The sequence below is a fragment of the Ornithodoros turicata genome, chromosome 10 (genome assembly GCF_037126465.1).
Source record: "Ornithodoros turicata isolate Travis chromosome 10, ASM3712646v1, whole genome shotgun sequence".
Taxonomy (NCBI): domain Eukaryota; kingdom Metazoa; phylum Arthropoda; class Arachnida; order Ixodida; family Argasidae; genus Ornithodoros; species Ornithodoros turicata.
In genome coordinates this window covers 20,529,836-20,815,366 of record NC_088210.1, presented here as the reverse complement: position 1 = coordinate 20,815,366, position 285,531 = coordinate 20,529,836, and the positions used below count along the sequence as shown (strand labels likewise).

Below are 285,531 nucleotides of genomic sequence, written 5' to 3'. Positions count from 1 at the left end.
TGCGGTGCTCACATACACTCTTAAAAATGAACTTCACCGCATAGCACGCTCCTGGCCAACCATAATCTCGAATGATATCGTTATCTGCCCTGATTTGTTGAAAAAGGGAGGCGTACGCCTTTTTGTGACACTTATGCTGTTCATAATTAGGAGCGTGCTCATAGCCAATAAAAACAAGCGTAGGGCGGAGCTCAAACGTGTCCTTCATAGCATGAACATGACTAGGTAAAATTTGGCGCTTGCTCATCTGTTCTCGCAAGGAAACTCTACATCAGCCCCCTGACATTGCTTTTTTCTCTTTTTTTCGCAGCACATTCAAAACAACAAAATGACAGCTGCCACTCGTTTGGAATGGATACGGCTGAATTCCGCGTGCGAGGCCGTGAGATGGTCGACTACATAGCGGACTACTTGGAAAATATTTCCCAGAGGCGCGTCACCCCCAAGTGCGAACCAGGGTACCTCAAAGACCTTCTTCCTGACAGGGCTCCAGACATGCCCGAGGACTGGAATACCATTATGAACGACTTCGAGAGCTACATCATGCCCGGGGTAAGGATCCAAGTGCTGTATAAAATGCTGTGTATACGTCGTGTATACAGTATTTACGCTCACATTTACTTTGCTTTTTTACTGAATATTTCTTTATGTGTGTGTGTGTGATCACTTCCAAGTGTCTATGTTACAGTGTGCTGGTGCTAAGTGTGCTGTATTTTGCGTTGAAAAGTCTAGGAAAGAGAGGGGATGGGGACACATGCGCCGTTCTGGAACTCTTTCTCGTGACGCTTTTCACGAGCTCACACTTTCTAAATATGTACTCTACATTAAAAGCAACCTTCAAAATCCCTGGCGCTTTCAAATGTGCCTCTTCAAACGCCACGTAAACTACGCTTCTGTACTTCTGCTTCTGTACCGCTTCTGTACTTTAGTCAACGTAAACGACACTTTCTCCCCTATGTACTTTAAGGTACACTGTGCTCTTTAGGCTGTAACGCACATAATATCTATGAATGAGACTCCTATACCATTGTCCGACGGCAAACTTAAGACCGTTAGCGGAACGGCCGTTACTTCACCTGTAGCCCAACCATCATTTCGAATGATCATCGTTCTCTGCCCTGATTTGTTGAAAACAGGAGGCGTACGCCTTTTCTGTGGCAACTATGAACTCCGTAATCGTGTCAAAAAAAGGTGTACGCCTCCAATTTTCAACAAATCAGGGTAGAGAACGATATCATTCGAAATGATTGGACTACAGGTGAAGTAACGGCCGTTCCGGAAACGGCCTTAGGTTTGGCGTCTGACTAGAGTATTAAACCCTATAGGGAAACTGCTGAATCTGTGCGAGTTCTTCATTCGCATTTTCCTGTACCTCGCGCATTGTTATAAGCCCAGCCTAAATCAAGTACTGGCTGCCTGCTCTGTCCACTACTCCCACACAGGCTTCACCATGTCGTCCTCCTTCTCTTTTTTGTTGCTTTCTGTTTTCAGCCTTTCAATTACTACACTCTAAAAACAGAACTTCACCGCATAGCACGCTGTGCGCAAACCATTGCCACGAATGATATGGTTATCGCTTCTGATTCGAAGAGAGAAAGGGCGTAAGCATTATATTGTCAGTTGTCATATATCCGAGTGGATATAAAAAGGCGTACGGACCCCTCACTGCTAATCAGAGGCGATAACTCTATCATTTGTGATAATGGTTTACGCACGGCCTGCTGTACAGTGAAGTTCTGTTCTGAGAGTGTGTTCCGTAGCAGACGACAGGCCGATGGTGGCGTCTGCTATATGCGCGGTACGCCGCTCACGGTGTACCGGCACCGTGTCGAATGTTCAACACGAGACACGGCGGAATTGCCGCCCCGTGGACAGTTTCTTTTGTGTTTTTGCTTTTTCTTCGACTAGAATATTCCGTGGCGATGGCGCTCTTGTGAATACACGGTATGTTACTTCTCCGCGCTATATGCAGGTTACGCAGTGGCAGCATCCCCGATTCCACGCCTACTTCCCTGCTGGAAACTCTTATCCCTCAATACTAGCAGACATGCTTTCCGATGCCATTGGCTGCGTCGGCTTCTCCTGGGTAAGCCCCCCACCCATTGAAACCGTCCACGATACAAGGCCGAAATGCGTGCAAGAAATTTAACGTCTTCATCTGTCTCTTAGGCTGCAAGTCCAGTCTGCACTGAACTCGAAATAATCATGTTGGACTGGCTAGGTAAATAGTCTGGCTCCCTCGCTGACGTTATTACACATACGCTGCTTCTCTTGGAATATAGGGAAGATGGTGGGGCTACCGGACCAGTTCCTCTGTCACTCGGAAGACAGCAAGGGAGGAGGTGTGATTCAGGTCCGGCGTGCATTCATCCGTCATTGAAAACAGAAACGCCACAATGTGTTCTTTTACTTTCCAGACGTCTGCCAGCGAATGTGTACTGGTGTCCCTGCTAGCTGCCCGCTACTCAGCAGTGGAAATGCTTAAGAAGCAACAGCCCTTCGTTGACGAAGGGGTCCTGCTTTCGAAGCTAATGGCATATTGCTCTAAAGAGGTCAGTCGGGGGGCTACCTGCTGGTTTTCTTTGGAGCGTAACATGTATACTGTTCGTGTTACAAAACATTCTTCTCTGCACCTCAATAGGCCCATTCTTGCGTGGAAAAAGCTGCGATGATCGGATTCGTTAAACTACGAAGCTTAGACACGGATGACTGCTTTAGGTTGAGGGGATCAGTTCTTGCAAGGGCCATAGAAGAAGATCGAGCAGCCGGTTTCATTCCATTCTTCGTAGGTTCATGCTTGCTTCTCAACATTTACCGTCAAGCCCGTTTATAACGATCCTTAGTGCAATGGTAGTCTTGAACCCCATTTGTCAACTACGTACCAACAACAATAAGAGCATAGCACAGCTCTCGTCTTTGTAGACGTTCTTTTCTCCCTTTTTTTCTTCTACTAGATCTGGAGTAGCTTGTCCCGTGAGCGGGCCCACATCTCCATATTTTTTCTCCTACCACCATCATCATCCGATGTTTGTATTAAAAATGCACAAAAATTCATGCAAGTGAAACTTGTTGCCCTAGAGCTTGCCACAACACGGACGGGTCTTGGCGGAAGCGTTTGTCCGGTTATAGCGATCGTGATTTTGCTAGTGGCACAGGACCTATAGTGCACAGAACGGAAGTGCAATTACGTTTGTTCTGGTTGTTGTGGAACTGAATGCATGTGAACACACAACAGGGGACGTGCGTGTGATTCGCCAAGAGTCAAATATATATTGTATTATGTTTTCTCCCGGTATCTCAAGACCATGGAAACGCGCATGAAGTCACGACAGGGCTAAAAGCGAGGAAATATAGTACACAAGCGCTCCGTATTATTCATCCTTCAACCGATTTACGATTCACACCACTCTCGTATGCGACCGTTACAGCAAATTTTCAAAATTCCGTTCGACATCGTTATAAACGGGCTCGACTCGTTATAATGGACGCAGAAACAACTCTACAACACAACCTACGGACACATTACTTTATTTTGGGCATTTATCAAAATACGCACCTTTCTTCCACTCAGGTAAGCGCCACATTAGGTACGACATCTTGTTGTTCCTTTGACGCCCTCCACGAGATCGGACCACTGTGCCAGAAAGAGAACCTATGGCTGCACGTGGACGCAGCTTATGCTGGCAATGCGTTCATCTGCCCAGAGTTCAAGCACCTCCTCAAGGGCATCGAGGTATTACAAGGCTGTCCATTACCCTTCGCACACACTACACACATTAATTATTATGTTCCTAGCACGCAATGTCATTCAATTTCAACCCGAACAAATGGATGCTAGTCAACTTCGATTGCTCTCTCATGTGGTGAGTCTTAAACCATAATTACATTAACAATAACCAAGCCTTATTCAGGTCTTTCCAAACAGGGTTAAGGATCGGTTTCGACTGACAAAAGCGCTGGTGGTTGACCCTCTTTATTTGCAGCACAGCTATTCCGGTAAGTTCCTTCCTGCGCAACACGGGAATGCATTACTAATCACAACCTTACAATATGCTTTTGTTCTAGACAAGGCCATTGATTACAGGGTAAGCTTACCTCCGGATAATATTGATGTTTTACGAGGGTAATAGATTAAATGTTAATGGTCTGTCTAGTGGTTACAGTACATTCGTTGTTGAAATATATGGGCTTAGAAAAACAATTTCACTTCTTTATTGATGCCGGAGTATCGATGCCCAATGCTAAAATCTATTGCGAGACAATCCTTGTCAGTTTGTTTCAGGTTGACGTTATATTTCTATAGCAACGAAACTGCGATAGAAACGACGTTCTGTGAGTTGGATAAAATATCTTCCTCGTCGTTTTAATAGTTCGAGTTTGAGTTTGATTATAGAAGTTTTAATAGTGTAATAGTTTGAAAGGAGAGACGGTTTTAAGAGTTCGTTTACAGCTGAGATAATCGTTATATGAGGTTTGCCGCACCAAAATTTGCTATAGAAATAAACAAGGCAATAAATAAACGTGTTCGCTATTGTGGCACGTTAAAGGGAAACTAAAATCCAAAGCAATTTTCCTCGCTGAATGAAATTAAGATGCCGCGTTACCTTGACACCAACATAAAAGAAACGGGACCAATCCGTTGTGTCGTTCGCGGCCTCCCGTTAGTTTATCCTCAAACCATTTGTCCAACGCGGGAGATCGTTTGAGGATACCAATGGGGGGCCGCTCCGCATTGTCGTCCTTCTTGCGAAGGAGAGGGAGAGGGAAAGCAGAAATTGCGTTTTTTTTCTTCTATGGATCGTAAATCACGAACGACGAAACGCATAGATCCTGTTCCTTTTGTGTTTGTGTCACGGTAACGACATCTTTTCGTTCCGCGAGGAGAAATTTTTTCTTTATTGTGCCCTTTTAAGCGAACCCTACTGACCGTGCATTCACACGAGCGACATTCTCAAGAATATTCCAGCGTAAGATGCGTAAAACGTCATAGCTTTTTCCTGTCACGTAAGCGCGAGTGCTAAAAGTCATGTGTTTTCGGGCTCTTCTAAACATGGGGCATATGCTGCGACGCAGCCACAAAATATTCCACAGCAAATGACAGAGTCAATGGCGTCGTCTGCTATGTGCGCAGTACTTCGGTACTGGTATTCCTGCGCCGTGCGAATGCTCAGGATAAGACAACGGGGAACTTTCGCCATGTTAGCAGTTTTCTGCTTTTTCTTCCTCGAGAATATTCCGCCGGGATGTCGCTTGTGTGAATACGTGGTATGTGTCACCTTGCACGCAGACGACGACTTCTCTGATTCCCTGATTGCGTGCAATTTTCCGCAGCACTGGGGCATCCCTCTGAGCAGACGTTTCCGATCCCTGAAGCTGTGGTTTGTTGTTCGTCGCTACGGAATCAACGGGCTGCAGAGGTACATTCGTGAGGTGCGTATTTCTTTTCTAATACCTCTGTCGCACAAGCAGCATTTAATAATCATTGAAATCAATGACCATTGAAGCAGAGCCGTTTATACGGAGAGTTTGGCCATGCTTTGATCTTTTCCCGCAGTGACGTCAGACCCGTCATCGCTCTGCTCATTTGATCGTAATCAAAGGCGAGCTGCGGCCGCACGGGGAGATTTCATTGCCTTACCTCAGCTCCAAAATGGCGGAATGCAGCATTGGCGTCTACTTTTCAATTCCGGGGGGACAAGTGGGAAATTTGCGCCCCCTCCCGTATTCTTGCTTCCCGAAAGGTGCCTCTTTTTGCTCCCCTTTAGGCGGGCGCAGTAGGGGCAGTTGCCCCCCTGCTTCCTGTAGACGCCGACCCTTGCGGAGTGAAAGGCACGAGGATATTTCAAGGCGATCGTTGCACTCTAAAATGGCGGCACTAACCTTGGTGACGTCCATCGTGTGACGTCAAATGACGCTCTCTAAAACAGGCTCCTCCCAATGGCCAAACTCTCCCAATAAACGGCCCTACATTGAACCAGAGCCGTTTATCGGAGAGTTTGGCCATGCTTTGATCTTTTGCCGCCGTGACGTCAGACCTGTCATCGCTCCGCCCACTTGAACGGAACGAAAGGCGAGCCGCGGCGGCGCCAGGAGATTTCAAGGCCGTACCTCCGCTCCCAAAATGGCGGCACTAACTTCGGTGCCGCCCATCGTGTGACGTCAAATGACGCTCTCTAAAACAGGCTTCTCACAATGGCCAAACTCTCCCAATAAACGGCCCTACATTGAACCAGAGCCGTTTATCGGAGAGTTTGGCCATGCTTTGATCTTTTGCCGCCGTGACGTCAGACCTGTCATCGCTCCGCCCACTTGAACGGAACGAAAGGCGAGCCGCGGCGGCGCCAGGAGATTTCAAGGCCGTACCTCCGCTCCCAAAATGGCGGCACTAACTTCGGTGCCGCCCATCGTGTGACGTCAAATGACGCTCTCTAAAACAGGCTTCTCACAATACCCAAACTCTCCCAACAAACGGCTCTGCATTGAACTCGCGCGTATAGGGCCACCAAGCGAGTGGCGTGTCATCTTCTCAAACAGCATTGGATTCGACGCTCTCTGTCAAGTTCATGTTGACACATTATACGCTTGATGGCGCCACCCTCATGTTCAATGGCCGTTGGTTTCAATGATCATTGAACGGTGCCCGTGACGTGTGACTGGGCCGTGTGATAAGCCGTATATTAATCACTGGCGCTCGTTTTTACTGCAGCACGTGCGATTAGCTAAGAAGTTCGAAACCTTAGTAAGAAGCGATCCTCGATTCGAAGTGGTCAATCAGGTTATATTAGGACTCGTCTGCTTTCGTCTCAAGGCAAGTGGCACCTTTCACAGTCCGAGTGTATACTTCTAAAAAAAAAAAGCCACTTTCACTTTTAGGGATCGGATCCTTTGAACCAGAAGCTGCTCTCCAGCATCAACGCGTCGGGAAAGTTGCACATGGTTCCGGCCTGTCTCGATGATCGTTACGTGGTTCGTTTCTGCGTCTGTGCCCAGAACGCCACTGAAGATGACATCACGCACGCGTGGGACGTCATTACGCAATACACTACGGAACTCTTACAAGTGGTTGACCTCGAACAGGAAAAAGAAGAGAGAGTAAGCATCCTCTCTGGAAATATTCCCTTCCATTACTGGTTACTAAATATGACTACCGGAATGGTACATGTGGGACATACCCCATCCGTGGAGAGAATTGCAAAAAGTGCGCTTTCTCGCCAACCAACAAAAAAAGCCCGCGTCAGTCGACGTAACGCACACAGGCACGGAGCGTGACGCACCAGCGCCATCTAGATACAGAAAGTCTGCTTAATACCTCCTCTCACTCCTTCGCGGCCGCCGAAGCACCGTTGTGATTGGCGTCACGTCGCTCTCGAGCGACGTGACGAGAGTGATCAGGCTTTGCTTCTAGGCGGTGTTGGGTGTACTATGAGGAAAAGGTGCAACCAAAGACAGACGTGGTGTTGGGTGTGTGTGGCACCAACGTCGACTGGCTACTGCCACATTTTATTTTATTAATGCGTTAGCATTATAGTCCTCGCTACGCAAGAATCGCGGCGTGGTCTGTCTGCAGCCGCGGCGCGCATGCGTGGTGAGTGGGGAGGGAAGGATGGCGCGTGGAGAGTGCGACGCGGCCACGGCGCCGGCGCGTCGCACTCGTCAGTGCTGCTGTGGTGGTCGAGAGGTTGGGACGTGCCTGCGTGGGCGCGCCATGGGTTATGAGTGCTGTGCGAAGGAGCAGCGGCGAAAGAAGGCTGAGGTTGGGAGACGGCGCCGCCAAGCTAAGTAATCCCGAAAGGCACGTTTGACTGTGAATGCTGTCTTCCGTTAGCGTTGTGTAGGGTCGTGTGAAGGCTTGTGTAGCGTTTTTCTTTTTCGCATAAAATGCAATAGTATCCAAAACTTACTTTTGGATGGAAGATGTTGCAATGTCTTGGGGGTTGCTGGAAAAGTCCCTGCGAGAATTTGACTTTCCCACGTTCAGGTGGTGGTGGTGGTGCTTCTGAAAGTGCTCGCCGTTGTGGGCCTCACAGAGGTGGGCAACGTCACGACCAACGCTCTGGGGGAATATGCGTCCTGGGCCGACTTCTAAGGGAACTGTGTCGACATATGTCTGAGAGCGTCTAAAGGAAACCCTAGACAGCACAGCCGGCACCGGGATTCGAACCCGGATACCTCCCAGTCTCGACGTGACATGGCCAGCTTCAACTTGTCCCCGGCCTTTGTCGTCCACCAATGATCTCGCATGCTGGGAACTTTGAAGTTGGCATGAAAACGTTTCTTCGACTTTTACAGAACAAAGAAAACGCCGAAGAATCCGTGGACGAAGTGTTCCTGCTTGACCGGAAGCAGCATAGCCTGCGCTACAAGAGAAGCTTCTTCGTACGCATGGTTTCCGACCCGAAGCTTTACAACCCCAAGATCGTCAGGGCTCTGTCCGGAAGTACCAGCAGCGACCCACAGCACAGACACACCAGCGAGTCGGACAGCACTCCTGCTGAAGTTGGCACGCCATTGTGAGCTGTTGTCTCCTGCCCAATTCACCTTCCCTTCCCATAGGTGTTCCATGGATACACGATGACCCAAAATAAATCGGTGACACTTCAGTGTGGCAACTGCTGCAATGTTGTCTGTAATGCGTCAGAATAGAACTCTTCGAATGAGGTTGATTTACAACACTTTTTTTTTAGCGTTTCCAACGGGTTTATGCCGCCGCTAAGCCTCGTGCATGTTCGAGTTTGTGTAGTTTTGTAGCAATTATGTGTTGGCAATGTATAGGAAAGATGAGTATCTAAATTTTTCTTGATTGCAACAAATCTCGAAGCTGAAAAATCTTAGACGTGATTTTTGAGCACTTCATACATCGACGTCTGCCGTATATTTGCCAGAGCTGTTTTTTACAGAGCGAAAGTAATATGGTGCATGGGGAATGTGTTATCTCCAACGTAGAATTGCGTTAAATTAACGCACAATTCATACGTGAAGGACACGAAAGCAGCACGACTTCACCACATATGTATACCTGCCCATCTGCACCGCTCCGGTTTGTTGCCAAAACGACATCCGGTTTCGCAGCAAATACGCCCTGCGCGAACCACTATGCCGATTGATACAGTTATCGTTCCTGATTTGAAGAGAGAGAGGGCCGTATATGCCTTTTTATGTATCATATACCAAATTGACACAAAAAGGCGCACGCCCCACACTCTCTTCCGAATCAGAAGCGATAGCCCTATCATCCGGGGCAGCGGTTGTTGCAGAGCGTGCTATGCGGTGAAGTTCTGTTTTTAGAGTGTACTGCACAGAATTATACTGTCATCCCTCCTGATTTGTGGAAAGCGCGGGGCGTGCGCCTTTTTGGGACAATTAACATAACCACATAAGTGTCACAAAAAGGCGTACTCCTCCCGTTTTTAACCGATCATGGGGACAGAATAATGTCGTTTGGGATGGTGGTTGGCTAAGAGCGTGCTGTGCGGTGAAACTCTGATTTAAGAGCTCAAACCGACGCCCCTTAACCATTGCCACGAATGATAGGGTTATCGCTTCTGATTCGAAGAACGAGGGAGGCGTACGCCTTCTCGTAGCAATTTGGATGTACGATAATTGCTACAAAAAGGCGCACGCCCCTCTCTTTCTTCAAATCAGAAACGAACCCTATCATTCGTGGCAATGGTTGGCGCACAGTGTGCTATGCCGTGAAGTTCTGTTCTGAGAGTGTATACTTAGGCTTAGCTCCAACGAAAGAAACTGCAAGCACAATACTGAAATGTGCCAACAGGGTGAACGTTTCCAAACCTATACCACTACACCTAGAACCATATATATACCCCCAAGCATCACAGATGTCACTATACCGCCCAGCTCGGCTGTAGATATACCCCGCCCGCATTGAACTGTGTCCTCAAGCCAGAAACCCCAAAGACACCCGCCATCATCACGTTCACCCTGTTGGTATACATTTCAGTGTTGCGCTTGCAGTTTCTTTCACGCCATCATCATGCGCGAGCCTTGCCGAACAAGAAAATGCTGCACTCAAATCCATCCAGAAGCGCAAATATACCCCCTGCGATGACGGAGACGAACGCAGTACTTGTAAGAATGGTGCCCAGGGGCGTTCGACAACCTCCTCGGCGGTGGACGCTTTTCGGGCCTCCTCTACCATGTCCTCTACGTCATGCCAAGATAACCACAGTGAACGCAGAGAAGGCGATGACAAGGCAGGGGCAGATCCAGACTCTCACATGGCGTCTTTTTTTTTTTTTTTTTTTTTGTCGAAGCATCCTTCCTGGATCCGCCACTGTGACAAGGTAAGAGTATACGACCGAACAGGCCAAGATGCCTCCATCAAGGTGTCTAGACGGGGTAGTTCGTTCGTGTGCAGCACAGCAGTGCAGCACAGAAGTTAGCCGCGCCAAAGAACATAAGGACGGACAGGGCAGACGAAAGGAAGCTGCTGTCTTTCCTGTTTGTCCTTGTGTTGTTCGCCGGATAACTTCTGTGAAGGCCAAGATGCCGATCATGGTGATGAAGCAATATCGGCGGCAGCTGAACGGAGATGGTGCCGTTGAGCCTTGAGGGTATTGTTTGTAGCACGTCATACGCGTATCATCCAGTGTGCCAGTACCATTCCGTCGATGGTGCTGATGTCTTCCTCGAAGACAGAAGATATCCAGTTGGACCCTGTCTAATACACCATAACGTTCATTAGTAAAAGCGGAGTGAAGAAGCACGCCCGCATTGTGCTGATCGAGATTGGCATCCCCAACGTGAGCTTCGGTAGGTGTCGTTCCATGGTTCGAATACCGTTAATTCGTACGCCACGAGTATGTAGTTTTTGGAGCCGCACGCGATGTTCAGTTCGCTAAGTTCAGGGTCGCGGGTTCGATCCCGCCCGAGGACGGTAACAATGTTTGATCATCATCATCGGCAGCAGTTAGGGAAGAGCCGACAAAGGCAAAAAAGGATGAGAAGAGATAAAACGAACGTTATCAGAAATGAAGCCCTTGAACTTAACGAGCCTCATTTGAGAGATGCCAAGTTTTTCCCTGCACCTCCTCTCCTCAAATAGCTTTACAACAGCAAAATACCGTCAAAAAGTTGACGTCACCTCCAGGGTTACCAGACAGTAAAAGCTGCACGTAGCCAATTTCTTAGCTAACGTAGCGAAAAAGTGGCCAACTTTTCACGACGTTTTCCTTTAGGAACACATGAGGATTGGTAAGCGAGCTGGAGATCTGTCGGTGAAGGCAACATTCCCTTGAGTTTGAGATAGTTAGAGCACAACGAAGGGACAAGACGACACGAGACTTATATGAGACTTTTTAGACTCCTGTTTTGCTTTGTCATTTTATTGTATTTCTAGCTGTAACTGCTTGCATTTAGTTTTTCAGCTTGCCTTGGTTAGTTTGACTGACCAACTGTCTGAAGTGTTTCCGAGTACTGCTCAATGATCAGTTCCTAGCACTGATCAAGTCCCATGGCAGGAAATGCGTGCTATACCGATCGTGTCACGATGGTCTCAATGCCGAATAATTCGTAAACAGGTGGCGCTATGGAAAAGTTATCGGTTTAGTGAGCATCCCCTGAGACCTGGGGCGGATCTAAGCCGGGAGGTGTGTGTGTGGGGGGGGGGGGGATCAATATGACCTAACTCCCTCCTCAATTTTTGTCTTCACATAGTGTTCATGCTGGCCAAGGCTGGATCCCCCCTCCCCACTCCCTCTCTCAGAAAAATCACGGATCCGCCCCTGCCTAAGACATTGGCAAAGAACAGAGCAGTAAGGTGCTTCTTTGCTCACAAGCTTTCGGTTTACTAAACTTGGCCGGCAAGCGGCCGACATTCGTAATATGAATAATGGGAACGAAATCTCCAACCAAGGTTCCGGAATGGTATATCCGACACACTTGTGTCGGAGATTTTCACATTCGTAATATCCCATTTGTAAAATTTATTTATATGTCGATTTTTTCTATCGGTCTGGCATCACTGGTGAAAACATCAACCACGTGAGAAGCTGCGCACGCGCACTTCCTCCCATGGTATTAAATGGTGTCGTAAGTTCCGCGGTTCTGCTGGGTGATAGATTTTTCACGTTTTTGCTTCACCAAGACTGCATTGTTTCATCATGTAATTATATGTACCTTTTCTCACACTGGTAAGATGTCTTTCTTCCTACGGAGTTGGATTTGAGAGACACCACAAACTTCGGCGAAGAACGTCCGCTTCTGTTTTGCCGCGGTCAGCTTAGGAGATTCCACTGAAGTTACGAACAGCTCTGCACAAACGCTTGACATTTTGGAAGCTTTTGTTCTATACATCAGGAATTAGCGTTTACGGTAACACTTCATTGGTTTTCGTTTAACCGAATTTGTTCGTGTGGGATGATGGTTAAAATTTAATGGAATTGTGCTTAAAATTAGTTTTCTTTTTTTAAGCCTAATTACGCCGAGTGAAGGTTAAAAGGAGTGTGTGCATTCATTATTTGATTGTCCAGTGTGTTCTGTCGCTTGCATGGCATTCCTCGCATAATGAATGGTGGTTCGGTCTGCCTCGTAAGTCAAGTCATCAAGCATGTGCACCGTGTGGAATTTTCCTTCGCAGTACAAATGAAGCACGCATATGGGACGGGGAGTAAAACGGAGATTGATGCAGTTCTCGAATATCCTTTCCATAACCCAGACCATTTAAATTAGTCCATTTCAATCGCAGTTTTATTGTGCGTTTTCTAACACGTCATGCAGTAGCGTCGAATGCAGGACACCGTCGTTGTGTAATCATTGTTCTTCACACACGAGGAGATAGCAGCGAGGCAAATAAAAATATCTGCGTGGTGCCGATGAAGAGATCAGATATCCTGGACGTTAAATCTAATGCACCCTGTGTAAACCAGAGGGATGCCATTAGGAAATAAGTAACTGTCAGATGTCCATGTGCAGGCAGACTTGTCTAATCCTTGCAGAAGTACAGTTGCGAGGGAGCAACGTGACATATTACTTCACATTACATTAGTAGCACACAGCAGTACATCTGACTGTCACACATTTCAACAAATGGTCACTAGCAATATACAACTGTGGCGGTGACGGTTTAAGTTACGATACCTTCAGAGCATGCACAAAATCGCCCACAGTATCAGCACTAGCAATATGTACCAGCATATGGTTCCACTCAATGACGCCTTGTGGGAAGAAACTAAATTTGAAGCAATTGTTGTGCGGTGAAAACTGTCGGAATTGGTAATTCCGCTCTTCCCTGGCTGGTTAAAGGAACGACGTGGTCTGTCCACAGTTTACCCAGTTTCTATGGGTTTTGCTTGCTTTGGGAAGAAAACACTTACACTGGGTAACACGTCGTCTGTAGTGAATGATGTGAGAGATTTGTTTGGAATGAAGAATTTCAGGCCACTATGCAGTGTTGGAAAATATCCGCTCGAGGACTGAATTCATACTTTTTGTACTGTTTGCAGCTTGGAAAACACATCCAGAAAACGGAGTACACACAGTACAGTGCGGCAGTGAGGGCCATGGGGACATCAAGGGTCGGCAGCGACCCTCCTGCCTCCAGCCTCTCGCTGGATGCAGTCCCTATTGATGCGAACATTATCCATGTTCAGTCAATCCAGCAACAGCCCATGGTTGCCCTCTCCGAGCTGCAGGACACTGAACACCTCAAGGCGATGGGACTTGGAGACACGCTCATTATTTTAGGAGATACCACGGTAGGAAAATTACTCTTTGAGCAATAAGGTTGTGTTTAACCCATTTAGTGCAGCATTAGTTTAGTGCAAATACAACCTGAAAATAACGTAAACAATGGGAATTAGCCGAGGCAGGCTACAACAATGAACAAACACGAACATGTAAGCCTCCGCTACATAATAAGCTCTATCGCTGCACCACGACAGCAGGACTTTATCCTGAGTTAGAGTGCCTCAAGTACAAGGGTGACAGACAACCAACCACTCTATTCCCATTCTCTCGTACATCTCTCTTTCTCACTTACCATAATTTAACGCGTATTAGCCGTGGCTTATGTGCGATTTTCTTTCTCCCTGGCGCTCGGTGGCTTATCCACCGGTGTGGCTTATCTGATGACTATTTTTCCCTGGTACTTTCCCCATGTGCTGGTTTTAACGAAAGGTCTGACAGTCTCTGGAACAGCACCGCTCTGCCAATGCACGAACAATGACGGGCGCATCCACATTTGAGTAGACTGACCCTCCTGGTGCCTTCCCCCAAGCAGACGTAACGAAACTGGTGACAGTGATTCATGTCTTCTGGGAGGCCACTGACCCGTCAATCCATGAAAACCACACAACAAGGGCACAATCCGATCTTGGTAGAACACTAGAACTGATTTCCTTTGTTGCACACTCTGACGACCCAGGAGTATGGACCACAGCGGTTTATGGCCTTCCCTATGGTCCCCTTTGTCACACAGATTAGTCGCGGCTTATCTGCCCGAAAATGTTCAAAATGTTCCTAAAAACGGTGCCCGCGACTGATCTGCCGTACGGCTTATACGCATGAAGTTATGGTACTTATTCAGTCCGAGGCAGGGCGACAACTTGGGAATACAGTATTGTTATTGTACTTGTGTGAGTACAGTGTGAATTAGCCAAGGTGGGCTACATTCAAGGACAAACACAAACACGTAGGCCTCCAACGCCCAAGAATCAGTTAAATCAAGCAACTAGGGGGAGTCAGGATTCGAACCAGGGCCTTCGCAGGAGGAGAGTCCTGCTGTCGTGGTGTAGCGGTAGCATACCGGACCGGAAATCAGAAGGCTCAGGTTCGGTTCCTGGTGTCAGCACCATTTTTTTCCTGAGTTGTTTGATTTAACCTGGAAATGATAAATCCTTAGGGCCCCCCGCCATCTATGCGCAGAGTGGAGAACACGTCTTAGAAGCTGAGCTAACACTTTACATTTCTAACCATTTGACTGCGGATGAGCACAGCTCGTCCGTGGCATGTAGTGGGTTAATGACATTCACTAAAGCAGTAAACCTCTCTAGTTGGTGAATATTCATAAAGACTTGAAGGTGCAAATAGAACAAAAGCTCATAAATGGAGACACAAACATTCAACACTTAGGGCCTTGTGTTTCGGGGTAAAACCAATTTTTATCCCCGATTTGCATCATCGTCACTGAGGGTAAAATCTGAGAACTCTGAAAAAATTTACTTTGCATAGCGCCAGTTCGGCCACCAATACGGCTACTGGGGATGCACTAAGCACTGCACGTTCAGCACAGCCGTTTCGCATCTCGTGTTCATCTAAAATGCTAGGAGCGCTCGCCCTTTATTTTCCACCAGATATCACCTGATTTTAACCTCCTTTTTACGGCTCCTGATATAGAATCTTATTTCTATACTACAGCTTTCAAAAAACATAATACACAAAGGCAATCCCCTAATTGTAGTGGGCAGGACAGATACATCAGCCACGCTTAAATTCAGCTTTCCACTAGGGAATGCACTTTCCATTGGCAGGTCCTGATATTTTTTTTTTTTAGTGGAGAGTTGGGGGAGGGGGGGGGGGGGGGGGGGACAGTCCTTTTCTGTTGACAGAGGTGCACGTTTCCTAAGGTCTGGTCAGGGCACGTTCCGTGGAAAATAGGTCTGAGGAAGAAGCTGTCATTCTTGCACAAGAGCACACATTATTTGTTACAGAATATATGACACAGCCAAAAATTAAAAATTAATGGAGGGTGCCTTTAGAGTGCCATTATGAATACTAATAAAAAGATTACATATATTTCATTTTGTATCATGAATCAGTCTCACTCAGTACAAAAAATACTAAATGCCTTCAATGAATATTATACGCTGCCACGAATCTCTGCAAGAACCTGCGAAGCTTAATAGTTTTGGAAACTCTTAGGTGACATCACCGGGAGCTCTGGCGTTTGTCTTCTAGCAACAGTTCGTGTCTCCACTCCCCACCTCACATTGGAAGAGTATTGGAAGAGCTGTGGTGGGGAGACAGATATCGACCTTAGAAAAGCAGTGCTGCCAAACGCATTGGTAGATTGAGCACCTTGTAACGTCTTAGTTCTTAGAACTGGAAATTAATTTTATGATATTTCTGCGTCATTTAGGCGAACAATATTTTTAGAAGAATACAGCTCGAGACACGTGGCCCTGCGGTTACATAAATTCTGTAGGGTAACGAAGATGCGAGATTGACTTGTTCTTTAAAACTGACCAACCACTGCCTGCACAGGCTGCAACCCAGCAGTGTATGCCCGGTGACACTGCCAACCTAGTCCTGTGCCTGCCCGAAGACACTGTAGCCTTGGAGGTGACCTCCGCAGATGCATGCGCTGCCTCTGGGCCTTGGGTTCAAGCCTGGGTCCAAGAACCTGCCATGGAAGCCTACACGCTATCCACGCTCGAAAAGCCCCCTACAGAAGGTGAAATGGCAATCTCTACCGCAGGAGAGATGCTGCTCGTGGTGGACCCGACGGAGGACAGTGTGGGATTGGCGGCGAAGAGCTGGTTCAACGACTCAGTGATTGCGACGCAAGCTTTGCTCAACTTAGAGGCACACAAATAGGGACTGTGGAAACTGATGTTGCATGCACCAGCGAGTAATGTTATCCTGTGTGCTCTAGTTTAGTTACACACGTTCCTTTCTCCTTTTTTTTTCTTTTTTCTTTTTTCTTTCTTTCTCTTTCTCCTGAGCTCATGATAGACACAGATGTGAGATTTAAGTTGGTTAGAAGAAACTTGTGATGGGGGCATAGTTCATTTTTGTGGACTCAAGCTAACTTTTTCTTTTTGAGGAAAATGAAAGGGGAAGCTGATCGTTTGCTTTTGTTGCTTTCCTACGAGTGTGTCGTAGTGTCACGGAGAGGCTGTGAAGTTTAGGGGCACATGGTCACCGTGGCGCGCACTTGCAATGAAATTTGTAGAAAGCTGTGTAAACGTGTCTCACCTTGACGGCACCTCGTCGCTCACAACTATGTCTGCTTGATTGTATCGGTGTATAGTTGCGGGATGTACGCCCTCGGCCGTAGGATGAATTGGTGCTTGTTTTGCGACGTTTTTGACGATCAGTTTCTGCTGGGCGATCGTGCGAGCCGTTAAATCGAACCTTTCTACGTATGATTTTTAGGGTTGCCAAACTCGGGATGTCGTCGTGAGTTTGATAGCGTTAACATTTGTGTGTGTATAGTAGAGTACTACTTTATTTACTTCTGTTGTCGTGAAAGACGTTTTTCGTACTTGGGGCATGCTCAGCTGTGCCAATGATTAGTCGAACCTGCGTGCATAGCAGAGAAAGGGGATGAACTACGGTGTAAAGACACTGATCAGTTTTGCGTATATCCGAGTACGTATACTAGTTCGGCATCGTCGGCATGTTCTCCAGGTGATGAGAGGGCCTTCATTGAATAGATATATGCAATTACTGCTGGCGGAGAGAACTTGAGCTGGAAACAGTCACACTTTTGGGCAAGAGCGACCATCTTGGTATGATTCAGAATAGGAATACTTCGATGTTGTGTTTTTGAGAGAGTATATTGGAGAGTCAGAGATACAAAAGCAGGTTTTGTTTCTTTCGTGACTGCTCAGTGTAAATAAGAGCAAGATGTAGTCAGGGACACCTGTACATATGTATTTTTTCTCAGAATAAAATGTTTGCTTGCAGTCGGTTCATGTGGCATGCATTCGCCGTAGGCCAAATGAGAACAACGTGAAAGGAAATGGTCGTGAAGCAGTGTTTATAGACAGAATTGCACCTGACAGTTTTAATGAACCTCTAGTGCACATCGTGTCTTCCAACATACAGCGTAGCTTCCAACGAATGCTGCTAGCGATGTTTGTTCCTGTTCATACGAGGACGTGGTCGCCATGGCCTTCCGAAGCGGAGCCGGTGGGCAGTGGAATCAGTGAGCAATTGCCCATCATGAGCCTGCCTAAAGGGGTGCCAAAAAGACACAGTTCGCGTAGCAAGAATGAAGGAGGAGGCCACAAATTTCCCACTTGCTCCCCCGAAGGCAAAAAGTAGACGCCGGCTCTGCATGATGGCAATGAGCGAGTAGCCGCTGCAGGGTGTGTTTTACCAGGGTCGGCATTCGGGGAAACCCGATGCTCCCTCTGGTGCAGTCAGGGGCGGACCTAGACCATCAGATTTTTTTTCTTTTTTTTGGGGGGGGGGGGGGATGGGGGTTTCTTTGTCGTAGAGGGGGAAGGGGAGAGGGAAACCGAATGTTCGACCTCAAGATTTTTTTTAGGGGCGATACATGCACGTACATCTTGCTTCCCTTTCATTCATTGTTTTGTGCAATGGGTAATTGTCATTTTTTTTTGCCGTGTTGCTCGTTTGTCTCGTTCGCAAGAACTGCCCTCCTCAAGAATCTATGCATCAACAACACGATGTACTGTGTGCGATTGTAAATGGCGTTCTGTTTATATACGTCATGTATGGCATGCCAGACGCTGTTTTCATTCTGTGCTGTGCATTGATTTGATTCTATTATGTATATATGTTCACCAAAAACTAACATAATGTAACCCTAATTACCACACTAACGCGTTCCGCGTTTTCAGCACTCGCCGAAAGATATCTGAATATTTAGATAGCCGAATATTTTCTTGGAAATTCGGCGCATTCCGAAAAACTCCGAATTACACTGTTGTGTATGTAGGAAAGGGGTTGCCTCAGGACAGAAGCCGCCGATATTTCGAACAGAGACTGTTCTTCTTCTGGGCACTGTCCTCATCATTGGCATGGTATTTAAAGGGTTAGGTGTGACGTGTTTAAAGGTTCATGCGAATTGTGGGTCAACAGCCCGGAGGGAAGAAAGGGTCCGTACGGGCTGCTTTGTTAGAGTGTGGAGGGGATTATGTGAACGTACGTACACATAATCTAATAATAAAGAACAGTCTCTGTTCGAAATATCGGCGGCTTCTGTCCTGAGGCAACTCCTTTCCTACATCTCTACCGGTTCGCTGGATTTCTACCCATCTACTGTTGTGTATGGTGCTACGTGCCGAAAATGTCGTCTGGGGCATGACATGGGGCCGACAACGGCGGACTCTTTCATTAGCCACCACCACCCAGTTCCGCTTCATCTCAGCGCCAACATTTGAAACTGTTGCTGTTGCTCCACTGCGTTTCACGATCCTGGTCCTCGGAACTTGTCCTTCAGTGCCATGCTCCTCCTCAAGGTTCCTAGAAGGGTGTTTCCGTTGAAGATGAAGGCAGATGTATTCTTTTTTTATTGTTAGTGTTTCTTTTTTCTTTTTTTCACATTTTTCTATCTCTTATACTTTTTCGCGTTTCTTCAGATGGCAGCGCACGTAGTACTGACGTCCCTGTGGTAAACCTCGGAAATAAATTGTTTTTTAAACAAGTATGTTATGTTGGGCGGGACTTGCGGATCCTGCACAGCCTGGACAGTCTGGACCACTACCGCCCGCTAGCTTTTGTGTCGCCGATGCGTTTAGCTGTCTGCTTTTCAGTCGTAAAGGGTTAAAAAATCGGAAGAAGGTTGTCCCGGTTTAACAGAAGATAATGTTGCGTCTGCTTCCTACACTAATGCTACGCTACACACGGACCAGATTGCGTCACGCCAGGAGATCAGGCAGGGCCTCAAGTGTCTCGCTGCACCGCTCACGACTGCTTTATCAGGGCGTTTTTGTCCGTGCAGTGAAAATGGTGTTCATACTGGCTCCTGACACATTGCGTGATGAAGAGAAGCATACCGAGTGAGTAAAGAAAGAGCTGATCAAGGTAGAGGTGACTAAGAAAAAAGAAAGAACGTAGGCCTGCGATGAAGTCGGGCACAGCATTGCAAAGCGAGCCAACGGTGGTGCGCTTGGCGCCACGAACCAGCCAGTCAAGCATAGCGCTTCGTAACCTATAGATAACGCCCAGCACGAGGCTTAGATCCCAGTATTTGACATGTTCATCACTCTGTCGGCGCTGAATTATTTGTCAAGCCTTTCAAGGTAAGTCACTCATATGTGTGGCCTGAGGGCTGTATATTTAGACAGTTCTTTGGAATTAAGGACGCACGTGAACGGCATCAAGCACGCCCACGCACGGCAGTGCTGTTCCAGCATGTTCCTGGTCCGCGGAGGAAAACAAGTTCCTGATAGGATTGTATAACTTTTGAAGTTATGATCTAATGTGCTTATCGGGGACGTGGCTGTGGGATGGTATATGTGTTCGGAAATGTTCTTCTTTTCTTTTTTTTTCGTCTTTATTCGACGTTTCGGTGGGGTCTGTGATTATGGCAGACGCTGCTGTAGAAACCATGTGGACACCTAGACGCGGTTACATGCACCTAAAAAAATAAAAGGTTGGGTTTAACTGAATTGAGTAAGAATGTTGCAGCGACCCGTGGGCGGCGAAGATCAGGACAGGACACCATCTCCTCTACGCTGTTCTACCAGCCGATTCGGGACAAAACTTGCTTGTCACATATTTTACATCAACTCCTCAATAACTGTCTTCAAAATCCCTTCTATCCCGGTTGCACACCCCTTTGTGACTTCTCTGATGCTGGCGTGGCCGTAAAACCGAAACCGGATCTGAACATACCGTTCCTTATTTGTTTTAAAAGTATAACGGTATACAATATCATGATAATAATAATTCGGGGCTTTACGTCGCGAGTCAACTGTGATCATGAGCAAGATGAAATTTGAGACGTGGCATCTGAAAGTAGCTTACAGGCCTATACAACACTATAATCCGAAAAGCGTTTCCCGAACTCAAGTTCCCGCGAATCTATTTTCCGAGGCAGTTGTGGCGAAAAATGCGCAAATATTTTTCTACGCAAAAAGAAAAAGACAGAAGAAGCCCATAACAACTGATTTCTACAGTATTCACTGGCTTGTTTAGCTTGAGGTGTGAATCAATAAATCAATCATATCTTGCTGGCTGGTAGAATCCACTGTCCTGCCGTGAAGAAAAAAAGAAGCCAACAAGATTAAATTAGAATTAGAGAAGAAACATATGGAAATGGTGGCTCCAGAAACTGACTTTTACAGTATTCATCAATTTGTTTAGCTTATTGATGTGTGAATCAATCAACCAATCATATCTTGCTGGCCTGGTAGAACGCACTGTCCTGCTGTGACACGTTCGCAGAAGTACAGTAACAGAAGACCGGGTGTGATGGCCGTCACCTCCGCGGTGACATGCAAAAGGTAAGACGCGTCTTCTACCGGCGTTTGTTATCAAAAAGGGAAGACAGGAAGCACTATCAGATATGAGGCTGCATGGACTGGATTGCGTGTGAACACAGCCAACGGGTCATTAGACGAAACCATTGTTTTTCCTATCCTTGGTCTCGTGCTTGACTCAGATAAGACAGCGATAGCTTTTCCTGGTACTGCATACCTTAACGTAGTAAGTGGCTTCTTCTAACACTGGTTTGCGACTTATTTGATGAAGCGCAACGTGCTTTTGAAAGTGTGGAAGGCGTTTATTTACTTCGACGTGTCTCCCCAACGCGCAACGGCATGTAACAGGGATCCCCTTACGATGCACTGACATGAGTACAGGCTACTGTTGATGTATGTACAGGCACCGTCCTCAGAGTGTTTGCCTTCCCTGCACGGGGAGCAGTTTTAAGCAACTACCTCGTGTAAGAACACGGTTGTGAATAGTACGCTGGATATACGATACCGTGCAACCAGTACATGGCATGTATATTGTAATGTATGTGATGTCTGTACGTAATACGCGCAGTGTGTTATGTATGCTCTCTGGGTTGTCGTACGAATGTAATCGTCGCCTACTGTTGGCTGTGCCGCACATTCGTAACCATGGTCCATATTTCATTTTGCAATGCGCTATAGGATCAGGGACATTTGATCGAACACAGTTTCATCGAAAAATTGACTTTTCATCGAAAGCCGTTCAATCGAATGGTTTCTTATCTCAGATGTAGTTCCGTAGCCGGACTATTTTTTTTTAACGAAAGAAAATAAATACAAAAACGAAGTACTTCTACCTACAACGATACAAAAATCGAAGAGAATTCAACAAGAATGAACGTCCAATGTAGTGTGACACACATAAAAACACAACTGGACAGTTTCTTCAAGACTACCAGCCGTGTTTACAGAAAAGGCAACCACACTTCAGTCTGACGGTCACAAGGACCGAGCAGGAGGGGAAGGGGTTCGAGCCCCCAGGGTCTAGGAGAAGCCTAACCAGACTTAACATCCTTGGGGCAATCTAGACTAGCTCCCTAACCCGATCTAATATCCAACGCTAAAGTTCGCTTTTCACAAGATGGTGGCCTCCGCACCTGTTAGGATTGCCATTGTCGTCTATCTGCTGTTGCACAAGTGGTTCATGTGGTGTAAGACACACGTATATAAACAATGTTCTAGACCACGCAATTTTGTAAGTGTTATATTTTTCGATTCGGTATGCAATATTTAGTTGTTCAAACTTTTGATAATGCATAAAACCCAGTGGTCCGGGTACAGACATGCACCCCCTGTTGCATCAGGTGCATTCAATACATTACACATGACTCAAGTTACCTGATGAGTTACCTTTAACCAAAACCATACATCAGATTAAATATATGTATATATATATAAGAAAAGTATGAAGCTGGTTATTTGGTGATTAGTGCTATTACCTACCCTCATGCACGAGGAACAAGATACTCCAAAAGATACAAGATATTTCGAGCATCTGGTGATCACGTCTTTGCTGAGATTATGGCTACTAATCCAATAATTTTCGATATTTCACATCTTGAAGATGCCAAGGGGTACCTCTTGCTTTTTTTCTCAAGTTACTGTCAAAAGATAAATGTGCTCCTATTGAGCTCAATTCAAACACACACACTCTCTCTACATAATCCTCTTTGATCTGCAGTGGGAAAGGGACAAGTAGAAGAACTTTCCAAATGTGGCCTCTGAAGGTGCCAAGGAGTTTGTCTTGCTTTTTCTTCATTTGCTGCCAACAGGTAAAAGTGCCCCTATTGAGCTCAATTCGAGTACACATACTCTCTACATGATCCTCTTCAATCTGTAGGGTCAAGGGACAAGTAGAACTTTCCAAATGTGGCCTCTGAAGATGCCAAGGAGTTTGTTTTGCTCTGTTTTCTCCAGTTGCTGCCAAAAGGTAATGTTGCTCTTATTGAGCTCAATTCGAGTACACATACTTTCGAAAGTATCCTTTTTAACCTGCAGGGGGAAAGGGACAAGTAGAACTTTCCAAACGTGGCCTCTGAAGATGCCAAGTACTGCTTTTTTCTCCATGTACTGCCAAAAGGTAAAAGTGTTCCTAGTGAGCTCCATTCAAGCACACACAAACTCTACATGATCCTCTTTCATCTGCAGGAGTAAAGGGACAAGTAGAACTTTCCAAACGTTGCCTCTGTAGATGCCAAGTATTGCTTTTTTCTCCAGGTACTGCCAAAAGGTAAAAGTGCTCCTAGTGAGCTCCATTCGAGCACACACAATCTCTACATGATCCTCTTTCATCTGCAGGGGTAAAGGGACAAGTAGAACCTTCCAAACGTTGCCTCTGTAGATGCCAAGTATTGCTTTTTTCTCCAGGTACTGCCAAAAGGTAAAAGTGTTCCTAGTGAGCTCCATTCAAGCACACACAATCTCTACATGATCCTCTTTCATTTGCAGGAGTAAAGGGACAAGTAGATCTTTCCAAACGTTGCCTCTGTAGATGCCAAGTATTGCTTTTTTCTCCAGGTACTGCCAAAAGGTAAAAGTGTTCCTAGTGAGCTCCATTCAAGCACACACAATCTCTACATGATCCTCTTTCATCTGCAGGAGTAAAGGGACAAGTAGAACTTTCCAAACGTTGCCTCTGTAGATTCCAAGTATTGCTTTTTTCTCCAGGTACTGCCAAAAGGTAAAAGTGCTCCTAGTGAGCTCCATTCGAGCACACACAATCTCTACATGATCCTCTTTCATCTGCAGGGGTAAAGGGACAAGTAGAACTTTCCAAACGTTGCCTCTGTAGATGCCAAGTATTGCTTTTTTCTCCAGGTACTGCCAAAAGGTAAAAGTGTTCCTAGTGAGCTCCATTCAAGCACACACAATCTCTACATGATCCTCTTTCATCTGCAGGAGTAAAGGGACAAGTAGAACTTTCCAAACGTGGCCTCTGAAGATGCCAAGTATTGCTTTTTTCTCCAGGTACTGCCAAAAGCTAAAAGTGTTCCTAGTGAGCTCCATTCAAGCACACACAATCTCTACATGATCCTCTTTCATCTGCAGGAGTAAAGGGACAAGTAGAACTTTCCAAACGTTGCCTCTGTAGATGCCAAGTATTGCTTTTTTCTCCAGGTACTGCCAAAAGGTAAAAGTGTTCCTAGTGAGCTCCATTCGAGCACACACAATCTCTACATGATCCTCTTTCATCTGCAGGAGTAAAGGGACAAGTAGAACTTTCCAAACGTTGCCTCTGTAGATGCCAAGTATTGCTTTTTCTCCAGGTACTGCCAAAAGGTAAAAGTGCTCCTAGTGAGCTCCATTCGAGCACGCACAATCTCTACATGATCCTCTTTCATCTGCAGGGGTAAAGGGACAAGTAGAACTTTCCAAACGTTGCCTCTGTAGATGCCAAGTATTGCTTTTTTCTCCAGGTACTGCCAAAAGGTAAAAGTGTTCCTAGTGAGCTCCATTCAAGCACACACAATCTCTACGTGATCCTCTTTCATCTGCAGGAGTAAAGGGACAAGTAGAACTTTCCAAACGTTGCCTCTGTAGATGCCAAGTATTGCTTTTTTCTCCAGGTACTGCCAAAAGGTAAAAGTGTTCCTAGTGAGCTCCATTCAAGCACACACAATCTCTACATGATCCTCTTTCATCTGCAGGAGTAAAGGGACAAGTAGAACTTTCCAAACGTGGCCTCTGAAGATGCCAAGTATTGCTTTTTTCTCCAGGTACTGCCAAAAGGTAAAAGTGCTCCTAGTGAGCTCCATTCAAGCACACACAACCTCTACATGATCCTCTTTCATCTGCAGGAGTAAAGGGACAAGTAGAACTTTCCAAACGTTGCCTCTGTAGATGCCAAGTATTGCTTTTTTCTCCGGGTACTGCCAAAAGGTAAAAGTGCTCCTAGTGAGCTCCATTCAAGCACACACACTCTCTACATGATCCTCTTTGATCTGCAGGGGTAAAGGGACAAGTAGAACTTTCCAAACGTGGCCTCTGAAGATGCCAAGTATTGCGTTTTTCTCCAGGTACTGCCAAAAGGTAAAAGTGTTCCTAGTGAGCTCCATTCAAGCACACACAATCTCTACATGATCCTCTTTCATCTGCAGGAGTAAAGGGACAAGTAGAACTTTCCAAACGTTGCCTCTGTAGATGCCAAGTATTGCTTTTTTCTCCAGGTACTGCCAAAAGGTAAAAGTGCTCCTAGTGAGCTCCATTCAAGCACACACAATCTCTACGTGATCCTCTTTCATCTGCAGGAGTAAAGGGACAAGTAGAACTTTCCAAACGTTGCCTCTGTAGATGCCAAGTATTGCTTTTTTCTCCAGGTACTGCCAAAAGGTAAAAGTGTTCCTAGTGAGCTCCATTCAAGCACACACAATCTCTACATGATCCTCTTTCATCTGCAGGAGTAAAGGGACAAGTAGAACTTTCCAAACGTGGCCTCTGAAGATGCCAAGTATTGCTTTTTTCTCCAGGTACTGCCAAAAGCTAAAAGTGTTCCTAGTGAGCTCCATTCAAGCACGCACAATCTCTACATGATCCTCTTTCATCTGCAGGAGTAAAGGGACAAGTAGAACTTTCCAAACGTTGCCTCTGTAGATGCCAAGTATTGCTTTCTTCTCCAGGTACTGCCAAAAGGTAAAAGTGCTCCTAGTGAGCTCCATTCGAGCACACACAATCTCTACATGATCCTCTTTCATCTGTAGGGGTAAAGGGACAAGTAGAACTTTCCAAACGTGGCCTCTGAAGATGCCAAGTATTGCTTTTTTCTCCAGGTACTGCCAAAACGTAAAAGTGCTCCTAGTGAGCTCCATTCAAGCACACACAATCTCTACATGATCCTCTTTCATCTGCAGGAGTAAAGGGACAAGTAGAACTTTCCAAACGTTGCCTCTGTAGATGCCAAGTATTGCTTTTTTCTCCAGGTACTGCCAAAAGGTAAAAGTGCTCCTAGTGAGCTCCATTCAAGCACACACACTCTCCACATGATCCTCTTTGATCTGCAGGGGTAAAGGGACAAGTAGAACTTTCCAAACGTGGCCTCTGAAGATGCCAAGTATTGCTTTTTTCTCCAGGTACTGCCAAACGGTAAAAGTGCTCCTAGTGAGCTCCATTCAAGCACACACACTCTCTACATGATCCTCTTTGATCTGCCGGGGTAAAGGGACAAGTAGAACTTTCCAAACGTGGCCTCTGAAGATGCCAAGTATTGCTTTTTTCTCCAGGTACTGCCAAAAGGTAAAAGTGCTCCTAGTGAGCTCCATTCAAGCACACACACTCTCTACATGATCCTCTTTGATCTGCAGGGGTAAAGGGACAAGTAGAACTTTCCAAACGTGGCCTCTGAAGATGCCAAGTATTGCTTTTTTCTCCAGGTACTGCCAAAAGGTAAAAGTGCTCCTAGTGAGCTCCATTCAAGCACACACACTCTCTACATGATCCTCTTTGATCTGCAGGGGTAAAGGGACAAGTAGAACTTTCCAAACGTTGCCTCTGTAGATGCCAAGTATTGCTTTTTTCTCCAGGTACTGCCCAAAGGTAAAAGTGCTCCTAGTGAGCTCCATTCAAGCACACACAGTCTCTACATGATCCTCTTTCATCTGCAGGGGTAAAGGGACAAGTAGAACTTTCCAAACGTTGCCTCTGTAGATGCCAAGTATTGCTTTTTTCTCCAGGTACTGCCAAAAGGTAAAAGTGCTCCTAGTGAGCTCCATTCAAGCACACACACTCTCTACATGATCCTCTTTGATCTGCAGGGGTAAAGGGACAAGTAGAAGAACTTCCCAAACGTGGTCTCTGAAGATGCCAAGTAGTGCTTTTTTCTCCAGGTACTGCCAAAAGGTAAAAGTGCTCCTAGTGAGCTCCATTCAAGCACACACACACTCTACATGATCCTCTTTGATCTGCAGGGGTAAAGGGACAAGTAGAAGGACTTCCCAAACGTGCTCTCTGAAGATGCCAAGGATTTTGCCTTGCTCTGTTTTCTCCAGTTGCCGCCAAAAGGTAAAAGTGCTCCTACTGAGCTCAATTCAAGCACGCATACTTTCCAAATTATCTTTTTTATTCTGTAGAGTAAAAGGGACGAGTATGAGAACTTTCCAAATGTGGCCTCTGAAGATGTCAATGGGTCTTGCTTTTTTCTCGAGTTACTGCCAAACGATCAAAGGGCTCCAGAAAGTGCTCTTCTTGTAACCGACTAAATATCTTCCGCCTTTTCCATGAGTTGAGATTCCCTTTTCCTCCAGCTTCCGATAAAGTTTGAATTCTGGCACATTTGAGCAGTTTCATTTTTTGGTAAAAATGGCAAAGAACGTAGGCCGTACCTCTTCGTATTTTTCATTCTTTTTTTAGCGTCAAAATTCGAATGTCTTTTGCCGTGTAGCAGTGGGAAGGCGAGGACGCCTTGCACCACATTTTCGCTCAAAAATCGAAAGGGTGAATCTGTTATATGGTCTATGCTGTGAGCAAAGTGAAAAGTGCAGTGATCTGGATCAAATATGATTCGCGGATGTTCTCATGATGATGATTTTTATTTGCTTTTTATTTTTATTTGCCAGGTAGATCTGGGAAGACGGGAGCACCTGCCACTTTCGGACTTGGAAAATGGCAAGAGGATTCTCTCATTTCATCATTTCCACTTAGTGAGGAAGTGCTTCTTATAGATACCTTGCTCAAATGCTCAATTATTTATTGGTGTTCTAATGATGATATTATTTAGAAGGTTCAAATAAGGAAACATGTCGAAAAACACAATCATTAAAATAAAGTTGTCGCTATTGTTCACTAAAGGCGTAAGTCTTGTATTTGCTCCCGTTTTCAGAGGGGGAGAGAAAAAAATAAGTGCTCATTACTAGTTGAAATTATGCGAAGTGATTGTGTTGTGAACCTGGAGCAAAAGTATTGAATTTCGTCCTGAGAGACACAACTTGTTCGGTTTTATTTTCCCTGGAAAAATAAAAATGTTTTTACTAGCTCACACCATGCGCAAATATTCTCTAGGTGATGTTGATTATTTTGCAGGTGGGCCTGTGCAGACTGCGCTCATGCCGAATTTTGCCCTGAAAGAATGCCAGAGCTTCTTCGTTTTCGCAAAAAAAAATCACAATAACAATGAGCTCAGTTGAAGCACAAATATTGTCCAGAAGATCGAATTCATTTTACGAGGAGTTAGGTCCTCATGGCATACCGATCGCCAGCTGATTATTTCTTGGTGATTATGTCTCTGATGATGATGCTTGATTCCTTTCAAGTGCCTACTGAACCTTTAATAAAATATTTTTGCAAATTTGTGTCTTTATGTAGTATTGTGGGCTACCTACAACACGGCGTCCTCAAGGTATGTACGGATCTCCCGCAAAAGTAGTTTACCGCACTTCACAGTTTCAGAAGTAAATAAAACGCCAATTAGTAAGCTACATTTTTGTTAAATAGCCGAACGGAAATTTCGGCTCAATGGAACTGCCGCGAAACCAAGGCGGAATTCAAAATTCGCGGGCAAAAAATGGACTCTTCCGAGAGGGAGGTAAAGGACCTCCCTCCGGGCGAGTTCATTAATGGACTCTTCCAAAATAGGGGGGTAAAGGCCCTCCCTCCGGACGAGTTCATTAATGGACTCTTCCGGGGGTGTCCTTTACCTCCCCGGACGAGTCCACTCCAACTCGGTCACCTTGATTGACCTTGAAAGACCTCTACTTGACCTCTATTCGACCTCTAAAACGACCTTTTCAAACATTGAAAAATGGCAAAAAATTTTGAAAACTGAAAAACCTCGATTGACCTTGTTTGACCTTGATTGACCTTGTTTGACCCTGAATGACCTTGTTTGACCTCTAACGTGGCCTTGAATTAGTTCCGGACGTCTCCGCTAGGGGGCTACCACCATTTTGCGAAATTTTTCTTGCTTTTCAGAAAATGGTCACTTTTTTTACAACATTGATGGACTGCGCCGGGTGGGGTGGGGGAAGGGTTCTTTGCCTCCAACGAGGAAGAGTCCATCTTTAGCTCGCTAGTTTGGCTCTAGTCCTCCAGGGTCGTCTACCCCGCGTTCCTGTCACTAAATTGAGACCTGCTTATCATCGAAACTAGCTCGAAGGTTAAAACAAAATGAAGATAAAATAACGGACTACCTTACATACCTTGCGGGCCTTGTCTTCTACGGCTCATTGCTCGTGGTACCAAATATAGAGTGCTATTTGAACGAAGACAATCACAAGAGCTTGCTCGGTTTTTATTCAACTCTTGGAAAGACACATGATAAGCATATCCCTCGTCGGGGAGAACGAAGACGACGTCCCGTCAGCAGTCGCCGTTGCTGGCGGCCAAACGTTCCACAAAGCGTCCTAATTTGTGATCAATATCTGCTACAAAGTAGTCATTATCTAATAGCAAACATGTGGACATGATTTCAGCTGGTTATGTGCGCTTTTATTCCTTGGCTAAAAGTGGAGAAAATGGGAAGGCAATTTCACCGGCCAAACTTCGAAGGTTCTTCCACCTGTCCCTTTCCACCTGCAAATTAAAGAGAGGATCATTTATAGAGTTGGTGTGCTTAATTTGAGGTCAACACGAGCACTTTTATTTTTGGCAGAAAATTGAGAAAAACGTGGGTCTCTTGGCATTTTCCATGGCCAATATATGAAGGTTCTTTAAATATCCATGTCTTTGCTAATTTAACGAAAAAACAAAGTGCTCAAAATTGTGTTATGTACCTATGACAACCTCATAGATACTCGAGAAGATCTGCTTATTTATTAGCGCAAAATTAGGAGGTACGCTTTAATTCTAGCGCATAACATGTGCAGAAACAAATACATATTTGACAAATTTTGACCCTAAAAACCACAGGAGGCTAGCCTGAGCTCTTGTGCCATTTTTAGCGAAAAAATAAAAGTGCTCAAATCGTGCTAGAATGTAGCACAGTGCAAGCTGCTCTTTAATCGTGGCTCAAGACTTAATCAGAAAAAAATATATTCAAATTTTGACCAAAGGAGCTTACACGACGAAGAGAACGTATGCACACTTTCAGCTTTCCTCACCGAATGGAGAACACATGAGAGTCCTCTTGTCCTTTTTCAAGCCAAAATGTTTAAGAATGCCCTTGTCTCTCCAGTTCCACCTACAAAATAATAATAATAATCATCAAGAGGATGTCTGCGAATTATTTGAGTTAATTATAAGCACTTTCAGCTTTCCTCACTGAATGGAAAACACATGAGTCCTCTTGTCCTTTTTCAAGCCAAAATGTTTAAGAATGCCCTTGTCTCTCCAGTTCCACCTACAAAATAATAATAATAATAATCAAGAGGATGTCTGCGAATTATTTGAGTTAATTATAAGCACTTTCAGCTTTCCTCACCGAATGGAAAACACATGAGTCCTCTTGTCCTTTTTCAAGCCAAAATGTTTAAGAATGCCCCTGTCTCTCCAGTTCCACCTACAAAATAATAATAATAATCATCAAGAGGATGTCTGCGAATTATTTGAGTTAATTATAAGCACTTTCAGCTTTCCTCACCGAATGGAAAACACATGAGAGTCCTCTTGTCCTTTTTCAAGCAAAATTGTTTAAGAATGCCCTTGTCTCTCCAGTTCCACCTACAAAATAATAATAATAATAATCAAGAGGATGTCTGCGAATTATTTGAGTTAATTATAAGCACTTTCAGCTTTCCTCACCGAATGGAGAACACATGAGAGTCCTCTTGTCCTTTTTCAAGCCAAAATGTTTAAGAATGCCCTTGTCTCTCCAGTTCCACCTACAAAATAATAATAATAATCATCAAGAGGATGTCTGCGAATTATTTGAGTTAATTATAAGCACTTTCAGCTTTCCTCACTGAATGGAAAACACATGAGTCCTCTTGTCCTTTTTCAAGCCAAAATGTTTAAGAATGCCCTTGTCTCTCCAGTTCCACCTACAAAATAATAATAATAATAATCAAGAGGATGTCTGCGAATTATTTGAGTTAATTATAAGCACTTTCAGCTTTCCTCACCGAATGGAAAACACATGAGTCCTCTTGTCCTTTTTCAAGCCAAAATGTTTAAGAATGCCCCTGTCTCTCCAGTTCCACCTACAAAATAATAATAATAATCATCAAGAGGATGTCTGCGAATTATTTGAGTTAATTATAAGCACTTTCAGCTTTCCTCACCGAATGGAAAACACATGAGAGTCCTCTTGTCCTTTTTCAAGCAAAATTGTTTAAGAATGCCCTTGTCTCTCCAGTTCCACCTACAAAATAATAATAATAATCATCAAGAGGATGTCTGCGAATTATTTGAGTTAATTATAAGCACTTTCAGCTTTCCTCACCGAATGGAAAACACATGAGAGTCCTCTTGTCCTTTTTCAAGCCAAAATGTTTAAGAATGCCCTTGTCTCTCCAGTTCCACCTACAAAATAATAATAATAATAATCAAGAGGATGTCTGCGAATTATTTGAGTTAATTATAAGCACTTTCAGCTTTCCTCACCGAATGGAAAACACATGAGAGTCCTCTTGTCCTTTTTCAAGCAAAATTGTTTAAGAATGCCCTTGTCTCTCCAGTTCCACCTACAAAATAATAATAATAATCATCAAGAGGATGTCTGCGAATTATTTGAGTTAATTATAAGCACTTTCAGCTTTCCTCACCGAATGGAAAACACATGAGAGTCCTCTTGTCCTTTTTCAAGCCAAAATGTTTAAGAATGCCCTTGTCTCTCCAGTTCCACCTACAAAATAATAATAATAATCATCAAGAGGATGTCTGCGAATTATTTGAGCTAGGTATAAGCACTTTCAGCTTTCCTCACCGAATGCAAAACACATGAGAGTCCTCTTGTCCTTTTTCAAGCCAAAATATTTAAGAATGCCCAGGCTACGAAAAAAATATGCTCAAAAGACTTTTATCTGCAGGGAACTTTAGCGACCTACCGCAAGTTATTTTATCAAATTTTATTGTCAATAAATTTAATTTCGTGGGAGCTCGAAACACAAAGCGCATGACTTACCCCACACTACTAAAAAAATATACTCCTACCACAAAGGATAATAAATGAAAGAGAAAAAAGATGCGGAAACCGGCGTTACCAGACGCGGAAATTTTCGGCGGCATTCACCTCCCTGTCAAGAAGCCAGGCCAAGGGCGGCGCGGAGGATATCAACCTGCCCACTTCAGACTCCTTTGCAACATTTTTCAACATTCAACAACATTCATTCCTTTGAACGCCACAGTCATATGAAGGTCCAGTGAAGTTGACAATAAACACATGCCATCGGAGGACGTAGTGCAAAGATGATGCTTTTCGCATCCAACCTCATGAACAGCTGGACAACTATATGCCGTTCTATTCTTTCTGCAGCACTTGATTTTAGCCCTCGAGAATTTACAGTGTTCACCGACTCAAAACCTGCGCTGCAAGCTATTGAGAACACAAGCATACGAGGCACGTCCGTGGCTGCTGCAGGAGTCAATGTCAAGCCAAAATATCAAAATGTCAATGAGAACTGACTTTTCATTCGATAACAGAACGCTCTTGGGCGCTGTGACAGGTCCTGCGTATTTATTTTATTTTTCGAAAGTTAATCTTTAGAGCCGGGTTAAAAAAGGATCCGTTAGAGGCAAAGTTGCAATCAACGGGTTTCTTGTTGTATCACCAGCTATAGAACTTTCTCATTGACATTTTGGTCCTAGTCCTTAATTAGAAACCGGACTACACAACAATAGTTTAAGTATCCTCACACCACTGGGAACACTATGTAGAGTCTTTTTGCTGTGCCATTTTTTTTTACGATTTTCGCTCATTTTTCGTGAAACAGCAGTCTCTATCGACAGCAAAAGACTCCTTATCCTTTTATCCCCCCGCCCCCAGGAGCTTGTGAACTCTTTGCTGTGCCTAAGCAATTACTTTAAGCCACTAGTTAAGCGATACAAGGAGTGCAATATACCAAGACAGTAAAGAAATTTCTCGATATTTAATTCGCAACAATTGAAAACATCATACATAAAACCTTGAGCTTGAAAACAAGGACAATACGACGGCTTTGATGATGCATCTTCACCAGCTACATGCCATCCTTTCAAGAATGAACAGGACAACTGGATTCAATGGTTCCTGCGTCCTCACCCAAGGGACCGCCGCCTGCAGATAGAAGCAAATTAGCAAATATCGTTACAAAACACAATATACTTCACAATGTGGTGAGTCATTGCAGGAGGTTCTTGCAGCCACTTGGGTGAAGGCTGGTACAGCAGAAGGTCTCGAAGGCGACGGTGGGGGTGGCATTCAAAATTTACCTGCCTCAACCAGTAAGCTAGTGCATGTTTGCGCACCGGGGACCCATGAAACAGCAAAGGCGAAACAAAGGAAGCAAGCATTTATTGCAATAATGAAATACAATTGCACACTGTAACCAAAGGACAAAGGAAGACAGACAACGGGGGTGGTCGCAGTATCACGGCCTCGACGGTAAACTAAGTGAATGTTTGCGTCAAGGGGACGGCGAGAAAAATGACATACAAGGAAGCAGCATATATACTTTATTTTCAAAAGTATATCAGTCACAGCAAGATAAAAACGAAGAAAACGGGGAAACGCCACAACGGATTACATGCCTAACGCCGCGGCCGTAAGCTAACCCTAACTCCGATGGAATTGGAATCGAAGGTGGATACGGAAGTTCTTTCCTACCTTTGCCGTAACACCCATTTGGCTTACGAACTGAAATGCGGAGTTCCTCTTCAGTTGACGAAAAATAAAACATTCCGTTCGTCAAAGCGCAACGGTGTCCATAACTGCACGAGCCGTTGGTCTGTGACGAACGAAATGCGGGCTCAGTTAAGCCTAACTAAAGCTGCTCGAGGATCAAAGGCGCGTAGCTCCTCTTGAAGCTTGCCATCTTCATCTGTCTAGCTTAGCTACAGCGAAGCAACTTTTGCATTTACATTGACGTTTCGCTGACATTCCCTTAACTGAGCCCCGTTGTTGCAGAGCCGAATGGGACAGCCCAGACGGTCACTGCTAAGGAAAACCATACGCTCACCATTCGAAGGCTTCGTTTACCAAGTCGTGAATGTTGAGGAACAAAAATCCGCCTTGTCGTCACTGCTGAACACATATCTTCAATGTGGCCTAAAAGAAATGGTAAAAGACGTACGGTGAGGGTAGAAAAAGGAGATAATACCCGGGTAAGGGCCACACAAGGTGCTTATACTCACCACTCGTTTCGAACTACGGAAGCTGCACACAGCGTCGCACAACCAAGAACAACTGTTGGCTTCGGGACCATGCGTGTTGCTTTTAAAGAAATGGTGGCGCTAGGTATGCACTCTGGAAAAATACTCTTGATCTTTGATATTTTAATCAGAAAGAGGGAAAAAAAATGCGAGAACAGTTTTGTGGCATATGCCTTTATCGCAGCGATAGTTTATCGCCCATTTATCAAATCAACATGAAAAACTGCGTTACTGGTACGATCTCCAGATATCGAGGAATGATACTAGAGCAAAAAGTATGCGAGGAGGAGTGGCCGAGAAAGGGAAATACATGGGACGTCTTCGAACGTTGCCAGTGGAGCAAGGTGATTTGCGACTGAAACTATGCCGGTAAAAGTGGTTAATTTTGCTCTCTTATAACAATTCGCGACTTCCGATGGAGGAATATCTCGCGGGACCTCATTTTCGCGGCACTTGTTGTTCGCTGCCGGTGCACACACGGAACTCGCTTCCGAAATATCGAACTTCTCAATCAGGAGAACGTCATCTGAGATTTCTCAATGGCGCCCTCGGTAGTGATTCCCGAGCATGCGCTACAGTCTTCAACTCTAGTCGTGCGTAAAGCACTTCCAAAGATACTGAGGACGCCAATGAGGAATTTCCCCGTCGTTCGTGCAAGAAAGCACTGACCTTCGCCGTAATAGAATATATGATGAACTCCACACCTGGCGACTGGTTCATGTAGCCCTATACGCTGAACACCGTCGAGGAAGTATTGAACGTGGGCGAATGGGTGTCCGGTGCTCCGATGTCCAGTACTCAAAGGAACATGAAAAGGTTCGAGAACAAATATGTCGGGAAAACTAGAAATTAGGATAACAAGCCCTGAAACACACATTCGCAAAAAAAAGAAAAGAAAAAAAACCGCGAGTGTAGCGCGTAATCCTGGAACGCAAGAGAGCTTTCAATCTCGCGGGTCAGACAACCTGCTATTTTCTTTCTTTTTGCAGCGCCGCCCTTCCCGCGTCTCGACTTGTTGCTCTCGCTAGCTGATGATTCTCGGTGGCCAATGAAAAACGCTGTGCCACATGACGTCACGAGACGAGAGGAGCCGCTGGGCGAGGTCGTCGCCGCCCTCTTGCAAAGCAATCTTCTCAGTAAACTTGCACTTCCCAAATGAAATATTTTACGTCAAGTTTTACGAAGGCACTATTCGCATATGACGCCGCAAAAAAATACATGTTCCAGGTACCTTCGACGCTCCTTTAAAAATGTTCCCACGCGTGTAAAAAAAAAAGAAAAGAAAAAGAAAAAAAAACATTGCGTACGTTGAGACGCTTCGAGTCCGTGAGTCTGATTTGTTAAAAATTCGAACTTCTATTATTTTTCTTTTTTTTTGTGCAAATTATTGCGTGTGTGTGTGTGTGTGCGTGTGTCATGGGTATACCATATACCATGCATATACGAGTCAAGGGCCAACAGTATTTATAGATAAATAAAAAATATACCGATAACTCCAAAGGGTCATGCTGAAGGCTGATAGGTGGTGAACTCGAATTCTTCCACTGGCTGCTGTTTTCATCACAGCTGCTGTGCTGCCTCACGTTTTCCGGCAGACTTTCCAGACGGACGTCGGCACAGTTCCCTCTGAAGTCAGCCCAGGACGCACGCCTCTGTCTTTCACTCTTTCCAACTGTCCTCTCCCGCCACTCACAGCCGCAGTTGCTGCGCTCGTGACAACAACAATGAACAAAAAAGCCGTCGACTGCTTCTTGCCATCGCTAGAGGAAAACTTTTGGCGAAATTCTTTTTGAAATAAGGGTTTTTTACCATCACGCGGTGGCGGCACGTGACAGTGCCATGTGACAGGTCATGGCCATAGTGCTACCGACAAAACTACACGCGGTGTTTCGCTCCATGGAGCTACCGCTTAGAAAAACACTTTCGGAACTTAAGTTTCGAAAGAAAAAGGTACATATATACAGGGTGGTCCACCAACAACGATAAAAATTCATAGTAAATCACGTAGGTAACGGAGAGACATGCGGTCCCCATGGGGACCTGTCTCTCCTGTTTCATCAGGAGAGACAGGGCACTCTCTGCCTTGTGTCTCTCTGTCTGGTGTTGTGCTGCTTGGGTACACATTCCGCGTGTACGCCCACAATATTTTTCAACACAACAGAACCACACAGAAAGACCGTCCAAAGCCGACAGCTGACCGCATATAGGATAGGCAGATCATAACAAGTTTATTCTGGTGATGATATTGGCTGTCGCATAGTTGTGTCAACAACACCTCTGCATTTTCTTTTTCTTTCTTTTTTTTTTAGTACCAGCTCTTGTGTTACAGTGGCTACATACGATGCTGGGCATTCCACGACGAGACTGCGAAGTGACCCGGGCGCCGGCTGTGCTGTCTGCGTGTTTTCCCTGAGTTTTCCTCAGACGCTTTGAGGCAAATGTCGGCACAGTTCCCTGTGAAGTCGGCCCAGGACGCACGACCTCCCCCTTGCGATAGTCGTGATGTTGTCCGCCTGACCGACTAGGGCAACCAGTTCCATCACTACCTCCTGTATTTTCGCACACAGAACAAAGTTCTTGCAGAGGCAGAATCCTCGAGAATTTACATTTCTGTACGAGATCCCTGGGCGATCCGTCCGGACTAGGAAGCACCTCGCTGAAATGCGGGTCGTTCAACAGAGGCAGGTTGCACCTCTCATCCACGGGAGGGTGATCGCGATCTAGGAAGAACTGTCCTTACGAACAAAGTCCCCGTAGTCGTCAAGAATGAAGGTAAACTTTTTCAGAGTAGGACAAGAAGTAAACGCAGCGAAAAGGACACAAGGGACCTTGCGCTCTCAAAAGTGCAGCAAAACGCTTAGCTACGCACTGCACTCTGGAGTTGAGTAAATACATAGCTGAGAAAGTTTGAAGAAGTAGGTGGAAATCGGTACACAGCAGTCATGCATACCGCGTGGGCGTAAACATGGCGGCTTTGCGGCATTCGCTTCTACAAACCCTGGTGGAAATGGTCTGCAATCCCAAGTGGTTCATGAAACCTTTTCCGCTTTGAACCACTTATACGTACAAAGTAGATCAAAGTGGTTTCAAGTGGAAAAGGTTTCATAAACCACTTGGGATTGCAGACCTTTTCCGCCTGGGAAGGGTGACTCCACCCATCTGACGTCATTTGTTTGTAAACAGGGAGAGGTCTCGCTGCTGGAATTCTTTCTGGACACTATAGTATACAGGCGTCAACACTGTCAAACGTTGAGACTTGCGAACAGACCTGGCGCGAGCACCTCCGTGCAACCCTGGAAACGACGACGACACGACTGGGCCCTTACATGGCGTCAACCAGAAAATCCCAGCTCTGGGACCGTTCATTTTCAGCGCTCAGGGGTCCCATTCCGAGGAAACGAGCTGTATCCGTACTCTGTAGTATCGAGGAAGGAGTGTCGGTAGGGAGCGACGCTTTGCACTTCTGGTAGTTCCTTGCCGCGGGTTTGCATTATTGGTTTGTGTGGAGTCACTGCCACGGGGGTGACGTCACGAGAGCCACGGTAATAGACTGTTGGGTTTGGAGATAGTGACTTATCTCGCGGCCGGTCCAGCCACTTATCGTCCGTTGATATCGTACACGTGTAGTAGTAGGGGGCGCTGAAGACTGTCATCGATACCCTTAAAAAGGCGGGCGTGTTTGTATTGTGGCACTTCCCGGGGGATCCTCGAGCTGATCACGGATCGTTGGCATCGCAGGGTATGCAAGTATGGTAATAAATTGTTGTTTCTCTGCTATTTGAATGTTTATTTTGTACTACCTCCGGCGAGGCGAACGGATGCGGAAGGCCCCGGGAGTGGGAGCCCTGTGCCCAGTTGGGCAGGGGCGGTAGTTTTCTCACAATGGCGCCCAACGTGGGGCCCGAGTCCGTTCGGTGGAGGGTTCATGTATATTATGTGCCACGTATGTTGGCGGTTTGGGCCGGTAAGGTGTTTTCGGCGTTGCTAATTGTTTTGTTTGTTCTTCGTGACCAGCTCCTCGCTCCCGGTCAGTTGTAGGCTGCAACGTGGCTGCGACTCTGGAGCAAGACTGAGGCACTCAGTTCCCCGGCCCTGCTCTAGGAGGACGCCTGACTTGGGCGCAGTAGTACCCGCAGGGCTCGCGCGGCAGTCAGACGTATCGATGGCGTCTCATCCACGATTCCGCACAGGTTAGCGTCCGCAGTGCACGCGCTACCGCTACCTGACTCCGCGTCAGCTGCGCTGGCGGCACGCACGGAGAGGCCGTTCGCGGGCATCGGCTGCAGCCGAGATACACGTCATTCCATGACTCCCAGCACGGTTCATGAACGAATTTCTTCTGCCGGATTACGAACGCAGTTTCCGAAAGGAGCTGCATAAGCGTACTCAGCTTTGCGACGAGAGCCATGTAGAATTCGTTCGGGCTTCACTTCGGCCGTTCAGTAGGGTTGTTTCCTCTACGACTGAAGCGCGGAAGGTCGCATCGGCTATCCGTCACTGCCACTCACGCGTTCGCCCAATTTTCGAGCCCGTCACTTCACCAGGCGGGAAGGATGGCGTAGGAGGTTCGTGCTATACAAGGCGACCTCTTAGCTGAACTCGAATACCATCTCCGCCTACGCCGGACCAGGCGTTAGAACCGCGTTGCACGTATTCGACGGGGATTAATTTCGGTTGAGCGCCGACATGCAGACGGACTCGCGACCGATACAGTGCTGCCTACAGTATGCGACCTTACAGGCAGTGTAGGTGGCCGCCGAAACGTCGGTCACTAGGACCTAGTGCTCTTGACTCGTCCTGGCATCCAGTTCGCTGTCATTCACACGACCGCGACCTCATAGTGATTAGAGGGTCCAACAACGCCTCTTCGCCAGGTGATTCCTTCTGGTCACTTTCCTGTATTACCTTTCCTTTATTTTAGTCGACCTAGCAAACTCGGAATCCAGCAAGTGCTCACCGCAGGAGGCCCCTACCTTCACCGCGCCAGGACAAAGGCCGCCCGGGCTTCGAGGGTTCGAGATGCCGATGTGGTAGCAGCCCTTGCGGTCATCCAAAGACACAGGAAATGTTACGGGACATCGAGCAGCAACCTGCAGAGCCGCCAAGAGGAAATGACGTCGTAATCGACATCCTCGACGACGACTAGATGGACGACGTTCTCTGAAAATATGAACTGAATTGGTGTGTGTGATCGCGCCCTGGGACCTCTTTTGTTTTTCAGTGCCGTGACGGCACGTCGAGTTTTTTGGTCGGGGGAGTGTTGGGTTTGCAGATAGTGCCTATCTCGCGGCCGGTGCAGCCGCTTATCGTCTGTTGATATCGTACACGTGTAGTAGTAGTAGTATGGGGCGCTCAAGACTGTCATTGATACCCTTGAAAAGACGGGCGTGTTTGTATTGTGGCACTTCCCGGGGGATCCTCGAGCTGATCACGGATCGTTGGCATCGCAGGGTATGCAAGTATGGTAATAAATTGTTGTTCCTCTGCTATTTGAATGGTTATTTCGTACTACCTCCGGCGAACGGATGCGGAAGGCCCTGGCAGTGGGAGCCCAGTTGGGCAGGGCCGGTAGTTTTCCCACAAGACCTATCCCTGTTTACAAACAGATGACATCAGATGGTACAACAGCTCCCACAAGAAAGCCACGTTGAGATGTGGGTTCTCATATCAGATTTATTTACATTATTATATTTATAAGATCCTCAGGAGCTTGAAGGGCGCGAGTTTCTCTCGGAGTGCACATGGGGTCTCTATGCAAAGCAAAACGCGAAAGTCCTAATAACAAACCACGTTCCGCACAGGATTACGACATTGACTTTCAGACGGTGCAACTCTTGGAAGGAAGCTTTCCTTTCTTTCTGCGGTGGACTGAGAAGGCGAATGAAGACACGAAAACGCCGAAAAACGTGACCTCATGTACCACTGATACAAAGAAGCCCCCCCCCCCCCCGCGTGGCCTTTGTGAAGGAATATGGCTTTGTGAAACGGCAGTGTTCTCCGTCGGCGCTGTTTCGGTTTCACTATGTCTATCAACGTCATGATTACGTCACGGTGATGTTGCGCTTTTCGCTTGCACCTCCTGCACCAGATCTGAACTGGGTTATTTGCGTGCTACACTTTCCCGTTGAAAAGAAAGACATTACCAATAAAGTTCCTTTCAGCTGGAAAGTGCAGCTCCCGAAAACCCGTCTTGCGTGGAGTCCAGTGCAAGTGAAAAGAATGCGCTTCAATGGTAACCATAGTAGAGGTCGTTCAACTTCTTCCTCTCAAAAGATGACCGTGAGCTTAGCAAGATCGTCTCTCTGCTGCTGCAGAAGTGCTTATGGTGTTATTCAGGTGCATATAAAAAGGTTCAAGACCACACAATTTCATAATTCTTATAGGCCTCGATTCGTACACTTCCACGCATTATTTCACTTTTAAACACGCTCACTAATTTCTAAAAGCAAAAAGTCAGTCTACGGAACTACACGCACAGCAAATATAACCAACTATACAAATATACAACATCAGACACATCAATTTCTATATTTCTATGGAACACGGATTAGAAACGTAGAAGCATATCCCATACAGAACACGCATCTAGCAACCTTGCGTGGGTACCTTCGCGCATGCGCACTAGCCACGAGTAGAACGGTACAAATGAACGCGACGAACGACGCGTGAGGAACGGCGGCTTTTTCTTCTGCAGTTTAGCTGCCCTAGTAAAATTACGATGAAATTATCTTTGTGTTATAGTTGAGATTCACAGTAAGGACATATGTTAACAGAGATTGGAGCGACGTTTCGCCGTCTGTTCTCGGGATCCCACGGTGATGCAGTGTCCGACCGTCGGAGGAAACGTAAGAGGAATCAAGATGAATTTGAAGGGGATGATCCCACAGCTTCCCGACGCAAGCAGGCTCGATACGACTTCCAAACCGACCATCGGGACTACGCCCCAGGATGGATTCGATGGGCGGTGCGAAAACCTTTGAGGAATTACTTCGTTAACAGCGTTATTCGTTGCTTCTGGCCCTCCCAGGCCCCTGTCATTCCGTCTGAGCCACGCTTACCAGAATTTAGTTCCAACCGAAACGTGTTTACCGTCAACATGCCTAAGAAAACAAACACGCGACTAGCACTGTCATCGGCCGAATTGGCGCGGCCGTCTCTGAAGTGTGACTACGAAATACAAAATTCTGATGCTACAGGATCGGCTGTTTGGGTAAAACCGGCTGACACTACCAAGCAAGCTCGTCGGCGACCAGCAGTGAACTCACGGCCCCCTGAGCACAAGCAGCTTCTTACACCGTACAGGTGCATCAACTTGAAAGAAAAGGAAGAATTTAGGCTTCTGCTGCAGCATTTCAACGTGTCACAAAGATTCGGGAGGCCCAAGAGGAAACCAGTGCTTAAAGATGCTTCCACTATGGCAACCGAAGCCTTGCTTCCATCAGCCGCTTGTTCCAGCTTGCAACAGTCCAGTGCATTGGTCCCAGCTGAAGTGAAGCCGAAGAAGTTGCACCACAACACTATTAACCTTTGTGACCTCGACGGGCAGACAGAGGAAGAGAAAAAGGAAGAAAGCACACAGTGGGTCCCAGTTGTACCAAAGACAACCTTCAGTAAGACTCCAACAAGCCCGTACTTCTCTCCACGATGGGTGGAAGATTTCAAGGAGCACTTAACATTCTTAGAAGAGGACAAGCTCGCCCAAATTAAAAAACAAGAGCAAGTGTGCCAGAAACTGAGGGCCCAGAGTGAAAAAGAACGTCAAGTGGAAGACGACTTTGTTCCTTGTGTACTTCTAGAGGATGTTCCCGCGGAAGAAGCTTTGCCCGAGCTCACCTCGGAGATGGAAGCGGTGATCGACAATGCGCTCTCTCCAACCCCTCCAGACGAAGTGTTAGCCAGCGGATTTCGCTTGACCGTCACTCGCCGCGACATGGAAACCCTCGCGGGGCTCAATTGGCTGAACGACGAGGTCATCAACTTCTACATGAACCTCCTCGTCGAGCGAGGCCGCACAGATAACTTTCCCAGCGTATACGCCTTCAATACGTTCTTCTATCCCAAGCTCGTAGCTGGTGGACATGTTGCGCTGAAACGGTGGACGAGGAAAGTCGACCTTTTCTCACACGACCTCGTTTTGGTTCCTGTACACCTGGGAGCGCATTGGTGCCTGGCGGTCATTGACTTCCGCAGCAAGACGATCCAGTATTACGATTCTATGGGAGGATCCAACCCGGAATGCCTGGAGGCTCTGCGTGACTACTTGAAGGACGAAAGTCTGGACAAGCGTCAGGAGAAGCTGGACATGAGTGAATGGACACTGGAAACTGTTAAGGGGGTGCCGCAGCAGATGAACGGGAGTGACTGCGGGATGTTTGCGCTTAAATATGCGGAATACATTACTCGCGATGCGAAGATCACTTTCAGTCAGATGAACATGCCTTATTTCCGCAGGCGAATGGTCTACGAAATTTTGACGAAGAGACTTCTCTGACCCGTTACTGTATTTTGTCAATCCATTATACATTTGTTTGTCTCTGAGCACAGTGCATGTATTTTCTGTTGGGGCTCGCTGTTGCTTCCTCATTGGTCGGAGCTGCACCACACTACCGAATATTTCAAGTGACGGGACGTCATGGCACGGCTGAAGCACTCGATATTTTTGTAACCGTTTGCATTATTATTTTGCACTCACATTAAATGTTGGTAATCGATAGCAAATGTGCTGCTGTTGCCTCCTTTGGTAAGGAACGTTTGGGGGTAAGAGCAAGAGCAGCAATATTTTTTTAAATGTGTGTCCCTACCTCCAGCCTTCGTTTGAGGAACGTGGTAAGCAGAAGGGATATTGATCTCAACGTAGCAGCTCCGCAGTTTCCCTCTCTCCCTTTTTGCCTGTGCTGCACCTTCGTGGGCCCTCCCAAATATGGGGACAAGATTTGCACAAGCTTTTACCTCTCCCAGTGCGCAGTAACAAACTGATAGCATACTGGACAAAGAGCAGGTTGTCTTGTCGTGTATGTTTGTGAAATTTGTCCTTGTTCTGAGCTCCTCGAAGTCAAGGCGATGCCAGAGTTGTTGCAAGTTATACATGTATTGTATTTTCGGGTGGTTGTCACAGCTGTCTGGCATGCTCCTCTGTGCGACCAGCTCTGGACATTAACTCTTAATTATTAGTAACTGGACATTAATTTTCTCAAACAGTGGCTCTGCAGCCAGAAACAAGGTCCTGTTTTATGACAGTCTACTTCTGATAAAGAAAAAAATTACCTTTGAGCTGCTGCAGAATGGTATCTCTTCATTTAACATGCTGCAGGCATGCAAGGTCAATAATTAAGAGGAAATTTTCAGGGCTAATGTATGTGTCTGCTATGCACTCTTGGTGACAAGGGTGTTTCAGAGGGAAATGCTCAAATTTGCCAGTGCTGTTCTTTCTCCGCAAACAGTCTATCGGTAGAGCAAGGACCCATGGGTTCGTTTCACAATGATATATAGGACTTCCTACACCCAAAGGTACAAAATTTCGTTTACAAAAACTTCCCTCAGATGAAAATTTCTTGATAATTCCCATTTTTCCAAGTTTTTCTAGATACCCCGACATTAAACCCATGCCGGCACGAGAACAATTCACGGAAGGAAGTTACTGGAAACGTTAGCCAGCTGTAGGACTTGAACCTACATCTTCTGGCTAACCTTTCCAGTGACTTCCTTCTTTCTTCCTTCATTGTCCTTAGGCACTTGAGGCTTTGTGTGTTTGTCCTTTCTTCTGTGTTCCAGCCTCAGAACATCAATTTCCATCGTGTTGCCACAAGGTCTGCTTTTCTGCACCTTTGTTATGTGTTATGTAGTACGTAGCACAGTGCCTATTCTACGGGGAACTTCACAGTTAAAACGATGTGGGACAACCATCTGGTGTTTATTGCAATCCAAGTAATTGGTTGGTACAGAATTGTCAAAGAGGATGTTCCTGCACAAGGCTACAATTTGCATTATATTATGTATATTTATACATAGATATCACGGAATACACATCGGGCAGGACACACGCTCTGCTGTGCATTCCCGGTGCCTTTTAGGTCCTCGTTGATGACACGTTTTTTTGCAATTGTAAAAACATAAGCTATAAAGTCGAACATATACACAAACGTATTTCACATGGAATGTATCACTCACTCATATCCTTGCACAGTGTGCAAAATTACTAGGCTTCACGTTATGTAGCGGTGGGCAGTTTTGCGCCCAGCAATGTTCCTACTGGCCTGATGCTCCTTTTTGTCGAAACAACTGCATCGCACGCTTAGAACCAGCAAAAGCATAACAGTGCCGATAGCCGACGGCAGAAGAAATGCGGTGAAATGGGAATGATCGTGAGAAGAAAGGAAGTGAACTATAACGGTGCATAACGTACCACTGTATTTCCTCGTGGTGTCACCGTCCGTACATTTCAATTTTTGGCCTTCGTCCAAATTCCTCGAGGAAACGACGACCTTCGGAAAATCGAGGTACGGCATTTGTGAGTAGCAAATGATGCGATATCTTCTCAGTTATTTAACGCTGTTTTTGTTTTTTTTTACCTGTTGCCCGCACATCATTTTTTTGTGGGATCGTAAGAGAGCTGTGTCGTAAGTACAAAGACCGTAGTGGCATCCCCACGCTCCGAACATGATCTAATTACGCCTTGCTCTACTCGAAACCCCCCCTCCCCCCTTGCCGTGTCCTCTCTTCACATACACGCACGCACACAATAGCTGTGAAACAAAAGGAAAGACACCTCTATCTGCCACCACCAAGGACCAGGCAGACGAAAAGGATACGGAATAACAAAAATGGAGCATCAGACATACACACACCAAACAGCTAAGGGCTGCTATAACGTTTTTTTTTTTTCTTCCATAGACTGTGGAAAAACATTACATGTACATCCCACTGAGGACACCTGGATATGTGTTCCCACTTGAAATTGATGCCTTTGCACACAGGCTTCCTGATCATCGAGACCCCCTTACTCAAAGGCATCCGCTGAGGGAATTCATGCCAAAACGCTAGCAGACGACACCCTTCCAGCGACAAGACCATGCTTTGCGTCCTCACGAGGCTGACAGCAGGCATGAAGTGTCCTCAAGCGGTGAGACAACCACGTTTTGAAGTGTCCTCATTTCCGTGAACATTTAGAAGAAGCGTTTCGAGTCATGAGTCTGATGAAGTTGTCGAACTGAACTCCGTTCCCCCCCCTCCCCAGTGAACACTTGAAAGCATTACGAGACAAAAATGACTACTCTATGGCACAATCCCTAAAGAGGGAGGAGGTTGCCAGCAACGGAAACAAACACTTATAACAAACGTGTGGGCAACCGTACAAATGCCTCCAGTCACTAAGGTGAACACATTTTTCGTACAAATGTAGGTAGTAGAGTGCAAAGCAAACTAGGGTGTCAGCGGTGTTGATATTCACAGTGCACTTTCAGGAAGCTCTATTCCTGAGAATAACGTGTGGCCCAATCATTTCAACTGCTCGCAGAAGACGACTGCTGCACGTGTGGCATGTATAGTCTTATGTAACACTCGTTTCTACTGATGTGACGACAGCGAAGCACGTGCTAATGCGAGCACGTGTGTTCTTTTTTTTTTATGTAAAATGTAACTAGGTAAATGATGCACAGCTTATCATGGCATGTACCTTGGATGATTCAAAGGTAGAGAATATAGCAGAAAAAAAGAAAGGAAAACACGAACAGAATTATATATGGGAGCAGGTATAGACAGCATCGATAAGTGCTTCTATATGCATAATGTCAAAGTATTGTTTGCCATATGTAAATTTAAAAAGTGTAATAAAATGCAGTAGCTTGTTCACAGAGTAAACCTCTGAAAGTCCACTATTAAGACAAGGAAAAAAGAAATGACTAAGTAGTGCATGACTGTTTTTTTTTTCTTCTTCTTCTTTTGTCCTGTTTCTAGGCAGAGAAATAGAAACTTAAAAGTACAAAAAACTTTTAAAGTACAAGAAAAAAACAAAATTGTGAGTTGCTTCTCGAACGAAGCGCAGAATAGCCTGTCCACATAGAGACTTGTGTTTTAGGGGGGGAAAAAACGCCATTAGTCCGCTCGTCACCTTTACATGACATGAAAACAAATGGTCACGGTAAAAAAATAAAAACAAATACGGGCACTGGGGAACACTGCACAGCATGTTCTGCTGCTCAGGATCTCCTGTACATCTGAAATGGAAGAAGTTCGTTTTTTTCCCCCCACCCGATATAACCCGATTTTATCCCATTTTACAGCTCCTGAAATAACCACCCGACTTTTACCCTCCCCCCAACACACACACACAAAAAATGAAAAAAATTGAAAAAATCATGAAACTCGAAAACACAAGAGTCTATGCCCACAGAAGAGTCGTAGGCTCAAACGAAATGCATCTTTGCAGAGGCAAAGAAAATCACCATTAAAAACAAGTGTATATATATATATATATATATATATAGTATACTGGCAAAATTGCAGAAATAGCTCCCTAATTTTTTTTTTTGCCACGGGGGACACGGGGGATGTGATGCACAAAAGCCTCATCAGTGAATGGACTACATATCCTGTGTACACACACACGAACCCTATAAAGGCAAGGTAGGAATAACAATAGGAAACCTGGGTGAAGGTGTGGTGAAGGCTATACAGAAGCAAACTTCTATGCCTGACACCATAAGGGCACGGGAAGGTAATCTTATGAGAGCTCTTTTGGGGAAGGCTTAGGCACGAAAGGGATCAAATAATTGTTTCAGGGTGTCGTATAGAGATTTCCCTTTCCCCTTCAAGGAGTTTCTCGGGGTACGTCAGCTGCCTAGCATTCCCGGCCACGTCCGGGGCTGGAACGTAAGCGAAGGGAGAAGAAAAGAAAAACGATTTTCAAGAGGGGTGTCTAACGAATACGGACTGGAGGCAGTGCAGCTAATGGGAGTCCAGAAAGACGTCTCACGTGTTCACTCAGCTGCCAAGTGTACTCCCCGAACCCCAACTGCCGGTCGAAAGTCCAATTCAGTTTAAGCCACTGGATCAAAGACTATAGTGCCCCGTGCCAGAAGTTCCTCAATACAGAAAGAATAGTATCGGAGGCTCCAACATCACTCGTCGAGCCAAAAACAGTGCCGGGATATAAAGAACTTTCAACAAGGAAATCTGAACGTAGCCTGAAAACAAGAAAAAAATGCTACAACGTATCGAGATGAACGAAATCACTGGGGACTCTCCAAACGGACAACAGTGGTAACAGGGGGGAACTGAAATGGAATAAAGGGGGGGGGGGGTTTAAGTGCCTTCTACTAGTTAGAAGTTGAGTGTGGAATCGTCCCACTCGAGATCTCCCTTAGTCTTGGCCTTGTCGGGAGCCGCTTCTTCCTCCTCGCTTTCGTCGTGATAGCTGCTCCCGTCATCAGAGCTGTCACTATCTTCCTCGTCCGCAGGGGCGGTGTTGGCGCTGCGTCGTGCAGCACTCGTGGAGGTCGTCCGACGACCTTCTTGTTCCTCCGCTATTTGCTGCGGAAAATACAAGAGCGAGCAGCCAGAAAACTGGTTATTTTATTCCGCTGCATATAGAGCCCCGTGTTTTCAGTTTGAACCGTTTGAACAGTTTGGCAAAAACTCGTTTTTACTCCCTAGTTACTCCTCACTTAGGGTAAAACCCGAAAAACCAGATTTTTGCCCCCTTTCATTTAAAAAAAAAAAACATCAAACCTGAAAACACAAGGGTCTATTAATGGGTCTAATAAGGGACTACAGTGAACCCCCGTTATTATGACCATGGCCGTTCCCAAAAATTTTGGTCATAATGCGGAATTGTCATATTAACGGGGGGGATTTGCAGAGGTTTCACTGCATTGTTCCCCCGGAGTATGGTCATAAAGCGTGCATGTCAAATTATCGGGGGTCATATTAACGAGGGTTTACTGTAATAATATATGCATAATAAATGACCCTGCATTCTGTGTAGAACCTTACTGCTCTACACCAAACACTTTGAGTTGACAAGACACTACATACATAATTAGAGGTGTGCGAATACTGAAATTTCGGATATGAATCGAATATCATGTCATAGGATAAAGGCTTCTGAGAGTAACAATTAAGCCCAAAAAACAAGCATATTCACAGTTGTCTTCTGCTGATCCTTAGAAAAATGCCCCAAGTGCTAATAAGGAATATCTATTAATGTATTGGCTTACACAGTGTATATGTGCATGTACAGTAAAATTATTTTTGCAATCAAAAACAATGTGCTGTTCTCATGAGGAAAGCTGAAAACTGTAAAGCCATAATTACGTATTCACTGTAAAAAAACCGTAAACTGTACTGTACTGTAAACTGTAAAAACCGTATTCACTGTACTGTAGGCCTCACACGAATGTTCAGAGTTCGTTGGCAATCCACTAAAGCCACAACTGTGCTGACGATGCTTGAAGAGTACCGCAGTTTCGCGTTTGGCTGGGGCGGACTTTAAAATGGCGGCTGCCCCCAGCTGTGTCCTAGTTTCAGTTTCAGTTACCGAACGTGTAGCGGCGCATTTGCAGATTCGCGTACCTCGGAAGCTCCGCATGTCGCTTTGCAGCTGTTCTTTTTCTTGTTCGTCGCTGTTACTGCAACGTACAAATTCCAGCGCGCAGCCTGCAACAGCTTTGTAATAAGCTGCTAGATATTCGACAAAAATCGAATATTCGAACTTTTATGAATATTCGAAAAGTTCGAATATCAAATTTTTGAATAGGAATCGAATATCGCAAATATTCGATTCATATTCAAAATTTGAAATATTCGCACACCTCTATAACATAATGAAAAAGGACACTAGGGGAAGGGACACTAAGAAAAGAAAAAAAAAGGACACTGACAGGACACTATGCTGCCACGGTAAATGACGAGGACCGATTACTCACATCCATGGGATTTACAGTGATGGTGAGGGAAGAGTCATCCCAGGCCATCTCCTGGTCGTCCTCCCGCGAATCAGTTGCCACTCGATGGTGGCGCTGCGTGTGGTGATGTGCTGCTCGGATACGGATCACTCCGAGTACAATCATGAACACCAGGAAGCCAACGCAAACCACAATTATGATGGTCACAGCATGGCCTGCGCAAAAGGAAGGAAAGGCAATTTAAATAATAAGCTCGAATGTGTGCTTGCTGAGACCATTCTTCACGTACAATAGCCGAGTGATTTTCCAGACACCGATTATTCCGACTCGTTCGATACTTCGTACTCCCACGAGGAACGGTGACCTTCGCCATAGGATTAATACATTTTGCGACTGTTTTTCCGGACAGGTCAAAGTTCGAAGGCTCGATTTTCTGGACCAAAACGCTTGTGGAGAAGCACTAACACCACTATTTTGGGCGCTACAGTAGCAATTTCGAAACCGACATTTTGGATTGTGCACTTGGATTGGATTGGTAATTGGAATCCTATAGGCAAGATTTGTCCAAAACTTCCGAACTGTACCTCTAGGTGACGCCACGGCGGCAGCACAGATTTCAGCGCGTTGGCACTTTTGGGAGTCGGGACGCTCTCCCGAGATTCTGTTGGTGCACGTTGTCGCTGTTAGTCAGCTTTCTACGCTATAAGCACGTCTGTTCGGTAAACCTCTGCTCAGGAAAGTGAGCTGCACACTGCAGACAATCGCCCTGACCGTCCGCAACTGCACGCAACCGTCGACTGCAGGCATGGTGAACGTGTTGTCGCTATTGTCAAATATGTGAGACGAACTTATGACGCTTGCACGAATGCAAGCGGATATCACGACACGCAGGCGCGGGATGTGGCAGGGCAAAATTATATACTTCTTTGGTGCAGCCTCGGTGAAATCGGAGCGTCGGACCGAACCGGGAACTGAAACCGAAACCCGGAATTAACCGTTATTTTTAGCTGGAACTGAACCGTAATTCCCAGCGCCATCTTGGAGCTGAACCGGAACCGAACCGATCTAAAAACTTTGTTTACTGGTTCGGTTCGGTTTGGTGTGTGGTGGTGGTGGGGGATTCGTTCGGTCTGCCTGCCTAGATAGGCGGCACGTTGCTCGGTGAAGGAATGAAAGGGGGTCCTACCGGTCGAAAAACAGAAATAAATGCACAAAAAACGTAACTAAGAGATCTTGTATCATTTTTAGTGGCTACCTATAATTTTGTAACATATTAGAACCCGGAACTGGTTCCGAACCGGTTTACAGCCTCGGAACTGGAAAATCTAACCGATATATGTGAACTCCGGAGCTGAACCGGAGCTGACCTTTCATGGCTGAACCCGAACCCGAAACAAACCGAAAAACGTCTCGGTTCGACGCTCCGGGTGAAATAGTGTCGAATTTAGTGACTGTCGGGTTTCTCGGACTTGCTGTACTGTCCGGACTTTCTTTCTGGTCACTGCCAAGTCTGGAAAATCGGTTGGCTACTGTAGCCGGTGTAGTAACAGCACGTAGTGAGTGGGTACTTACTCGCCGAAGTCTTGGCCAGGGCTTCCGAAGCACTGCCATCGAGTAATCCAACATCAACATACTTTCCGGCGCGCACTTTCGCTTCCTTAACGTCGACACTATGTGCAGCAACCTGCACGTGGGCCTGAGCAACAGTTCTGTGTGCCGACACAGCTGCTGCGGTGGTAGTCTTTTCACCAGAAACGGGTGTTGAGGACGACGCTTCATGATGACCAGCCTCCGCTCTTGGGTGGATCACGGTCAACTGAAGTACAGATACGTGCGCTGATTAAACGTATGAATGCACCAGAAAATATCAATGTCATATTCAGGAATGTAACCGATGATGAACATAGATGCATGTTGAGCACAACTAGAGGCCTCCGAACATCAAAATTCTCGAGAGATTCTGGAGTTTGAGCAAAAAAAGTCAGTTTATGGTCAACACGGAGTTTGAGCATTTAAAGGGGCACTAAAAAGCAAAAACGACTTGCTCTCAAATGAAAGTCCATGTTTCAATTGGTGCAATTCAAACAAAATTAGCTCACACAATGCTACCGTTTCGAACAAAAACGCAATGAAAACAGAGCTGTTTTTGGCGGCAATGAATGGGATCCCTAGGAGGCAAAGATTGGTGGCATCCAATGAGACAGAAGGAGAAGCGTCCTTAGTGCCCCTTTAATAAACGTAAATGATATCCACGAAAAATATACTGTTCTACAGGACACCTATCCTAGATCTGGGGGAGAAAATTTTCTAAAAAAAACGAGTACTTCTGAAGGTGTTCAACACAGTTTCTCCAGAAAGCTTAGTGATTTGCAACATCAGCCAATTATAAAAAGATGATGCTGAAGATGAAGCACATGTGAAGGAACCCTCCGGTAAGCAAAATTAATGAGGACGCACGCGGTTTCGATTTAGTCTCTGCCGCAGGACCGAATGTAAGCGCTAGTAGATTATTTTCAGCTCTGAGATGTTTTGATGCTTGCCCGTAAATAAATATTTTGAAATGGATGGGACTCTCATATTTCCAGCATCGCATGGCCGCAAACATGTGGCAAAGGTCTGGTGAGCAATGACGCAGGTAAACTTCCGGAACTCAAGCTTGCAATTTACTAGCAGTATTAAGTAGCACTACTTAATTATAGTATTTGCAGAGGTCCAAGCAATTCTGAGAACAAGTTCTGTAACATAATATACACTTGCCTACATCCAACGAGAATTGCTCAACGGGAACATATTCTTTTTTAGCAGAAGTTCACTAACAGAAGTTCACTAACCGTTTGACAGAAGTTCGTTTAACAGAAGTTCACTAACCGTTTGAATGTACTCATTGCTCACGAACCGTCCGTTCAGCTCGGAGCAAACCAACTTGAATGCCCGGTTCAAGTAGTATGCGGGTTTCTTGTTGAAGTAGAGTATCTGCCGCAGTACGCTCTCATAATGCCTCGCACGGTCGGAGCCGTAGATGACCAGGCCGTCCCGCCCTTCACGATGGTGCAAGCCGAGATGAGCCATCAGGTACGATGGGAGCTGGAACCTCTCGTGATCTGGGTTTAGCGGCGGGTAGACCTGCACACTGCAAGAGTCCAACTTCGGCTCGCGTGTCTGCACGGGAGTAACGTGATTCGTCTCTTCGCTGTCGTCATCGTCTTCGCTACTTTCTTCTTCCTGTGGACAGGAGAAGTACATGGATTACAAAATGCCGGACACAGAAGAGTCTCTCTGGGTGTTTCGCATACAGGGGTTGCATTCATGCCTCTATATATAGCGTGAATCCTTTCTTGTATACTGTATCTACACACATATAATTTGCGCACTTTTTCGCCCCAAAAAGTAGGAAAAGTCGGGGGTGCGCAAATGGCGTGGGAACATTTGTACCAATATTCAAACGATGCAAAATTAAAAAATTTTTAGTATGCCACATCATATAGGCTCGCGGTAGAGTAAGACGTACGTAAGGAGTACGTAAGACGTACCCAACTACCGCACAACCGGCAATGGTCGGGAGGCAAAATGCCGGGGCCTCTACCACTCATCCTATTGGCGAAATATGGTAAGACACGGCGAAGCTGCTGGAAGACGCCGCTAGTCACACTGACAACCAAAAGCACGCTATGTCTGGCAACTTTGTAATGTACTGTACAGTGAACCCTCGTTATTATGACCATGGTCGTTCCCGAAAATTTTTGTCATAATGCGGAATTGTCATATTAACGGGGGAGATTTGCAGAGGTTCCACAGCATTGTCCCCGAAGAGTATGGTCATAAAGCGCGTATGTCAGATTATCGGGGGTCATATTAACGAGGGTTAACTGTAAGTTCATAGCGTGTATGTCCAGAGTATCTTTCCGCTTCCTTTTGTAGTTCGAGCGACAGTATATTCCCTCACGTCAGTGGACAATCATCCGAACGTGGGTGCAAATCAAACAAAAGCACCACAATGACTTCAGTAGCACCAACGGCATTGCGAAAACCAATCGCTGCGGTCACCGAGACGCGCCGGCCAGATATCCGCACATGAAAATGCAGGTGCGCAAATTATGCGATGGCGCAAAATATGCGATCAAATACGGTAACTTGTGACACATTATAGTTACTGAAGTTACCTTTCGATTTAAAGTACTCTTGCAAGAAACTTACCCACGAAGAAGATGATGGTGATTGTGGTCGGCCAACGGTGATAGAGACAGAGGCAAAGAGTTCAATACCCTGTTTGAAAGGCTCATACTCCCTGGCCAAATTAGGTGTTCCATTGATGCTTATGCTTGGCTGTTCTGCTGGAAGAACCACCACCCAAGATTCTTCAGCAGGAACCTTCTGCGACTGACCGTTGGTACACCTGCATATGAGCATCAGTAAATCATTGGCGCGGTAGTTCCAAAAAAAACTTCACATGTCTTTATGATGTTGTTTCCTGTGAGGGACACGTAGTGTTGCACCCTGTGACATGTTTAGAAGCGCTTAGGGCTTAAGTGGCCTGCATTCAGTGCCAAAACGAGCGTATATGTCGGAGATTGAGACATGACGCATGAGCACACAACAAACTCTAGTACCCTGAAGTAAAAAGAAAGTTTATCGCTTTTGCTAACTTCCGTACGTGGAGAATTTTAAGAGCCGAGAAAGTCTACAACTGTGGCTGTGCATGTCAACACTGAGAACTTTCCTAGATCCCGTATTTCACAGCATGTGCAATAATTAAAGGGGTGCTAACAATGTCGTCAGGCACATCACACCAAGTGTGTCCACTGCACTGGCACAATTCTTGATCTCTTCCTGTTGCTTCAGCGATCTTCTAACATTTGCTTCCGACATTAAGACTGCCTAGCTGTCGCTAAATTGTTGCCGCATTCAGTGGCAAAAGCGATAACTTCGCATTCAAATGCATAATAATACTAAATCATTAAAGGGGCACTAAAGTGCAAAAATTTCTTGCGGAATGAAAGGTGCCGGCACTCTGACACAAACACAAAAGGAACGGTATTCCTCAGCTGCGTCACTCCTGATTTATGAGCGAAAGAAAAGCACAATTTAGGCTTTCCTTCTCTTCCTCAAGAAGGCAAACAATAGGGAGTGGGCTCCCATTGGTCTCATCAAACAATTTGTCCAATCAATGCTGGAGATTGTCCGTGTTTTCCCGAATCTAAGACTACCTTTTCTTTACCAAAATCGGGGGTCGTCTTAGATTCGAATGCCTGTGCTGCAACGAGGTCAGGGGAGGGGGCGACTGGGTCGGGCTAATAGTGTGATGCGACCAATGTGTGTTGTGAATGTCAGCGCAGGAAAAAAAAAGAAAGAAAAAAATACCCGACAAAAAGGGAGCAATGCAGATACGGCAGTATGTGCATACTGGATGGCGATCATTCACTGTCATTATTCTTATTATAGTTTTTATTATTATTATAGTTTTATTAGCTTGTCCATAAGCAGCGCAATGGCCGCCATGTCATGCCATCGTCATGTGTCGTACACTACTCTGCTGCGTTTGAATGCGAAGTTATCGCTCTTGCCACTGAACGCGGCAACAATTTAGCGACAGCAAGGCAGTCTCAAGTGTCGGAAGCAAATGTTAGAAGATCGCTGAAGCAACAGGGACAGATCAAGAATTGTGCCAGTGCAGTGGACACACTTGGTGTGATGTGCCCGACGACACTGTCGTGCAAGCTTTTAAAAAGTGTGGTTTGTCTAGCGCTTTGAACGGAACGGAAGGCGATGAGCTGTAGACAGATAGCGAGAAAGAAAACAGCGACGAATAAATGGTATCACACATTGTTTGTTGTTATGCTTAGAGACTGAAGTTTTTGGGAAATATTTTTTTCTAAATTCGGGAGGTAAAAATTGGATAATAAACATGAGCTCTAAATTCATTCAATTCGGGTGGAAAAACTTCCAGTATGCTAAATTCCTGGAGAAATCGGGGTCAGTTACTCAAACTAACTGTACTGGTTTGCTACAAATGGTGATGTAACTGCATTTGCTTCCAAACAAGTTAGTGTGCATTCTTGCAGATGTCTCAGTGAGGGCAATTTACCGGGTAAAAATCGGGTTTCACCCTAAAGAGGCGACCTTCAATTTGGGGTGCAAATTCGGGGAAGAATCGGGTTAAACCCTGAAACTTCAGACTCTAGTTATACTGCCTCCATCCCTCCCTGTGTTTATTTTTTCCAAATTCACGTACCCTGAACTCGGGGGGTCGTCTTGAATCTGAGAAAATATGGTCAACTTACTCAATGGTTGTCGTGATACGGATAGTCCTCCTCCCTGGTGTAGGAAAGTCGCGTGCATTCACGTAGGAAACTCTCGACACCATATCTTCGAGGGTGTCTTGGTCACGTGCGTTCAGTGTGACCTCATTCTTTTCAGAGTTGGTTACTACTTCCTGCAATTAATATTTAACAAAATGATGATATAGTACCATAAAAAATGCATCCACAGAATAATGAAAACCAGCGCCGTACCGTTCCAGCTGCTTGCGAATCCGCAGAAGGTCCCTCGAGCCACTCCTTACAACGGTGCAAGCACGCCAGAACGTCTGGTGACTCCGTACGTCCGCGAAGCACAGAGAGGCCTGCCAGGTAACCGTGGAAGTGGAATGCCATGCGGTTCTCCTTGCCCTGCCAACACGCTCCCACTACGAGCGTGGTGTTTACTCCCTTGGTCCGGTGCAAGGGCCAGTCGTCGACAACTTCTGGGTTGTTGGCGGATGTACGGAAGGGCTGACCGTCCACAAACAGGGATGCCTAAACATACGTATCAGAGTTAATGGCATAGCAAATGATGCTTTTGTTTTCATGACTTGCAGGGCCTTGCACCGTATTTTCACCTCAAGGGGGGGGGTGAGTAAGGTGGAACTGAGTAGACTGAATTCCGTAGGGGCGGTGGGACACCCGTATCTGCCGGTCTTTGGCCGTTTTTGTCATCTTTGGCCTATTCTGGAGGTATTTCGGCCTGTTTGGCACGTATTTTGTGGGGGTGTTGCGAGATTTGTGCATTCGGAACGATATTGAAATGACGCAAAATTCAAAAATTTTAGTATGCCGGTCATATAGGCTCCCCGGTATAGAGCCGATATTGACGTTATCACTACATCGCGGAAGTGCGAAAGAAGCACTAACCTACCCTGCAACCGGCGATGGTCGGGAGGCAAAATGCTGGGCCACTACCACTCACCCTACCGGTGAAATGCGCACTGACAACCGCAAGCACGCTATGTTCGCCAACTTTGTCATGTTGTGTGCAAGTTCATAGTGTGTCTGTCCAGCATTTCTTTCCGCGTTTGTTTGGTAGTTCGAGTGACAGTATCGTCGGGTAAAAATTGGGTTTCACCCTAAAGAGGCAATCTTCAATTCGGGGTGCAAATTTGGGGAAGAATCGGGTTAAACCCTAAAACTTCAGGCTCTAGTGATAAGCAAAAAAAAAAAATCGCTGCGGTTGCTGAAACGGATATCCGGGCGCAATTCTTTATTTTCTTGGCATATTTTGTGACAAACTAGGGGTGCGCAAATTATGTAATGGCGCAAAATATGCGAGTAAACATGGTACTTGATTTTATCTCAACATTATCACCTTCTCAACATTATCACCTTGTCTCTGTACTTACTTGCAGCTGGGAATAAAACTTACCTCAGGAAAATTGACAGAAACTGCATAATGATGCCAGCGGTCATCACACACTTCAGGTGACTTCCAGCGCCATTCAGCTGGCGTGAATTTGTTTGGCTGTTCTTGGCTCGGCTCCCTTCGCAGCAGCAAGATGAGCCGGCAGTGACGTACAAACAGGGACAGATGGTGGCGGCTCATGCCTGAAAAATTGCAATGAACATTTTAGCTAGTACAGAAATACCCAGTTGCACACCCCAAAGCAGCACTTCTCAGCCAGTGCCCTGTGGAGCTCGTCGTCCTGGTTCCGTAAACCTGATGGTGTCAAGAATGTGCACCAGATTTCTACACGACTACAAGATGCTGCTGAGCGCAAGACGACCTCCAAGAACAGAGAATCAAAATCTGCGCACCAGTATTCGCTAACAAAGGCAGTTCGATCAGCGGCCATATTGTCACTGTCAGAAATGCAACAAACAGTACTGTTGTGTCCTGGTCCAAATATAGTCATATGGCACGTACGTTGTTCCCAGTTCCATCCGTCACTTTGATATGCGAATCTGCGATTCCGCAAAATTTTGCAGAATTGGCTGTGTCTCATAGAATCTGCCGTTTCCCTCACAATTGTGTGCACTTCACGGAACACTCGATATATTACAGAATTATGCGAGGGTTTCAATCGATCTGCAACATTTCCGCGGGTTAAACCCGATCAGTTGCAAAGGCGATGCCCGATGAGAATGATACTGCTGGCGCGACGAAAGAAAATTTGATGTCAGGAACACCCAGGGAGAAATTGCCGGGGTTGAGTCTAATTTTCTCTGCGCACTGAAAAGCTACGAAAGGCTGGAAAAGCATGCGGGACAAGTCAGTGAGCGAACTTGGGAGCGAGCAGCACTGTTCTTCTTCTTCTCTTTTTTGCTTGTTCTCTCTACTCGTGGAATCTCGCGGACTTGTAAATCCCACTTCGCGGAAAAGAACATTTTTTACCAAGGTAGCCATGCGGGGTAGTTGGTACATATCCATTCGTGATAAACTTCAGCAATTGGACGAGGACACAGGAGAGAGAGGCACAAACTCAGGCAGATTTTTTACAGTTTACGGTTAAGATTTTTTTACGGCAGGTAGCTAGGGACTTTAGACATGCCTAATTTTTATAAAGCATGCACTATGCATTCTGCAATTGCCCTCCACCCGTCCCAAGGTCTTAGAGGCGACGAAAAAACACGGATCGCACTCACGGTGGTCATCGGAGCTACAGAGGACGTGTTCCTTCATGTGGGTGGCATTCTGACCGGTCGGGGCCTTGTGCCGCATCCAGAAGGCCAGCGTGAAGGAGTCCGTCAAATTGTGGCTCACTGTCGACTCCGGGATTACGACGGCGTTGGTCGCGCCGTCAAATTCGTACACCTGCACAATGTAAGGCACAGTCTGGCGTCTCACGGGACAGAACGGGACATTGCAAAGAGCAGCGGTCATTTAGCGGAGATCCTGTGCCGCAATTCCTGCCTACCTGGTCACTTTCACGACCTTCGTCCGTATGCAATCCTTGAGTCCACTCTGCACCGACGCCTGGGCTTGGAAGAAGGTCTACACTATCTGAGCTTGCCCCTACACCACGAGAGGAAGAAAGAAAGAAAAAAAACATGTTCACTAAAGGACCAAAGCGCGCCCCTTCACACGCATGTATATGTGAAATGATGGTTCGAAACTGCAAGTAACATGTCTGAAGCTCCTACATTTATATACCCCAGTAAATCGTAAATTCGTTGGAAGCAAATGTTAAAATATGTGGTGGCTTGAGAGACATTGGCTATCATGCAGGATAATGATTAGATTCCGAAGTTTTCGGAAAATGTATTTTTCTAAATTCGGCGGGTAAACATTGGGTAAATAAACGTCTGCTCTAAATTCATGCAAATTCGAGTGGAAAAACTTCCAGTATGCTAGATTCGGTTGGAGAAATCAGGCTCAGTTACTCAAACTAACAGTACTGGTTTGGTACAAACAGTGATGTAACTGCATTTTCTGCCAGACAAGTTAGTGTGCATTCCTACAGACGTCTCAGTGAGCGCAATTTGACGGGTAAAGATCGGGTTTCACCCTAAAGAGGTAACCTTCAATTCGGGGTGCAAATTCAGGGAAGAATTGGGTTAAACCCTAAAACTTCAGAGTGTAATAATGATGCAATAGCAATAGCCTCACATTCATCAAGCAAATCTCTGGCCAAAACAAGACCCCCCTGAACTGAGTGTGTGTTAAATGCACAGGCGATGTGTAAAGTGGATTACCTAAATAATGTATTAATGAGGTAAAAGTGGTTTGATGCTGCGAAATAAATTGTGAGGAATTGCAGCATTGCTAACAGCTTGCTACCAAAGAACTTGGGCTAACATTTCTTTAAAATTTTCAAGTCTTCCTAGTCTTCATGCCAAATAATAAGTGAAGCACATTTTCCTAGAATTGCACACATGCAAGCAGCATAGGGAAGCCTAATTACTTACCGCAGATTTTCCTTTGGGAGTCAACTGAGTATGTGTCACGATCACATCCCTTTCCAACATGGCCTGCAGCCAAAGTGAGACGGGCTGTTAGTCGATCGGGATCACAGGTACCACTGCATAACTCCAACTGCGCTTCTGGAAACAAGGCCCTTTTTTGGGAGCCAGGGTTGTATTCCACCCGTTCCTCGATCCCTGCAATTAAAGCGAGTAGATGAAACGCGGACTTCAGACGCATTTCAGAAACGTATTGAAGATTGCGAATCCAATTCACTCTACTGTTCGTCAACCACTTGTCAAATGCACACTTAGGGCACTTAAACCGCTAAAAGGGAGGCAGAAAATATGCAGGCATGCTATTCTGGCCGGATTATGCATATTTTGTATAGGCATAGTTTTAGAATGCAGAAAAGTTTGAATAACTCCCATAAGATTAAGCATCTATTTGGTTTTGAGTTTGGTAGTAAAATAGCTGCACTTCCGATACTTCGGGAAGAGAGTAGCAGTTAAAACAAGCCTCACACACTGAGGTTATTTTAGTTTTCACAAATGCTCACAGTAATAATTGGACAAAAGACCTCACCTTTCCAGCCAACATGACAGATGCGGTTAACTTTGACTGTAATGGTCACAGGATGCGACTGCTTCATGCTGCAGTCAAAGGCTACCACACGGAAGATATGGTTGCTGCTCGATTCCCAGCTGAGGGTCTCCGTTGTGTGGATTGTACCTGCATCAAATTTCAATGTGAGGCATTCCATTGCACGACAGCACCTCTTTGCTGATTTAATACAATAAATTTCTGCTCTGCAATTTTTTTAAAAAAAGAATCAGGCACGCACGGGAAATAGTACCAATAACCTACCTTCAGAGTCAATGGAGAAGGGAACGTGTGGGTCCAAGATGTCGTACTTGCAGATCTCACTGTTCTTTGGTGTGCAGTCTGCATCATGGGCGTGGACTTGAAGCACATGCTTCCCTGGGAGCTCCCCTTCGTTTACAGAGCCCTGATAAGACTCCTCGGCGAATTGGGGTGCAAATTCGTTCACATCTTCGACTGTCAGGTGCACTGTCACACTGAAAAATATTGCGAGAGAAGTCAACAAAGGCGCTCAAGGCGTTACTGCAGAGTTTAATTTCTTGTACACGTGGTAATGAGCATGAGGCCTATGTATGGCAGGTCCCAGCTTCCTCTAACCTTTTGCTGCATATACAACAGTTAGAATAAAGCACTATATAAGAACCACAAATTCTCCTTGCAGTACATCAATGTCATCACTGCACCTGTAATGTCCGGAAAAATGAGGTGATGTGCCACTGATGCAAACGGCTTTAAATGTGTGCACAATGTCAACTTCCAAAACAACCATAAACAGCAACAAATACTCCCGGAGTGCTCTATGGTCAATCTTCAGAATAAGTCATGCACCTTGGCCCCTAGCTTATGGACATAGTTTATGAACAAGCTAATAAAGCTATATAAACTATATATACAGGGTGGTCCGTCAACCATTGGCAGAAAAAAATCCCTTGACTGCATGTCTCTTCGGGGCCTATGTTTTTTACTATGAATTTCTATCATGGTTGGTGGACCACCCTGTAGAGCTGAGGCTTCCTTTATTATGGAGTTCGTACTGGCTCAGATTTTGTCAGCGCGTAAATAAACACTCCAATTACCACATGTAATGAATGTCCGTTATAACACTGTTGCTCTTATGTTGACACAATATGCCGGGTTTCTTTGTATCTCTCGTTTGTGTTTTGTAAATTCGTATTGACTGACTGCGCTTGCACAATCTAAGTGCAGTTGCAACTGTGGTGGTCAAACAAAGTGATGATGATGTCGCCCCAGTAAACAATATACGTCGTGGAGACGTCTCTGCCACATCTTATTGTGGAGATTTTGACGTCCAATGGACTTCTGTACAGGGCCCGTTGACGTCTTTTGTACGTTGAGGGGACTATGCTTTCAGTAGCCTTTGTACATCCAACATACGTCCTAGCAATGTCACTTCCCAGTCATCTGGATATTAATGGGCTGTGTACATTTCAATGCATCTCTTCGCATTTGCGATTGCGAATCAAAATAACGCACGTCTGTAGGCCCGTCATTCGATACAAAATAATATACGGTACTTACTATGTATGTCACTGTATGTGATAAAACAAGTTTCATTTTTATCAATCACACCACATATGGCAAATTACTACTCTACAATTATCTGAGCTGCTTCAATGGAACAGAGAGCAGATCCGTAACCTACTTTTCAGAGACAAGTCCGTTGCAGCCAACGGCAGCAATGTCAAACTTGTAATTTCGGTGCTTCTCACAGTTGAGGTCCTTTTTGGCATAGAGCTCTGCCTCGCCCGCTGCTTCATCTGTAACACGCACTTCAAACGGCGCCTCCCCGTGCTTCTTGTGCGTAATCAGGAAACGACACACCTTGGCTGCGAGGGTGTAACAGACAGACAACAATAAGATGTGAAACAGAGTGCCTATCAAGCCTTCAACGGGACAGCGTCCTTTACAAAACTTACCGTCAACGACGCGGATACGAGGCATAATTTCCACGTGGCGGCTGTTCTCCTTGACGAGCGCATGGTAGCCAACGTCGGTGTTAACGTCTTCTAACCGGGGTGCTGCACAGAGACCAAAGGAAACAATTATTGACACTGGAAACACATATTGCCACACGCTACATAAAATACATGATTCTGACTATGTAATTATTGCCCTGGACACAGTTGTTGGACAAGGAACTGACATTCAGCATTGCTCGAAACCTTGCTTCATTCACCAAGCAGTACATCCGGAGTCATCATACACAATATTTTGGTGCCGAATTTACGTCATACTGATTGTTTATGCGGCTGATGCTCAAGAAATTTGTGTATGGTCAAATTAACTTAACCAGCGCAGCCAATGAAGATTTACTTATTAATCTAATGGCATGATTTATTTAAAAAATCACATCTAATAAATTTATTCTATCTAGAGCTTTATTTCCTAATAAATCATGTTAGTCAAATTAAAATGAAATTACTTAAGTTTCTAATTAGGCTAACTGAACAAAAATTGAATTTATTTATGTATTTATTACATTGAATTAAAATTCGCCAAAGTGAATTCTATGCCTAAAACATCGAGGACCTCTTCAAACGAGAGAGGTCAGCTAGCTGTCTGCGGAGCTGCCCAGTCTCCCCCTCTCCCCTTCATTTATTACCCTCTCCCCTGCACTGAGACAAACAGTCGTAGCATATCGTACGCCATAGTATTTAAATAAAATAAAATAATATCTGCGTGTCCTGCTTGGCGAGGTGCAGACCCTTGAACACACGTACGCATTCAAACTCTGACGTCGGAGGAGCTACGGCCCTTCCCATTGGCACTCGTAAGCACGTGACCACTCTCGCGCTGCGCTGCCTCGGTGGCTGAGAAACGCCTGCAGTTTCGGTACTCGCGGTGTACTTTTCTGCGCGTCCTTTACCACCTTTTGCAGTACAACTTTGAATGCAGGTTCACATCGATACAATGTGATTCGCCTTTCACATTTATGTGATATACATCCGGGCGAGGTGTTGCCTTCGAGACAGCAGAGCTGTTATCCGCAAACTGCAAACCCTTAGGGAGCTGTGATTCACTTCTACATGTCACTGTATCGTGTCAATATTTGGACAATAGAGATCCCCGTGTTATGTAAACATTGCAGCGACTGAAGCGTCACAGTTGCGAACGCCGGACACTCTCGGAACTGTATTCGCGCGTTCGGCCACATATGCCCATCACGTGTATAACCTGTGTTGCCCACCAATGGGCGGGACCCATTGTAGGTCACGTGACAATGACTTAAATCTCGGGGAGCCCCATTTATTGCCAGTCTGTCAGTGAGAATAGCAAAAACAAACCACAGTATTGTGCATTTTCTATTGCGGCAGAAAGCTCCTATTGATAGATAGGTTATGGGTTCGAATCCCGAGAGAAACTATATGTCAAACTATACGCTCAATTATCAAGAATTATTATAATTTCATAATTCATTTAAGCGTGATGCTTCTATAAGCACAAGCGCAGACTGGCGAACTTGTGCGTGTTACCGGACGGAAATTACGGTATACATGTGACGCATCCCCCCCCCCCTTTCATATATGGTTGGGTCTTGAACGTCCTCAAATGCTTGTCGTTTGCTGTCTGGCGTGGCAGAGTAGCGATCAATAGAGAAGCCGCGTCAGCGGAAACGATCTACAAAACGCGCGGCGGGAATTTCACGTGACAGCTATAAACGCAACTGTCATTACTGTGCCTCCACGCTATACGGTCGATGCTATCAGCACCGCTGGATTTACTCCCCTGCATCTCCGCATAGTGATGAGCAGGTCCTTCCTTTTCGCTGCGATAAGCGTGGCGGCCAGCTTATTACACAAACGCGATGTATCTCTCGCAGGCTCGGCTGCAGTTAACCCGATGACAGGTAAATTATGGTAAACAATGCGAAGTGAGAGATCGATTGAGTAATCGACCTGCTCCTGGGGGGGAAGGCACCGAACGAGAAAGCGAAAACTCAAACTCTCTCGACAGAAGAAGAGGGGACTGTAAACCAGAAATGAATGCTGGAGAACTGATAACGTCGGTCGCGGAGAGGTTATACACTGTGGGAACCTGCTGTAATGATCTTGGGTCTTCCTGAACCACGCTTGTTAGGGGGGTCATAAAGAACGGCGGCATTCTTGGAATGACACCTGAATTCTGGAAGTCGGCTTCACCTTACGCCTGCGAACGTTAGGTGAAGCTCGCTTTACGACACTCGGGATAAAGCTCATGACGTTTTTCGCGTCATCCGTTGGAGTATTCTAGATAGTGCCGTTCCGTGTGAACACATGGTCAGACGCGCATTCAAAGACAGAGAGTCCGAGAAGACGTTCATCTTAAAATGTAACAGTTCGAAAAGCACGCTATTGGAGAAATGCTTACGAAACGAAAAGAAAGCCATCGCAGTTGACATAAGATGCTTCCAACAACACGTAGAACCAATGGAACTTAGAATACAGAGGGTCTCCCTAATACCCCCTCTCCCTCCTTCGCACGCAGACAGTGCCTCTTCAAGTTACGTTTCCACTTTCGCAGCGCAAAGACTTCTGGAGTGGAAGAAACTGACTATCTGTTACTGCAGCATGCAGCAGCGTAATACAGTCCGCAGTAAAGGAGATCCCATGTGAGGGCGAACCCTTTGTGAAGCCGCTAATTAAACATGAGGCAGCGTGTGTATCATTGGCGCGTGGAAACAGCACAGCCGTCGTCTCCCCGATCAATAGCCACTTTATTTGGTCCTTCTCTCATAGAAGCCGGTCGGATAAACATGTCGACAAAGGAGATTTTCGACGGGCAAATATCCTCTGGACTTAGCAGTCAGCCGCTCGCATCTGGGAGTCATCTGGGGCGCTTGGACATCTTATTCGGATATCGCGCAAATGATAGCTAATTCAGGTGAGCTTAATCGAGCGCTACAGCCTCACACCAAATTAACCCGCGAGCAGGCGGGTTATCCAGAATCGCAAGTATGCGGGACATTATTACAGTTGTGTTGTAACAGATTTACATACCATTGCCGAACATATGTTTAAAGATCCGGTCACAAAGGTCCCCCTGTAGGGGATTACTTCCCATTATCCCATTACTAAATCGAAAATTGGACGTGGCCAGTAATTCCGACACAATCGCATCACGATGATTACCGGATAAAATGGTAGGTAATAATGCAGTAACTGCATAGTGTGAGTCTTGCCCAGTTATCTCTACAACCTTCCCTTCTTTTTTTTTTTTTTTCATTGCATTAAACATACCCCCCCCCCCCCCCCCCCCCCCCCCCAATTTATCCATACGATCGCGCTTTAGAAGAAAGTGACAACGGCCCTCGAATGTTCGGGATTCCTTTTTACGACATTCTCTCATGTTACACACATAGCAGACGACACCGTCTGCCCTGTCGCCTGCTATGTGCGTAGTACGCCACTCTGTCGTCTGCTACGGAATGCCTTGTTGCTGAGCGGCTGAGCCGCAGGATATTCTCCGTGGCTAGAAGAGCACGAAAAGACGTTGACGTTGAGGGCGTTGTGAGGGCTTGCGCTCACGTGACAGCAAAAAGCTATGACGTTTTGTGCATCTTCTGCTGGAATGTTCTGGGAAATGTTGCGCGTGTGAATACATGGCAAAAACTGCATTTTCATATTACCAGTTACCGGTTACTCGTGCACGAAGAAAATGACTCGTGGAAAATAAAAAGCGACATCAAAAAGTGTCTCCAGACTGACACACGAAAGCTCCTGAACAAATTACGACGAATTATTTGCAACCCCTCGGAGGCGAAGTGCTTACAACTGCGTTCGCTCACGTCACAAAGTCAAGCACAAAACAGCATCACGCATATCGGGCGTCTTCCGCTGACTCGTCACATACGTATATCCAGTCTGTGACAAATGCACGAGAGCCGTCCAAACGACTACCTGTGACATTCCGCACTCAGTCCCCAGAGGAAGAGGAACAACCAAGGAGCTTCCCAAATCCCAGAATCTTCTAAAGCTCCAAAGATTTTAAAATAACGACAACAACGACAAAGAAAAGGAAAACACACACATACATACACACACACAAAAAAATAAAACTATATACATTTTATATTGCTCGCCAGTGAGGACTGGTCTCATGTGTCTCAGTTCAGGATCCTACCGGACGTGTCATCACAATATCCGTGCCTAACGCTGTATTTCCAAAAATCTAACCGAATCCAATCAGGCGTCTGGCAACATATGCTCCCCGAAGGTCGATTCCAGTCTCCTCACTGCTCCTCACCACCTCCGCTCGCAGTCTTCCAGTCTGTGACGGGCGGCAGAGATGCGCGCGCTGTTGCTAGGAGAAAGACGCCAGAGTTCCGGATGACGTCACTTGTTCTTGGAGAATCCGAAATTATGCAGTTTCTTGGATTTTTCCAAAAAGTCGTGGTAGGCTCGAATTGTCCACTGATGACATTGGTATTTTGCGTACCGAATCTCCGAGCGAGGTTGACTTAGGGACGACTGAACCCTCTTTCTCCAATGTTAATACTGTTACTGGAATTCACCCTACGTCATTAACTAACGTTACTCAAAAATAATTGACGGCTAACTGAAAGTTTGCGGGACGCTTGATCGTGGATTAAAGTTAATGGGCGTCAGGGAAACTGGGCCTTGGAATACGAAATAAAATCTCTCTCTCTTTTATTTTATTTTTTTTTAGTTCGTAGCGGCACTTGAAACTCTATGGCAGTACTAACTGACAAGGCTCCCCCCTAAGGCGAAAATCTCCCTGAACAAAATCGCTCCTGGGAGTACCTCTTTCTTCCATTTTTTTCTACCGACATATTCTTTCCTTCCAATCTGTTCGCCGAGGCACGTCCACCACCTGTGCCCTCTTCCTGCAGCAGCCACCTGGGATCATAGAAATGCCATGAATATTCAAGCAGCGCCTCTTCTACGCGTTTTCTCCCCAATGGCGTCCAAGGCACACATGGCCGTCACACAGGCCCGAGGACAGGTCGTACACTCGCAGTACGACGGGAACGTTTTTCTATTTTCTGTCTTTTTTCGAAAACACTTTCGAAATAGCTGTGTCGCATAACGGCGTTCTATTTCCTTACCTTTTTCTTTAACGGACAGCTAGTAAAGCATCATAGCTAAGGTATATCAGCAGAAGATGATTTAAATTTAGAAAAGAAAAAAAAAAAAAACACTGTAAACGTGCTAACCACGTGTTACTTCAGGTTACTACTGAACCGAGGCAGGGAAATGTACCGAAAGTGCGAGTGCACAAAGGTGGAGAGGTAGATCAGTAACTTTTTACTTTCCATCGTGTTCCCCAGATGTCGCTTGCTCGTCTGTCTGTCTGTCTGTCTGTGAGAGAGAAGACAGTTTGTTGAATGACAGGTCGTCGGTAAGACGTGCCAGTGTAGTGCAGGATGGCTGTATACAGTGTAATGGTAATGGCCAGTGCCACTTTCGATACACTGTGCTGCTTGCGAGACGATGTAAAACAGTTATTAACGCGCGTTTCACGACTGAACCTGCACAATACCACATCCTCGCGGCCAGGTCTCGACTGGAACATGTCAGACACTCTTCTTTCCGGAATCGGCTTAGTGTAACCCCTGAGACAGTGAAAGAAGCAAATGGGACTGACAGCGAACAGGGTGCCACAGACAGCGGTAACGAACCGCTCAGGGCTAATCGGAAAGAAACCCTTTCCGAAAGTTCCTTTCAACCGTGAAATCTTGAAAAATCACCAAAATACAACGGCAATGAAAGGAAGCAGCAATAGAAGACCAGTTTTCGTACGAAGTTCCAAAGGCAGCGATGACGTCACAGAGCAGGTGGCGCCGTGATCGAAGTGCGGTCGATAAACGGAGCTATTACCGCAGCTCCCCGACCAGGTATAGAGGGAAATGCTTCTATTTATTTCGTTTCTTTTCTCTATCTCTGGCTCCAGGTAGGCCACTGCGCTCTTTCCTCCACGTCCCCGATGACTTTTTCTTCACGAGGGAAGTCCCCCCTCCCCCGACTTTCTTATGTTGCCACGGTAACTGGGAATCCCCATCTTGCGTGATCCGGTCCAATAACTTGCCTCGGGTGCGTCTTGTGGCCCCCTTCGCTTTCGTGAGTTCACCGTTGCGCACGGCCCCAGTGCTGCTCAGCCCCTCAGTGACCCCACCTTGCCGCTTCTCGAGACCGTCGGGGTATTAGTTGAGAGAAAAGCGCACTTGACGACGTGCCCCACAAATCGTCCTCGATGAGTCCCGTGGGTGTGGCCCCTGACGGGAAAATCAAATATCCACCCCCTTTGATATGGCGCTGGAAAGCGGGACACCAACGAACGAAGATCACAGATCATCACCGTTCTCGAAGTCTTTCGTTGTTCGAGTAACCGTACATATACATCCCCACGGAATATTCTAGCGGAAGAAAAGATAGAGAGGGGGAGAAAAAACGTTCACAGCGTAGTTATGTTGAGCGTTCGCACGATGCCGGAATATCGAGTGTGGCACACTGCGAACTTAGCAGACGACACCGTCTCGTCTGCCTCTTTTCCTGTCGTCTGCTACGGGATACCTTGTGACCGCGCTGCAGGATATTCTACACGGTTAGCAGTGCACGAAAAGACGATGAAAGATGAAAGTCACTGAAAAGGTTCACGTTGAGCGCTCGCGCTTACGTGGCAGCATGAAGCTATGACGTTTTTCGCGTCATCCGCTGTCTACCCAATGCTACCCCCCCTCCCCCCTCTTGGGGGCTGGAGTATTCTGGGGAGTACCGCCCGTGTGAGTACACGGCACGAGCCATGAACGCGTTCGTGCACGGGGTTGAGATCGACCTATGTCGTCGTCTGTATCGCCACGAAAACGAAACGATAAAGGAAGCTATCAGATAAAAAATCCGCAAACTGGTGTCAGTCACCTCAAACGGATATGACCATCAACTTATACTTTCGGAAACGCTATTGTGAACACCCTTCTAATCTACTGGAACGCTATTTCGCCCAGTCGGTGACATCGGCGTTTTTAAAGCATCGACATTTTATCGACATATCGATAAAGAATCGTTACTTTTCACCGATGTATATCGACATTCCGTGTATCTATTGGGCATTTTTGTAATTGTCACTGTTTCAAATGTCGATAGTACTGATATTGGAAGTTCCAATATTTTTGCACCTCTAAGCTCATCCCAAAATTTTGTGAAAAATAAATAAATAAAAATAAATGGTGGTGACGAAAGGCTGTTTTACTGACCAACTTCAGGATCGAGGATGCTATACAGTAGGGCCATTTTGTACAATGCAGCGAGAGAAATGCATACGGCGTCTCGAACACATATGTGTGCTGCGCTGGTACCTGAACCTGTGTACATGGCAGCGCAAACCGTGATTGATGAGACGCGGGAAGGCAAACCATGAGTGTACAGAGAACGTGGGGGAAAAGAGCGATGAAAATGTATGGTTATGGCAGCAATATCTCGACTGTGGCTGTGTGCCCCGCCAGTCGATATGTGAACGCCATTGGATGAGGCGGTTGGTGTCACCGTTTCCCCATATCTCTCGCATTTCCCGTGGTGGGAGGAGGTATTTAATGACACTGGGGGCAACACACACAAAAAAGAGACACCCTCTGTTTGGGAATCGTAGGCGCTATCTTATGATCTCAGTATGCCACTGCGCTGCGGAGGCCGCTATATAGGGCTGTTGCAGTGAAGTTTGCACAGCGCCATTTCGTGCCCAAACGGCCGCGGATCACAACAGTAAGGAGCTCCATCAGCGGGTTTTGCATGGCGTGTCAAACGGTATGGTGCCAAGGAAGCTACAAAACCTGTAGGAAATCAACAGGAAAAACGGTGCTTCTTGAAAAGCGCGAACTACTCGAAACCGTGTACTTGAAAGTGCCGCGTCGTCTGCTAAACTGGGGAGTGTTGCATGATTTGGGGCGCTGATGTTGCTGCTCACTCGCGCCACCTGGCCCAGAGCAACAGGCCCATATCCCCTATGATATGCAACACGTGATGCAACTTCGATAAGAGCCAATCTTCAGTCAGGAAAATAAGGGCTAAGTTCCGAAACGAAGTAAGATTTTTTTTTTTTTTTTTGTTAGCGTATCACAACGCCGGAGTGTCCCAAAGAGGTCTATGCCTATGTGCACCCGAAACTGCCGCGCGAAAAGTAAGGTTTGTGGGAAAATGAATGGGGAAGGGGGGAAGTCGAGCGCGCGCAGTAGTCTTTATTTCGATTCAGCGAATACGACATATAGTCGTGTTCAACCTGAGAAGGAAAAGAAATGTAGTCCGTCAGCTCTCAAAATATTACTGCGCCGCAGATAGGATGGCTGGGCAAAATGACGTCACTCTCCCTCCTCCGCCAGACAATGCAATCCATCACACTCACTATGATTCCGTACTGGTTGTTAAAACTGGCCGCACGACACTACGCGAGCCCTCCCCCGTGGCGGCGCTGCACTATCTCTCCTGGCGCGCTATTTTGTCTCATTATCTCCAACGGCGTATGTATAGATGACGGACTAGATTTCTTTTCCTTCTAAAGTTCAAACGTACGCGTTTGGCCGTCATGGTGGTGGTCACGTTTTCGGCACAGCTGCCGAGATTATCTAGCATTTGCTCGAAAACGAAGCCTTGAATGGTGTTTTGAAATCTGGTCGCGTCCGTACCCTTCTTTTATCCCGAATACACTTCGTCGTTTTCGTTCTCACAACTTCGTTTATGTAAGCTATGGTTGTCGCACTGAAAAATAGCGCAGTTTATCATCTTTCAATGCCGATAGCAGGAAAAGTGACCACCAGTGGGAGGAGCTTACGAGCATGCCACGTCACTGCCACGTCACAATGTGACGTAGGTGAAAACTCCCTATAGTTCGTTTTGGAAGTCAGCTCTCCAAATGGCTACGGCCGTTGAAAACACGATCCCGATTGGCCGACTCTTAGTTGTTACGTCACGTCGACGAGTAAGCAGGCGCTCTGTATTTATGTGGTGTTGGCTCAACCCGCGGCATGAGAAAAGATCCGCCGCATATTCTGATAGAAAACGATCGCTGGCGGCTGCCAATGAAAAGAACCCTGGACAGAATCGATAGAAGACATTTTCATGTCGTGAAAGTGTCGGAGAATTGACCTGCTCTCTCCATCGACAGACTGCTCTGTTCATTTACGTCTTCTTAAATCCATATACTGCAGGAGTCACCGTTTTAACACCTTATTACACCCACGTGTTTTCACGTAATCCTTCTCGAGTAGCTCGTCTCCACCTGTTTTTCTCTGCTATTACCATCGTCATCAGGGGCATACGAGAGCTTCACATTCCGTTCAAGCCTGCACACGCGAAAGGCTCGACACGAGCCAGACGACACGAGCCACCAGACCAGACCAGAGCGAGAGACACCGACCAGAGCGACACGAGCCAGGCTCACGCGAATACGTGCGAAATCCTTCGCAATAAGGGCCTATATACGCTGAGCAATATACGGCTCACGTACAATGCGAGCCACTCTGAAGAATTGAGTTTCCTGCCGACACTCAAGGCTTCGAGAAAGAATCTGTTGCCGCAGTGCACACGGTATACATAAGAGCTCTCGGTGCGCGGTCCGGGAAATACCGAGGTATAAATCTACCTTTCGCAGGATATGTATGACTGGAAACAGCTGGGACGCACCAAGCCGTTATTGCGTATACGCCAGTCGGTATACCGTTGGGAAGGACGCTGCGTGAATGATGCGCAGCTTGGAGCCTCATTTATATGCACGTCACAAAGTGGAAGCCAGCGCGTGCGGGAAAACGCTGCTCATTTCCTTAAGGTGGAACAAACGGAGGTCAAGAGGGCCTTGTCGCATTAACTGGGAGAAATGACTTACTTACTTACACCTCGCGGGCAGTCTGCTGCTCGTAATTATTATTATTATTTTATTATTATTTTCCTGTTAGCGCCGCGAAGCAACTGTGGCTACGAGCGGCGTACAGACGTGGACAGATGGAGAGAGGACAGCAGGAAGGGGTGGGGGGACATGGGGTTAGTATGCGTCCTGGGCAGACTTCAAGGGGAGCTGTGCAGACATTCGTCTGGAAAGTCTTCGGAAAAGCCAGGGAAAACCTCAGACAGCACATCCGGTGACAGGATTCAAACCCGTGTCACCTCCCAGTCTCGGCGTGGAAAGCAAACCATCCTTGCTCGTTATTGAGGTGTGTTGCTTCCAGTGAAAAAGTGCTCCCGTTCAGAATTTAATCAACAGTCGGATACGTACATCAAAGTACATCCGGCTCCAAAGTGTTCCTACGTGGGGCTATATACTGTATTATTTAAGAAACATCCGCGTTCTAAAACCTTACTCGATACAAATGATTGCAAGATGGTTGGAAGTCTGACGTCTGGACCTCCGTACTCTCTCGATCTCTCTCTTACTGCTCAGAGCAGTTCTGAAGATAACTTCTTTTTTTGCACTTTCATATCCAGAAGAACTACAGGCGTGCTATTGATCATCAGCTTCTTCCACGCGGACAGCATTTTTGACCCCCCCCTTTTTTTTTACTTCCCTTCCAAATAATAGGCGCCAAATCGCCTACAGCTTCGATGGGTTTCTGAAAAGATAAAGGCGACTACCTGTACAACAACGGGATAGGGGAAGTTTAACGTTGCCGTACCAGAAATCGGTGTGAGCGTCACACCAATTGAAGATTTTGCAGACAAGTCAGTAAAAATACAAAAAAATCAGAAATTATTTTAATTAATTAACAGTTTTAACACGAAAGTGACATGGAAGGGAGCAAAAAGCCACCGATAATGACACAGTGATAGTTTCTTTTTCGTATAGGTTGAAGTACGCTTTATACTACGCGTATATTATTTATATATATACGCTTGATTTTAATCTAATTTTAAGCAAGTCTGACGAAAAACGAAAGCACCGCTGATCTCTTAACATTACGAACGGTGTGTAGCCCTGCTATGCATGACAATATGCGGTAACATCCGTAATTAGGAGTAAATTTACACATAAGGTGAGTCAATCTATATATTGTTACTTTCGAAGTTGCAGGACTTCACCGGCAGCGCATGTAAATAGCAAACAGAGTACAGGAGCTAGCTTTTTTTTTACAATTATTTTTCTTCATTAACATTTTCTTTTTTACGAGACAACTCAGTGAGACAGCACGCAGCTGCTCAAAAAAGAAAAAAAAAATGTTCTAGTTCGAGGGCACGAAGGACAATTCGTGTTTTTTTCAAGACGAGGCGCCAAAAAAAGACAGGCATCTAAAAGAGCGGCGCTTGATGGCTCTGGCCAGCGAACGCCACACAAAGAAGCCATTGCGTTTAATCACAGCCGACGCATCTACAGTCCAGAGCGTGCCTTTTCTTACCACAGAGAGCAATTAGACCTTGAACCAGATTTGACGCAGTGCTGCACAGTGCACACGTACTTACAACATTTCAGATCCCCGCGGGGGGAAAAGGATGTGTTGTACAGCTTTTCTTTCGAGTCTTGCAAATGTCACGTGATTGCGGTTCCTTCGATTCGTCCAGTTTGCCATCTCTGCGAAAAAACGTAATCCTTCCGACACCGTATTTGACATCTTAGCTCTCTTTGCAGGAACCGTTGGATAAAGGGGGAAAATATTTATCGCTGGTTTCTGCTGTAATACCAACATTTCGGGCAGCTGCTCGTTAGAACGTGAGTCAAAGTTGAGAATCGGATCCTGCTCCGGATTTTCTTCTTGTGCTACTCGTCTGCTAGTGTCGTCTGCTAGCGTCATCTGCTAGCAGTATCGCTCTGGGCGTCCTCCTTCGCGTTTTATAAGAAATCTTCCATCGTTTCTTCCAGCGTCGTTTGGATACTCCTTGTATTTCTTCCGCGATATCTTCTGGGCGCACGCTTTCCTCCCGCGCCGACATCTCGTCGCTCGATGCGGACACTCGGACAGTTCGTTTATAAATCCCTGCAAAAAAGGGAAGAAAGAAAGAACAAAGGAAAAAAATGCGGCTTCGTCTCTTTCGTCGATATGTTCTGTCGACTCCCACATCTCTCTTTGTACTATACACTGCAGGCTAATTAACCAAACTAAACGAAACAAAACTCCGTCTTCGCGAGAGAGGTACTATCTACAGCAAAGCAAAAACACAAAAGCAACAAAAGAAAAAGCTTCCCCAAATTCACAACAATGCGCCTTATCACCCTGGCGGAGCTTTCCCAATTCGCATTACAAGCGACGTCAAAACAGTCCAACTTTTAATCCCCCAAATCAATGCACCCGGAGCGCTATTTTCATATCGCAACCGAATGCCTTCGACCCGGGCTCCGCAAATATGTGTGCTCATACGTAAGCGCAGCGCTGGCAGGTTTAAAAGCGGCCAAGCGTTACGGCAAAAATGCTGGCGCCGTACGAAAGGCAATCCACATCACTAAACCCCCGGCGAGGTACCCCGGATTTTTCCCGTGCTCTTCTGGGCTCGCCGCGAAGCGACGTCGCCCATTCAGCAATTGAACTGAGAAGTATGACGGACAAACGCAGAAAAAAAAAAGAACTTAATCCAAGCGCAAGAACGCTGAACCGCCCCCGGAAAATCTCACTGAAAACCATGAAAGTAGGCTTCGATCTTCCGCTGCACAGCGGGAGCAAAAAGGAGGCCTGGGATTGGTCCGATGGAGACCTATAAACCGCGTTGATGTCAGTCCTTTACTGCTCTCCTGTTGTGTACAGTGAATAGCTTGGCCTTCCTTAGTGTTTTTTTCACGGCAGAGGCCTTTACGCTGGTCACGTGAAAGGTTTCCTTCCGTTCGCGTCGCTATAGCGACTGGATTTCGCTGACTTGTACCACGCAAGTGCACTCTAAGGGGGGACAAAAGAGTAAACTGTGGAGTAGTCACAGCTTTTAGTCCCCCGACCCCTGAAATTTGCTCCCTCGCTTTGCAAATGGTCATCTGAATGCAACACTCTGCGTAAACAAATTGCCCTGCGGTAATTTGGTGAAACAACGCGATGAAGCAATTTTCTGTCTTGAGAGTAAGAAACAGTGGCGGGCTTCTGGTCCCACGCATGTCATAAGAAGAACAGTCTCTAACCCCCAAATCACAATGCTCAGACGTACACGTGGATATTTACCAAGCCCTCGCACTTCGATTCATAGTTTTTTCATCTCTCTCTTTCTAATTCGATATATACGTATAATTCGATATATAATTCTCTTTGTGCTGCCGCACTGGACGTTGCACTGTAAATCTACGCCAATTACCTAACCTTACCTTACGTTGCACAGTGTAGGATTTATGAAAAAAAAATGCAAACGTGCTAACAAATACTGCGAGCGGTATCTCTCTTTTCCGGTTCTTCTTTGGCCGAAAGGTTGGAGAACAACCTACAGAAGTGGCCTCCAGTGTATTGCTACAGTAGTATTGCCGACTGCTCCATAGACGAAACCGTACTGGGCGAACGCAAGGTCCTGGTCGCACACGTCACAGCAAACGTCAACGCACACGTGACCTTAAAGATGGCCGCGCCCGTGATCGGAGGCAAATTCGTTCGCAAACAAAGCGTTTTCAGTTTGTGTGCCCCGTTTTGGACGTCTTTCGACCCCGGTAAATATTTTTATCCGATAATATTGCACTAAACGCGTAGTTTTGCACATGAAGCCTCGTATACTGTTGACCACTTCCAAAGATGCGATGACGACCCGGCATTATGACACACTGAGCCGACGCGATCTACTTAAAACTAACGAGAAATGGGCTACCGTGTCGCGGAAGAAGCACCGTACGGTTTACGCTGGAAAATTTACGTTCATCTATTGGCTTTATGCCGACGGGAATATCTTCGCAAGTGCTAGAACGAGTGGGTTCGAATCCTACCACCGGCTGTGCTGTCTAAGGTTTTCCCTGGGTTTCCGAAGACTTTCCAGAAGAATGTCGGCACAGTTCCCCCTGAAGTCGGCCCGGGACGGATACCTAAGGCTTACACTCTTAAAAATGAACTTCACCGCATAGAACACTCCTTGCCAGCCATCATCTCGAATGATATCGTTATCTGCCCTGATTTGTTGAAAACGGGAGGCGTACGCCTCTGTGACAATTATGAACAGCATAAGTGTCACAGAAAGGCGTACGCCTCCCGTTTTCAACAAATCAGGGCAGATAACGATATCATTCGAGATGATGGTTGGCTAGGAGCGTGCTATGCGGTGAAGTTCATTTTTAAGAGTGTACCTACACTGTTAAAACAGAACTTCACCACATAGCACGCTCCTAGCCAAGCATCATTCCGAATAATATCATTCTGTGTCCTGATTTGTTCAAAACAGGGGGGAGGCGCCTATCTGGGACAAGATAATGTGTCCCAGATAGGCGCCTCCTCCCATTTTCAACAAATCAATACACAGAACGATATCATTCGGAATGATGCTTGGCTAGGAGCGTGCTATGTGGTGAAGTTCTGTTTTAACAGTGTAGGAATAGGGCCCGGACGCCTTCCTGTCCCCCACTCCTTCCTGCTGCCCATCTCTCCACCTGTCCACATCTGTACGCCATCATAGCCACAGTTGCTTCGCGGCGCTAACACGAAAAAAAAAAAGCTAGAACGACAAGTCACGTGACCTAAAAATGGCGCTTCCTATGACGTGGGATTAGGGCCCGCTTGAGGGTATTTACAAAAACGGCGGGTTCCATGTCAACCCTCACTTCCCGTTCCTTTCTCTGCTTTCCCTGTACAAACATTTGCTTCCACCGCAAGCGTAGGATGTTCAGGTTTAACGAACTTATATCCTGCACGTGCAATTAAGAGGGATTGCACACCAGTGAAAGGCAAAGGATTAAACTTTTTTTCTTCTCCTCCTCTATGAGCTTCCTTTCCCTTCTTGCCTGCGGGTGCGTAATTAAATGCCATTGTGTCAAACACCGGTAAGAAAGGGGGGGGGGGCAAAAAACGGGAAAAAATCGATCGTCGTGCACCTGCCTCGAAAAGCCGGTAAAAACGCTATACACATATCCGGCGAGAAATTAACAACGTTATATAAGAGCCCGTTACTGCATGCGATGTGTAGACACAGTGAAATCAAAAATTAGCTCGTCACACTAATGGCTTTCAGCCCGACACGACACGTACATTATGACGCAAGCAACGAGAATATAGAAAACAAAACCGGGTGTACGTTTAAATAGCCTCGCTTGATATGAAGCTAATGCACAGGGCCGCATCTACCTGTGTAGCGTTCTTCGCGGAGCTGTAACGACTCCGTAAAACCTGTGGATCGTCGAGAAAAGGGACCGAGCCGTGTGTTTCTCTTGTAAGAGCAGAAACGGAATATACCGGTAGGGTTTGATTTTTTTTCTTTTCGGGTTAAATTGCTATCCTGTACTTCTTACTGCTGCACTCAAAATAATATTTACATCAGGCATGGGGACAGATCGCTATCAAGTATAGTGTACGTGACATGTGATACAACAACAACAGGTGATTAGAAATCGGGTTTAACGCGAATTGGAAGGAAACTGATTCGGGGAAAATAAGCGGGAGGAATCGGGCTCGACCTGAAAAAGTGAGACGTATATGTCGCTCACAACCATTCTTCGCCAAGGCATGCCTTTGAGAGCAAAACGATGATGGGGATAATGGTGATTATGGGGGGGGGGGGGGGGGGATGGTGACGGAAACACAGATACAACGAAATATATAGAGGGACTTCTCCCGTATGCAAATGCCCGATATGCGTAAATTGATTACTATTTTAAATTGAAGTGCACCGAGCAAAAAGGTGCGATGCCACGCCGACGACACTCAAATACACGAGTGTATCTGACCCCTGCAGACGGCGTGACGCTATAACCGGACTTTCTGGTCCGATTACAGCGTCACGCGAACTTTTATTTCCAAGGATAACGTCACTGTGTCGAAGTGCGACTGCGCGGAGTATAGCCACACCCGTCGTGTATCTCGACTGTATAGTTGTTTGTGGGCACCTATATAAAAATAAATATTATTATTATTATTAGTAGTAGTAGTAGTAGTAGCAGTAGTACCTCTATATAATTATGTGAGTTAAACACAGTTGGTATAGTAGAAACAAGAACTGTGCACAAGTTTTAGTGTTCCCTTTATAGAGATTCAAAAGTTCCGAAAATTTTGAAGTATACTAGACAAAAATAACAACCGGTTTGCATTTTTTATTTTCTTTTTCTTTAGATTGACAGAAAAAAAATCAATCTGCACGACTAAGATTTATTAGCGAACATTGGAGAGCAAGTCATAGCGCATATCATAAGCTATATTTCGTTTAGCACACAAATACGAAATCCAACAGACTACAGCTCAGCCATTTGCAGCTTGGCTTGGCTTGGTTAGAACTAGCAAATACACGAAGTTGATATATGGCCATTCGGTTGCACGACGAATGCCGATATTACATGATCACGATAACGATTGGTTAGTTTGTCTCGAGGAGCACCTGTTTTATTGAGATTTCGGTTTCGTATTACGCATTATACACCGCCACAACTGTATATATATTTCTTTTTGTTTCGGGACTGGAAACTTAGGACAATTTTTCAGAGAAGGAGGAGAAAAACGAAAAAATACAATTTTCCCCCAATTTTCCTTTCTTTTTTTTAGACCTCGCATCTCTACACCTATATTATTCGCTGTTTACGGTCCTCAACTCACGATTAAATTAGATTTTCCCGCTTACTCCTTCATTCTCACGTAATATATGCTAAAACCACATAATAGAAAGAGAGAGAGAGAATGAAAAACGTGTTGCTCGTCAGTTCGCCGGAACAAGTGTAGAGCGGTAGAGAAATGAGGCCACGAAACAAAACTTCGCTATACTCCGAAACCGAGGAACACGAAAAACGCACATATAGCGATAAAAAGGAGTCCCCCTGCATTATACACGTCCTCATTTCACGAAGGTCCGCGCAAACCGTTACGGCCAACGAAGACCATCAGAGACACCGACTCCGTCTGGAAGCGCTATACGCTGGACCACAGAGCACAGCGAGAGAGAAGGAGAGGGCCAGAAAATGATCTCGCAAATCGTCCACCCAGAAAAAGCTTCGGGGTAAGAAACTCTCGGCCGTGTTGCTCGCGGGATTTTCTTTCGCGCCATTTCTCGTTGCCGTTGTTGGAAGTGTTTGAGACCATTGGGGCGCTGATGACGACTGCAAGGGACTATACAATGTGCGTGGGCAAACGAGGTACGCTTCTACCCCTTTTAAAGTGCTGCCACGCAGTGTATCTCGCGTCTTCAGGACCCCAGCGAATTTACTGTTATTGCGATCCATGTGTCATGCTGTATTTTACAAAAATATTGTTTCTTTGTGTGACGCGGAAGCACACAAAGCTGTGCGCCAAACATTGCCAAGAGCGATAGCGCTATCGCTTCCGATTCAAAGAGGGAGAGAGAGAGAGAGAGAGGGGGGGGGGCGTGCGGCCTTTTTGTGTCAATTTTGATGTTGTGATAATTGCCACAAAAAGACATACGCACCCCTCTCTCTTCGAATCAGAAGTGATAACCCTATCATTCGTGGCAATGGTTGGCGCACAGCGGATATGCGGTGAAGTTCTGTTTGTAGAGTGTTTTGAGGCCGCAGAGTGCGACATCTGCCATTCGTCCGGCAACACTGCTCCTCGAAGGTCGACTTCCGTTTCCCCAACGCAACTTGCTGACAGCCTTCCAAAGAGGGGCGGTGAGCGCGTCCGTTGATAGGAGAGGGACCCCAGAGTCCCTGGTGACGTCACTTACTTTTGGCGAATCCGAAACTACACATTTAAAAATGAGTTTCACCACATAGCACGCTCCTAGCCAACCATCATCCCGAATGACAACGTTCTCGCCCCTGATTTGATGAAAACGGTATTTTGGACCATTATGCACGTGCATAATGGTACAAAACAGGCTCCGCCTACCGTTTTCATCAAATCAGGGGCGAGAACGTTGTCATTCGGGATGATGGTTGGCTAGGAGCGTGCTATCTAGCCAAAAACTCATTTTTAAGAGTGTATGAAGTTTCACGGCAATTACTAGACGAGGAAAGCGTGTTGGTATGGATATGAATTATAGATGAACGCGAACAGGAGAACAAGGACAGACAACCACACGAAGACAGCGTCTGTCTCCGTGTGGTAGTCTGTCCTTTTGCGCGTTCATCCAGATCGTAATCTTTATGGGTTCTTTCGAAAATTCGTGGAACACGTCCTATTCACTGACGGCACCGATATTTTGCGTGCTAAGTCTGCGAGCCGGGGGAGCATTCCTAATACGAAATAAAATAACTATCTATTTTCTAACCATGCAGTAGTGGCTCCTTTGTTTGTTTTTGTCTTATTTCCACTTTCATGTAGACAACGAAACGCAAAAGGGAAGAATCCTTGGCGAGGTACCTTAAAATGAAAGCCACGTAAAACGGGGAGAGAACTACATTTGTGCGCACAGCTATCCTCTCGTTAGCGCTGACTTGATGTAATTAAGGAGACGATCGAATTTGGAGTACTCCGCGGAATTTCGTAGCAGTCTAAAATAGGCCATGTATTATCTCGTTCGCTCCAGTGAAGAAGTTCTCCTTATGACTGTAATTGATTGTAACTGATTGGTTTGAATGGTTGCGAGCGACACGAAGTTCCACGTTATACGCCGAATAAATGTATGAAAGACAGCTTTTTCGTGCACGCGAACCTGCGTTTCAAATTTTACAGCAAAAAGGCGGTGACAGTGAACGCGTAGAAAATTGGCACGCTGCAATGTACCGAAACTGCGGGCGTCTGCGAAAGCGAGGCAGCTGGGAGAGGTTTTCGTGCTCATGACTATACCAATGGTCATCGTCGTAGCTTTCGCTCCTCTGATATCAGAGGCTGACGCGCACGCGCATTCGGGGCTGTATGTATCGTCAAGTAGAAGCAAGCTAGAAAAAAAATCTTCCTCAATAGTCTGTACAATGTGTGCATGCTGTGATCAACCACGGACATCAAGGTGTCGCATCCCCTTCAATTAATTTCCATCACCTATCTCATAGTATAATGAGAATATATGAGCATAAGAAGTTTCAGGCGGGGCAGAGCCTACGAAAGCAGGAGCAACTATGCACTCTAAGAAAAACAGTGAGTAATTTTACTCCGTTTGGAGACTAACTTCATTGCCACAACAAAATAGTCCCTTTCGTGAGTAAATGCACGGGGGTAAATGAATGTCACAGAGTGTGGGCTGCATTTCACGCTCTGTTCTAAGAGTCCCAGGTACATAATTCGTGCGCGTGCATTAAAATACTAACTAATTAAACCGTCAACCGTGATATATCGAGCGATATAAAATCTTTCGACATACAATGGGCACAATTTGCGAAGAAAGGAGCGCTAACTGTTTCTCACTCTGTTTGCATGTGTGGAAAATTGCTAAGTTGGCTAAGTTATACAGCCTTATGCATCACATTGACCAAAGAGCACATATTTACGTAGAGTGTTGCATTCGGAAGACCATTTGCGAAGTTCAGTGACAATTTGCAGTCTTGGGGAGTAAATGTGAGCGTCAGGGGGCTAAAATGGGGAGTAATTGCAGTCTAGGGGACTATAGAAGCTGCAATTACTCCCCATTTTACTCCTTTGTTTTTTTTTCTTAGAGTGTAGGTAGTTTCGCGTATGTATTCCTTACACGGAACCCTGGCTCGACGAAAACGTTACGATCAAAACCCGCGGCGGCTGAAGTGCGCAATGAACTTGCCTTCAAAAATCTCCCCGTTTCGACACATCCTAAAGGGGAGATTCTCTTTGTTTCGTCTGTGATGGAGCACGTCAGGGCTCTCGGGGTTGGGAAGTTTCAAAGACGCGCGCGCATATCGCAATCGGGAGGTTTCGAGAGGATCAGGATCACCGGCCTCGGGCGAGAGAAGAAATCTGCTCTTTCGAATTCATGTCGGGAAGAAGCCCGGGAGCGCTTTGGCTACAGATATCGAAGGCAACCCGAGTTCACTGAAAAGACGTCATAAAGCTGCGTCACGAAACCATGCGGTGAATTTTGCTGTCGTTCAATTCTTATTCTATACAGCTCTCATAATGGCATCGATGAACGGAAACGAACAAACATACATCAAATTCTGGCCTTCTCAGCAATTAGAATGTCAATTAATGAAAATCGATAAAGACTAATGACAGCTAGGGATTCTGAGCCAGGAATGCTACACTGCAGTACAGCAGTTGCATGCTCGGGAACTCGTTTAGAGAAATCGTGTCGCGAAGCGGGCCAAAGCGGTCTTCGTTTCTCAGAACACTTGGCAGCAAAAATGAGATCTTCGCCGGCATCGCAACAGAGACGTAACATAATTGTCTGAAACTCTGGAACACGGAATAAAATTTTCGGCGCCAGCATAACCTCATTAAAGGGGCGCTGAAGTGTAAAAAAAAATGTATCCTCGCAATGGAACACGTCGTTACGTTGACAGCAATACAAAAGGAACTTGATTTATCCGTCGCGTCGCGTTCACGATTCGATGGACACCGCAGATTACGTTTTCCCCCTCTCTTTCCTTCCCAAGTGCAATTATGGAAAGAACAAATGAAATTGCTAGTACAGTAGATGTATCGAAACTTGTGCTTAGCAGGAATATAAGAACATGTTATACCCTAAGCGAGCTATAGAGTAGCCGGCCCAATGTTGATTGATTGATTGATTATAAGGAAAAATAAAATGGAGATTTGGGCCGACATCTTTTTTTATTTTTTCATATTCTTTTTTACATCTACCAATCAAGAACATGGGCGAACTAAGGCTGCGTGAACTAACGGTAAAGAAAATGGCGCTTGCGCCTGCAAAGTATTTTGAAATGAAACTAACGTGCATAGCAAATTACTTGCAAACGCAACCAAGTTACAATCACATAATATCGAAAGCAATCCTGAAAATAACTATAATTACTGATAGCGTAATTGATCGTAGCAATTCTGATACTTAATGGGGGTAAAAAGGTGCAGAAAAAATTCACCTTATCATCTCTACGATTTCGCACAAAGGTGACATCTTGACGCATCATAAATAGAGCCTGAAGCTTTAGAGTTTAACCCGATCTCTTCCCAGAATTTGCACCCTGAATTGAAGGCTGCCTCTTTAGGGAGAAACCCAATTTTTACCTTGCAAACTACCCTCACTGAGACGTCTATATAGGAATGCACAGCAATTTGTTTGGTAGCAAATGCAGTTACATAACCGTTTGTACCAAACAAGTACAGTTAATTTGAGTAACTGAGCCCGATTTATCCCCGAGTTTAGCATACTGGAAGTTTTTCCACTCGAATTCGCATGAATTTATAGCACATGTTTATTTACCCGATTTTTACCCCCCGAATTTAGAAAAAAATATCTCCCGAAAACTTCAGGCTCGAATCATAAAGCACGAAGCTGTACGGCATGCATGCCACGCCAGGTGGTGCGACCTCTCTTTACGGGATATCTACACAATATCACAACATGGACTGAACGTTTTGTGTCCCTTCGTGGAGCGGCCTTTCATTTCTCCATGAATGCATATACGAAGGCGCCAAATATTTGTTGCACCTGAAAGCGTTTTCCACCCATGAACGTTTTCAGTGTCCGACGCGGGAAGTTATATTTGGCACATCGGATACATGTTTTTCGTCAGTTATGCAATGTTATATAAATGAAACCAAAGTATTTAAAAAAGATCAATAAAGCGAATCGCTCGCATTTGGCGGGGTCCCTCCAAGCTGCGTGGAGTGGGGTTCGTTTTCTTTTTTTTTCGAAAGAGAAGCGAGGTAGCTTTTGTGTGGCGAAGGTGGTAGGAATTTGGGGAATTCATTCTTTGTATCACCCCGTGTTCCTCGTCCCTCACTCAAATTCTCGAACGCGTTTGAAAACGCTATTGCCGAGGCGACCGACGGCTTCTTTTTCACTCTATTTCCGCCGCAGCATGAGCAACTGAAGCTGTATCGTATTCCGCTCCCGTGGTGGGTATTGCTCATATGGTAGTCTCTATGTATATACACTGGCATGCAGCGTCGAAGGAAAAAAAATCCCTCGCCTGTTTCTTTATTTATTTTTTATCTTTATAAGAGCAAAAGGGGTTGAGAGATACAGTGGCTGTGCTGCTGTTATTCGTACGAAGATGCAGTGTGCACGTTTGGATGCCTGAAACGCAAAGCCCAGAAGCCACAGTCTACAATCTCTCGTCCACGGTGCCCGCCCATTTAATCGAACGCCGTTTTATCGAACGTCATTTCATCGAACGCCGTTTCATCGACGCCTGACCATGGTTAGGACAGGAGAGCCTTTTACGTATTTCACACGTTGCCGCAAGAAAAAGAGGCGGCCACCGATTCGATGGAACGGCGTTCGATGAAACGTCCATTTTTCCATGAAACTGCGTTCGGTGAAATGTCACGGAACCTTAGTCCACATAACGCGTTCCCAACCTCCACGCTGGTTTTTGCCCGTTCCCCCTCGACTCATCCACATATTTTATTTTATTATTATTATTTTTTTTTTTTTTCAGAAACACGAGGAGGAAACACCCTTACAAACCCCGGTTTAATGCGCGTATGTTGGCATTATCCACGGCGATCCACTTTGCACTTCGTACTCTCTATACGAGAAGAAGGAGCAAGTTGGAGCAATTACAGCTTCTAGTGCTCTAGATTACAATTTACTCCCCATTTCCCCGTCATATTTACTTCCTAGCACTGTAGATAGTCCCCAAACTTCGCATAAAATTATCCGTATTTAGCCCCGAAAGGGACTAACGATCCTGGCGATGCATCTTGACTCCCAAAAGGAGTAAAATTACTCCTTCTGCCTCTTACAGTGTACAAGGACAGCAAGTCCACGAGAGCAAAGACCGACCCAGGTGTAATAACAAACAGCACGAAGTACTGAGAATACAAGTATGTAGGAAGAGTACTAGATATCTCATTGGTCCAGAGCTTCACTTCAGGAGGTCAGTTGATACGCGACAACCGAAACGTACTTTCAGCGCATTTTCTTGGACATCCGGGGATCAAGTGGTCAGCATGATGGAAGTAACAGCCTCCTTTCGATTCTTCCACAGCGTCACCGTAGATAACGTGTCTGCCGGTGATGACCACTCCAGGCAGCAACAGGCAGCTGCTAAAACCACGCCAGATGGGGTGATAAGGGATGCTATTGTCGCTTTCAGAGTATACTCTTCCGCTGGCTTATAGCGACATGTGTGGAGATATGTAATAATTTAACTGCGGATTTCCCGTACTGATTCCTCGAAATATTTCACACCTTGGACGCCCCCATACTGCTAAAAATAGAAACCGACCTCCAAAACATGCCCTGGAACACTTGAAATGCCAACCACGCCATGGCAACAAAAGCGTGTACACAATGTGAAGACTCGTTTCGTTTGTGCACCCAGACAGCTGTCGCTATTATGCAGAGTGATGTACGGGATAACCGACGGTATCATGAACGTGTCAGCGAACATAATGCGAAACGAAGTGAGATCACATTGCATCGAATTAGGGTTGCAGCCGTGCGGGGATTATGGAGCGTGTCGCAATCTACGTCTACTCGTAGGAACAATAAAAGGGTGCACCATAAACATCGCTTTCCTTCCGAATGCGCACTTTACGAGATATCCCTGCTTGTTAGCTGGTTACCTTCGCCGGTGTCGTCTAGACATGTCTGCCGGCTGTATCACCCCCTCCCCCAAACGAATTGTTCACGTGACGTCACTCACGGGGGAGCGCCACCGTCACCAGCGGGTTCACCGCCATCAAAGCACCATTATTCGTACCATATCCCTGTGGTTTTCACATTTTCAACGTTAATGTCTTCTAACCGTGTGTTCACATTGACCGACATTCCCCAGAATAGTCCAGCCGAAGATGTGCAAAACATCATAGCGTTCTTCTACACCACGTCTTTTCGTGCTCTTCCGTAGCAGAAGATATCCCGTAGCAGACGACAGGGCCGATGGTATCGTCTGCTATGCGCGCAGTACGTCACTTCCGATATTCCGGCACCGTGCGAATGCTCAACGAAGACGCGGTGAAGCTCCCGCCGCGTTATTCTTTCTTTTCGTTTGTCTAGCTTTTTTTCTTCCACTAGAATATTCCGTGGGGTGTCGTTCGTGCGACTACACGGTAAATTGCATGCCAAAGCGAACGAGAGAGAAAAAAACCTTCGCCGGACGCTCATTAAGGCGGCGGTCTCTCTTTTGCGAAGCTAGTGCCCTCTAGAGGGATGACGGGAGTGAATAAATTCCACATAGCGATACTCGCCGTCGGCAAACTACAAATCCTGAATATTGGAAAGGGTACTCGGCTCACTGGTGTCCATAGGCCTTCATTAACCACCTGCCCGGTATCGGCTACATCTTCGAGGTCGCCACGCAGATGGTGAACGACAGCTGGCCGCCAGTGGCTCCCCACCGCATACACAAACGGGCACACGGAAATAGTACGTCCGCTGCGAAGAAAGAGAGCAACCCGCGAAAGCACAGGTGATGTGCCAGTGGGTAAACCAGCTCTAGGTAAACGATGCTCTGTAAAGACGGACGCAGCGGAAGTTGAAAAAGGTTCGTCGAGTTCACGACTCGATGAAAGATGAAAGTCACTGAAAAGGTTAGCCAGCTGTAGGAGTCGAAGCCACATCTTCTGGGTTGCCGGTCCAGGGCTCTACCAATTGAGCTAAGCTAACACGCATTCTCGAGATGATCGATATGGTATAACTGTTCTGCTGATGATTCAATTAGCGTGGATGATGAAGGCTGCCCAAGGAAAACCAATACGGTTCGATTCAATAATAATAATAATAATAATAATAATAATAATAATAATAATAATAATAATAATAATAATAATAAGCGGCGATAGAATAACCCTGTTTCAATATTACATGTTCTCATGGCACCTTGAGGTTTGTGTTGTGCACGTCTGTATAAGCGTGTTCCAGCCTCGGAACAATTGCTTCCGAAAATGGTTTTAGTAATTCCGAATATCACACACAATGCAACGCCATATTAGATCCTAGATCCGTAGATCCTATAAGGAAAAAGAAACAGAGTAAATTGGAGCGTAACTCCAGCTTCTGGTCCACCACAAATGCGTTATGCAAGTATTGGTCAGCTCTCCACGCAGCTACCCACTTCCCCTCTCTCCCCTGTTGTCCGTCAAGGGACCTCCCTGTCCCAAATAAGGGGGGGGTAACACTTCAAGGTTGAGGAGCACGTGGTTTCTTCCGTGAACCCGGGTCTGTCTATGAATACTTCCCTTGTTGCTGCCTTGTGAGTGGACAGACACTTCGTCACGTAGACACTTTCTCCAAGCTTTACCCTCTCCCCTGCCCGCAGGGACAAACTGTAGTAGGTTATTACTCCCCATTTTTAGTCCCGCATCCCGAAATTTACTCCCCATTACCACAAGAAGTCCCTAAAATTCGGATAAACATCCATGCGTTTTGTTCCCAAAGGGGAATAACGGTTGTGGCAATGCGTCTAGTTCCCAAAAGGTGATGAACTGATGATGTTTTTTTTTTTTTTATGAGCAAGAACTACAATGGTCGTAGTGCGCCAAAACTGTGATAAGCGATGTAACAAACAGATAAGAATAAAATTATTTTAAAATTGCATGCAATATACAAAGTGGAACCTAAAATCTGACGATATCAAGAATTTGTTACGAGGCATCGAAGTGGCTAACGTTACTAAGAAAAAAGTTGTATATCGTTAAAAACGGACCCAAGAGGTCTAAAATTGCTCTCTTTTTTTACTTCTTCTTCTTAGTGCGTACGTATTGCTGCGGCAGCTGTGTCGCTAACTTTCGCTGTTGCGCGTCTCCGTCCCCTAGATACGGGGCCCTCCCAGTCTTACGACTTTGCTGTCACGTTTCCCGCTATGTCACACACTGTACAGTCACGGCTACATTCACTTCTAAATATAGGCGAAAAACTGTCGTTCCTGAGAGGACTCTGACGGAATGATATGCGGCAACTGCTTGCCGACGGCATTCTCGTCCGTTCTAGATGTCGTCGGTGCACAAAATGAGCCCAAACAGCTAGTTTCGAGCGTAAACGTTTGACAGCAGTGCGCATAATTACGCGGAAATGTGTTATATTTACATCACTCCAGCAGCAGATGTTCAGATCGGAGAGCGGAGGAGTAGCATAGCAACCTAAGCGAAGCCATATATCATATTTTCCCGCACTACCTTATTTATTCTCTATTGTTCAGAGCTTTCAACACACCAGACGGCATTGTAGAACCCGAAGCACCTCTATGCAGTGCTTATGAACGCTGGTATATTTCTTACCGGCTTGAATGTGGGGACACTACATAAATTATATGCTAACTTAATTCGAGCACACAGGGTAGCAAACGACATGAAGATAAAAAAAAAACATAAACAGCTCTTTCTTTCTTTCTTGACAGGGAACGAAAGGAAAAGAAAAGAAAAGCTGCAAGAACAGACAAAGAATACACGGAGAACTGTACAAAACTTGACACTAAAAAGAATATTTTTGCAATGCATCTTTATAGACCAATGATCATGGAAATTCCATAGCATGACGTCCATGGGCTTTATGCAGCAGACACGCAATAAGAACACACGATCATCAATTCCGAGTAAACTTTCTAGAAAAAAATTTCATAGGATGCCTACAGACATAGGATGCGTATTGTCACGACTGTGTCGCTACAGTCGGTCCTGCTCTACTGCCATCATCACAGTCATCGTCGGGCGCGGGCAAACGTGGCCGGCTCGTGCACGAGACCGAACAAAACCGGGCAGCACGGGAGCTGATGGTCTCTCTCTCTCTTGACTGGTCTGGTCCATCGTCATGTCTACCAGGGCTTACGACTTTCATTAAAATCCAGTTGCTGGACCTCTCTGTGTCGTCGTTTCGGGGGAAAGAATGCATCAGTATGGGCATAGACTTGTATTTGCAAGTGTCAATACATTTTTACTACGCAGTAATACTTGTTTTTTGTTTTTTTTCGTGTCAGGCTTTGTTTACGAAATGACACTAAAAGTATAGATTAAGCATTTGTGCAGACTCCTAGACACTTTGTCGTCGTCACGCTTTGCGTCAGTGCCCTTTTTTACTAAGTCAGACGCAATATTTCTCAGCCAGCTTACAGAGCTGTCTCAGCACGGCATAGCATCACTGAGTTGCACCGGCACTGCAGCAGTGTATACGACACGTAAGAAGGGGATATCTTTAGCAAGTACAGAGTACAGAGAACACGAGGAGAGATAGAATACCAGAGGTACTTTAGAGCTATAGAGTCACTATTTGCTACTGCCGTAGTCGAAAGGTCGGTATGAAACAACGTTCTTTTCGCAGACAAGTAATGTAGAACGTAGACTGTTTCTAGTAGAAGATATAGCAGACAGCGTTTCATGCATCGAAGACTGTCGCAATAAAACTAGCATAAAAACACAACTTACAACAGTAACAACACACACACAGAAAGAAAAAGAAAAGTGTGCTAGAGGGTGAAGTTAATTTGAAAAACAAAATACAGATGGCATCCCCTGCCACCATGCAAATAAGATGAGACGGACAATATGCAGAAACCGGTTTACCCAACAGGTTCAACGGGCATCTTTCTAGTTCTTTACACGGCACACGGACATGCCTCGAACTCATGAAGCGCACGATGTATACCCCTCTAACACGCAGAAAATATGCATGTCAAAGCCAGCTTGGAGATTACCTCACATGTACCCCACCCTTCGCAGCTCTATAAGGAAGGTCGTTTCTGAGTGCGACAGCGTCTGCTAAGCTGAATATGCTGCAAGTTTTTGCATTACCCTTACATATAGGTGTCAAGAAATAGACTCGTCCTTGTTACTTAACATTCCTAAAACATAAAAACGAAGAAATCGTGTATTTTCTTTTTTATCGAACTGAACCTCCTAAATCCTCGATACTATAGATTTACGACACATTCGGCATTACGCAGCCCATAGCAACACAAGCTAGCTGCACACACACACACACACTTCAATCAAAATGACTGCAGCACTACCGCAAATGTATGTAACCGAGTGCGGCATCAAAGAAAGGCTGTCTTGCGTAATATGGGCTCCGACAACAAAACATGTTTCGTGTGTCTCCCGAAAAAAAAAAAAGAAAAAAAAAGTGAAGAACAAAAAAAAAAAGTATTGAGGATCCGCATGGATGGATAGTTTCGTCATCTCCTCTGCATCTCGTTCTGGACGTGTGCCGTTATATCACAACGCGTCAGAGTAAGGTCCACACAATATTAATTGTATAAGGGAATCTGTCACCTGCAGGGGGCGTGCGGATAACGGAAGTTGCCGAGTAAAGATGGATCTTGGAAGCCACAAGGAAGATGCAAGTTGATAGCGGATGTAATTTCCTGCCAATCACGGCATCGCCGCGAAGAAAGTACAAACTTAGTACAAAAGTAACAAACTTTACTTGTGGCACTTCACAGGTCGTGTTGCAGCAGGGTGCGCGCAATGCAATCACTATTTACACGCGAGCGAGTATTATTTCGTTGCAATATAAAACGAAATGCGAATTTAATGAAATTAACGAATGACTAACTAAATAATCACTACCTATAACGAAACTAAAGATATACAACGGTATACAAGATATATAAAAAAAAAGACTACAACCCAATATACGGTATTCTTTCGAGAAATACACCCATGTTGATTATTTGACTTCGTGAAAACCATTCCAACTTGTCTGGCTTTCTTCAAAAATTCTTCTTGTTGCTCAATGTTGTATCCGTTGGATTTGGATCCGTTGGAAGTTTGGAACGGACAGCGCAGGGGCTGATCCGGAGTTTTCTGAGGGGGGAGGGGGTCAGTCTGTAGGACACCATGCCACAAAACACTGCCCAATATCAAGCGAAGCACGAGCAGCGACCACTCCCTGGCGCTGGGCCACGCCTATACAAACCACGGCGTTTCACAAGGTTTCGCGCGATGACAGTGACGTCACTTCGTCGCAATCCAGAGGAAAGAAGGTTCAGTCACATCGGCCCGGCCTATTTTGAATCCCAGGTGCAATGCCAGACTACACAGGTTGGCACCAAGACAGCCCCCGCTGATTGACATCCAACCCAGCCGATCGTGGCATCACAAAACAAGTCGTGACGGATGACGTCGGGAAACGACGTTCTGTCTGGGCGTCTGCCTCAGGAGACTGGAATACCTGTTCGACCCCATGCTGCGGCGAAGTGGCGTACCCATTTTCTCGGACTCTATGGCATCGGCCGCATGCAGGCACACGTATACGATGCCCTAATTTTGCGCGGTATAGCCTATACGCCGGCACGTCACTCAAGCTTAAATAAGTTGAAGGCCAGTTACACCACATAAGGAGAAACAAAGGGTCACCCAGCATGAAAATTCAACCTGTCTTGCAATGGCGCAACGTTGTAATGAGCAGAGAGGAGATAGGTTTTTCGGAGAAGAGTATTTCAGAATCTCTGCAACGAATCTGCGCCGTGTCACGTACGCCAGTCAATCAGGAATTTTAGTTTTCACGTACGTTCGCCTTGCGTGCGCAAGGAAACAATAGAGGGTTTTAGAGCGTCGAACGCAAAGGGATGGCGTACGTAACAGATAGCGTTGCTGGTTCTGCGCACTGCGCGATCTCTTTCTGTTATGGGCGTACGCAGAACCATCGACGCTATCCCTTGCGTACGCAAAGGAGATAGCGTACGATGTACTAAAGCTCTCTATTATTGCCTTTGCGTACGTCAGGAATAGCGCGGTGGTTCTGCAGAATAACAGTGGGTTTTAGTATAACGTACGCCGTCGCCTTTGCGTACGTAAGGGATAGCGTTGGTGGTTCCGCGCACGCGCAGAACATAAAGAGAGCTTTGCGCATTGCGCAGAACCGCCACGCTAATATAACGTATTTAGTATAACGTACGCAAAGGCGACAGCGCACGTTATACTAAAACTCACAAATGTTTTGCGCGTGCGGATAACTACCAACGCTATCCCTTACGTACTCAAAGGCGATAGCGTACGATGCCCTAGAACACACTTGGGTCTTCACTCAGTGCATGCGCTATACGCAAAGCAACTTTCGGAGCATGCTGGGTATGCACCCGCTATTATTTTGCGTACGCAAAGCGGTTGTCTTAACAGTAGTAAAAGTCCTTATTATTGCGCCCGAAATTTAGTTTTTAATGATGGCGATACCGGTAACCAGTTTGCTTCTTTAGTGATATTCGTTGTCGAAAACAGGGCAGAAGCGTTGCTTGCCACTTGAGGCATCAATGATTAAAGAATAATTCATGACGCTAACTGCATCTCCTTTAATGCGCTGGCCACGAACGACAACGGTGCTGTTTGCGTCTGTTCATATATAGGCAAGGTTTCAGCGAGTCCTTTGAGTCTGAGAGTTACTGCTTGGTCCTTGGGCGTTACCAACTGTCGTCACAGCGTTTGACCATCGAAGCTCTTGGACATTTCCATCCGGACACAGGACTGGCCTCTCGTCTTTAATGATGCGCCATCAATATCATGTTAATGCTCGTGCCATGCATTCGTGTGTACCATGCCAACTTGCACGTATCTGCTTTTGTTTTGGGTAGTACCTCGACCACTTGCTAACGTGAATGCAGAGTTTTGTGACCAAATTCGATCTCTCTGCGTAAATATCCCCTCTCCCTGATTACTAGGACTACTCAGGGCATTTGGAAAAATCAAGTGCTTTGATACGCGCTTTCCAGTGAGTACATTTACCCCATCAAAGGAAAGTCAAGAATCGTTCAATAACAATTTCTTCTATAAGTCTGGTAAACGGTAATAAAAGAATACAAGCATTTCACGGGTCAACACGTTACACAGGTAACACATGATCTGAATATTGACCAATCTAGTTATACAATCCTGATACTCTGCAAAGCACACAACTGGATCCGATTTGGCACTGCTTTTTGGAAACGTCCAGGAAACAGGTAGCACGTTCCACGAAAGCGTGTACCAAATATAAACTGGACTTCAACTTTTGAGTAGCGCCTTTCCATTGGGTTGGATGGTCAGCATGCAATCCCAGCCATTTTGGTGATAAACGTCACAACGCCATCTGCGGAGTAACATCTCAACTACTATTCTCCGCTACGCTGCTATTTGCATTGTTTTCACTGCGGGTTCGTACATTTCGCAGTGTAGCTTTGTACTACGATGCTCCATCACTTCGAATTAAATCGGAATTGAATATCCTGCAGACAGAACTACACAAGGATCCATCTCTATGAGCAGTAGCTGGAGACGTAGCGGCCCCGTTATAATTTTTGTAGGTCGCTACCCTCTGCATGTTCTTGCAAATGTAACGTTCAATCGTTATCCATTCTGATTATTATTACAGCTTTTTTCCCTCTTTCTGTTCCTCGGCGTATGCGCCTGATTCTACTAGAAGTGGCTGAGTTCGAAGAAGTGTACCTCGCGTGCTACCGTATGCAAATAGCGTACGTCTTCCCTAATGGTCACTGATTTTACGGCCTTGAGGAACGACCCCGAGCCCAGTCCTTCACTTGTTCCATATAGCGGCTCCACGGCTCCACGTGCCGCTTATCTGCTTCATACAAATATGCCATAATACGTCACGAATTGCTGTTGCTATTGGCAACCAAGTTCTAGCACCATGAGAAACCGGAAATGTATTCAGCCGTGTATAGCGCTATCCGCGACAGACGCGACCGAAACATTTACCAAGACAACGACCACATCATGGATGATGCTCTCCGTATGCTTCTGCAGTTTCGAAGAGAGAAACCAAAGATCGGAGCGGTCATTCCTAGTCCCTGCTATCCGCTGGGAATTAGGCCTAGCCGCTCCAAAACCAGCGAACGATCGCAGGCTGCGCATCCATTTTTCGACCATTCTGAAGGCAAAACGGACGTTTCCTACTGGTGTGTGCCTTTCAGAGGGTCCGTTTGTATTTCTCGACACGGGCATCGTTGTTTTACTTGTTTCTAAATAGCCCAAAAGTCGGTCAGAACATGTCTAGACAGAGGGTGTTTTCCAAATATGGAACCCCCTCTGATGCCCAACACAAGGGACGGACGCTTACCTTTCGGAGATGCTGCTACTCCAAGAGCCAGTAATACGAGCGTGGACAAGTATTTCATTGTGTCATCCAGCGCTTTAGGCTGTCCGATCACCAACGATGGCTACGAAACACCATCCACAAACAAGCAAACCGAAGAAAAAGCACGTTGACACCAACACAGCAGTGAACTTCGCCTAGCAGCGGCACCACTTTGAAAGGACAGAAAGAGAGAGAGAGAGAGAGAGAAACGGAGGGAGAGAGAAAAAACCCGGTCTGGGGAAACGACGTCACGTCACGGGTCGAATCGTCACTTCCGGCGCAACCTGAGCAGCGCCAAGTTTGAAATTGAAATTTGTGAAGATAATAGTTCTGGCTCTTTCTGTCCAATAAATTAAATTAAAGTTCAATAAAATTCTAGCTATGCTATTGGACCCCAATCGCGGTGCTTGTGTGTCGTGTTTTTAAAAAAGAAACATCGACGGGGGTTCGCAGGGTATTTTCCAGGGGAGGGCAAGGAGCTTCCATGACGGTATGTCATGACACAGTTTCCACTGGCGATATTGGAGCTGCAGGAGGACGGGGGCCAGGACCCCTCCTTTCATTTAGATAAACGCAATAGGTGAGGATTTTGAATGTCTCATTTGCTTTCTAAATGCAAAAATGGGGTGCTGCCGATATAATGTCGTTCCAGCGCGATCTCTGGCTGTTCAAAACGCATGAGCAAAATACAGAAAGGAGTCTGTCATATGTCATACTCACACAGAATTGTCTCGGTTGCAACCAGTTGCAACGAAAGACGAAAACGCTAAACTTTTATTGGGATCATGTTCTTCACCGTCAGTGTTGCCAACAACTACTACTAATCGAGAATATCTCTACAGTGGCGCCATCTATCCGTTTTGCTTATCAATGCATAACATGCCGCAATGTGAACAGAGGTTTCTTCTCGAACACCGACGAGGGACCACACATGTTAGATGCAACATACAGGGGACGTTGGATTTGTCTGCGCGGGTCAGTAGAGCTGATCTGGCGAAGCAAAAAAAAAAATAAATAAATAATCGACGAGTTTATAGTCTTCGGAATAGGTACACTGGCGCATAAAGTACAAGTCCGTAGCGCGTAAGGAGTGGAAATAATTTTTGAAAACACCCAGACTGGCAGCCCCAGAAGCTCTACTGAAAAAAATTCGACTTTGTAATCCTATGTTGAGGACCGTTGCTTACAATACTTTCTAGAAATACTTTCTCGATGGACAATATTTCTTTAGTTCATCACGCGCTTTTGTACGAAAATGTACATTATATAATAATAACATTATAACACTGTGCTGCCCAGGTGCAGTGATACCTCTTCCAAATGTTATAGATGCCACATGAGTACTAAGTTCATTGTTGGAAATTGTGGCGTGTTGTGACCCTTACCGGGAGCATTCCTGATACTGAGAAGACGCCAACAGTTCTCACTGTGCAAAGCAGTCGGTCCAGATGTGCTCTTTGCTCTGAGGAAGAAGACATATAGAAATGCTGCGTGTGTCTTGTTCTTCACACTTTTAATGATTCTCTGCACATTTTACACATTGCAATAAGTAACGTAAAAATAAATCCTCACGTTCAATCATATCCGCCCTGTGGAAACATGAAGGCGATAAGTGTATTAAATAAAGAAACGATCTAGTTACATGAATCTTTACTGAACCAGAGCAAAGGAAGACACTGTCTCACAAGTTGTCAACACCGAATATCTGGTGATATGTTGCACATAAACCACAGTTGACCCGTGTCCTCAAAATGATAACGACAAAATTATAGACACATGATCACGCTATATCAAAACAACACCGGCGCAACTGAGAAGAGATTTAAGGCAGCATTGATTCACAAATATGCATAATGTATGAAAGAACAACTCCCTAATGTTGAGCTGACCGCGCATACCTCAATATATTTAATAAAATGTACTTCTCACAGCTATAGATTAGACTGTCGCAGTATTGTGGCCCCATAAAAAACAATTTGTGCCAAAACGATTACTTACAATGCGTGTACATACGATTAAATCGTTAACGTAATTCCTATATAGGTAACACACAATTGCAACAACGTTTGAATACATGTCTATACGAGCGTCGTGACACAGGATGTCAACAATTCCGTAACATCATAACCACCAGCGTCATTTAAACTGTATACCAGTAACATCTCTCTATATACACAGAATAGATCAACAGTTATAATGTTTTCTATAAATTTGGCACGTAGATATACCGTCCTTACTTTTTCTCTCCCCTTTACACACACACGCCGACATGCTCTCGACGTGTATTCGCAGGTTTATGATTAATGATCTAGGAGCTTTGGGATTTAATATCACACGAAAGCGAGGCACGAATTCAGTAGAATCCTTACATATGTCTAAATGCACCAGTTATTCAGTTCACACAGTAAGAAAGGCGTACTAATGTACAGGGCTCGCCAAGATAAACTTTGGGGTTTGTAACGGAGATAAAAACAAATAAAAACAGTGTCGGAAAGCTAAAGTGGATGTTAGAGGACGTATTATGCACCAAAATTTTATAGCGATACTGCCACTTGGCCCGTTTCTCTGCAAATAAATCGTGGAAATAAAAAAAAAAAAAAACGTCGCTGCCTTAAAGGGGCACTAAAATGCAAGAATGACTTGCTCTGAACTGAAAGTCCGTGTTTCAATTAGTATAATGCAAGTAAAATTAGTTCACACGGCGCTACCGTTTAGAAGAAAAACGCAATGAAAAATAGAGCCGTCTTTGGCGCCAACGAATGGGATCCACAGGAGGCAAAGATTGGCGGCATCCAATAAGACAGCAGGAGAAGCGCAAGCATACCTATCGTGGCCGTGTGATTGGGAACGGGTCCGGTCATAGTGTTCCGTATATGCGCGGCCATGGTGGGCACTGCAGCATTTTTCAATGCCGATTCACTGAATTGTAGCCCACAACAGTTCTCGCGAATGTTACACTGACAACATTTATCTTCACGTCCTTCAGACAGCGACGCCAATCCGCTTCGCAAAGCGCACTATGTTTTTCACCGGGACTGCTCCATGACGTGGCACGCGCGTGCACGCGCAGCATGGACTAAAAAAAAACACCGATGCACGAGCTGGAACGACGTTCACTGCTTAGCGCCGAAGCAAGAAAGAGTCCGGTATAATTTCGATTGTAGCTCCGTAACGGAATCAAAGTCTTGAATTATGATAACAAGGTCGAAATTAACATAGCGTGTAACGTAATTTGAAGCGAACTTGCTTTTGCATTTTAGTGCCCCTTTAACATTTCCACTCGGCTATACCTGTGTTTCAGCTCCTTCCGTCAGGCGGCGACACGGTCGAACGCGGCGTTGCAGACGACATCGAAACTATATTCACACGATATACGAAGTTCAGTTCCACTTCTTCACCTCGTTTCGATATCGTCTGCAACGCCACGTTCGAACGTATAGCCATCTGACGGAAGGAGCTGAAAGACAGGTATATAGACTCTTTTTTTTTTTTTTTGTAGTTTTCACGATTTATCCACAGAGACACGGGTCAAGTGGCAGCATCGATATAAAATTTTGGTGCATAATACGTCCTCTAGCATCTAAGTTAACTTCCCGACACTGTTTTTAGTTGTTTTTTCTCCGTTACAAACCCCAAAGTTTATTTTGGCGCGAACCCTGTATTTCGCTAAGCCTTTTTTCGGGAAGCCCCTGTATTCCGCAGGTCACGCATCTACAAATCACTTTGCTTTTCCTTTCCTCAATCTTCAATTATAAATGCGCACGGAGAGCCCTACATTGATCCACATCCGTGCAGATATTATCGGAAACCTCTCCGGTAGAGTGGGCCCAATACACTTGACCCCGATACGCAGTTTAAAATGTTCATATACATCTACACTTTGAGTACGGGCAACGACCCAAGACTTGCATATGAAGTGGCTGCACGTAGACGACTGTAGCGACACAAAAGCCTACTGATATTTCCTTTTTTAAAAAAGCGGAGCATCACATAGTTGCTATCCCCCTCTAGTGTTGTAGTGATGCATATGTGAAACGTGACGACTTCACGGAAAAGACAAAAGAAAAACGGACACACAACACGAGTGACGGTTCCACAAGATCCATACGCGGCAATTCTATTCACCGTGTATTCACAGAAGCGACGTCCAACGGAATATTGTAGTGGAAGAAAAAGCTCTCGGCACGGCGCCAGGATACCGTTTTCGTACATAGCAGACGACTATCAACCCTGTCGTCTGCTACGGAATACCTTCTGCCTGAGTCGCAGGACATTCCCCATGATCAGAAAAGCACGAAGAGACATGACGTTGAGCAGAAAGTTATGACGTTTTGCGCATCTTCCGCTGGAATATTCTGGAGAATGCCGCTCCTGTGAATACAAGTCACTGTGCTCTTCTGAAACCAACATGTTACAGATTCCACCTGTGCTTGTCTAGTGCGTGCCTTTCGTACAACTCCTCCAACAGACAAAAGTCTACACCCGCATACAACCTATAAGAACGACAAGAAATGTAGTCCGTCAGCCCTAACAGAGTTACTCAGCGAACAAATTATACTGCAGCACCACTAGGTGCACTACTTGTCGCGGCGCAGAGTGATGCAGCTAGCTATTGCAGCCAGTAGGAACGACCGTAGGGCGGGACTTAGACGTGTCGTTCTTAGGTTAAGCACGACTGTAGTAGAGAGACTACGGGCTGCACAATAAACACGGAGATCACAGAAAGAGACGGGGTTAGCATAATCTGGAACTGTGGAACAAGTTACAGACGTAAACGCCACACAGTAAGAAAGACAGGCAGATCAGCAATGGCGCTTGGATAATCATAAAAATTGTAGCTGAGCAAGTGATTATGGATGTGAATGAGATGATCGTGATAATGATCGTGAGTGAGATGAACCGCGCCTGCAATGGTAATAAAATAGCGCAGTGACAGTAAAACACTTTGCTAAACATTGTAGTTTGTTGACAAGAAGTAAGGAAGATTTGATTGGCTGCAGTACGAGAGCAGGTAATCAATGATGAAATCGGATTAACGAGAAAATTATCGTAAACCTGGCTGGACCCGCCTGACTGCGAAGAAAAGGGTGGAACGGGGGTGTCGGCCAGACATTTGGGGGTGTTGACGGGTGCAAGGATTGGAGGCCCTGGATAAATCACTGACTGCAGCCAATCAAATCTCCCTTGCATCCTGGAAGCCACCTGGGGCTTTAAAAGAGCGCCCCGTTCCACCATATCACGTGTTGTGGTAGAGCGTCCCACAGAGGACGCTGCCGTACGTCGGGAGACAGAGGCTCTGTCGGGGGAGAACCGGGCTGTGATGCCCCACAGCTGTGACAGAGGGGAATGGAATATCTTTCCAGACGTGTGATAGGATGAGACTGTCCTTCTAAATTGAAGAGCGTAAATACACCTCGCCCAGCCGATTATATATATATGTGTGCTACACCATATGCCAGAAAACAACGAAACACACATGTTATTCTTTTGAGCAACATCTATCTGCGGAACACAGTATAGTAGCTAAAATTACGCTATGTACAATGCATCCATTTAGGAATGCAAAGGCCCATTGCCACATTCCATCATAATGGGCAGAAATAGCAAACGAATTCTGTATATGCTGAGGCAGTGCGAGCGATTTGCATGAAACTGGCTACCTAGAGGCGGCAATGAGCATATGCACACAATGTATGAGGAACACATACCAATTCAATTGAATGATGACTATGTTTAATTGCCTCTTCCACTATAACGTTACGTACCATTCCGTTTGTTGTCTAATACAGAAGCGTACTTTTGAAGATCATGTCGTAGAATAAAAGTTATAGGACTGAGCGTTCACATTTCCCTTGTGTAAACTGGGCTCCAGTACAAGTAACGAGAATTAGCCGAGCCGAGCTCCATCTAGGTTCCACATAAACAGAAACAACGAAATTCGAATAGTTGGGGTAAAAGTACGTGTGATGACGGCAGGACTCGAACCGAGGTCCTCGTAATTTCCGGTCATGGATGTATGATATGGAGGTAGCTACCTATGAAAGTTTACCCAGGGGACCTTTTTCACAACGCTTCTGCGCATGCTCTGTGACCCTGACGACGCCGAAGAGGGTTCCCTACATATTCAATAGATGGCGCCAATATAGCGCCGGCTGAGCTTCGGCGCGCGACGATCGTGTTTCGCTGGACAGCCGCTAGGATACGCCGCGAGTGTGAAAAAGGTCCATTACTCGATGCAGGTGGAAAATTCCTCTGTCCGCGTGGACGCTCTGCGGCTGTGCCAGCAGAAGCCTGCTGCTATACCCCACCAGATTGTTGGAGCCATGAAGCCCCACCAGATGGTTTCGCCATCTGGTGGGGCGCCTGCCAAGTGGTCGTCTGCTCTGTCAACATGGCCTCCATATGGATTGTTTTCCCATAGGGACTTGGATGTTTTTGGTTAGAACTTTGGATTGCGGTGTTGAACTGGTTTGATGTTCACCACGATGAAACGTACCAATTAGAGTTCCATGCCATGACAGGAATTTTCCACCTGTGTTGAGTAATTGGTGAGTACGGCGCGTCAGCATGGATGAACATTTATAGGTAGCTACTCTGTACATGAGGGACTATAACTCAGGGAAGAGTTAGCAGAGGAGTCAGGGGAGAGAGCTATATATATATATATATACAGGGTGTTTGCTCTAACGTGTCCAGGAATTTTATTTAAAGCGAGCGATAAAAGAGAAACGAGCGCTACTTTTCAGCTACTTGACTTAGAAACAGGTGCTACTAATAAAGCAGTACTTGTTTCTTACTCAAGTAGCAGAAAAGTACCACTTGCTTTTCTTCTATCGCTCGCTTTAAATATAATTTAAGGACACGTTAGAGCAAACACTCTGTATATATATATATATATATATATGTTTGTTTCTAAGTCAAACGTCGCCATGCCAGTACTGAACAGCTGTTTCGGCCTTCTTGGGCCTCATCAGCAGTACGCAGGCAGGCAACGTTTGAGCGGATGGCGTCAGAAGGTCACGTGGCACGTGCTGCTTCCCGTCAAGCTGTCCTAAGACACCTCTGAAACCCCATTGCAAAGCCAGTCAAGTGCATAAAGGCATGACGACGTTTGACTTACAAACATATGCTATACGTGCAGCCAAAGAGCTCCTTTATATATATATATCTATATATAAAGGTACAATCGGTGACATCCCTGACCAGGAATGAGAAGTGTCTAAGTTCAAGTCCTGACGTCGGCACACGTTAGGTCGTCCCTGAGTTCTTTGCATTTCATGAACTTTTGTGCTGAACTCGCCGGGTCGCACAGTGACTCTCTCTATTGCCAATGCAATGCATGTTCCATGAGCGTCATATTTCAGAACCATTCTGATACGGCAGCCAAAAAGCATCCTCGCAATAGTCGAAATAAGATAGATCTAGGGAAAAAAAAGATTAAAAGAAAGAAAAGTGTTCCTCGTTGATCACTCGCACGTCTTAACGCTCTAGTTTGAATAACTGGAAGTACAGTTACCGCAATCGTTAACACCCACACGGTCGTGTCCCCTGTGTCCCAAACATGTACTTAAAGCGCACGAATTTTACGTATAACACATAATTAAAACACCAGAACAACACCTAGAGACTCTCATTATTTCAACACCACAAAACGATCAACCACCAGGTGCCTGCTTTACGGAGCAGAGACTGGAAAACTGGAAGAGCTTATCTCACAACCTTCGTCAGACTACTACAGTACCTCCAGTTCTTAGTGCAGCAGCCGTCGGCCAAACGTCTACGTCGCCAGTTTCTACAGCTTGTGCTCTATACCATAGGGTGCACGAACAAGAGCTCCCCAGTATTCGCGGGCACCCTATCATGTGCTACTATAGCACCTTACAGCGTGAGCTCGATTTTCACCTCATGTAGCACCATATAGTATATATATATACTCTCGCGAGTGATCGGTAACAGCGCTATACTTCATTTACGTGAAGCGTGGTATAGATCACTTTTGCTCGTTCGAAATACGGATGGTCCACGTTCCTTAGAAACTAAACTGTAAATTTTCATTTGACTCGGGCAGCCCGGTAGTTAACGAACTACAACGAAAAGCATGTGAGCCGAGGTCATACCACGTGAATTTCATTATCTTATGGAAACTCCTCTCTGCAGTGCAAGAAAGCCAGTGCCGCGTCAATCCGCCTATCTCATCCGTTCTGCCTTCTCAGGCAGCACCTCCTAGATAGCAGTCACGCTACGTCACGCTACGTCACGCAACGTCATGCACGGAAGCCTGCGCGAGCTTTGCGAGATGCATCGAACTTTTCTCTCGTTCGCTCTTTCATTGACGTCATAGCAGCATCAACAGGTGTAAGAGCGGTCCTCACTGTGCGACGTAGTGTCGCACGCCTTCAATACTATCTAGGAGGTGTTGTCTCAGGTCGTTTGCACCCAACACGTTTTGAATTCAAAAACACACCGGTAGTTCAACTAAGGATATTGAAACAATGTGAAAATGGCACATGCCCCATATATTACAGAACGCACGCAACAAAAAAAGGCAGTGCATGTCACTTGTCCCCTCGCTTGTAGCCAACAAACTCCTACTGCTACTGTTATACGATAATATGTACACAACGGTTTCGTTTCACAGTCACGTGGTATATTGTCCTCACTGTGTGTCGCGAGCCACGATGGTTTCACACCGGAGTCACGGTGATGGTCTCGATGGCTCCGTAGGAAAACACTCGTCTGTGTTGCTGAGGAGGCTTATGAGGAGGCTGTGGAGTCGACGAGCGCGGGCTCGGTGGAGGCTTGCCAACTAAAAATACATCTTCGCGCTGAGTTGAGGTGCGAACGGTCTTCAATGACGATGACATCCCCAATGCTCGGCTGATGGATCCCTGCGAAAATGTGAAACGGCAGGCTGCGTTCAGGTTCGATGACAGGTCGTATCCTGCTGCGTGCGCTCAGGGTATACGATGTCGGATCAAGTGTGGGGACGTATATTTCTTTCCATTTTTGCTCCGTTCTGTTATATGATGCATGGATTGTTGGAAAAAGCGATACCAAGCACGCAATGCAAGCGTGCAGTTTTGCATGCAATATGTATAAGTGCATTTGGTGAGCATGGTGCGATGCTTACGAAAGGTTTTCTTTGGTCATGAGAGGGGTAGTTTTTATTAAAAGGGCACTAAAATTCCAAAATTTCTTGTCCCAGAATGAAATTTGACGTTACGTTGACAGCAATACAAAAGTAACAGGATTCGGGATTCATACACCTGGCAACTGCTGGCTAGCAGTATGTTCGCGATAAATAAGAATACCAGAGGGAAAGCGCAAATTGCGATTTCCTTCACGAACGGCGCAGCGTATATGAATCCAGTTCCTTTTGTATTGCTGTCAAAGTAATGGCACCTTACATTCCGTGTGAATATGACATAAACGAACACTCCTTGTGTCAGTCGCATGCCAGTCCTGATGTTAAGCGGGCATACTTAACACAGGGGTTGACAAGCGGATCAAGCAGCGGGCTCTGGAGTAACGTGAGTATGGTTCCAAGAAGGGAGGGAAAGAGGGAGAAAGAGCAGAGACTTCCGTTCTCCCTCGCATTTAAGCGAGAGGGAGAAAGCGCGTTTCTGGCGGAGTGACAAAAATGACCTCCAAATGTGCCGTTTTTATTCGGGGGCCGTTTTCTCGCGTTGTATTGGCTCGATCCTTTTTCAGAAAACGGCATCGGCGCAAGGAAAGAAACGGGCCAAAATTTGACCTTTCATAATCAGAAAGTCCGTTGGTAAAATAAGCAATGAGGATAACGACCCAGGAGATATGCCACTCGCACTAGAGTATATCGCCATTTATTGTAATTTAAAATAAAAACATTTCCGAATTTTATAAAATTCTGTCCATCGGCATGGCCGAGAGGGTTACGGAGTTCGCTCGTTGGTGGTAGCCAAGGTCGTGCTGAAGACTGGGAGGTGGTGGGTTCGAATCATACCACCGGTTTTCCCTGAGGTTTGTCTGAGGTTTTCCCCGGGTTTTCCAAAGACTCTCCAGACGAATGTCGGCAGCGTTCCCCCATGAAGCCGGCCCAGGACGCATACTAACCCCTTCCTGTCCCCCACTCCTTCCTGCTGTCCTCTCTCCATCTGTCCACGTCTGTACGCCGCTCACAGCCACAGTTGCTTCGCGGCGCTAACGTGGAATTTTAAAAATATCTGTGCTAAAAACGTGACAGGTAAAATACGTTTGTGCATTGGTTCGGAAATGAAATTTGGCTGTGTGCAAAAGTACCACTACGGACTAAAAAAAAATATTTTTTTCGTATTCTAAATCAGCCTCGGTTAAAACGTACTCAGCACGCAAAATATAAATGCCTTTATTGAGCATTACGCGGTTCCTCGAATTTTCGAAAAAAAAAAAGACACAAAAGTCAATAGTTTCGGATTCTCCAAGAGTAAGTGACGTCATTGAGATGTTGTCAGTGACGTCATTGTCATCTCTCTCTCTCCCTCCTAGCAACGGCGCGAGCGTTTTCGCTCTTCATTCAACGTTGGAAGTCTGCCAGAAGCTGTAACCAGGAGGAGACGGAAATCGACCTTCGGGGAGCAATGTTGCCAGACGCATAGCAGATTGTGCACATTATGACTCCATACTCCTCAAAACTAGAAATTAATTTTACGATATACTTCCGCTTCACATGGAGCGACAATATTCTGGGAGAATACAATGTGAGCCGCTTGGATTGTAATGGCATAAATTCTGTAAGACTAGTATACACAGAAGGTGAGCAGCTGCACAGTAGGAAAATCCACTTGTCTTGCTCAGGTGCAAGCGCGACGAACAAGGGTCGCGTTGTGTATTTCGACGATAACAATGTCGCTAAGGTGTTACGCTTCTCTGTCTCATTCCCCTGTTCCCCACACCCCTTCCTGCTGTCCTCTCTACATCTGTCCACATCAGTACGACGTTCATAGCCACAGTTGCTTCGCGGCGCTAACACGGAGTAAAAAAAGAATTCTGTTTCATAAAACACGCAACAATTAACAGGCTGTCAGTAATCGCAATACAAAGAACATGCAGAAGGAGGACAAAATGCAAGAGACAGTGAAAGTTAGATCGTTAAAGAGACGGTGGCATCCGTTCCAGTCGATATCGAAACTGTGGTGACATTTTATTCCTCGAGCACCACTGACCACGATATCGAAATTCCGACGCGAGATAGTGGCGTAGTTTGACTGTGGATTCGATGAAATACATGCCATAAGCAGTCGCCGGATGTTGAGAGTTTGCAGGAATTTCCTCTCTTGAAAAAACGAGATAACGTCACTCCCTAAGAACCAATGAGGGCGCGGCCTTGAGAAAAAGAATGCCGCGGCCTTGCGGGCATCTCACGGGGATATGGGGCGTCTGGACGGCGGCTTTCTCCTCGAGCGTCGCCATCTCACTCCTCCGGTTAGGGAGTGACGTCACGCCGCCGCAGCCTCTGCAGTTGCGGAAGCAGCGCTGATCTTTAAAATTGGTTTATTAATGCGTCAGCATTAGAGGCCTCGCCAGGAAAGAATCGCGGCGTGGCCTGTCTGTAGCCACGGAAGTGGGGAGAGGCGCTCATCTGGGAGAGGAGAGTAAGTTGGGGAGAGGAGGTGCGCTGCTGACAGGGAGAGTACAGGTGGAGCGCGCGCGGAAGTAGGTCACGGGGAGAGGAGGACGGCGAGGCGAGGCGCGCATGAGCGGTGAGGGAAGGAGTTGGCGCGTTGAGAGCGCCCCGCGTCGCGCCGGCAGTGCAGCTACAGTAGTGCAGCTGTGGTGGTCGACAGGTGCCGACATGTCTGCGTCGGCGCGCCATGGGTTATCTAATGTCTAAGCACTTTTCGGACGACAAAAAATAGCCAAGTCGACCGATACCGAACATAGTCGTATGGGTTTTATAGATGTGTTTCCGGATGCGACCTTCCCGTTAAAGGGGTATTAAATAAGTGACATCATTCCTGCATGCTTTTTGTAACAGATTTTCGAAATCCTCGAAGAATACCTAAACGTGCGTCCTTGAAATGTGCATTGTATCTGCCACTGATGCAATGGAACCTTGGCTACGGCTGCTGTTTGTGTGGTCAAAATAGTGCTTTACGAATGAATCAATTAAATCGATACCATTCGAATCCGAGCACAGATCAGATTCTCTAAAACTAAAATTTTCCTCCGCTTTTCTTTTTGTTTCTGTGTCATAACGATAGAAAAAATTGTGCACGACGCTCATTGGCGTTCCCAGGATTTTTTCCAAGGGGGCCAAAGCGCTTTTAGGGGGGAAGGATCCAAACCCCCACCCCAAAATAATTTTTTTTCTGGAGGTGGACATTGCGCACTGAGTGGGTGTCCAGAGGTTCTTATGATGACATCTGAGAACAACCACTACGACATATGACTAAAGAGTGCACTATTTTGACAAGCGACATTGGAGGTCCAGGGGGGCCACGGCCCCCTTGCCCCCCTCTCGGTACGCCCATGACGACACCATGTTAGACCCTAACTTTCCGACCTGTCTTTCAACTTCATTCAAGCGTAGCTGATGTAGGGACGGCACACGATACTCGCATGCAAACATGAGGTGCACGACACAAAAAGCCTTAAAAAACTAGCGAGTTAGTAAGCGCATCGTAGCGCTTAGTAAAAAGATGTGCAGCACTGTTAAAAAAGAATATGTTGCTTCAAAAGTATTTCAGGGAAACCAAGAGACAACAATCAAAAGGTTTAGTGTCTTAGAAGTTAGAAGTGTTACCATTCATTTTTAAAGGAGATGGGTTATAACGCATCCCAGGAAGAAGGGTGGCCAGCTTTAGGACAGGCTCAGCTGCAACGAGCATGTGAAAAACAACCAGTTTTTAAAAGTTTCAAACATGTCAAGGCTGCTTTCACAAAAGTCAAAAGAAGGTTCGACGACCCTGTACCCTTATCACAGGTGTGATTAGGTATAAAAATCACCGAATAAAACAACAATGAAACACTGCAACATGCGATATGGTATACAATCGTTGTCACGAATTACAAAGCCCTGAAACCCACAGATATGTAAAGATCGAACAGTGGTGTCTCTCAGCCGACAAGGTTACCTACCTGAGAGTTCTTCCACGTTGGTGACTGTATTGGGCAGCATGAATCAAAGTGTGAATCAATTCATTATTATGCTTCATCACATAATAGAAGAAAGAGGTGTACATGCCCAAAGAACGGTCGCATAACCCGCCAATCAAAGCGTTTATACCAAGGCCAATAAATGAGCTCCATTCGAGAATGTCCCCATTGAGATATACGGCGGGCAATCGACGCCATTTTGTTTCCACGCCATTTTGTTCCTGCGCCATCGTAGCGCTACCGTGCGGCGTCTGCTGCACGTAGTCCGACTGTGACGCCAAGCGTGAGCGTGTGAGCTCCGCTGCAGATGGCGCAGTGGGCAGCGTATGCGGTGTGCAAAGAGGCATCGATCGTCCTCTCGTATTTTCTTGTCGATAACTTCACTCATCTTGTGACGTAGGCGGTAAGATGCTTTACAATAGGTGCGCCTAGTAGGGAGAGAAACCAAACCGAAACGCAAGCTCCTATTGGTTTACTCGCTCTGCTTTTACTTTTTGAATTTTGGCTAAGATCAAAGTGTAGTGTAATAATTATAATTTTAAAACACGTTAAACTAGCGTAGATTTTATAGGAAACCTAAGCCTCTCGAACTACGACTTCATACTCGCCACCGTCGGTAGTGTGGCAGTATAATACAATTCAAAGCTATGCACGCCAACGTTTTTGATATCTCAATGACGCGCGGTTAAAACATTAATTAAATCACCTACAACACGTTTAGGAAGAAAGACTCAGCTTGATTGGTTCAGACTCAGCGCTCGATCAAACATCTGGAAGAGTCGATATTCCGCAATGGTTGTCATGGGTACAAGATGCTTCCAGTGGACCTCTAAATGTATACAATTGTTCTGCAATATCTCATCATGTCCTCCTTCAGAGCTTACATCCTTGTCCTGCTGCTGTTCAACCCCTATACTATTCACAGCTACAATAGAAACTTTATTTTAATGATCTTAGCTTCATGACGATAAATGCAATCCAGAATGACCGGGGCCAGTACAGAAACGAGACTCACACGTATACTAGACCTCCTCTTGTCTGACTGCCGGTCGGTTGAATGGGCACGTCCCGATCGCATAAAACTGCGTCCCAGAGATCCAGTCGCAGTTATAAGCTTTCGCTCGTTGATGCTTCCCCTTTTGTGCTGGACAACGGCTTCCGCCTCCAAAGACATCCTGCAAGGAAAAGGTCAAGCATCGTCAATGCATCTTGTTACCATCTTCGGCGTGGTCGTCTCGTCGTCGACGTCATGCATCATCTGGTGCGCGGACCGCCGGAGGGGACAGGAAGGACGGCACAAAGCGCCCTATTGCCCACTCTGTGACTGCCGCTTCAGGCACGACACCAGCCACCGACCAAGCTCGCATCATCGGTCATTACATCACCGTCCCAGGGTCGGCGTCTACTCTTCGCCTCCGTGGGGACAAGTGGAAAATTTGCGCCCCCTCCCCCTTCCGCAGTATTCTTGATTTTCTCTCTGTCTACTGTCGTCCTAAGGCGGCTTGTCTCTGCATAAGAGGTGCCTTTCTGGCGCCCCTTCATGCGGGATCTGGAGGGGCATTTGGCCCCCGCCCCCCATAGACGCCTTCACTGATTATCACTTTCTTCAGTAACGCCCTGGGTACCTTTCTTCAGTAACGCCTCACATTTGTGAAGTCATTCGGTACCTGTTCCAAAAGGAGAGTAAGATGCGGGTCCGAAACTAGTGTGCGCATCACGTGCTATCACCCTGATGTCACCTTTAACTTGATGAGCGCGTTACTTGATAGCCGCTGATGTTATCACTACCTGTTCGGAAAGAACTGGAAAGAGGGACCGATGCCAGCGCATCACGTGACGGGCGCGAGTGTGATTCTCGACATGGCGATAACAGACGACAGTGACATTTGGGCCCGGAGACGTCAGAACCGCTGGCCGCTGCTTCGCTTGTGTGACGGTGTTTTCGTGTTGTGTGACGGTGTTGACTTCGGTATGGGGTCATCTGCGTGTGTTCGAAAAGCATTCACGCCATGAATTAGGGGGATTTACCGCGCATTAATAGGAACGGTAGCGCTGTTCTGGTACGCAGATAGCTCGTGACGTCATAGAGTAGGTTTTGGAACGCGGAGAGTAGCTACTCCCTACTCTCGGGTCGACTTGAGTAATTTCTGGAATGCAGCCTCGAGTAGTATACAGCGAGGCCGAAATGGGCACGTCACGTGATACCCCCGATGTTCTCAGTACCTGTTCCGAAAGCAGAAGTGCAAAGAGGGGTCGAAGCGTGCGCATCACGTGAATCCAGCCTGATGTCACCTTAAAGAAAACAATGTTGTGACTTATGGAATGGCGTATAACGTGAAGCGTTTAATGCAGCCACCAAACATTTTGGTAAAACAGCTTGGAAGTTAGTTGAAAAGTCGTCCTGGGGTAGCCAGTCAGACTTTGTCGCGACTCACAATCCCTTTCCTTTTTCTTTATCACATGACCATCACCATATAGGATGATACACCTCTTTGCTCACTTAATTGGTGTACCGTCTTCGTTTCCCTAACAGGCACTTACTTACCTCGCTGGTTGTACGAGATTCTCTAGCTCTGTTGCCAGGTGCCGACGAATAATGCTCTTGGACACGGGGATTCCCAACGCGGCAGCCATAGTGTCTGCCGTGAATGAAGGCTCGAGCACAACCAGTGCCCCGTGGACTCCGCTCTCACGCAAGTTATCGGCATACTCCTGGGATGCAATATGATAGAGTCAGGACTCTCAATGCTACTTAGACACAGAAGGCGCACTTAAATTGCCACTGCGGACTAAATCTTGTTTCTTTAGGATACTACCCAATATCTGGACCCTTTCACTGTTTGCAAACAGACGGCGCAAACCGGAAGACTTACCGGGTACAAACCCAGTTGGCGGAGCCGTATATAGAGAGAGTTTGGCCATCTTTTGATCTTTTGCCGCTTCACGGGCGGAGCCTGTTTTGACATCAGTGTCGGTATTGCACCGCCCAAAAAGCCTGAATCCAAGCGAAATCCGGCTATCAGCCAGCAGGTAGGCGCCATCATGACGCTGTTCACCGGCTGGTCGACATGCACTTTAGTCACGCTCATTGTAATCTACAAGGGTCGCCGGTTTATCACCCACAGGCGCCTGTGAATGGGGGCTTTGTTACCAAACTGAAAAGATTCAAGGACGAATGGGTCTCGAAGGGCGTGGTACGCACGTGTCTCTCCCCTTGCATCGTGACCAACACTTTGCATCAACATGGCGTCGGCGACAGGTTGACGACTGGACAACAATCTTGGAGGAAGGAAAACTAAGGAGGGAGCACGACCGTTTCTTTCCGAATCACAAAAGTGTAGTGGAAGGGGTATACATAATATGTCACCCATCTGGCAACATTGCTCCTCCAATCAGTGGTGCATCCAGGAGGGTGAGGGTGGGGTGCGCTCCCCTCAAATCATTAGGTTAAACCACGGAGTATGAAAGACAGGAGGTGACATGGAAGCAAGCGACGGCACGGGACCAGATTTAGTAAATTTCGGAGAGGGAGAAGGGCAGTTTCTGACGCTTCGCAACAGATGGCGCAGCGCCGATGTTTCCATCGTTTTTGCGCTTTTGCATAGAGACGTACTACAAAACCGTGCACTTTTCGAGCTCTACCGCAGCTCTACCGAGCTTTTCGAGCCACCGTGCTTAACAGATAGAAATCTGGTAAGAAATGTGCACAATGATTGTATTGACAACACATATCTAGGCGTGAGCTGCATGGCACGCTTTGTTTTCCAAAGTCAACGAGAAACGAGACCTCTCTGCCGGCTCCGATGAGCTGACAACAAGGCATGGCGACGGGTGGGTATGCCTAGCAGGGAAATGGAGGGCGGAAATGGAGAACAGACGGAGCAGCCAATGACCGCCAAGCCGCAGCATCACGGGACAACAAATCCCACTGCGCCCTATAGACGGCGCGGCACTCCAGTCCTGCTCCTTAGGGTGCCTCAGGCCCCCTAGTCCTCCTGTCTCCACTTTATCTCGTCTCGGGAGAGAGTGAAGTTTCACATCCTGTCTTTCATACTCCATTGGTGAAACATGAGGTTTCCTCCTCTCCCATCCCCACCACGTACTTCGTCAAAGAAACCGCTCCCCCCCCCCCCGGTCTGGCTGGATCCGTCCCTGCCTCCAAGGCCGATTCCCGTCTGCTCCCCAAAAAACCGCTGTAGGTCTTCCAACGTGGTGTCGTGAGCGAGGAGATCGGGAAAGTGCGCGCGCTGTTGCTAGGAGACAGAGAGAGACGCCAGAGGTCTTGATGACGTCACCTACTCTTGGACAGTCCAAAACTATGAAGTTCGGCGTTTTTTTTTTTTGTTGTTGTTATTATTGGAAGCGCCTGATGTTCACTGATGGTATCTTTGTCTTGCACGCCCAATCATTGAGCGAGGTTAATTGATAACGCGCAATAAAATAGGTATTTGTTTAGTCCACAGTGGCACTTGGCTACACACTAACAGTGTGCATACCCCGAGATCGATGGAGTGTGCCCACTTGGCAAAGCGCTGATTCGTCCACACTAGTGGGTCAACATCAATGTGCTCGCAGAGAGATCGCCGTTGAGCCAGAGCCTGTCTGTCGAAACGCAGTGCCCGAAGGAGTTGAACTCCGTGCAGCAAAGACACCTGCGAACAGTTATTCAATGCAAACGTACGCATCGAGCCGAACTCCTGTACTGAAGCACGTCCAGTGGACACGCTGGAAGACACACCGTACCTGGTGTGCCCTTCGTACAACTCCTAGGTGGCGCTCCAGGTCCTTGCGAGACAGAGTGTCCAGGACACGACCGTCAACGAGCTGTGCAGCGAACTGCTCCCGGTAAATAGGCAGTCCTAGGCTGGTCAACCATTCCCCAGCAACCCATGTATGCGTTACCAGGCACATTTTTGGGTAAGGGCTGCAAGAGAGGGTGCCGTATTGATTTTATTGTTAACAATTTCTACTATATTCAGAGAAGCTACAGACATACAGGTTTATCTCCTCAAGCGGAGAATATAGTCCGCGCATCAAGAGCGGAGCATACGAGAAGATGGCGGACGTTATGGATCATCGTACAGTATGGAGCATGGAGGAAGGAAACACAAGGAGCGGCCCCTCCGACAGTTTTCCATCGGGACGAGCCTATGGCCGGCTTCGCATTGCATTCTGGGATGCTCCTGTCTACCACGTGACCACTCACGTGACCCTCCAGAAAGCACGGCGCCACCAGAGCAGACGACGCGAGCTGTAGTTGTGTCACAGTTCAGAGGGTAGTATTACGTTGAACGCGTGCTTGCACTTTATTTCTGTATGTTCGACAGTTTACTCTTCTATTAGAAGACCAGTCACAGTGTGCAGAACGCAAAAGGAGTACGCGGGACCGGAAACATCACGTGTGGCAGCGGTGACTTCCAACGTGTACGCTTCCTGATTAAATGGTAAAGAATGCCGTACTCAGAACACTATTAATCAGATTTGTACAACAACAGGGGATATGAAATGAATCTGCCGCACAGTGTCAGGTCCGAAACGAACAATTCAAGATGACTCGAACACACGCAGGCGGCTAAAACAACTGACCGCGCGTGTACTTACGAACAAAACGTGTTTCCGTGACAGAGCTGCTTCCAGTTCAACCAGAGCCGCATCAGGGACAGGAACACATTACCATACGTCGTTTCTACGATGGTGCTCGCATTTTCACAATAAATTACTTTCGAAAAGCAAAATCACACAGAGAGCAGCGCGAGAAACAAAGCCTTGCAAAACCCAAAACTTTAGAGGGGATCCCGTGGTGGACAGGACGTAATGGCGATTTTGACTCGAGCGACCGCTAGAGGGTGGCTACGCTAGTCTGAAGCGAAGAGCCGCTCCTTGTGTTTCCTTCCTCCATGGTATGGAGCATGCGGGTGCACTGAGTTGGTGACTCGGAGGCGTCATACGCCTGCCTATGCCAATCCCAGACGTCTTCAGGTTTGTGTGCGGAGTTTACCTGCAGGAGTTGACATGTCACGAAGTGTACATGTCCTCACACGTATCCCCTCGTCTTTTAAACATTTTTATCTCTCGGGCGTTGCAAAATATGTTGTATCGGAGTTAAAATCAGTGTGGCAACCCATAGAAGATCCTGAGGTGGCCGCTTGTTTCCTGTAGACTGGAAACTCAAAGGAACCTCGAGAATCTTATGCAGAGCTATGTAAACCGAATACATTACCAGACGTTCCTAAATTCTTCGTGCACAGCATCTATGGGAGTATGCAGGTGAAGCCTGCTTTACGTTTTTTTTTGTCCATGATTCTTGGGTAACGCACACTTACCAAACCGAAGGCTCTCTGTGCTCCTCAATAGCAAGGCGCAGTTTCCGCCTGTGCATAACGTTCGTGATACCGAGACCAGCTTCTAGCTCAGCATCCGACAGCTCCAACAGTATCTATAAACATTGAAAAGTGTTCAGGAGCGTATCTGGAACTAGGGCCTCGAAGTTGGGGACTGTGTGGAAGGACGCAAGGATCTTCAAACACCCCGCAAAGCAAACGAGCAAGTGTACCAGACTTGTGAAATACGTGCGAAAACAAAGTGTTCTTCGTACCTTTCCGCTTTTAATGTTCTCCATGCACATGGCCCCGTATTGTGGCATTGCGAGAACAACTTCGAGCCAGGCCAACACGGTTGGCGCCTTCCACCTTTCCATGGGGGTGCCTTGTGCTTCTTCCAGTAACCTAAGCTTGTCTGCATCCTCTGCAACGGGGCTGGCACATAAACTTCCCTGCGGCGACCACGAACACTGCTGAGCAACACCCTGCTGAGATTGGTCTTGTCCTGTACGAGAGTGAAAGGGACAAAAACGAAATTTGTTGGTACAAGCTCTGCCGTGCAGCCCCAGAGGGAAAACAAGGACGTTTCGTATATCGGAAATGTTGTCGCGTCTCTATGTGACGCAAACGCGAATACTGTTTTGGCATACATTGTTGCGAGTGCGACAATGCCTCATGAAAAACTCAGCAGAGTTGAAACTGGCATACTCTGAACTTCTTGATGACTTTTCAGAATTATACCTTCGGCGTAGTTATGCGATGTTACAGGAAATGGAGTGAAGTACAGTGAACGGGGTCCCTTAATGCGATTCTTTCCAATTTCAATCACACGAATAACCAAAGTGAATTTACATTGCCTATCTCGATCAGTAAAACCCGCGTATAACGATTGGTTCGCTTCGCCAGTAAAAGCAAACGCTATACAAAAGATATGCAACGCAGTGGAGCACCAAAGGTGCTACGCGCGCAGCAGCAAGGCTGACATCGCTGTACGACTACTGAGAATGATGGGCGCAATCGTTATGCACCTTATGGGTCCAACGTTATGGGTCCTTTTCCTCAAAAACCATGCAACTTCTGACGGCAAAAGTAAAATATATTGTTGTGCGACATAGGTATATCGTTGTAGGGGCCCGTGGACGACGACGACGACGCGCTGTCAATGTAAATGGTGCCACTGTACCAGCGCACGTTCGTTATCGTTATATTTAAAGTTCGCGCGCTCCAAAAGCCGTTTTGATAGGCCCGATCTTAAACTTGTCGTTATCCCATAACACGCGAGAGCTCGTGGCGAATAGCCAGAAAAATAGGGTTCTATAGTTTCGGGAGGGGTGCTATGGGATATTTACATGGGTGAGAAGGATTTCCCCCTCGTTTCCCTCTCCCATATACACTACCAAAAGTACAATTTCGGGGGCAGGGGGGTTTGAACCCCCTAAACCCCACTGGCTACGCCACTGATCCACGCACCCTTGAGCAAAGCCCCTAGTCGAGGAACTCCTCGCAGCCCAGCACATCGGGCTCTCCCAGACTCATCATCATCTTCGATCAGAAGTCATGCAGAGGAACGCCGTCTCCACTGCATCGTTATATGCGGGTCTTACTGTATTACTGATGAGGCCGACTATCATGTTTCTCAAGAGTTAGACGCTAACACGTAGGAGATATCAGCAAGTATTAGCGCAGTCTGAAACACGTCTCTATGGCACGGGAGTGACGATAATACAGTCTAATACCTTGCATATGCGAAAATTGTTCGTATGCATTTGGATCCAAGGACTTCCTGTGCCTGTTCCTGAGAAATACCCTGGATATGGACCCCCACGGACTCTTGCCTTCCCGCCTCTTTTTCTGTTTGGCTGGTGTTCCTCTGGAAGCAGTGGTTGTGTTTGGAGCCGTGCTGGTGTCAGAGGAGCCGCTGCTTTGGTAAATCTCTTCCGCCGACCTTGACAGGCCCGGCAATGCTGAACACTTCTTATAGTTCTGTAACGGGCTTCCGGACGCTAAAGGCAAATGATGCAGGAAATCACAATGTATTATTTTGCTAAGACATAAAGTGCGAGCGTTATGCCCACTATAAGAAGTGTTATCGGTCACTTTTGTAGTTGGCTGTATTCAAGGTGTCCCACTTGAAATACACAACGCGAGGTCAAACTGCCAGATCTGGAGGGCTTCGAGATACGCTACATTCCCTCTAAATACTCATTAGCACTTCCAACCTGTGTAATTAACGCTAAGAATAATGATAACACACTTTTGTGCGCCCTTCAAGCAGCCGTAACGGGAGCAAGTACATACCACTTTCGTCCTGTCCTGTTATCGTTTTAAAGGACTGCGAGGATGGAGTCGAGCACGGAAGTAAGAGGCAATAGAGCTGGTGTAATGGACTTGTAGGTAACAATTCCTTGAGTATGAGGGGAAGGCAACTTCCAAGACAAGTTCGAAGACGAGTTCGTGCCTTCGTGTCTCTTGTCTTCATGCCTTCTACACATAGCCAAGGAAATGGTATCTACGAATGCATTAGTCCTTTCTCGCCGTCGTGGCATGCTGCAAGCGGGACAGCTCCAAACACATTCACAGTCATCTCGTGAGTGAATTAGACTTGTGCAATGAGGGACTGTGCATCGACGGAGAGCAACACATGGTAGGGCACATGCACAATGTGAATGGAGAACTGCAGTACCAAGGCTGCGCTCCGTAAATTTGAGTACTATATAAAAACGTTAAAAGGAAAGTTCGCTCCCTTACGATGTCGAAATAAATATGCCTCTCAGGAGCATTTGACCACTAAATAGCTCTCCTGCGAGCCCTTTCGCAAAGCTATGCCCAAAGCTAATGCGTATTCTGTCGTGGAAGCCGGTACTGAACACCGCACCATCGGGTCGGAGCAAGCCGGATAATCTATTCATTAGTTCTCGTGACGTTTCCGTGACGTTTCCGTGGCGTTCTCGCCAGGATAGTTACGTATCAGCGTCCTCGCCTCCACCTCCACCTCACGTATGTATTCCCTGCAGAGGGACGCAAATGATTGCCATTTTTCACACTCGCGTCGTATCCTGGCGGCTGTCCAGCGAAACACATTCGGCGCGCGCCGAAACACAGCTGGCGCCATCTCTTGAATATGTATGGAACCCTCTCTGGCGCCGTCAGGATCACAGAGCATGCAATGCAGAGAAGCGTAGTGAAAAAGGTCCATTCTGCAGAGCGAGCGACAGAAGCCTAGCGCCAAGGCAACGCCCTCGTGTCGTCACGATGACGTCACACTGACGTCGCGCATTCGTCTCTCTGCGCGGGAATTTCAAACCGTGTGGCTTCCAGTGATACGGCTTATATCGACGTAAAAGATAAGCAGAAAGAAATGTGCAAATAATTGATGCTTGGAGAGCGAACCGTCCCTTTAAACACCATCAAGCGAGGCGCACTTACAGTGCAGTACATTGAAAAATATGGTAGGTCAGGTTAGAAACAGGCGGAGAGAGGCATCAGTGAGGCACGACGGCAGAACACAGCACAAAGGAACACAGAGGATGGGAGGGCTACCGTTGTGGCTAGGGCTAGAATCATAGTCGACCGTGATCACCGGCGCACCCGAGCCTCCAAAGTGCGGAGGGACCGGCGGTCCACAGCAGGAATCTTGGTCGGTACCATGGCCATTGTGGGCAGGACTGCGGTATCCTCCGCAGTGGTACCCCGCTGGATGGAGCCCGTTCGACCCCCTGATCATTGAGGTACGGCTCTCTACATCTGAGAGGTACCCCAACTTCTCCTGGGCCTAAACAGACGTATTGATTATGATGCTCTGACTCCTCTGCCTCTGGTGCGTACCTGCTGCAGGTGCTCTTGGAGCTGCTTGATGTGAGAATCCTTTAGCCCCAACTGCATCCGTAGCTGGACAGAACGCTCGGCTTCGTCTCTGGCGTGCTTCAGAATGTTCCACTTCTCGCGTTCGCATTCCTCCCGCTCCTTCACCAACTGAGAACATGTACACCAACATGGAACGTGATGAACATAACGGAAACTGCTGCAGCTATGGAGTATGGAGGTCTTCTCCTACCTGTTTGAAGTTATGATCACTGTCGTGCATACGCTGTTCGTAGTTTCTGATAAAGTCCCTGAGTTCTTTTTCTTTATCTTCAAGTGTACCGTAGAGTTGTTTCATTTGGTTCAGCAGGTCAAATTTTTCCGCCTTCAGTCGCTTCCGATCCTGCTTCAAGGCTGAGGACAAGAAGACAGAATAGCACTTACACATATGAAAGTTCTGTCCGTTCCTACCTTTTTTGTAAGGAACATCATTTTGAATTTAGAAAGAGAGCACAATAACTTCTCTTTTGCATACCGAACAACATGAACAACATATAAAAAAAGGAAAAACGATTGTGGCGCGATGACTTGCACTGTCGTGTAACCATTTTGGCTGGCAACTGCCCTGCAGATAACTCTACTGATATGCAGTTTGTATGACTTTGCGTGCATGCGACACAAAATGGCAGAGTCTTGTCAAGTGTGCGTTACCTGCTAGTGCTTCTTTGGCGTTGGCTAGCTCTGTTTGCACTCTTCTAGTTTCTTCCTCAGCACGTACTCCAGATTCTTGCTGAGCTTTCCTCAGCTCATCTAGCTCCTTCTGTAGATTATGATTGTGCTGAACAAGCTGCTGGTTGTCCTCTTGAAGTTGACAGAATTTATCTTGCACAGCTGCCCAAGACAGATTTTGGTCCATGTCTTGACAGTCGACGTCCTTACTCTTTTCTTCCGCCGGGGTAACACCTTTGGTCCGGTCCTCTTCACAAACCGGTGTAGCGCTTACCGTGGGATCTGTAGAAGATACACAAACAATTAGTCAAGAGAGCCGGGCTTAGGATATTCTTACACCACTTTTAGAGCGCGAGTACAATCAGTGATGCATGGTCCAGCTTAGTTGCAGTCTTCAATGCCTATACTTCAATAATGCTTCGTTGCTTCTCCACTGTACATTATGCCAGGGAAAGCACTCCTCGGTGGAGACCACCGTCACGACGAACGGACGGACGGACGGACGGATGGGCGTACACATGTAATTTCTGATTTCACTACGTGCATAACGTGCGCTCTTGTGCCCGGGTCCTCCATCCAATGACGAAGCGCCACGTGGTACGGGATGACCAATCCCTGGACCCCAAACTCAAGTTGCTCTTTTTTGCCCTTCGTTAACAGCACCGTCCATGTTCCGGCAATCTTCAAAATATTTATACCTAAAAAATGATGCCGAATTGAGCAGTAATGCTCTCTGTGTGTTATCAATAGTGGGCAAAAATATGTGGGTTATTTTTCACTTTAAAGTCCCTTTAAAACAACGTAATACTCTTAGTTTTGCGCAATAATTTCTGCAAACGCTTACGTTTTCTTATATCTGTTTTCCACCGATATTCATGGCCAGTATACCGTATAGGAGAAACACGTCAAAACTAATGCAGCGTTTACCACACCTCAGAGGTAAACACACCGCGCGTGTGGTCTTTCGAGTGTGCTCATGGTGTTGTTGACTTCGCATACTTACTGTTGCACTGAGCACATGGCTGCTCGGAAGACCTGACAGGTGACGCAGTTGGCGACCGAGGAGTCTCTTCTGAAGCGGTAGAGAAGCTCGAAGAGCTCTGAGGAGACACTACGGCAGCAGCCATGTCCGCGATTCGGCTGTTGGTGTCTTGCAGTTCAGCCCTCAATTGAGACACCTCCTGATGCGCCTGTATAGCAAGTGAGGAAAGTTAGGAACATCAGAAAGATATCCCTCAAGAGATGAGGAATCACTAAATTTGAGAGACCTCCTCATGCGCCTGTATAGCAAGTGAGGAAAGTTAGGAACATCAGAAAGATATCCATCAAGAGATGAGGAATAACTAAGTTCATAACTAAGTTAATAAATAACTTAGTTGGAAATAGTCTATTCTTATTCTCCGTGAGAAACCGATATCTGGGCCACTCTTTTTTGTGTGTCTCTGTAATGTAGGTGTCGTCTGAAGCGATATGTTCATCAAAAACTTACACAGAAAATACTCGAATGAAAAAGTGAGACTGGATTCCACTACGTATTGTAGACTATAGAAACTAGCGCCTGACGTTTACCCCCGAATTCGTGAAAAGCCATTCCAGTTCGAAACGTCAGACATAGTTACACATGTAAGATGGGCCCAATGTGACAGTGAAACTCCCCAGTCATCACCATTGAAAATAAAGTTGTTGTTGTTGTTTGACAGTGAGACATCCAGGAAACGTGGAACAAAGCGCTTTCCGAGTATTGACCTAGTACTGTCCTAGTGCAACACTAGTACTGTTTCGTAGGCCAAGTGACCGAGGTTTAGCCGACGTTTAGCAGAACTCGACGTCCTGCACGCGGAGTTATTTCAGTATATACCCCGAACCGAAAAAAAAGTACTTTCCACTGAACCGGAACTGAACCGAACCAACATCTTTTTTTTTTTTTTTTGCGTTGAACCGAACCGGAACTGAACAAAAAGAAAAAAAATAGGCGGTTACCGGTTCGCGAAACGGTTCAGACTTAATGTGCGTTGCGAGAGATCGGAGCTACGATTTACACAGCGGATTCATCCGCGTTGCCAACCAAATTCGAAACCGAAACTGAACACACACACACACACACACACAAAAAAAAAAAAACTACAACCCAAGTGTGCGAGGTATTTCCTCCTCTCAGATATTGCGTTGTTTTAGTTTTGAGGCCCGGCGGTGCTTGATTTCACCAGCTGAAGTAACAATGATCGTTCATCGGGTGCTTCACTTCACACTCCCGGAATATATGTGGTCAGAAAGGACAAGAAGCGCCATAGTCGTGTTTCATTTTTGGCAGTTGTAGTCTAGTTATAAGCTTCCTTGGACGCGATTTTTGTCGTCCAGCAACCCCGCAAGTTTTCATTTTGGGCTGTGAAAATAACGGCCAGTCCTTGAGCAGGATGGAACAGGGTGTGTACGATGAGTGAACATAGAGAGTGCAATATGCTACTGTAACGTTGTACCTGAAATCACGCAGTGTTGCTGTGAACCACTGCTGTGTCGGCAACAACAACAACAAAGGTACATTTGTGTTAATTGAGAACCGTAAGGATGTACTTTCTTTTAACCAATGGCAATCTGCTCAAAATTTCACTTTCGTGAACCGGAATCGACGTTTTGCGCTGCTGCGGAGCTGAACCCGAACCAAACCAATATGCCTGAACCCGAGCCAAAACCGAAAAAAAATAACGGTTCCGGTCCCTGGTTAGATGCACCTCTTCTTTTTCTTTCTTCCTTTTTACGGTTGTATTTCGCGCCGCCCGTCTCACGTCTAAAGCGCAGGGGAGTCGACCGGTCGCCTAGCTCCCGCTCCGCAGCAGACGATTCTCGGCAGGCAATAAAAGTACTCGGATGACCTGACGTCACAATACGCCAGAAGGAATTGGGAGAGATCGCCGCGGATGCACACACTCTTGTAAACAGATTTTCTCAGGAAACACGCGCTTTAGATATTTTGTGTGACAGCTTCCGAAGGTAGTATGTTCATAACACGGGGTTAATAAAATATAGGTTCTAAGTGCCTTCCACGTTCCGGTAAAGTGACAGGAAGAAAACTGCTCTCCGCAGCACAAAACGGGCGGTTTGACATGTTGTTTTCAGCGCTCCCTGTCGCAGGGAGTGCATGCTGCCACATACCGTATGAATTACGACCATGTAACTACGTACCTGGTGTAGGTCAGTGTCAATCCGCGAAGCAAGGGCTTTATTATCGTCCATCATATTGCGAAACTTGTTTTGAGCATCGACGAGAAGTCGGCGCATCAGCGCCATGGAGGAGTGCAGGGCCTCATGGCTGCTGCTGTTGGCCGGAGGACACCCCGAGAGGCAGCCCAGAGGACTCCGAACGCTTAGCTGCACAATCTGGTCGCTCAATGTATCCAGGGATTGGATTGCTGCAATCGAAATTACAAATTTCAATGAACAACAACAACAACAACTAAATGATGATGCCATGGGGTGTTCCTCCGCTTAGGCTGCAGAGACCCTACCATATGTGCATGTGGGTATCTGCGGGGTGTGCGAATGTAGCAGGGCAAAGGCTTAGAGTACGTCCAGTAGGTCTCTCAGTCTGTTAGAAAGGTAAGAAAATGATCGAAGAGCCCAGTGCTGGTGCGCAGGATTGCGCGAAGGTCGCAAGAACCTTGGACATATTGAACAGTCCGATGCCGATCACTTCTAGAAAATCTCAATAACGCAGCCGCTCTCTTAACAGAAGATAGTAGTGAGTTTTAGTATATCGTACGCTCTAGCCTTTGCGTACGTAAGGGATAGCGTTGGTGGTTCTGCGCACGCGCAAGACACAAGCAGAGCTTTGCGCAATCCGCAGAGCCACCACGCTATCGCAAAGGCGACAGCGTAAATTACACTAATTAGTGTAGCACAATGTACCGAAAGTCGAGTGCAATAGGGGTGGACGGTATGTGTCTTATCAATGTTCTTTAGTTTCACCAGTTCGTTCAAGGTCTTCCACCTACCCGTCCACCCCTATTGCACTCGACTTTCAGTACATTGTGCTGCTTGGGAAAACTCACCAATGTTGGGCGAAAATGAATTTGTGTGTACCGGTATGCGCTGATACGCAGCGGGCTACCGATAAACAGCCTACAACACTGTTGTACTGGCTACGCCCACAACGTATAAAAACCCCTGCAATAAAGAAACGAGGCATTCCGGGCTATCCTTCCAGGAAGCTTTGCTGCTACGCTGATAACGTGCGCGGTATACAACAACAAATACGTAATGATGATGTAGTGGGATGTTTCGCCGCTGAGGCCGCACCCTATCCCATTGCTTGAGGGGGAGAAGATGGTGAATGGTGATGAATGTATGGCGGTAACATTCATTACATGGTGTCAGAAATGGGATAGGCTTCAGCATGGATACTCCAGATACTCTCCTGCAGCGTGACGGGCTGGTGCTTTCCGTCAACGTTGCTGAGAACTGGCGGAGGTTCAAGCAAAGACTGGAGCTGTACGTGAAAGCAACCGAGACTGACAAGCACCAGGACACCGAAGCGGAAAGCTGCAATACTCCGGCACGTCGCCGAACTGGAAGCCGTCGACGTCTACTATACCTTCACGTTGTCTGACGAGGACAGAGCTAACTACGACGTCCTTGTGAAGAAACTTGGAGTCATCTTCAGGTCAAGAATGCAAGCTGGATGCAAGTACTTCTACCTAGATGTTCAGATTAAGGCACAATCGTGGAATTTTTCAACGTTAGCAAGCTCATTTATTCGAGACCAGATGGTCTACGGTGTTGTCGGCAAGAGCCTACGTGAAAGTCTACTACGTGAGCAATATTTAACGCTGGAAAGAGCAGTCCAGTTGTGTAAGGCTTCCGAGCTAACAGAACAACACAAACACGTGTGGTAATCCGACGAGAATTGTAGAGCTGAGCGCACAGAAGACTGGTCAGAAATCGGCAAGCGCAATAGGCCGAAATTTCCAGAAAAAGAACAATTTTGCAGTGTGCTGCAAGGTTAAGGTAGCATGCAGACGTATGCATGGAAAGTGCAACATGGCGAAAAATGAATTTGCCATCTTAGAAGCAAATGACAACAGTAGAGACGGCGTCCGTATCGGAAAAGATGGGAATGAAGGTCGACACAGGGTCGCGAGCTAATCTCTCGCCCTTATCGCTGTTCCATAAGATAGCCGCTCAAAGTGTTACAAAACCTGTTGCTACAGTTCTTCATAACTATAGCTGAGGCGTTATTGCACACTTAGAATGCTCACGTATGTATTGCTCACGTGTATGACAGTGGTATGATGCATCAATGAAAATATTAAAACAGCATATTTTGCTATGCTTAAAAGAGGAGAAATAGAAGCGGAATTAGCCGGTGCAAGCTTTTTCTCAAGATTAGATCCCCAATCTGGGTTTCATAAGATACCACTCGACGAAAGCACTTCTCGTATCTGTATAGGTATTGTACGCCTTTTGGACAATACCGCTACAAAGACCCCCCTTTGGTATCGTTTCAAGGTGTTTCAAAAAGCAATTATATTTTCGACTGTCTGACAGGGGTCAGTCCTGTGTGCGTCCAGGGTGTTGACAGAAGTGGAAATCAGATATACGCAAATTAAAAAAAAGAAAAACCTTCAGGAACGGTGTACGGATGTGCAAGATTTCATTGCTTTCTCTATAGACGGATATTGAAAGACTGATCATAAAGCACTGTTTGCAATCGCTAAGAAAAACATGAGTGACATGCCACCGAGGCTTCAACGTTTCTTTATCCGTTTGGTGCGATGTGATTACGGCTTTAACTATGTTCCAGGCAAGCAGTTGATGCTCCCCGATACGCCACCCAGGGTGCCACAGGCGTGGCAGTCTGCAGCAAGCAGTACCACCACCACCACCGCCACCACAGGAAGATAGAAGACGATGACGTCGAAGTTGTTCGTCGTTTCAGCGCTCGTGAGTAAGAACTCGTCGCGGAAACCGCGAATTTCGATGTTTTAACGATGAAAGCCAGATGACTGTACAGGGTGAATAAAAGCCGTACGAATCTGAGCTCTCTACCGTAAATGGTCCTATTACGAAGGTTCGGGAGTAATCATTCCAAGAGCACTTCGAAAAGAGTTGGTAACAAGACTATCACATGGCCACCTTGGAGTCAAGTGCTTAGCAAACGCCCGAACGTTAATGTTCTGGCCAGGAATGTCTGCCGAAGTGAAAAATACAAGCGAATGTGAAGTGTGCAGAAGGGTTGCTTATCGACAGCCCGGAAGAACCCCTCCGACTGCGTCCCTCCCTAAGTCAGCCGTGGTATCGTGTTGGAGTAGACCTCTGCCACCATGCTGGAAAAGAAGCTTAGTAGTGTTCGACGCGATTCCAGATTTCCAGATCATTCCAGGTTTATCAGAGCCCGGAATGGAATGGCAGAAACTGTCCTGGGAATGGAATTTAGCATTCTTTCGCAGGCGGAATGGAATTGGAATGTAATGGTCTGAGTGCCACGCGGTCAAGGGCGATGGTTTGGTTTGGTTTTAAGAAAAAATAAAATGGAGATTTTGGCTTCACTAGTGTGAGGCCCGCAACCCCACATCACGTGCACCAGTTACTTTAATGGAAAGCTCCTGTAATGATGATGCCAACGAAGAGGAGGGCGACATAACCTTGTCTTTGTGCTTTTTCCGTGGGTTATGTCAATGTCCTCTATAGCACCGCTGGGCTAGCTAGTACGGTTACCGGCCCTAATTCTTTTATTGGTGGAATTAATGGAATGGGGTTGCCAAGCCATTCCAGGAGTGGGAATTGACCATACCTTTTCATTCCGAGGAATTGAAAGGAATGGAATTATCACAAATCTTTCCTCGGAAAGGAATTGAATGGGCGATCCCATTCCGCAACCCTGGTTAGAACTATCCGGAGGTAGAACACTTGCAAGATACTATGCTATAAGTAAACTGGCGCCCACTCTTGCGAGGCATGGTATTCCAGTGGAAGTGTGCTCAGATAACGGTCCCCTATTTGCGTGCAAGGAATTCCAAGACTTCGCGAAAAAGTTTTTTTCGAAAACTACTTTCTTCCTGTTACGTCTAGCCCTTATCTTCAGAGAGCCAATGCCACCATTAGTTCCTCCTCTCATATTAGCCTCTTTGAAGTGAGGTAGGGTCCTGTGGCTACCGCGGGAAAACATCCCATATGTCGTCATCACTTTTCCATCATTTATTGTTGTCGTTGAAAAGGCTGTAGAAATAGTGAAATGTATTTTTAACATATTTTTTTTATTCCATGTTAGCGCCGCGAAGCACCCGTGGCTATGAGCGGCGTAATATGTGGACAGATGGAGAGAGGACAGCAGGAAGGAGTGTGGGACAGGGGAATGAGTATGCGTCCTGGGCAGACTCCAGGGGGGAACTGTGCCGACATTCGTCTGGAAAGTCTTCGGGGAAAACCTCGGACAGCACAGTCGGTGGTAGGATTCGAACCCACTACCTCCCAGTCTTCAGCACGACCTTGGCTACCACCGCGGGACGCCTTAACCCGCTCGGCCATGCAGCTGGTAATCATATTATGTCAATTAATTGTTTTTTTTTACTAGGACTGTTAAGTTATAGATCGGCTACCCTAAAAGATGGACGATCTCCGAGAGAGATATTGATGGGTCGTTGGATTCGCTCATGCCTATACCTGACTACAGTGGAGGTGGTCCATATGTCAAGAAGCGTCAGTAGGAGCAGAAGAGAGGTTCTCCGTCCCGCCACTTAGCCCAAGGAGACGTGGTGAGAGTTCTACGAAACCGTTCCTGGGTCCCTAAGACAGGGTTCAAAGCTGCGTAGCGCCAAGGTCATCTCCGAAGATGGTCGTGAGCTGCGCCGTAACCGTCAGCAACTCCTCAAGGCTCCGGAGGAACTCACGTTCACGATGCCAACAGCCGATAGTGAAGGCACTCGGAAGTTCTCACCACGCTACGACAGATCCCCAGCAGGACTCGAAGACAACGTGCAACCCGCGAGGCGAACAGCACCTCGGACGTTCTACTTCTCAAGCGCCACAGCTCAGAAGGTCGACAAGACTGCCACCGGATCGACTTACACACTTCCATGTGCAAACTTTTAATGTTATGAACTACGTGAAGTTGTATTATTACGAAATGTGTATATTTAGATTTAGAAAAAAAAAAAAAAACTAGGGAAGGGAGATGTATCGGTATGCACTGAATTGCAGCGGGCTACTGATAAAGAACCTATAAACAACACTGTTGTACGGGGCCACGCCCACGATGTATAAAATGCAGAGCAATAAACGCACGAGGCACTCCGGGATCCTTCCAGGCGGATATGCTACTACGCTGGTAACGTATATGGCAACAGTTATTGAAGTCTAAATGATATAAGGGTCGCAACAGATGAGAGTGGAAATTCGAGCTGGTTTCGTAAACTACCTCTGTTCTGCACCAAAAGCGCAAGCAGAACAATATACTGGTGAAATATTGGCTGGACATCGGGCCAATATTGGGTCAAGATCTGTAGCACACTGAATCCAATGCTCTAAACACAGAACTTCACCACATAGCACGGTGAAGGCTAACCATTGCACAGAACGATACTTTTATCACGCCCGATTTGTGGAAAGCGCGGGGCGTACGCCTTTTTTGGAAGTGGATATAAGTGTTCCAAAAAGGCGTACTCATCCCGTTTTTGACCAATCAGGCGGGAGACGTTCTGGAGTGGGTAGCGTGCTGGCCATGTCACGTCGAGGCTGGCAAGTACCCGGGTTCGAATCCGCTTCGAACGTGCTGCCTGGGGTTTTTCCTGGATTTTCCTCAGGCATATGTCGGCACAGTTCCCTTAGAAGTAGGCCCAGGACGCACATTCCCCCAGAGCATAAGACGGCGAGCTCCTTCATTAGCAGCACCACCGTCTGTTTTTAGAGTGTATAGGATCCCTGATCATTATATATCACCAAGAAGTCTAACCAAAGGAGACCGCGTTTGTAACTTTTTTTTTTTGCCCATTAACATAAATATCAGTTAGCAGTTCCCGTTGTTGCATACAAACTGCATGAAGCACCGCTATCACTTCACCATCTGCAGCATTCATGTTTGATAAGAGCAGTAAAATACCTCCCGCTCGGTGCGTGTACAATGGCACTTTAAACGAGGTCCCCTAATTTAATATCGCGAGGAAGTATGCGAGGAAATTCCCGAGGTCAATCGAATTAACGCCGGGAACAGCGCTACCAGACGGTCCGCCGATGAAGGGACACACATAAAAGAATGGCCGACACCATCGTAGTGGACTCTCCGCATAATCACATGTGCATACATACTACGCAGGATCAGTAATTTGTTGAGTACCCGTATTTCCGAAGTCACTGCATCCCTATAGCCGCGGCGACCCCCAATTCCAGTGGATCGCTATAGAGTGCAAGTGAAGGAAGCTACGCTAATTCTTGTCAAGTATTTTGTCTTGGTCAAGTCTTTTGTTTCTCATATTGTACGTGAGTGTTTATACGACCGTGAAAGGAACGTCATATATAGGGTAGCAGTCATTTACATAATGACTAACTTGGGTTGAAACATAAGGGGTCCTCGTATATGGAGATTCCTAGAAGGGTGCTATTGTCGTGTCCAAACTTAAGAAGGAAAAGAAATTAGTCCGTCAACATACATACGCCGTTGGAGATAAGAGGACGCAATAACGAGCCAGGAGGAATAACGCAGCGCCACCACACAGCGTAGTGTCATGTGGCCAGTCTTAACAGACAATAAGGAAGTAGAATGAGTATGATGGTTTACATTGCCTCGCGAAGGAGCGAGCGTGACCTCTCTGTGTCTAGCCATCCTATCCGCGGCGCAGTAATATTTCGAGATCTGACGGACTAGATTTCTTTTCCTTCTTAAGTTGAACAAGACTATAGTTTCAAGATGGCCCTGAGGAAGGAAATCACATGTTGGAGCAGATGACAGGCGGCTGGCCTTCCACCAGTGGTAGAGTCAGAACAGTTAACGTTCCCGAAAAAAAGCGTTCATAAATCGAGGGATTCATAAATGGAGGGTTGGAATGAGGGACGGGAAGTGTCTTGTTCCAGAGGGCATCGCTCATAAATCGCGGGAATTCGTAAACCGAGGGTTCATAAATCGTGGGTATTTGTGGAGACTGCCGTTTCTGTAACCATTGCTGGCAGTATTCGCTATCACTCATATTCTGGGCGAACCAGCACGAACATATTTTCTTCGCAGATACGTTTTTGTTTCCTTTGAGAAGTCGCCTTTTCGAACAGCGACCAAGATTTGCGCGGGCTCGTCATCCAAATTTCGATGTTTGAAACAAAAAGAATCGTACAGCGAAAACGTAGGAAAGAAAACACTTAGGAAGCTGCCCTCCACTATCTTCGCGCAAAATAAAATAATTCTGAACCGGCAAGAGCATATGCCTCTGTGCTGTTTTATAAAAGGACAAAGCGTGTATTGCGAGGCAATAGTCTACAAAGAATAAATTCCCTGTCAACATCCTGGCAGAAGCCTAAAAACGGGAGGATGTGAGGGTGGGTCACAGCACAAAAGGCCCCGGAGGGAAGCTTCATTTCGAGCAGAGACGGCTGCGGAAAACGGGACGCCTGTCTGGAAGGAGATCATCATTAGAGGTCCACGTCGATGGCACGGGACGGGCTTTTCTCACACTCGTCACCCTTTCCCTCTAACATTGTATAAATAACTTGTTCGCACGTATTGCATTAAACAGTTGTAGTTCTATCCTTGCTTTGTGTCTTTTTTTTTCATCCCGTTTCTTACGTTAACGCGAAATTTCCTTCAATAACAGACTTCTCAATTTTTTTTCAAGATCGTGCTTGCGCTGTTGTTGCCAGCAAGGATCCTCAGTACTGTGCTGGACAATACAGCTCTCTCTATATTCTCTTTACGTCTCTGGGCGAAGTTGTCACACTCATAACAGACGCTACAAAAAAACCCAGTCGCGTGATGTATAGGCGTTGGCGAGCGAGCACAACAGGCGAACATAAAGGTTTACCTTGGTGCCACGCGGAAAAAAGATTTTAAAAAGCAGAAATCGTCAACCGCACAGCACAACGCATCAGATGCGTGACAAACTGCGCCTGGCTTAGCCACGACATGAAATTGTTCGCTCGTGGAAGACGATATATGAAAGGGAGGCACGATTCCGTGACTACGGTGTGGACACCCCATCACGCGCGAAACGAGGGCAGAAAAATGCCACACGGCGATGTAGAAAACGCATTATGTTTGACAGCAAGCAAAACGCTATGGGATGTGAGAAGATGGTGGGCTGGAAATAGGAAACAGTGGTTTGTGGCAGGGCTACGTCCTAGGGTTAGAAGAGAGAATATGAACGAGGTAACTTTTATACAGGAGGTTCACGCGAGCGACATCCTGACGGAATATTCTAGTGGAAGAAAAAGGAAGAAACTGCTCACAGGTCGGAGGTTTCGCAGCGGCTTACGTTGATAGTTCGCACGGCGCTCGAATATCGGGAGTGGCGTAGCAGACGACACTAGCGGCCGTGTCGTCTGCTACGTAATGTCGTGTCATCTGCTAAGACGTGCGTTTCATAATTCTAATATGATTTTAGCGAAGCAAATAAAGAATGTTTTCTTAAAATTTGCACCGGTAAAAGGCGCCTGCATCCCTCGTAATTAACCTCAGTCCAGAGCAACAGTTGCGTCACAAAAATCTGGCCATCTGAAATGTTTCATATGCACACATCGCGACGGCGTCTGCTTCAATAGCGTTGGGAACGACGTTTCTCGAGCAGGAAGCCGACAGCTGTCACTTGCCTCGGGAACATGACAGGGGCCAAGGGCAGATCAATGATCCTCTTTTTCGAACCTATAAGGGACCTCTGTTAACTCTGCAGTTAACTTTGAAGCAGATCCCCACCAGAAGATATACTCCCCCATAACTGAAGACGTGGACTTATGTGGTACTTTGATTGGATTTGAAAAATGGAGACAAACATGGAGTACTGCATAGACGCCGCATCATCACAATATATATGTTGTTGTTGTTGCATAGACGCCTTTAGAGTACTAATGATAATAGTCATAATCATGGTCATGTTTTCTCTATGCTACTGATCATGCAAAATCAATTTTCTTCCCTTTATGAACCACATGTCATTAAGCGTTCCTTTCACATTAGACAGTATCAATTATCCTAGATAGAAATCTGAAATATATGCAAGAATTAATATGTGCGCAGAGGGCTCTCGATACCCAAAATTTACAATATATCTCAGTCGCACACGCGTGTCAATGCACAGTAAGAGCAGAGCTTCACCGCATAGCACGCTTCTACTGATTTGCATTCAAAACGGGAAGCCCTCTTTTCGAGACACTTCTGCACACGCTCCATGCTTCCTCCTCAAATCACAAAAGATCAAGCAGCACCATTCTGAGCAGCGGCTCACTCTAAATTCCATTTTGAGAATGCGGTGAAGTTGGGTAATCGAGGAATGTGACATTATTACCTTTTCAGTATGCAGACCTGGCAAACGTTAACGTTTCTGCGTTCTGGGTGTTCCACAGTGGAGATACAGCAGCTGCCCTGGTTCTCTGTCCATTTCTGGACCGTTGAGCATAAGCCCACAATGCAGAAGGAAGAAATGCGACCAATAACTTTGCGCTGTTGCGCACCTCAAATGGGTTTGTATCCTGGGCTCGCGCAAACTTGAGGAAGGCGTGTGGAAGGGGAATAGAAATACAGTCGCGTTTAACTTAAAGCGAAATAATTCGCTGTTATTTGCCGTTGTCCCCTGACATCTCAAACAAGTCTGCCATGAATATATTTGACACCACACAAGTCTCCAGCGAGCCGTTTCTAGCATTCGCTCGAAAATAAAGCCTTGAATGGTGTTTTGAAACCCGATCGCGTCCTACCCTTCTTTTATCCCGAAGACACTTCGTCATTATCGTTCTCACATTTTTTTTTAAATGAAAACTATGGCTGTCGCATTGAAAAATAGCACAGTTTGTCATCTTTCAATGTCGCTAGCCCGAAAAGTGACCACCAATGGGAGGAGCTTACGAGCATGCCACGTCACTGCTACGTCACAATGTGACGTAGGTGAAAACTCCATATGTTCTCGTGACAGTTGGCAGCGGACCCGTTCCTGCACGGGGAGGATCAACCGGGGAAACTCTTCCCTCTTCATCGGTGCATGTGACGTATCCATGACGTTTCAGCGCCCTCTTCCACACCTCCTCCTCCTCATGTGTCTTCTCCAGCGGGGCGTAAAGAATTCTGCAGCAGGAGAGAAGGAAATCGCGCGCTGAGGCCACGCCCACGCTTCCTCACCCTGACGTCACGCATGCATCATTCTGCGCGCGAATTTCAAGCCGCGTGGGTTCCGATGATTTATAACGGCGCTAATTAGTAACTATAGAATTGGAGTCGGCGAAAAGTGAAGCAGGAATACAGGAATCGGTAAACAATGAAATACACTACACCTGGAAACATATATCAACGAATTGATGCTTTGAGAGCGAACTGTCCCTTAAAAAGCAGCGACACATATCACGTAAACCACACAACCATCCTCACATCATACAATGCCTGGCGGGTAAAAGTAGGTTTGGCAGGATGACCTCCGCTGCACAAATCTGATGTGAACGCCGATGAAGCGACATTGAACTATGACCTAGCACGGGATACGTATCGCCCCGATAATGCTCCGATGCCCCAGAGACATCTGGCGGCTGCTCCTGTCATCAACTTTTTCTTCTCTAACTCGTTTTCATCGACAAACGGCGTCGTTTCGATGAACCAATCAATAGCACCGCGCCCTAATGTGGTACACGTGTGCCTTCTGCGACCAATAACAAAACATCTCGTTGAAGCACTATTTGTTAGGACCCGGGAAACCTTGTGAACCCTCAGGGGCGCCGGACTGTCGAGGTGTTCGCAAACTCTATATGCTCTGTGAGTGGTTCCAACGTTTTGGAAGAGAAATCGTAAATAACGTTTGTGGAAGGATCAACTGAGGGAAACAAGCAGGGCGGAGGCAGGGAGGCAGGGCAGAAAGGACAGTGAGTGGGGGTCCGAAAGACCATGGTGCAGTACATTATCCCGGCAATCTCCCAAGATGTTTTCCTTCGCTGTACTTATACCATCCGCAGGCGAAGCTATACTCTATTAACAGGATTTGCCATCTCAACCCGGGGTGGGTTAACATTGAAGGTAAAACTAGGGCGAGAGAGGGGGTCGGTTAACGTAACAATATTATTTATTGGGTTTTTGGATCGGGTATCCTTGTGTTTCCGAGTAGGTACACCTACTACATCATCACCACCATATCCCGATTTCCTTCAGATCGTTTTCATTTTCTTTTCCACCTTTGCGAAAATGCCTCCACGACGAAGACGTTTTCGTCATCTGCCGTCATAGACCGCACGCAGCGAAAATTCGAGGCGACCGGCCGCTCCATTTAAGTACGAAAGAAAGGTACATGAACAATGACGTTATTTGCCTCAAAATGGCATCTGTGACTCGCTAGTGAACAAATGAACTACTCGCAGGCCTTCTCCACAACGGTGACCGCATTCGCGGCATCAGCACCAATATTTGAAAACGCAACTTCCTTTCTGGACGCGCCTCGTAACCGCCATGCTCGCGTGATTTTTGAGCGGCGTGCACGGGCGTGGAAAAGACTGCAAAAACTGAGCGATTAAAGAAAAAAATCACCAGTCACTCTATAGATGAACTGGTCGAAACCGCGACCCTGTTCTTTGGAAGCGGAAGGGAGCGCAAACTTCCGGAATATGGTGGCCACCAGCTTCCGGCCAGCCCTGCTAATCTCAGTGCGTCAGGCAATCTGCGCGGGGCGCATTATGTATCGGTCGAAGGAGACACACACAGACAGCGCAGGAGGGCATGTTACAGCCACCCATACGCTGCTCGGCCACACGACATCCAACAGTTATGCGCCTCCGTTATGTTCATTCATCATGCACGCGCGTATAGTTTCGATGGAAGCGCCAAATTAAACGGCTGGTGACGCTCAGCCCCGAGTTACGCCGGATAAAATACGCGTACGGGCACGTCATTTGCATCGACGTGAACACGCAATCCAAGTTTTACAGCAATAGAAAATCGCCGTCGCCGGCTGAGGAACGTGCGATGAAGGGACTTGTATGTAGGTTAGGTCCCAGGCGAAAAGCGACCGTCGGTGGCCCGGTTTATCTAAGCCCCAAGCGAATGCACTGCGGGAAAAGTTTGGCACCAGTGCCGTGCGCGAGTTCAATAGTGCCAACAAAGTTTCTTTCTTGCCCGCTTGACGCTATGCGTTGCACGGATGCTTCTTTGACAGGTTATGTCTGAGGTTTCGTGCGACGGCTTTTGTCGAATAACGTGAAAGCATGCGACGCTCCCAGAATATTTCTTTAGGAATCCGGCATATATAAAAACAATCTGAATTGTAATATGATTTTGCCGTTTTTAAATACTCGTCCTTTGCCTCTTCGGAAGAGAGGCACTTCTATTTCGGCCAGGGGAGAACGAGAAAGCGTGAGATAAGCCTCATGCATGTTACGGAGTTATCGCGAGGTTCTTTCTGCTTATCGCGAGAAAGACTCTTAGGCGCGCCAGCGGAAGATGTCGGCGATCTCCTTGATGGGACAATATAGGTTTGGTTCTAGTCTTTCAACAGAGTACGTCCTTGTTCAGCAGGCTGACCACACCTTCCCCCTACATCACCCCACCACCACCACGTCCTTGTTCCCCCAAGCATGCATGAGAGGAGGATTGTATTGCGACCCTGCTATATAGGATGTGATGTACAGCTTGCGACACACTTGTTTGGAATCGACAACTTGCGGTTTATCCTGTATGAAATGTACAGGACAGGTGTTGGAAGAATGTTTCTTCCCGACTAATAGACACGAAGCGATCTTGCAACGTATGGAGATTCCAGGCCGGATAAACCGCAAGCTGTCGATTCCAGACAAGTATGTCGCAAGCTCTACTCTTCCTTTAACAAAAATTAAATTTAAATAAAATTAACTTAACTTATTAATTTATTTATTTAAATTAAATTTAAATTTTCCTTTAACAGCTCTACTTTTTATGTCACCTTGTTACATCTTGCACCCAGCTTCAATCTTAAATGTTAGTGAGTCTTCTTGGCTAACCACAACTGACAGGAAACCATGTAGGGCTTCGATCGTGGCGCAAAGTACGCGTATTGTAACGTAACGTTATTGGATGTATCGATTTTTTATATATTTTTATAGCACTTCATGAGATGAGAATTCTCGTTTGATACAGCCTTATTTGGTGAGTGATTACCGGACCCCTTATCATATCCATCATCATCTCTCATCACGTACAAGTGGCACTGGGGCAGCGCCCAGCCTGCTGGCCGGCATCAGCCCCATCTCATCATCGTATCTCTATTTGTGTGTGTGTGTGTGGTGAGTGATGATCACATGACTTGGCGTAAAGTGCACGAAATGTTATTGGATGTATCGATTTTGTATACATTTTTATAGCGCCTAATGAGATGAGAATTCTTGTTTGATACATCCTTATTTGGTGAGTGATGATCACAAAAGTGAACGAAGCACGACCAGATTTTTTTTAAATCTTTTTCTTTTCCTTCTTTCTTTTTCTTTTTTTTTTGTCATATTCTGAGCCCTGTTCGGAATGTCTCTGAAGCTCACGCCGAAACTCTAGCCTCACTAAATGGGCACTAAAGTATCAAAAATTTCTTCTCGCGAAATAAAAGTCGCCGTTACCTTAACACCAACACAAAAGGAACGGAAGTTGTCGGATGCGTCGTTCATGCTTTATGATCGATAGAAAAAAAAACGCAATTACACTTTCCTTCTCCCTCTCCTTCTCGCGAAGCCCGACAATGCGGAGAGGCCTCGTATTGGTCTCCGCAGATGATCCCCCGTGGTGATTGGACAAATCGTTTGATGATAGCCAATGAGAGCAATGTGGTTTGTTTTGCTCATAAAACAGGAACTACGCAACGGATAAATCCCGTTCCTTTTGCATTGGTGTAAAGGTTATGATGGTGGTAAATGTGGTGAGGGATTTCTCGCGGTTTGCTATACGGTTTTAAACACGTATGAAAAATGGAGAATCCGGCGATATACGTTGATGGTATAGATGAAGCAAAAGAATCAAGTCGGAAGGCACCGATATTTCGAGGAGAGACTAGTTTTTTTTTTTTTTTTTTTTTTTTTTTTTTTTTTTTTTACGGGGTCCCAAGTAGTCTCGGCCCAGTTCTCTACTACTTCCCAGTCCCCAAGGCTTTTGCTTCAATCTAGCGTCTCCATTCACCGCACTGAAAGCGCGAGAATTCCGCAGAGGACACAGACACAAATACACACGCAACATCGAGCGCCCACTATATGTGCGTGTGCCTTGTGCGAATTGATTGATTGATTGAAAAAAAGAAAAGAAAAATGTGGAGATGTGAGAAAAAAAGCGAATTTCATCTTGCCTTGAATGCAATTTTAACGCTTTTAGTATGGCGGATGTCAGTTAGCCCGATGAAATGTTTTACTGGATTTTGGATTTTTTTATTGGATTGGATGTTTTATTGGAGCTCCATGATTGTATCCAGTCCATCTCATCTATGCAGGAGCTCAGAATAATAACTAATTGCGTCGTAGTAAAAAAAAAAAAAAAAAAGAAAGGTTTGTGAGAAATTCGTGAATAAGAATCATTAGGATATATCCACTTCGTCACCTATACATTAAATGACCTGCAACGCTACGAAGCGATTGCTTCAGCCCATGGCGACAGGCATCTAGCGCGCACACACACACACACACTTATAAGCCTTCTTTTGGGCGATTTACTTGTCCGCGTCCAGTGTCTGACTGCGAAGATGAGCTGTCGCTGGGCGCGAGAGAGTGATTCAGGTTGAACGAACCTGCTCTATATATCCTCCCACGGAGAACAGGAGACAACAAAAGGAACCGCGATTGTCGAGCCCAATTTCTGGCGGACAGAAATAGGCACCGCACCGGTGACGTTGTGGCGTCGACGTCCGCGATCTTTCCCGGTGAACGTGACGAGGATGACGAAGCGTCTGAACGCTACCGTGCGGGCTGTTCTTCCCACTCATCCGACAAACAGTGCATGTCAGAGAACGCAGCGTGTGTTTGGGGAAAAAAAAGAAAGTAAAAAGAAAGTAAAAAGGCGGACCCATTTCTGTCTATCATATAACATTTTGTCATGCCTGACAACATCGTCGTGGTTAGAATACGTTTTTGGGGTCGCCAACCGAATATGCGACGAGGGAAGTCAAATTGACTCTGGTTGGTTGGTTGGTAAGAAAAAGAAAAAAAAAAAATACGGGGAAAAATTGACTTTCTTGTTGAGTTTATGATTCGTTGATACGCAACCGGGTATTTGAGGCCAGTGAGCCAGTGAGGCCAGAGTTATCAGAGCGCTTTAGCACTGCGTACGCAAGGAATAGCGCGTGCGCAGTGCGAACACGTTATTTCCTTGCGTACGCAGGACATCCCCCCCCCCCGTCCCTGTCCCACCCGATTGCGTGGTCCCTGTTTGACTGGGAGGGATGTTTGTTTGTTTGGGGTCAGTCAGATGCAAGGTTGACTTAGCCTTCCATTGGAATAGGACGATTATTCGGTTAGCACTACTACTTTTGTCGGCAGTTCGATGTGGTATCTTTGATCGACGTGATTGGTTCACGGTGGCTTTCGGGTGTGCATTCTTCAGTTTGTTCTTCAGTCGCGTTTATTCACTGATGTCACATTGCCGCCATACTGTATAGGTCCCTCGAAGTTATGTTCCCGCATTCGTTCGCTGCCATATGCTTTTTGAATGACTATTAACGTCGAAAACATAGAAATTACTTGGATACGCTACAAATCACACAGCACGATAACTTTGAAACACCGAATATACGCTGAGTGCGATATGAGTGACGGCTTGGATGGGACCAACAATATGGCGGCCGATGGCAGCACATCTGCCTGTTAGCGCCAGTGGCGATCTGCTACGGATGACGTCATGTGAATAAACCCTATGCGCTTCGCACTTTTGGGCATTAGCGCATGCCACGTCAGATCTCGCGCGCAGCGTTCGACACACGGGCACCCGTACATCCATAAAAGAGGGCTTCATCATCAATCACTGTGTAAAATTTTTGCACTCCTAAATGAAGCAGCGGGCGAAATATTGAACTTTATCGGCGCGGTAACGCGGCATACTGTGTGTTGCTCGAGGCGGCAAACATGTATCGACAGTTTCTTGTAACTCCCGTTATAGTGGTAGCCCAAAATTAATCAATCTTAGTATCTAATAGGAGGGACAATGATCCGTTGTTTGAGACTAGGCCAGCGATTGTGACGCGCGGGATGCCAGATATTTTGTATATTCCGACAACATCGTGGCCCAACATTGGCTGGATGTTGGCGATACTAAACCAATATTAGCCAATATCCAGCCAATATTGGACCAATATGTTGTGCTGCTTGGGAAAGAAAAACCGTCCCAATAAGACAACCCCCCTCTCTCGCCCAATATTCGCTGGAGATCGGCAACACTGCATGGGCATTGGTCCACCTGCATTGTCCAACTGCATTGGACGAGTATTGCCAATATCCAGCCAATATTGGGAGAATATATTGTGCTGATCGGGTTCTTCCTTTTTGGTCTGTCTGTTTTTTTTTTTTTTTCGTTTTTCTTCGTGGTTATCTGTATTGCGTGACACACTGTATTGTTCTTATATTTCTCTTGTTGACATTCCATCTCTGAAAACAGTCCATGGGCCGGGAGCGGACGCTTCTACTCGGAATGTTAAAAATACGCACCGGCTACACAACAATAGAAACACAACGAAGAGTAGAATCATTGACGTTTCGAAGAATGCGGGCCTCATAATCGAAGCGTCAACGATTTTATTCTTCCATGTATATTTACTGTTGCGTATCCGGTGCGGATTTTTAACACACACACAAAAAAAAGAAAAGAGAATGGAAAAAAGTTCTACATTCGCGACTTCGTGGAAACGGACGTGTTTATCTCCTGCAATGCAGCTATACTAATAGGAAAATGGCCAGTAACGGTAACAGACAACACAGACAGCAAAACCCAACACATTTCAAGGCATGTGCCTCTGCTAAATCATCCATCACGTGAATAGGATCGAAATCACCAATAATTTTCCGAGAGAATGGAAAACAAACAAACAGAAGAAATCATGCTTCGCGAGAACATCTACAAAGAAACAAAACCGAACAATATTCAGAAGGATCGAAGAAAGTGGCCTATCCAATACGACCTATACCGTCAGAGAGCCGCCTACCAGCAATCCCAATGTGGCCAGCACATTTTCGAGTGTGCTGTGCGGGAAAAGCCATCGGGAAGCAGATGTGAAGCATGGGAATGGTATACTCTAATTGAAGGAACGTTAACCTTAAATGGCCGAGCACACACCGTTTTATGGACTTCCGTCCCGACGGCTTTAGAAAGGGCGGGTCGCGCAAGTGAAAAACACTCCGCCACATTCGTGCGCTCACTTCGTGAGACCCCAAATGATAGAGATACGAAGCAGGGACGTTTTCGAATATCTCGGTCAGCGAGGTTCGTTCTTTGATCGGAGTGTGAGAAAAAGGAAGTCGTCGTTCGGAACGACACCTGAGAAATGGAGAATTCACTCGTGAGGAACGCTTTGAAGGCATCAGCTTTCAAGGAAAGCTGATGCCGCGTGGTATCGGCGGCAAGCATGTTCTGCCAACAAGCGCATCAGATCGAAAACGAAACTTTTAGGAAAACTGATCAAGCAATCGCATCTCGATCTTGTGAGTGCGTCTCACTCGTATATGTACAAGATACTGTGAAGTCTATTTAAAATACAGGAAATACTGAAGGGGGAGCGAATTTAAGACATACAAGAGAAAGTAATTATAGAAAGTTATAAAGTTTTTAAGATATATTTAAGGTACTTGAGTATATTGGTCAGGAAAGGGATCGCTTTTTTTATTGTTATCATGCAAGCATAGACATTACTGGCTCGTTTTATGAATTGCATTTGACAATGTTGATTGATTGATTGATTGGTACGTAAAAGAAAAAAAAAGAGATGTTAGTCCCAAACTACTCGGGACTGGCGACTCCAGGACAGTGTTCACGCATTTCACCGTTCACAGGACCATTTCACAGTGTTCGACAGCCACATTCCCACCATTTCTTTGAAAAATAATGTAGTTGGTCAATAGGTTATTGTCCTTCTCCACAATGCATTGAAAATAAGTAGAACAGCATGGAAGCAAGGATACCTGTTGTGAATCTGAATATGGTATAAAGACAAAAGTTCATCTGAACGTGGTGTAAAGATAAACAGATATGTGAAAAGTAACTAGAGTATGTTGTAGAAATAACTAAAAAAAGTATTTATTTATTTATTTAGATATACTAAAAACCCCATAAAGGGTTCAAGTAGTGTGGGCCACAGTTTTAAATATAGTACAAATACCTTTCGGGAAATGTACCTGACTAAGACACCAAAATATACTAGCAAAGGTATGTAAATACAGTATTTTGAGTACGGTACTCGTGAATCGAGATACGCACAAATTTGGTCTCTCTAAATGCATGTACTATGTATATATATAACACAACCTTTCAGAAATATATACGTACGTAGCTCTGTTACGTTAGGTATTTGCTTACGGATGCCGAAATATTTACAAGTTCAGAACAAATGTATATATACCCACCTTCTGAGTTATCCGTTATACGACATACGTTCGGAATGCGGGCAAATATTAACCGTACGTTGCACCGATCCAGTTCCTTCAGTTCACTTTAAAGTACCAGCACCGCAAGCAACATCACTGCAATGTTGACTACCACCGCCGGCAAAGACTTTATAAATTTATATATACGTATTATTTTCAGTCGCAATATTTAAACGACAAAGGGGTCGAAACTCGAACCACAATGGGATGAAGGAGGAGGGGGGAAAAATCAATTTTTCCGTTTGGAAGCAACCACGATTTTCCAATCGCGTTCAACTGGCGCCGGAGTTCATATGAGAGAATCGACCTCACCAGGATGGCTCGAAAAATAATCGGCACTTTCAGGGCGATTAGGAACAGCCCCTCTCTTGGTAGTGACAGCGTCATTAAAAGCTACGCCCTGTGTTAAGGCGGACCTCCCACACGCGCACTAGGGATGTACGAAGCAAACGGAACTGGTGGTCGGTGGGGGAGGGGAGGGGGATGTAAATGGTGCTATATGCGGTAATGGGAATGGATGTAGACAGAACGAACAGTACTTTGGATGGGTGCCGGAGTTTCTGTCGAAGCTCGGGCTTGCTGTTTTCGTGGCATATCGGTGCAGGATGAAACGGAGATAAAACTGCGCAAGGTCGAATCGAGAGGCGCGTGTTCCTATGATAATATAGATATGATAATACAGCATAGATGCAGGAGAGTTCGTGGATGTAGTCCATAATGAAGAATGCGATTTGTGCCGTGTCTGTTTTTTGCCTTCGTTTTTAGCTCGGGCTTTCTTGGTGTAAAAGATGAAAGTCACTGAAAAGGTTAGCCAGCTGTAGGGATCGAACCCACATCGTCTGGATTACCGGTCCAGGGCCTTTTCAGTGACTTTCATCTTTCATCGTTGATTTCCTAGGCATTTGAGGCTTTGTTTGTATCTGTCCCTTCTATGTTATTCCAGCCTCAGAACATCAGTTTCTCTCTTGTTTCTTGGTGTGTTCCAGTGCTGTATTCAGAATCTCAAGCATGCGGAGGGCAGCGCAAAAAATGGGGGTGGGGGGGGGGTGGAATGGAGGTGTCATTATTCCAGTTGGGTTAAAGTTGCAACAGCTTTTTTGTCTACATCATTGCCAACGTGTGTCTAAAGATGAAGTAATTAAGCCCCCACCCCCACCCCATTGTAAGGGGTGCACAGAAGAAGAGAGGTATGGGGGTGTTGTGAGGTGGGTGTCTGGATAAATCACTGGTTTGTCTTCCGCAAAAAAATGCTTCCATTGATGTTTGTTTGTTCGTAATGAGGTCAAGGAGAAGTTAGCTTAGATCGGGCTGGTTTGCAACTCCTGGTGGCAGGGATCGGTCGCGGATGGGTGGTGGATGCAGAGTTGCGAGCACTTACATGTTTTGCGAGACATACTCGTTACATGCAGGCAATGGTGGCGAAGGAACTTGTACGAAGAAGAATAACATCGCAGTCTCATTTTCTGTTTTTCTTTTTTTTTGCTAAACAGTAACCTCGTACGCTCCCGTAAGGTCTCATCTGTTCTCGAACTCCTGCAGATCATAATTGCTTGCATATTTAATGCCGAAGAGAAGGCATTTCGTTATACGCCACTTTCGTATGCGTCACATTCGTTATAAACCACTTTTCGTTATACGCCACATTCGTTATAAACCACTTTTCGTTATACGCCACATTCGTTATAAACCACTTTTCGTTATACGCCACATTCGTTATAAACCACTTTTTGTTATACGCCACATTCGTTACACGCCACTTCCGTTGTACGACAAATATAGCGCAGCCCATGACAATTTCGCCTGGATAACGTCACAGCAGAATCATACATTTAGTTTCGGTAATCGCGATGTCGATTGGCTGCGTGTCTGCTCTCCAGATCACCCTTATGCCGTAAAACTTGGGCTGCATGTTCACATCGATACTAACATTATTTACTTTTCGTTCAATTTAATTATAATGAATGCGCCTAATACGCGTATGAAACAGATGTACGACTAACACAACCTTTCCTCGAATTTTTGTGGGGAGTACACAAGACAAAAGAATTACCTGCCTCGATTACTGAACGTGTGCTAATTCACATTATAGTTAGGACAAAAAATACTGTTGCATATCAACGACCAGAAGACCTAAGAAACGGTTAGTATACTCAGGAATCTGAGTGTTGAGTCCACAGCAAATACTGATAGTTGATAAGCTGTAGCTGTTCTGGCAGTTGCAAGCGTTGACGCGCGAGTATGGCAGAACATCGCACGCGGTTCGTGGGCTGGAGCAACGCCAACCTTTGATACAGAAGGCCTGCTTTAAACCTCCTCGCACTCCTTCCCACGTATACACACAAAGTCCGTGTGCCAGCCAATCGCCTCATAGGATTTCAAACTGTCTGTGACTATATACCAGTCTCTGTGCTATGTATGCCAGTGTCTGTGCTATCTGTGACTATACTACCGGCTGCTATTGCGGCCCAGGGCGCCTTGTCTCTCTAGCTGCGACCACCGAAAGTGTGGTAACACTGGCTTTTGAATGTCTATCGAATGTGAATTATGAAAGTTCCTTGGTTCCTTACGATTCATTTAAACACGATAGTTATTTTATTTCAAATACATTAAGCGTCGAATATGAAAGTAATATACAGTATGCAAGCAAGATATCGTTTCGTGTTCAATCTTTTCCCTAAGCTTAGCGACATGTAACGCGTGCCGTAATATGCATATAATGCGTATACATATAATGTACATATATGCATATAAGCCGTCGGTCGTGACGGACAAGATGCACACTCGTGGCAACGCCACCTAGATAGAGAAGGCCTGCTCATATTGCCTCCTCTCCCACCTTGGCTACGTGGACATATAAAGTCAGAATTCGTCTGCTACCGCGTGTCGCCGTTCTGCGAATTCAGGAAGACGCAAATGATTGCACCTAACTTAGAACCTGTGGACTTAAATGTGTAGACAAAAAGTGCAACACGCTTTCCAGAAAATCACTCTTGCGCAAGATATGGGGCCGTGTTACGTTTTATTTTAAAGTTGTCCCATTTAGTACGCGGGGACATTCAATCACTACTCGCAGACGACGGTGGTTCGTCTCCATGGTTACGACCGCTGAAAGCACGTTCGTGATTGGCTACCGCCGTTGAAAACATGATCCTGATTGGCTGACTCTTTGTTGTTACGTCACGTCAACGCGTAAGCAGGCTTTCTCTATCTAGGTGGTGTTGCTCGTGGCACCCGTAAATAAACTGTAAGGTTCACACCTTACGCACCGCATCAACCCACAACGACGACACCCAAAAAAACAAATTAACAAACAGGTCACATGACCTGCACCGTCGCTCGAGTAACTCACGTGAGCGATCCCATTGGCTGAGGTCCCACGAACGACACTGCAAGCGTGACACCAACGTATACGCACTCCTGTCAGCGGTTCATTTGGCGAGTGGCTCCTCCCGATGTCACCGGAGGCAGTCGTTATTCTAATTGTCGTCCTCGATCACCGCACGATCACTTGGCATATCCTCGCGCACGCACGGCCTTTCGACATGACCGGGCTCGGGTGAAGTCGCAGATCCGACGGCGAACGGAGAACGGCAAGGCATGAAACTGGAGATGCTAGTGGGTTCTTTTCGCTCTCTCGTGATCACCGTCCAAGTAGCGCGCAGGTACCACACGGCAGCTCCGAGCTCCGACATCCCCGCCATTAGTGACGTCCGATTTCACGTGACGCGGTCCTAGTAGCGCCTCGGAGCGGCTGGGCACGAAGATATGAGGAGGGCGTTTCGCAATATTCTTCCCGCGTTTTCCTTTTTCTTTTTTTTTTTCGTTTTTGTCGCCACGGGTTCGACATTCGACGACGAAAGAATTGTTGTAGAGAGGAAGTGAGAAGGGCAGAGGGACGTGGTTTTGTGTTCGTGCACATACGGCCCTTTCAGTACATGCACTAAAAAAATAAAAAAAGAGAGAGAGACGGAAATGGCAAAAAAATTGCGACAGGCTTGCGACTGACACCAAGATCAACGAAAAATGTGAGGAAAATAGATATCGAATACAAAAAATAATGCACCGTATGTTTTCAGCGGAACGCGCCACAGCAGAAAAGGCTGCGCGGGGGGGGGGGGGGGGGGGTAGAGACACCAAACGCGTATTGGCCTGAGTATCCTAGTCCAACCTAACCTAACCTAACCCTATCTAACCTAACTTGACGTGTCTAACTTTAATCTGTACATTTTGTGATGAACGCTTACAAGAGCATGCAGTGTTCGATTCTTCCATGAGCTGGTTATTTTTAAAAATCCATCAGTGCACGTACGGAACCGAACTACACCTTCGCAGAGGCAACAGCAATCCTGTCGTTCATTAAAATTCGACAGCGAACCTATTTCCGTGTGTTCCCATCATGTCTCAGGAGATCCAGTGATAAAGACACCTGCTAAACGGTTCAGTGCGCCTTCTCACTTTCGGTACGTTCTACGGCTTGGATGTTTAACTGTAAGGTAGCACTAATGAACCGATATACTGACCTCGACAGACGGTTGGACAGAGTGGCAAAGAGGGAAGGTGCCGCACCAATAGGGGATACGTGTAACAGATATTACATGTCTGAGTGAACTTGAGAGTGACTGGAAGCGAATATCAGAGATAATGTGTTGATGGGGGCTTGGTGTGCTGATAAGAGGGTTGCTAGGGTGATGTAACTCGTAGCACCTCTCACCGGAAATCGAAGGTTGTGGCTTCTTGGTCCAGCAACGCCCGGTCCCGACAATTTGTGGATCCGAACATTGGATCACCAGTGAGCCCGTTTCGTTATGTTTGATGAAGGAAAAGAGAAGCTCATTCTTCGGTAACATCGAGTTGTGCATCCCCTTCGAAGCAATGACACGCCAAGAAATGGTATTGCGGCAATGTGAATTCGCAATGGCAGCATCCCCATATCATCGTCGTCATGTATTTCTCTCTCTCTCTCGCAATGGCAGGCGCTAATTTCTCTGTCGTCCGACCGAAACTGCCTCGTGACTCAACAGAAATACGCAAACTACAGCAAAGAAAAGGTAAAAAGAGGAGAAGAAGAAAAAGAGGGGGGTTTACTGCGTCGAACAAGTCCGCGACGTTTGCTGTGTAGAATTTGCTTTTTAACTTGACTTGTTGTACCTAGTTATCACTTCACAGCCAATCTATATATGTTCGTTCACTGTGTGTCTTTGTGGAATCAGCAAAGGGTTGCATGTGCAACTCGTCCTATGTGGCGATACGTCAGCGGGTTTATCCAGAATTCCAGGCACGGCTAGGGTGGGTATTTTTTTCCTTTTTTTTTGGGGGGGGGGGCGTCTCAAAAGTGAGGGGTGGGGAGTTAACAGTTCAACGTATCAGTACCGAGATGTCATTACAGTCAAAATAGCAAGGCCACCCCCCACCCCGTATGGGATGCGCACAGGTAAGAATGTTAGTTGTGATGTTGCCAAAAAGTGGTGTAAGGGGGGGGGGGGGGGGTCTGGATAAATCACTGGTCTAGTACTTCGTCTGCTCGTCGCTTAGCCAATGCAAACGTTGCGTGAAATTTCTGAGGCGACCAGAAATGACGTAAATTCTACGTCAGAACGAACTCTCACGAACATTTACCTCTTTCATGCTCGTCCAATTCTACACCGGAGCATCCACTGGGGTTATCGGCCGTCGGCGGTGGCGATGTGGCCCTGGGTTCGAACCCACTGTCGTCCTGGGACTGAGTTCGCGACAGCACACGCGACGAAGCACCCGACGAAGAACTCTGTTGTTGCACGGTGATTTCAGTCACTGCAGTCACTTCGAACTCCACCACGCTCAACGTTAGCATTTTTCACACCCACTACGGGGCCTTCAGGTGGACGCACAGAAAAGTGTTCTAGCAGCTGGTGCTTCCATTGTTTCCGTGTTTGTCCTTCGACGAACGTGGAAAAACTCCTACGCTTGCGGAGGGTACGCAGTGTGTCGCCCGCAATATTTTTACTACCTCTTATATTAACCTTGTTCCCTGCGCAACAGCACATGTACAGTATATATCTCCGAATCTACTTCCCTGAGAGTGATCTCGCCCATAAACGTAATTTGTAAAAGCAAATATCCCTAAATCAACTTCTATACCCCCCCTACGATGCTCAACCTCAACTCATTACCTCGAGCATTCTTGTTGTGGTCACGAAAGTCAAGCGGATCTCAATAAACGCAACCAGTCCGGCCTCTCAGATGTTGAAGAGAACTCTAGCTACTACCAGGGTGCCGAAAAAAAGTTTCCTTTTTTGGAGAGATAAGTTTAAGGCCCGGCAACCAGGAATGACATTCTCATGCTTAGATAAAAAAAAAGAAGTAGAAAGCCATAACGATAAAAGAGAAGAGGGAGCCGCGCTTAAAATACTTTTCGGCTCACCCAAGCATGCGTTGCGTAATACCAGGTCTTAAACGTCACACTAATGAGCTTCACTCGTGGCACTTTCGCCGGTTCGAAATTATTTCCTCGTACCCAGTTCACGAGTACGTTCACCTGTCCTCCGCGCGAGCTGTTCGCGATTGTCGCCCTAACAGAACTTCGTGAACAACAACGCCGAACGCCATAAACATCTCTTTTTCCCCCGTCATGCCACAGTTTAGTTGTAACGTTTTACGACGATGTCGTTAGAAGCAGTTCCGTTGCACTGCTGAACTTCCGCTACCGGCGTTCAATTCCGGCAGTGATGAATGAACGCAGCTCCTAGTTCACGAACGTACACTTGCGGCACAAAATACCGTCTGCTGGCGTAAATGGAGCAGTAGATACCTTATAGTTGGCAGTGTTAAAGAATATCACCGGCTTCCAGTATGCTAGCACCCGGAGGAAAATTTTAAGCGCTACACTTTATCTTGGTAGTCGCTGCAATGAAAGAAGGGTGAGTGGAGAAGACTTGGACACGGAGCACACAGAAGTCATAACGTTGGTACCTAGGCACACAGAGGGCGAAAATAATTTACGCATATCGGTATGCAAGGTGGGTATGGCAGATGGACACCATGCACCGGAAGTGACGTCACAGGAGACAGACAAAAAAAGAAGAAGTAGAGTAATCGTTGAACATGGGGGATCGATGCTGCTCTGGGAAGTGTGGAAAGGAGCTTCCAAAGAGCTCCGAGAGAGGGCGGTGATGAATCAACCGTTACGAGTCCATGTTATTGGGATTAGAAAGGTTTCGTTTCATTGAAGATATAAGGAAAGAGAAATACCTATGGTTTTAAGTAACAGTGTTTGAGTCCCGGATATTGGATTGATCTTCCATCCCTTTCTGCTACCTGTTTTCCCTCGCGCCTCTTGCCGAAGCAGACGACACCACAGCGGGATTTCAGAGCCGCAAGGTGGGTAAAAAAGGAACTAGGGACAAAAAGGGATAGGTGGACCTGAGCCGCCGGTGCGAGTGCGCGAAAGCCGTGCAGATATTAACAATCGCGTGATCATCATCGTTGAATGTGCATAGTACCCTCTCTTAGGGACACCTTCTTTCCCACATTTGTGTGACAGTGTGTGTTTCAGTAAACAACGAGGGTTGTCAAACTCTCTTCCTCAAACTCGCTTTTCCTACTCGAGACAAACCGCGCGAGCGCTGACAACTCACAAGAAAGACGATGACGTATCTCAGACGGAACATTAGAACGGAAAAACAAAAGAGACTTCTCATGAAAGAAGTGGTTCCAAAAGGCAGAAACGTTAATTTTGGAATTTTGCCATTTTAAAAGCACGTGCTTAGCTGTGACGTACGTACAAGCACCTGACAACGATACATCACGCGTGAGATGTGTCTCTTAAATTGACCAGGAGAAAACCTTTCTCGCTTGGGTTCTGGCGCATCTTTATCTTTCTATCTCATCTTCTCCCTATATCTTGCAAAGTAGCAATGGCTAAAAAAGAAATGGGGGCCAACGCTGCCCACATTTGTGTCATTCTTGGTTGGAAATTTAGCGAGAGAGGGGAGATCGTTCCTGGGGAGTAATGCCCGGAGTGGGGACGCTAAGTACAAAACCGATCTCGCTCACGTGTGAACCTCACCTGACTCAAAGCAAAAGCTCTGCTTCTCGAAGGCGCGGCTGAACAAGTCGTGCGGCCTCGTCCGTGAAGTCATCACACGGTTCTTCTCGTTCATCGCTTGCTCATCCATCATGACACCTTCTTGCCGTGCACCACCAGCAAATCAAGCGCTAAAGGCAAACAACTTCATCTGAGAAGACGTAGGAACGTATCCATTCAGGCAGCGATCCAGTAGAGCTTGAACAGAGCCGATGAACTGCATCGTGATGGTGATGTGGTGATGGATCCTGCGCCTCACAAAACTCTTTGCAGAACGTCGCGTTTGCAAAGCACCACGCTGCAAACCGCCAAAGCACCACGTTCTTTGTCACCTCGCTTATTCCAAAGACGATGCAGCCAGCATGTGACTCGCTACGGCTCGAGAGGCTGGAGCACCCGGCAAGGCTGATTCACAAGAACCGGTAACACAATGACCCGATGGACACGGCAATCCAATCTGGCCGTGCATCAAGCGACCTTCTTGCTTCAGAAGTCGATTGCGAACAAAACATCGAGAAATACGATGATGATGATCTCTCTTGAAATGGGCCTCACAAGTCTGCGAACAATAGATGAGATCGTGACCTTGATGGCATGCTCGATTCGCCGCGAATAGACCTGTTTGTACCGTTATTGCTTTGCTGAACTTCGATTCGTTCCGCCGATGTCGTTCCTCAAAACGGCCGAGAGCTCTCAAGTTGCAGAGCGATAGAGGAACCCTCACTTTAGGACACAGTCGGCGGTGTTTTACGGCCGCTACGAGTACGGTACAATAACGGGATCACGTCGCCGCGAACCGCTCTCACGCACGAGCACGTTCACAGCAAGCCGCCGACTGCGACAGACGGTCGGTGTCTGGGACGGAGGAGAATGGCATTGTAAACTGGGTCTCCCGTTGCACCTGGTCGCTGCTTCACCGCGGGAAACACCAGGTGCACTGTGAGGTCTGTTCCCACGGAGTGTAGAAAACAGGGAACACCACAAAGTAACAGAAGACACAAACACGGTCGGCGATCTGGATGATGTTTTGAGCACACTGCTTATGAGGATGATGATTCGACCAGGATGATGAAATATTCTGCAGCGTACGACGAGAAGAACGCAGAGCAACAGCACGGTAGCAACATTTCTTTTTCCGACGGAAGCCGCAAAGTAGATCGAGCGTTTCTTCAGAACCCTTTCTCACACGTCCCGCATTCGAGAAGGACAGTACTGAACGCGTGCCGCACAGAGTGATATCCAGACGGGCAACTTCTTGTCACGGCGTTTGCGAAGCTTCGGAGAACTTCCCGTCTACGATGTGATGCCGCTCCCGTGAGGTGCGCTTTGATCGAGTGAACTTCCAAAAAGGCGATCCCCCTCAGTCAACAAACGCTCGCACAACCAGTTCGGCAACCAGCGGGGGAATCCTGCCATGAGAAGATACAAAAAAGAAAAGAAAAAAAAAAAAGGGACGCAGCGAACTAACGACAAAAAAGAAAAAAAAAAAAGGAGGCGCCCATGTCGTACCCCTGTGTAATAATACGTTTTGTGTGCGTCGACTGGAGTGTGGGCACACACCCGAAGGGGTCCTTTCCCACTCGCGGATTTCGGAACAGGTATGTCCGCTGCTGACCAGCCGACCGTTCCCTCGTCGGAGGCGTAACGTAGTTCATCTTATATGCCAGGGGTAGGAAGAGGATAGACAACGTGCAAAACCGGATGGAACAAAATAGTAGTAGGGTGGAAAAAAATCCGACGCAATAAAGTTAGTTGGAATGGGACAGCGACGAGGATCAGGCATGCTTTGCGTCGTTACGAATATAGTGCGAAGTATAAGCATGTATTACGAGTGATGAGAACGTTTAGCGTATAAAATACGCACCGGCACTGGAACAGGTGAAAAAAGAAAAAAGAAGCGTTACAATGTGAACGCTTAATGAACCTTGGAACATGGCGCTTCGGAATCAGTTCATCGTAGCCAGAAAAAATATTTTAGGAGAGGTTCTATAGAGACTTTATATGGGGGAGGAGGATTTCACTATCATTTCTTAAACCCAAGTGAACTACCAAATGTAAGATTTTTTTTTAAAAGATTTGAAGCCTCTGTTGTCTGCACTGCCTATTTATATAACATCCTGGTCTTCTACCGGAATGCTATCTCCATTTGTTACATATAAATAGGTAATGCAGCCAGGCTCAGCATTTCTGGTTGGTTGCGAAACGTCGTGTTTTAACGTTTTTTTTCCTTCTCTATTGTAATGCCGGTGTGTATTTTATGTGACTAATCCCGACCTTTTGACTTTTTCAAAGAACTTATCACAATATACCATATCCGCGTAATCCGCTCATTCAGCATTTAATTATGGTTGACAGTTTCAACCTTTGTTAGATAAAGCAACCAGGCAGCAAAACATTAAAGGACGATTAATGTAATTAATGCGGCGGAAATGCGTTAGCATTAGAGCAGACAACCCACCACCAAACCACTACCACTATCCAGAAGTACCCCCCCTCCCCTAATTATCACTAACTGTTACTAACTACCAACAAGACAAATGGACCGTTTGAGCGTGTACGGACAATTGATCGCCAAAAAGTTTTTTGGGGATTATGACGATTAACTATACACACTCGCGTAGCTACACATGTCCGAACGTGCCCAGGAGCAAACACCAACTGCACAGGGAATTTTGGCCTCACGCCAACCTCTCCTCCGCGTGACAACCCTTTCCACTCCTCTGTACACCGACGGACGACACCGGGTTTTCGTTCGCCAGTGCAGCTTGCACACAGCCCGGTAAAACGGCTGTTTGGCGCGAGAATGCTGCATTCGGAAATTATGTGGTCGTCCGTCTACTCGCAGAGGTCGACCCTTGTGACCCCGCTTACTCGTGTTCACTCAGCACTCCAAGCTCAGCTCATCTGTCCACTCATCCTCCGCTCATTCGCCTACATGAGCATGATTGAGCATGCTCGTGAGTTTTGCCGAGGTATGCCTATTCCACGCCGCGATTGGAGCCATGTCAATATTTGAATTAGTGCAGGAATTAATGAGCGCAAGGTTTTAGTAAATTAGTTATTCAGAGTGCAAAGAAGCTATCACAATGACAACTTCGAACGTACTATGGATTTTGTTCTTTTTTTTTTGGGGGGGGGGGGGGCTTCATACCTCAGCATTAACATTTTTTTACACCACTTAGCTTGGGACACCCTGCATACAATGACTTTTTACTAATCCAATTTCGCTGCGCTTTTAAAACTCACTTTCATTCTGATAGCTTTTAGCGCAGAAAAACCGTAAGAAACAAGAACATACGCAGCTAGAAATCTAGTCTATAGGACATATAAGTCGGCTTAAGGTATAAACAACAACAACAACACGTATAAACACGAATAAATTAGTGATGATGACATAGGATGATTTCCCGAAGCTGGTCGCGGGACCCTACCCCACCTACCCAAGAGGTATAAGCGAGGCTATTAAACAAGGCCAACAAAAATCACGTAACCAATAACGACCTCGCACAGCCCGAACGCCTATGCCAACGATACCTAGAATTCACAAGGGGCCAAACGACTCTCGAAGCACTGTACTACGGATAAACCTGAACTTACGTAAGTACCGAGGAGTTATCCGCAAGGCTTACACTGCACCTCCTTTGGTGGCACACTGTATTTCAGCAAACAGGGGTTTGGGGCCGTTTATGCCACCGAGGCCTTGCGGCTGAAAGCATCGCTGGGATATATTGGTCCGTTCGATAATTACCTTCAGGCAGAAGAAGAAGAAAAAAGAGGCAGCTTCAGACGACAAACAATCAATTCTAACGCTCGCAGCATAGGTGGGCAAGACCCTCCTCTCTCCACAAATGTTCGCGGAGGTGACCGAATCGGATGTTTGAATCCCTGCTCCGGCTGTGCTGTCTGAGTGTTTTTCCTGGGTTTTCCTCAGACGCTATAGGGTAAATGTCGGCAATTTTCCATGAAGTCATCCCAGGATGGAGGATCCCCTTCCTCCAATATAATCATGGGCAATATGTTCTAAAAAATGTATTATCAGCAGCACCCAAGTCACGCAGGGAGTCTCAATGATCGTCGAAGCTAACGGTCATTTAACGTACGCGTAGCGCCATCCAGTGCGTAACGTGTCAACCTTTCAAGGAGAATTGCATCCAATGTTGCCTGTGGTGTTGACACGTTACACGCTAGGTGGCGCTATGCGCATGTTTCCATGACCATTGGTTTGAATGATCATTGAGACTCCCCGTGCGACCCAGGTGCAAGTTGGGGAATTCAACCATCCAGGAATCCCAGACACGAGGTAAATTAAAGCACATGGCTCGACGGGTAATCCGGTAAGGCTTTTGTGCATCACGCAGTGGCGCGTCACCCGGTGCGGCGCTACTGGCGCGCGCGCCACCAACTTCCGTCGCGTCACCCGGTGCAGGCCGCACCTACCGCACCCCCATAGTGACGCCACTGGCACCAAGTATGTACAATGGATTAGGTAGTTTCTGCCAACATACTAAGAGCTCCGTTGTCCCAAACCAAAGCTGCCACGAGCTGTTCTTCTGAAGTTACCGTGCACAATATTTCAGGTAAATTTGCAGCCAATTACGTCATTCAATTTTATGGTCAGCGGTTCCACTGCTGTGACGTCACTGTCGATAACTTCTATCGTACAAAGCGGTGAAGCTCTTGTAGCCCATCTCAAGATATAGTTCTCTATTGCGTTTGTCGCCGTGACACACCCTTCTTGTCTACTTGGTTTACTTGTGATTAATTACTTGACAGGTCTGCTACCAATGGCAAACTACTGCGGGCGTGCTTGACTTTGATGTTCCCCTGTGTGTCGGGCCTGTTCCAAACCAAGCCTCTTCCGATGAAGCTGTACTTTCATAGTGATCTTCGCCGTAGCCTCACCAAACCCACTACATAGTCAAAGACATTTTTGCTTAAGAGTTGGTTCGCTGTACGCATAATAAATGCGATTTTACAGGATATGTAACTCACTTTTAGCATAAAAGCATAACCATGTGTTCACATGAGCGGCGTTCCCCAGAATATTCCAGACAAGTTGCGACAAACATCATAACCTTCTGTTGGTAAGCAAGCGCGAGTGTTCAACGTCATGCCTTGTCGTGCTCTGCTAAGCCAGTGACGTAGCCGGGGGGGGGGGGGGTATTCCGGGGGCTCAAATCGCCCCACCCCCCGGAAATCACACCTTTCGTGATGCATTTGGGAGAGCGAAATGAGGGGGAAATCCTCAACAGCAACCGCTATTCCCTTAATTTGTATGTGAAACAGCTCCCATTCGGAGATACTGGAGATACGAAGTGTGTGCTCGAAGAGCCATTGCTGAACCCCACTAAACATCGTTTACCTCTATTATGACCATATTTCTATGCTAGAAAGGATAGAAAGTAGACTCAAAACAAAGATTCAAACGTGGCGGGAACTCCCAAATCACGTGACAGTATGCAGAAGCCGCAGTCATAGCCGATAGCCATGGCCATGTCTAGCCACACAGCGGTCGGCAACATCCATATCCATAGCCAGCCATTGTACAGGTGTTATGGTGTTATATTCTGGGAAAACATGTTGTACATATATTGCTCAAATTTGATATGAGAACTTTGAACTTTGGCTTGGAACGGTAGTTGTTGCTGAGTGCACATAGGACAGTTCGTTTTGTTGTACTTTTCCTTATTGCACGTTATTATGGATCCTGAGCACAGAAAGAAACTTCAGGACAAGAATGTTATTGATGCTTTGCTACAGCACATTAATTTCGACAAGTTGGCTCAGCCCCTGATCGAGAAAAAGGTTTTTACCGCCGCAATGATTGACGACATATGGGTAAGAAGGCATTTTAAATGTGAGAGTTAGCAACTCAAGTTGAGTCACTTTTCATGTCGATTTTTCCAATGTAATTCCGCTGCTCTACGTTACACGCCAAACAGGAGTGGAGAAGGGACAGTCAGACCTTGTGTTCTTGATCGCTTTCAGCAAAGTGAAGAGCTCGCAGACCGTAACCTCAAGCTCCTACTAAAACTTCCGAAGAGGGGCCCCAGTGCCTTCACAAAGTTCGTAGAAGCCCTCCGTGACACAAGCCAATTGGAAGCTGAAAACGTTCTCACTGGGCGTACTTCGGAAGTTAGGAACAATGGCCGTCCCATCATTGGCAACGCTGCAAACGATCATGCCAGTAATGGAAATTTAAATGGTATGTTTTCAAATAGTTTTCTTTTGTTCAGCAATATGGTTAATGCAGCTGTGACTGACAACTGTTTATTCCATGATGAGAAGAGCCTGAGCTTGGGCGATGAAGGAACACGACACACAGACGAGAACTCAAGTCGACTGTCGCGTTTCTTCGTTGCTCAAGCTCCGGTTGTACTCATCATGGATGTGACGCACCAGCTTGCCTGTGTCTGCACCATCTTGCAAACTGTTTATTCCTTACACCACTTAAACTGGAAAAGCAAAGTCACAAACTTCTGGAGTTCTGATGGAGGCACATTTCTCTGACAGGTCACAGCAAGGTATATGAGCAGAGTAAACACGAAATCCAAGTAAAGCTTGCAACAGAATGGAAGATTGGTGATTATGTAAGTATTGCATAATAATAAAAAAAAAAAAAACGTCAAAGACATTATACCAGTTCGCATGTAGCTTGTGTAAGATGTGCCCGCTGCACCAAGTGTGTTTTAGGTGACATGCAAAGCTCTGTCTGCAAAGTAAAAGTATGGTAATGAAAATGCAGGCATAATAATAATAATAAATCATAATTGTGTCGTAGGTGCTACCGTACGTATTGTAATACTATATCCATGACCACAGAGCTCCAAACTTGCTGTACATGTTGCAGATTTACCAAATGAGGCGTTCGCCACGTGGGAAGTGTGTCATCATCAATAACTACGATTTCAGAGATTTGCTTGAACTGCGTGAGGGCTCGCAACTGGATGTGCAACGCCTTGACAGACTTTTTAAAGCGTTGGGGTTCGAGGTCATTGTACGACAAGATAAGACCAAAACGGTAAGGCAGTGGGACGGGTAAGATGAGGGTCCTAGTGCATGGTGTGACAGAAGCAGACTGACCTACAAAAGCCATTTTCCATGAAGGAGATTGTGGAGCTGCTGAAGACTCTCAGCGATGAAAGGCATCAAAAGGACGCAGATTGCTTCGTGCTCATCTTGATGTCCCACGGTGATCAGGACATCTTCTATGACGTTGAGAAGGAAGAGATAGAAATTAATTCCCTTATTGGGATGTTTAATAACATCAACTGTCCAACTTTATGTGGGAAGCCCAAGCTGTTTTTCATTCAAGCCTGCCGTGGAGGTATGTATAAACTTTACTGCGCATGTCTTGTTTGAACAATGACTCAAAGCATGAGGAGCGATTTATGATGACAGAATAATATTTTTTTCTCGTGTCTTAATAAAGGTGTAGCAGTATCAGCTAGAAGCCGCATCAAATATTGTTGGAGTCAACGTTATACATGCTATTACCTACAGTACTTTCGTATAACAGATATTCTTAACAGTGCTGAAGTTTCTGCCAAGTTGGTACAGTTCTGCCCAGTAAACACCCAAAGTAAATTTGCCAGTATGCAGGAAATGGGCAATGAAACATGCTTAGCCAGTTCCGCAAGCAAACTGTACAGCCAATCCCTGCTTCATGTGTGGAGTGACTGTTCCAGTTGTGTCTTTGAATCACATCTTTCTATCTCCATCTCAATCGGTGGAGAGCTGTAATCCTTTGATGACCAGCAATAGATACAGGGTGAATTTAGCAACGGTTACACATTTCGATCGTGTCGTAAGACGTTTCTGGCGCCTCAAACTTTGGAGACCCATAGTCATTTGCCTGTAGTTTTATCGATATTTTATTCAAATACTGTCACTTTGAAGAAAAAAAGTCGGAAGCAAAGTAAATTCTCACCCCATCCATTTCCTATGGCCTATAGTGCCCGCAAACTGCCCTGTTTTCCTCTTTCTGCTTCACGTTCACATACCAACGTATAGGTGGCGCTAGAGTCACTAAATAGGGAGCAGAGTAGCGACACTCAGCCGCGCCGGCGAGCGAGACCGCCATCTTGGGGTCCGGCGTGGCTGCGTCGCCTAGCAATGGGACGGCAACAGCCCCCTTCTCCGCCGGTGAACAGAGGAAACCGGTTTTGGATGGAGGGGACTCAACATGACAACGCGTTCTTGGAAGGAGAAACCACGTGACACGATCGGCCCAATCTCAGACACCGAACAGCGGCTCCGGCGCGGAAAAGGAATGCGATACTCTGTACCCCTATTTAGTGACTCTAGGTGGCGCTGCCTTGAAACCCTGCATCTGGTCCATCTGGTTGTTGGTTGTTCCATAGGTTTTGGTTTTGCTTCGTTTCCAGGCAGCGCCACCTATATGTGGTGATGTGAGTGTGAAGAAGAGAGAGGAAAAAAATGGCTGTTTGTGGGCGGTATAGGCCATAGAAAATGCATGGGGTGAGAAGTTGCTTTGCTTTTAACTTTTCTTTTCTACAAAGTGCTAGCATTTGAAAAAAATTTGGATAAAATTTCGGGCAAACGACTATCAGTCTGCAAAGTTTGACGCACCAGAGACGTTATCTCGTATTTTTATGACTCTATCGAAATGTATAACCTTTGCTAAATTCACCCTGTACATCCCAGTCTTGTTTGCTCTAGGTTGCAAACTAAATACCTTCCTGCTTTGCTGAATTCACAGATCAGCATGATGCAGGGATCCCAGTGTTGGACACAACAGATGCCGGTCAATTCCCAGCTGCGAGCCCACGCAATTCAAAACCAGACAAACACGTGCCAGCATGGACAGACATCTACGTGGCCTACTCTACAACCCCTGGATATGTCTCGAACAAAAATCCTGTTACTGGATCCTGGTTTATGCATGCGCTTTTCACTGTGTTCGCTTCAATGGCGTGCAACACGCATTTAGAGAGCATGATGAAAGAAGTCACAGCGCGGCTGCATAGTCGTGCCTCGCACGATGGAGCAAAGCAGTCACCAGAGATTAGGCAATATGGTTGGACTAAAAAGCTTTACTTCAATCCTGGTCTGCGCGCATGACCCCAAAGTGTCCCAAAACGTTAATCCGCGTGACCCCACCTCATCTTTTTTACGTAATATAATGCTGGAAGATCTCGTTTGCAAAACGGTTACGCCACAGCTCATACTGCACATGCGAGAGATGTGCAAACAAGACGCACAAACAAGAGAGAAGGCATATGAACTACACAAAAGTGAGACAGATGCAGTTCATAGGGTCATTGTTGCATGGATGCATCAGTTATGAAGCAATCAAAAATCTCATAAACACAATTGTCCTCGCAGTAAGTGTGACCCAAAATGTGCTGTTATGGGGCAACGCCCTAGACTCGCAGATGTTAGTTTCCGCAGGATACTTAATTTTAAAATCTATGTTCGAAGAAGAGCACTGGAAAAAGACGAAATTCCACGTGCAAACTGTGACTTGTACAATATGTGACATTCTTACCAGAGTCGACATCATGCCTGTGTGACAGCATGCATGTCTTTATGGTGTTAACACCCAGTGCCTTGTGCAATTTCACTGCCAGTATGCCATGAACATAACAGTGTGACCCGATATTGCCTTATTTTCTTGCTCTACCTTGGGAGAGCCCTTTTTGATTGTGCCTGATCTGATAAGATCTGAGAGATACAACCTGCCATCTATGCTCACATCTCTTTTTTAGCAGTGGAACTCTCAGGTTTTTCTACTTTGTATATGATGTCATTCTGCCAACATGAATAAAGTTGATGAGTGAAAATGGTTTTTGAACTGTACTCGCTTTCAGTTATCTCTGGCTGCTGCTGTATGAGCAATATTATGTTGCTCAAAGGAGTGGTTTATCCAGAATCGCAACCTCCAACCGTAAGGGGTGCACAGGAAAGATAAGGGGTCCTGCCAAACACTTGGAAGGCGGTCTGGATATGTCACTGACCCAAATATAACACCAAATAGGGAAAAGCCTCACGCGTAATCATTAAAAATCTGTTCTGTCCAGTTTGTGCATGTTGTCGTCATGATGCAGTTGCAGTATATGCAAAGACAGTGAATAATCAAGGGGTAAGTCTATTTAAATATGTTAGTTCTTGCTGTCAGCACTGCCTGAATATGTCAAGCCATGTACCCCCCAATTGATGTCTTGATAAGTTTGAATTGCTGTTGTGCACTGAAGCAATGACAGATCCTATAGTTTTGTTGGTTCTGCACCAGCATGGGCGTTCCGCTTTGGCGTGGGCTTTGAAACTTGAAGATTACCGGCTGTGCTACACGCAGGTCGTCATGGTCAGTGTCGTCATAATAACCTGAATCTTAATCACCGTATCACGTGCATATAAGAGGATTCGATTGTCATCAATCTCTTGTCTGGTGTCTCTTGGTTGCACGCTCTGCGTCCCCCTTTGGAAGCTCTCTCCCTTCCCCTGAAAAAAAAAAAAAAAACCCTGGGAACGTCCACGTGCACCAGGGATTTTCCCAGCATAGGACGTACAAACAGGATGTACGCAGAGTAAGTGATGTTCCATAAATTGGAGGGTGCGGGTTGGAACTCCTGCTGCTGGTGCTTCTTCATTGGCCACGTTGTTCTGAATGTGTTCCAACATCGCATTTCAGCATGCTGCGCCATCCGGAAGGTACGGACATTGAAAAGCGAAACAAGAACTGAAATCATAGATAAGCGTGGAAATAACGTGCATGTGCTAAAACGAAGCCCATTACGCGCAGCCTCCATCCAATGAAATGCGCATGCCCACAAGGCCTTCCCACTGCAACGCCGTGTCGAGTCGCACATGCTCTGTTGCACATGTTCTTGTTGTTTACATGTAGTATGCCCTGAAAAATCGTTTGATACCGCGTAGATAACGCATGTGGAAATGGCACTGTAAAAATTCTTCTTATTGATTCGTCGTCATGTTACAGAACTTATTGTCACGCAAAGATACGTCTGGAATTGCATTAATCTATGGTAAAACAAGTATTACAACGTACCTTACTAAAATGTTCGGATTTTCACATGTTATATAGAAACTGCAAGCTCACTGCCGTTTCTCTCCAGACAGCTTAGAACGAACTGCAGGACTGTTCGTGAGATGCGTGATTTCTACGTGGATAAACCGGTAGGCACAAAAACAAATCTCCATTCCGTCTTCTGCAATGTTATCGAAACTGTGCTTTACAGGGGCGCTCATGTCAACGTTTTATGCTTCGACGCGGATCCGAAGGATTATCTTGCAGCGTTCCCAGAAAATGACACCACAAGGTACCCTTCTACAATCGGAACACTTCTTGAGACCTAATGCTTTTCTTATACCTTCCCATTGTAGTTTGATGGCCAGTGACTGCTTCACAAACCCCTTCGGGAAAGATGACCTTCAGTCAGAATGCCAATACAACCCTAACACCTGGGACAAACTCATCGACAGCACAAAATGCAGCGTTTTGGTAGTTGACAGTCTGAGTACAATTTTGCTGCACCAAGACTTCACACATGTTTACAACACCCTGGTTCACCTGTCAAGAAATGCCCATGGTATTCTCGAGCGTCTAGTTGAAATATTTTCCCTAGTCCCTACAAGCCTTTCAGAATTTTATTGCTCCTCATAAATCACATTGTTAAACGTTATTTTTGTTGTGCAGTGCAGCAGATTGTGTGTATCGTTCACACCGACGTTCACGATGAATCTCTTCTGGCATCACTGAGCTACATAGCAACAACAACTGTCACCCTCAAACCTACTGTGAAACCAACAGACTTATCAGCAATGTGCCATATAGTACATAAAAAGCCAGGAGGAAGAGCTGCGGTTGAGGTACAACCAGACCATGTTGCCAACCCACCTGCCATACTCACTTTCCCTGAGTTTATTCTCACAGGAGGAGCAGTTTGAAATGACACCAGAGTTAACTATCTGCAACATAAAAAAGATACAGCAAGAGAAAGCTGTCCCAAAGGCAGTAAGTACCTGTTTGCAAAGATGTGGCATAAGTACTCTAAAACAAAACATACTTGAGGAAAAAAAAAAGCACGATTTTACGATATTTTAAAGGCCCAGGTAGACCCAACAGCAAACCTGACGTTCAACTTGAGACTGAGTGAAGGCGAGAAAGATGCCCGGGACAAAGTTGTTCTCCCTTACCTCAAGTAAGACTGCAGCTTAAAAACGACAACATTACTATTACATCTATAAAATAAGTGGATTTCTAAAGCCACTAACTTGGCCACTGCTGCATGTTGCAGTCTTTCATTTCTGTGTTGAACTACTATTCTGTTTCTTTTGACCTTTAGAAAGCCTGACCTCCCTGAACATCCTGGCACAGGTAGTATCACATACACATTGGAAAAGGAGGACGATTTTGATGAGGAAGACGATCCGGATGATGATCTTACTTTCTGATTGTTATTGCTGCATTATGTTGCATATGTGATTAATGCTAATAAATTTTATGTTGGATGTGCTGCGCTATAGTAGCCGACAAAACAGACGTGCCTTTTCAGAGGAACCAGTGAAATGAAGGGTGCCTAGTTCAGTTCCGAAATATTAAGGTGCACTCAAATGGTCGCACTTGGCACAAAGACGGCGTGACATTATCCCAAGATACTTTCCCATATTGCACACACCATTATCAGCATAAGAAACTAACGTGAATGAGAGTCAAAATGCAGGCTAACTGGGGATACATGATGAAATTTGACTGAACCACTGAGACAAGGAAAACACAGACGATCACAAACAGATTCTCAAACACAGTAACGGGTTCCTCGCCCTCCCTCTCTCTGTCAAACCTTCTCCGGTTGAAAGGTCCCTGCTGCGAATAAAACCCGTTACTGTGTTCGAGAATCTGTTTGTGATCGTCTGTGTTTTCTTTGTCTTGGGGGTTCAGTCAAATTTCATATGAAGCTACTCTATTAACAAGCTCTGCCAGCTCAACCAGATAGTTCAATATTAAAGACAAAATTGAGGCACGAAGAGGTGTATAGATATAACTATAGACATATCAGGTTATTGATTATTGGGTTTCTGGAGCTGACACCATTCAGTTTTTCAGTAGGTACACTCTACTGGAAAGTTTCGAGAGGAAAGACTAAGCGTACATACGCAATCATGTCTGTAACGCAGACAGCAAGAACTCGTTATCTGTTTCGTGTTACTAGGGACATACTTGCCACCATTTGTTTTTTCGTCGGTAATCCAGTGTTGGCTATCCGTATCCAGACCACGACCAACTAGATTATGTAACGACCATGTCGTAGGCACCCCTTCCCGGCGCCGCATTTGGAAGCTAGCGGTGGCGCTACTCATCGGCCCGCTTTACTGCTTCCTCAACTTCTACGATACTGTATACTTCAGCTTACCTAGATATTTTTGTACAAGCACTGAGAGTTGATACCGGCAGCCCTACCGTTTACGACGTTTTGTGAGAGAAGTGACCGTCCAGTGACCCTTCACGGTCACAACCGAAGACTCGCTTCAGTACCCTCGCCCCGCTCCAAGGGATCTCTCGAGCCTGGTGACCTTCAAGGGGCCGTCTCGATAGCCTTGGTAGCGCTTACTGCACGTGCAGTGAACACATGCTCAATGCACTGCTAAGGCTATTGAGACAGAGCCTTGGAGGATCCCCGAGAGCGGAGCCAGAATGCGGTGATTTCATACTCCATTCCACACAGACAAAAATTGATTGCAATTGTCGTTATTTACAATGTTTACTACTCTTTCCTGCAAATACACAATTATTTCCTGCACTGAAGTTTAGAGAACGTCACTGAAGACCCCGTGCAGCGGACAATCCTTTTTCCAGTTCCTGTTTCCTGCTCTTGGATTCTTGATATGTCTGTAATGCCAGTTCCAAGTGGGACCGTGTTCTTGAATCCTTCTCTACGAACACCTGCAACGAAATGACAGTATATACATATTCCGGTTTCATTATAAATGGCCATGTTCTAGCCACGCTTTACCCGTATCAGTTTGAGCGCCTCCTCTTCGCTTCCCGTGTCCGTCAGTAGCGATTCTACGTACGGCCTTTTGTGGATGTGGTAATAGAGCTGCAGCAGGTTGCTAGCATCGACGATCCTGTTCCGCAGGGACATTTTATAGCACCGGGTTGAGGTTCGTCAAAATAAGTAAATTTGTGTGTAAAAATATTATTTTAAGAAGAGCAGAGATGGACTTACATTTCCCTTAAGATCATATCTATGAGGAGATTGTCAACATTATTCCGAATAACAAGATAGAAAACCAAGGGGCCAAAATGTCGTGTTGACCTAAAATCTGCAAACTTTCGATTGGCATTGATGTGGTCATATGTTGCATGTGTTACCTGTTAAATAGCAGAATATTTAGTACTTTTTCAACATTTGAGCGTGTTCACTTGAATTCCAAGAAGAAAGTACCCTTATGAAGTCTGGACTATCAGGCTCAAACTGCATACAGGCTCTGTCAAGGACGAAAGCGTATTGTTGCTTCTCTAGAACTGACTGGAATGGAATAAGAAAGAAACAATTTAAGTTTGTCAGAATCAGCCAATAACAGTAAGCCGTTCTCCTGTAACAGCACTAAGAAAAGACACATAAGGGACAAGCAGAAGCACCTGGAGGTACTGTGGTTCAAACATCTTGGGCATGTAGAACTCTCTTCCCTGAGTTGTGAAGTATGTATTCAGCATTTGCTCCCTTTCTTCCCACTTTGCTGTACGAAGCAACCCGTTTGGCTCCCGCACGACAATAATGCGCTCCTAGAAAAAGTCAGAAAATCTTAGGGAACACCTGACGTGTACAAAAATCTATACTACTCACTCTGTCCGAATACCCGTACGATATATCTGTAAAGATGATAGTACTAGAGTCATATCCCTGAATTTCAGGGTCCTTCGCTAAAACCTTTTCACAGGGCTTGCGCTCTCGTAGCACAGGGGGCATCTGAAGCTTCTCTTCTGCCCTTTTGTAAGCTTTGTTCATTGCCTAAATTCATGAGAAGATGCAAATGTAAGACTCCAGTATTTGATACGAAGGAGAGAAGCTAGTAATCAGTAGTTTATCCAGAATCCCAAGAACGGAGGGGTGTTAGAGAAAATTGGGGGGGGGGGGGGGTCCATTATTATAGTTACGTCATTACACCTTAACATATGACCGACATGTGTCTAAAGCTGAAATCGCAGGAGCACCTCCTGTAGGGGGGTATACAGCTGAAACTTTTTGTGTGATTCCGCAATATTTTGTTAAGAAAACAGGAGTATACAGCTGAAAAAGTTAGGGGGGTGTCACTGAACATTTGGGGGGGGGGGCGTTAGGGGGGTCTAGATAAATCACTGCTTGTAATTACAAAACTGTATGTCTTAGTCACCTCCTGAAGCTGTTCTTCAGTCATGAACTCGTACCGCGGTGGGTTCAGTGCAGTCTTCACTGGCGCGAATACCTTCTCGAGGCTCATTCCCGTTAAGTTTTTCAGGAGCTGTTGCACCTTATCGCTGATGAAGAGTTTCTCGATGTCAATGCTAGCCGCAGTTTTGTATGGGTCCTCCGTACTTGCGCTCTCTGAAAGAATGCCGGGGTCACAGTGAAAAGCAGCATCATGGAGATTTGATTATACGATGTTGCAGAATGCTTCTACACTCGTGAAACAAAATATCCTTAACTCACCGTTGTTGGCTGTGGTCCCACATAGCCTAGCATGAGCGCAGACGCAATGCCTCAGGTCGTTCTTCAGAAAACGAAGCACATCAGCGTGCCGACACAAACGTTTTAGCACAGAGGACGCCATTTTGAAACATCCGGGTACACAGCTCCTCCTAGTGCTCAGAAATGATAAGTTTCGGTTTCAGATACACGTGCGTATAGTCTGCAAAATTATCTAATCCAATCTAAAAAAATAGTGGCTACGAAATCAATGACACGCAAGTGGGTATACAAAAAGGGGGAAATCTTTTAAAAGGGGAAAAAATCTTCACATGAATCAATAGCCTAATATTAGTGGAATGAATATTCTTTGAACCAGCTCTTCAATTTCACTAACGGACCCAATGCACTTGCATACCCTATTCTAAAACTCTGTTATTGAACGAACAGAAGCCAATGTGGGAATTTTAAGTAGAAGGGTCATCTCATTCGATTACAAGAGAAGAATGACCAAAATTAGTATTTACGAGCGGACAGCGAGGGGGATGAAGCAAGGAAGATACAAGGTATATGTATGGAAGACAGCCCATGGACTCTGTCCCACCAGATAGCTATCGCAGAGCCTAAAGCTGAGAAGGGAGAAGGTCAGGAAGTGAAGTAGAAGGGATAGATTGTAGGGGGGGGGGGGGCAGACTAAACAGCGAAAACAGAGCCAGGGAGCAGGTGAGCAAGTCAGCGGATTTATTTTTCACATACATACATACATCTGCACTGTCCTTCATAGTCGTATTATATACAATGTAATTTTTTTTCCCCACTGTATCTTCTAGGTGTCTTCCTACTATACAATGTTGCCCGTGGCTAGGCATTGTGACAAATGCACAGTCACGTCATCATATCACACCACCGAAAGGATAGGTTGAGAGAGACACCGAAGCGAACGTATCACGTGATACCACCCTGAGGTCACTCACTCGGAAAGGAGAAGTGGAGAGAGGAACAGAAATGAGTCGCGTCACGTGACACACGCTTCATTTAACTTCACACCCTATTCGTGGAATACATTCTGGAAAACAATCAATTTCTTTGGATTAGCCTGGCATGCCGGAGCTTAGAATTTCGTCCTTGAGGGGGGGGGGGGGGGGGCTCAGCAAGGGGGTGTATTTACATGTTTTTAACAAAATATTGCGGAATTACACAAGTTTTAGGGGGTATCCTCCAGGTTTTGGGGGGTCTGGATAAATCACTGCCGGGACTGACAGCAGCAGCGGTTATTTGATAGCTGTTCATTGGATCAGAGTGCGTGCCGCAGCGTGCAGTACGAAGCAAAAGACAGTCCTCGTCCTCTGCTACAAGACCTGTTCCTTACAAACAGAGCTGCAAAGGGGGGATTCAGTTATGTTTCATCGAGGCTCTCGCATATACGCTCTTCGAAGAGAATCCTTTGACCCCCATCTTTCCGTGAGCTTCACAGAGCAACATGTACTGCTGCAGAAATACGGAGAGCAGCTCATCCTTTGAACTTCACGATGTGTTCGTGCCGTTAATATCACCGCCAGGAGAGCGACAGAGCGATTGAACCGAACGGGCGGTCGATATTTCCTCTCTCTCTCCACAACATTCCCGTCCGAGAAGAGAAGGCGGGAGGAGGGAATAAAATAAGAGCAACGCCGGCATGGCGGCAGCTTGCATCGTAGAAAGGTGTACTGGGAATCTCGCAGACGCAAACCTGCGCTCTGCCGGGGTCGTGAAAGCTCTAAATTATCGGCGGAACGATTCAAACTCGAGGGCTTGAGCAACGCACGCAGAAGGAGCGCAAGCAGACGACGCTTTCTGGCGGAACACGTGTGCATCTTCTGCGAACTGCTCTCTCTCGGAGTGAAAACAATACGGACCTCGTGGAGCGAGAGAATGGTGCGGCTGCCCTGGTGATAACCCCTGTCAAGTGCTTCGAGGGACTTGGGGAGGTAAGGCTTTTTTGGGGTCACGTGCTTGGGGACAACAATGGTGGCTGGATGATAGAATGATAGACGTGGCTGGGTTTCGATCGAAAAAAAGCAAAGGAAAACATTGAGATCAGCGGTTTATCCAGAATCGCAAGCACGAGAGGGAGTTGCGAAAAATTGGAGGTGTGTGTGTGTGGGGGTCATTAATTTAGTTGCGTTGTAAGAGCTTTATATATCATGGAAGACATGTGTACAAAGGTAAAGAAAGGTCCCGTGGCACTAAGTGTATTTTTGCTCAAGACCAATGCTGGTATAGTATATGGTACTGCTTGGAAGTAGTCATACGATGCATGTGGTGCTAATTTGTCATGGTTTATTTTATTTTTTATTTTGCGCGCAACACACCCGATAACATCTGTGCGCCAGGATTCTGGAACTATCATTCTGTCTCAACAGATTTACGTCGATATATCCAGCCCAGTCGGCAATAGAAATACAGTATATATACTGGCAGGGCCGGCGATAGGGGGGGGGGGGGGCGAGTAAGGCAACCGCCTTAAGCCCCGCGCTTGCATGGGCCCCGCGCACGAAGCCCTCGACCAGGGATTACTTTTTTTTTTTTAAATATCAAGTACGCACTTAACCGTGTGAAACAGGCCCCGCGATGTGCCTTTGCCTCAGGCCCCGCACACCCCTAGCACCGGCCCTGTATACAGGGCATATCAGTAGGAGGGTAACGACAAGGACGTTATAGGCACGAAATGTAATTATTATTCGTATTACGCAGACTCACGCGAGCCCGGCATAAACTATGTTGTATATATCCAGAACGCGGTCTGGTGGGAGTGTATAAACATACTTGCGCCGCCGTATGCAGCAGGTGTGCCTCCACGAGACTTACTTGGAATCCTTCGTACGCATATTTTACGTGACACATTCTTTCGTTCCTTTTTCTTGTCACTCGTGGAAACGCGCGCGTGAGTGAAATGAAGCTGGGTTCACTTGTCGCCCCCTCCCCCCCATTCACGCCGTCCGATGAACGATCCTGAGCAGGTCCGTTCCCCGTTCAATAAACTGTAAAGCTATAAATTTCAGGGCGATGTTTCAAAATGTACATTTAATTCGTAGGACGCAGACGCACAATCTTGAACAAGAGCTCGAATTGAGCTCGCCGCATATGGGCCCTGCGTGAAGGTTTTCTCGACATGCGTTTATCTCAGGCTTGTGCGTCTAGTCATTTTATTTATATTACGTTAAAAGCCCCCCCCCCCCCCCCCGGGGGGGGGATTCAATTTTAACAACGAAGGCAGTTCGAAGCGAATGTTGCGTAACCGAACCGAATACACATGCAATAGAGACGCAAACATAAACATACATATATGTGCAGCATGCACACAAGGTATGTGCAGAGTATGAGACAGAGATTACTTTGTTTTATGCCGTCTTTTTTGCTACTCGAATATGCCGTAAAACACTAATTTTTCGCGATTTGGGCACAAGGCACACATTCGTCCCCTCTCTCTCCCCCACTCCTTCCTGTTGTCCTCTCTCCATCTGTCGACGTCTCTACGCCGATCATAGCCACAGTTGCTTCGCGACGCTAACACGAAATAAAAAAAAAAAACAAAAAAACATCCGCGGTCAGTAAATTTTGCGAACTCTAGATGCTAAACTTCCCGACTGAAATTACCCCCACCGAGTGTGCAAAAAAGTTTGCGATTTTATAATTGCTCGTCGAAGCGTCAAACTTCGCTCAAATTTTTCGCGTTCCACAAAAACTCGCGAAAATTAGCAGCGAGTGAACAATGAGGGTTTCGCGTATTCCGTTTGGAAGAAACGTTCATTCCCGGATTAGAAATTCGAATACTTAATTCGATGTTGGTATTGGAATTCGAGCCGAATACACAATTTTCGCTTCCGTATTCGAAACATTCAAGTATTCGCGACAGTCCTTGCATAAATAACGAGGACTGCCCCTAATCATTCATCAACGTTCCACGTCTTAATGAAGAACATGAACTCCATGAACGGTCATGATAACGAGTCTCAAGTCTGCACAAATAATGTTCAGGTGCTCCTAAATACCGACGACCACCTGTCCCTGCGCTGTGCCTTACAGCAACATTTGTGTGACTTAACGAGATGTGGACCACAGCGTGGAACTGAGCCATTCTAACAAAATTTTTCAAATAACATACTGACAGCATTATGAATGATCTGTCAATCACCTAAGAAACAAAGGAACCTATGAAATGTGAACGCTGAGATGTTGCTCAGCTCAGTTGTTCAGCTCAGCTCAGCTCAGTTGTTCCAGCTCATTGTGAGGATGATGAGCGCAGAGTTCGTCAACCAGGTGGCTGTCGAAGCAAGCGATGGATAGGACGCAAGAATCAATCAATCAATCACGTTCGGGTGTTCTCGGAAATATCAGCCTATATGACATCTAATGATCCCGTCGAGGACAGTGAGGCCACTCATCTCGAACGTCGATTATTACCTTTGCCGCTCAACTTCCTGCCTATATACAGTCGAACATTTTGGCGACACCCATCTCCCATGTACCGGGGAGGGAGATCGTGCCTACGGGGCCGGCTTCACGGGGAACCGTGCCGGCATTTGCCTTAGAACGTCCCTACAACACCTCAGCACTTGGGAGCTTTAGCGTTTTTTTAAATATGAACCCCTGGGCAAACACAGGACAACAACGTGTTGTGAGTTTTTTATGCTAACAAGGCAGAATACTCTTACCAGGATGGACATTTTATTCGTACGGTGCGGTGCCTGAATCAGGAAAACTTGCTGCCGGGTCTGTATCCACAGAAAAAAACTGTTAGCGCCGCGAAGCAACTGTGGCTATGAGCGACGTACACATATGGACAGGTGGAAAAAGGGCAATGGGAAGGAGAGCGTGACAGAGGGGGTTAGTATGCATCCTGGGCCGACTTCAGGGGGAACTGTGCAGACATTTATCTGGAAAGTCTGGAAAGAAAACCCAGGGAAAACCCCGGACAGCACAGCCGGCCGGTGCGGGGACTTTGCAGTTTAGTGCCAACTTTAAGTCGAACGTTGTCCAATCTACCCAGACTTCTCTTGTGCTGTCGCCTTCTCCTTGGCTTACGTGCAATTCACGACTAGACCAGCAAGGATATCTCCTGGGAATCACTCCTCCTGGCCGGATGCGACAAGAAGACGGTTCGTCTCCGATCTGCCACGCGATACTCGCGGGGATTAATATGTCCACGAACATCCGTTCATGTGCCGAGAAGCAAGTACAATACAGGAAACCGCATTATAACACTCAGGTTTACCGTAACACATCGATGAACGTTCGATGTATCAGCGCATTCCGCGTTTAAGATAAGTTCCTTCTACAGGGTGTTGCACCTAAAGTGATGATAAATTCTAACTGGCGACGTACTCGCCGGAGGATTGTGGGACTTTAGGCAATTACCTTCTAGAAAATTTTGCCGCCATTTAGAAAGGCTTTGGACAATTTTTAATTGACGGAAATTAATTTTTTCAATTGAACTTCGAAAATTGCCAAGCGAACCTCGCTTTTTTTTAACAGAAATATGAAGTCCTCCACGGATAGTCAGAGACCCAACAAAAACTATGAACAGTATCGCAACAAAAATAGTCGGAAAAAAACTAGTAAAAATTCGGCTATAGCCACGCCTGCTTGATTGTCGCAAAACCAGCTCCCGTGGCACAGTGGTAAGGATGATCGCTTTCCACGCCGAGTCTGGGAGGTGATACGGGTTCGAATCCTATCACCGGCTGTGCTGTGTGAGGTTTTCCCTGGGTTTTCCGAAGACTTTCCAGACGAATGTCGGCACAGTTCCCCCTGAAGTCGGCCCAGGACGCATACTAACCCCTCTCTCCCCCCACTCCTTCCTGCTGTCCTCTCTCCATCTGTCCACGTCTGTACGTCGCTCATAGCCACAGTTGCTTCGCGGTGGTAACACGGAGTAAAAAAAAAAGATTGTCGCAAAGAAGAGCGCACGGAAGGTGCGTGGAGAGGAGGAAGTGTTCCCACCTCTTGTTTTACCTTTCTTTCCCCCGCTTTGACCTTGATGCTGATGACAACCGTCTTATCACAAAGAAAACAAATGAAGGCGGGGACACTTCCTCCTCTAGACGCGCATTTCGCGCGCCCTTCTTTGCGAAAATCAAGCAGGCCGTGCTAAAGCGTAATTTTTACAGATTTTTTTTGTTACTATTTCTGTTGCGATACTGTGCATAGTTTTCGCTGGGTCTGTGGTTATCTGTGGAGGACTTCATATTTCTGTGAAAATAAGTGAGGTTCGCTTTGCAATTTTCACAGTTCAATCGAAAAAAAGAAAAGCAACTTTCCCGTAATTAGAAATTGTCCAGAGCCTTCCTCAATGGTGGCAAAAGTTTCCAGAAGGTAATTGCCGAAAGTCCCACAATCCTCCGGCGAGTTCGTCGCCAGTTAGAATTTGTTTTATCACTTTAGGTGAAACACTCTGTATACCCACCGTATATGAAAAAAAGGGAGCGTTTTCAAACATTGCACGCTCTGAAAGCTAAGATATACGTATAAAATTTCGTACGAGTAAGCGGAACGTATAGCCTAGCAGCGCGATATCCTTGCTCGCATCCGCGTGTGGAATGTTTAATAACAAAGTATCCAGATTCAGTGGGTGAGTATAGGAATGCACGAAGCTCGACGATGCTTGTGTGACGTCATATCAGAAACACGGGTTGCGCGGAAGGAGCGATGCTAACTCTCTTTGGATGGAGCGGCTGATGCTTACGTTTTCGTGAAACCGAAACTGGATACCAGTTCGTTCTTTCTGGTTTACCTAAAAAAAAAAAAAAGAAAAGAAAAAACGGCTGCGTTCTACTGGATAAAAATTTTGCACACGGCATCTACATCTAACTAGACGTCTACATGAAACATATGCTATATTGGACGTAGGCGTAGTCTTCGAATGCAAGGTTTAGTATGCAATATTGTGTTGTAAGCATAGAACATTGTAATGTTTATTATGTAATTGTGTTTGTAAACGCACAAAAAATTAAACACTATCAGAAGTCGAACATATTCTTCATGTAATGCCACTTGACCCTTGGGATATTTAAACATATAAATAAACGCACAATCCTCTATGGACCGTCGTGAAGAGGATTCCTCACCGTTTCTTTCTGTCACGAGTCTTTACTAACATTTGCCCGAACACCATAATTATTGAAGCACCGAAACGCCTTGCACGACAGTTGAGGACAAGTCACGAGGACTCGTGTTCCATTTTTCCCAACTGTGCCGCTTCCAACCGAATACGGTACCTAAAGAGTGAGGAAGGAACTCTTTCTTTTATCAGCACAGCTTGCGTCGTTTCCTACAGATGAGGTTCGTAGCGGGATTTTCAGTCCAATCTTTGTCGTCTCCTCCCACCTGAAGTAGTTACCTGCGATGTGTCGCATTATTTGTCCGCTTCCAACACAACAACGAGCCCTACTCAAAGTGCATTTCACGTAATTAAGAATTTCTTTTTTTTTTTTCATGTCGGTGAGGTTAGACGGAGAAAGGTATGTAAAGGCTTGTTCTTCCAGCTATAAAAAAAGTAAAGAAACAATGAGAGAGGAAGTTCAAGTGAGCGCGAGATCGAGAGAGAAAGTGATGGCAAAAGAGGTGCATCACAATGCTTGGGATTGAAATTGTGTTTTTCGTTGTATGTACCCTTTAAAAGCTGTGTAGGCACTTGTATACCGTGCTACTCATTGTACGTGCATTATTGTTCATTTCGTTGTAGCCACGAAGCAGCATTTAGGTTCTCAGAGTGTCGTTCACTTTATCAGCCGCACAGAGATCATTTCAGATGTGCCGCGCCGACGTTGATTTTATGCTTTTGTTCGACGAGAGAACAAAGGCGTTAGCATGCGCTAATCTGGCCTGACAGATATCTCCCTGACATTCCAATAAAGTGCCCGTGTACTCTATATCTTATACATAATCGGTATTTAGCGGAATTTAAAGCGGAGAGTACAGACCACCTGTTAGCCACGTTCTCCGCAGTTCTGCATCGTGTGTCGGATGGTAGCGCTGCATCAGACCATTTCGCCTTGTATCCCTCAATGACAGTGTGTATGTGTTCACTTCAGTGTCTCGCATTTCATTAGCAAGTTCTTATTGCACTTGATCGTGATGTTGCAATTGCCCTTTCAAAAATGATATTAAGTGTTTTTACTAGGTCTCAGAAATATTGTCACGGATAGCACTAATGCAAACTTGGCAACACCGTGCTCCGTCTATCCAGGATGGAAGACAAGATACCCCTGCCCCACTGGAAGAAGGCCCTGAAGCCTGTTCTAGCGACGGTTACGCCACTAGTACTCCTTCCAATTCCACTCGCCGTAGGAACAGAAGTAGGTACCGATTATGAACTTTGGCACATTGGTTCACGACAGAGCTCTTAAAGGAACCCGGAAGGCAAAACCGCGAAGATGTATTTCTGTACCGCGTGATATCGACGTATTATACCTTCAGCAGGGTCGGCATCTACTGTTCGCCTCCGGGGAAGGGTGGGGGTGGGGGGCAAGTGAGAAATTTGCCCCCTGTATTCTTGATTTTCTTTCTGTCGTCCTGAAGCGCCTTTTTCCTGCCCGAAAGGTGTCTTCTTGGCGTCCTTTCAGGCGGGCTAAAGGGGGCAATCCCCCCGGGTCAGGAAATAAGGGGGGGGGGTCACCCCCTTATTTCCTGACCTGTGGCAAATCTCTCCCGCTCCTTCTGACGTGTTGTGACGTCATATCATACGAGCATTTTCATTGGCTGCCGAGAATCGTCTGCTACGGCGCTGTCGGTCGATTGCACTGCTTGAGCAGCGGGAGCTGCGGCGCCAAATAAAGCTCCAAAACGAAAGAACGAAAAAAGAAGGTGCACGCTTCACTATTGGACGGATGGCGTGACGTCATAGACTGGCAGCCGAGGGAGGAGCCTTTTCGGAACCGCGAGACTCGAAGCTGTCTTGCGCACAAGGATTGCACGCTGCACTCGCGCTTTTTGTGCGAATATATGTTCTGTCCGGGCTTTTGTAATCCTTATTTCTACTCCTCATTACCTATTTTTTTCACGAGCCCTTCCATGCTTCTTTCATTGAATGCATATTATCCACGCAGGCCTCGTGGGTCGGCTTCCTGGTCCTATGGATGTGCGTCTTCTATGTCGTCGAACCTGTTCCCCTGTCCGTGACGTCAATGCTACCCATAGCGGTGCTTCCATTAATAGGCACATTATCGACGGAGGAAGTTGCATCCTTCTACCTTAACGTATGTACGGTCAAGCCTTTGCTTATGAAGCGTAGATTTGCGAAATACCTCGTTTTGTGGACGACACCTCGTGGGACGGGGCCATTCTCCGCTGTATTTCACTCTCGTTTATTAACCCTCGACTTCCAAGGGTGAAAGTGATAGCTTCGTAGGGTCAACCACTGTGTAGGTCCGTCCGCCGCTTTATAGGGCCTTCTGACCGTAAGACTGCGCTTGTAGTACGTTGAAATCCTGTAGTCAGTTCCATCGCAGAAAAAAAAAAAAAAAAAAATCCAAGGTTCTCTCAGTTCGCAAGGTCCGCGAGGTCCTGGATGTACAGAATTATTTCGATGACTTGCAGTTAACTGGCTTAGGTTATTAAATAAACTAATAATTATATTAATTTAATTAATTCAACCCTACACGAAAACCGTAATGCCAAAAATATTGCATGAACTTTCTTAATTGTCAGTCACACAAACTATCGGAATCACGTGAATTATACGTAAAAAAGGAAAAAGAACGGTTTGGCAACGGATCAAAACCATGACCTTTCGCTAACCATGAATTATAAAGCTACCGCATTTGAACGCTTTTTTGCACAATGGCCAATGATGCAGCCCATATTTTACCTCTATTCGTGAACAGATTGAGCTACGTCAACAGAGCACCGCGTGTCTGCGATGTCCGCGGCAAAAGCGACTATTTCTGGACCTCGAAACGGATACATTGGAAAGGAGCAAAGCCAAACCAATGGGCTGGGGATAAAGAAAGTCCCGCCAGCTTGGATTCGGATGACCTGTAGTCATCGCGAAGTCGAACTTGCACAGAAGATACCGACTGGGACAGCTATTGTGCTGGATATGCTGCCGTAAAGTGTCACTGATTTATCTACAGCGTGAATTTAGCAAAGGTTACGCATTTCGATCGCGTCGTAAAAATGCATGGAAGATGACGTCTCTGGCGCTTCAAACTTTGCACACTTATAGTCATTTATCTCAAGTTTTATCGATATTTTTTCAAACGGTATCATTTTGTAGAAAACAAGGGGGGATATACGTTTATTTCGGAAAGGTCAGCCTGACCGAAGGTCGGCTTGCTATTCCTCAAACAAAATATATCACACAGATGAAGTAAAAACAAATATAAGATGATGAGGCTGGCGTGATGTGTAGATGACATGAAAGGTCAATTCATGGTTTGTTCATGAGGTCTGTCGTGTGGAGAAAGTCGAGGACAGCTCGAGTGACGCACCACTGACGGGAGTGTCGGACAGGGCCAAGTAATAAAGGAAGGTCTATGTGTGTGTGTCCCAGAGCAGTCAGGCGTCCTTTGAGGGTGTCGCGTGCAGTGTCGTAACGTCTGCAGTGCAGCAGTAGATGCGCTGTGTCTGCTTCCACCCTGCACGTTGTGCATGCTGAGGAGTTCAGTTGGCCCATCTAGTTGGCCCATCTTGTTGGGGCATTGGGGATCCGAACAGTATCGTACCATTGCGGCACAAGTGATCTTCCGGTGAATATATACGCGAGAATTACGGAAAAGAACCACCAACCCCGAACATCGGCCGGCGGGTTATCCATACTAGAAAGGTAACGGTGTCGCCCCCCTGTACGTCGATCTCGCAGCGAATAGCTCTGAAACGGAGCCGTGGGTCACTCGTGTGCAATACACGGTTACTACTTGAATGTTCTTATACTTCACTTCTCCCTTCAGAACACGGGTTTATTGTTCATGGCCTCTCTGATGATCGCCGCTGCCATCGAGTCGAGTAATCTCCACGAGAGAATCGCCTTCAAGGTGCTGCTCGTCATCGGCCACAGTGAGGCCAGGTGGGTATGTGGCCCAGGGAAATAGTGCTTTGCGGTGTTGCAGGTAATACCTCTTGCAACCAGAACTGGCTCGCACTACCCTGGTACATGACCCTGCGTTTACATTTGCAGTGTCATGCTCGGGGTCATGTGCATCACTGTCTTCATGTCCATGTGGATGCCCAACACAGCCATCGCCACCATAATGGGGCCCATAGTGATCACCCTGAGTGCAAAGATGGCGCTGCCTTCTTATCACCAAGTGCCATCCATTGAATGTACGTTGTCACTTGTCAATGAACGTCACATGTACTATAGTCAGTGACAACTTAAGTCCTACAATTGGGTCCGCACACTCATCCGTGGAAGGCTCCTGCGATTGGCTACCAGCCTTTGTACGACGCCCCCGCATCGCGATGTAGTGCCGGATCTCTCCCCCCCCCCCCCCCCCCATGCAGTCCCCACTTGGCCGCGCCGCACTATATTCGCGCGCGCGCGGAGCGATTCTTGTGTGGGGGCGGGGTCAATTGTATGACTTATGTTGTCACTGACTATAGTGGGGAACATATTTCTTGATCATGAGGAAAAACAATGGAAATAGACGACCTGAGCTTCTGCGTCATTGATTACGTAACGCCGCCGCGCAAAGCATGCTGGTGGTCACTATCAGCTTTATCAGCCGACGCGTTTTTCTCGCTTCTTGCCCGCCACAGCGAAATATAACCTCGAACCGGTCTTTTCGCGACGTCACATGTTTGTGAACATAGAGTCGTCTATAGACACGGAGGGGCATCTGCGTACTAACCCGACCAGCTAATGACCCTTCTGGTCTCAATAACATAAAACTATAGACACTTATGACCTGCCAGCAGATGAACACCATATGATGACTATGCCAGTTTTAATAATATGCCGCTAATATGACTATGCCGCGTTTAATCCGAAGAACGGCACGAAACGTAGTTCGTCAACCCTGGGGGAGTTACTCCTCCAAGTAAATTATACTGCAGCGCCACCAGGTGTTGCGAAAAGGCAACATTACCTCGAAACGAAGCCTTATCACTCAAACGACGTGACGTAGTCGTTATGAGTCCGCCAACCACGAACGGGCTTCGAAGGCCCTTAGCTGTGGAGATGGTGGTGGTGATAGTGATGATAGTGACAATGATAATGATGATGATGCAACTGCTTATCGTCGCCGGCCTCGCTTAGGCGGTTAACGTCACGACTATCGCGGGGGTGGGGGGGGGGGGACCGTGCGTCCTGGGTCGACTTCATAGGGAACTGCTATGGAGACAAGTCGCCATGAGACGCATGGGCAGCCACCTGTAGCCACAGAAAGCCTGTGCTTGAGATCGTCTGCTGTGATTGGCTGAATTCCAACTTATATGCCCACGTATAGCGAGGGAGAAGAGGAGCCATAAAGCAGGCTCTCTTTATATAGGTGGCGTTGCTATCGGGCTCTTGTATAGTTTCGGGGTCGGCTCACTTGTCGCGACGTAGAGCGACGCAGCTAACTACTGGGGGCCAATAGGAATAACCTAGCTCTCAGGTTGAATTGGACTACAAACAAGATGTGCATCGGAAGGTTTCTCGTTGCAGGTGTGAAAATCAACGGAGACGCCATGGGTGACGGTCTCGATAGGCCGTTGGAAGCTGACGAGTAAGTACACTGGTTTAACTAAGCGCGACTTGGCTTGGCTATACATGGAACATGAACGACCCAGGAGCCGCTTGCTAAAGAAGAATCACAACATGCTCAAGAAACTGATGCTGCTTTCCGTCGCTTATTCATCCAACATTGGAGGGACGGGAACAATCATCGGATCTTCAACCAACATACTCTTCAAAGGAATCCTCGACGAGTGAGTGCTGTTAGAGCTTTCAGTTGCACATGAAGAGTTGCGAGTTTGGCGCAGAATGGTAAATAAATGTTACAAAATATTTTTGGGAGGAGTTATACGGGAACCTTACACGCTGAGGGGAAGGATTTGGTCCCCGTTTTTCCTTTACCATATTCACTTCAAAAAGTGCAAGTTTTTCTTTGCAAGGGGTTTGAACGCCTGAAACACCCCCTCTGGCTAAGCCGCTGGTTGTGAGGCATACTGCCTTCCCCTTCGGAGCAACGCTGTAATGACACACCCTTTCTTTCAGCCGAAAGGGGGGGGATATGTTTATTATATAAAAAAATAGGAGGGAAAGGCTATGCGAAATAAGTCTAGAATAATTGAAACTATATGTTTTTGTTTCCTATGTAATTGATGAATTGAAGGAATCTTCTCTAATTCTGATCTAATATGGTGCAAACAGTACCATTTGTGACAACACACTAAAGGCATTTTTAAAATCGATAAAACCCTAGTAATGGGTAAAAAAAGGAATAAAGGACTAAAGGGATTATTTCCCACTGGGTCCTCTGTCTTATGTGTACCTGTTGACATTTACGTTCTTGTGAAAATACAAATTCAGTTCAATTCAATTCAACGCCTCACCACCGGACCCCATCACCATAGGTTTTCTTTTCAGATTATTTCCACATTCTACAGAACTCACCACAGCGACGTGGATGCTCTACAACGTGCCGCCGATGATTGTTTGTACGGTATTCGGCTGGGTGTATCTTCGATTAGTGATTAAGTACAAAAGGTAAGGCATTCACTCATTCTACGCTGCTTTCATCTGTACTCTCGACACTGCTTGCTAAGGTGCTACAACGGAACAGAACGCAACGCAACAGAACGGAACGCAACGGAACGCAACGCAATGGAACATAATCCTGCCGAATATATATGCCATTGGAATCCTTGTGTCTTACACTGTGTTCTCCCGAAAATATTGTTTCTCTGTGTGGCGCGGAAATGTCATAAAATTAATTTCTCGTTTTGAAACGTATGACGTCATAGGATGCGCAATCTGCCAAGGCGTCTGGCAACGTTGCTTATCGAAGGTCGATTTCAGTCAGTCTCCTCACCACAGCTGCTGGCAGTCTTCCAACCTGGGGCGGAGTGCGGAGATCGGAAAGGTGCGCGCGCAGTTGCTAGGAGAAAGATGCCACACCTCTCAATGACGTCATCAACTCTTACAGAAACCGAAACTATATGAAGTTTTGCGCCTGAGGTTCACTGACGGCATTTGTATTTGCGTACCGAGTTTTTGAGCGATGTCGATTTATAATATGAAATAAAATTTTAAAAAATTAGTCCGTAGTGGTATTTTGAGATATACCGCGACGTCGACATTGTGCAGATTCTGATGTATTCGTCGTCATTTGCAAGAACACCAGTGCCGTCAGAAAGAAGATAAACTATTTTATGTTCCAGGAGGAAGTACAGCGACTCGTTGAACACCAGAAGTGACATTCGCGCCGACATTCGGCCTCAGTACGACAAGCTGGGCCGAGTCAGCTTTGCCGAGGTCTGCGTGTTAACCATCTTGACGGCCTTGATCCTATTGCTGTTCCTCTTCAAGCCTCAGTTCATGACAGGGTGGGGCGATCTCCTTCCCCATGGCAGGTGAGAGAAGTGAAATGAAGAAGACAATTCCTTTTTTTTTCTTTGCTTTTACCAGGGGAAACTTTATGGCTTCCTAAAGCACTTGAGAAAGTTAATGAAATGAAGAAACCGGGAGCTGAGTGCGACATGAGTGAGAATAAGTGAGCTGGAGTCATAAGTGCAGACCTTTGTACACCGCAGGAAAATGAAGTCTTCCAGTCCGGCCTTGGCTTTGTGCTTCCTGCTTTTCGTCCTTCCTAAGGACCCAAAAAATATGCATTCGAGTGAGCCACTGGTGTCTTTCAAGGAGTTCTCCTCCAGGATGCCCTGGGGTCTTGTCTTCCTCTTCGGCGGATGTTTGTCTGTCGCCGAAGCATCTAAGGTACTGCATGCATTTACCTTCCTTTGGCAACTACACAGGGCTTCGTACATCGTCCAGAGCTGTGCACTGAGAAATGTCCTTCGTCCCATTATAGAGCTCTGGCCTCTCTGCCATCATAATCGATACTCTTAACGGTATACGGGACCTGCCTTCTAGTCTGGTACTGGTGCTTCTCTGCTTTGCAGGCTGTGGCCTCTCAGAGATTGTCAGCACGTACGTCGTTACGGGCATATTTACTCCGATCATCAGTGAACTGGTAAATATATTGAGTACCTTGCAATACCCGGTGCAATACCCAATGCTATATGTGTGTGTGTGTTCTTGCGTTGTTCTACGATCTGTTTGCTGTTTCACCCTTTGGCGGTTCAAATATGCGTTACCAACTCTCCCAAATTTCCACTGCTATCAACATCATTAGCACCTGAACGCGGGCTTTAGTGTCCATGCAGGGGTCTGGCTCTTATCACTCTAGAACGTGTATTTGCTTGAAATCAACATGACTAGCAGTCACGAATAACGCACCCCGATTCAATTTACTTTTCAGGCTGTAGCTACCAGGGTACATCCGTTGTACTACTTGATGCCGGTGAAGGCATGCTGCCTATTTGCCTTCATGCTGCCAATCGCTACTGGCGGGAACGCCATCATCTCGGACATGGGCAAACTACGTACCCTTGACATGGTAGGTTCGTTAGCAGGCTCCCTTACGTGTATGCGGCTCCTCAGTCTCCCCCTACCCCTATTGCCCTTGGAGCGACCCACTGGTCCCTCTTCCAAACCAGGGGGCAATATTTCAAGGTGAAGCACACGTGCTTTGTTCTGTGAACCCACGTCGGTCCACGAATACCCCCTATTGCTGCCTTGTGAGTGGAAAGACACTTTGTCACGTGATTTCTTCAAACCACGTGACCTTCTTTACCCTCTCCCCAGCGGAGACAAACTGTCGTAGCGTATACTGGGAGCATCGAACATCGACATTCGACAACACACAAAAAGAACGGGGGGGGGGGGGATATGGTTAATGCTGATAAAAAAAAGAAGAGAAAAAGAAGGGAAAGGTTAGCCATGATGTAGGCTTGCTATTCCCAAAAGCAAATAAACAAACAAAAGGAAAGAAGATAAAGGAAAAGAGAAGAAGAAAGAAGGAAAGGAAAAAGAAAACGAAGATAAAAGCAGCAGAGACACAGAAAATTATGAAGAAATACAGGAAAAGACAGCTCCTTCACTAATCGTTGTGCAGACAGTCATATAGGAGGTATCACAGAGTGCCCAAGAGTTTAGATTCGCGAAGGAATCGTGTCAGCGCAGATGTGACTTCAGCGTGCTGTGTAGGGCAGAGTAGCATCGCGAGGGAAACCTCTCGGTAGCCTAAATGGGCGAGACGGCGCCGAAGACTGGACCGGTGATCTTCGTACCGCTGGCAGGCAAGGAGTATGTGTGGCACGTCAGCTTCTACATGACACGTGGGGCATAGAGGTGATGGATGTTTGCTGATCTTAAAGAGGAGGAGTGGAGATCGTGCCACATTCAGCCGCAGCCGATGAAGCAACGATTGCTCGATGCGCGGGATGCGGCCAGGCACAGCATGTGTCAATAGCGAGTCAATGTAATATAAGGAAGGCATTGGTGCGTATAGCATCGTGCTGAAAGGGCTGCGTGCAGTTGGCAATAAAGCGGCAGATTTTCAGCTAGCACAGAGAGAGCGTAAGAGGAAGGGCAGTTGATTGCTCAGTGTCGTGGGCTTGCTGAGCGAGAGCGTCAGCACGATCATTGCCAGAAAGTCCGACATGGCTCGGAATCCATTGGAATACCACGCCGTGTCCCAGGGATACAAGTTCGGAGTGCAGGGCGATGATCGTGATGTAGGTGTCACTGATGACTGCAGCAGAGTAAGAGGCCAGCGCCTCCAGAGCCACTTCACTGTCGGTGAGGATCGTCCAGGCCCTGGGCGCCAACGAGCAGACGTGTCTGAAAGCGGCCAGTACTGCGAATGCCTCGGCCTCGGCAGATGACATAAGAGGGAGTTTGAATCCGTTTTCAATTCCATCCTCTGGGATGCAAAAGGCAGCAGACGACCCAACTAGAGAGACTGAAGCATCAGTGTATACTTGGGTTCGACGCCGGTGGTGGCTGTGGATGTGGTGCAAGGTCAATTGGCAGGCCACACAAATGTTCACACATCATTCTTTTTCCTAAGACATGGAATGGACGTTTGTACAGTGGGGTAGTGAAGTGTCCACATGGGTGGCGCAAAGGAGGTCCGGGCCGAGGCTGAGGGGATGTTGCCTCGTAAACGAAGAATAGCTTGACCGAATGCAGATGCAGGATAACGCTTAGCAATGTCACAGAGGTAACGAGCCGGATGGCGGGCAAGATAACGCGTGTACGCGTGTAAGGCGACACTATCGCGAAGAATAAGCACCGATGGCTCCCGTGCCTCCGCCAAAACAGAGAAGGCTTCCGTAGTCTTTGGCACTCCTTTGTGTTGGAGACTGCTTGCGATTGCTTGTTGGAGAGTGCTGGAGATCCCATACAGGACAGACAGGCTATAGCGCACAATGCCAAGCAACAGGGAACAATGCACACGACGGAGGTCAGCACAGGACGGGCTCCATGTGGATCCACAGAGGTGCCGGAGCACATTACAACAGATGCGGGCGCTAGCAGAGAGAGAGTTGATCTGCCGCGACCATGTCAGTCCCTTATCAATGATTATGCCTAAGTACCGACTGTGCTGGACGTAGTTCAGTCTAGAGCCAGCTAGCAGCAGGGGTATTTGCGGAAGGAGCGGCGCGTGAATGTCATAGTTACTGCTTTAGCCGGTGAGACAGACAACCCACGGTCAGCAAGATACGCCACAATAAGGCCTAAGGCATGTTGCAGACGACGCTGGATGGCATCACGGCGCGTTGCAGAGGTCCATATGCAAATGTCATCAGCATAGATCGTGATATGGGTATGCTTTGGCAGAAGAGAGGGGAGGTGTGCCAGGATGACATTAAACAGGAGCGGGCTGAGGACACTTCCCTGTGAAACTCCACGATGCACAGAGTAGTTGGCACTGTCACCCTCTGCTGTGCGTAAGAACAGAAACCTGTCGGAGAGGAAGGCTTGCAACCAGGCAAGGGTACAGCCGCCCACACCAGCTTCTCGAAGCGATGCAACAACGGCATTGTGGAGAACACTGTCGTATGCTTTCGCCACATCGAGGAAGACAGCGGCCGTTAGGAGCCCATCAGACTTTGCTTGCTGGATAGAGGAGATGAGATCGATGACATTGTCAGTTCCAGACCGCGCTTGCAGGAAGCCAGCCATGGCCTCAGGAAGGAATTGGGTTCTCTCAAAATACCAGTTTAGTCGTGCGGATACCATCCGTTTCATAATCTTCCCGACACAAAAGGAACGGGATCCATTGGGTATAGTACCGTAAAAGCAGCAAACAGACCGGTACCAGCACCAGATCGGTAACAGCAGTACCGTAAAAGCAGCAAACAGACAGGAGCACAACAAGTTGTACATGTGACAGGAAACGCTAAATATTTTTAATTTGCTGGTAAAATTGCGGTAAAACGGCTCGGGGCGACCTCTGGTAGGAAATGATCCCCAGTTTGTCAAGCAACAGTGACCTACGACTCTGACTCGCTTGTCGCTCCTGACGGCTACGTAGCCGACTGCTTTTGTTTAAGACACAGTGTTATGCGCATGCAAAGCAGTGTTGCCGCTATACTTGATGAGCAGTGCGCAGTTTGGTGGCGACTTCGACATAGTATTGCTCGTAATTTTCAATTTTAATTTTCAAAAAAAAAAAAAAAAAACTGTGACTATGAAACTATTGGGTGGAAAATTGTGACGTAGGACTACTGAGGGCTCAGGATATCGAATAAATACGATAATATCGAATATATAATACTTAGAGATATAGAAATAGATATAGAAATACATAATCGCAATAGATTCTCTTATCTCTCTCCGTCTGGAACTGGGACTGTGCACTGGAAATTCATTTGCGCACTCGCGTCGATGTAAACACGATCGTGTTTAATTAGAGCTGTGCGAATAGTACTTTTGAAGCCGAAGCGAATAGTTACATGAATATACGTATTTGTTCTTTCAGATGAAACTGGGCCTCGCCATGAACATTTGCTGTGTCCTGATACACGTGGCTTCCGTGAACACTCTGGGCGGCGTCGTGTTTGATCTACATACTTTCCCGTCGTGGGCAACGAAGGACTTCGGCCTTCCGTCTTCGCTTTTGAACGGCACTTTAGTCAACGCTACTGTAGCTACAACATTGCCTACGTGACGGCGTCCCCTTCCATAACACTAATATAATGTTCGTTCGCCCCTGAAATACAAGGGTGACACCACACTCATATGACGGAACGAAAGCACGATATATGACCACATCATCTGACTGACGGCTTTTGTCATCAATAACTTATGCATTCCTGTGCTTTAAAAAAAATGAAAAGGAGGAGAGCACCATACGATTTTAGAGTAGTTCCTAGCTCTGTAGTGAAGGTTAAAATTTCGTTACTGTTCTTTGCTGCGGGATGTACACTGCTGGAGAAATAAATGCTGTTCATGAATGCCTATATATGTGATGCAATGTGTAGGTAATTGACATCGTCATTCGTCATCGTCATTCGTAATTTAATTGTTGTTGTTGTTTCCGTGTCAACGCGGGCTTTCTGGCCGCCATTTATTTATTTCATATATTTTCCATGGTAAAAATCGCAGTTTTTAAGTGAATAAAACCTGAATCTCGAGAACATAACTATTCCAGGATTAATTTACTCCAGGATTATCTCCATATTTTTCCCCTCATATCCATCCCATTCATCCTTATTCGAGGATTAAAGCGGTTGTGGCTTCAAGTTATAACGTATTAAAGCTCTTTATGTGCCACTATGCCAATTAATACAGCAACTAGGAGCGCAGAAAATCGGAGGCCCCAAACACCGAAACTCAGCCGACTGTGACGTCACGGAATGCAGTGGCCGCGGGAGAGGTCACGTACTCGCGAGAGCCAACGGGAATCGCTGGAACTCTCGGTCCTCTGATGTCAGAAGTTTCTTCAAGGGAATGGTATCTGGTCGACAACGACACCCAGAAAAAAAAAAAAAAAAAAAAGAAAGAAAGAAAGAAAGAGTTCTTCAATATTCACGCGTACACAGTGTAATGCGAACCACGTGTAACCAATATGTCACAACAATAATAATTGAATATGTTGTAATGTTCTTGTGTGTTGCCCTTTCAAAATATCGCGATTGCGTTTACAGCATTTGATCAGGGCAGCACTCCCAAGGACTCCGCTGTAGCCCTAATGCAGCATCATTCTGCGGACTACTCGTCGTCTTCTTATTAATAGAATTAATGACTTTTTCACAGAAATATTTCATAGGCATTGGATTCGAGATCGCATAGCAACGCGGTTTGAGGCTTCGACTAATACCGAATGAGTAACAAATTTTAGGCGAAGTCTGTTAGTTTTTACAAAGGTTTTATCATTTAATATTATTAATTAATTATTTTTTTTGCGAAATATATATAAGCGGGGTATATACCCTACGGGTGTACCTCGAAATAAAGCGATCGAAATCCCCATTGCAAAATAAGCTACTGTAAATAAATGTTATCCGACTATAAAATGCACAGTCGCGCGCAGGAAACTGCCGACTGCGAACTTAGACTAACCTGGACATGCAAATGCAAACACCGAACTTGGAATAAGCTAATACTAAAAACTAACCAACATGGTGCTCCGTCGTGTCCGCCCTGAAGGCAAACGGCTGCTAAAGTGTGGCTTTCGTTCGCTAAAACGACTTCGACAGACATAGAAAACCCGTGAATTTGAGTGGTGAAATAGTGATGGCGTGTTTCTAAACGCAGCATATCACCTTACGAAGCAATCGAGCATCCTCCTTGACTTTCCTTGTTTCGAGAACGTGAGTCTCGAGATCGGGGGTTTTGCAACTGGGAATATCGAGGTCCTCCCGCGCCCTACGATCTCAGAAGCGTTTGAATGACGAACAGAGAGAGACACGGAACACGCGGATAGCACGACAAATTCCTCGTGTTCCGTGCTTCTAGGGTATTCCCCCTACAATCGCTTCCGAGTCCTTTAATCGCTACGCTGTGCACTTTCCCTTCTTTCGAATCACAGAAGCACCGTGCGGCCATGCAGAACGCGTAGGCGCAGACTGTGTTCGGGTGTTCACCACAACGCAAGGTAAACTCATCCGGCTTTAACAGTCACGAGGGCAGTTCTTCTATACTGCTCACGTGCGAGTTATATCTAATCTTCTAAAGCTGGGCTGGTAATTGAGGTTTCAATAAAGATAACGCACATGTCGCCAGTCACCATTGTCCGCGTTTATCCGTCGGGATACGCAACGCTCCCAGGAGGACAGGTGAGATCTCTACTTCTTAAATCTTGCATGGTGCTCCAAGCACACAATATATTGGCCCAGTATTGGCCCGATATCGGGAATACTGGCCCAATATAGGACCAATATTCCGCCGATATTGCGAATATTCAGCCTCAAAAGCCAATACAGCCAATACTGGGTGTGCAGCACGGGTTATACTTCTAGTCTACCTTCACCATCTCAACTTAATATGTGCGTTGGAAGAAACAACCACAAGAGGATGCCGACTATTCAGCGTGGTCAAAATTCCAGGGCCGTGGGACCGATAATTAAAGCAACGCTCGTTCAATATTTTCGGGACACTCAGGCGGACACCGTTCCAGAGTTTATACAGGGACCTCACTGAAGAACACTTACTTTACCTTACTTTTACTTAACCTTTTACTACTACATTACCTTTTATTTTCACGCACCCGTGCGCAAGTAACTTCACGCCTTCGTTACTTTCATTCAACTCGTTCACGCTTTCATTTTTTCATGACTTTTCCTACGATACAGAAAGCGATCGGTGAGCACTCGGCTTTCAGTGCCATGGAGTCGACAGGTCCACAACTGTGCAACCTCCATCTCCATATTTTTCTTCACATATCCATCCATCCCAACAATGGCAGATTCCCCATTGGCAGAATGCACAGAAAGAAACAAACTGAAGCGCCCCTCGGATGCACGGGGAGCGTGTGTTTATGGTTACGGCCATAAAGCTTCGGCCTGTACTTCTTCCGGTACTTTCCGTCTTTGCACTACGACCACCGCAGGTGTTTCAAACACCATGCATGGTCACTGATGTGTCGTTGAAACACTGTTTGAGCCTGCCCTAAGGGTATCATTTCCCTTGCGTTTTGCTGAAGAGGTCCAGTAAAGGGCGAAGCGACCGTACATTCGTACGTTTCACATTGAGCTACGGTGCTCAATCACTCAATAACCCAGAATAGACCTCTCCCTGTTTGTAAAAAAATTGACGTCATAGTGTTCGACAGCGTCACCAATTCGGTAGAGTTCAACTACGCTCGAAGCTAGGGGGCGAACAAGATCGCGCCCGAAAGCCACGGTCTTGAGGGGTTTACGATGGTCCCTGAAAAGGGACGCGACCTTCGGTCCTACTTTTCTTTCAGTAGGAGCCAGCGAACAAGTACCCATTCGTGGAACCCAGCCCTTAACCCTTCCGATTTGTTTGGGTTTCAGTCTGTCTACCAACGTCACGATGACGTTTCTCGGGTAGAGGTCTACTGAGTCTCCTCCAGAGCTTTAGCAGACAACACATAATGTTCCATATCTGCATCGAGTAACTGCTAAGCGTGGCATGCCTACACTGGTAGACTCAGCACATCGAACATATTACTTGTCTCGAGAAATGGCCCCGTCCTTGCTTTATTATCGAGTATGTTTCGAGTGCGGCACGCAATGAACGCTCCGCGTTCGACCAAGGCCGGCGCCCATCTTAACGTGAGCACGTGCCAGAATATACAACTCGACCAACCCATCAACTTACATGCGAAGGACGCAAATTTCCACTGGCTTCCTCGGTGGCAGTCGGGGAAACGCTCGCTACACGGAGGCGCTATCAGGAGTCGTTGGTTGCTCTGCCGCCACGGTGCGGGATCAGCCGAGTTCACCGCAACCGGATTACAAGCACAGCTACCGCGTGAGGGCGCTTCCTCGTGACGTCGTGCATGATTGAATGTCGACGACCTAGTAAGGATCAATTGATGACTACAGCTTGCGGCGTCACTTGATGAAAAACAAGGTACGTATCACACCCTTACACTTTCTGGAGCGTATTGACAATGCTGAAGAAAGTGCTACCATCATAGGCCACCAGGCTCCAGCACGGTCGCGAGAAAAAGAGATTGAGAAATCCCTTTTTTTGTGGTCACGGCTTGGATGCAAACATTTCGGCACCAAATATATAAGGACTAAGAGAAGGATTGCAAACTGTGCACGGCACTTTCAGGGAACTTCGCCCTGACGTCTTAAAATCAGAGCGTCGAAACGAAACGAAAATAACCGTCATTTTTCGGCTGAACCGGATCTGAACAGAACCGATATATCAGCCGCTATATATTGGAGCTGAATCAGAACCGAACCGAACCAAGAAATTTCGGTTACCGGTTCAAATTACGGCCCAGAAACATTGAAACTATCTATTTGAGGTCTTTCGACCTTTTAATTCCCTTCGATGTTTCTCAGAGCTGACTTTTACGGCTTGCTTAAAATTACGCTCTCTGTGATGGACAGTAGAGCAACAGCACTTGCCAGCAGCGCAAAAGACCGTGGAGCGATCGCTTTCAGGACTCAAATGCACACTGCCTCCTCATGGGTCTGCATCAGGGTTGCGGAGTTGCTACCCAGCACGGTTACCGGTCCCTTTTCTTTTATTGATGGAATTAAAGGAATGGAATGGGATTGCCAAGCCATTCCAGCGGCAGGAATTGGCCGTACCTCTTCATTCGGAGGAATTGAAAGGAATGGAATTATCACAAATCTCCATTCCTCGGAATGGGATTGGAATGGAATGGGTGATCCCATTCCGCAACCCTGGTCTGCATATGGCATCCGACACTCTGGATTCCTATATGTCGGTGTCGAGCCAGTGGCAAAACCGCGGGAGCTGGGTAATTATTATTCTGCATTTTCGGGAATTCAGTTGTCAGATTGGATTGGATAGGAAATGAAAGAAAAATATGGAGATGTTAGTCCCGATCCAGTCAGGACTGGCTACTCCAAAACGCGTTTGTGGGTGGAGCAATAGAGTCTAAAAGAGAGAGAGAGAGAGAGAAAACAAACAAACAAACATACAGGGAAGAGGTCGAGTTCTCAGACTTTTCCAGCTTTTAATCCGACGTGACGGTGGCGTAAGTCAGGGAGTATAAACGGGTTATACTGCGTTTTACCCTAATACACAAGCATCCGCATCTAGTGGTTTATCCAGAATCCCAAACATGGAGGGGTGTTCGAAAAAAAATGGGGGGGGGGGGAGAGCATTATTATAGTTACGTCGTTACAGCTTAACATATCATTACCGCCATGTGTCTAAACCTGAAATCACAAACACACCCTCTGTATAGGGGATACACAGGTGAAAAAGTTAGGGAGGAGTCACTAACATTTGGGGGGTGTTATGGGGTGTAGGGTTGGGGGAGGGGTCTGGATAAATCACTGTCCGCATCAAGAAGATACGAAAGGTCAAACTATGTGGTATATGCGCTTCGCCACTGGTGAGTGCATATGGCAGATGCAGTTCCAACGGGAGGTCGTTCTTCGAAAAAAAACGGTGTCACCCGTGTCCACCGTGCGAGAGATTGCGAGACGCACACTGGCTGGCGCAAGGCATCATTCACGTTTTTCCCGTCGGTTGTTCCGCTGTGTCCTCCGACAAACTGGCATTGAACGCATCCTCTTTTTCAGAGGCTTCGGTGAAACGCACAAACGTCGCAGGCACATCCAAGCAGACCTTGCAGCATATACGTAACGAGTGTCCCGTTTCTTGACACTCTTAGCGAACTTTGCACTCCCGTGTAACTACACCACTGTGTTGAAGTCCGACAGCTTCTACGCGCAGTCACGCTCGGAAGTAAGTGTGTTTTCGTTTCGTCTACACACGTAAAACGCACGCCAGAGGGGGTGTACTTTTCTACTGTTTAGTGCGCGGTAAGGACAGTGTTCCAACTTTACCGTTAACAAAATGTGCGGGAAGCTGACAGAGGTCAAAACCGGCGTAGCGTCACGTCTCGACGCCGTGCTACAAAAATACGAACAGGTAAGCCATAGAACAGGGTGGTCACAAACGCGTCTCTACGAGGAACCAGTGTGTCTTTCACCTAATGCAATATTGAATCACCAACGACAAAGACGTAATAATATCGACACTGTAATTTTCATATCTCATACTTACCCGTGTGCACGGGGGTAGTGGGCCACAATTAAGTGCCAAATATCCTCAACAATCGTCGCTACATGTATTTGTTGTTGTTGTTCATAAGGAAACCTCCTAACGATAAAACTTCAAAGCGAAACTGAATAACGAAACTGAAGTAGCGAAATGTGGCGCTGGGGCTCCATTAACAGTTGGGGGGTGCCCGAATGTTGACGCCAGATTAAAAGTACCAAGAGCAGCACGGTCTACGTCCGCGAATAAGAGAATGACAGCCGATGAAAACGGAACTTTCTGGTGTGCCATTAATTGAAGCATTCATGAACCACAGTTACTTGTACTACGGTGTATCCGCTGACCACTGTCCACGGTGGCTAAATGTTTCACAGTGGTTTTAAGTGACTTAGTTTTATGAAGGTTTAGCTACGACGGTAAGATAGTTTGTGGGTAAGTAACTATAGTAATTACTTTAAAACCTAGGTCTTCAAAAATTACGGCGTTCTCGCAAGAGATCGCAGTAATAGCGACTGCAGTAGTATCGGATGTAGCCTTACCGTTCTGACAGCCGTTTCGACCTTCCAGGGTACTCTCCCTCGAAAGTATTATCCTGTCATCATGGTTGCCTATGCGCTGTCTTTCCTGCGGAAGTTGTGGAGGCCGTTGTTCCTCGTGGGCGTGCCTTTCTGTCTTCTGCCATTGCCACTGGCCCTCGGCACACAGGTAACATCTGCATTGATAATACAGACGGGACAGATGGTTCAGTACGTAGCGAGGCAATATCAAGTGCGTTCACACGAGTGACGTTTCCCAGAATACCCCAGCGGAAGATGCACAAAACGTCATAGATTTCTGCTGCGACGTGAGCGTGTTCTTCTAACCATAGCGAATATCCTGCAGCGCACCCACAAGTCATTTTGTAGCAGACGACAAGGCTTGATGGTGTCGTCTGCTATGTGCACAGGACGCGTCACCCCGATATTCCGGCGCGGCCCGCATGCTCAACATCAGACGCGCGGGAATTTTCGCCCAGTGAGCAGTATTTTGCCTTTTCTTCCACTAGAATATTCCATGGGTCTGTCGCTCGTGCGAATACACGGATAGCGCAGCACGTCACAGGACCGACGAGCGTCCCCAGAGTTCTTCAGCGGTGCGAAAAACGTCATAGATTTCTGCTGCCACACAAGCGCGACCGTTCAACGTCATGTGTTTTCGTACCTACTGCTATCCCTGGGAAATATCCTGCGGCGCAGCCAAGAGATGTTCCATAGCAGACGAAAAAACAAAAGAAACGAAAAAACAAAAAAACGCTCGAACACTGAAACACGTTCCCGACATTCCAGGCACCTTGCGTATGCTCAACAAAACACACAGCAGAACGTTTGCCCCGAGAGCAGCTTTCTCTCTTTTTTTTTTTTGCTTTCTCTTCCAGTAGAATATTCCGTATGGATGTCGCTCCTGTGAATACAAGGACAGCGCAGAATATAGCGGACCGTATTGTGATTGCGTTGTCGTTCTATCTACCGTGCTGGCGCAGAGAGGGGGCAGCGTTGTTTTGACGGCGCAAAGCGGGTCGCTTGACGGGCGCCTATTGTGGGAATCATGCAAGAGGTTTCATGTTTTCGTGAACATCTAAAAACACGGAGAGGGAACGTCCCATACGTAGTGACACTTACATCGGCTTTCGAACGTGTTTTGTGTGTCGTCACGCAGTGCAACATTTGCTGTTCTTTCTAGGAGGCATGGTGCGCTTTCGTAATGATGTGGATGGCCTTGTACTGGATGACGGAAGCACTTCCATTACCCGTCACATCGTTCATGCCCGTTTTACTATTCCCCCTTATGGGAATTTTGTCATCTGAAGAGACCGCAAAGGCCTACCTAAATGTAAGTTCCCCCAAGGAGAAAGAAATGACGCTGCACGCCGAAAAGCATATTGCATTTGCCTTTCGAAACGAATCCGTCACCAATTTTCTTTTTCGCTATCAAGTTTGGGAAAACCCTGGACGGCTATACGATAAGTGAACCGTGTTCTGAGTGGTCTGATAACGTGAATCTAGCTCCGCTTTCTTTCCAAACGAAGACAGGTCAGGAGAATTACGCAATGGTGAAATCTATTGGTCGTTTTGGTGCAACTGCAACGTTCGTCCCGTTTCATTGGTCCTTCCGTTCACCCTGTGTTCGTTTACAGTGATCCCATACCGGTACACTACACTGCGCTGGACGAAAGCGACCGTTGAAATTCGCTATAAGCGACTAAACAAAATGATAAAGCTTACCATAGGAGCAATCCCCGCCCTTGCATGTTCCTCCGCTGCCGAGCTTGTGCACAAGTCGGCCATTTTACGAGCACTGTAAAGAAAAGAGCCTCCTGGAATTTCTTATCGCTTCGCAATGTGCAAGACAAAATCATGGAAAACCACCTGAAACATTTGAACCCTTGTGCTTGTGACTCGTAAATATACGATCCCAAAGTCCATGTCTTAAGCGATATGCAGATACGGAAACGCGACCTCTGCCAGCAGGCATGGCACGTGTATGGCAGCAGAAGTTATGCAACAGTCTCGGCAGAACAACAAAATGAGGCACCAGCGAAAAACAGTCGCGCTCAAGCAGCGCCACCTATATAAACAAAGCCTGACTGCTTAAACGACAAGAAGTAACCAGTATATGAGCCAGCCAATCACAACCGTGCTTTCGGCGGCTGTAGCTATGGAGACGGGCTGCCAAGCCACTGGTAGCCACATTAAGCCTATGTTTGAGATCGTCTGCGGCGCTTGGCAGACACCCCGGCTTTATATGTTCACGTGCGAAGGCTAGATAATTGGAGTACATTAACACGTGAGGTGTGTGAGCCTATTTGTGTGAGTCTTTGGAGTCTTTGCACTTAGGCATAAAGTGAGCCAATCGCCAGCCAAGATGTCAGCCAATCACCGAACAGGATTTTGAAGCACAGGATTTTTTGTGGCTACTATTGGCTACCCGTGTGGCCGATGGCGGCTCGTATCCATAGCTACGCCCGCAACGTTCCAGAACTCACCCTGGTCGACCCGAGAGTTGAGGGTAGCCACTCTTTACGTCACGACCCGCGTTCCTAAAATGGGTCGCTTATACCTGAGGGCAGCGACTACGGATCGACTCGCGCTACTCCCTGTCAGCTGGGGTAGCTAAGAGTAGTGATGTCAGAGCTGTCGTCTGCATAAAAATCTATGGTCGTCTGCTTTTGCTGCTGCTCGTCTCGGCTGCATCATGGAGGACGCCCGGAAATTCCAGTGCGGATTTTGTGACCTGATGTTTTATTCCGAGCAACATGCACAGAATCATACATACTACACACATCAGCTCGTTGCATGTGAAGGTCGAAAGCTGCGGACCAGAACCGCGCTACTGTTTCCCAGAATTCGCGGCAAATACCCCTAACACATTACGTGAATGCTTTACGAACACACGCAGATGACCACATACCGAAGTCAACACCGTCACACTAAAGCGATGCAGCGGCCAGCGGTTCAGATGTCCCGGGGCCCAAATGTCACTGTCGTCTGCTGTCACCATGGTACTCGCGCTCGTTCGACAACCTGCCCGAGGGTTCCCCTACTCTCATGGTCACATAGTACAACTCTGTCACGTGACCAACTCCTAGTAGAGAGTTAGTTCTGGAACGCAAATACCCAGTGCAAGACACCGATTTTGGCGGACTCTTAAGAGCCTCATAAGTCTTAAGGCGGAGTCTTAATTGTTGCGTCACGTCGATCATAAGCGATCAGGCTTTGTCTCTAAGTCGTGTCGATCTAGGTAGCATTTTCCCAACACTTGCTGTTGCTCGGTCTTGCAATATGCGCAAGTGACGAAAGTGCTCGGTTGGAGTTCCTGTCAAAACCAAGCTCTCTCGACGAAGCAAGAAAGAGATCTGCAATGGCCTGTAATCTGTAAGACCAGTGAGACATGCATTCTACGCTGGGGAGAAGAAAAAAAAGTCACTAGCGGTGTAATAAGGCAATTCAAGTCACGCTGTTAGAACCCAATAAACAAATGCAAATAAAAAAGAAGTACGCAGGAGCAAGTCAGATGCTTTCTTTTTTTTTCTTTTTAGGACATCGGCATCATGATAATCTGTACATTAATCATAGCTGGAGCAGTGGAAACCAGCAATCTTCACAAGAGAATCGCTCTCAAGTCTTTACTAGTGATCGGCACGAGCAACCTCAAGTAAACGTCAGATATCTACACTTACCTTACGTAAAAGTAATCCAACTGATTCCTAAAATGACACGTAATGATTCTTAATTGTTTCGTAATTTTTAATGATTCGCAAAGAATGATTGCAGCGCTGACAACGTGTATTGTCCCTGCAGGTTACTTCTCGGGTTTATGCTCGTGACCATGTTCCTATCCATGTGGATTCCGAACACAGCTTCCACGTCAATCATGGCGCCAATCGCCATGGCTGTCGTAGATCAAATGCAGGCGACGAACGTGAATGAAGAGATCGAAAGTAAGTACATATTAGGTAAAATGCCAAGCTTATATGGATCGTTTTCTCGACGGACCGTCTCCCATACAGTTCCCTGCAATGCTTCTGCACGTTTCCTGCAAGGACAGGAAACGGAAGCTAAATCAGCAATTGTAATGCAACTAGTCTACTTGAGTGGCGACAGTAACGAAAGTGCATCGTGTGTTTACGAGCAAAGACAAACGCAGGCCCGGTCTTTGGTCTGCACGCGCGCTGCGTTCCCTTACTCTCATTTGGAGTACTCTCATCCGAGGTGAGTGAGCTTGACGTCAGTTTATGACCCGCATGGAAGGGCCAATCAGGTGCCGTGACGTCAACGGCGGAGTGGCCGGAGAGTATACGTGGTAAGCGCCGCGCTTTCCCAGTAGCAAACGAATTTGGTGCGACCAATGAGCTATCTTCTACCTACGTCACGAAAGGAGACTCTGCAACCATCTCACTCTCCACTAATCGCTATACTTTCACCATTTGCCGTTCGAAACCGAACGAGCAGATCGATTTCCTTTTGCACTGTGAGCTTGCGCCACCGTGGAAGTCCGACGGCCTGCCGCCGAGAAAACGCTCCACGCGGTGCACCCTAATTCAAGTATATTTTGTTTGAAGAACAGTACTAAACTACGTTTCTTTCAGACGGAAAACTAGACGTCGTCTCGATGGACGTCATAGGTGGTCACGATGAAAGCGGGAAAGAAAACCAGGATCCACCGAAAGCTGCGATACAGATCCGCAAAAGGTATGTTTCATGGCGCAGGGCCTTATTAATATAAATCCGAATGACGACAGGAATTTCTTTTTTGTTTTATTTTAGGGAGTCGTCAGAAAGTGGACAGGATAAACTGCGCAAAATGATGCTTCTATCGGTAGCATACGCAGCCAACATCGGTGGAACAGGATCTCTCATTGGAACCGGGCCAAATTTGGTACTGAAAGGTGTAATAGAAATGTAGGACATTTTAATTTCTTCGTCTATAAACAGGACATTCTCCTCTATAAACGTCCCTATTTAAGTGTCGTGCAGTTCCGAAGGATTGTTGGTTTATGTTCATCAGGACAAGGAAAGTGAAAGCGGATACCGTCAACGTACCGACACGGACATGCTCTTGTGACGGGCGGGGAACATCTATACAGCCCTTTCAAATATTCCCTGTCATACGGGATATTAGTTTACTATATTGAACCATATTGACCGTTGTTCCCACAGGCGTTTTCCAGAATGTGACCTCGTTACATTTGCCTCGTGGATGCTCTACAATGTTCCCCCCATGTTAGCCTGCGTCCTTCTGGCGTGGCTCTACCTCCAATGGTTCGTCAAGAAAGCAATGTGAGCAGACATTGAACTTTACATTTGAGTTTTAAAAAGCGACATCGCAACCGGAAGCACGCGTGCTACAGTTACTGCAATGTATTCGAAGCTGATAGCGTCCTACTGACAGCATTCATATGCGAGTGCTGAAGTCGACGTTCCTTTCAATAAGGAAGCTAGGTTGCTAGATGTGGTAAGATCTCTCGTTACAGGAAGTGTGGTAAAGAAATAGGTGTAGAGTTCTCCGATATGCAATGTTTCGCTGGCAAATGTAGTTCACATACGCGACGTTGCACGCATGGAGGCACTGCTGTCGCTGCCAGAAAACCGAGAAGACATAAACTGCTTGCTCACATATTCGTTTAACCCCCACAGGAAGGACTCGCGGCGCCCTGCATCGGAAGACAGTGTTCGAGAAGAAATTAAGAGACGGTACAACGAATTGGGTACCATGAGGTGTGAGATATCTCTGTATACTCATTGATAGGTAACGGTTACCAAACGGGCAATCCAGGTAACTGATGGGAGGTTCTCATATCCAGTTTTGCAGAGACCGTTGTGGTTACACTAATGGTGATCATGGTGGCGCTATGGTTCACCATGCGGCCTCGGTTCTTTCCCGGTTGGGCTGACGCCCTTCCGCATGGGCAGTGAGTATTCTAAACACTGCGGCTCCAACGAGAAAGATGTAAAATTCTTTACTTATTCTGGTTTCAAGTAAAATCAAAGGCACGGTTCCGGCGATGGCGGTGGCCCTCGTACTGTTCGTGATCCCCAGGGACCCGCGCAACCTCGCAACCAGCCCACCGATCATGACGTGGGAAACAGCGAGCGCCAAGGCCCAGTGGGGCGTCATGATCCTCATTGGAGGAGGTTTAGCGCTCGCTGCGGCTTCGGAGGTAAGTTACGGCGACGTCAATGACCCGCTCAGTCTCCCAGGTTCTTCACGGACGAGCTCTTGCGCAGAAATCTGGCCTCTCAAGACTCCTGGCTGAGAAGCTGATGGTGATGCAGGCGTTGCCAAACGCGCTGACGATGAGTCTGCTCTGCACCGCAGCGTCATTCCTTACCGAGATTACCAGTAATACGGCAGTTATATCCATTATGCTGCCTGTCGTCTGCAGTATGGTAGGTACAAATTTATGTGAAAGTACTAACAAAAAATTTAAACTGCGACTCAGAGCTAAAATATTCGCTATTATACCACGTGTTATAAATCAGTCTGGCTCGCAGACTTACTACGCAAAACAGAAACGCCGTCAGTGGACTTTGCTTCCACGAATTTTTCAAAGAACCCACAAAATCTCATAGTTTCCGATTCTCCAACGGTGAGTGAAGTCATCAAGATCTCTGACAGCTGTCTTTTAATATGGGCACGCCCATCTTCCCGTTCTCCTTACTCCACCTCACGTTGGAAGATTGCCAGCAGCTGCAGCAACGAGAGGTGACGTCACAAAGTTGTCGTAATGACGCACACAAGGGGTGCGTTAAGTAGGCGCCCCGGAGCGAGAGTGTTTCAGACTACACGAGCGCCACTCGCGCACCCGAGAGTGTGAGACTCCGTGCCGCTTTTTCGAGCTCGCGTTTCAAATGCGTGCATGGAAGCAGACGACGAGCGCCCGGATGCTTGAGATTTTCCATGACGTAATTCCTGTTGAGCGGCGCCAGGACGACCTTCGAAGTATGGGCTCGGAGGCAATGTACGGACTGTCTGTGTTACCCAATGCTCCGATTTCACTGTAATATTTTTATAACTGTTATCATGCTGTTTTATTAGTGGACAACTTCCACACGGATATCGACGATTATTCACGTGAAATGCAGTGGTTTAATGCAGACATCTTCACGCTATGCAGCCATCTTCATACTAAACATCTCCTATCGCGTCTGTTACAAGTTCCCATCTTTTCCAATTCATTCGCTGTTACAAGGAAAAGTCTTCAAAACCGTTGTCGTTTCTTTCAACATTGCTATAGGTTCAAATTAAGCCAACGTGTCCTCCGTCTGTGCACTGCATGAGCATACAACAGGAAGCGTCATCAGCGATCGAGCAGTGTAACGCTCCAAAGTCACTTTTCCCTGTTTAGTGGCCGCTCCGAGTGTCTCATACTCCCCATTTGAATGCGCCAAAAGAGGGGCGCCTACTTAACGCACCCAATGACGTCATGCTTCTCAAGACTAGATATTAATTTTATGATAACTTTCCCGTCACGCGGGGAAACAATATTTTGGGACAACATAGTGCGGGACAAGCAGATTGTGATGACATATAAATTAGCTAGAATTGTGAAGACGCGATATTTAGTCCTTCATTGGCACTTTAAAAAGTCTTCATTCTATAATGCGTTGGTTTTGGCTTTGGCCTAGGCTTTGGCACTACGCGTCCACCCGTTATATTTCGCAATGCCAGTGACGATTGCCTGCTCCTTCTCCTTCATGCTTCCTGCTGCAACGCCTCCCAACGCTATCGTCTTCGGACTCGGAAACATGAGGATACCGGACATGGTAAGCCCCAGGAAGTAGATGTGGTTGATGTTTCCCTATCGAGATGCACTTGTGTGAGAAAACATTACTCTCTGTCTCGCAGGCAAAGCCAGGATTCGCTATGAACATAATTTGTGTCCTCGTCGAGGTCGCAGCCATTCATATGCTGGGAATTCCTATCTTCGGCCTCAGTTCTTTCCCTTCTTGGGCCGAGTCTGACCACAACATCACCGTCCCGACAACTTCACCGGAACATTTTTCAGTGCCTGCACTCTACTCAGCGAACAATTTCACTCTTGTATGAGTGGTGTAATATAGCCAGTTATATACGAAGCCTAATGCTTGAGGGCATTTTGGTGTATTTGCTTAAAATTTCTACAAATGTATATGTACGAATGTATAAAATTCGTCGACAGATACACAATAGATGTCTGTAACACACACGAAGTGAAACGGTAGGAAAAATAACTGCACAGTATTTGCATGATGGTCAGCAGTGACGCCCCCGTAGACGCCGGCACTGGGGAGGACAAATCTTGTCCAGCAGTCGGGTCGTACAGGTTGAGAGAAAGTTTTTTGGTGCTTTTTCTTCGGTGTGACACCCTGGCGTCCGCCGGAACCAGGTGAGTTCACTGTTTTGGAGGGGTGGAAGTGTGCACTGTTGGCGACACACAGCGGTAGCTTCCACTTCCCAGGCACTTCCGCTTCCAAGCGGCAAGCTTCCGCAAGCTTCCGCTTCCCAAGCGACACCGGAACTACCACTGCGCGTCGCCAACGGGCACGTTAGGTTCGTGCTCCGGGAACATTCCCTCTTTCAGCGGATCACAACACCTCCAAAGTGACTTCCGGTGCACGTTCCCTGGTACACCCTGCGCACCCCTTCTTCGGTGCTGGGGAACCACAGCACGCTGGGGAAGAGCGGGGCCAGTTCCGGAGCGTGATGCATGTTCCGGTGTACTGCCTTTCGAAATGGCGCAACCGTTGCAACACGTTGCAACCCCTTTGTGTTTCCGGAATCATCGGATGTCGGCGGTAAATAGTTATAATATTATAGAGGACTGCTATGGTCTACTGCTATGTTTACTTAAAAGCAGACGGCAGAAGAAATCTCGATAGGTGGCGCGCGCTCAGCGGCTCTGGCGCTCGGCTTCCGGATAGGCTCACAAACACTATTAAGTGGAGACACCAAGGGTACGTTCCCCTGAGAACCCGGGATATGGCGCTCGGGAGCTTGCCTAACGCGCCCAACGGCGCACCCTTCCACCACTCCGAAACAGTGAACTCACCCGCTTCCGGCAGCCGCTAGGGTGTCGCACCGAAGAAAAAGTACGTCGCCGGTCGCCCGCGTGTTCCGTAAACTTTTGTCCCAACCTTTACTAATGAGAGAGACGAAGTCAGGGCGAGTCGGCGGGCTTAAAAGGATGGCAGCAAGCGGAAACCCATCTATGAAACCGATACTACTATGTCCGGCATCGGCCGCCAATCCACTTGGCTATTTTTTTTCGTCCAAAATCTGCATAAACTATCCTTCTAGATCAGCGCTGCTTCCGCAGCTGTAGAAGCTCCGGCGGCGTGACGTCACTCACTAACAGGAGGAGTGAGACAGCGGCGCTGAGAGGAGGAGAACGGCGCAGTCCAGACGTGCGCACGGCCGCGACATTCCGTTTCCCAAGGCCGTTCTTTGATTGTTGGAATCAAGGAATCGAGGTGTTGGTGGAAGCAAGGAATCTTCGGTTTCCTTGATCTTTCGAGCGTTGATGCGCTGCTCAGACGTTTACCGGATGACAATGTTACATTATCGTCAGTCATACTCATACCCATTAAAGACGGCGGCCACCAGTATTCATCCCAATGGGAAGAGCGGTTTTGGCAGTCCACCCCTGTTGGTTCGTCGCTGGGAATGAGGCTAAGGAGCGCACGGAGACTGATGGACGAGACAAGACCACTTTACTGTTTACAAACAAAAGGCGCCATCGGCGCATGCGCGGGGTTGGTGTGAGCAAAACACGCTGGACGCAGCGTGCGAATGCTTTCCGCAAGTGCGACATCGCGTTGCTCTGCTACACCGCTCTCTACTGTCTCCTTCCACAATACCCGAATAATTTAGAGCTCCGAAAGAATCAGACAAGTGTTGCTACAAGGCAAAGTTGCTTATGAACGGTATACAACATGACGATCCCTTTGCGATGCACATCGAGAACTAGACAGCCCACCCACAAAACATGCCGCCGATCAGGATCGCATTGTAGTTTATCTAATATTTTCGCCGGGCCAGTTTACTATTGACACTGTGCAAGCATACAAGACACTGGAAGAACAGTTACTTCACCTTAGGCGAGCAGTTTGATTGGGGCGTTCCTGAAAACAGCGCTGATGTGGTAGCGTGCACCGATTGATGGGCGACGTTCATTTGTACACAGGTATCGTGAGGGGATCTCATAGAGGCGATGTCAGGGAATCTTTCCGTTTAACTGATCAAAACGATTCACAGTCAAACGATTTCTTTCTTGTGCGTTGCGCGGAAACTGATGAAAAGTGATTTCGCCACCCTTTCCCCATCGGGTTGTGTATCCGAAAGATACACGATTTTGTGGCATGCCCACTTTGCATGAAAACAATCACTCCAATTGATTGCTGTTTTGCCCACACCAAGCAGACGATCTGCTGACTCCAGCGCCACCGCACGTGACGTCATGCGCGCGAACTGGTCTATAGGATAGAAGTGTCAGTGCCGACTATAGATAAAAGTGTCCAATTTATTTGAGTCCCGACTAGAAAAAAAAAAGTGCCTACTAATTCGCTCAAGTCTGCTTGCACCATGCCCAGATTCCTGACCTTTGCAGAACGAGTGAGCACTTATGGTGACAATCACATCAAATATCCTATTGACTAGTCATTGTTCGTATGGTCACACACGTCAGCTGGACTGCAATGTCCGCAACAGTGCAGTTATGACCACAAGGAAAACGAGCACGTGGTTCACATAGACAACGGTAGCCGCTCCCTTTGTGCTCGATCGGTCGCGGTAGCCCCCAAGACACGTTGCATAGTCGATGATGTAAGAGAGAACGTTTTGTTCTATGACTCCTCTAACCAAGTGCGCCATTGGTCCAGAAGCGTACAGCGCGACGTCTTCCCCACCATGGGTCTCTGTCGAGAGTGGAACAAGCACAGGCTGTTGATAGTCCAGCGATTCTGTAAGATAATTTTTAAGATGATATTAACGATTACGGGTATCTCCAATGTCCAATTTGTCTTACGTGAATGCTCGACGTTGTTGCTGGACCTGGTTGTCTTCGATGGACCGTTTGTGTAACCGAGTGTCGCGTAAGGAAGGTGGTCATATTTGGAGACACCAGCCATGCCGAAAATTGGGTTTCCTCTCTTCGGGTAACCATTGATTACGAATGAGTGTGAATGATCGGCTGTCACCAGAATCAACGTATCATCCAGATCTGTCAATGACCGGGCAAGATGCACAGCGCGGCTCATCTCCTCAGCTTCGCCCAGGGACAGGTGGGCTTTGTTCTCGTGGTGTGCGTGGTCGATTCTCCCTCCTGGAACAAGTTAATGCATCAGCGCTAGAAAATTATGTTAAAGTGCTACTACGGTCCAAGAAAGACGTTTATTACTAAATAATAAAGAAAAAAAACATTAAAGACTACGCATGTCGTCGATAAACCTTACGCGTTACCACGAATATTCGAAAGAACCCTCAAAACTAAATAGTTTCGGATTCTCCAAGAATAGGTGACGTCACCGGAGGCTCCTGGCAACGTCATCTAGAAAAAGAAAGCCTGTATTCGCTTAAACGATGTGATGTGAAGTCAACCCTTGCGATAGTCGTGATGTTGCCCGCCCGAGAGTGGCCTACTACGGCAAGCATCATCATCATCATCACCACCACCACCATGTGCACGATCCTGTGAACCCTCATACCCTGAGTGCTTGTACATGATACATGCCTTCTACCATAAGAGCGAATCCTTGTGAGCTTTTCTTCAGCATACGAATCGCAGTTTCGACCATTTCCGGTAGAGAAGGCTGCTCTTTGGACCGTTTGAGAGCGTAGTCCATGTGGTCAGGAGAGAAAAGGCCTGGAACGAACCATGTTAGCCATCGGGGTCAGTTTCCTTGGATGCACAAGGGCTCACCCATTAGGTACTCTGTTGAGTTGAGGTCAATATTCCGCAGTGCCTGCGCTGTGGCAACAAACGTTGCGTTTTCTTTCGAAGACATCCACTCTTTCACAAGGTCTTGGCCATCGGTACGTCTCGCACTCGAAGTGCTGCCTTTGGGTTTGAAATAGTCCAATCCACCACCGAGCACAACCTGCGAAAGTGATGATGTGACAGGATGATGTGACAGGAAGTCAACACAAATACCTCAAAACCGAAGTTCCCAATAAACGATGAGACATCATTTAGACATCCCCATGATGTCACTGAGTTGACAACATGATGTCCGGCGGAGTTGGGCCAACGAAAGACGAACTTCCACAGACCAACACGAGCCCGCGTTTCTCTCTCTCTCGCAATAAATCCTCCATGTAATATCCCGTCAGGGACATTACACATGATTCGAACAATTCTTGAAACAGCCGCAGCGGGACATCCTTCAGATATATTATACGACCAGGGACGTCCATTTGTGAAGCTCCCAAAGACGTCAGGCGGACATTCATTTTTGGATATGAAAGTTATGCCCAAGGCGCGTGTCCGTCGGACGTCTGGAGGACATCCTCTGAGCACAAATATCATTGGACTTTTCAGGACGTCCCTCGGACATTGATGGTTTTCTGGACAGTTCTGCACCACACAAGACGTAACAGTGACGCCAAATGAAATACAGTTGGCCCTTGACTTTCGCGAATTTGAGGATTCGCATTTGTATGTGTGTGTGTGTGTGTGTGTCGTTTTTACAGCTGCCTGTATAGTCCATAATTATAAACGCCTGAGTCTGGGCACACAGAAGGACGAGACGAACACACGACTTGGATACTTCGAATGGCTCTGCTTCGCAGTGTGCGAACAGAACCCCAAAGCGGAGTGTGCAAATCTGCTTCCAATAGCTCTGGTCTCCTAGAACCAGTGGGACTAGTGATTATGGGTCCAAATAAACATGGTGGTTCTACTCTTCCTGAAAGTACTTCCAAGAGGGAAAATACAATGAAGACCTTACAAGAAAAGGTAGAATTATTCGATATGCCGCGTAGTGAGAAGTCAACAGCTGTAGTTGCTTTGCAGTATGGCGCCGTCGAGTCAACAGTACAGCTTCATGTTATTCACAAATTTTGACTTTGGGGGTTCGCGAAAGTCAATACCAGCTGTATTTTGTCATTGCACCTATATTACAATAGTAGGTGTATTGCTGCAACTTGCACGTGTGGAAGAGACCATTTCTAAAGCGGTGTGTTTCCACGCAATCAATTGCTTGTGTGTGTTCTACATTTCTCTTTGATTCCACGTGTATATAAGGCGCCTCGACTCGTGAGTTCAAAACACTGAAAACAAAATTGTCGAGTCCGTCCTGCTACGCTCTTCCAAAGCTGGCAGCCATGTTCGTGTGTGCCGGGGGATACAGCCCTTCTTGCTGAGGTTAACTGAATTATTTTCCTATATACTGGGTACTTTTCGATGTTCTATTACGTTTTTTATGATACCTGCTGCATTAATATCGCTTTCAAAATTTGTTTTCGTACAGCCTTGCCTGTGCCCCCCGTACCGCATTGGTACGAAATTTTAAACAATTTTTGTGACACAAAATTTCGTTACATAGATGGAAGAAGGTTCACATACTTTGAATTTGTTGCCGGGAGCATCTTCGATAAGTTGCCTGGCGATGTCCTTGCAACGGGTGACGCCTTTGGGCATCTTACTGTCTGCCTCCCAGTCTCTGTTCACTGAATGACTGTAGAGTGCTGCTGGCGTGGCGTGCGTTACACGTGTGGAAGTCACGAATCCCGTTGCCATACCTGCACAATGCCATACCAGTAAAATATATCTTCTTTTTGTGCCAACAACGCATTTTGTGAGCAGTATAAGAGGATATCCCCGCGTGGCCGGCATAGATCTCGGCCCGCTTCCACGAACGTTGAGGAAGTTCCTCAGTAGCGTGGTTCCTCACTAGAGGAAGAGGTAGTGCTTCGGGCACGCGCTACAGTCGTCAATGCTGCCCTTGCGTAGAGCACTGGCAAATATACTGAGGACGGCACTCACCCGAGCAGCAGAACATCTTGTTCCAATATTGGACCAATATTGGCAATGTGGGCCCAATATTGGACCAAGATTTGACCAATGGACAAGATTGGCAATATTTTTGGACAAAAATTGGACAAGAAAGATTAAGGGTCTCGTCGACGTCCACGGAAGACACAAACGGTACAAAAATCCAACACTGAAGTTTTCAACTTATTTAATGACACAACTTTCATGTAGCAGACTACATTTCTTCAGGAGTGAAAAACACAGGCCACATGGTGTACATTATATGGTCACAGGATACCACGTGAACACAGAATGAAACAAATGAATGAAAAAAGGAGGAGGAGGAGAGGAATCTGCCTTGTGAGTGACCTTGCCTTTATGTCGGGGTTCGGGGGATCTTTCCTTTCCGGGGGAAAGGCTGTGCAGTTTGGGTTATTGGTGTCGACACGTTGTCCCGAAGAGCAGTGCATTTCCAAGCCCGACGTTTCGGAATCTATAAACGGTCTTCTTGGCACACTATCTTGGCCCAATATTGGCCCAATATTAGGCCTTTATTGCCAATACTGGACCAATATTGGACCGAGATGGTGTGCAGCTTGTGTTATTGGTGTCGACGCGTCGTCCCGAAGAGCAGTGCAGAACGAACGGATAACCGGTTGTTCAACATTTCCAAGCCCGACGTTTCGGAATCTATAAGCGGTCTCTTCTTGGCACACTATCTTGGCCCAATATTAGGCCTTTATTGCCAATACTGGAATAATATTGGACCGAGATGGTGTGCAGCTTGTGTTATTGGTGTCGACGCGTCGTCCCGAAGAGCAGTGCAGAACGAACGGATAACCGGCTATTCAACAGTTCCAACCCGACGTTTCGAAACCAATAAGCGGTCTCTTCTTGGCACACTATCTTGGCCCAATATTGGGCCTCTATTGCCAATACTGGACCAATATTGGACCAAGATGGTGTGCAGCTTGGGTTATTGGTGTCGACACGTCGTCCCGAAGAGCAATGCAGAACGAACGGATAGCCGGTCCATAGGATAGCCGGCTGTTCATAGGAAAGAGGATAGCCGGCTGTTCAACATTTCCAGCCCGACGTTTCGGAACCTATAAGCGGTCTCTTCTTGGCACACTATCTTAGCCCAATATTGGCCCAATATTAGGCCTTTATTGCCAATACTGGACCAATATTGGACCGAGATGGTGTGCAGCCACTGAGACATCATGTTGCTATATCAGTTAATAGTCCGATGCAACTGACCTTTTTCCTGCGCCTTATCCATGAAGGAATATACGTAGTTCCCAGCAGCCGAGTCGCAGTTTGACAGCTGGGCTCGCGCAGAAAGACCAATAACCGCATTTCTCGTTTTGACCCCGGTAAACATAGCTGTAGCAGAAGCTGCACTGTCCACCACTTGTCTGTCCACTGCGTAGGTCTAAAGGAAAGAAAGGTAACTTCGCAGAATGCGCGTGTCAAGTGGCGGGTATACGTCAAACGTGCACGACTCAACAGAAGACGGACTCTAGTACTTTTGGTTTCTGTATATTTGTGAAAGTAATTTTCAGAGATGCAAGGTGTCATTAAAGGCTAGATAGCCGTAGCACAAAGTATCAAAGTTCTCTATCCTTTCAGCTGACCACCGCGGGTTATTCAGAGGGGAGGAATTAGCGGGAACTCCGCAGAACGACCTCTCCTCTCGAAATTCTATTTTTGAAGCTGTATTAATTTGTAGGAAAATATCTGCCTGGGAAACGTTAGCACGTGTGTCCCTAGAAAGTGCTCGCTAGCATTGTTTTCACATCGGCTCTCATGCGTGACGGCGAATATGATACGAGCAGCAACTACATATATTAGCCTTTTTCGTCGTTCACGACTGACTGGCTATGCTTTCCCAGTACACAGTGTTTGACATGCGAAAAGAAAACAGTCGGAGAAAGTGGTCGGTTCTGAGAAATGACGTCAGAGAAACGTCACAAGGTAAATCCGGGGGGTGGGGTGACGTAGGTAATTCTGGCTTCACTAGAATTTATGCTGCTGCTGATGGTAGTGGAAAAAAATGGCGTCCCGTCGTACCCTAGCAGCTCTCCAACGAACCATGCTCGGCGCGCGTCAAAACAAGTCCACGTGGATAGCACAAAGTACCAAAACCAGTCCGGAGTAGGGCCGACAAGGTCGCGCCATTCGTGCGGTCTCCCCACTGGTCCCCACTTCTGTCGTCCCCATAGTGCGCCATCTAGTGAAGACGGAGATAATCCTCTCCGGTGCCTCAAGGCCATACGCATGCGCATAGGCCATTGTGAAAAAGGTCTATTGAATTTAAAAAGAAAGAGAAGAGAAAACATGGAGACGCAGTGTTCATCAACATCCCAGTAAAGCAAATATGTTTCAGGGATATCCTGGGGAAGAACTGAATTTGACATTTCCCAGGGATGTTCGTGAACCTCCCCTTTACGTCCGTGGGAGGTGAAGGGCAACATACTTTCTTCCTCATTTTGCAATCCGGGGGACGTCCCACGAATGTCTATGTTGGATATCTGAACGTGAATGGGACGTTTACCGTTGCGCATATCAAATTAGCTTGTATACTTCCATTATGTATTGGACGCTGGTGTGTGCTTCTCACTGTGAAATGAAAAATGCGCCACGTGACGGTGATACAACAGAAATTAAAGTAACTCAGGGGAAAGGTGCTGACGCGTGTATATAGAGGTTAGCAAATCTGACCGGAAATCAGAAGATCCAGGTTCGACTCCTGGCGTCAGCGTCTGGGCGTTCGAAGCTTACGTGTTTGTGCCGTCCTTATCTATAGGGTGCCTCGGCTAATAGACCTCTCCGTGTTTGTAAACAAATGACGTCATAGTGTTCGACAGCGCCACCAGTTTGGTAGACTTGACCTGTCCTTCTTCTGTCCTTCTTAAAAGGGCGGCCACATCCGTCCCAGTCGATGTCGAAACTAGTGTCATTTTATTCATCGTGAACCAATAACCGCGGTATCGAAAACCCCACGCGAAAGGGTGGCGTAGTTTGACTGTTATCCAATGAAATAGATGAGAAGAGCAGACGCCGGATGTTGAGAGTATTCCGGAATTCTCTCTCTGGAAAAACGAGAAAACGTCATTCCCTAAGAACCAATGATGGTATCACCTTGAGAAAGGGAATGCCGCGGGCGGCCGTCTCATACCCGGCATCTGGACGGCGCCTTTCTTCTCTGAACGCCGCCCTCTCACTCCTCCGCTTAGGGAGTGACGTCACGCCGCCGGAGCCAATTGCTGCTGCGGAAGTAGCGCCAGTCTTTAAAATTCGTCTATTTAATATCTAAGCACTTTGCGGACGAAAAAATTAGCCAAGTAGATTGTCGGGCGATGCCGAACATAGTGGTATATAGCTTTCATAGATAGCTTCATGAAGACTCTGTAGGAACGGAGGGGACGTAAGCCTGCGAATTAACCCATCACACCGCTATTTTGCTACCTGCTTGCTCGGTTTGATAAAGAACAACATAGGGAGGCTAGCTCAACTCTACATTGTGCTGACTACTCCAGCGCGCTTAGGGTAGAGGGATGTCGCTACCAGGTTCCCAAAATGATGATTGTTCCAAAGAGTCCTAAGGAAGGGAATTACAGAGTGGAACACACATCATGTCGATATGCGACTGGTCAGTCACCTATAGCTGTGTTCAACTCAAGAAGGAAATGAAATCTAGTCCGTCAGCTCCAAAAACTTTACTGCGCCGAAGATAGGATAGCTGGACGCAGAGAGGCCACGCTCTTTCCCTGCGCCAGATAATGTAATACATCACACTCACTCTGCTTCCGTATTCGCTGTTACGACTGGCTGCGTGGCACTACGCTGCAGCAGAAAGTGTGCTCCCCTACCGATGACGCGTGGCGGCGCTGCAGTATTTCTCCTGGCGCGCTATTTCGTCTCCTGATCTCCAACGGCGTATGTAGCTGACGGACTAGATTTCTCCTCCTTCTTATGTAGAACACGACAATAGTCCTCTCTTTTTGCTCTTCTTCCAGTTCGAAACGCTCTCCCACTGGATCACAAACGTTACGCTACATCGTTTGTACTCACCTTGACCAATGCTGTGTAGGGAAAGCGATCGAAGGCCAGCATGGCTTCTTCGCCGCTCTTATTCTGCATCTGTCCCGAGTAGATCCTAGCTGCCGTGACCGTCGAAATGCCCATCCCGTCACCAATGAATACAATGATGTTCTTGGCAGGACTGTCGATGATGTGTGGGTGCAACAGCTGCTCTAGTCTTTGTCTACCTGACCTCTCCCAGAAGTCCGGGTCCGTGTCATCCGTCGAACCTTGAACAACACGTGAGAAGTAATGGTTGAGAAAAAAAAGTTCATCAACAGTAGGGACGATCTCTCTGGGTAATGTAGCCGACGGACTTTCACGCGCAATCCAATATGCATGAACATAAATTGTAACGTGTAACGTATTTTCTACATTCCATACTTGAATACCCTAAGATAGAGGAAAGAATTTGAGCACAACACAACAAGATCAAACGAGTTCTTTCTCGATCTCCGTGTACTGTATTTCTTTTAAGTATGTTGAAAACACTGCGTGTTTTCAACGCGTCACGGAGCTTTGGCAAAACGGCTTCAAAAACACAATAGATAGTTTCTGTGTACGTAAGGGATAGCGTTGGTAGCTTTGGTAGTTCGGTAGCTTAGTTTTGGTAGTTTTGGTAAGGGGTAGCGTTGGTAGTGCGCAAGCGCAAACCATAAAGAGGGCTTCGCGCAGTGCGCAGAACCACAAAGCTATCTCTTACGTACGCAAAGGCGATAGCGTACGATGTACTAAGACCCACTAATAAGTCCATCGTGCTCTCCCTTTGAAGTGACGTCATATACATCCCCCCTCCTGCCCCTCACACACAACCAAACGCAGCCCAATGTACTGAAAGTTGAGTGCAATAGGGGTGAACGGGTAGGTGGAAGGCCTTGAACAGACTCGTGAAACTAAAGAACACGGATAAGACGCATGCCGGCCACCCCTATTGCACTCGACTTTCAGTGCATTGTGCTGCTTGGGAGGTTGCTGACGCATGATATGACAACTTCATGTATGGTATCTTTTGGTAGATTGGAAGCATTCTAAGAAAACGACACGATGTCGTACGCTATCAAATAGAAGGGCAGGAATGTGACGTCATCAATTGTAAGGGTTTAACCGGACTGGATTATCATGTTTTCGGAACAGCTATCGTGAACACACCCCCCGGTATGACAATAGAGCTTTAGTAGGTTGTAAACACTCTACAAAATCGATACGGTAAACGATAAGCTGTCAAATAAAATGTCAACAACGTTATCTCAGCCACTTCAGAGGAGTCAGGCAATCGGCTCATCATGGGCGATAGCGAACACTCAAACTTTTATCAATGTGAATAAATGACTCATTGATTGGTTTTTCCGTATATCCACAAACAAGACTATCCTGTACAAAGTTGCTCAGGAGACAAATATGTTGCCTCCGAAGAGCATCTCTATTGCAGCCCATTGATACTGAGTCTACTATTTGGAACTACGCTTCTTGGCCAGCACAGCATACAGAGAACATAGACGGCGCATTAAAACAGCGTGAGAATCGGACCATTTTACATCGAGGCAACGCCACAAAAAGTGTGAGAAAGAGATAAAGGTGTTTTCGTGGGATGCCGAACGAGTCATACCGACGTTTGTGCAGTTCCTCCTTTCATGTTTTTCACCAATGGTCTCTGCAGGGTTCCCCATACAAATTTAAAATCGTGTAGCGACTCGAGGAATTGTTCGATTTGGGCGAAATATGTCTCGACTGACTGATTTCTAGTGCTCATCGAGGCTACACAGTAAGCAAAATAAAAAGTACATCGGGGACTTATAGTCACCTATAGTATTGCAATTCACTCTCCATTTTACTCCCCGGCCCTGAAATTTACTCCCCAACAATGCAAAAAGTCCCTAAACTTTGCATAAACTTCCATGCATTAATCCCAAAAAGGACTATAAAATTACTGTTTTTTTTTCTCCTTCCTATAGAGTGCAGATGTTTGGCGTGGGCTTCAGAACCTTCCCTACAGCGCTCAACAACAACAACAATAAATTAATTAAGGAAAAGTGGTGATGACATGGAATACTTCCCCGCAGTGGTCACAGGACCCAATACCCCACTTCACAGACAATAATATGAGAGGATGAATTAATGGTAGGCGCGAAGAGATGACAGGTCAGAGTTCTGTTTAGAGCTCCTCGAGGAGGTCGGTATATAGCTTGAACGAAACTATAAAGAGGGAGCGAGAAGCCCAGCACTCATGCGCAGGGCTGCTTCATGGGCCAAGGACTACGGACAAAGTAACAAAAAATTGGATTTCGTCAGTTATAATTCATGTAGTTCCTACACGCCTTTTTCTCGGCTATATTGTTAGCGGGGAAGACTCGTTAATATTTCAGATTCAGGCTATAGGTGCAAGGTGTGGCGTAGTCATATAACAGGAACACATAACAGGGTCGTAACAGAATCACCCTGTCCTGCGTGGTTGGAAAAACAAATATGGAACGTATACAATGACCTTAGCAGTTGGAAGGCATGTGACGCGAGCTCGCAGAGACAAAGCTTTATAGACAAAGAACACTCGATATTTTCGTCGACACGGGAACAGTTTCTGGACGCATATCGGCAAGGTGGAAGATATCACGCGATCACGTCAGTATCATCGGCAATACTTCATTGTCTCGCTTCAATAGCACGTGGTAAAGACGCGTAGTTTAACCCAACACAGGTCAACGAGAGCGAGTGACACATAGGTTCGTGCGCTTGTTTACCAGAGAGGTTATCACGTGATTAGAGGAACCTTGTTTGTGGTGAGCTACCTTGCTGTAGAGGTGGAAGTGTTTACGAGGCACTTGAAAAAGAAAAAAGAAAAGAAAACAGTTCGTTGCGTATTCTGTTGGCCATACGTTAATTTTTTTTGTTCTGTTGGGACAAAGGAGTACTCCAGGGGAAAAAAAAGATCCTGATTTGACAAATATGCTGAACGCGTGTTTGTTTATTATTCTGCAGGGAAACGTGTAATCAGTCTACACAACAACAACAATAAATGATGACGATGAGATGGGGTGTTTCACCGCGGAGGTGCGGTACCCTATCCCATTGCACGGGAACATTATGTGAAGATGATGGAGGAAGGATGAAAATACAAGAAAGAACTAAAGGCGTCTGGAACAAACCAGTGCTCCAGTGTAATCAGTGTAAACTTGTATACATGTACAGGGAAGTACATATTAGTGCTTATCTGGGCGCAGGGAATAAAAAAAAATATCAGTGCCTTTGGGCCTACGCGCAAAGCGCCATCAGGACCATCGCTTTCAAGGACCATCATTGGAGGTTTGTTTTTGGCGGAAACTCTTTGTGAAAATCTCCTAAATCGTTTTTGAAAGCCATTTAATGTTTTGTGAAGTCATTTAGCTTTACTATTTGCATTGTCACTGCTGCGGTTACACAATTTCAGCGTACTTGAAGCACGGCGTGGCGATCACGTGGTAGTGGCACAGTCACGTGGTGTCACGTGACCCTATAAAGTCACGGACAGACCTACCCGGTGGAGAGCCCAATAAAGATATCGCTTTAATAAAAGAAACCGCGTTGAGGCAGGTGGTCTGGCAACCACATTCGATTTCGAAGAAACATATATTCTTCATTTCACGTCTAATCGTAGGAAAACAGATGAGTGTGACATTTTGAAACCTTCTATCACAAATGTTATCTCAAGATCGTGCTCATACGAAACGCACACGTATGCCTGAGAATCCTCTTGAAATTCTCACACTAAAACGCCAACAATAAATACTGCAAAGAGGCCATGCAGCCACTTTGCTTCAAGCCTGTGTTTCGCTTTTGTTTTTCTTTTGCAGATAATATTTACTTACTTACGTTATGTTGGTGGTTGGGGGCTGTACAAATTTAATGAGCGACCGAAGGTGAGAAACTCAGTTCGAAGACGATGCTTCTCGAAAGGCGATTGACCTTCTTCAGCCATTATACATGTAATGACGATGTAGTGACGCAATTTTCCACTCAATTTGTGACTCAAATAAAAGGACAAATGAAAAAATACATGTCAGATAACGCTGGGGAGTGTGAATTACTACTTTTTTCACTGGGCATGCGCAACATTTACATATTGCGTCTAGAGGATGGGATCTTGATCGCGTCGATGAGGCGGAACAGATGAAATTACGCCGCTGCAGCAACCTACGTATTTTCACGTTCCAGCAATATACACTGTGCAAGGTGGCATACGATATAATAACACTCTAGTACTCTGGCTATCGGAAAGACCGTTGTAAGAAAATTCGTGCAATCGTCACACAAGAAGCCGCTAGAAAAGAATCACTGTTGGAAAACGATGATGACAAAGTTGCATCGAGGATCACGCGCATCTCTTCGATTCATGGCACCAAGAAAAACTGTAAGAAATGCTAGTAAGACAGACTATAATAATAATTGGGTGTTTACGTCGCGAGACAACTGAGATCATGAGCGACGCCACAGCGGTCGGTCTGTGGATTGCTTTTGCGCACAGTAAGACAGACTGGTGACGAAGACATGTTTACTGGGCAACCGGTGAAAATGGAATGAAAAGAAAGCTCATGCGCATGTGAATGGTGCTTCACACGGAGATGAACGTGCGACATAGACTTCGCCCTTTGCCTTTCGCAACAATCACTATTTGAGTACACATTGTCGGGTGCTATAATATCACACTACTATAATTATTTACTCATCGCCATTCTATTCTACGTCGATAGGTGCCCGGATATCAGCTAGAAAGCATAGCGAACAGGAACACTCAAACAAGCTCCCCGGAACCAATACTGCAGCGACTTCCTTACATATTTTCCTGTTGTATGTCTGCAGTAAAAGAGAGTGAAGAAAAAAAAAAAAAAAAAAAGCACGATATTCTTCCACGTCAGATTCGCTTCCGTTCTTCGAAGTTACGAAGTGTACGTACTTGGCAGAAACACAATTCACGGGTTGCTCACGCGAGAAAGCGGACTTTCATTTCTCGTGCTGTCGCCGTCTCGGCTACGAGAAATTGGTCGAATTGGAACACGGATATCTATTGCTGCTTTAACGACCGCATTTTATTTCTTGTCTTTCTGCAGGAACGGTTTTTCCGCGACCACCTAAATTATAGCCCCGTAATTATGCGCACTAACGAATAACAGGTGCTGCAGTGAGCACAGCATGCAGTGTTCCGCGATGGGACTCACTCTTTCTCACTTGAAACAGAAGTCGGAGTAAAAGTAAGAAGATATACTCGCTGTGTATGTCGCCCGGCATATAGTCATGATCGATGGACGTAATTGTGCAATAGGCAATTGGAGTAGACTTACGCGTGAGGTGAGTTCGTCCACATTATGTGCTTCTACGTGCTGATAATTTCGACCACCTGACGTTCTTTTGACGTGCGCCGGAAATCTCCGGCGCACGGTGGTGCTGGAAGCAATGTTTACCTCCCCCGCATTGCTACTGTTGATTGATTGATTTGTAAAAGAAAAAAAAAATTCTATGTTCTTGATATCATTGTGCATTCAATGATGTGTGTCTGACAATTCAATTGAATTATCAACTACGAATGCTGTGGTGCTCGGAGTGTTGTTCAGAACGTATTTTTCGGTGTATAACGCGCACCCCTAAAAATGAGCCGAATTTGAAAAAAGAAGTTCGATGTATAACGCGCTCCGGTGCAACATTGCGGTGCGCGTTATACATCGAACTCTGTTCAAATTCGGCCCGTTTTTAGCGGTGCGCGTTATACAGTCAAACTCCTTTACAACGAAACTCAGGGGACAGCAAAAAAAATTCGCAGTAAAGGTATTTTCGTTAAAAAGGATGTCCATTATTGGACCTATAGGGCTCCAGCGGGACCGCAAAAAAAAATTGCTGTAGTGGTATTTTCGTTAAAAAGGTGTTCGCTATAAAGGAGTTTGACTGTACACCGAAAAATACTATACACGGACTGTAGAGACATGTAGCCGACTGATGTCTAGCGAAACACATGCGCAAATTAAAAGCAAATTTTATAGAACGATAAATATATATGAAACTACAAAAACCAGTGCGAAAGCAAAAGCAAAAAAAAAAAAAAAAAGAACAAAGAGAAACGTTAAAGAAAACTCAAGAAAACTACATGATTTAGCAGCTTTCCCGTTGACCGGTGTCAGTATCCGCCTAATGTACGCGCAGCGTATAATAATATAATACAATTTGTAGAGAGCACATTTTAAGCGAAGCTCATTGCACGGGCAAACCAGCAATTACGAGAACGAATATGAATTCTCTCCTCATTAAAGAAAGCTGAACCACTTACCGGAACAGCGCAGTATAGGTCCGAAAAGGCTCAAAAGAAAGAACAGCAGATGAGAACAGGTCATGGTACAGCGTGACGTGCCAAGATGCAGTGAGAGTATACGGCTCGGGAGAAAGTGGTTCACGAGCTGGGGGATAAGCAACGGATAAACTGCTGCTGCTGACATATCCACATTGGTTCCCTTCCTATCTCTTGCCTCCTCTCCCAGCCGCTTGTACACACACCAATGCACGCCCTCAGGACGAAAATGAGGCAGGAAAAAGCGGAGGAAAAGGATGTGTGGTCGGGGAAAACGTTTCCAAAAGACGCATTATGTCGAACAAAAAAGAAAAGAAAAGAGAAAAGGATAACGTACAGATTGCGAGTGCACGAGAGAAATGCCGCGTACGCTGCATACATTAAGATAGTCGTCGCGAAGAATGAGGCGCCGCCAGTGGTAGCAATCGGAAAATTATTCAGATTCTACGAACAACTGTGACGAGCTCGAAAACGAGAGAGAAAAAAAAAGAAAGAAAAAGAGAGTAAAAACATGTGCCCTTAATGTTCGGCAGCCCCTCATTTTCGCGAATTGCGAGGGCACGCCAAAATTTCGGACAATAGAATTGATACTTCATGCATGATGCTACAATCGCGAACTTTATTTTCACAAGTGGTTGTGCGGGTTATACTGTATACTAAGCATTTGAATTGCTGAATCTCGAGAGCACCATCGTAAAGTAAATCGATGACACCAGAAATTTCAGCAACCAGATTTCGCGAAATCCGACCCTGCCTGCGCACATGCGTCCTGTGTCCGAGTGAAAAAAAAAAAAAAAAGAAGAAAGAAAGATAAGGGAGAGAGAGAGAGAGGGAGAGAGAAAAAGAGGGTCGCGGAGTTAAACGGTAGGATCAAACCGTTTTACGGTATGCAATAGACGTGTTGTCACGCAACGAGACGACGACGAGAAAAGCCGAACTTGTGCTGAAAAAAAGAAGACGCTAACAACGTAAAGGTAGCAAGCGACGAGATGCTCGCCAGTACACGTGACAACCCGAGGCTTTCCACAGGCGCCATAAAGGGAGTGTGAGTCACGCTGTGACGTGCGTTGTGCGTAGCATTTTGCGCCTGCCTTGGCTGCAACAGCAGTTACTATCACTATCATAATAGAGATTATGTTTTGCGTAACCGCACCGCCCTGCCCGCACCGCTCCCACACTCCTTCGATGGTGGTCCGCTAGGAATGTCTCGTTTAACCCGTCCCAAGCAGGGATGATTGAATTCAGTGGTTTATCCAGAATCCCAAGCACGGAGGGGTGTTGGATTTTTTTTTTTTTGGGGGGGGGATCATTATTACAGTTACGTCATTAGAACTCAACATATAATTAATATAATCACCGACATGTGTCTAACGCTGAAATCGTAACGGCACCTCCTGTAGGGGGTACACAGGTGAAAAAGTTAGGGGGGGGGGTGTCACTGAACATTGGGGTGGGGGTGTTAGGGGGTGGGGCTGGGTCTGGATAAATCACTGATTGAATCTCCCGAACAACAGCGGGTGCTAGAGTGGGGGCCAGTGGCGTATCTAGAGCTACCTGCGCCCATGGCAACATGGTTAACATGATGTCCTTGGGGATGCGTTTTCGTGCGGTCCGGATTAGGTTTCACACTACAACCTCCCTAGTGGTGGTTGCTTTAGATCATTTATGAATGTGCCAGGTTGAGTGCCCGACCTGGCACGTTCACACCCGACCACATAATGGCGCCCCTGTTCACCTGGCGCCCATGGCACCTGTCCACACCTGCCATACCCTAGATACGCCACTGGTGCATGGGGGCGTAACTTACACCCGCGCTAACCTGTTTCTGGAATAGTCTTGGAGGACGATTAGGTGATATCGGACGCACAACACACATCGGTAACATCTGGGGTCTGCCACAGGCAGAAAAATAACATGACCCCCCCCCCCCCCCCCATCATGACAGGGCTAAAAACAAAACGTCGCACGGTGAGGGACAAACGCCAGTGAAGATTCTGCTCCTTGGGGGCACTACGAACTATTGCATGATCATGACACGGTCCCAAGTAGCGTCGTCGACGGGAATGACATTGTCCTGATTTGGTTCGAACGAGGAACTGTGGTCATTGGCGTGACGCAAGAGCGTCTGGTTTCTCAGCAAGGCAGTGGCGCCAACGTTATCGCTTCAGGTGCTCGTCGTGTGGTGTGTGGGGCCGACTGCGGGGGAACTGTGCCGAAAGCCACAGGAGATCTCAGCTCTCTACTGGAACCAATCTGTCCAAACCCCAATGTTATGCGTGATCTTGCAGTAATGCTGAGTCGTGGTCAACATAAGAGCGGCATCTTCACCGCTGAAGGGGAACTTTGTAATAAATTATGATGTTTTTAGTTAGGAACACAATTTTTGTCAAACCTAAGTATGACCAGGATACATTATGTATACGAGCGTCTCAGCGTTACAGTGTCATCTGGTGGTCAAATATATAGAGGAAAAGAGCAAGGCACCTGAAAATCCGGTCATACGTTGAATATGACTATCGTATAAGGTACGGATGACTTCGGAGTAATAATCTGTAGTTTCCAAGCGTTACAGTGTCATCTGGTGGTCAAATATATAGAGGAAAAGAGCTAGGCACCTGAAAATCCGTTCATACGTTGAATATGACTGTCGTATAAGGTACGGATGACTTCGGAGTAATAATCTGTAGTTTCCAACGTATAACGTGCACCCCCCAAAATAAGCGAATTTTGACAACATTTCTCTAACGCACATGAATGTATAACGCGTGAGACGGAAGCTTCGCGAAGATTCTCGTACCACGCTGCCCACCCGATGTAACGCCTTCGTCCTCTTGCGGAGTTCTTGCACTCCACCGGTCTGGCGACGGATCTCTGAAAGTGCTCCCCCTATCATCATTCCCTCATCCGTTCCCAATGAGCAATAGGGCAGAGTACCGCAACAGTCTCCCACCTCATTCAATGTATGTGTGTGTGCCACGGAAGTAGACGTACCGGTGTACAGTCGCCGCTAATAAAGCGCTGTACTGTACTGTAGAGCCCTGCACGGGCCGACTTTCCCTGGCGCATCGAAAAATGGCCTGGACCGGGCCCCGACCTTCATGTTTTTATGCGGCCCGGCCCGATGGCCCAGTGAATAGAGCCCACCCCGGTGACTCAGCGCGTAGATCCCGGCCTAGTATTTCCAGCCGAGACGTACGGGTTTCTAGCGCTTATCAAACAAATTTATAAGTAGATTTATACGAAGAGAAGACAGGGCCACAAACATACAAGAACTGTCGGTTTAACACCACAACAGCATGAGACCATACCACCAGCTCGCTTGCTACCTCTCTATCCTCTCGTTTACATATAACTTGTTGTGCTGTGTTTACAAGGAATAAGCAAGTTGTTAAACTATGCCGCCAACATAACCCGTCTGTCTGCCGCCCTGAGTGGCAACGGCAATCAGATCCCGTGCGTCGACTGTAGGTACTTCTCACTGCATTTATCACGAGGGAACCACAGGGAATTTGAACCACGGGGTATTCGGTGAAATTACGGGACGAGGTGTCTGTCCAATCACAAGGCAGCAATAGGAGGCATTAAAAGAGCACCGAAGTGACCCCCCAATTTTTTTTTTTTTTCGGTGCGGAGGGTTATCCAACGAATAAAATGAGTTCCTGCGAAAAAACCATGAGTGCAGGTGACCTAGAGAGCGAGCGCGAGGGCTGTGTTCCGCGCACTTTCGAAAAATCCTTCTCCTCGTCCATCGAAAAAAAAAAAAAAAAGAACACATTAAAATACGTGCGGCTCACCTTGAAATGCTTCCCCCTCGTTTGGAAGAGGGACCAATGAGATCGATCCTCGTTCAATGAGGAAGAGAGGAAACGGGAGAGCTGCGCAGACAGCTGACCAAACGTTTCCAGCACATGCGATATAACGATCATTCGTGCCTATATCGAGCGGATGGACCAAGGCGCGAGACCAAAGGCTGTGTACGAGATCTTAAAAACAAGGGTTCTCTGAAAAAAAAAAAAAAAAAAACCCTGACGCATACTGCGTACTTCCTCTTCGTGACACCTCGAGACGCTGCCACGTTTTGATGTAATGTCTCTAAACCGTGCAACGACCGCGTATATTACACTGGGACATACGGTATGATGTAAAACGTTCCAAGTTACGCAAGGTGTTAGAAGTGTTGATCGGCGGACAGTTCGGATGCCGTTGCGACGCCACTAGAAAGGGACATTATCTCAGGAAATCATGAGAGCATGTTACTCTTGAGGGCGAGGCTTGTGCTTTGGGAGGGGTGGAAACAATAGGGAGTGCAATACATCTGTCTGGCAACGAACAATACGAAAAGAAGCTCTTAAACTTCCAGCACAGCTTGTCGGAGATTTTTGGCACACGTTAAAGAACTGTGGGGTCGAAATTAGTCGCACTCCGCGGCACGTGAAGCATGTCGCCAAACAATGCTGACTCGCCCTACGTGTAAATCTGGTCCTAATTATTTGTTGCGTTCTTCCAATGAACTCTCTTCAATTGAAGAAAAGAAAAAAAGAAAAGGAAAGAGAAAAAAAGAGAGAAATGTCGTTCCTACAGCGGCAAACAAGAAAAGAAAGATTGTTGTTTGCGTAAAAAAAAACACGGGTGGACCTCGATATTCCCAGTTGCGAAATCCCCGATTTGGAAATTCCCGTTCCCGAAACAAGGAAAATGAAGGAGAATGCTCGATTGCTACGTGAGATGGTATATCACTTATATGCGGTTTTTAAAAACGCGGTATCACTATTCAACCATCCAAATTCACGGGTTATCGTTGTCTGTCCAAGTCATTTTAGCGAATGAAAGCCAAATTTTAGCGGCCGCTAGGCTTAGCGAGGCAGACACGATGGAACACCACGTTGGTTAGTTCCTTATTAGGTTAGTCCAAGTTTGGTGTTTGCATTTTTCTGTCCAGGTTAGTCTAAGTTCCCTGTTGGAAGTTTCCCGCGCGCGACTGTGCATAGTCAAATAACGCTTATTTCAAGTAGTTTATTTTGCAGCGTGGATTTCGACAACTTTATTTCGAGGTACACCCAGAAACGCTGGGCAAAATGACTTATCTGGTAGAAGGACTCAACCTTATTATCAGGGCCTGCTTTCACTAACGTTGAGGCAGTTCCTCAGTACTGCCCGCGGTAGCTTCAGTAGTGCTCTGTGCACACGGTGCTGTCCTCGACGCTTCTCTTTCTTAGAGCACTGGCTTGGAGAGTGTTGTGCCCGTGAAGCAGTGAGGCGAATCATGGTTGCTTCTATGCGTTGAAGACTGCGAATAATCTGATATGCTGTTTTTGTCAACATGCTAATTACTTCCAAGAGCTCCGCTCGCGAGCTCATTAGACATCATGCGCCCCAAAGTTAATCATAAACAGCTTTGTTACTGCGATTTACGATAAGTCGTTCTACTCGCTCTACAAACACGGCATGCTTTTGAGCTCATATATTTCCATGACGGTATAGAAGTAGCTGCAACGAAACTTATAAAACATACGCAGAAGTGTAAAAGCCGCGTGAAGCCAAAAATACGTTAGTAGTATACCCTGTGGAAGCAGTTCTCACCAGGCAGCTATTTGTTGAGTCATCAAGGTCAGCACGCAGCACTGCAAAATATGCGGCACCGTCTCTCCATCAGAAGAATCGAAGGTAGGACAATCCCTCAACCGGCTGCAACGTTCCGCCATATTGTTTTACTGCCTGCCTTCTCCGACCATCTAGCTCCGACCTTCCTAGCCGATATAACCATCTGCTAAGCTGCCTCTATCAGATTTGCAACCCTTCACATTAAGCTGCCGATTGTATCTAGAAATGCTTTATCTTGCTGGTTCAGGAAAAATGTCAAGGGTATACTCCTTTGATAAATACGACCGGCAAAGCGTGCAAGCGAAAAGGAGTAACCCGTAACAGGGGAAAAAAAGGCACGACGACAGTGTGCCGTATTTCCTCTGTTCCCTGTCTTGTATTGCATCTTCTTGAATAAACATGGCTTTTCCATTGTGACTGAAGCGAATCCAGACGAACAGAAATTATGTTTATGGCACGACAAAGCAAGCTTCGGGATATAGATATGAAACAAACAACGCCAACGATAATTCCAGTTGTGGCAGACAAGGGAGCAAGTGATATTCTAGTACATCGCTTTAATACATAGAAGCGGCTAATGGAAGAAAATGGCCAAGGTTGCAAGCACAAGAACTACCAAGTGATTGACAACGGCAGCGGTTGCACTATTAACTTCGCACCTCGACATTTTTTCGCTGGAGTCCCCCAGACAGGCAGCATAGTCAATTATATGAGCTATCGCATTCTGTTCAATCACTCCTCTGACCAAATGTGCCATTGGACCGGATGCGTAGAGAGCAACGTCTTCGCCACCGTGGGTTTCCGACGCCAAAGGGACTAGCACGGGCTGCTGGTAGTCCACAGATTCTGAAGAACAAAAAATCGATGATTCAGCATAATTGCGTAATTCCTAACCGCATAAAACTGAGTTTTAGTATAGGGGACGCAAGCGCTTTAGAGAAACATGCCCCGTCGCTCTCGTGGCCAGCGAGAACCTAGCTGCGTCAACGTGTCGTCTGCAAACTGAAGGCATTGATAAGAAGAAGACAAAGTTTTTTTAACACGATCAATTACTTTTCCCATGCAATGCGATTTCTTAGTTTCTAGATTTCTCTTCCTTGTAAGCCTTGGTTGATAGCCATAGCGGTGCTGCAAGCCAGACGCTCAAGCGTACCGTTCTGCGTTACGAAAACCCCTATCCTGTAAGCCGTGCCAACGGCTGCTAGATACAGAAGGCCTGTTTAACGCCTCCCCCACCTCTTTCGCTACGTGGACTCATACTCGTATAGTCAGAATTCGTCTGCTACCACGATTCGACATTCTGCGAATTCAAGAACTTGCAAATGATTGCAGCTAACTTCACAAATTTGAATCTGTAGACTAAAAGTGCAACACATTTCCAGCAAATTAGTCTTGAGAAAAATATGGGGTCGTTTTCGCCTTTTTTTGTTTTCCCATTTAGTACGCGGAGCCGTTCACTCCCCGCAGACGACAGTGGCTGCCCATGCGGCTGACGGTGGCTCATCTCCATGGCTACAACCGCTGAAAGCCCGTTCGTGATTGGCTACGGCCGTTGAAAACACGATCCTGATTGGATGACGCTTAGTTGTTATGGCACGTCTACGAGTAAGCAGGCTTTCTCTATCTAGGTGATGTTGGCCGTGCGCGGCCCTCTCTCTGTGCATTATAGCGCTTGCATAAGGTCCCCTCCTCTCTCGCCCCCTATTCTAAGACTCTTTTAACGTCAACATGTCTTGCTTACGTGAGAGCTCGGAGTCTTGCTCGGATCGGACACTCTTGGAAGGACCATTTGTGTAAGCGAGCGAGGTGTACGTCATATTGTCAAGAGCGGTGCCTGCGGTGCCTGTGATAGGGTTCCCCCTCACGGGGTACCCGCTAAGCACGAAGGAATGCGAATGATCCGCCGTCACTAGAATCAAGGTGTCCCGCGTAGAAGTCATGGTTCGTGCTAGATGGACAGCGCGGCTGAGCTCTTCCGCTTCGGCTATGGCCAGGATAGCACGGTTGTCATGATGCCCATGGTCAATGCGGCCACCTGCATGGTAGCAACGATATGTCCTTCCAAATATGATATACTACTACTTGTGCGGAAGCGTAAGAAGACAACTGGTCGTATATTCTTAAACGATCCTCGACTGCAGTGAGTGGGAGAAAGAATGCTTCAAGAACAAGACAGAAAGCTTCTTCAAAGAAAGAAGCCCACTGGCTCTTCCACTTGGGGAGTAATGGAAACACGTGTGTTATCGTGTAGAGCTCAAGAAAAGCGCTAATGATCTCCTCAGTCCGTGCGGTATTTCGATGTAATTTCTGGAGCACAAAGCCGGTCTGCAGGAGCAGCTGGAGTGGAAGGTCGGGCCGAGGATAGTTTAAGAATTCAGCCCAATGTAACTTTTCTAGTATATACCTTCCACCATTAGAGCGAATCCATTAGGGTTCTTCTTCAACATTCGGATTGCAGTTTCCACCATCTGCGGTAATGATGGTTGATCCATTGTGCGCTTCAGTGCATATTCCATGTGGTCATCAGCAAAAAGACCTACAACAAGTTGATAAATGTCTAACGGGGCTGTACGTGTCGACAGAGACATTTTACGCGAGGTTTTTACCCATTAGATAGTCCGTCGAGTTAACGTCTACCCCGGCCAGCTCTTGGGCGGTGCGAACAAATTTCGCTTTTGAATTTCTGCTCAGCCACTCTTTTACCAGGTCTCTGCCGTCTTGTCGAATTCCAGTCGGGGAGCTGCTTGTCGATTTCAAATATTGCAGTCCACCACCTAGAATTACCTGCAGGGCAACTCGTGCTTCAAGTTCATAAAATACTTGTATTGAAGTGAACGAATAAATACATACCTTGAACTTATTACCAGGAGCGTCTTCAACGAGTTGCCTAGCAATGTCCTTGCACCTACTGGCTTCGCCAGGCATCTTGCTGTCGGCTTCCCACTCCCTGTGTGCTGAATGGCTGTACAGTGCAGCCGGGGTTGCGTGGGTCACGCGCGTGGAAGTCACGAAACCAGTGTCTTTGTCTGAGATAAGGGTGCTGGGATTAGATATTTCATTTGTGGACGGTCTTTGAGTCTTTTTGGAGTATTGATATTCACTCTGTCTTCATTGATTTCATTCATCTGTCTTTAGGGCTAGTGTTTCTTTTTTTCCCTTGTTTATTAACGATATTGTAAAGGAAGTTCCAGCAAAACTTAGACTATATGCCGACGACTGTGTTGTGTATACCGAGGTCAAGTCAATAGGCCTCTCCCTGTTTGTAAACAAATGACGTCATAGTGTTCGACAGCGCCACCAATTTGGTAGAGTTGAACTACGCTCGAAGCTAGGGGCGAACAAGGTCGCGCCCGAAAGCCACGCTCTTGAGGAGATTACGATGGTTCCTGAAAGGGACACGACCTTCAGTCCTACTTTTCTTTCAATAGGAGGCCGCGAACAAGTGCCCATTCCTGGAACCCAGCCCTCCCCTTCCGAGTTGTTTCGGTTTCAGTCTGTCTACCAACGTCATGATGACGTTTCTCGGGTAGAGGTCTATTTCGAGCCCCGCTTATGTGTTCTTTCACGGCTGGATCACTGACAAACGATTGAGGTTCCCTTCAGCGGTACTACAGTATGCAAATCATTCTCACAAATGACTACCTTCCAATGCAATCATATTCGTGCATAATGGTACTGCAGCAAGAGACGAGGCCTGCAGTGTGCAGGCCCCTGCTAAGGCTGGTCCTCATGTGGAATCTCAGGCTGGTTCTGCAGGCTTCTTGTCTACTTCATGTTTTAACTTTTGTCCTCGCCTCTTGCTGCAGTACTAATACGAACCTGTACCAACTACCCCTAGACAGTCCTTTGATCATATTCGTTGCCACATTTAATCAATTACCATATACTTCACGGTTCAAGGAAGCACAATATGATCACTCTCAAGTAATATGGCTATTAAGCATGATTTGTATTGAGTACTTTGCTTGGTCTCATAGTTTTCTTTTTCTTCACCATTTCTTTTACGTGCCCCCCTAATGCTTATATCTATCGTTGTTGTTCCTTGAATGCTCTGTAAGCTCTGAGGGCAAAATAAATGAATGAACAATTCGTTTATCTGCTCGTAGCGTTTACACAGCTATGTAGTGGCTATCCTTCAGAATAACTGACCTTTCAGCTGCGCTCTGGCCATGAAAGAGTATACGTCGTTTCCTATGGAGGAGTTACAATCTGACAGGTTGGCCTTAGCTGAGAGACCGAGGAGGGCGAAATTTGTCTTCACGCCTGTAAAGATGGCCGTTGCAGAAGCAGCACTGTCCACCACCTGCTTGTCCACTGCGTAGGTCTGCGAAAAAATTTGGAAATGGGCACGCCCACGAAACAGAAAAACAATGGTTACGTATGCAGAGTGTCCTGGCTAACTGTGGTCAGGATTTTATAAAATACTGAAATGCCTCTCTCTCTCTCTCTTTTTTTTCCAGCTTATCGTCAGTCATCGTCGATGTCAAGTGTCATCGTAAAGTGTGCCACCTTACTGTCAACTTCCTTGCGTGTTGTCCTCGTAAATTTCCCTACAATGAACTTAACTATAAGTTCGACATAACGACTACACATATTCCTTGGTTCGTTGACGTCGGTGTCGTCTTCAGAAAAAAGATCGAGTCAGTCTAGCGCGAGAAAATGGCCCCTCAAAACATGACAAATTTAGGGGGCCTTCTCTGTCGCTCGTAACATAATGGCCTTAACAGCGAGATAATTTCTTACGTACTTCTCAAGGTATGTGTGTGCTTTCATGGTATTTGAAACAGGAGTATGTACAGTCACCCCACACTTCTGCAACGAGACAGCTAGAACCCCCAAATGTACTATTACCCTGTCCTTACGCGCAAAGTCACCATCCGAGACCTATATGGTACTTGCAGACCATTTGCATTCTCAACATCATTTCATAGTTTGGTGCGCATTCAACATTTTTTTACTCCATCCACCTCTTTGATCCATCTCCAGGTTTCAATAGCATAACAGGTAAGTTACCTTAACGAAGGCTGTATAAGGAAACTGGTCGAACGACAGCATGTTCTCTTCGCCGCTTCTGTTCTGTAATTGTCCCGAGTATATCCTGGCAGCTGTGACCGTGGCAAGGCCCATACCGTCTCCAACAAAGACGATGACGTTCTTAGCTGGAACGTCGACGACTTCTGGTCTTAGCAACATCCGAACGGTCTCTTGTCCAGATTCTTCCCAGAACTTCGAGGTTGTGTCGTCTGGCGTACCTGAACCATGAGAAAATGTAGACAAGTAGAGCTCAGCCTTTTCGCGTCAGTGTCTTTTATTCCTTTTCTAGTGCAACTGGTTATCTTCTGGTGCAAGAAGTTCGCCTTCATACCAGGAGTGTGTCTTATAGTACGGAACCAGAAGCCTTATAGCGGGGGAAATGCCCGGCACAGGAAAAGCCGCGTATAATGCCGAAAGGCCTGGTAACGAGTGAGGCCCAATTTTCATGAAATTTTACCACAGCCAAAATTCACCGCAATTTTCATAAAATTACTTGAAGGAGCATGTAAGGAGTCGCGAAAAATATTTCAGAAGGAGCAGTGATTAGGATTACAATCCCTGAGGTATATATTTGCACAAAAGTTGCAGCTGGTGCGCAACTATAGTAGTCGGCAAGATAGCTTCCAATCACGCGGGTCAGAAAAGCCTTTTCCCTCAGTCTGTGATGTCATCTCATCCACCCAATAGTGAGGCACGTGCCTTCTTTTTTCTTCCTCTTTTTTCCCACGAAACTGTCTTCTTTCGCGAAAACAATAGAACAGCGGAATAGCCCTACCCCCGATTGTTTTCCCCTACCCTCCAAATGTCGAAACATTTTTACAGTCATTGAAATACATGCATTATTTTATGTCCTCGTTCTCGCAATCTCCTAGAAATTTATTCTGTGATGCATGTATATCTCATTCCCAGTCCATAATCGCACTTGCGGGCGGACACTCTTGATAAATAAAATAAGACACATAAAGAAACTGAGACTTAGCTTCACTGGAACTCCTCTTCAAACGTATAGATGCTAACCTATAATAGTACTTCACTCTGATCGTATACATGCACGACTGTTCTCTACCAAACTCACAATGTCTCTCTTGTTCTTTGTCTGCCCCTGACATCGGCTATATAAGGCGAATACGCAAGTCACACAAGAACGCGAAGCGTTTAACAACGCGATCATGTCCCTTCTAGGAACTCAGGCAGGTTGATTAAGCGCTGCTTCTCCCCGTAAGGCATTGGCAAACAAAGGTTTTATTGTGTGTGCACAACACGTCATACCCCGACTCCCTCATTCGCAAAAAGCGACTCTGAATCACACCATGGTTTTCCAAACGGCACAGGGCAGTGGCGGAAGTGGTTGCAAATGTTGCACGGATGGAGTAGAAATGAGCCTAAGAACTGGGTTCCCTTCCTGACCTCAGCCGACCCAGTGGGCCGTGCCAACCTCTCCTCAAGCCCCTAAACAAACAAACAAACACCACTGCGCCCCTCCGCTTTCTCCACGCTTAGGAACTAGTAGCTATCAACGCCGTGAAATCGTGTGTGTGATTTTTCATTTTTTTTTCTTCTTTCTGCCATTCCTTCCTCATTTTTCGGGATAGCAAGCCGATCTCTGTCTGACTGACCTTTCCTTTTTTCTTTAATAAACCTTCGTACACTCCCCCCTCTTCACCTAAAGACGTTATACGTACATCATCTATCACGTGCGCATGAATTCAGGTATATGCATTAATTAATGAAATATATCATTAGTCAATAATTTTTTCATGAGTTATTATTAATACTTGAACAACGTGCAGCCTTACTGTCAGGTCCCTTGGCAAGCCGTTGGTAAATAATGCCAGTGTAGCGTAGAGGCTAGCTAAAAAAAAAAAAAATTCAGAATATGAATTTTATTTTTTATTTGTGCTCATAAACAGCAGAGCATACGCTTCCCTGTGGGGTATTTTCTGATGGGTCCCGTCCGTCCGTAACATCTCCATATTTACCCTACAGTGCACACTCTCCCGGGCGACCAAGGTTGCTCTGCTTGGTGTTCAAATACTGTGGCATACGAGACAGTACCGGACACACATAAAAAGGAAAAAAAATGGAGTACTGTATTGCGTTTACGTGCACGCTGCGCGAAAATACTGCGGAGCATCTTTGCAACACCCGCACGTGTACTGGCGAACTGGTCGCACGCGCGAGCTGTCTTTTGGGTCTGAGGGCTCGTAAATTTCTCGTCTAGTATTCCCCAGTTCTGCGCCATTCCAATTCGGGATGTCCGGCCGACGGCGTTTCTAAAACGGTCGGTGTACACAAGAGCCAGGCACGTCTAAATCCTCATTTCATCGCCATGCTTTTTTCACGCTTTGTTTATCTCGAAACGGCGCATCAACTTCTGGGTTCCTACGTTTATTTCACACATGCGATGCGGGTAATAGACATTGCTTTTAGCTTGGTAACCGAGACTCAGTTCCATGACCATTGCCGCGCACTTGGTTTTTTCCTCAGTTGCTGTTGAAGCGTGCCGTTCCCCGTTAGCCACATTGTCGACAAAAATCCTTTGTAAATCACACGCGCTCTTGTGGAAACGTCTGATCCATGAGCCAACTTACCTGTATTCTGGATCGTTCTCCAAGGCACTGACGGCACTACGAAAGAAGGAAAGAACAGTAGACGTGTACTACATGCCTGTACAGCGGGTGTGTACTACGAGCAAGTTTTCTATTTTGATTCGTTCTCCTAGGCGGAAGGGTACTGGCAGTGTGGCAGTATACTACGGCGGGAAGAAGGAACGGGGCGGTACTACTAGCAACTTTTCCATTTTTATTTGACGGAGGGGTACTGGCTTCGGAAAGCTCCACACTCTTAGAAAAACGAAGGTGGAGCAATTACACCTTTTAGGAGGTAATAGTTGTCGCATATGTTGTGCCTAAAAAATTGCAAAGTTCTACCTGCTACCTACGAATGATAGGGTTACCGCTTCTGAATTGGTGAGCGAGGGGGGCGTACGCCTTTTTGTATAGCAATTTGGATATATGATAATTTCTTTTACCACCCTTTTACACCGTTTATCAGACGCTATGTTGACCTAGGTGGTAACTATATAGAAGTTACCACCTTTTCACACCTTTTTTTTTTTCTTACGAGTGCAGAGCTTCTCCTTCATTGCCCAATCCTCTGTGCGGCGTTTTATGTTACTTATTCTTACGTTGCCTTAGGAAAATAAGAGAAACGGCGAGTCCATCCTCAGCTCCTGGCGTGTGACGTGGCTATACACTGAACAAGGGCGAACCGAACTACTGACAGCAACATCCCCCATCCGCGGGGGTGACTCCCAGCGGACACCAGAACTCTCTTCTCCACAATAAGCTGTGTGAACAAGAAAGTCGCACCACCTCGTTCTTAACATTGTTATAGTTGCTGCTCGACTGCACGCTTTCGATCATCAAAGAGTACGTGCAGAAAGCGAATTATATTTACCTTGATAACCCAACTGGAGTTTGAACAGGAGGAGCAGTGCCACCCGTTGAAAATGACGGAAGGTCATCGCGTACGAGGTCCCTCTCCGTTCGACGCCTGCCGTGAAGTTGTGGTCTCGCGTTGATATGAATGAAGGTATGAGCCAAGGCCAGTCTCCGGGGCCATGAGGTTCTTTTCCTCGTCGGTTTACGACCACCCTCCCATACCTTCTCGCTTTTACAAACACAAATACACGTGGATGACTTGTCAGCTTCTGCGTCATCATGACAGGATGCAAAACTAATGCAACCAGGATGGCAATGGACATGCAAAAGCTGGCCTCGAAACGGCGACGTAATTGAAAGAACGGACGTAGAAGACAGCCATTTCGTTTAATTACTTAAGTGAACTGCTATATGTTCATAACCCTATATTCAGCGCAAGTAAATATTAGCTGGCATAGAAAAAGGAACGTTGTAGTGGACGAGGCAATTAAACATAAAAGGACAAACACAATACAAGCCTCACAACGGCCAGTTGCAAATTCCTTCAATCATAGACTTCTATATAGGAGGCTATGTGGGTTCGAATCGCAATGCTGGTGCCTTTTTCTTCAAAAGACGTCATTCAATTGAAATACAAAACGCTTTCTTATGGTTATATTGTGTGAAAGGGGGAATGCTTGCATGTCTCAAAGGACGTAAAAATTTATTAATATTAGATTAATATCATTTGATATCATTAAAGAATAATATCAGATTGGGCCAGTTGGTACATGACAAACGTTCGTGCAAACACACACGGACAGGACAGTATAATACAGAGTTCGTGGTAACTCGTTACTGTAACTAAGATCCCTTTTTTTTTTTTTTGGTAACTTGTAACTCTCGGTACTTTTGCGCCGTGGTAACTTTCAGAGGAACTCGTTCCTTTTTCAGGTAACTTTGCCAAAGTAACTTAAGTTACGTTCCAAGTTACTTTTAACTCGCTTCTCACTCACGTCCACATATTTTCTTGCTTTCTCTCCGGTTCCTTCATGGCGTTCTTTTTTTTTTTTTGCCATAAAAAGTGATATTCAATCAGTGACAGTATTTTCTTCAGGAAGTAAGAAACGCTGCCATTGAAATGAAGCTGAACCATTGTGCGCCCACAGGGAGTAAGATGCAAACCGTTCGAACAGACCTCTACCAGAGAAACGTCATCATGACATTGGTAGACACACTGAAACCGAAACAAATCGGAAGGAGAGGGCTAGGATCCACGAACGGGCACTTGTTCGCTGCCTCCCATTTAAAGAAAAGCAGGACCGAGGGTCGCGTCCCTCTAAGGGACCATATCGTAATCTCCTCAAGACCGTGGCTTTCGGGCGCGACCTTGTTCACCTCTAGCTTCGAGCATAGTTCAATTCTACCAAATTTGTGGCGCTGTCGAACACTATGACGTCATTTGTTTACAAACAGGGAGAGGTCTATTCTACAAGCACGCCACTTCAGCAACACAAGTTTCGATGCAACCCTATCCACATAGCTGGGGTGGTAGTATTCGTAGATGTAACAACGGACGCAGAGGAAGCTGCATTTCATGGAGCAAAATGTTTCCGTGCTGTGCTTTCACGATGCGAACGAACAAATGTAGTTTCGGTTTCGCTTCGTACCGATTTCGAAACTATGCACCATCCGCCAAAAAGGCTACATATTGCTTCACTGAGTCAAATACTGGATCGAACCTCTAAACCAGTCTTGGGCAGTAACTAAGTTACAAGTAACTTGTAACTGTTTCTCGTTACTTTCCGCAGCAGCTAGTTACAATAACTAGATACTTTTCTACAAAAGTAACTTTTAACTGTAACTAGTTACACAGGTACGGCAATGTTTTCCACGCGTTAGTTTTCTAGTTTCATTTTGTGGTGGCTTCAAATGCCCGGCCATTTTGTTATCTCATCTACAGACAGGGTGGCCTAGACTCCCAGCGGACCATAGGAAATGCTCTACTTATAACACAGTATAAGTAGCTTGGACAGTAGATGCACTAAACAAATTTTTTGTTATAAATTTATTTGGCTTTTTAAAAATGTAACTGCGAAGTAACCAAGTTACTTTAATGTGGGAACAGTAATTAGTTACTTTTCAAAGAGTAACTGTAACTCACTATTTTTGCAGGATAACTATCTGTAAATTAGTTAATATTTTGAAGTAACTTATCCATAACTGCTCTAAAGCAGGATTATGTTAGCCAAAATGGGACGTCTGCCACGTCAATCCCGCATTTTGAACCATGAACCAGGTTCAAACCTGGTGTACTGTTGTGCAACTATGGACAGGGTCAAAGTCAGCATACAAACATATGCAATACACATTATAACCCTTGCAAACCTGCCGAATTTGTCAAAGGCAACCCAGAATGTTTACAGGAAATCTGCAAATTCTTGTCTTGCGCAAGCCTACAGAACGCAAATCAAGAGTTTTCATTATATATCGATTCATTTTATGAACCTTAAGTTGCAGACAGGAATGCATTTCAGTGAATGAACTTGAACATTAATCCACTGCCATGCAATGAACTGACATTGATGTACTCAAAAGTAGAAATCAGACTGCTCTTCACACATATGTCAACACAGCTTGTGAACCAGGGTTTGATATGCTCATTCAAATGCTGCAATCATAATCATCGAGATAAAGTATTTTCTTTGCACAGCACTGTATATTAGTACATTGTAATCATTTATAAGTACTTGAAATAATAATCTGTGTAGCACAAATCTGAATCACAACTTTTACGTACAGAGTGCCTCACATAACGCACAGCAGATGTCAGTGTACCTACATTTATGTAACTTTCACCCGATTTCCACCTCCCACAAAGCTACCTGAACAAATGGACTTCCTAAGCTGCACATAGACCCCACTAAATATCATAGATACGTCATCGATATATCATCGACCCCACATGACCTCTGAATTGATCATCATTCTGTCCTTTTTCTGGATATCATATTGAGCATGCTGCCTCGGCGACAGAGCATCTGTGAAACCAGCTTAAACATGTGCTATTTTGTACATGTGTATAGGGCATGGGAACTCCATGAACCATGGGGCTGCATTGGATGTTTAGAAACTATCACAGATATGCACAGAAAGTGTATCTTAAGCGTTTAATGTAAGCCATGCACCCGTGTGTATTATGAACGGTTTGTATACCCTCCTGCATATGAAGCAAGATAAATGTACTTCAGTGTCACACACATTTCGCTCTCTAATTATAAACTCAATGCAGCAATGATGAGACTTCAGATTAATTACATAAGCAAGTGCAAAGTAGGGTACCATAAAATCATATCAAGAACACAAGCATTCATGTGTGTGTGAAGATGCAACTCAGACAAACAACTAAGAGGAGCCAGTTGAGATATTGCAAATGAGCAGAGTATTCCAAAATAAAAATCAATTGCATATTTCTGGTAGATCACATGCAATTACTAACCTAAGTACCATTTATACCTCAATTACCCAAGAAAACATGTATCCCACTTTGAAGATGCCTTTCAAGATGCACACATCATTTTGTTCATTATAATGAGCCATTTTAAAGTACTGCAACTGCTGTTATAGATCATGTGGGTACAACCACTACCACAAGTTAAAAATTCAAGAAATATGGTGACAAAAATTTAAATGACTATCATAGGACTTCTGAGCAATATCACAACCACGTATGGCAAACGAGTGTTGCATTGTAGAAAGTTCTAAGGCAGGTCTAAGAGGTTGTGCTCCGCATACAGATGCTGCGTTGAGTCAAACACATGCTGTGCAGCTTCCGATACAGAAAGCAGCAGTTGCGGAAGGTGTTCTTTTTCATTGGCCAGTGCCCTGGAGAACATCTGTAAGAAACAAAGTCATGTATTTACAACAACATTCACTTCACTCTTCTGCATTTCACCCACATAATAATTGAAGGTAGGGCAGTAAGTACTGAGCTTTGTACTAGGAATCTAGGATACATAGAGCCTGAAGTTTTAGGGTTTTACCCAATTCTTCCCCCGAGTTGAAGGTTGCCTGTTTAGGGTGAAACCCCGATTTTTTACCTCACTGGGATGTCTGTAGGAATGCACTAACTTACCTATTTCGCTGCAAATGCAGTTACATCACCGTCTGTACCAAACCACTACAGTTAGTTTGAGTAACTGAGTCCGATTTCTCGCCGAAATTTAGCATACTGGAAGTTTTTTCATCCAAATCCGGATGAATTTTAGTGCACATGTTTAGTTACCTGATTTTTACCTTCTGAATTTAGAAAAAGGTATTTCCCGAAAACTTCAAGCTCTGAGAATACATAAATGTCGGGGAACGTTTTAGTGACATGTCCCCCCAAAGAGTGAAATCCATGTACTAATCCAAACGTGTGCTAACAAAGTCTGTTTGAGGCATACCTGTTTGCATGTGGGCAGTGTGATTAGTGCGAGACCAGCACCATGTCGTATGTACCAGGGATGGTGTTTTGCTAGAGTATCCTGATAGCTCTCTGAAGCTAAGGATGACATCTTCGTGTTTTCACTGGCAGTGCTCAGGCGTCTGCAAATTTTTAAAAGAAAGGGTAGCATATTAAAGAACGTTCGTGCACGTGCAGAACAAACGAAATGTTCATGATGCAAGAAAACCTTAAGCTTGAGGAACGTAAAAGACGCTTTTGTGTGTGTGTGTCGTCTTTTACGTTCAAGCTCAAGGTTTCCTTGCACTATAAAACTTCACCAGCTAGCAGCCATCCTCTGCTAAAGAAAATAAAAGAAAAAAAAATTAGAAATTTAGAAGTAAATTGGGATGGCCACTACTGTATATTGCTCAATTTCTGCACATACTTTTTCTCCCAGTTACTCTGAAATATTAGTTGCGCCTGTGTTTGCATGTTTGGCAGGGAAGTCATAACCAAATCTATGTGTAAAATGCGAGATACCATTCTCAACAATAAACCTAAAGGCATGGTTCCCAAAAATACCAAATATGTACTGACCTTAAGAGTCCATGTGCTGTGTGATGCATGGTATTTGATACAAACATCTGCAGTCTCATGTGTAAGTGACTGCGCCCGTTCATGCTACTGTATCAACACGTCTTCTATGGTTATGTTTCGGCAGCGTCACCGCTGACGCCTCTAAATTGTCGAGCACTATTGAGAGCATCGCTTCGCAGACTAGTGATAGCTTTAACATCTTTGAGAGTAATGGTCTATTCTTGTTGGAGCTCCTGCATCCCATAGGCGTTACAAAGTTAGTTTTGCCGTCTTCATCAGTATGCCAATCTCTCCGTACTATGTGGACAAGCATTTAATCTGGCGTCATTCTTTGTAGACACAAGCAGCCAATTGGAAGAAGGAATATTCTGTGGAAAGTGGACAGAATCTTCCTGGTGCAAGGAAAGATGTGAACAGATGCGACATAAGGTTTAGCTGGTACAGCTGCTTTCTCCAAGCATTTTTGTAACTTTGAGTGTGCAGTGACGATACACTACACAGCAAAAATGTTGTACATGGTTCCTCCCGATCGACTCCTTAATGAATAAAATATGGTTTTGAACCATGTTAAATGTCACTTCCTTGCTCCTTTAAGGTGAGAACTGTAAGACTTTCAAGTAACAAGATGGAAGGGTACACATGAAATTACCCATGTATAGCAACAGTGTTTCTTATACCAACATTAAGACATCACAGCAACTTAGTTAGGAATGGAAGTGTACTTGCTTGAAAAAATGTGCAATAAACTCCAGAGCCCAATTGAGTCGAAGCACCGTTCGTGAGCCTGATGGCTTGCTTGTATTTTGAAGTGCACCTGTCTTGCGTTCATATTCCACCATAACGAATATATCTTCGTATTTGTCAGCCACATGTTGATCAGCACGATAGGCATCCATTATTTGTATCTTGCTTGCAATGTCAGAGCTGATGAAGTTGAAAACTGTGCCAAGCCCTTGGAAAAATCTAGAAGATGACAAAGAGGCAATTTAAGTGTGTTAATGTTATCCATAGGTACATAACAACGTGTCAAAGGTTTAGTGTACCGTAATTTCACGCGTATTAGCCGCAGCTTATGCGCGATTTGTTTTTCTCACAGGCGCTCTGCGGCTTATCTGATGACTATTTTTTTATTGTATTTTCCCCATACGCTGGTTTTAACGATAGGGCCGACAGTGTCTCTGAGACAGCACTGCCCTGCCGATACATGAACAGTTCGTAACAGGGACGGGTCCACATTCGAGTAGATTGATCTTCCTGGTGCATTCCCCCAAGCAGCTTTAACGAAAGTGGTCACAGTGATTCACGTCTTCTGGAAGACCAGTGACCCATGAATTCATGAAAGACGCCCAACAAGGGCACAATCCGATCTTGGTAGAACTCTACAGAGCTGACCTCCTTTTGTTGTACACTATGCCGACCCCGGAGTATGGACCACAGGGTTTATGACCTTCTCTGTGGTCTCCTTTGTCGCACAAATCAGTCGTCTCATATTGCCCGCGACTTAACTGCGAGTGCGGCTTACCTGCTAGAAAATTTCCAAACGTTCTTAAAAACGAGTCCTGCGGCTCATACGCATGAAATTACGGTAAACTGGAAGTAATTCAAGATGACTGAACCAAGAGGTTTGTAGTACGAGCTTTCTGTGATGCAGTGTTGACGTGTGGGCTAAGTTAAACGTGCCTGCAGAGCTTTGATATTGTCTGCTTAGCACATATTTCAAATCAAACACAAGTAATGTACCTCGAGCTTCATCCTAGAGCCAAAATGCAGGGAAGCGACTTTGTGTACAATGCTGTAAACGTGACTACCTAAATGGGAACTTCATCATGGCACGAAACATGAAACATGGATCATGCACTAAGCATGATCCTCCTCCTGCAATGTGTGCTGTGCACTACTCTCTAATCACACTGTTCCACGATACCTGTCGCTTATCTTCAAATAAGTTGAATGATAGATTAGATGTCAAAACACATTGGTGGATAACCTCCATGATGAGAGAACCTGACACCATGCCTGACCGTGGGTGGCAGTAACGTAGCCACAAAAATATTTCGGGAGTGGTTCTATGGGGATATTACATGGGGGAGGAGATCTAGGAGGAGAGGGGGATGAAAGGGGGGGAGGGGTTCAACCTCCGAAACATCCCCCCTGGCTACGCCACAGGTGGACGGCAAAGAGACGGTCCACCTTTTTCGATTTCTGTCGCCCACACTCAAGTTTTCGTTTCACGTGCTACATAGGATTCGAGTTGCACAATATGGGTTCAATTCCATTTCCTCTTGGAATGAAAGGGACGGTGAGGGTGTTCTTTTTTTCTTTCCGAAATATTATCCTACCTAAGACATGAATATGTCCAACCGCCGGTATGCATATCGTACACAGCCTGCCACAATGCTTTCACACCATCGCAGACATTTCTAATTGCTCATATCAGAACAGTGACATGCCCTCTTTCTGCTAGCTTTTTACGGAAGTGCAAAACGGAAGTAAAAGCACAATTAGCCCGTCCTAGATAACCCACTCTCACTCCCTTGCGTTACATAACAAGTGAACGTTGCGTTCGTCTTACTTGTTCAGTTCCTTGAAGGCTGCTAGGTAAGGGTCCATTAATAGACAATCTTCGTCGTGATGGCACTGTTCCAAATTATTTAAAACAATTTGTAAACTAAATTGAGACATTTCAACCACTTGAGCCTGCTCCACGCGAGCAGCCGATGGAGCTGGAGCTTCGCGCTCCGGACACTTGACACTTGGTTCGCTGCGATCGCTCGTGCACGTAGAGGCAGTGTACATATTAGAGCATGCTCAACCTTAGGCCTTAGGCACGGCTGAGGTATTCATGGAGCTTCTCATTCATGTAATATGTGTTTGTAGAGACCTACACACACATCGAGAGCTTAAACCCAAGATTCTTGTACCTTTGACGGCGTCGCCATGTGATGATTGCACTGTGTTACTTCTTTATGCTTCCCTTGTTTGTGCATAAGAGTAGGAAGCCGATAATTATTGTCGCTGCTCTGTTAATACGCCGTTTCTTTTCAATTGACACGTGCTCTCTATTTAGCGCGGATTTAGCTGTCTGTCTCGAGCGGGCCTGAGCGCTAAAATTGATCACCCACAACAAAACGCCTACACACATCGGTAAGTATAACACAAATGGGTAAGTATGACATGCTACATTCCCTTTAATGTCTGATCGGCCAGATCGGCTAAACGCGTAATCGATTCACGCATATTCTAGCATGAATGCTTCTTGGCACAGCAGCACCAAATGGAGGGAAAATCGGAACTACCTGACAGAAACTCAGGTTATGCGGATATCACCTATTGGAATACGCGTTACAGACTCGAGGATACTTACGACTGGCTCCTTTCTTACGAATCCTATTCTCATCTGTTGAAACAGCATGTCAAGAAGTCAGACCGGATAATGATGCTTGGTAAGTAAACCTCACATAAAATATATATTAGCCTTGTGAGATTGAATGAAGTGTAAAACCAATGGTTGATACAGAACCTCAAGCACGAGGGTGTTGCAAAAAAAAAAAAAAAAATGGGGAGGTTATGAATATTTGTTACGTTGCAACAGCTTTATGTATCCCCTCCCCCATCGGTAGATCTTGGTAAATTGCTCCATGGTGAACCCTTGGATACGTGTGAGAGTCAAAAGCAAATTTTCAGTTGCCTTAGCAGGGCATTGAGTGCGCAATCGCTCTGGGTCTGTTCATAAGGTGCCACAGGCCCTTTCTCATATCCACTAGCTGTAGGAACTGACATATATATTTTGTCTGTAACCTACAAATTTTCTAATTTGATACAGGATGTGGTAACAGCTTGCTAAGTGAACTCATGTACAAAGATGGATATAAGGATGTGGAGAACATTGACTACTCTGAAGTGGTCATCAAGAAAATGGCTCTGCACTGTGACACGTGTGCATCGATGAAGTGGCACATCATGGATGCTACAAACCTGCTCTTTGAGGATGGCAGATTTGACGTGGTCATCGAGAAAGCGACGATTGATGCCCTGTTGGTTAATGAGAAAGACCCTTGGAATGTGTCAGAGAGCGCAAAAACGCTTGTTCACACTGTTCTGACGGAGGTACAGTAATTACTTGTTTCTACAACCAACATGCACATACTAAATGGGGTGTTATATGTTGAATGTGTTACCGAATGTTTGAAACTATGCTGTTGTCGAGAGGAACTTGAAACCATTGCATTGAGAACTATATGACAATGACTTCTGGAGAATTAGAACTCACTAGAGAGACAAGACGGAAATTTAATTGACTGGTAAAATTAGGAAAGTCCTCTGTAAAATTTTTGTTGGTATAATCTACTGATGTCATGTTGCAATTGGATATCGATGAAATAGCGTGGCAAAGTTGGAAATGCTAGAGATTACGAATGGCCATCCTTGCATTTATACATATACTGGTGTGAGTCACCAATGTAATAAGACAACCTGTCTTCTGTTTCGTTTTTGCACTGTTAACCTTGACAACACATCACCGTTCTTTTGTTTCACGGCTGTTATGGCACAGGTCAAGTCAGCATAGGGACTTTTTCTTACAGTTCCTGCCATAGCCTGCTGTGGATATGAAATCTTTTTCATTTCAATATTCAGGTGAGCAGGGTACTACGCCACGGGGGACGCTTCATCTCCATCACGTTCGCCCAGCCTCACTTTCGTGGCCCTATGTACATCAGCCAAGTGCTGAACTGGTCCCTACAGACGTTCAACTTCGGAACAACTTTCCACTATTTCTTCTACCTCATGAAGAAAGGGGAGACAGCTGAAGACGATGTTTTTCCTGCCTATCAGTTGCCTGTTCTACGGCCGAGGGACACATCACTCCGGACTAGCACTTGCAGTGAACCGGAGACTGTGGACTTCCTTTTTAAGATAGTGGATTCCTGACACCGCATCATCGAGGGAAAAACACATTTCAATGTTTTATCGAGTAATTTTATCGCTTTTAATACTGTTTCCCATAGAACAAGGCCTCTTCACGAGAGGAATAAGGGTTCTTCAAAGGTTCTAACTTGCTTGTGCAGTCATGTCTGTGAACATCAGAGCAAAATATAAGTCCAGGCTGTCAACCAGAGTAGCAAGCCAGCTTGTCTAGGCTGACCTCTCCTAAAATTTCCCATAATGAAATCAAGAAAGTACGTACCTGTGGGAGCATCAGAGTTGAATGAACCAGAGGTCTAGACACGTTTCATAAACAAGAAGTCTTGCTCGTGAAGAACGACAGAAGTGTCAAGAAAATGTAAGCTTCACAAGCTACTTTTTGTAATTCTGATAAGTGGATGCATGTAACACACAAATGAAACAGATTTGAAAATTGGTTATCAAATATTTTGAAAGAAATTTAATCGGACACATTGGTCAAGAAGGTTGTGGGGTCAAGTGGACAGTGAAACAAACATGTCCTAGGTGAAGCATGTGATGTAAGGTGCTATTTTAAGAATGAAGATACAGACTGTTCACTGTCATTGAGCGGCGTGTTAGCTGTGCCAATTGCCTCATACTTACGTTCAGCATAAAAAAGAGGTCTCTGGTACTGAACATGTACTACTTCAGGATATTTTCATGTAACAGCGCATATATGGATACGCAAACTACCAAAGTTGTCACACTTATCTAGGGCAAATGCTGTATTTTAGAAGCCATTATTTTTGCATTTTTGTGTTAATCTTGCACTATAAGTGACTTACAAGAGGCACGAAAGGTACTGTTCAACAGGGTTCCACGTCTTAGGTTCAAATGAAAGTCCTGTCAGGTTGTACAGATAAACTGTCGAACTGTTAGGTTTTAATGAAAAGAATGCTGATTGTTTGTACAAATGATATCCAATATATATTTATATAAAACAGATGACACATTCTGCTGAGTTCCAAATATGTGTGAAAAGCAGGGCTGTACTACTTCTTCCTCAAGGGGGGTGAGACTGTTCAGTCTTATTGTTAAAGACTTGCTGCTCCCCATTCACTGTCTTCCCCTTTCAAGAGTGCAGAAGTGTACAGAACACCAACAGTGTCTTTGAGAATCTTCATCCATTGGAGCCTGTAACATAGCCTGGGTCCCTAAAATGTGCTCCACATTTCAGAACATGCACTCACAACACCGTCTGTTTACAGGATCACAATTTCTTGCGAGAAGTACTCTTTCACTGTCTAGTTTTTGGAGGTCTGTCTTTAATCGCAACACTTTGAGGGTCCAGGACTACGTTCAACTGCTTTGTGTACCCCCTTTTTGCTTTTTCCACCCACGAAAGTTGTCTAACGAGAGTAAATAGAGTAATGGTTTATTATTTACATAGCAGTTTTGACATTCCCGTACCATAGCTGGCTTGCATCGCATAGTTTGAATGAACAGCCCATCCAACAACTTTCTCAACCATAAGATCACGGAAATAATTCTTTATTAACGTTGATTCCTCATCGCTGAGTGTACAGAAACCACGGGCACGAATCAGTACATAGTACGTATCGTAGATGCCAAAGTATCTGTGGTAATACACGGCGAATCTGAAACACTACGCCAATGTGACTTATGTGTAGGTGGGCACCCGGTTGTTTCGTTCACGGTGATAACGGAACAACCATTGCTCTTGGCTGGCACGATGCCATCCCTGCCGTACCCAGCACAGCGTTATTTTCCCTTTGCACCAACGTGCTTGCCGTGAAGTGAGTGTACTCGTTTCGTAAGCTATGCCTTATGTATAATATTTACATTGTTTGCGTTCTCTCATGTTCGCATCATGCACACCTGCTGAGCTGGTCTGGTGCATTTATTTTCTTGGAGCCCCCCGAAAGGTATGGCTAATGACGTCAGTAAGTTAAAATTACGTAGATCAATATGAAGTCATTGCACCACCTCCGTCTCCATCTCCCTCGACCAACCATGTACAACTTATGCCTATTCGAAGAAGATATGATGAAAAGCCACGAATGAAGTAAAGGTACAAATACGTGCAGCGAACACGACGCTTCCAGTCATCAACTGCTCCTTGATGCAAATTAAGAATGTCACGTAACAGGTATTGACTGATTGGCAGCTTGTTCAGCATTATTTAGCTGTACATGCTCTCATCTATATGTGTCGTGTGTGCGATCTGACTTTCAGCCGGCGACGTGCGGTTCGGAGTATTGTGCGCTCTGGGCTGACTTCAGCACTCTCCCTGCTGCCCCCAACACTGAATACATATTAGGATTATCTGTGCTAGATGCAAATATGCAGCATGACAGCTGTTGGCATGTCTAGTGGTACCACATTATGATTACCGGAGGTAAAACCCGTGAAGTACAAAACAACCTTTCAAGTGTTTGTTATGTTGGATGTTTCAGCGATGCAGGGATACAGTTTAGTGTGCTATGGGCTATTGTCAGACTGCATAGTGCTGTGGTAATGTGGACATATCTTGCAGAAAATCATCCACTAATGTACGCGATGTTCCCGTGTCAGCAGCATTCATGATGTGATGGCAAGCGGGCAATCGTTGGCCAGAGCCGCACGTGATATCATGACTTCTCTGCAAATCATCATCACGTATAAGCCCGTTGCTCCTTGTGGCTCATAAATGTTCCTCAACCACTGTCGGATATTCGAGTGGCAGTGAACGGCATAGTATCTAACTCGGTGTCAGGCGCGAGTGCAAAGGGTACCGGGCAGGGAGTTGATCTCTGTCCTCCTCCCACATGCATGCGAGAGCTTGGTGCCTGGCTCTACAAAGTCGTATTTGTAGATTGGAGCTAAATGAACTCAGATATAACTTCTAGCTTGCGGTCAGGTCCCACAGGAACGTGCCATTGGCTCGTAGGACTTCCTATGCGGCGAATCGCGTTGATGCTGGCCACCCTGTGTTGACGCAGCGGCGGGAACCTTCGAACAGCGGTGAAGCCGTCGTCGACGCTGTCGCAATCAAACATGAGCTTGTGTTTCTTGAGACCGATCCGCTTCTTTGCCCTCCGCACGTAATTTCGGCGGATTACAAAGGACGAGCGGCCATTCTTCATTATGGCTTCCATCACCTTCTGGCCGAGGCTATACTGGTCGTTGCCGTAGCATCCCATTGGCGGAGTGTCGGAACTTAGTCCGCTTTCGGAAGGGGGATTGTACAGTGACACGAGAGACTCACTTCTAGCAGGTTTCCCTGAGTGTTCTTGACACAGGTCAAGATTTTCAATCAGATCAAGATCGTTCATCGAGTATGATCCGCTGCACGACGTTAAATTCGACGGCTCCAGATACGGAGCTTGCACGTCCTGATTGAGAGCGGTTGTAACCGTGCCATAGCAGTTGTCTGCAATGTTCGATACGGAGGACCGCATGCGCACTTCTCCACCGCAGGGCCTCGTGTCATGAAACTCAAAGTCGTCGTTTGCATCCGTAGTGAAAGACTCGGCGTCTTCGTCTGAGTCTTCGGGAGCACTGAAGGTGGCGCAGCTGTCTCCAGCAACGGTAGAGTGCAAGCTTAGGGTGTCTGAAAGCGTGGCGTAGATGTGGTCTTCATCGTCGTGCCTCGCCCAATCGCCTGGGATATCTAATCTTGCCTTGTCCATGTCGTAGTCCACAGCTGGGATTGGAACTTTAACAGCAGAGTCAGCCGAGCAGCAACTTTCAGTACGGATCAACTGGGAAGCTTTCTGCAACTGAGCGTGGGTTGTTGGTAAGTGTGGGATGTGCGACCGTAGGTAGGAAGGCTTGTCCAGAATGCAGTCAACGCCGTATATACCGGATACCATGAACTTGTGCGGTGTCCTTGGCAATGACTTCCGACGGCTGCCTGATCCCCAGCTGGAGCGATGAGACTTTTTGGACACCTTGCCATAGCTCAACGATGACCGCTTGTAGTTTGTAATGATGCCAATCGGGGCGACAGGACCCAAGTTCTTTATATTGCTCTTGGAATCGTCCAGGTAGAGTCGATAGCGGCTCTCCTCCCCTAGAAAGACAAAATGAACAGGATGTTACAGCAGCAGTACAACCTCCAGCTGCTGTGTCTCTTTGAAAATGACTCATTTAGGTGAATTGAAAAGGAAGTATATGAGTGCATGAAACATGTCTTTCAAGACAAACGGCAGTTCCGTCACTACAAAGGAGATGACACCCTGTAGAAAGTCTAAAAACACTGTGTGACCAACTGCGGGCTTGCGGTTCCTTCACTTTCACACCGGGAAACTACGGTGCGAGATGGTTATGCGTGCCACTGAAAGGGACAGTCGCATCCGTTCCAATAGACCTCTGCATGTTTGTAAACAAATGACGTCATAGTGTTCCACAGCGCCACCGAGTGGTATAGAGTTCAACTACGCTCGAAGCTAGGGACGAACAAGGTCGCGCCCGAAAGCCACCGTCTTGATGGGGATTACGTACGATGGTCCCTGAAAGGGACGTGACCTTCGGTCCTACTTTTCTTTCAATAGGAGGCAGCGAACAAGTGCCCATTCGTGGAACCCAGCCCTCCCCTTCCGATTTGTTTCGGTTTCAGTCTGTCTACCAACGTCATGATGACGTTTCTCGGATAGAGGTCCATCGATTTCGAAACAATTTTATTCCTCCTGGACCACTGACCACGGTATCGAAAATCCCACGCGAAATAGTTTCTACGGAATACATGACCAGAGCAGACGCCGGATATTGAGAGTATGCCGGAATTCCCTCTCTGGAAAAACGAGAAAACGTAACTCCGCAAGAACCGATGAGGGCGCGACCGTGAAAAAATGCCGCAAATAATGGTGTCGCGTTGTTCCACGTAAGGTTTGTCTGCCTATATAGTATGGCGACATATTGCACGTGCCGCAAGGTAGGACTGCGGATAATTTCTACCATCTGGGATTCTTTTGACGTACGCCGGAAATCTCCGACATACGGATGCTGGAAGCAACGTTCACGTCCCCCACATTGCCGCCGTCCTCGGCCGGGTTCGTACCCGCGATCTTGAGCTCAGCAAGCGCAACCGTGCAGGCGTTTCATGACGGTGGCTTTCCTCCTCTTGGCGCCGCGCTCTCACTCCTCCGCTTAGGAAGTGACGTCACGCCAGCGGAGCTTCTGTGGCCACGGAAGCAGCGCTGATCCTTAGAATTCGTTCATTTAATATCTAAGCACTTATCGGACGAAAAAGTTAGCCGGGTAGATTGTCGGCCGGCGCTGAACGTTGTGGTATCGGGTTCATAGAGTTTCATTGAGGGACAAAGAAAAAAAAAGTTTTTCTTCACGCCAAACCCCACAGCGCGTTATCCTCTCTAGCATTACATCATAACTCATTGCAGTTGTGCTCCTACATTTGACCCATATCTGCAAACCATTTAGCGCAATAGACCTCTATTCGAGAAACGTCATCATGACGTTGGTAGACAGAGTGAAACCGAAACAAATCGGAAGGGGAGGGCTGGGTTCCACGAATGGGCACTTGTTCGCTGCCGCCTACTGAAAGAGAAGTAGGACCGGGTGATGGCGGTGGTAGTGGTGGTGGGGTGATGTAGGGGGAATGTGCGGTCAGCCTGCTCTGAAGTGGCGGCTCGATGCACCTATGGGAGGGAGAAGGGGGAGGGTGAAAGAGGGAGGAGAGAGATGATGGTGGCAGAGGAGAGGGAGGGGCGTGCTGACCCTCTTGCTCTGGGATTTGGGTAGTCCAAGAGGACCCACCACAGAAAACATGCGAGCATGCCTCAGAAGTCTTCATTGGGAAGCTCCCTGTACCATGGTAACCGCCAGGATTATTGGCGAAGCTACCCCCATCGAAGCAGGACCGAAGGTCGCGTCCCCTCCAGGGACCATCGTAATAATCCCCTCAAGAGCGTTGTTTTCGGGCGCGACCTTGTCGCCCCTAGCTTCAAACGTAGTTCACGTCAACCAAATTGGTGGCGCTGTCGAACACTATGACGTCATTTGTTTAGAAAACAGGGAGAGGTCTATTTTTGCCTCACCCCAACCTCTCCTCCGCGTGACGCCCTTTCCACTCCTCTGTACACCGACGGACGACACCGGGTTTTCGTTCGCACGACCGTTCTAATAGTAACGCATAAAGGCCTTGAAAGCGTCACTGCGTATGTACTTTCTGACGCGCAGCCCCCGTCTTTAATTGTTGCCAATTTCATTGTCCCTCGCACTTTCATTATTCGCAGTTCGGACGTAGTAGCAGATTCAATGCTCACACATAAATCAATTACACTAGGACAATGTCCAGACACATCAGGATAGAGTTTCCCTTTTGTCTGTGAAACGCATTATGCCGCAAATGGCTGCCAATTACCACGTGCACCGATAGGTATAAAAGAGTCCCTGCACCAGCAGTATGTCCCCGAAGTTGGTTCCGAAACTGGAACTGGCGTCAATATTCTTTGAGAACAGACTCGAGAAAGTTATGCGTGGAAGCGGCTACGCACCACTGCGTACGTGAGATAAGAAAGAATGCTTATGCATGAGCAAAACATAATATGCCATTCTTTTGTGCGTTCACTGAGAATGCCTGCTGCCATGCACGGATCAAGGTGTGTGAGACTCATCTTCTATAATCTCCACGGTCGACTACTCAAGGACACCTTAGTTTCGCAAGGAATTGCCTGTCACGTGATTTCTGGTGTTGTTCGTGCTGGTGGGTCAGTGTGTGTTGTGATAAGGTCGCAACCAGAGGACATACATCTCCTATCAGATAGGCGACGTCCATACCCGACTATCAGGTCTGCTGGGCAGCGACGGATCTGATAGACATTTTTTTTTTTCGGCTTGAAGAGCTTTCAGGACGTGCTTTCGGAAAGAGTTTCCTGTGGGTTATGCCGCAGCCGTTTGTGTTCCGCCGCCGCAAAACGCCATAACAAGGCCATCGGGGAGGAAGCACGACCGAATCGAGAGTGTGACGTAAGGCGTCTAGTGCCGTCATCGCTGCAGAACTCGAATAATGATACGGCGGACCACCCAAGATCTTTCGACTACGCTGCTGGGCCAGTACGAAGTTGCCGTTTCACGTCGCCATTTGTAAGCGTGAATAAACTCAGCTCCTTTGCCTCACTGCAGGGATGATGACCTGTGAATTATTCGACTCGACAGGCTTTGGTGGCAGTGATACTTTTCCGACATACCTATCTCGTCTCGAAGTATGTCAATGAAAACCGGTGTCCTGATAGTATACGCGGTTTGGATATAGAGCAGCGAATCTCCTCATCAATCATTTAACGAGTGATAAAATCTCAGTACTCTACGCAACAACAAAATAGGGGCTTAAGCAGCCAACAAATCTATGGTATCCTTGGTCGAGGATCGATCCCACTATCCCCAACTCTTGGAGTTTCCAGGTCTTGTATTCTTGTTTTTGACACGCTGTTCTTTTTGTCGTACAGATACACATGAGACTTCCTTGATAACGTTAGAGTTAAGGACACAAAAGAGGAAAAATTTAGCTATCCGGTGAAGGCCGATCAAAGCAAAACCCTTCTGATTGGAGCAGCCAATATCTGTGTGTTTACACGAGCGGCATCCCTCCCTATCGCCACCACCACCACCGAGCGGCATCCCCTCGGAATATTCTTGTGGAAGAAGAAGAAGAAGAAGAGAGAATTGGTGCTCACGGGGTGGAAGTTCCGCCCCGTCTTATGTTGAGCATTTGCATGGCGCCTGAATATCGGTAGTGGCACACTGCGCATATATTATAGCAGACGACACCATCGGCCCTGTCGTCTGTTACGGGATATCTTGTGGCGGAGCTTCAGCATATTCCCCATGGATTGAAGGGCATGAAAATACGTGACGTTGAACGCTCGTGCTCACGTGACAGCAGGAAGCTATGACGTCTTGCCCATCTTCCGCTCGAATATTCTGGGGAATGTCCCTCGTGTGAATGCACGATATTTCGAACATGGACTGTTCTTCTGCTGAACCAGCATAGAACAACGGTCTTCGTTTCAAATAGCTATTAGTTGTAAGCGCAAGGCCGTTACACAATGAACTGTATACGCAAAAAAAAAACTAACCAGTGAAGTTCGCTGAAGCCGACCGCCTCTGGAGCGTCTTCTTGAGCGCAGTCCAATGATGCCGGTCCGTGAGACAGAGGACAAGAGGAAACAGAAATCCTTGACCAAGTCGAAGCCAGATGACAGCCACGTCATGCCACGGGGTCCAGAAGGCCTCCACAAACTCTCCAAGCACCACGAGCACCTGCGAAAACAATGAAACAGAGTAAATCTCCATATTATCATGGACAAACAATGTCCCGGCAACCGAGCCAGCATTTGCATATTTCATCTGCAGAGTTGTATGTGCTTTTGTAGTACTCTCAAGTTTGTTTCGTGAATAGGGCAGTGCTGGCGTCTCGGCTTGCTGGGAACTGGTCAAGTAGTCCAAGGCCGTAGGCGCTTTGTGCGAGAAACAGCACCAGTGACGACTGTCTTCCCACGTGTCGCGATTATCACGGTGTAGACGTAAGAAGGGCACACACCGAGACAAAGTTTTGCTGTGAATATGCGATGACCAGGATGATGAATGTCCGATGATGGTGGCCAGGATCCCAGTTTTATGTGTGTGTCAACGTGTTCATTTCTTCAGGCAGTTAGGCAGTGAACAACCGAAAGTCAACGGTCTGACGAGTGTCAAAAGATTATTCCCGAAATAACTAATTTTAGCCCTTGCCATGCATTGCCAAAACCACAAGCCCTGGTGCATTATAGTCCCTTTAAGGACTAAAGGCACATAAGGTTATGCAAAGCAGAAGGACTATCTGTATCTGAAGTGCTGGGGAGTAAATTTGAGGGTCAGGAGGCTAAAGTGGGGAGTAATTGCGATCTATATGGGACTATAATTGTTCCCCAATTTGTATTCCTTTTGACTTAGATTGTACATTTTGTTTACGTGCCTGACACTAAAGGCTTTCACGTAACCTTTTTGGCGTGTCAACAACTGTCAACTATAGTGCTCCAACTTACCAGTCAAAGAAATTAACTCATTAACGCAATTAACATCACGAAAGCCACCAAAGTAAATTCCACGCCCAGAACCTCGCGGACCTTGCCAACTGAGAGATCCCTCCCATGTATAATTCCTGTCTTGTGGGCAGTACCGGAGATACGACTGCTTCTATATACAGAGGTAAATGGTCATATATATGATTTCTATTTTCCGCAGCACAATGTCACGTAAGCCCATTACCATTTCCATGACCCTAATTTGCAACAACTGCGGGTGTTCCACGACAGTATATATGCACCAGGAAGTAGACCATCTCATGGGTGAAGAAGGTCACACACACACATAGAGGACATATGTAGATACAGCACCAAGCCCCGTCTTTAAAGCACCTCGCCTTTGTGCATACGACCTTTGTGCCCTATTGTGCTCTCATACCACTATACGGAAAACTGATGTGGAAACAGGTTTGCAATATATAGCACGGGACATTAGGCAATATTAATGGCGTTCCTTGTGTGTGCACTACAAGCGTCATATGTATACTTGTTCATGTTGCAGTGCTTCGTATAACGTTACTCATCCGTTCAACTGCAATCTAGATGTCTCTGGGTGGTTGCTATGAAACGAGTGCCGGTTGCGTTTCATAAATTGTAATTGCAATTCCACAAATTTAATTGGAACACGAATGCAAAATACAATACGCGTCCTCGCTGTTCTTCGTTCTCGCAAAGGGGTAGAACAACGCCTATGGTAATGAAATGCCCTGAAAAGGCGTGCTTAGCAGACGGCACTTAGCAGATGACACCGTCAGCGTCTTTTCCTGTCGTCTGCTACGGAATATCTTGTGCCTGTGTCGCGGTTATATATGACATTCCCCACGGTTAGCAGTGTACGTGAAGGTACGACGTTGAGCTCTCGCGATCAAGTGACAGCAGAAACCTATGACGTTTTTCGCATCTTCCGCCGTAGCGTTGTGAGGTGTTGTCCTTGGAAGAGGCGTTTCCATAATTTATTAGGACTCAAACGGCACGAATATAGCATAGCTGCAGGCCGCAGCATATCCTCCCCCCCTCCTTTTACTAATAAAGTACATATACGAAGACAAAAGAAAGTCCCGTTATACACGGGCGCTAACTGGCGTCCAACCAGGCGCAGGTCATTTCTCCTCTACAAGCACGCTACCTGCAGAGCAACAGTGCGAAACGATGCATGTGGCGTCACATGGAACGTTGATCGTCACGTGACATCTTCGTTAGCATCTCCATGAGCGATCAGGCTTTCAAATGCGACTCACAATACCGCGACTTGCGGGTGACTGTATTGGCCAACAGCTCAAAGAAACATCGCAACGCCGATCGACGATCCTCATTACCAGCGGGCTGTTCTCGTGACGCGGCAAATTACTCTGGTGGCATATTGGGATACGAAGGCCGCGCGTGGGAAAATAGCCCAGTCATCAATGATACATCAGTCCCTTCATTTGCGAGTTGGGAAACAATAGAACTGCGGTCTTAGATAGGAATTGCCGTCTGAGGGATACGCCCAGACGGGACCTAATTAGGTCCGCGTTGATCGACGACGACGTTTCAAGGCCTATAGAACTGACCGAAATTCGGAGATTTCGGTTAAATTATCGAGGACCACGTGCCCCGTTGGCGCTCTGCGTGGGGGTACAAATGGGTGGGGAGGGGGGTACAAATGAGGGTATCTGGTTTGGTTCGTACGGTGTGACGTCCCATTATCGAGCCTGTCGACGGCCTGCTGCCATGTCGCTCAAGGCTGATCAGTTTTGGGCTGACTTCAGAGGAAACAGTGCCGATATTTGAGCACCCGAGGAGATCTCAGGGAAAACACCCACACGTACACCACATCCATCGGTGTTAGAAACCTCCAGAGTCGGCGTGGAAGGCGTTATCTTAGCAAATTAAAATGGTGTAAAGGCAGCTAGTATTATGTTTATAGGAAGAGACAACATTTCCTCGAGTTTCAGGAATATGGATAGAAAAGGATAAGAGCGACGCATGACTCAAATCAGCAATGAAGTACTAATGGCAAGAAGAAGGAACACAATAGCACGAAGAAGAAAGGAGATAGTAACATCGCTGTCTCGGCAAGACCGAGTCCCTCTTCCATCACAAACCAATATACTCAAGTATAATAGACAACACGATTTTCCTAATTGTTCGTCTATTATACCGACATCCCGACTTCTTTACTTAAGTCCTCTACCAGTCGAGGCTGGACGATACAATAGATATATTATGAGCGGGATCGAAATATCTTACCTACAGCACAGCTAATGAGACTATTGTAACGGCGGCCGACCCAACGAATCGTGCATGCATTTATAAAGCGACCCTTGCAGGTCAGGGCCGCTGTTCGGCCTACGGGGCTAAGAAAACAGGTTGCCGGCCACCATCACTCTGGAATGCACGGGAGGGGGGGGGGGGGACAACATAGCCGCTCTCTCATCCAGATTTATTGCGTTCTAGCAGACCACGCATCCCAATCTTCGCTCGAATAACGACCATGGAAGTGAGTTGAGAGCGGGGCTCGTTGGGGGGGAAAGGCACCAAACGCTGATCTGTTCAAAGTTATCTTACGCTCTCTCTTTTCTTTACGCCTGTTGTACAGATGAATCAGCAGATATTTGTGTGACGACATGCACCACGTGCCGCAGGGATTATTTCGGGCACCTGGGGTTCTCTAACGTGCACCGGAAATCTCCGACGTACGGTGATGGAAGCAAATCTAGATCGCGGGTTCGATCCCGGCCGCGCGATCTTGATTTGCTTCCAGCACCTTGTGTCGAAGATTTCCGGTGCACGTAAAAAAGAAAAAAAAAAAAAACCAGGTGCCCGAAATAATCTGCAGACCTACCGTGTGGCACGTGCAACATGTCGCCACACTAGGCAGAAAACCTTACGTGTAACAACAGGGCGCCATTATTACCATTACCACCATGATTATTACCATTACCATTACCACCATTATTGGAAGCAAATGCTTACGTTCCCCGCATTGCAACCGTCCTTGGCCGGAATCGAACCCACGATCTTGAGCCCAGCGAGCCATGATGCGTCCATGACGTCCGCGTCCATGTCCATGATGCCAAATAAAACTTCCGTTTATCTCCAACGGTTCGGATCGCGTATCTGAAGGTGCAATACCATCTGAGCCATGAAAACTACCTACTGCCATGGTCCCGTGGGACCGTGCTACCGTACTAAATAAGGTTTTCGCGCGCTTTTCGTCAGAAACACTTCCTTGCACTTCTTTCACGTGCTCCGGGGAAGTGGCCAACCGTCGTGCGTGCTACCGTCCCATTATATAATCGACGCTTTTTGCTATTTACGCGCAGGACCTAAATAAAGAAGGACTATTACATTAGATGGCCACATCTATAGTCACTAAATAGGCTGATTGACCGGCAGATTCGGCCTATATCGTCCTTCCAAGGAGGGGGGGGAGGGGTGATGTAGGGGGAAGGTGCGGTCAGCCTGCTCTGAAGCGGCGACTCGGTGCACGCAGGGGAGGGTGAAAGAGGGAGGGGAGAGATGATGGTGGCACAGAAGAAGGAGAGGGGTGTTAACCCAAGAGAACTACCCACCACAGAAAACATGCGATCATCCCTCAGTAGTCTTCATTGGGATGCTCCCTGTACCACGGTAACCGCCAGGGTTATTGGTGAAGTTACCCCATCTCTTCGTTCCAAATTCAAACACCCCGTGCTTTGTGCTCTGCTGTGGACGTCACTTAGTATCTCGGTGGTAACTTTTCTGAGGCGTTGCAGCCCCAGGACAGCTACTTTCCACGGTGTTCACCAGATGCCGCTGCCTCGTTGTGTGGCATGTATGCGTGTGCCAGCAATGTCAGCGTGGCGTAATTGGTCAGTGCACGTACCCGACCGGCAATCCAGTCCATTAATCCTTTTCCAGTTTCGAGTCTTATCTATTAAGTGTTTTAGTTCTTCTATAAGCCTTTCTGGTGCATGCTGACATATTATAAGCGAAACAAAAAACAAAAAACATCCGTTTTATAAACAATAAAAGTAACGGCAGAAACTTTGCGCGGAGACAGGCACTTTGGCAGCTTTATCTTCGTCAACCGACAGTTCGTAGTTGTTTGAGAGCAACTGCCAACAATGGGTGGGACACCTCTCGATGTCTATAGTTTAAGAGTTGTCGCCCTTTTGTTATGGGAACGCGGAAGCGGTGACGGCGATCTTTGGGTCGCTCCGAAAGAAGTTCCGCCTCGTATGCGTTAGGGTGTCAAGCAGAGGGGTTGTTGTTCCCCCCTCGCTCAAGAGGGCGATCCCTTTGTTTCACCCCCTTATTGTTTTGTCTCCGTTTGTGACATTTATCCCCTTTCCACGCTCTTATCACCTAGTGGCGTCTACTTGAAGTTGAGAGCGAGGTCACCGTTATGTATTGTATAACACGTGATGTCACGGAGCTGTCGCGCGGGCGGACGTGACTCCGCGCAATGTGCAGCGGAAGATTGCGTAGGTGTCGTAAGGCTGATGAAACTGAGTGCGCGTGCGGTATAGTAACAAATGAAGGTGGGCATATGGTTAGTTCATCTTTGAAGCGTATCGCACTGCGTTTCGTTAAGGTGTGTAATTTTGTATACCAAAGAGTAGATTCAGGAGGAATGCACGACAATGCACACCTTAAAGACTATTAAAATGAGACTATTTGTGCATCTCCAGAGCACTATTTGCGAAACTTGATAACTGTGGTAACTCTGATCAAAACGGAAATTCGTCTTGCCCCCAGGCGAATATCGCCCCGAGATCGAACGGTGTCGGCGCGCTGCGGAGAAACGATGAACTACCGTAGTGTGGGTAGCTTCCTCGCGTCGTCTGCTTTTAGACGTTTATTTTCCGCGTTCAGTGCAGTATAGGCGGAGCGTTTGGGAACCGAACAGTATCGTACCATCGCGGCACAAGTGATCTTTCGGTAAATTACGGGAAAGAACCATCGATCAACTTCGAACATTGGCCGGCGTGTTATCCACACTAGAAAGGTGACGGTGTCGCCCCCTATAGGTAGATCTCGAAGCGAATAGGAGCGAACCTTCTCTCCTATGTCCTGAAGACGAATTCCCGTTTTAGTCAGTGTTACCACAGTTATTCCATCAAATGATGTGATTCTCTGATTATCTAATCCGAGAATCACCTCATTTGATGGCATATAACCTAGCGCCATTCCGCAGACGTGCCATTCAATTTTGGCTGTTGTTTAATTTGAAATGGGATAGCTTCCGATCGACATCGAAATCGTAGTTGAGCATGCGCGCTCGGCTAATATGTACAAAACGTTATAGTAATAAACGTTATTATTATCATTATTAGCAGACTTCTTTGTTATATACCTTCATGAGCCACGCCTTCACATGCATAGAATCAACAGAATAATCGCCTAATCGTCGTTACGATCGTTACGAGCACAAGTGCCCCTTCTTCTCGACAAGTGCCCCGCCCCTCGTTAGCCCGTAACGCGTGCAAGCGATTAAGCCCAACTATGCAACGTCAACTATCAGTTCGTTTTGTGATTTTATCACGGAGACGTTCCTTCACAGATACGGTTTCCGTAAAAACGGCTGATCGTGTAAAGATGACTGGCAGCTTTGAAGCAGACAACCTCACAACTGAAAAAGTCTAAGGTCTATATAGAGTAAGAACTCTCTCTCCGCGCGGATGGATGGTAAGAACGACAGCACAAAGATCAAAATGCCGATATCCAATACGGACGTATGAATAGAGTATGGAAGTGTCGCAGATAATCATGCAACAGGAAGACTTCCGGTGAAGCCACAAATAGCTGCGGTAATCACAATAGACGGGCACACTCGAATAGGGGTCTATATATTCGTGAGGGCATTGAGATGTATCACAGTATATAGCGATGTGTTTCGTGAACGACGTCCACCGTGACGCATCCAGCCATGCGTGCCCAAGTGGTCCCTTCCGTGTTTTCCGAGGGTGTTGCTAACAAGGCCGGTGGAGCACGCATGCGCAGCACTCTAGCCAGGGGGCGCGGCAATAACCAATTCAGACACGACGATTGTGTCTCACTTTTCGAAAAGGGCTGTGCAATCTTTCTTATAGCGTCTTGTCCTTTATACAGAGGAACAATAACACCGCAACTATGTCGTAAGAAAGGACCGCGAGACAGTGTACGTGATACAGTGCGCCACAATCACATTCCACTCAGTATTTGGTAATTTTGTCGTACTATCACGGTCCAGTATCAATGGACCGTGGTAATATGGTGACCTATTTAATAAGGAGCGTTAACTTCTGTGTGCGGTACTCTGTCGCTCGGAGTCGGTTTCAGTCATCGCTCGGCGCGTTGGATAGCTTTAATATCTGGACGGCTTTGGGCGCATGGCTCTCACCCCATAGGCGCTGTGCTCTAAAAGCACTGATATCCTTCTTTGAACATATCGGGGCGGGCAATGTATTCTGGGTGCATTTTTCTACACGTATTTCTCATTAGTTTTAATTGCTTCATTACCTTTCATTAGCATGCAGCACGCTGCTATAAGGGATATCAAGAGTACATGAACCTCCGTATTTTTCTTCTTTTCTCATTCCAGCATCTGCGAGATGAGATGAAATTATATATATATATATATATATATATATATATATATATATATATGAGAGAGAGAGAGAGAGAGAGAGAGAGAGAGAGAGAGAGAGAGAGAGAGAGGTGGGCACTCAGTAGGAGCGCCGGCTACTCCAAGGCCTGATATATTCCAGCATCTCTTGCGGTAGGATCAGACCAGTGCAAGCAGTGGAACAACAAGAACACCTACTACATGAATGATGACGGGATGAGGTGTTTAACTGCAGCAATTGCAACACCATACCTCAGCGCACGTGGGCTAATATATGTGTGTGAGATAGCGATGAAAAAGATGAGACATACACACACGGACACATGACAGAACGCATAGCAAATGAGACTATACGTATATAAGGGGGCGCCGGAACCGTCGGTGTTAGCAGTTCACGCAGTTGGTCACGTGATGTAGGCCCGTAGACGTCAAGAAGTTATGAAATAAGAGCAGGCATTGACGGTGCTGCGCAGGGTTATAGAAGGGTCCAAGATTGCGGCAATTCAGGTTGAGCCTGCGGTTGATGCGAGTCAGTTGGGATTGGAACATAGCTCTCTCCGAACGATATAGGTGACAGTCGATGAGAACGTGTTTAAGGGAACGACGCCTTACGCCATATGCTGCCATATGCCGCAGTTGGAACAGCAGCTAGTTGAAGGGCACCCTAATCGGTGTCTGAATTGTGCAGTGAAGCAAGCAGCGGATAAACATCACGTGAAATATAAAAACCTTCAATTCCCTAGCATCACGGGCGATTCAATGTCACTACCTTTAGAATTGATAGTCAAAAAAAAAAAAAGAAAAAGAAAAGGTAAATAAACGAAAAGAAAAGGAATCGCAACAATGCACGGAAATCGTTCTTTCACAACCGAAACATTGCCGTAAGCGGCCCAGTTAGGCCGCAAACGCCGGACAACTGACTCGTGCGCGATGTCAAGGTTTTCGGTCTCGCCAGAACGCGCTCTTGTTTTCGCGGTATCTGGACGTGCTTTGCCGTGTTTGTCTCCAGGTACGCGGCACGGGCACTTTCCTCCGTCCAGGTCGCTGCGAAGAATGACAATTCATTCTTCTTTCTCTCGAGAAAACAAGCTATTGTGTTACGCGCAGAAAGCGTTCTTACACGGCGTTACATGACTCCAATTGAAGGCAGAAAGACCAGCACGGTACCTGTCCTTCGGGCTGTCACACCGCTTCACTGTTCAAAATTACCCATGCCATGCACTTTGAAGCTCGTATGCGGAGTTCAGTTCAACGCAGTTGTGAGCTTTAAGACGACCTGAAAGGCCCTGTGGCAATCACAATGAAGGACGCGCAACTGCGACTTATGTGAGCAAACAGTGTGATCTGTTATATAAACCTGCCTATACAGTATATGCTGCCTACATAGCATACCGTAAAAGTGGTTAATTTCGTTAATTTCGTTTTCGAATTCGCTAGTGTGACGTTTAGAGAATATTTCGCTAGAATTTAATTTCGCGATGCATGCTCCGTGCGGTTGTATACCATGGAGGTCATCAGGCGGGTCAGGATGCTGGAAGTCCGCGGCTTCGCCAAGATATTGGGTATTGTCTGTGACACCCACTTAGAATCAGATCCTTAATTCCTTGGTGAACTGGACGTTGACGATCGAGCGTACATTAGGTAGTTTAAGGAAAAACGTAACCTGATTCATTTGAAGTGACTGACATCACGTTGCCGATGTCTGATTGAGTGACAGCGATACGGAGTCGGAATAGGAGGAAGGTTACGATTTCCTAAAACTCCCCATTGTCGAGTTGAGAATGAGGGTGGAATAACGAGACGATGCTCTATGGAGTGTGTAATCGGTACCCAGCAGTGAGTCAGTTTGAGTGTATCGCACGCTATCCCCTTTGCATACGCAAAGGCGATAGCGTTTGTGGTTCTGCGCATGCGCAAAACATAAAGAGAGCTTGGCCCATTGCGCAGTACCACCACGTTATCCCTTATGTGCGCAAAGGCGATAGCGTGCGATTATATGCCATATACGAGAAGGTAGCGCTTCGATAAAATGCACTCTGTGGGTCAGTTCGACTTAGCGAAACTCATTCGTTAAACGTTCCCGTCTTCCTATGCTTTCTTCGCATCGTTAACAATATTTCGCGAGACTTTAAATTCGCGGAAAAATGACAGTCGCGAAATTCGTGAAAATTAATACTGTTGACCGCAGTTGACAACAACTATTACTCGAGTACTACACGAGTAAAAACTCTTTATGTCTTCAGGGCAACTATCTATAATGTCCGCTGTCCAAGATTGAAAAATTAGTTCAATTCTGGTGTACATGGTGTCTTGTGGATGAGACGAAAATGATGTTTTCGGAACGCACAGCTGAATTCATATTCACAAGTGACACGACTTGCCATCTGCCCCAAGAACAATAACAACAACTACATGATAATGACTGCTCTAAGAAAAGGGTAATACACAGTTGTCAATATGTCCTTACCATCTTAAAATGTCAACGACCCGTAATTATGCATCACTGGAATCTCTTTTCTGATTCCGCCGTAAAAGCGCTTCTGATGGTACCCGCCTTTGCTAACAGCGACGCAGCTAACGACTATCTTCTGACACTTCGCATACGGGAAAAGATTCACTTCATTGGCAAGCGTCGCTACGCAGTGTATCCTGTTTTTCTCGCTCCCTTCAGTTTGTAAGGGCATGTATACGACTTGATAGGAGCCCCAACGAGTTACGCAACTCGACGTGAGGCCGTGTCTCGAGGGAGGACAAGCTCTTTCTGTAACAGGGGCGATGACCGAACACAGCCCTCCTATATGTTTGCCGCACACGTCGGACGCTTCCCTGGTCATGATGACCAATTATGGAGCATGATTATATGGGACTCAGATATCTGACAACGAAGTATGATAGGCCCGTTGACTACACACGCAGTGAGCGGGGCTCCAAACTGCTGTCTGCTTGCAAGTCGGCTGGTTAATTACAATAACAACCGTCTATTCGTTTTTCCAACAGCTCCACCAAACTAAAAAAAAAAAAAAAAGAAAGGAAGAAAATATGATGCACGTTATTTGTAACATAGCGAACGTGGGTACGAACAGCATATGGTTAGGGTTCCGCGTTCTCGGGTTTAACCGAAAAACACCGAAAAACATGCGCCGGGTAAATTTTCCCTCATTGGGTTTTAATCGAAAAACACCGAATACAGAGGGACATTCCGGGACATGACAGAGATAAATTGCTGCACATGACCGGCAAGTTGTTGATGCAGATCAGAAAACCATACAGAAATGTGATGGTTGTGAAAAATGTAAATGTGTAAATCTACTGGCATTTTTTTTTAAATTTTTTTTATGTCCGTATACGTTAAGCCACCGCAGCGAACAACGCCATGCTGAATAAGCATCGTGCGGAAATATTACATTGTGATTTCTATTCGCCGATAACTGTCGGGTAAACCATGTACACGCCGGGAAAAACATCGAAAAACGCCGATTTCGTGAAAATCAATAAACACCGAAAAACATACGCCGAATACGCCCATAAATAAAAACCGAAAAGTCGGAACCCTAGGTGTAGGACGTTCCTCAGAATATACCCCAGCGGAAGACGCACCAAACGTCATAACTTCGCGAGCATTCAACCTCGATGTCACGTGGTCATGTATTTGCGTGCTCCTTCGCTTCCACCCTTGCGGGCCAGCCAGAATACATTTAGAGTGTGACTTTTTCGGGTTAAATGCATTTACCGGATTCAGGAGGGAAAAATCGGGTGCTATTTTTAAACCGGTGATTCGGGGGGGAATCGGGTGCTGCTGATACGTTCGGTTTAAATGTATATATTGGTCAAACATACGTACCTCGGATTTAGAGAGACTAACACCCCATATTGCTGCGCTCAAATAATATATCAGTCACACACCGGTATAAATTACTATTAAATAGTGCACTTGATGAGTGGTGAACCTGATACGTGATTGGAATTCGGGGAGAAATCGGGTTTAACTCGAACTGGTCCTGTACTGATTCGGGGGGGAATAATAGGATTGAATCGGGTTTAACCCGAAAAAGCCAAACCCCAAAATATATTCCGTAGCAGACGACAGGGCCGTTGGTGTCGTCTGCTATGCACGCTGTCCGCCGATCGCGATATTCCGGCGCCGTGAGAATGTTAAACATAAAACACAGCGCAGCATTCGCCTCGTAAGCAGTTCTTTGCTCTTTCTTCCACTAGAATGTTCCATGTGGATGCCGGGAAGTTTACTATCGGTTCGAAGCTGCCGGCAAAACCTCAACTCCTCATCTGCCTTCTATCCGCCTGCATGCTTGTCAGACGAACACCACTGGTGATACTAAGGCAAAGGAACGCTGATACTGCACTTCTTCAAAGAGTACCGTGGCACTCTACCTCTAAAGTATGTTACTTGATCTCCTGTGCTGATGAGTACCAACTAAGGCTAGACTTTGAGATAGCCGGATGATGCTGACATGCCCAATGAAGAGAAACACGCATTGAGCCTTATCCCTTTATTTTTATTTGTTAATTGCCGAACACTGAGAAAAAAATACACACACAAAAAATAAATAAAAAAATAACAGTGCCTGTTCTCAGGAAGTAATATACCAGCTACACAATTTAATTTACTTATTTGTATTTTTGTATGACGTCATTGATGTACATGTTATACATGCATTCAAATCAAATCAAATCAAATCAAATCAACCCATATAGGAACCGGAGTTGGGTCCCGCGTGCAGCATAGGCGGGGTAATACCCCATGGCATCATCATCTCATTGTTGCTGCATAATCCTAATGGAGAAAAAAAGATATGAAAAATACGCCGGGTGGCGTTTCGGAGGAAGCTCCTTCGTTTTCAAAAGAAAATGATCCATGCAGTATTCACTTTTAGTAGAGCAATAACTTTTGACGATCTTCACGCCATTTGTGCTCGTTCGCGCACTCTTTTTCTCTGTGCTTCGACCGCAGAAAAATGACTTTACCCGAACTAATGGTCGGAGAAGTGGAGCATCATATTCAAAAGTCGGCTAATAGTGGACAAAAGAAAAATATTGGGCAGTGGACGGACAAATGTCTCCATGAAGAAACGGGGTCCTCCATGTTTTTTTTTTCTCCTCGTGCGTGTATAATGATGATGATAATAATAATAATATAAAAATCGTGCACTTTTTTCTACAGTCACACTTTACGTCACTTCAAGAGGAAGTGGTCCTTGTGCCGAACCTTCTAGTTCTGTGCAAAATTACAGGGACAAGAATGAAACTCTGAGTTTTTTTTTTCTTTTTTCTCTGAGTTGAGTTGAGGTGAGATGAGTAGAGAAGCAAAAAAATGGAGAAATAGGCACTCATTACGAGAGCCGGCTATTCCAGATCACTTAGAAAAACAAAAATGACTATCTACAATAAAACAATGAGTGACAAAGACACACACTCTGTCAGTCACACTGTGTCCACCAACTTGGTGTCTGCGTAAAATCGCACAAATGCCTGCATGGCGTGGAACCGGGGGTCGGGTGACCCAGGGCCGGTGCTAGGGGTGTGCGGGGCCTAAGGCGGCCGCCTTACTCGCTCCCCCCTCCCTATCGCCGGCCCTGGGGTGACCAAGGGCCCAGAACCTGAACAACATCGAAAAGTCTGCCATCCAGTCGAGCTAAAGAAGTGGTGTAGATCGGTGATAGATATAGACCTGGAGTATAGCCTGTCCCGCGGTGAGCGGGCTCACATCTCCGTTTCTTTCCCCTCCTACCATCATCATCATCATCATCATCATCATCATCATCATCATCATCCTCACTGAGGTTTCGTTCAGCATTCTTCTCTCCTTGTGGGCACGCTTCTATCAAAGTCAGTGAAAACACACGGCACGGTTTCGCTTACAACATCGATTGGCGATTGGTAGCGCTAGCGAGGCGGCGTTTTGTAGGAGGCCGGCACCGCATCATTTAGAGGACGCGTGCGTCGGAAATGAACGGAGGTAGACAATAAAAGTTCACCGCAATCGTTTACCCGGATGCTCCCTAACACGCGAGCACCATTACGTTCGGCGCGTCTTGACTTCATCGACACAGCACGGATACACGCCCTCAAGAGATACCCGCGATGTTGTTGCTCGTTTATTATGAGGTTCAGGAGAAGTTAGTCTAGTTATAGGGCTGGCTTGCTACTCCTGCTCCCTCTATATATCCAGAGAGAAAGTCCGGCCCTGCGTGACGGAACCATCAGTTTGCATCCTACGACGCGACCCTCTTTTCTCCATCACGAATAGACCAGGGACGTCCGTTTGAGTTGGCATTCCTCAATGAACTCTTGGAGTTCCTAAGTGTAAACTGCACTGCCTATGTATATACGCTATTCCCGACGGAATGGCATGGTGGAAAATTTTCTAACTAAGCTTCAGCTAAAAATCTAAGTTGACCTCTTCACCAGACCCAACCCACTGGATCAATAGCATGCCCTTAGTGACTGCTGACAGCCGTACGGCAGGAGATGTCAGATGCTCGTCGGCGCAGCTAGTTTATGGGACCACCCCCCTGACTGTCGAGTTAATTCTTGGACAACAGGCTCCAAGATACTAATCCTCAACTTTATGACGACAGCGCTCCATAATCACCCCATTCCTTTTTGGCATCGTGCAGAGCTGTACGCATGAAGACAATGCAGAAGACAACGTACACGCAGAAGACAATCTCCGGAGCGCATCATGGAGAGAGAGGGTGCGGGGGGGGGGGGAGGATATGAAGGTTTATTAAAATAAACGATATGAAGGTTTATTAAAATAAACAGGAAAAGCCAGTCAGACAGAGGTCGGCTTGCTATTCCAGATGAAAAGACAAAGACACAAAGAAAAAGCGCATCGCTTTACAACAATGCCTGCACTAAGCTAAAGGCCGGTTGTCTTTTCTGTTTATTTTCTGGTTTATGAGCGCCAATACAGTGAAAGGTGGCATTTCTCAATTATTTTACTGCTTTACTGCTTTCAGATCAAAATTTGACTTAGGACGCTATATAAATATGTTATTATATAGCTTCTAACATGTGCTTTGTACCCGTAATTATACAGGGTGTTTGCTCGAACGTGTCCAGAAATTATATTTAAAGCGAGCGCTAAAAGAAAAGCAAGTGGCACATTTCTGCAACTTGAGTAAGAAATGGGTACTGCTTCACGAGTAGCACCTGTTAGTCAAGTAGCTGAAAAGTAGAGCTCGTTTCTCTTTTATCGCTGACTTTAAATAACATTTCTGGACACGTTACAGCAAACACCCTGTATACAGGCCTGCATGGAATATTGTGTATCCAGAAGAACAGACCAGTTTCCGTCGAATTTATAGCCTTCTTAGGTTGTGTTCGTCATAATGAGCTACGCTCAACAACGCTTACAGGTCAGTCATTGGGCAGGATGTAACCTAATTCTTCACGCCAGTTGAGTTCTGTTGAGCAATCTCAACCTACTACTGCTCACTATTACATCTGGAGTGGATTTCGCAAGGAATCTAAAGAGCAGAAACAATTGCAGGCGTCGGAACGTCATATTGCGAAGTTATAGACACTTATTCGCAAAACAATGGCACCGCCATCTCTACTCTCCACCAGTACCAGTGCACGCATATCGGCGTATATACAGGTGAAGTACAATGCAACTGCTGCGACTGCTATGCTTTCATGTGTGATTATTTCTGAATCGCTTATATGATCGGTAATTCGTACGTATAGGACAATGTACTAACGTTGTTTCTGATTTTTTATCGGGCTTTCCACGCACGGTTGTTATAGAAACCGTTACATAGATTCCATCTTGATTCACGTAGAGGTATACCTGGAGACGTTACTGGCATTGAAGTATGACTGTCAATATTGAGCATACAGATATGCTGTCCTGATCTAACTAAAGTGGAGCAGTACCAAAGCTGTACAAGCAAAGATCAGACATCCAATTCATAATATACTTCAATAATTGACGTCAGTGAACACTGACAGGGGTGGGGTAGTCGCGGACTGTATCACACGCACAGAAAAAAGAAAAAAAAAGCTCAAGGGTTCCTTCCGTATGACAATTGAAATGATTATACATACAGTCGTAGACAGAAGACAGAGACAATTGAAGCCACAGAAAGAGGAATATTCGGTTGCACGTATTGGGGACAAGGGAGTGTAGAACGTAGGCTATATTAACGTGCGCGACCACTGTTTTTTCCGCATTGACGGTGGCTTCCCGTGAGGTGGACTCAACGGCCTGTGACGTGGCTTGTTGTGAGGCTTCCCTTAAGTTTCCGCTTCCACTTTCTAACACCCGAATGACTAGCTTTCCGGGGTACGGCCTACATATTTGAAACACAGCTGTCAGTAGGGAGGAAAGAAAATACCCTAGGTAACTCGAACTCCGACCGTTTTCACACGACCGACATTTCCACGGAATATTCTAGTAGAGGTGAACGCAAAATACTGCCCGCGGGGAAGATGTTCCGCCGCGTGTTGTGTCCAGCCCCTGCACGGCGCCCCAATATCGGCAGGGGCGCCACCGTACATTTAGCAGACGACACACCGTCAGCGTCTTCTCGTCGTGTCGTCTGCTACAGATAGCAGATGCCTATACTGGGGCCAGATGCTCATGCCGATCTACATCATCATATCCGAACTACCCTTTGTGACCTTCTAGCTAGAACAGGCGCTTCCTCGTTGCCGTGTTCCTTTTGTTCCTTCCACCCTATAGGGTGCCATCATGCCGACTTCTGGCCGCACGCGTCCAAAATGCAGCCGCCATTGACGACTCACCAGGACTCACTCGTTGAGCAGCCTTGATTGTCTCTCATCCTTACGAGGAACAATGAATGCTCCATCAGAGTGGCGCAAAAATAACGTTGGCGGGACGAAGCAAACAAGGCCTGCTCTTAGCACCATTGAGTCACTGATGCGTATCTTCAGCCATCGAACTGACAGGAGTATCTTTTTATGGTCTGATCTCTGCGCAGGCTGGTATTAAGGACAACTGGGACGTTCCTTGTCGCACTCTATCCTCCTGCGACCTCTCCGCAGCGCCATCTGCGCGATGGTCTCGATTAGGAAACAAAGAGCAAGCGCAGTACCTAACGGTTCCATAAGCCTCGTGACTTCCAATTGGTAATCTGGAGTTACTGTGTCGCTGGAAGACTACTCTGCGTTGTTGCGCGAATCGGAATGAGAACGTCTGGAAGTGTTAATCGCACGGCTGAACAGCTAGTTGCAGATTTTCGAACGCGTTCCCGAACAGTTGAACTCCAAGATGCCGTCACTCTTGTGTCTTGGAATATCTTGAACACGTCATTCTCCGTTGTTTTTCGGCTTTCAGGATGGCAGTTACAGTGTCTTTAAGATTCACTTCAGTGCGTGACGTCATATAGCGATGCGGCGGCGCTGCTGGGCGGCGTTTGGTGGGCAAAAATCGCGCGATCATCGCGTAACTGTGCGTTTTCGATCACTTGCCGCAAAGTGATGCAGCTGTTGCATGCGTTACGCGGTACAGAAAAGCCAAATACGCCGTACACGCGATGCGGTTTCCTACTCCCTTTTGCCCACCAGCGACGTCTGTTCCATGCGCATGCGCAGATGCGCCCTAACCCTTTGCGCCGCTAACCTTTCTGGAAAATGTAGGACTTGGGCCCTCACTGTCATGCTCATCATCATAGTTCCACCAAGTCACCGCGCGCGCAATGAGGCGGAGTATCGCCTACGGTGATGAAGCAATCCCAATCATCGTCATCAAAATAAAGGTGTGGTTTGCTGGTGAACGAGCTTTGAATAGGTCATTGTGACTTGCGCAGTACATTTAGTCAGATTAAGGATTGGCAGATACTATATTTGCTTGTTTCAGCGCGGCGTATATTTTGATCACGCCAATATCTTGCAAATGAGAGAGAGAGAGAGAAGATTATTATGCTTTTGTTATGCAATATGTCTTTCATTTCCCTGTTTACACTTTTAACGCCTCAGTAGGTCTTGTGGAGAATTTTGTGATAGAAGAGTCATTTCCGTAGCATTGCGCAACGAGCGGTCGCTCAGTGCAGGCAAATTATCTTCTCTTCCTCTTTTTGTTTCTCCCTTGGATATGTTGTGACGTCGGTAGGGAATAAACATTTCGTGAAACATCGTAACGAAGGCAGGATATATAGGGAATAGCCTCGATAGAGAGTCTTGATAGCCTCGATAGTCGATAAAGAAATAGCCTCACCTGCAGTCCAAGAAGAACAAGAAATAGAAAAAAAGGAGTAACTGCTTCTGGTCCCCTATAGCTAGACTGCAATTAGTCCCCATTTTTGTCCCCTGACCCTGAAATTTACTCCCCAGCATCGCAAGTAGTCCCTAAACTTCCATGGATTTAATCCGGAAAGGTTCTAACGGTTTTGGCAATGCATCTATAAAATCTTCAAGGTGACTAAAATTATTCACTTATTTTTCTTAGAGTCCGCAGGCGGGTTGAATACACCCATTTCAGAAGCACACTTTGAAATATACTTTCTCGCTCCCCAAAGTGTAACAGAAACTACAAATATGCTTAGAAGAACCTTAGCCTCATTGAACGTAAAAGTTGGCAGCATATATCCCTGAGCTTGAGGAAATTAAAGACAAACGGAAAACAAACAGCAGGCTGTTGTCGTGTCGAACAGCTGTCCGCTTTGTGTCCAGTCCGTTTGTCTTTTGTCTTAGTCCCCTTTGTCTTAACCTAATATTTTTTCCTTTTTCGTTCCTTTTATTCACACAAAGAAAGACGAGTCTGCTTGCATCCAATGGCGGAAAAGACGGACTCAGAAACAAACGCGGAACTATCTTATACTCGTACATTTCCTTCACACGATTTATTTTTTTCAAGTTAGTGGCGCGCCCGGAAAGATTTTTATTTATTTACTTTTTTTTTTTTCTGACGACGTCTACGTTCATGCACCCATCTCTCGGTCCAGAGCTTTCTCCAGGGAACATCGGAGCAAAGTAGTGCAGCAACATTCGTTCCGTGTCGTCCTTGTCTCTCTTTACACTTCGTTGGAGATCCTGTTCTTTTTTTTTTCTCTCTCTCTCTCTCCTCACAATACCAGACTCACGAAACTAAAATTATGATGCTCCGAAAACAAAATCCCAGCTTCCTCCTTGTCATCGCGTACAGACGGGTTTTTGTTTCCTGCATACGAGGCAAAGGAGAATGCACTTTGCCACACCCGGAAACGGAGAAGGCTGCGCTACTAAACAACGTTAGGCGGATTCCTGCGGCCAAATGCATCCAACGGAACGAAGAAATTGAGTGAAACCATGCAATATGGCCGCACTGGAGCTGCAAGTGGTTAAAACAGCCGCCAGCATTTCCTCAACGCTTCCATCGGATATGCACAGCAGGATATCGAGAAAGTTCGGGAACGCAACTGTGTCGCAACATTCATATCACGAACGAGTTACGGAAGTGCACTGCGAATATGGTTTGCGCTATAAGTTTGAAGTTCTCAGCTGGGAGCTGTGTAGTCATAAAAACGACGTTCCCGAGAATACTCCAGCAGAAGCAGAACGCCAGGTGTCTCAATCACGAACTACTAAATTATAGCGACCATGTCATAATCGGCAAAGCCTATGAGAAGCCCGTCCGCACGATCCGCTAGGGGTGCTACTCATCGTTCCGCCAGATCTACATCATGATTGGACAATGGGAATTTGAATCTTGAACGCGCAGAAGCGGATCGACGTACGACTACCGTAGCAGACGACAGCAACAACGCCCATGAAAACGCGAAGAAAGTTGATAATAATGAACTTTAGAAAGAAGCAACTCTCGTGGGCATCTACCACTTGTACAAAAGTTCTAAGGTAAGCTGAAGTACAAAGTACTGTAGAAATTGAGGAGGCAATAACCTTGCCGATGAGTAACGGCACCACTAGCCTCCAAATGCGGCGCTGGGAAGGGGTCCATATGACATGGTCACTATAATCTAGTAGGTCGTGGTCGCAATACTAACAGGCACCCTAAACGTCATAACTTTCAGCTTCCACCTGAGCAGGAACGCTCAATGTCATGTCTTTTCGTGCTGTTCTATCCACGGACAATATCCTGCACCACAGCCACAAGATATTCCGTACCAGAAGATGTGTCGTCTGCGTCAATGTGTCGTCTGCGTTGAGCGCCTTACGCTTCTGCCGATATACTGGCGCCGTGCGAATGCTCAACACAAGACCTGGCGGAACTTCCGCTCTGTGACCAGTTTTTTGCCTTTCGTTCACTAGAATGTTCCGTGGGTTCGTCGCTCGTGTGAACGCACCGATAAAGTAAACATCCAACAGGAAGAAGAGTCTCTCAGAGTGTAGCCCAAGATGGGCACTAGAAAAGAGCTTCTCGTAAAATAACACGAAATTTGACGAGAAGTACATGTACATGCTATCCTCAGTGCGAGACTAGCTAACTATAAGACAATGTGGCCACGTGAGAACGTGTCACAGCCGGTCTTTTCTCGAATCGGCCCCAACTGCACCTATCGTCTTCCCTTTAGGATGCCACGGTCCATATACAGTCTGTAGCTCATCGTCTGAGGCTTAACACTCCGCTAGCAGTAGTATTCCTATAGAAGATATTGGTCGCCGGCACGTCGCATTGCCAAACACGTGAAAGACCGGAGGACGCGGGGTATCTACTGATCTACTGTAGACGCGTCTAGCAGACAGTATTTGAACATTTCCCTGTATAGGCTGGACTGTCGAACAGTCCATGCGGAGAAGGTATATAGTGGTCAAATCAGCAAAGACAACCCGCACTTTGTGCCCTGGTGTGCTGCCTGAAAGACATAGGTGCTGCAGGCATCTTTCAAGACTCAACGCTCACAATATCTCGAGAAAGTGATCAGCGCCTTTGTTTAACGCTCACCAAGTGTTCTGGACCAACCTGCTGCGTCGGTCTCCAGGCTGCTTCGTGGTGTGTTTTCGTATTGTGTCTGTCTTCCGCTCATTGCTCAGGTATCTTTAATGTGGAGTCCAGTTTCTTTCTTCTCCGACACACTACCTCTCTTTCTTTCAAAAAGTGACGATGTGAATGCTGTCACGAAGTAATAATTCGTAGCCTTACGTCGCGAGACAACTATGGTAATGGGTACACTCGAAGTAACAGGAAAGCCAGATGGGCTAGTTCCTGCACTCTGAGACATGCAACCCGTAGCGAAGTTCGCGTGACATAACCCTATTCTACCTGACGTATGCTACAATTAAGGCGTTCAGACAAAATGTATCGTGGTGTTCCCGTCAAGGTTTAATTACGTCGGAGCCTCTTGCGCGTCTCTCACGCAGTTCTCTTGCGTCAGCTCAAGACGACCAGGCATTCATTTTCCTCCGCAAACACGCTTTGCATTGTGTGTGCTTCAGCAGGACATTCTCTTGGTCCGACATCAAGTGGGCGTACAATGAGAGAGTAATTTGAGGCAATTTTCCTTCAGTGTGACCTAGATATAACGATGCATAAATAGAGATGCTCTTATTCGGCCCAACCTTGACTTATTTGGGAGCATCACTGGAAATTCGTCCAGGCAAGGCTTGGCGGACTGCATCGGAAGCCCACGTGACCCGGATCTGGGTGATCGTGATGCTGCTCCCAAGCGCGTGACTTATGCGGTCGTGACGGCCAGCGTTTAAAGTGTCAGACCGGGCGACGCGGGATGGCTGTAGAACAATAACGATAAGACCAGAGACGACGTCAAGTGAAAGAGGTCACGCCATTGTTGTTCTCCAGTAGCCTAGTGTCGATTGATAATATTTTTTTTTTCCTCAACGGGTGGAGCTTGTTGTGGGATGCTCAAATGCGCGGCTGCTAGGGAGTCAACTGTGACTGTGGTTCGTCACGCAACGGCGGCCACACTTCGCGCTGAGAGAGGATGCCATCGCCGCTGCTTCTCGCACTGATTTCTTACAAGGAAACCATAACACAATGTAGAAGGATACACCCAGGAGAGGACAGCGATGGCATCGACAACAATAACGACAACAGACATATATGATGATGACACGAGGTGTTTCCCAGCAGGATTTGTTGTACCATACCCGCCATTATGATAAAATCCCGTGTTAGCGCAGCGAAGCAACTGTAGTTATGAGTGGGGGTTAGTATGCGTCATGGGCCGACTTCAGGGGGAACTGTGCCTACATTCGTCCGGAAAGTCTTGGGAAAAGTCATGGAAAACGTCAGGCAGCACAGCCGGTGGTAGGATTCGAACCCACCACATCCCAGTGTTCAGCACGACCTTGGCTACCACCAAGGAGCGGGACGCCTTGTAACCCGCTCGGTCATGCCGCTCGTACCCGCCCCATTAGGTACGGCTTATATGCGAGTCAGATGGGAATCAAACGGTATAGGAGCACCCACAGACTTAACAGGCGACGCATAGCATCGATAAGCGCGACAAGCCTAAGTGGAAACATCGTTTGCCTTTTATCAGCCAAACAGCACGCATGTTACGTCTACGTGTTGATGGACGGAAACGTGCCTCGCAAACTGTCGAGAAGTCACTTCACCTACGTAATGAAAGATATCCTACGTAATGGAAGGCATCCTTTCGGCGCTATTTCGATTTGGACAGATAAGGCATTTACTTTGCCAGAATCGGAAAGCAATACGGCGTTATATCACACACTATTATGACTTCTGCAGCGCTAAGACAAAACTATATACGCGAAGAACGTTGCATCTGATATCGGGTCACATTCCTACTGACATGCTTACTCGAGTGATTAATCAAGGTAGTTCGCTGGAGAGTTATCACCTAAAGTAACGAATGACATCAAGACATTCGGGAACGTGTTATCGTTCTCTGCGTATACCCGCGTGCACGTGTTGTGACCAGGTGTCACTCGTCGACAGCGCATTGTCGCCGAAAGCATTGTTCGCAGCTGCGATCAGAAATGCAACCGGTTTCTGCGGAAGCCGGACATCCGTGGTTCCGGCTGGACGCCAGTTTTTGGCGACAATATATGCTCGAACGTAAAGGTTCTACCCTACTTAGGGTTTCTGAGCCAGAGTTCGTTGATATTTGAAGAGAATTCGCAACGGAGCCACTTCGGTTTCGGCGCGTAGCGATGCGTGACGCACGCTGTGCTATAGAGTTTATGCACTGACGTTTATCCCTCCAGAGGGCGCTAGCTTCGAAAATGCGAAATCGCCGCCACGATGTAGGTCCCTCGAAGTTTGTTTTTGGTTTCGATTTTCGTTCCTTGCCGTGCGCTTGTTAGGGGACTATTAACGTTGAGAACGTGGACATTACTTGGATTGTGGTACAAATAATATTCACACAGCACAGTAACTCTGAAACACCAAATGTACTGGGAATGCGACGTGGGTGAAGGCATGGACAAGTCAACCCACGGACCTACATTATGGCGGCAAATCTGCTAGCGACAGTGGCGCTCTCCTGCGGATGACGTCATGTGAATAAACCCTATACGATAATTTTGTGTGGCTGCACGATCGGTACCGCATTCGGGTCGGTTGTACACAATCATGCAGAATACGCCGAGTTATAGGTAACGTCACGACTTGCACGTTTCACTAAAAATATCGGTATCAATACCTACCCGAGCCAATAGATATCTCCCTGTTTGTAAACAAATGACATCATAGTGTACGACAGCGCCACCAATTTCGTAGAGTTGAACTACGCTCGAAGTCGCGCCCGAAAGCCACGGTCTTGAGGGGATTACGATGGTCCCTGAAAGGGACGTGTCCTTCGGTCCTACACTTCTTTCAATAGGAGGCAGCGAACAAGTGCCCATTCGTGGAACCCAGCCCACCCCTCCCGATTTGTTTAGGTTTCAGTCTGCCTACCAACGTCATGATGACGTTCCCCGGGTAGAGGTTTATTGGATTGATTGAGAATCTTCAATAGCAAATTTATGCCCTTTATTCTCATCCACGTGCTACATTGGAAAAAGCAATATGGAAAATTTATAACTGCATAAACGTTCCTACGATAATCCGAGACAACGTAAGAGCTACAGTCACAGAATATCTCCGCCAGCAGACATAATGTAGTCCGCAAGTTGAGATTGGGGCGAACTGAGAAACCGATTTACGTGTTTGCTTCGAAATAGTGCAAATGGGCTCTGAGTAAGTCGTCCCCGATAAGTATTCTCGCAACGTGATCAATGCACAAGCAACAGTTTGACGCATATGGGCGCACTACGTTGTGACTCGGAGGAGTCATACGGACGCCTCAGCCAATCACAGACGCCTTTCGATTTGTGGTCGGAGTTGCCCTGCAATAGTTAACTAGCCATGGATGTACACCAGATCGTTTTACAAACGTAGCCATTCTAGAACGCATCACACGGTCTAATAAGTTTCTTATCTCCATGTCGGTATACATATAAGGTCGACCCGGCTTATGGGCGACATGGACGATCGTCACTCTGACGTGTTCATGACTTCCTTGCCTGCTTTGTGTGTAAGCAGGCACATGACCCGACCTAGTGAACTTTCAGCGACTGCTGCGAGAGGGCGCTAAGGAAGGCACAATTGTGGCCAGACCAGCTAGGTGCAACGCGGCCTTTGAGGCAGCAAAATACGTACGTGCACGCGCTAATAAATGTCCTGAACATACGTGTGATGTGGGAACAACCTTCCGTCTCCGGTCGTTAGAAGAGTGCCTGCGAGAGTGTTGTTCTCAATTTGCAAGACCACTCGGAACAAAGGCTAATTAACTTCGCGTTACTGTTTTGATCTGCCTGAAGAAAAAAAGAGAAAGAAAAAAGCCAACAAACAAGAAGAGATGAAACGATAGAGAAGATACCGTTCATATCCGTGCGAGGAATTACCCCGATGCGGTAGTTAAACGGACGCGTGATAATTAGGTAATTAGCATCACCGTCTCTTTATATTTGCAGTTATTCCCCATAGTTTTGGGTGTCATGCTTTTGGGAAGCAGGATAACGGTGCTGATGATTTAAAGATTAACGTTGTAACTGGTTTCAGTCCTTGAAACATGTCTCGGCCTTCGAGAGCAACGGTAATCCATTGGCTACTAACGGCGTATGTCGGTAAAACAACACGCGTAAAACACACGAAGGATGTCACAATGAAGCGGCTTCCGAAGGCTGTCATTGTTTCCCTACGGTGTCTAACGACTTTCGCACTCTCCTAAAACAGGACTTCACAACATAACACGCGGGATGCCGACCATTGCACAGAAGGACACAACCGACGAATCCCATAATATAACGGCACCTTTCAATCTGCGAGAACAATAGTTTTTTTCACATTAGTGCCCCTAGCGGCAAAGTTCTGTATTAAGTGTGCAGTAATTGCGGAGCTTGACTTACACCATAAAAAACATAACTTCACTGCAGAACACGCTCTGTGGCGCATGATCCAGTTATCACTTGTGATTTGACGGGAGAGCGAAGCGTACGCCCTCTAGTGGCAATTACAGCATATCCCACAAATGCTCCAAAAAGAGAACGCCTTCCGTTTTCAACAAATCAGTACATGGAAAGATATAATCCTGCATTGCGGTTGCTTTCCAGCGTGGTATGCGGTGAAGAGCTGCTTTCTTAGATACCAACGTGGCATAATGGTATGGTTTTAGGAAAAATCTTCAGAATGTATGTGTATCTATATACAGAAATACAAAGTGTTAGAGTACGCTCATTAAGTGCTGTGCCTCTTTAAACTTGGGAAGGTTTCCACACCGAATTGTTCCGAGTGCGGGGTATTGGAGGACACAGAACATGTTATAGAAGCCTGCCCTCGATACAGAGAGCCTCGTCTTTCCCTTGAGGCGGCACTAGCCCGCCTCGACAATCGCCCTTTCTCCGTTGGGAAGGTTCTAGGCTGCTGGCCCGCCCAACACCAGGTGCCAGCATTGCGCGCTCTTGTGGACTTTCTTATCGCTTCGGACTTGCTGGACACTCTGTGAAAACTTCGGTGACATTGTGTTCGCACTATATCTGACATTGTGCAGTGAGTGATTCTCGGCGTCGAACGTCTCCCCCTTTCCTTTCCCCCGTCTTCCTTTATGCTTTATCCTGCTTGGTTGTTTGTTTGTTTGTCCTATTTTTCGTAGCTGACCTTTTTCTTTCTTTTTGTTTACCAACAAACGCGTTTTGGAGTAGCCAGTTCTGACTGGGTCGGGACTAACCTCTCCATATTTTTCTTTCTTTTCCAATTCAATCCAATCCAGTGCTGTGTGGCGTATCACGTTTACAACGGTGACAACGTCTTTGCAGTTAACCCGTACGCCTGCAGACGTCGTCAGCGTATACCCACTAACGTTTCTGACACCCCTTCATGGCAAATATCGTGTTTTTAATTCGAGCTACCGTCTATAATGTGATTGCTTGGTAAATAAAGCAGTAAACCCAAAATTTCTCCGCGTTTGCTTACGTCATTCCACTAAAGATCACGTGTCTTCGATGTCTCCGCAAAATATCGCGCGCGCTTGGTCCTCTCTTTTTAGATCTAGCAGATGGCTCAGGGATACAGAAAGGAGCCAATTTTCGACGTCACATCGTGAACGTACAGGTAACGTCAGTAGACATCGCAGACATATATGTGACGTGTGCGACTTTTGTGGGACGTCCCTGGGATATTTCTGGTTTACTGGGTATCTGATTGTTTTTTTGACTTTCGGTCGTGCTCACTTTCCTCGTGGTTCAGCACCGAACGCGACAAGAATTAAAGCTAAGCGCGTTGGCATCCTCGTATCATCACTCACGACCGCTTCGCCGAATGTGTAATCAAGCGAGCGACGAGGGATGTGTCGAAGAAGAAGCAAAATCGAGGAAAAAAGCGAGAGTACGCTAGAAAGATCGTAACGCGCGACAAAGTCGCTTAGCCGTCCGCTATTCATCGCCTTTTTGTTGGGAGGAAAGCGTCTTCACCCAAAAATAGGAGGCAAAAAGGCGTCTCCCCGCCGAAGATGGCCCCGATGCGGTTCCTCGACCGCTAAGAATTTCAGGCTATTATCCTGACCTATCGTCCACCTGGATCTGATCTGGAGGCCCCGCAGAGGCGACAAGGAAAATCTCTGCCGTGCATGCCCGTTAGTCATTTGCTTATATATGCTGGCGACGCGGTCACGCAATTATGGAGTAATAAAATACAGGGAGATGACGGGAGTTGTTACGAGAAAGCAAAGGGCCATGATTTCGGGAGATTATGGTTTTTTAAATTAGTAGACACTGATTTACACCTTTCGGTGCGCGAAAGGGGTGTTATTGTAAACAGACACCCTTTAGCATGAGAGATTGAAATGTGACAGTCTTCGAAAAAGGCAGACAGCTGCAGGGTATCGAACCGCGCACCTCTTGATTGTCGGTTACTTTCCAAAATGTTCACTCTTTTTCATTCCGCGGGGTGTAATCACACAGTGTTGGAAAATGTGTTTTCAAGACACCCATCTGAGACAGTGTTTTTTTACTGGAATACATCCTCCACATGATGTGGTATATTCTGCAAAGTTTACTTTATTTTACTAATTTACGAACTAACTAACTATTTTCCAGAAGATGTCCTTTTAAACGGTGCTTTTTGTAGGCACACACACACACATAAATGGGATGATGATGTGGTGGGTCATTCTCCGCCGTTAGGACGGTACACTGCCCTATTGCGCTTGTGGAAAGGGTACACCATGTGGAATGGTGTTCTACAGAACATCCCTCTGTAATATCGTGAAATTTCCACCACAGAAGCGTGCGCCATATGTATGACGAGTCATCTTACACCCGAAAGGTGTACAAAAGGTTACTTCGTATAAGTTAGATCACTTCGTATACATCCTGTTTTTGAGTCGCAAGGCTTAAACGACGCGTACGACGCGGAAAGTGTGCACTAATCAATTCGGACGGACAGAAAAAAAACGCAAAAAAAAAAGAAAAAACTAAATGCTCCGTGTTTCTCTCGGTTCGACAGTCACTGCCCACGACGAGCAAGTTGTAGGTCAAGTGCGCCTCAAAAAAACAAACGCCTTCTGTGCGCTGGTAGAATAATAATAAAGGCGGTGATCAGCCCAAGGAAAAAATGCGGGAAGGTATATAAGTATCAAACATAAAGAGGCAGAAATTGCCATCTGAAACAGGTTGGTCCGGAATCACCGCCGGAAGGGTCCTCACACTCTATACCCATTGCATGTATGTAAACTTGGAGCCCGTGTGTTGTTTGACCACTCTTTCCTTTTTGTGTCCTTGTGCCAGCAAGTTCATGGGACGGCCCAGCGGAGGAAGAGTTTCATGGAAGGGCGCGAGCAGGAAATTAAAAGCAGAGGGCACGCGCGTTCAATAACTATAGCAGCAGGGTGGTATAGGTTGTACACCATCAGGCACTGGAAGTCGATGCCTTGTACACCACGCTGTCGTGGAGTGACTATTAAATACGCTATGTGTGCAATAAATGCAATAATAATGTGCAATAAGTGCTAAATGTGATATTGAGTATACCCAAAATGAGGCTCTTTGCCTGGCTAACCTTTCCTTTCTTTTTTTCTTAATAAACATATCCCCCCCCCCAAAATAAGGCAGACAGTTGAGAGAGACGAGTCTGCACTCTAAGAAAAAAGAGGAGTGAAATGGGCAGTAATTGCAGCTTCTATATAGTCTCCTAGACTGCAATTACTCCCTATTTTTTTACCCACCTAATCCCGACACTTACTCCCCAGGACTGCAAATTGTCACTGAACTTGACAAATGGTCTTTCGAATGCAACAGTCTACGTAAATATGTGCTCTTAGTCAATTCGATGGCATAAAGCTGTATAACTCAGCGAACTTAGCAATTTTCCACCAACACAGAGTAAGAAACAGATAGCGCTCCTTTCTTCGCAAATTGTGCCCTATGTATGTCGCAAGCTTTTATAGCACTCGGTATATCACGTTTGACGGTTTGATTCAAAGTATTTTGACGCATACACACGGATTATGTTCCTGGGACTCTTAGAACAAAGCGTGAAAAGTAGTCTCCACTCTGTGACATTCATTTACTCCCGTGCATTTAGTCCCGTAAGGGACTATTTTTCGTGGCAATGCATTTAGTCACAAAAAGGAGTAAAACTACTCTTTTTTTTTTCTCTTAGAGTGTGGGACGCGCTATAGAACCAGGCGACTTTGCACGGATATTGTATTGTATTCCTAACGGGCCTGTAGACGTAACTGTCATAAACGACTTGCAAGTTCAGATGTGCGGATATTGCCTCGAAACTGTTGTATATACGATCCCTTTTGACCCGATGCCTTTTAACAACGATTACACTTTCCGATGACAGGCTGTGCAACTTCACACCTTTCTGGCTATGCATGTGACGGAAGATTTGGCAAGTATGTAGTAGAGACGACCCTGAACGCTCCGTATTAAAGCGCTGCGCGCTATCGCGAATAGCGTTAAAATTATTTTCCCTCAATCACGCGTTCTGGTCAAGTAACACTTGCGTTTTAAGTTGCCCTTGAGAACCACTTTGTATATAGGCCTAGTTTACTTTCCTGCCTTTCTTCACGGCTGCAGACAGGGTGACCTTAGCCGCTCGGAAAATTGCTACGTTATACTTCATCACAAGTAATAGCGTTGCAACTCCTGGTAGTATAGAGGGGAGACAGTGCCAAGCATCATGCGATTGCATTGGCATCGGAACCAAAACAGACGACCTATTGTCAGAGGCTCAAGGCGAACTACAATGGAATTCCAGGGAGTGTAGACAGCCGACAGAAGTAGAGTTGCCAAGAATATGTGACCACATCACAGATAGCCCTGTGTGTGCGGCTTTACCGTTCTTCGACAGTTCTTCGTGGTGGAAGAACATTCCACTGAACATATCCTACTTTCAAGAACGCAAGAGCGGCTAAGGCTTCCCGATCTCTCTCTCTCTCTCTTGTTTGTTTGTTTTCTCTTTTTTCTTCCTCTATATTGTTCCACCCACGAACGCGTTTCGGAGTAGCCAGTCCTTACTGGATCGGGACTAACATCTCCATGTTTTTCTTTCATTTGCAATCCAATCCGATTCCAGTCCAGATACCCTGTTAAAGGTGAAAACTGTACGGGCAAGCTGAGTTCTTTTCCGAACGGTTATTTTTCTGTGTATCCCCATAAGGACTAAAATTACTCCTTTTTTTCTTACTTGGAGTGTACATGCGCATTCATGTTTTCATGTATACAAACAACGAAGGCCATGATGTCACGAGCCCAAAGCTGCTATTTTCATTACAAGTACGCGTCGTTCGTATACTGAAAAGCGCGGAACTTCGCAGTATAATATCCTTAATGCCGACTAGTAATCGGCTAAAGCTATACGTCTCTCAATTTGACGTCTCCACGTGTTGTTATCATATATATCATTATCATTATATATCATACACCAATTGCAATCGGCTTGCTTGTACTTGCGCATATAACCGTAACGACGCGTTTTGTGAACTGAAATATCCCCCTCACCGCATTCTGGTTCCTTTTAAGTTTTCCACATATAACTCTCCCTCTCCCTTTATGTTGAAGTTATAGTCCACGAAGGAATGTTCCACAAACGAGAGTGCACATTCGTTACGCAACAGTGAGGCATAAACACTGTGGCGTCCTGATTTCTCCGTGTATCAAGAAACCACCCGCCGGCTTCGATATACGGGGTTGTTCGCTATCCGTGCCAGGATCTGCTCTGGCAGCGTCTTACATCACGACATGGCATCAAGGGCGATCCAATTAGTTCAGTTGCATAGATTGCACAGCCTGGCATCCTGCCCTTGGGTGTTGCCTCAACGGCTTCCCTGTGTGTGTGTATCTCGTTTCCGGTATTGGCGTTTCAGGACGCTTCGTGCATGCCTATCTCCGCGTAAGGTGCGATCAGAAGCAGAATTAACGCGGGTGCACGGTACACAATCGCCGTAACCGGAGTCCTTGGGTCGTTGTTACTGGCCTCACACCGTCTTTCGAAGGAGATCGACGTGTTTTTTTTTCTTTTTTTTTTGATTCCGTGATCAGGCCGCGAAGCAACTGTGGCTATATGAGCGGCGCAAAGACGTGGACAGATTTCTCGGCATGTTTTCGGCCGAATTTTCCAAGCCCTGTAATGCTTTTCCGCAGGCTATAAACTTGTTGCTGCATTCTCAGATGATTCTAAAACCCCCGCACCTATATGGGCATCTATAGTAGAACACTTCCTGGAATATACATGCATGGTGTGCACGATGATGATGATGATGATAACTGTGAGCGACAAAGAGGAGGCGGGAAGTGCGAACTCAAACGTTCATTCTAGGTCTAATCCTCCAAGGAAACGATTGTCTGGGTCCCTACTGTAATCAGGCACTCTACAAATAATAATAATAATTATAATAGTAATAATAATAATAATAATAGCAATGATGATGATAACTGGGAGTACGTTTCCACGTAAGATTGAGTCAGCCTTTATTTGTGTGCCGACATGCTGCATGCGCCGCCGGCTAGGACTGCGAATAATTTCGATCACATTATTCTTTGAACTCCAGTGCCCCTTTAAACTGCGCCGGAAATCTCCGACGCACCTCGTGCCAGACGCTATCTTCCCTTCCGTACTCAGTGTTTTTTTTTTCGTACACATTTCTTCGTTTTCTCTTACTTTCTTTCCAGTGCTCTCAGAATACGCATTAGTTAAATAATCGGGCATCTGGTATGCATCCAACTTTTTCTTTTTTTTTTCCCCCGTGCGCGTTTTCTTTGCGATAAGCACCTGACCTGTATCAAATCCACGTTAATGATCGGGTGACATAGGTCACCGAAGCTTATCTCGAGGAGAACATCCACTTTTGCTGCCGACTGTCGCGTGCGTCCTTGATCCTAGATATCGGCCCAGTTTCCTTCCTCTTGTCGCACGCTGTGTCCTAGATAGTTAGATGTCCTGAGCGGAAAACTTCGTTGAGCGGACAGAGAACAAAAAATGTGTTCCCGGAAGGTGCTTTCTAAGGAATGTGAAAAGTAAAGAAGCTTCGAGTCCAAGTGGATCTTGGAATGTATAGCTCTCAGGAAAGAGTCTTTTATGGGAATAGCTTTTACTCCATTTAGCGTCGAAGTTACTCTTCCTAGAATAACTACTGCCGTGCTACGTTGCTACGTTAAAGCTACTGTACGAGATAGTTAAATTACATTACTATCGCAATATTGTTAGGTTTAATATTGCCCCAATTTTGCGAATGATAATCAGGAGAGTAGAAATATATAATTAGCATACCTATATTGGCTTCGTTACTCGACTGTGCCTGACTGTGTGTAGCTTCGGACCGAATTTGTTCGAACTTGGAACCCAAATTGCCATGTAACCGTGAGGATCGCAATAGTACAAGCTAGCACTGTAAGGCACACATAAAGGTAACACTCACAAACACGCATATACAAATGCTGTATGGGACTATTATAAAGGCAAAACTTCAATGGGAACGGCCAAATACCGCGTGCACCATGGGAACGGCATCAGTTAGAGAGACTGCATAATAGAGCCTGTGCATGCCCTGAAAGAACACATACACGTTACTTGGCAATGTTATGGTAGAGGGTGAATAGTGACAACTAACTTTCGCCAGATAAACGCGTATTGAACGTAACATTTTATTCATCATTTATTTCGACAGTAAATAACATATTGCGTAAATTAATTAATAATAAAATATAATGGACTCTCATAATAAGGACCTCCCGCGTCACAATGACATCTCAATAAAATTTTCACTAGCTCTTCTCGCCACCACCACTTATCTGTGACGTAATATCTTCTACATCATACGCCTCAAATCGGCCGCTTTTATTTCTCTGCACACGATTTATGGTTACTCCGGCGTTTGTAGACAAAGTAACGTTTTCTGCTGTTTCCTACCTTTTTTTTTTTTTCCTGGGGGACAGCACACCGGCGTGATAAGGGTCGGAGGTAAACAAGTTTATATATCCGCCGTAGAGCAAATAACAGCTCGTCCGCTATTGCTTCAACTTCCGGTGAACTGCGCGCAATAATGCACCGGAACACTCATCTATAGTACGGTTATAGCGTTACCGTCTTTGGCGTTCTAAACGCATATAGAGCACACACGCACACCTACTTGACGTTCCCCACCCCGGCCCGTTTGTGAATATCGCGCATTGTTGCAAACATATGCTTGTTCCTGACTATAAATGTCGCAGCTAATCCAACCTCAGTCGATGTATAGGATAGTTGGACGTAATGTAGTACGATATAGTTGGACGTAATATAGTAGATATAGTAGGATATAGTATAATCCAACCTCTCGTCCTGAGGCTGATTGATTGATTTTAAAAGAAAAAAATGGAGATGGTAGGCTCCTGAGGCTCTTCCCGTAACAACTCAGTCAAAGTATGTAATGTAATGTAGACATATGTAATACTGAGCACGTTATTATTATTTTCATTCCCCCCCCCCCCTCAATTAGTCTGACAAGATAAGAATTCCTTGTGTAATTCCGGTGAGAAACGTGAAGGAATATCGCCGCTTTCCTTTTTTATATTGAGCTCGTTCGTGATTGGCTACTGCCGTTGAAAACACGATCCTGATTGGCTGACTCTTTGTTGTTACGTCACGTCGACGCGTAAGCAGACTTTCTCTATCTAGGGGGTGTTGGCTGTGGCCTCTACTTCCAGTACGACCGGGCAGTCATTTGATGTATCGTTAGCTTTCTCTGAGGAAATAATTTCTCGGGTACACCGCCTCCCAAGATCGTTGCGAAGAGACATACTGTACGACCACGACCAGACGAGCACATTGATGACGCAAGGGTCTTCGTAAATGGTCGCTCAGATTGTGTTTCTGACCTGCATCTTTCTGAGTGTTTTCCGGTGTTGTGAATTGTACAGCTCGAATCAGAGTTAACTTGAACGCCATTATTCCTGCCTGTGGACCTTGGTGGGTTTTGATTATCTACTTACAGTCAGAAGGGTGACGGAAGGTGTTGTTTACTGCTATAGGCGCTGCCCTAAGGTGGCTTTCTTTCCGCTTCGTAGACTGCAGCGGTGTTCAATTTAACTTTGACGCGAGCCGTACACCTGGTGCAAAGTTACGTTTTGCCACGGCCGGGGATCGCGAAAAAAAAAAAAGACTCTAGTAAACTCCACCCTCTGTACAACGATGTGTTTGTCGCTTATGCCAACGGTGTACGCAAGAAATGTATACAGGCAGTGCAGATAGAAAGACAAAACAGACGGACGCGTTTCGAAACATCCTGTCGCACACTGTCGTGCTGACAGAAAGCGAACCACATGTTTTATCTGCCCCTGCTATCTCGTGATCTCGTGGGAGTCATACACGCACCGGCTGTGCTGTCTGAGGTTTTCCCTGAGTTGAGTTTTCTTCGCAGACGAATGTCGGCACGGTTTCCCCTGAAGTCGCCCCAGGACGCATACTAACCGCCCCCCCTGTCCCCCACTCCTTCCTGCTGTCCTCTCTCCATCTGTCCACGTCTGCACGCTGCTCATAGCCACAGTTGCTTCGCGGCACAAACACGGAATCATATATCACATTGTGGGAGTCAAAGATAGCGTCTACACGGTATTCTTTTACACTTACGTCTATAGGGTGTGAATGTATGGCACGTAGCTTTGTGACGCAAGTTTTACACAAAATTAAAGGGCATTTCGTGCATCAAACGGCGTAAATTTCGAAGGTCATATTCCACTGAAAACACCATATCATTAGGGCTATTTTTTCGGACGAGTGTTTCGCAGTCACAATATTCAACATTGTTATTACACCTTTCAGTTGAGCACGCGGAATAAAAACAAGTGTTCTTTTTATTATTTTTGATTCCGTGTTAGCGCTGCGAAGCAACTGTGGCTATGAGCGGGTTATAAACACGGACAGATGGAGAAAGGACAACAGGAAGGAGTGCGAGACAGTGGGAGGCAGTATGCGTCCTGGGCCGACTTCAGGGGGAACTAGCTGTGCCGACATTCGCCTGGAAAGTCTGCCGGAGAACCTAGGGACAACCTCAGACAGTAGAGCCGGTCGTAGGATTCGAACACAGCATTTCACGGCCGTCCAGCACGACCATTTTTATTTCCAAACCCCCCCCCCCCTTTTTCACGCTGAGTGATTTAACGTACATCGTATAGCTATGCCGCTATATATATATACAGTGCTATTAGGGATGGGCCAACCACATCCGCGAATCCTCGAATCCTAGGCAGGGATTCGAGATTCCAGATGTGATGTGATGTGAATAAAGAAAAAAATGGGGATGTGAGTGTGAGTGTGTGTGAGATTCCAGAATTCGAATCCCAGTGCCCAAAAACGGCGAATCGAATGATAATGATGATGATGGTTATAAGAAAAAAATTGGGAGGGGAGCCACGAGCGACTAAATCGGACTGGCTACGGAGTGCACATAGGTAGAGCAAAAAAAGCTATTTGTTTTCTTCCACCAGTGAATCGAATCTTTCGGATCCACCAACCACCCCAAGCAGCACAACATCTTGGCCCAATATTGGACCAATATTGGCAAAACTAACCCAGGATTGGTCCAATCTTGGCCCAATATTGGCAATACTGGCCCAGTATTGGTCCAATATTGGGCCGCCATTGCCAGTATTGGTCCAACATTGGGCCAAGATGTTGTGGTGCTTGGGACGGTAGTTTGTTTCTTTTTAAAATCAACAAAAATCTGCATTACTTTAAAACTTTCAGCTGTGGTTTGTTGTTTGTTTGTCTACATTGCTGAAACAGTTCAGGCAGGAACTCTTACATAACAAGTTTAAAAGTAACATGGTTTTGTTTTTCATTGTTTCTTAGTTCTATGGAAAGAATGCAGACTCGAGAGTTTATGTATTTCCTGTAGTCGATCAACAACACGTTAAATAAATTACATTTAGGTAGAACTTCCTGGGTCTGTTTTCTCTTGAAAGTGAACTATTATTTAATTTGTTTTTCATTAAACAAATATATCAAATTCTGCTTCAAAACCCCTTTCAATAGAAGTGTTTTCTGTTTTCTGGCTCTTTAAACTATTTTTTAAGAAAGGATTCGAAAGATTCGAGATTCACAGAACCTTCCTTAGATTCAGGTTCGAAAAATTCTGGATTCGTCTCATCTCCAGCAACCACGCAATCTGCGAACGACAGATAAAGCGAGGCCGCATCCGTCTATGTTTGGGCCTCTATATTTTTAACGTGCCTCGTACGCTTGCTTTTGTTTGAGTTGCGTGTGAAATAGCAAAAGGACACACAAGTAGAAGGCACGTCGCATTGGGCGTCCCAATTGCATTGCCCTTGAAGCACGTCAGCCGAAGCAGAACCAATTTCAGGCAGCCAGTCACACGAGCTCCAAAGTTACACGACACAACATCCCCTCTTTCCAAAGCGCTTTGTTACCAGGGGGTTTGGAATTTAAGAATTGAAGCTCGAGCCTGCCATGCGGCTTCTCGGAAGGCAAACAATAAATAAATTAAACGTTCCAAAATAATAAATATATTACCAACGGGTTATTGTACTCGCATAATCAAGCACACATATAGAAGGATGTGCTTAAAAAACCAGTTACCCTTGTAGCTTTCAATCGTTTCAAGCCTCGAGCTTCGCGCCATTCAACGATCACGCAGTTTCCCACGGTGGCAAGCGACGTTGTCCACCATTATCATGCAGATAAGGATAACGATCCCGCGGCTTCTAAGTTGCATGTTAAAGGAAAGTGAACGAGGTAACAGTGTGAAGTGAAGGAGATGACAGTGTGAAGTGAAGGAGATGACAGTGTGAAGTAAGGGAGATGGCAGTGTGAAGTAAAGGAGATGACAGTGTGAAGTAAGGGAGATGGCAGTGTGAAGTAAGGGAGATGACAGTGTGAAGTGAATGAGATGACAGTGTGAAGTAAGGGAGATGGCAGTGTGAAGTAAAGGAGATGGCAGTGGTGAAGTGAAGGAGAGACGGCAGCGGTGAAGTGTGCGTGTGTACGTTTGTGATGTGAGTGTGTACGCGTGCGTGCGTTAGGTTTGTGACGTATGTGCGCGCGTGTATGAGTGAGGTGTGTAAGTGTTTCTGATGTGCCGATGTGTGCACATATTTGTGATGTATGTGTATGCGCGCGTGTGTATACGATTGACTTACAACATCGAAAAATGTCGAATGAGCAGCATAGTTGATTTTATTCAGAATCCTGCCCTTATTATAAATGTCACGTGACTCTTAAACCGTTTTCTAAATATTATATATGCAGGAATAGATTCGAGACATTGCGATAATAAAGCGTTCGTCCGAAGCTTCAATAATTTTGGGTCGTTCAAGCGTCAGCGTTGGGTCGGAGGACGCCGATATTTTGAACAGAGAACATTCTTCCATTGGGCGGTCCCTGGCTCTGGAATAGTCCCTGTTATAAATGTCCAAACGGACGCAACGGACCGAAACACTATATAGAGCCCTTTCACGTCCGTTTCGTAGCGCTAGCAACAGTTCGGGGAACCGCGTGCATGAGGGAAAGGGGGAAGGGGCAGCTAGTGTTAGGATATAGCTTTCTTTTTTGGGAGCTGTGAAGATGGGGTCCAGCCTGGGAATAGCAGCATTCGTGGGGTGACGCGTTCCATGTCTCTTTTCCATTTTGTTCTTCTATTCTTTTGTTCGCAATTTCATTTACTTGAATTCCTATTCTCAATTCACTCCTTATTTGTGTTACCGCGGAATGTACCACCGGAGGCGGCCGAAAAGTAGCACGAGCGCTGCTTGACAAGGGCATGTCCCGTGCGAGTACCCAGATCAGCTGCAACTAACAGCAAAATACATAATATAGTCGTACGTACTTACAGACAAATGAGCAAGCGAAACACGAATCACGTGATAACGTAAGTGTCATCAGCTTACACATGTGCACGGCAAACATGGCTCTCATTTGGAACTATACTCCGATGAAACACTGCATTGTAAATGTCTGGCGGAAGTCGTTCTCGACTGGAAGCTAGGTCTTCTCAAAAAGTTAATAAATATGTGTATACCGCGTCAGCATGTCCTTTTGCAGTTCATTGCGATGTAAAGCGTTAACGCATACAGAATATAATGAGTAAGGCACAAATTCGTGAAAATACCACTCACCAGGTACGGGAGATGATTGATGGCAAACGACAGCAACGTGGAAACCGCAACAACCGTCCAACGATACTCCGGCACTCCAGATTCGCTCAGCACTCCTACGTTGTAGGGTCTCCTGGATGTCTGCCTCCCGAGCACGTGCAGAGGTTTCGAACTGGAGGAACTCACACTGCTCCCCGTGCTGGACGTCCCGTACTCGGGTGTAGCGGTCCTCATCTGTTGAAGCTTGGCTTTCCTTCCCAGTTGGCAACGCTGGACTTCCATCACCACGCTCATTATGACGCTTCCGAACATGAGCACACCGTACAACACCACGATAAAGATCGTGTACCGGGCGTCCCAGAAGTTTGGATGTATGGAACACTCCTCCGGAGCCTTGGTCGAACGCGCGAAAACGGCGGCGACGCCGATAAGCACGCCGATGATGGCCAGGACAGCGATGTGGTACCTGATCTGGTTCCTGCGCACGCTGAACCGATACCGGTACGGCCATCGTACCGTTAGTACCCTATCGATGACTGCGGACGCCAGTGTTGTGAGCTGGAAGGTGCGCATGGCCGTGAGGCCCCAGACGACAAAACCACATGGCGCATCGAACTTTGGGCCAATTAGACGTAATACCGCGAAGCCAAAGCAGAAAAGGGCAGTCACGAGGTCTTGACAGGATAAAGAGAGTAGGAAAAGATCAACAGTTCGCCATTTTCGTCGATACGTATGGAAGACGTAGATTACCCAGAGACTGAGGACGACCAGCACCGGGGATGTGGCCGATATGGCCAACCAGAGGATTGGAAAAAGCTCCATGGCAGTAGCGAGGACGCGAGCGATGGCACAGAGGAGTCTTACATACAAAGCATGGCACTGAGGGAGCAGAGAGAACTCTTGACCATGCCATCAAAATTGGCGCCGCGAGTGTTTCTGAGTGGAAGGTATACTGGGACGCTGCAAACCAGGTTGCGCAAAACAATTTTTTGTCAGGCACAAAGTGTCGTACATGCAGGGGAGAAAACGAAGAAAGCTATCGAGCACACACTGTTGAGAGAGCCAAAGCAGGACCTCACATCACGATACTGAACAGCGAAGCGACAACACAACCCCTGCGGCGAAAGATGAAAGCTTCTTGCACTCTGTTGCGGTTCACAGGGATCACTCACTGTCTCGGAACACAGCCGCAGTCGTCGAATCCATGCACACAAAGTTTTATCCTGAGTAATATCCTGCCGCGTGCTATCCGCCGCTGTCAACACAAGCCATCGCGGCGGGATGCGACCTGTACACTGACGAGTGTTCGGCGCTCACCTAGTCAGACGGCTCCAAAATGTTCCTCCCCTACTATAGGGGGTGAGGGGGGCACCTCTTTCCACGTCGACTGACCGGATAGCGCCTCTATGCTGAGGGCTACATAGCTGTGTAACGGCGGTTGTAGCCGAGCTGAAAATGTTGGAGGGAAAAATACGAGACTTGCGTGGGTAGGACCGCGCGTTCCGCGAGAGACACGCCTCATTCTTACATCACGATACGGGGTCACAGGATCCGCGGAATGATTGAAACAGCATTACTGTTTACGTGTCGCATGCTGGAATAGCACGTCGAAGAATTATGAGGTAGTTGCACTGTAGTTTGGGCTTTTCGAAGCAGAATGGTATGCTTCTGCATAGTGCCTGGCGTTGTCCTGGTGCCGAAGGGAACTTCAATGAAATATCTTAGTACCCGCACATAATTTTATCTGCCAAGCTGTGTACCTTAACTAGGACATGATTGATTGATTATGAAAAAAAAGGAGAAAATTGGCTCCACATACACATAAATCAGAGGTAGAATTAGCTTCGAGTGCTAGTTTTGTTTTGAGTGATTGCCTTGTTGCTTGTTGTTTTAGTTCTCTACTTTGCTGTACTGCTGAGAAAGCCTCGACCTAGCCCTTGGCTAGCACCGGACAAAAATAACACCAACCAGTCAGTCAGTCAGTCAGTCAATCAATAAATCATAAGATCGGTAGTCTTAGTGGCACAAACACCATGCACTATTAGTGTCATTCCAAGTGTGGGATTTCTAGAAGGATCTATATAGACAGAAGGAAGTTCCGCAAACTTATGTAAACGCCGAAGGGAAAAACTAAGCACGTATGCCACTCCCGCTTTTGCCCTGAGGAATTTCTTAACCGTAGAGAGACGTCACTTATCTCCGCTAGGTGCACCGTACAAGAGAGAGAGAGAAAAAACTATAACAACAACAACAACAACAACAACACAAGATTATCAAATCGTGCGTATACGTTGTGGACGGGAATTGTGAAAGCTTCGTTTCAATTTTGAACACTGCAATGGTGTCTGATTAAAATGCCGCGGAGTTTTTATATGCAAATGAGCCG

The 285,531-nt window shown here is 46.3% G+C and overlaps 14 protein-coding genes and 3 long non-coding RNA genes across 32 annotated transcripts in view; 8 read left to right on the top strand and 9 right to left on the bottom strand.

Moving 5' to 3' along the window:
- Positions 1–8,614, top strand: part of LOC135370948 (tyrosine decarboxylase-like) — a 15,824-nt gene extending 7,210 nt beyond the window's left edge. Inside the window, exons 3-16 of the mRNA XM_064604890.1 lie at positions 311–552; positions 1,973–2,086; positions 2,170–2,221; positions 2,283–2,353; positions 2,418–2,552; positions 2,642–2,785; positions 3,572–3,733; positions 3,796–3,863; positions 3,926–3,996; positions 4,066–4,085; positions 5,332–5,430; positions 6,707–6,808; positions 6,874–7,092; positions 8,290–8,614. Coding sequence (XP_064460960.1) covers positions 311–552; positions 1,973–2,086; positions 2,170–2,221; positions 2,283–2,353; positions 2,418–2,552; positions 2,642–2,785; positions 3,572–3,733; positions 3,796–3,863; positions 3,926–3,996; positions 4,066–4,085; positions 5,332–5,430; positions 6,707–6,808; positions 6,874–7,092; positions 8,290–8,514 — 1,724 coding nt within the window. The 3' untranslated portion in view covers positions 8,515–8,614. The remainder of the gene's footprint in view (positions 1–310; positions 553–1,972; positions 2,087–2,169; positions 2,222–2,282; positions 2,354–2,417; positions 2,553–2,641; positions 2,786–3,571; positions 3,734–3,795; positions 3,864–3,925; positions 3,997–4,065; positions 4,086–5,331; positions 5,431–6,706; positions 6,809–6,873; positions 7,093–8,289) is intronic.
- Positions 8,615–12,009: 3,395 nt separating this feature from the next.
- Positions 12,010–17,648, top strand: LOC135370946 (uncharacterized). 2 transcript variants are annotated; one of them, XM_064604886.1, is made up of 3 exons: positions 12,010–12,152; positions 13,464–13,715; positions 16,222–17,648. In XM_064604886.1, exons 2-3 carry the CDS (start codon positions 13,521–13,523, stop codon positions 16,552–16,554), a joined length of 528 nt encoding a protein of 175 aa, XP_064460956.1. In that variant the 5' UTR covers positions 12,010–12,152; positions 13,464–13,520; the 3' UTR covers positions 16,555–17,648. The 2 variants fall into 2 exon arrangements, with proteins under 2 accessions (XP_064460956.1, XP_064460957.1); XM_064604887.1 differs by lacking the exon at positions 12,010–12,152 and adding an exon at positions 12,241–12,333.
- Positions 17,649–21,244: 3,596 nt separating this feature from the next.
- LOC135370285 (uncharacterized) lies at positions 21,245–28,454 on the top strand. 2 transcript variants are annotated; one of them, XR_010415284.1, is made up of 6 exons: positions 21,245–21,363; positions 22,855–22,945; positions 26,921–27,005; positions 27,074–27,167; positions 27,722–27,805; positions 28,185–28,454. It is a non-coding gene; the product is annotated as an uncharacterized LOC135370285 (long non-coding RNA). The 2 variants fall into 2 exon arrangements; XR_010415285.1 differs by lacking the exons at positions 21,245–21,363; positions 22,855–22,945 and adding an exon at positions 26,769–26,852.
- A 1,748-nt stretch (positions 28,455–30,202) lies between these two features.
- Positions 30,203–30,912, bottom strand: LOC135370671 (uncharacterized). Its single transcript, XR_010415423.1, has 5 exons — positions 30,840–30,912; positions 30,679–30,758; positions 30,520–30,597; positions 30,361–30,438; positions 30,203–30,279 (listed from the first exon to the last, which is right to left on the bottom strand). It is a non-coding gene; the product is annotated as an uncharacterized LOC135370671 (long non-coding RNA).
- Positions 30,913–31,007: 95 nt separating this feature from the next.
- On the bottom strand, positions 31,008–32,403 carry LOC135370284 (uncharacterized). 3 transcript variants are annotated; one of them, XR_010415282.1, is made up of 7 exons: positions 31,963–32,403; positions 31,802–31,881; positions 31,641–31,720; positions 31,480–31,559; positions 31,319–31,398; positions 31,160–31,237; positions 31,008–31,078 (listed from the first exon to the last, which is right to left on the bottom strand). It is a non-coding gene; the product is annotated as an uncharacterized LOC135370284 (long non-coding RNA). The 3 variants fall into 3 exon arrangements; XR_010415281.1 differs by lacking the exon at positions 31,160–31,237; XR_010415283.1 differs by lacking the exons at positions 31,160–31,237; positions 31,319–31,398 and having other exon boundaries at positions 31,023–31,078.
- Positions 32,404–41,005: 8,602 nt separating this feature from the next.
- Positions 41,006–43,103, top strand: LOC135370944 (sentrin-specific protease 1-like). Its single transcript, XM_064604885.1, has one exon. The coding sequence runs from the start codon at positions 41,149–41,151 to the stop codon at positions 42,874–42,876; it is 1,728 nt and encodes a 575-aa protein (XP_064460955.1). The 5' UTR covers positions 41,006–41,148; the 3' UTR covers positions 42,877–43,103.
- Positions 43,104–44,276: 1,173 nt separating this feature from the next.
- On the bottom strand, positions 44,277–94,243 carry LOC135370943 (calsyntenin-1-like). The gene is made up of 16 exons (XM_064604884.1): positions 94,033–94,243; positions 61,975–62,076; positions 61,701–61,884; positions 60,302–60,513; positions 60,020–60,166; positions 59,440–59,631; positions 58,449–58,546; positions 58,177–58,345; positions 56,960–57,138; positions 55,795–56,076; positions 55,564–55,715; positions 53,480–53,678; positions 52,154–52,507; positions 50,858–51,101; positions 49,307–49,500; positions 44,277–47,912 (listed from the first exon to the last, which is right to left on the bottom strand). Exons 1-16 carry the CDS (start codon positions 94,088–94,090, stop codon positions 47,703–47,705), a joined length of 2,976 nt encoding a protein of 991 aa, XP_064460954.1. The 5' UTR covers positions 94,091–94,243; the 3' UTR covers positions 44,277–47,702.
- Positions 94,244–102,545: 8,302 nt separating this feature from the next.
- On the bottom strand, positions 102,546–147,927 carry LOC135370942 (kazrin-like). 6 transcript variants are annotated; one of them, XR_010415474.1, is made up of 16 exons: positions 145,356–146,759; positions 121,194–121,420; positions 119,017–119,203; positions 117,996–118,295; positions 117,538–117,698; positions 117,309–117,455; positions 117,024–117,255; positions 115,220–115,486; positions 113,759–113,988; positions 113,487–113,599; positions 111,907–112,087; positions 111,660–111,815; positions 109,709–109,875; positions 108,179–108,338; positions 106,811–106,882; positions 102,834–102,938 (listed from the first exon to the last, which is right to left on the bottom strand). XR_010415474.1 is itself a non-coding variant. In XM_064604880.1 (15 exons), exons 1-15 carry the CDS (start codon positions 147,893–147,895, stop codon positions 102,735–102,737), a joined length of 2,844 nt encoding a protein of 947 aa, XP_064460950.1. In that variant the 5' UTR covers positions 147,896–147,927; the 3' UTR covers positions 102,546–102,734. The 6 variants fall into 6 exon arrangements, 5 of the variants coding, with proteins under 5 accessions (XP_064460950.1, XP_064460948.1, XP_064460949.1 ...); XM_064604880.1 differs by lacking the exons at positions 106,811–106,882; positions 145,356–146,759 and adding an exon at positions 147,784–147,927 and having other exon boundaries at positions 102,546–102,938; XM_064604878.1 differs by lacking the exon at positions 106,811–106,882 and having other exon boundaries at positions 102,546–102,938.
- Positions 147,928–153,332: 5,405 nt separating this feature from the next.
- LOC135370282 (caspase-3-like) lies at positions 153,333–157,612 on the top strand. Its single transcript, XM_064603989.1, has 6 exons — positions 153,333–153,639; positions 153,790–154,006; positions 154,315–154,391; positions 154,652–154,822; positions 154,909–155,128; positions 156,524–157,612. Exons 1-6 carry the CDS (start codon positions 153,502–153,504, stop codon positions 156,883–156,885), a joined length of 1,185 nt encoding a protein of 394 aa, XP_064460059.1. The 5' UTR covers positions 153,333–153,501; the 3' UTR covers positions 156,886–157,612.
- A 987-nt stretch (positions 157,613–158,599) lies between these two features.
- On the top strand, positions 158,600–160,293 carry LOC135370281 (elongator complex protein 5-like). The gene is made up of 8 exons (XM_064603988.1): positions 158,600–158,807; positions 158,898–158,958; positions 159,021–159,101; positions 159,166–159,371; positions 159,479–159,651; positions 159,716–159,796; positions 159,889–159,983; positions 160,128–160,293. The coding sequence occupies exons 1-8, from the start codon at positions 158,753–158,755 to the stop codon at positions 160,234–160,236; spliced, it is 861 nt and encodes a 286-aa protein (XP_064460058.1). The 5' UTR covers positions 158,600–158,752; the 3' UTR covers positions 160,237–160,293.
- Positions 160,294–161,514: 1,221 nt separating this feature from the next.
- Positions 161,515–163,611, bottom strand: LOC135370280 (small ribosomal subunit protein mS22-like). Its single transcript, XM_064603986.1, has 8 exons — positions 163,476–163,611; positions 163,180–163,370; positions 162,633–162,797; positions 162,428–162,571; positions 162,231–162,314; positions 162,012–162,157; positions 161,796–161,910; positions 161,515–161,725 (listed from the first exon to the last, which is right to left on the bottom strand). The coding sequence occupies exons 1-8, from the start codon at positions 163,594–163,596 to the stop codon at positions 161,600–161,602; spliced, it is 1,092 nt and encodes a 363-aa protein (XP_064460056.1). The 5' UTR covers positions 163,597–163,611; the 3' UTR covers positions 161,515–161,599.
- Positions 163,612–165,097: 1,486 nt separating this feature from the next.
- LOC135369761 (uncharacterized) lies at positions 165,098–197,297 on the top strand. The gene is made up of 28 exons (XM_064603278.1): positions 165,098–165,418; positions 171,679–171,787; positions 172,538–172,687; positions 174,380–174,495; positions 174,607–174,752; positions 176,077–176,137; positions 176,202–176,339; positions 177,001–177,120; positions 177,795–177,986; positions 178,167–178,347; positions 178,442–178,603; positions 178,892–179,029; positions 182,462–182,646; positions 186,966–187,390; positions 188,432–188,535; positions 189,232–189,369; positions 190,384–190,533; positions 192,740–192,855; positions 193,002–193,141; positions 193,790–193,892; positions 193,968–194,102; positions 194,361–194,480; positions 194,838–194,918; positions 195,005–195,112; positions 195,181–195,361; positions 195,429–195,590; positions 196,830–196,967; positions 197,050–197,297. The coding sequence occupies exons 2-28, from the start codon at positions 171,680–171,682 to the stop codon at positions 197,248–197,250; spliced, it is 3,999 nt and encodes a 1,332-aa protein (XP_064459348.1). The 5' UTR covers positions 165,098–165,418; position 171,679; the 3' UTR covers positions 197,251–197,297.
- A 2,385-nt stretch (positions 197,298–199,682) lies between these two features.
- LOC135370940 (alkaline phosphatase, tissue-nonspecific isozyme-like) lies at positions 199,683–219,262 on the bottom strand. 3 transcript variants are annotated; one of them, XM_064604875.1, is made up of 9 exons: positions 219,123–219,262; positions 213,525–213,651; positions 207,230–207,468; positions 204,413–204,587; positions 202,745–202,920; positions 201,101–201,278; positions 200,912–201,043; positions 200,207–200,503; positions 199,683–200,141 (listed from the first exon to the last, which is right to left on the bottom strand). In XM_064604875.1, exons 2-9 carry the CDS (start codon positions 213,586–213,588, stop codon positions 199,864–199,866), a joined length of 1,539 nt encoding a protein of 512 aa, XP_064460945.1. In that variant the 5' UTR covers positions 213,589–213,651; positions 219,123–219,262; the 3' UTR covers positions 199,683–199,863. The 3 variants fall into 3 exon arrangements, with proteins under 3 accessions (XP_064460945.1, XP_064460946.1, XP_064460947.1); XM_064604876.1 differs by lacking the exon at positions 213,525–213,651 and having other exon boundaries at positions 219,123–219,260; XM_064604877.1 differs by lacking the exon at positions 219,123–219,262 and having other exon boundaries at positions 213,525–213,813.
- Positions 219,263–219,637: 375 nt separating this feature from the next.
- LOC135370939 (alkaline phosphatase, tissue-nonspecific isozyme-like) lies at positions 219,638–227,897 on the bottom strand. Of its 2 annotated transcripts, XM_064604873.1 has the most exons (9): positions 227,637–227,897; positions 226,769–226,804; positions 224,157–224,395; positions 223,293–223,467; positions 221,994–222,169; positions 221,750–221,927; positions 221,548–221,679; positions 220,885–221,178; positions 219,638–219,989 (listed from the first exon to the last, which is right to left on the bottom strand). In XM_064604873.1, exons 1-9 carry the CDS (start codon positions 227,701–227,703, stop codon positions 219,718–219,720), a joined length of 1,569 nt encoding a protein of 522 aa, XP_064460943.1. In that variant the 5' UTR covers positions 227,704–227,897; the 3' UTR covers positions 219,638–219,717. The 2 variants fall into 2 exon arrangements, with proteins under 2 accessions (XP_064460943.1, XP_064460944.1); XM_064604874.1 differs by lacking the exons at positions 226,769–226,804; positions 227,637–227,897 and adding an exon at positions 224,509–224,841 and having other exon boundaries at positions 219,639–219,989.
- A 2,385-nt stretch (positions 227,898–230,282) lies between these two features.
- On the bottom strand, positions 230,283–235,384 carry LOC135370279 (ceramide-1-phosphate transfer protein-like). Its single transcript, XM_064603985.1, has 4 exons — positions 235,195–235,384; positions 233,349–233,585; positions 232,045–232,186; positions 230,283–231,495 (listed from the first exon to the last, which is right to left on the bottom strand). Exons 1-4 carry the CDS (start codon positions 235,302–235,304, stop codon positions 231,361–231,363), a joined length of 624 nt encoding a protein of 207 aa, XP_064460055.1. The 5' UTR covers positions 235,305–235,384; the 3' UTR covers positions 230,283–231,360.
- A 128-nt stretch (positions 235,385–235,512) lies between these two features.
- Positions 235,513–238,520, top strand: LOC135370938 (EEF1A lysine methyltransferase 4-like). 4 transcript variants are annotated; one of them, XM_064604871.1, is made up of 4 exons: positions 235,513–235,766; positions 235,888–236,065; positions 236,446–236,729; positions 237,258–238,520. In XM_064604871.1, the coding sequence occupies exons 2-4, from the start codon at positions 235,897–235,899 to the stop codon at positions 237,549–237,551; spliced, it is 747 nt and encodes a 248-aa protein (XP_064460941.1). In that variant the 5' UTR covers positions 235,513–235,766; positions 235,888–235,896; the 3' UTR covers positions 237,552–238,520. The 4 variants fall into 4 exon arrangements, with proteins under 4 accessions (XP_064460941.1, XP_064460942.1, XP_064460940.1 ...); XM_064604872.1 differs by having other exon boundaries at positions 235,513–235,785; XM_064604870.1 differs by having other exon boundaries at positions 235,513–235,785; positions 235,867–236,065.
- Positions 238,521–239,041: 521 nt separating this feature from the next.
- On the bottom strand, positions 239,042–284,480 carry LOC135370937 (uncharacterized). The gene is made up of 3 exons (XM_064604867.1): positions 283,167–284,480; positions 245,606–245,789; positions 239,042–241,581 (listed from the first exon to the last, which is right to left on the bottom strand). The coding sequence occupies exons 1-3, from the start codon at positions 283,965–283,967 to the stop codon at positions 240,389–240,391; spliced, it is 2,178 nt and encodes a 725-aa protein (XP_064460937.1). The 5' UTR covers positions 283,968–284,480; the 3' UTR covers positions 239,042–240,388.
- Positions 284,481–285,531: the final 1,051 nt, after the last annotated feature.

Coding starts and splice junctions, on each gene's coding strand:
- LOC135370946 (XM_064604886.1), top strand. CDS start 13,521: ATGGGGACATCAAGGGTCGGCAGCGACCCTCCTGCCTCCAGCCTCTCG. Junction 13,716..16,221: donor TTATTTTAGGAGATACCACG/GTAGGAAAATTA, acceptor CTGCCTGCACAG/GCTGCAACCCAGCAGTGTAT.
- LOC135370944 (XM_064604885.1), top strand. CDS start 41,149: ATGTTAACAGAGATTGGAGCGACGTTTCGCCGTCTGTTCTCGGGATCC.
- LOC135370943 (XM_064604884.1), bottom strand. CDS start 94,090: ATGAAATACTTGTCCACGCTCGTATTACTGGCTCTTGGAGTAGCAGCA. Junction 58,346..58,448: donor AAGGTCGTGAAAGTGACCAG/GTAGGCAGGAAT, acceptor TACATTGTGCAG/GTGTACGAATTTGACGGCGC. Junction 51,102..52,153: donor GCAATGAGTACATTCAAACG/GTTAGTGAACTT, acceptor TCTGTACTTCAG/TTGACCGTGATCCACCCAAG.
- LOC135370942 (XM_064604878.1), bottom strand. CDS start 145,569: ATGCTAACGTTGAGCGTGGTGGAGTTCGAAGTGACTGCAGTGACTGAA. Junction 117,456..117,537: donor GTGATCATAACTTCAAACAG/GTAGGAGAAGAC, acceptor ACATGTTCTCAG/TTGGTGAAGGAGCGGGAGGA. Junction 117,256..117,308: donor TCCAAGAGCACCTGCAGCAG/GTACGCACCAGA, acceptor ACGTCTGTTTAG/GCCCAGGAGAAGTTGGGGTA.
- LOC135370282 (XM_064603989.1), top strand. CDS start 153,502: ATGGATCCTGAGCACAGAAAGAAACTTCAGGACAAGAATGTTATTGAT. Junction 154,392..154,651: donor AATGGAAGATTGGTGATTAT/GTAAGTATTGCA, acceptor TACATGTTGCAG/ATTTACCAAATGAGGCGTTC. Junction 155,129..156,523: donor CATTCAAGCCTGCCGTGGAG/GTATGTATAAAC, acceptor CTGAATTCACAG/ATCAGCATGATGCAGGGATC.
- LOC135370281 (XM_064603988.1), top strand. CDS start 158,753: ATGTTACAGAACTTATTGTCACGCAAAGATACGTCTGGAATTGCATTA. Junction 159,102..159,165: donor CCAGAAAATGACACCACAAG/GTACCCTTCTAC, acceptor TTCCCATTGTAG/TTTGATGGCCAGTGACTGCT. Junction 159,372..159,478: donor CCTGTCAAGAAATGCCCATG/GTATTCTCGAGC, acceptor TTTGTTGTGCAG/TGCAGCAGATTGTGTGTATC.
- LOC135370280 (XM_064603986.1), bottom strand. CDS start 163,596: ATGGCGTCCTCTGTGCTAAAACGTTTGTGTCGGCACGCTGATGTGCTT. Junction 163,371..163,475: donor TGGGACCACAGCCAACAACG/GTGAGTTAAGGA, acceptor GCATTCTTTCAG/AGAGCGCAAGTACGGAGGAC. Junction 161,911..162,011: donor GATATGATCTTAAGGGAAAT/GTAAGTCCATCT, acceptor CCTGCGGAACAG/GATCGTCGATGCTAGCAACC.
- LOC135369761 (XM_064603278.1), top strand. CDS start 171,680: ATGGAAGACAAGATACCCCTGCCCCACTGGAAGAAGGCCCTGAAGCCT. Junction 178,348..178,441: donor CTGTCGCCGAAGCATCTAAG/GTACTGCATGCA, acceptor GTCCCATTATAG/AGCTCTGGCCTCTCTGCCAT. Junction 187,391..188,431: donor GGCAAAACCGCGGGAGCTGG/GTAATTATTATT, acceptor GTGCGCGGTAAG/GACAGTGTTCCAACTTTACC.
- LOC135370940 (XM_064604877.1), bottom strand. CDS start 213,690: ATGTCAGCAGCAGCAGTTTATCCGTTGCTTATCCCCCAGCTCGTGAAC. Junction 204,588..207,229: donor CCTACACAGCATTGGTCAAG/GTGAGTACAAAC, acceptor TCTTTCCTTTAG/ACCTACGCAGTGGACAGACA. Junction 200,142..200,206: donor CAACAACGTCGAGCATTCAC/GTAAGACAAATT, acceptor ATTATCTTACAG/AATCGCTGGACTATCAACAG.
- LOC135370939 (XM_064604873.1), bottom strand. CDS start 227,703: ATGACCTTCCGTCATTTTCAACGGGTGGCACTGCTCCTCCTGTTCAAA. Junction 222,170..223,292: donor GGCCAGAGCGCAGCTGAAAG/GTCAGTTATTCT, acceptor CCCTTATCTCAG/ACAAAGACACTGGTTTCGTG. Junction 221,928..221,993: donor CTCCTGGTAATAAGTTCAAG/GTATGTATTTAT, acceptor GTTGCCCTGCAG/GTAATTCTAGGTGGTGGACT.
- LOC135370279 (XM_064603985.1), bottom strand. CDS start 235,304: ATGTCTCAATTTAGTTTACAAATTGTTTTAAATAATTTGGAACAGTGC. Junction 232,187..233,348: donor TTTATTGCACATTTTTTCAA/GCAAGTACACTT, acceptor AAAAATTTGCAG/ACGCCTGAGCACTGCCAGTG. Junction 231,496..232,044: donor CACTGCCCACATGCAAACAG/GTATGCCTCAAA, acceptor TGTTTCTTACAG/ATGTTCTCCAGGGCACTGGC.
- LOC135370938 (XM_064604871.1), top strand. CDS start 235,897: ATGGAGGGAAAATCGGAACTACCTGACAGAAACTCAGGTTATGCGGAT. Junction 236,066..236,445: donor AGACCGGATAATGATGCTTG/GTAAGTAAACCT, acceptor AATTTGATACAG/GATGTGGTAACAGCTTGCTA. Junction 236,730..237,257: donor TTCACACTGTTCTGACGGAG/GTACAGTAATTA, acceptor TTCAATATTCAG/GTGAGCAGGGTACTACGCCA.
- LOC135370937 (XM_064604867.1), bottom strand. CDS start 283,967: ATGGAGCTTTTTCCAATCCTCTGGTTGGCCATATCGGCCACATCCCCG. Junction 245,790..283,166: donor TCAATCATCTCCCGTACCTG/GTGAGTGGTATT, acceptor TTGTTTTCGCAG/GTGCTCGTGGTGCTTGGAGA. Junction 241,582..245,605: donor GGCTTCAGCGAACTTCACTG/GTTAGTTTTTTT, acceptor TTGTCTTTCTAG/GGGAGGAGAGCCGCTATCGA.